The following is a 273,615-nucleotide window of genomic DNA, read 5'->3' as shown; positions in this document are numbered from 1 at the left end:
TCAACTGCGAGTCCAAAGCCAAAGCCAAGTCCAAGAGCAAGTCAAGTACGAGTTGAAGTCGTGCGGGCGTTGGCTCGGGCAATCGGCCTCGTCTTTTGGCTCTGGCCACTTGATGGCAAGTGACTAAGTCCGAGGCTTGCAAACTGAAACCGAGACTGACTGGCAATCAAGGCGATTCTCGATCCCCGATCCCAGATTCAGAGATTTCCAGCTCCCGATTCCCGATTTCCGATGCTCCATCATCGTCCGCCGTCTCTAATGGGCTAACGTCACACTTCTTATCTAACAATAAGCCCAGGACCAGTGGAAAGACCGCCAGTAATAAATGCGACCCACATACGCGACCAGTTGGCCTGGCCAAAAATAAACAGAAAAGCAGCAGCACCATTCTTTTGCATTGCCCTGCCCTGGCCTGGCCCCAAATCTTGGTAATCCCGTGGAGGTGGAGATGGAGGTCGAGATGGCGGTGGAGGGAGGCCAGAGACCAGGGACCAAAGAACGCAGACGGGATTTCCAGTGGCTCAGTGGCAATAAATTTCAATTTGCTGGCTGCTCGCAGCCAGCTGAGCTGCAACTCCAGCTCTGCCCCACTCAAAACTACAGGCCGAGAGTTGCCTGGCAACAATGCAACGCGGAGGTAAAATGATAAAAATTCGATTACATTCAGGTGTGAAACTCACATGTACTGCAGAGATTTACTTGTTTTTGTACTCTACAATCTGGTAATTGAGTCTCTGGGCTAGAGGTGCAGAGATAGATGTCGATCTGGCATATTAATATTTCCGTTGGAAATTCGGAGTGTGCAGCTATAGTCAGTAGGTGACTGGGCCTCAGGATTTCGAACGTCAGGATTTCTACTGAAAGTCGTTTTACTTCAATATATAATATTTCTTAATTTTTTAAATTAATGGTTTAGCTATTTACATGTAATATGTAAATATGTAATCACAGAACTCAAGGAACCCATTTCCCAAGTAGCTCATAGCTGGATCGGCTTACATTTCGTTAACTTTCCTCCGTTCTTTTTCGGCCAAGACTGTGCCAATTGCCAGTTTAAAGCTAAGGCCAAAGTCTGGGCCTGAGATATGCTGGGAGCTCAGCTCTGTTGGCATCCTTATTCTAGTGCTGGATTTTAACAACTTTGGTCTAAGGCCCTTGTTGGTCATTAATCATGCACTGTGAACGACAAGCGTATAAGTTACTAGCCGATTGGCCCCAAAAAAGGCCATCGGAATTGGGCTCAGCGAGGGCCTAGAGCCACGAGGACAAGGAACGGCTTGGAAGAAAGCCTTCGTCTAATTGGATGCAGATGGGCATAACGGACCCGACCCCAAAGACCCGAACAAGAGATGCGGACAACGGCAAGTTTGGGTGATTCTGTGCGATTCTGGCTGTGATTGGCTGTAAGGCGATGGTTGATGGTTATGATCAGCTTCAGTAGCCAGGGCGTTGTTGCTCAATTGTTTGTCCTGATGCTGGCAAGCATTATGTATACTCCTGGGATTTCTGAATGGAGGTAACAATAGAAATACCTATCCGTTTGGTTGGAAATGGGGTGTACAAAGACAGATGGACTTTAAATAAATGATAACATTGTAAAGGCTCACCAAATTTTAAAATAAATTAGGACAATTATTTTTTCAAACTCTAATGCACATGTTAGTACTAATCTCACGATATGACTAACCAATTTCTGTGCTCTTAGATAAACATTGTATGAAAAATGCATAAACGTCTAGTGTCTGTCTATAGACATTCGAGTTAAACCTATGTAATCATGTATAAATAGTTTTCTTTGTGTTTTAGCATTATTCGCGGCTATGAAAAGAACAAATTGATAAGTAAATGTTGGTCTTTCAAAACGTGTTGCTTTTTCCAAGATATTTTAGAAATATCATATTTTGTCCTAACTTCTTTGAATATTAATAAATCCAAATTTAACCTGTCTTATGCATTTCAGTAGTTGCTTAGAAAGTAGTCGATTTCGCTTTTCTAAAGTCATTCTGCAATCCCGCATACCTTTCAAAAGTTGGCCACCATTGCGCTCCGGTGGTTTTGGGATATTTAATGCTGATTTTGAGTTGGCCCGGCATGCGATGGATTTGTGTCATAATTGAATGGCTCTGCCTGGAGAATGGCACGCGATATTCACCGCCGCAGTGGCGGAGTAATTAAAACTGGTTTTCACTTTTCGCCTGAAGGAAATCGCTTGCATCGCAATGCAAAAAAATGGAAAACTAATTTGGCGCGGCGAGCGCAGCTTCAGTTCCCAAGCAGATGGAAACCCTTTCTGGCATACGTTGTCCGAGGAATGTTCCTTCGGGGCAACACCCACAACGGCCGGCAAAAGCCGTCAACAGCCATTAGCACTTTGGCACATAATTGATACGTGGCTGGACCATAAAGCAAAATGCATAGACATCTACCTCGACAGACACGGGCCCACAGACTCAGCTCGCCGCACACAAAATGACGTTGTAAGAAAAGCGAATAAAAAGGAATTCCTGGCGTCGCGTCGTTTCCCGCCATGTTCTTCAGATTTTCCCGCACAACACCTTCGGGGGCGTTGTGCCATATGACACCATCACCATACCGCACCGCAGCACACGGCTCTTCACACAGAATCTGACGAATCAGAAGGGCTGCCTTGGGTTCGGAGTCTGGGACGGGCTCGTTCTTTTCGGTTCCGTTCCGTTCCGGAACGTAACTAACAATTTATTTAATACGCTGTACGTGCGCTTTAATAAAAGGCTCAATCAATCTGGGAAGCTACAAACCAACCCAAAGACGGCTTGCCGCCCAAAATGTGACCGAACTGGGGGTGCACTTATAGACATACAATTTTAGTTTCTGTAATGTTATATTGATGGTAACTGACACCCTTAGCTCGACTAAGGATATTTTTACTGAGACCAGTTTTTAAATGACATACATAGTTGCATTACTACTAATTAATTTATTAGTTTTTATTTACTATCTTTTTTTATAAAGATTTTATTGGGCCCAAAATGAGTTAACCCGCTTCCCCTGATAAACCTGGTATGCTGTGCTTAGGCTAAGAGTTTATGCTGCCTTATAAGCTGGGAACTGTAACCATACTGCTTAAGTGAGTTTCACATTTTTAGGGTTTTCTTGAGTTGGCTAGTCAGGAATATTACCTTTAAGAATTTATGTGTACGTAATATTTAAGCCTTAAACAAACATAAGTATTGTTAATCTTAAATACTAAATCTCCCGATGCTTAGCATTCTTCCCCACCAAGCTAACGTGCACTGAAGGCTTTCAGAACCGAATCGAAGCGCCCCGAACTGAACCTCTTTGAAGTGTGCATACAAAGTCTCAAGTGCTCAGGGCCCAGAATGAGGCCCGGCTCTCCGGAGTGACAGATACATAGACAACGGCTGCGGCAATCATGGAGACGAAGACGAAGACGATGACGCTTGACGACTATGTCGATGCCGATCCTTTGGCGCTGCTGCAGACAGCGTGTCGAATGGCCTCTTTTTGGGGAGGGGGCACCGAAAGCGTTCTCGCTAATGAAGCCATAAAGATATGTATTATTCCATAAATTTAACAAAGCCCGCCTTTGACACCCACACACAGACCTCGAGAGCCGGGGAGGACCCTAGCTTGGGTCTCAAACGCCTGACGTCCTGATAATCTGGCCCAAGTTTATGCATTTGACGACGGGAAATGCATTTAATTTTAACCACAATTAGCCACGCAAAAGGGCGAATGCGAATGCGAGTGCAAGGAAGGTGCGATCGGGGGGCGTTCCCCGTGGAGATTATGGCCAGGCTGAGTTCTTTCCTTATTGCTGCCCCTTGGCAATCGCCCGGCACCGGCTGTCTCTCAAACGCCTAACAAGGTGTCAATATCTTAAAAATTTTATCTTTCTGCACATAAAACTCAAGCGGATCATAGTAAATCAGCCTTTGGTCAGGCAGACGACTGCGGTGCCCGCTCTTAGAGTCAAGTTAGCCACCATCTAAAGGCCTTTATGCCTTGCCAGCCCAGCCCCGTCCGATCCGAAGCCCAAGTTCGCGATCGCGGCTGACCCCGCCGCTCCCCACAGCACAATGGATTCCCTGGTTCCCCCGATTCCTGACCAATGGGCCGAGCTATGTGCCTTTTATACGCCGGATTTACGAGCAAGCTCTCCACGTCGTCATCGCCGTCGGAGCGTCGTGGCCGAAGAAATATTCGATGGCCAGGCAACGATTAAAACGGACGCTTCACGCATGCGCGCTCACACACAACGGCAGCCAAAGCTGCACTCCCGTACTAACTCTGATACTTGCACTTACATTTATATGCATTCTGCATAATGGACCCCAACATATAGGGGGAAGAACAGCGGAGAGCATCGCCTTAGGATTTCACAAGAAATTACATAAAAGCTGTTAGCCATTTGATCTGATTTTTATGCCATTAACTCCAATTTTCAGTCAGAAAGTCTACTAAATAAGAATCCATCATTTTTAATACTTTTTGTTATTTTTTCATGATTAGGTTTTTTATTGATTAAACAACATAGTAATGTTTAGAATATCGACAAATGTTTATCCTTAGCGAGTAATGTATACAGTTTTTATTCAATAATAATATACCAATATATGTACACACAGTTAAAAAAGTTTTTTTTTTTTAAATTGGTATTCATAAGGAAGGTCTATTTCCTTCGAATTTTGTGTTACACCCTTTTAAACATTTGGTTAAAGTTACGTATTCCAAAAAAATATTTGTCTACCAAAATAATACCATCAGAAATATTAATATCAGAACAATTTGATGTATATTTATGACACAGAAAAAAGAAAGCGTTGATAACCTATGGATTAGAAATTTTGCCCAAAAGTTAGGGACACGTTTCCCAAATTTGTGTGACCTAAAAATATGTTTTGTTGGTAATATGACCCTTTTTTAAGACTCAATTATTTAAACTACAATTTTTAGGCAGTACATGGTCAATTTCTAAATTTTTAGGAAAATCTTAATTTATAAAACAACTTTTTTTATTTTACGCCACTATTTCGGCTGTGCGATATAGGTCCACTATATGTTATAATAATAAGTTGCATCTTATTGGAGCTCTTGTGCCAGTTGTTAACTTTTCTTAACATGGACTTTCTTACATAAGAACAAATCATTTAGACCAACTATCACTGTGAACGGCAGTTCACGTAGTGACGAAGCGCACCAAAAGAGAAGGCGACTACTATATATAGCCGCAGAATTAAACAAGGAAGAACGCTATAGTCGAGTACCTCGACTATCAGATACCCGTTACTCAAAGGGAAATGGAGATATGCAAGCAGCAAAGCGAGATTAAAATGCGCCACCTACCGGCGGTATACAGATTTAAGCGTTAAGGGCGTTAGAGTGGGCGTGGAAAATTTATTTTTAAATCAATCGATAGGTATTGACGACACCAATACATTTCAGTTAAAATTTTTTATCTAGCATGCAAATTGTGTGCGTCACAGGTTTTCGCGGTTTGTGGGCGTTTAAGTGGGCGTGGCAAACTTTTTTTTGGGTCAATCGATAGGTATTGATAAGAACAATACATTTCAGTTAAAATTTTCTATCTAGCATCAAAACTGTAGGAGTTACAGTTTTGGGCGGTTTGTGGGCGTTAGAGTGGGCGTGGCAGTCTACTGAAACAAACTTGCGCTGCGTAAGAAGCTCAGGAATCTGTACGCCAAATCTCAATAGCCTAGCTCTCATAGTTTCCGAGATCTCAGCGTTCATCCGGACAGACAGACGGACAGACGGACAGACGGACATGGCTAGATCGACTCGGCTAGTGATCCTGATCAAGAATATATATACTTTATGGGGCCGGAAACGCTTCCTTCTGCCTGTTACATACTTTCCGACGAATCTAGTATACCCTTTTACTCTACGAGTAACGGGTATAAAAACTGCAGTGATGGTCCGTGTATAAGGAGTAATACAATATCGAAAGGTATCGCAAAAACTAGAAGGATTGCATTACAAGACTTTAAGAAAATATATTGGCTTAGGAAAAAGAGCGATGAAAGTGTAAAAGTGCACTTTAAGAAAATTGTAGCTGTTGGAGCCGGTGGAAATAAATCAGGATTATCAGCTTAGTTGCCTGTTTACTGAAAATAACATTCAGTTAATGACATCTCATTTGTTGAAATTCATTAGTCCGTTTAAAAGATGTTCCAAAAACAAGACTTAGGGACACTATTCAAAATGACAATTTTTTTCTGTTCGTCAGTTTGTGTATCTGCCCAAAAACGATTTTTTATCGTCCTGGAAATGTAACATGGTGTTAAACAGCTACATAAAAGTAACTTTAGTTGTACCACTTTTGGAATAACCCGCTAGTTCAGCGTAAAATCAGCTATAAATAGCTCAATTTCGTACGTTCGTAACTTGTGAACTACTAAAGCTACAGACTTGTTAAAATGGCAAATAATTTAGAAGATGAATTTATTTAGTAGATGGTATATTATATTGAAGGTGCTATTATCACTAGTTAAGAGGTTATAAGGGTCGCTATTTCAATTCAAGAATTCACTAAACATATATCCACGGTATCTAAACATGTGCACATCACTGTACATTGTAAGAGAGCGAACTCCTCTGTTGAGCAATGTTCCCTGGGTGTTTGGTCTGGCAGCATTTGCAACACCAGCAACAGCAACAGCCAGAGCCAGGGCGGCATCCCAGCATCGTCAAGAGCATCGGAGGGGTCGGGATCGCTTTCGGGATCGGATGGGACCGCGGAATTGGGGGATATAGGGGGCGCATGCATGGGGGATTCGGATTGGGGCGCATCATCATGTGCGCATTGCACGCACGTGATTAAAGCGCAGCCCCGTCGCGAAGGAGGGGTTCTGGTATGAGGGTACTGGATAGGGGGATGGGGAGAAGGAGGAGGACGAGGGATGAGGGACGAGGTACTGACCAAGAGCCCGCTTATAAATCAGAATTCGCTCTTTTGGGGACGACAATGAACTCGGCTCGAATGTTGGCGAAGCAAAGGGAAGGGAGGGGAGGGACCGCACTACATATTGATAAATAAATAAGATCGCCAAGAGGCTTTGTCTCTGGATATTTGGTATCTGAGCCCTGCTCATTCCGATGGTTGTAGGTTCAATGCACTTGACCAACTGGTTTCAATTTAAATTTCAAAAAGCACCCCCGAAGATTTACGCGCAACTTCGTTCCTTGGTCCAAAAAGTTTGCCAATCGAAATGCCCGAAAATTAATTGCACTCGTAGAATTATGATCGGCAACATTCGCAAATTCTCGACCGCTTGACACTTGACCCAGACGGCGCCGGCTTGTCTTGCGGCAAATAAATTAAGGCGCTTAAAAAAAAGCCGCTGGCATCGGTCCGGCTCGATTATCCGACACATTTCTTTACCCACGCCAACTGTCGGCACTTCTTTGGGTTCTAATCCGAGTCCAGGCTCCAGGTCCGAGGTCCAGGTCTCGGGCCAGACATTCAAATCACCCGGAATCAATCAACTTCGGCCGGGATTCGGAACTTTGGCGCCGTCGCTTTGTTTGGCCAAAGTAATATCGGCCCATCCAAGCGATGGGGTCAGAGCCAGTTCGGCTCTTTCTCCTTATGGAATCGTGAAAATATTCTAGGCCCGTCAAAAACGCAAGCAACCGAATTTGAATAATTTTTAACCATAAAGAAAGTTGATACACAGGTCAAGTAATGAGAGCGCTACAGCCAATGGAAAAATTTGATAGACTAAATTATTTTATAGAGTTGGTTCGCAAAATGAAGGTGATTTTTTTTTGAGAATAACAAATTTTTAAAGAAATGTAGGAATATTATCAACAAAGAGACATAACATAAACTTCCAAAGTTGTATAGTTACCATTACAATTTAGTGTTAATGATAATGGTTAAGGTCTAGAAAACTAAATTATGATATTGTTTTCTATCCTTATTTTCTAACAAGAACATGGCTTTTCAATTAAGATTAAAACTGGGTTAAGTGAAATGAACCAACCTTTTGCCCAAGGTGTGGGCCAATTGACTCTTGGCCTGCGCACGAGCCACAGGGTTGCCTTGATCTTGTGCTCAGTCAGGGGTTATTAACGCAATGTGTCTCGGTTTTGTCGTGAAACCCAATCCGGCGGTCAGGAGAAAGGCAAAACGTAATATTAGAATGCCTTTTAATTAGCTAAGATTGCTCTAAGCCCGCAGGATTACATAAATCCCTGTTACCAAGGGGAACCGGCAGTTTTGCAAGGCCAACAGCCAAGTGACAGCTTTAATTAAACGGATAATGGGGAGGGGACAGCGAAGGCATGCCGAATAATCGCTGGCACAGCTAAAACAAGGATTAGGCACAACGTGAGCAGAATTTAATTTCCCAGCGACAAGTTCTAATTGAAAAGTTCATAAATTACGCTGCATCATCATCCCTGCTCGATTCGTATTAAGAAATCCGCCTGAGTGTCTTCCTCAGATTAAATCTACAAAGCGAACAGGTATAGCGAACCAGGTACGTACATTCGTACGTATCGCTCAAGATCATGATCACAGCAGAAGCCGGAGCTTGAGTTATGGTCGGCTATGGCGAATCACAAATTTGACTACGCGCTCATTTATACGAAATCTTTTTCCCGACTCTGTTTTCGGGGCATGCCGAAAGGTTATTTACCCGCCTCCATGTCAATACAGAACGCAGATTGCCGGGCGGCCGGCCAGACCCTCGCAGATCGTCACTAACGATACCGTAAGTTGGCAAGTCGGGCGGTGGGAAGCTAGCCCGCTCCCGGGGGGTTCAAAGAGGGGGTCAGTTACCGTCGACACGATCTACATAACATTTGTTGCGGCTAATGGCTGCGCATTGCGAGTTGCGCCAAATATGGAGATGAATGCGGAATGTCCGGTGGCCAATAAGGTTCTCTTGGGCTGGAGAACTGCTTGCACCCGACTTGAGGTATTACCTAAGAACATTTCTGAATGAAACTCGGAATAAGTAAATGTTTTTAAAAGCCCTTTATAATAATAGCTGATGTAAAACACGGTTATTATTTGTGTTATAATAGAAGCATATAATAACAATCACAGAAATGATAATTTGCATTAAAATATATCGATTTTCGAGAATTTATTTGGGTCAACTAGTGGACTGGGGGATTCCTTAAAGATTATGTGTGATCTAAAGCCACCTGAAGTCGAGTTTATGCAACACCTTTTCTTTGTGCCCACTCATTCAGGCGATCAGAACAGGGCTTAGTTCTAACTGTGGTTTGCTGTAAGCGCGCGCCGAACACAATAGTACTTAAGGAACCGGAGCGCTGCCGTCCCCGAGTTCCTATTGCCGTTTCTAACGCTATTGGCGATGCCTTTCCCACCTCAACACTTTGTATATCGATATATCATTAGCGCTCTTTTGATTTACAATCGCCTTTTGTGCTCGGATTTCGCATTTCGCCTTTTGTTGGGCCGTTTTCGAGGAGAGTGGCTCTGTGGGGAGACCGCAAAAGCGGTGGGCTAATGGCTAATAGCGTATAGCACTTTCCTACCGACGAAGTCGAGCAGCGGAGTGATATCCGCATATGCAGAACGAATGAAAGTGTTCTCTATATCGCGGTTGGTTTGGATGTGGGACCTGAGCTAGTTCTGTGGATCGTGTTCGCAGAAGGTTGCAACCGTCAACCTAGGCAGTTCCAGCGTTCTTAACTTTGGTAATGTACCATAATTATTCGCCAAAAACTCATCACAATACTTCTAAGAACTATAGCCAAGTAACTCATCAATTCTTCGGAAAATGAAGATATCTATTGTCTCGAACTATTTTTACTCTAAAATGTAGACTTAAATAGATAGTTTCAGCACCAGAACCTCGAATAACTAAATAAATAAATTCTCTATTCCCAAATATGTGTTACATAAATACCCCTTGGGGTCCAGCTCCTTACCACTTATTACCGCTATCGTGGTGCGATTTGGCCGCTCTGCTTTAAGCCGGGTTAGCAAACGCACTTCGCTTCGAACTCGAACAAGTGTTAGTTCGACGGGGCTGCCGTCAAACAGGTCTCAAACGACAAAGCCCGGCCAAAGCCAGACTTGCAGAGCCGCCAGTCAGTTGCAGTTGGTCGATCGGAGCGAGCGGACGTTAAAGCGCGAGAATCGAAACCGAGAAGAAATAGACCGCAGAATTGAAGAACGAGAACCAGCGAAGACTGAAGAATTTGTGAGACGAACGATCGCGATCGCGTGTGAGGGTTTGTGCGCGTACGCGAGAGATGTGCCGCATCTGATCGGGGAAAGGTTCTGGGCAAAGAAGGGTCACCGCATCCAATGGCCGGCAGACGCCACCTGCTGCTCGTCCTGCTGCTGGTCCTGCAGCTGATCGCCACCACGCCGGCGTCGCGGAGCCTCAGCGTGAATGGCAACAACATTTGGCGGCGGGTGCGCCTGGTGACCAGCCAGGAGACCGACCGCAACGCCTACCAGGTGCTCAAGCCGAGTAGCCGGAATGCCACCAGTACCAGCTCCACCACAAGTACCAGTACCAGTACGAGTACCACCACCAGCACCACCACCACCACTCCGGCAGCTCCCCATTCCCAGCGTTCTGCCAAACAATTGGATCTCAACTTTCCGGGCGGCAATGTCTCGAGTGCCGCCCGCCTGGAAATGTCCACGGAATTCTTTGTGGTGCCCACGCTGTCCTCCAGTAGTTCCAGCAGCACCACTTCCAGCACCACGGCAGCCACGCCACGGCGTAGTTTGGGGGCCAAGGCGCGGGCAGCCGGCACCACCGGACGGGCGCCTCCGGGGGGCCACTCCAACAGCACCCCGCCCAGCATAGTGTCCACCCACCTGCCCTTCGCAGGACTGCGGAAGGAGCCGTGGGTGGTGCCCGTGCTGGTTCTGGCCACCCTCACCATGCTCATGATGGCCGCCTTCGAGATCTTCGTGCTCTTCAAGGCCTGGCGGACGTCGCCCTCGCGGCGACACCTCTTCCTGGGCCAGATGCTGCTCCTCGGGCTGTTCGCCTGCGCCAGCTTGGGGGCCGTCATCACGGCGCAGCCCACGCTGCTCAGCTGCGGGGCAATCCGCTTCGGGGTGGGCGTGTCCTACGCCCTGGTCTTCGCCGCCCTGCTGGTCAAGTGCGTCTTCCTGATCAGCCTGAACGGAGGCGTCTACCTGCCGGCGCCCTACCAGGGCCTGCTGCTCCTCTTCGCGCTGCTCATCCAGGTGGCCATCGGGGGTCAGTGGCTGCTCACCCAGCCACCGGAGGTGTACACCACGAGTGTGCCCGTCATGGGCAGCGGCTTCCTGAGCACCACCGTGGCCTCGCAGACCAACTACTCGGCGCTGTTCTACCCCACGTCCTACACCACGCTGGACGGCACTCCGGAGATCTACACCCGGATAGCGGCGGTCAGCACCGTGCTGATCCCGCTCTGCAAGACCCAGTTCTCGGAGCTGCTCTTCTCGCTGATCTACATCGTCTTCCTGATCGTCTTCATCGCTGTGCTGGCCATCAAGTCGCGGGGCATCCGGGACAACTACCGGGAGGCCACCTACATCGGCCTGGCCATCGGGGGAGCCATCCCCATCTGGCTGGGATGGATGCTGTGCGGACTGGCCGTGGCCGAGCGGCACAAGGACGCCTGCGTGGCCTTTGGCCTGGTGGCCACCTCCGCCACCGTCTTCCTGGTGATGTTCATGCCCAAGGGACGGCAGCTGGCGGCCATGGGCAAGGAGGGCCTCTACGTGGAGGACCGCGAGGAGCAGTTCAGCTCGCTGAGCCGCGCCGGGTCCGGCTACTCGCCCTCGTTCTTCCACTTCAAGCCCATCAAGTACGGCGTGATGAGTGGCTGCGGACTGCCCAACTCGGCCTCCAACACGGGCCAGGGACTCAGCTCCAAGCACTGCTCCAGTGCCAACAACGGAGGTGGTAAGTCCCGCTCCTCCATGTACCTACTCCACAGCCGAATTTGTCACAATTTCTGCCGGCAGCCATCGGACCCAACTCAACCTGGTACAGTTCCATTCCATTCCTCCTGCCCTTGTCAGCTGTCAGCCTCTGTTATTTTGTAATAACTTTCTTTTCTTGCCTCATGTGCGCAAAGGGGGCGGGGCTGGCAACCTCTTGAACTTTTGTTTATCCATTGGTTCGCTCTTTCTAAAAGCAGCAACAAAGTGGGGGGAAGAAAAGCAAAAGTCTTAACTTTCAAAGACTGAGAGTTTCAGCAGACGGTAGCCAAGGTACAGTGGTTTAAATTGATACCAGGAAATGTAGTACATTTGATATCTTTTTGGTGGGAGAATCTATTCTAAAGCACATAGTTTTTTCCTGGGCTTTTTTAGTTTCAGCGGAGCGGTCAAAATATAATAAGTGTATAGTATATAGTATTGTCCCAAAATAATCACTGTCATTATTTTCTTTTCCATTATAAATTAGGAACTATTGCAATTAACAGGTTAAATATAAAAAATTGTTCTAGTTTCCATGCAATTGGCTTCCAAAGCATTCACTCTGCTCCATGACTTTTGCTTGCAGTTTCATTGCCAATGTCAAATAAATAATTACACATTTTCCCGAACCGCGCCCTGTCATTATTTTCTTTTTCATTGCTTATGCATTTCTTTTCCAATTAGTATGTATGGCAATTTTCCTTTTGCTCCGCATCATTTGCTTGTATGCAAATTTGTGCGCTTTCATTTCGCGTCCCCTGGCAATTGTAGGCAATTTTTCGCGGCGAATTCGCGTAACTGCGGACCACTGTGCGACGGCATTAACTGGGCTTAAAATTGTTTTGCCGGGCCGTGTAATTGTTTGGCATATTAATTTTCCCAACGCCGCATTCGTCGTGTAAGCAAAGTGTAAAAAGAGCTCACATCCAGCGATCCGTCCATCTGTCTTTCAGCTTTCGTTTTCATTTTGTTGGTGAGAACGTCCAGGTTCGTGGGTTAGGTATTTGATTAGATTTTGCAGCTGAGGCTTAAATCATTTCTGGCGATGCCAATAAAGCCATCAACACATTATTCGGAATTTCACATCTGCCCATTAGTCGGTGTTAAATGTCATTGTCAGGCGGTGTGGAAGTGGTCACGACCTGTCCTCAAACGGAATTCGCCCGGCACTTTGTCAAAGAGCAAGTGAAACGAGTCGCAGCCAAATCTCACAAAGCCAACAATATAAGCTGACTTTGCAATTTTCGGCCATTTATGAACCGCCTGACAAGAAACAATATTTATGGAATTTGTATTTCTGGGCTATTAGTTTTGTTTTTCTTCTTTCTAAACAATAACAGGCCATAAAAGGCTTTTAACTATTTCAGCTTTCTAATGAAAGCATAAGCGGAATGGTTTATGTGTGTGGCAAACTGGAAAGATGTGGGGAAACTCGGGGAAGGAAGGGCACCCAGTGGGGCACTTCAAATGTGCGTGCCCAAGCCATGTAACACTTTACGTAATTTAATTAAAGTAAATACATCACAAATGTATGATTACAGTCAGCGAAAAGCATTTCAAATGGAAATGGGACAGGAAAACTTGGGGTAATTCAAGTGGAAAACGAAGCAGAAGTGCTCTGCGAAAAGCGTGAGGCAATCGGGGAAATTAATTAAGGCAATTGCAGGCGAAGGAAAGTCTTCACAAATCCATGAAAAGGCACTAAAATTAAAACAAAATATTTTTATTTATTATCTGGCAAAAACCGTATTAGCATAGGATATTTTATCTTACTTACGTTGCCAGTCATATCTGTACCAAAATCCAGTTACCCGATAATTTGGATAGTGTGCAATAGCATTACCTGCAATAGCTTACCAAATTATAACAATGCCCTGGTAGGCCAAAGTAGGAAGCGTTTTACATGGCAGCTACTTGACGACGACTCCAAAGCCAACTCCAAATCCAAGAAGGCAAGCTCGGGCAGGACAAAAGCCGAGGTGCAGCTGGAACTTTGGGTGAAGCTGGAGCCGAATCTGGAGTTTGAGCCACGGCCCACAAGCCAAAGTGCCTGTGGGCAGCCTGGGCTCAGACTGAGCCTCAGATTCCGATTTCAATTCCAATTCCACTTCCAATTCCGACTCAGAGCTCGGCTGAAGAAAGCCAGCAAGTGAGGCAGCCAGCGACAGACGAAATATAGGTAGGTTCGTACATAGATAGATAAATGAGAGATATAGTGCTCTGGCCCGGCTACACATATATACGTCAAACTGTCTGCAATTGAAAGTGCATTTGAGGGGTAACAGAAATCAACGACGAAGGAAAACTAGGCAGCAGGCAGAAACCTTAAGAGCAAAAGACAAATGTCTGGAGACACACGGAGTCAGCGAAATCAAAGTAGGCACAGAGCTTAACAAGAAAAAGGAGCAAACATCACCGAGAGCTGCAATCGCTGCCATTATCGTACCCAGGCCCAGACCCATACCCATACCCATACCTATACCCATTCCCAAGCCCAGGCCATACTTCAGCCCATAACCAAACCCGATCCAATCGGATCCGATCCAGAAACATGTGTGTGGGTTGTGTAGTTGTCTCGCTAACTCTTCGACTCCGACTCCGACTTCGACTTCGACTTGAGCCAGGCTGAGTGAAGTGAGCCAAAGGCAGCGACAGCAAGGGTTCCGGCTTGATTAAGGGCACAGAAAGAAAGAAACTGGAGCTGCATGTGGGCAGCAGCTGAAAATTTACATAAGGCGATGAGGCAAGGGAAAAATCAAAAGTTTTTCCCTTTTTTCGTGCCATTGCGCTGGCTGATTGAAGAGCAAATGACTTGGGCAACGAACTTGATTTGGCTGCGGAGTTGACAGCCTAAGGAGAGGCAAATTATTGGATGTCTTGCCTCTGAAGTAAGATGCAATCCATTGCTAAGGTTCTTGATCATTTGTAACTTACTGCAGATGGGATTACAATAAAAGTTATTCCTAAAAAAAAAATGTCAGGTTATTATTCCGCACTATAAACATTAAAAGAGGCAACGAATTATCTGAAAACAAATATTTGCTATTTCAAACTAAATCGCTTTCGATAGAAAATAAAATGAGTCTTGCTTTGCCTTTGAAACATCTTCTACAAACAGATTTAGAGGCCTTGTAAATTTCTCTCAAGCCCCACTAAAAGCTAATAATACTTAAAAGTCCTTAAAAATGATTGACAATAAATCATAAATTTATGTGCTCCAAATTAGGAATCAGTAAACCGAAACCGCAGGGAGGAACGAAAGACATTTCCAATAAATCCATAATATCAAATTTCCTGCCAAGCCTTCAAACATACACACTCAATGGCACATGTGTGTGTGGTCGTTGGCAGTAAGCAGTTCGGCACATAATTCACTGAACAATTTGCAACAATAAACTAAACGACAGCTAACGGCGTTGACGCAAAGGAATGAACCGGGCCAAGAGATTCCAGGGCAAGGGCAGGGGCAGGGACAGGGACAGGGGCAGGAACAGGGGCGGATCAGTGGACCGGGGGAAAGGGCGCGTCAGAGGCCAACCGCTCTCGATGATTGCCGCCATGAAGTCAAAGTCGAAGGCGAGGAATGAACGCAGATTGACAGCCCAGCTTGGGTCTCTCTTGCACGCAAAGAAATTTAGGTCGTTTTCAAATGAAAATCCACTATCACTTGTCAAAAAGCCATTCTTATAATGAGAACTTATTACTTTACAACACAATTTATAAAAGGGGAGTATTTTTGGTACGATCGAAAATGAAAAACATGTTCGTTGTTTCAGTCTTTTGTTTAACCGAGATGAACAATTTGTGGTTCGATATTATGAAAAGTATTATTGATGATGACTTTGTAAAATTGAAACTGAAAATATAATTAACTAAAAAGTTCGTTTTCTAAGTCATTAGTTTAATTTCAGTTTAATAGTTTCAGAATCAATGTCAATACATTTAGGTCTGAGTTTAATGCTGGTTTATGGCGTAGTATGATAGAATTACTTTGGTTTAATCCGAGTTTCTTTTAAAGTATATCACCCATTTATACAATTTCCCTGTATTACCCAACTGATATATACTAAACAACCCGTCTTGAATACTTATTTTTGGATTTAACCTATTCCCAGTGGAACAGCTCACACATTTTCAAGATAGTTAAATGTAATATCTTTTTTTTTGAGTGGGGCCCGGCTTGGCTGGATGTGGCCAAAAGGACGTCGTGGGGTCCGGCCGATTTGAGCAACCCGTTGCCGCTGATTGAACGAGAGTTCAAGGTTGCCGGGCTGCTTTAATTGAAGTCGCATTGTTGTAAGCGCTTCGGGCAGCTGTCGACAACGAGCGGCGCGATGACAGGCGGAGCCACAAAAATAGATACTCGTACATACTTCCGTTGCTGCTGCGTGATGTTATCATTATACCCTAACCCCTGGGGCCCACTGCTCGGTGGGGAAACTGCAACTGGAATCTGTGCATCTGTGCAGATGCCTCCCGAGACGATCCAGTGACCTTATCGGCCAGCAGAGTGTCCCATCTTCGACTTGGCAGTGCCGCCACTTGGCCAGTTGGTCAGTAAGACGGGCCCATCAATCTGGGCATCTGCCAGCGGTCTTTGTTCTCCGGCGACGTCGCATTTTTTTGTAATTTTATTGAGTGACTTTATGCCAGGCAGCCACATACATAAAATCAATCATTCATGCCCGTGGAGCCGGGCAGTTCCAAGCAGATCCGAGCAGACCTTGGAAGGTTAAAGCTTGTCGCTACACTCCCGAGACCCGTGCGGAAGTTTTTGTCTATTTGTCTTGCATGTTTATCGATCGGTGGGGATTTGTCAATAAAGAGCCCAGGGAGGCCGCATAGTCATTTAACTGTGCGCAGTCCAGAGATTGCTTTTGAATCTGATATTTTTTCTATTTTCTGCACACTTGAGGACGTGAAGCTCAGCTCGAGCCGAGGTTTCGCGTGTTATTGATGGATACTTCCAAAAGGTTGCTTCATTGTCATAAACCAGTTGGCCAGGGGCTTAGCTCAAAGAAAGCTCATTTATGTTATGAGAAGTGAACAAGTTATGGCCATGATTATTATAGATTCCCTTATAGGAATTATTTTCTGCACACAAAAGTAATTGGAAAGTATTAGGTTTCTGTCTGGAGAAACAAAGTTCGATGCCTTAGTCTTTTATATGAGGAGTATTCATAATTGATGGTCAAGAATATTAATCATTGAACAACATTAAAAACTATATTAAAATAAAGGTTCGTTGCCTCAGTCTTTCGTTTTCTTTCAGAACTTTTTTTTATAAATATTAAACATTTAGGATATTAGCAGCATGTATTGTTTTGATTTCCTACCGTTGCCTTGAAGTCAATACGAAAGATAGCACAAACATTTGGCTTTAAATTGTTCTGTTTGATTGCTTAAGCTGCCAATTATTAGACCCAAATTTAAAACAATCTGAAACAACAATTTCAATCAAATGATTTCTGTTAACCTGGCTTTGTTTAGAACCCAACGTTGCCTTGGGGCACCCATTGAAACGGTTCGGTCAGCATCAGCTGTCGAAAATATGACATAAAAAAGATTCGATTAGCCTCAATTGTTCTGAGACCACTACCAGCGGACCAAAGACTGAGGCAACGAACTTGAAATTGAAAAACCAAAGAGCAAAAACAAAGGAACAGAACAGAGCCAAGCGGCGCGGAGCAGAAATCTTGACAACGATGATGGGCAAGATGATGATCATGATGATGACGATGGCGTAATGTACAAATCTGTGAAGTACGTGTTGTTGAGTATCGTATCCAACTTCAGTTTGCAGTCCGCGGCAGCGCCTGTGTATGGGACTTAATATATGAGTTGGGTAAATGCTGCCAGCACGTGCTTGAAACGAGCGTCACTGTATATTACCACAAAATTATAGCGGTTTGCAACCAGAGCCGGGCTGCCGGGCTGGCGGGCTGGATGCTGTGGAGCGATGATATTTAGTTTTGCCTAGAAGTGCCAGCAGCCGGCCAGCATCGTAATCGATAACCAGTTCCGAATTGCGGCAATGAAACCGAAAGCGGAAAAGCCAACTCAGGTCTTGGTACCAGCTCTTAGCCCAGCTCAAAGCGGTTCAGGCCCACCGATCGGGGGGTCGGATGCCGAGGAAGCTAGGGAGCCAATGAGCCGTGTGCCAACTGCACATGCTGAAATTATTACGCTAAATTGGCCAGGAGATCGCCTCGGTCTTACGGTATCTTAGCCAGCTTGCGGTTACCGCCCAGGGATGCAAGCTAAAGGGGCACAATGGAAAGGTGCGATACGGTTCAGCGGCAAAAGAATGATTTATTTTAAGCCTTCTGAACGTAGAGTTTTAAAGTAAATCATTCGGGAGAAGCCTGTTTAACCAGGGGATTACACATTTCTTAATAAATGTGTCGTTAAAATACATGTTATAAGCTACATTTTATGATCAAAATAATATTACTGATTGGTCTTCACAACACAGAAGATTTAATTTAAATGTTCGTTAATCGCACAACCTAAGAACACAGGGTTTATAAGTGATTTATGGTCTAATATTCCACAGAATGGTTATCTAACCAAACGCACACCCCACTGAAATGTAAATTGAATTGTAGCAATTCGAAGGTCATACGCCCTTAACCAAAATATGCAAATTGCCGAGCGTTGCGGCCATGTGAAAAATGCTTTTCTTCCGCCTCTAAATGGGAGGGAAAACCTCCGCAGCGCAGTTCATGACAATGAACTCAGAAAAGGAGATAGGGGATTCGAGGGGGATGGCTTAGAACGAACGTGGCCAATTAGTTATAATGCTGCTTCGTGATATCACAACATCTGGCAACTCACTCTCAAAGACCCAGACCACGGCCAAGGCAAAAGCAACAACCTTTGGCGCTGCGGCCAGAGGCAGAAAGAAAGAGTCAACGCCGAAGCCAATGAGGAAAAAGCTAAAAAGCAAAAAGCCAGCGCTCGGCGAAGAAATTACTCAAGTCTGCAAAGTATGTAGCAACTAACAACAGCAAAAGCAGCAAAGGCAAACCCAACTGTGGCAAGAACAACAGCAGCAAGAGGCACCGAGCCTACAACAAAGGCGAACAATGACAATCTGCACGTAGCAATCAGTCAACGTGCGGCAGTTGGTTTAACTTTAACTTGTTGCCAGCCAGATAGAAGATACTGGGCTTAGGGTAAGGAAGCAGAAGCACATCCACTGGGGCGGGGGCAAGCCGACAAACTGCAAACTGCAAACTGCAAACGGCAAATGCAAAATGCAAAACGTGGCTCCGTCTCCGCTCTAGAGATGGGCAATTTTAATGAATTTTCCCCAGCCGGTGAAAGAGGCAGAAATAATTAAATGCAAGTGAGGAAAAGTAAAAACAGCCGAGTCGGGCGCACGGAAAGAGGAATTAAAAGTGAGGAAATAATGGAGATGGAATAAATCGCCTCAGTTTAAAGGGGGAATAATTCATAAAAAGAATTTCAACGGCAGCCGAGAAAACATGCTTCGGGCACATATTTCTAATGGGCTAGGAACTCATACCTTTAGTTAGATAAAGAATAAGGAACAATTATTATGGTATGGTTAGAATCTTAGGTTTTTCAGGTCTCTATAAACACTAGTTTTAGCTCATATCAAATTAAAGTTTAAGTTGAAAGGCATTCATTCTTATGGTGTATTAAATAAAACATAAGAACGTGTGCAGATAAGCAGTTTCCTGGGTTATAAGAGGTTGTACTATGCATCATTTTATGGTCCAATATTGCTTAGAATCAAGATCTTCTAAGAGGATACCAGTGCAATAAATACAAATAAAGGAAATAATTTTGAAGTGTAATTTCCAGCTCACACTTTAAAAATAGCACATATATCTTGGACTAAGCCTTGGTTTCTTCACCTTTGAATTCCTATGGGTAGCTTTATAAAAGGGTCGTTTCTCTATACTTCCTCTATTATGTCAATTAAAATTCAGGGTCACGTACTCCTGCCATCTCTAGCCATATAGAAGTTTTTCAGGGCCTTTGGCCGCCCCCACACACAGATACAAAGTCCACCAACACCAGGGCAGTGCAGAACATGCACACGGACGCCAATCTCGAGACTGGCCATACATATTTGCACTTAATTAGCGTTTTTCGTTACATTTCGTCTCGTTTCGTTAAGTTGGCTGTCGGCTGTGAGCTAAAGTAACATATTTAATGCTGGCGCACATAATTCATAATGGCCAAATGAGCTGACAGTCGGCGCAAATCGGAGAGAAAGATTTTCTAGCTGGTCTCGGGCAAATCGGAATTAAGCCAAATTTGCCGCTTCAGCTGGCGGCTGCTGTTGGAAAACTAGTTTCTTTTTTAGCGCGAAATGCAAAAGCCTGCCCACCGCAGATACAGATATATCTGGAGATACAGGTACGGACACAGATACAGATGCAGATACAGTCTCGGCCTCTGGCACACACATGCATTTTCATTTTCTGACACATAATTCCACATTCGAGGCTGGGGAAGCAGAACAGAAGTCGCAGAAAAACAAGCGGGCTTAATTGCAGTATTTGTTCTAAGTTAATTAGAAACCCAGGAAAGAGCCACGGGAAAAGAGGTTGGCATGTGTGTAACTGCTGCATTTAACACTGTCAAGAGTTCAGATCCCCGATTTTCCAGCCTCTCTTTGCCCCGATCTTCTGGTCTTTTTGTCAGTTTCCATGTCATTAACACAGTTTACCTCACTCGTTTCTTTCGGTTGGCCCACAGAGCTGTTGAAAATATAATAATAATCGTAAGTTATTACCCCCAGCTGCTGCCTGTTGATTTGGCTCACATTTGTTAGGCTTTGCCCGTCTTAACTGAATTTTGACCAGAGGTCCAGCGCTGTGGAAATGAGGCTTTGACCAAAGTCTTGGCCAGGCCAACTGGCTGCTAATTATGACAAGTGTACGAAAGTTATAAATAGCCGAACAATTAGGGCTGGTTCTTATCTAAAAGGGAAACTGGATTTCGTGGAATCGGAGGCGAAACAGAAAATATGCATAAACTTGAACTGGTTTGGTTATTATTATTAAGCCAGAAGCGGGAGAAAAAATTGCACATGCTACTCGTATTGCAACTGCAGCCATAGCGCGTATTTTTTATTGGGCGCGATTAAAAAACCTTTGGGGGCCGACCCCTGGGAATTTCTCCACATAGGTTTTATTAACCCTTAACGTTAATGAAGGTCACAGCCCAGTAAAGTGGATAAACGAGAGCAAAAACTGTTTGTAAATCCAACACAAACCTATTAAGATTCCGATGAAAATAGCTTGGGGTTTTGCCCAATACCGTAAAAACAAAAATAAATGCAAGCCAGTGGGACTTTCTCTATCGCTTGAGGGTGCAGAGTTAACCCATTGACATAAAATCGTTTGACATCATTAAGTCCGCCATAAATTGGCCGGCAAAAGTGTGAAATATGGCGGGGTAATTTCCACGAATTGGGAACATCTGTGCCTGGGCTCGGGCTCTGGGTCAGGCCAATTATGGCTGACCATGGGCAGAAGTTGTGACATATTTAGTGATTAACTGCGAACATATGGCTATACCTTGGTTGCACTCTAAGCACATGAAACTATAAATACATATATATTTATTGTTATTTTACTTTGTTTACTTTTTTATTTGTCTTGTCATGCATACATATATCATCAAACACCACCGCCAACCAACACGACATTCATCAACAACATCAACAACGAACTCCAAACCAAAATATCTCTTCATCACTGCAACGAAAACACATATCTCCTCCTTATCGAACCCCACCTCCATCATCACCCTCACATTTTGTCAAACATAATCAAAAAATTCTCGACACGCTCACGACACACACACTTGCATATGACATTTCATAATCCATTCGTGCTGTTTCTGTAATTCTCTCATTACTATTATGTTCATCAATCATTCGGAACCTTTTTCATTATTGCTTGACTCTTTTGGTTTTGTTTCCGGTATCTTTACCTTTTCGAAACTTAATTGAATTTACATTTATTGTCAAAAACCAATAATTACTGTACATATGTGTTTATCCTATACGTAATATTACCAATACGCCTGTGTGGGTCACGACTGGTTTTGTTAATGGTTTGGTAACTTTACACACGGCTCTGGGACCTGGGCACTGGGACTCCCAACCACACACGCACCCACTCCTCCACCACCGCACCACCGCACCGCCAATCCCTGCAATCCGCCGACAGATCGGGTTGCTTTGGTCACCGCCGCACCGCCGAGCTATACGCGTATGTATCACTATTTTCCAGCACACCTGAGTCCGCACCCGTTCTGCTATTATCCTCCCGCACCACCACCACCACTGCCACCGCAACCACCGCCACCACAGCAAGCCGCACCGCCCACGCTCACGCCGTTGACCCTCAAACAGTTGGGCAACTCGCTAACCTCCATGACACAAGCGGCGCAATTGGCCAAAACGTTGCGCTATGCGCCAGGTAATACCCACCGACTGCTAACAATCCCCTAGGGATATTGGCCTTTGTCTGCAGGGAGGGCTTCCAAAGGGGTGAACAAATATTAAGCAATCTGGAGAGTGAAAATAATATACCAATATTATCTTTATCGATTTGGGTCAAGCAGTTTCAAAGGTAGAGTCACAAAATATGGATTTGCTTACTTAACCTAAAGTTCTTAAATTGGCATATTAATAAAAACATCAATATTGCTTTTCTTAACTGAACTATTAAATGTCGCAGAGCGCAGAATACATTTAAAAAGACATTTAAAGCAAAAGATGTAGTATTTTTAATTACCTATTATCAGAATAATTTAATAACAGAAGTTAAATTCGTAGTTGAGTTCACAAAATGTGTACTTTCTGCTTAACTTAAGTTCGTAAATTTAAACCAGCAATTTTTTATCGCATCACAATACCAATAAAAATTGTCAAATTAAAATATGTAGGACTTTAATTGAGATCTTAAAAAACTTAAGATTAAACAAACTGTTCTTTTATAATATTTAGCTCCATTATTTTTGATTAACCGTCCCTGCATTCAGGCAACATTACCGAATCTTCATAAAATCTGTTCATAAATACCTTCTGTAACCTGATACACACTATAACCGATTTTTTTCTAGGCATGTTTATACGACCCGACGAAACGAATCTCTACACGACGCTGGAGCCCACGTTGAGCAGCAACCCGAATGTGTACTTCCAGCGCAGCGGGGCCGTTCATCCCGGCATACTGTACTGAGTATCCGACCGAGTGAGGAGTATCGAGCATCGAGAACACTGGAACTGAGTATTTTTTCTTAGCATTAAGCTACGGCTCCCAAGGAGCAGCAATAAGCGAATTGATATTCCCCGATCATTTCACATAGTGTAATATTTTTGTCATAATGCTAAGCTCTTTGCATCTAAGTTTTGCGATACGACGAACACACATATCGACCTAGTAAATTAAGGACAGACTCGACCTGAGCGCAGGAATTTTGATATATTCCTTTCGGTCGGTGGATGAGGAATTCCCACGACGAAGACGACGCAATGGAACTGCACTGTGCAGTCCTAGTTTAGCGATATCAACCATCTACACTGGTTACATTTTACACTCTCGCTGTAGCAACGATTTTATCGCATAAGTCTTCAAAAGCAGTCTGCTGGCCTGGATTCCTACATAATGTTACCGTGCTTTTAAACGTGTTAAAAGGTTTAAGTAAGATTACTTTTGGCTTGTGATTTAAAAGTAAATTGTACTTAAAAATTTTAATATTATATGGACAGCTCTGCTTTTGAAAAACTCAAGAACGCAGGGGTAGATCATGTGGATAAGATATGCAGGCAAACAGTGCGCGAAAAGCATTCAATTTAATTGTATAAAACATGCTCGAGAGCAGAGAAGCGATACAAATCCACCTGATGTCCAGCAACGTTTGTCAGCCATATGTATACAGATGTTTTGCCCCTGCGAGTGCACATACACCAGTAAGTAATAGGCTTAATAAACATTTGTCTAGCCAAGTAAAACGACCGCTTAAGCAAACACGAAATGTTGTACATATAGCACTGGCCCCCAGCCACACAAACACACACGCGGTGAGCAAGCCAATCTCAATAAAAGAAAACAAAACAGAATAACAACTCTCAATTGCCGCACAGGAACATCAGCAATGACGATTACAATTAAGTATAATTGCAAATTATTGGCATCGCAATGCCTATTAACGCCTGCTTGGCCCACAGAGGGGCTCCCGAAGGAGGAGGGGGTTGTTACTACTGGGATCTAAGTGCGGGCAGGATTATTGGATGCCAACGCGGCGCTACATGTTTCAAATAATTTGTTAACGCCTTTCAGATTGCGATTGGATTGGGTGCAGCTCGTCCAGAATGGCTCTTTGGAATAGATAAACGTTCGACCATTATCGCCGGTTCTAAGTGCTCCGTGGAGCCATTCCCACCGCAAGACGCGCCGACGCCTCTGCCTCTGACGACTTGACCCCATATATGGCTGGCACTGGCATTGGTCCGGTCCAGGGACTACTGACCACATCGAGTGCATGCCGAGGGCGTGTTCGCCAAGAGGATGCGGAGGGCGGAGGGCGGAAGGAGTCTCTTCATCCTCACATTAATTAAGTGCAACAATGCGGTGCGGATAGAGTGGCAAAGGGCGGGCAAGGGGATGGCCCGGCAACATTCACATCCACATCTCCAGGCAGTCACATCGCTCGTATTAATGACATTTCTCACGAACATTTTACCAGAGCAGTCAACACAAGGAGCTCTTGTCTAGCCGAGGGCACTGAGATAAATGTTATGGCCATTATGGTTCGCTGCAAAGGGATGCCCAACAAATGTTTTTAATCCAATTCTCCGGTAATAACTAGAAACAATACAGTCCTAAGGCAGAAATTCAGAAATTATTTGTGCAGAAGGATTCTTAATATATCACTTTTAAGCACACTTTTGACCAGGGTCCGTAAATATTATTATTTTTCAAATAAAGGTTATAAAATAATATTTATTTAATAATAATATTTATTTTAATAAAAAATGGACAAATAAGTGTTGTTTCTCCATTTTTATAATATTTATTATTTTATAAATTTAAAAAAAAAATTAAAATAAGTATTATTTTACAACTTTTATTATACAAATTTAAAAAATTAAAAATAAGTTTTTTTATAAATTGTTTATTAATTCTCAGGTTCAAAGGCAATTGCAACTACCTTAAGCCATGTTTTCTTTTTTTGCAGCTATAGCTACTTTTGCCTTAGACTACGTTTATTATATATATAGATACTAAGTTTTATTCTCCAATTTTGATTATAAAAATTGAAAATAAAAATTTAATGCCAATATCTTTCAAGCCAATTGGTATATTGAAAAAAACTTAAATCATTTATGATCTACAAGTCAATATCTTTCATATGAAAAAATGAAAATAAAAGTTTAAAAAAAATGGCATTTTAATTAAAAAACCGCATTCAAATATGTTATAGAGGGTAAAAACCTTAAGGAGCTATAAAACGTAATTGGTTTTAATCACCTTTGTAAATTACTTATTGGTAATCTCTTTATGATTCGAGGTGGTCGGCAACTTTTATACTGCTCTTAGAACGAAAAGAACCAGACTTCTATTTTGGCGTGCTTGGCAATGAATCATTTCCTTTTTAAGCTTATCGTTAGAAAAATCCTAAAAATTACATAAACATTCAAAGAATACGTAACATATGTTAGTTTAAGTCTTGCTTTTCCGAAGATATACCATGTACGGCAGTAGAATATATGAACATATGAACAAAAGTATTTTCGACATCCGGAATAACATATATACCAATGAGATTTAAAAGGGTATTCTTCTATTGGATAAATCCGCCATATATTTAGATGTAGGATCAAATTTGTCTTGCAACGCAGACCTATCCCCCTCTTTTCGCACAGTGCACTCGCAGACCGAAGTCCAGTGGGTCCAGTCCCAGAATCTACTTCTCTCTTTTGCAGCCGCCTCGCTTCAATTAGGCGCGCCTTCAAATCACAAGTCAATCAAAGTTGTTAGATTCGCCGTCCTCGTCGTCATCGTCATCGTCATAGTCGGGGACTCATAGTCATAGTCGTGGTCTTGTGGACTCGGACATCGTGGTCCGTCGCCGACACTGGCGGGTTGACATCTCCTGACATGGCACACAATGTTGCAGGAGCCAGAAACCGGGAATCTGGAACCGAGAACCTGGAACCTGGACCCTGGAGCCTGGAGGCGGCAGCATCAATTACAACATCCATGACAGGCACAGCGTGAAATATTTGTACATTTCTTGGCGGCGCTTCCGAGGGGACCAATTAGCCCTAAGTAGGCATTTCAAATGGACTCCTGCAATTAGCCAAAATCGAAGCCAACAATTTCATCACTGGCCCATCCACAGCCCATCCACATTGCTCTGGTCCAGGCCCATCATCATCGACATCGACACTATCATTATCATTATCGATCGTTATCGGTATGTCCATCGTTGCAATTTATTTGATCAATCCATTGTCGAAGCCCGCTACCTACACCTACATTCCTCCAGTCCTGCAAATCCCATTACTATTTCCATCCCTTGCTACGCCTTGCGGGGCGTACCTCCCGACGTGCTAATGGCGATTTGGTAACGCTTTATGGCATAATGGGTATTAGCCAGCGAACACGATCGCCATCTAATGCGGCTGCGGGCGAGCGAACGAAATCTGCTGGAGATGGACTTGGCAAAAGATGAAAATTTAGTTCCAGGTGATGAAAGACGGATGAGCAATAACAAAATAAAAAGGTTCTGAAAGAAAATATAAATAATAAAAATATATACATAATCAGATTTATATTTGGACTGAAATAAAAAATAAATAGTAATAATGAAGATTTAATTTAATGAAACCAAGAAGCAACCTAGATCTTCTCATAAATGTATCCTTACTTCATATATTTCATGACCTATAATAGTCCCATTAATGGTTATTTAATTAAGCTCTGTTTACAAAATTTCTTTTAAAAATGCCAATATCAATATTTAATAATGCTCTACACAAGTTTATGTTTTTGAGACCTAGTCACTATTACCACCAACTCATATTCCTGCTTCTGGAAGATAAAACCCTTTATTAGGCACAGAAACCGTAACACAGTCAATCAGTATTTGTATCTTCGATCCTATTAACTTCCCGAAGTCCCAAATTTTCCTTAGATTCCATCGCTTACAAAGTTTCAGGGAAAATTATAGCAATAGAGCCCAGTAATTTGTTCGGGCCAACTTGGCCGACTGCCAGCCTTCACTGTCTCATCTCCAAAGTCTGGCCGACTGACGATCGCCGATGGGCCGCGGCATGAGGGATCTCCATCTCCAACTCCGACTTCGACTCCATCCATATCTGCATCTGCGGCTCCATCTGCCGCTCCATCTGCCGCTCCATCTGCAACTCCATCTGCGCACCGTCTGCGCGGCCGTCTAGTCGCGATTTTTGGCCATAATAATTCGCGTTGTTCGTTTGTTGGGGGCATGTGGCGAGTGTACGAGTAAATTAAATTACTCGCCCGGCCGCGCCATTAACCGTAACATTATCCTTGAATGAATGGGGCTGGGCGGCGGTTGGTATTACAGCTATTATTGTGGTGCAAATGTTATGACCGCTTTATGGAGAGAGTGCAGACCGAGGGCCCAAGGGCAGCATCACGTTGCTGATTTGATGGGCTTTTTCCAGAAGACACAAAGGGGGAGTTGGGAGTTGGAAGTTGGGAGTTGGACCTCGGAGCTGGGAGCTAAAGTGCCGGGGCTCAGCGATCGCCGCCCGATAAGCTGGCGGTGGGGAAGTGGTAACTGGTAATGCGTGCATTGACCGCTCGCATCTTGGATCTTGGATCTCCGATCTCGGGCCCTGGAGCGCTGGCGTTGACGTAAGTTGAAATTAAATTTGCGCGGCGGCCCAGAGACGAGCGATGCCTTCGCAGTACAGTTAACCTCGTTTAAGTGCGCCACGCACTGCCAAACTCCGATGCCCCTGAAGGGGGGAAGGGGGGCAGCCCGGGTCCAATTAACAGTACCCAGCTCGAAGGAAGTGGATCCGCAGCCCAGCCACCGAACCCAGAGCCACAGTTTTGTCGCATGCTCCTGCTTAAAGCATAAGTATAACTCTGCCAACTGGTTCTGGGTTCGCTGCCAACACCTTTTCCGAGACAGTGTTGAGGGATCTTAAATCCAAAAGTGGTCATATTTGGCTAAATATAGCTTATAACAGTAAATGTAAAACTAATTTCTCAAAACATCCTTTTGAAATAGATTTGAAGTAAGGAAAACATACTTACTTCTTTTTGAAATCAAAATGTTTTGATAATAAATATAGCTCTACAAAGGGAGGAAAAGTTACAGAAATTCAAGTTTCTTTATAAATTATGCGGGTAAGACTGAACTTAACTTCTAAGAACATCCATTTGAAATCGATTTAAAGATCGATAAAAATGCGTACATATTTACTTCTTTTGGAAATCTCAATGTTTCGATATTCAAGTATAGCGTTAGAAAGGGAGATCATACATTTTATACAAGCGCTGAACCAGTTCGTTGAAATGTTATTAGTCAAAAGCACATATTTCAAACTAACATTATCTGGTAAAAAATAAAAATTAAATTTAAACGGAGGTATACAAATTCCTCTATCTAAAAAAAAGTCTTTAAAAGCAAAAACTTTAAACCAAAAAAAGATCTACATGAGAAGGAAGATTTTAAAATAAGCGAACGTTTTGAATTTTTTTCAATGACTCACTTTTTCAATTTCTACAGCTAGCACTAAATCGGTCAGAACGACAACACCGCTCCGAGGTCCCGGCTTAGAGAACCGGCAAGCGGCTGTGGCAGCAGAACCCGGCATACGAGTTTATAGCGGATGCGTAAACGTAAACGCATTTGGCTCAAATGCCGTTAGGGCCTTTGACTAAATTGCATGGCCACATGGGCCCCTTGGGCTGCAGATTCAGCCCGACTTGGTCGTGGACTTGGGCTCTGGCATCTTGCTATGCGCTATTTGCTATTTGCATGTTGTCTGGTGAGACGCCAGGCCGGCAACAAGACTCTCCCATTGACATTTTGTCTCGTTCCTGTGGCTCTGGCTCTGGGTCTGGCTCTTTGGGATCCCCTGCCCCGGGATCGAGAAATGTTAATGCATTGCATAGTTATCGATCGAAAGCCGCCCAGCTCGCAGCCTCATATTGGAGCAGCTGGCATCCCATTTGACGTAATCAAAACAACAGAATGTGGGCAACCCAAAAATGTTTTGGGTCATTGATTTCGTTCGCTATCCGCGGATCTTAACGGTTCTTTCCACTATGTCGTAATGGGCCAAGATCAATGTACCAATCTGGAGGCAGTGAGGCTGAGTCTCGAGTTGAGCGCTCGCTGGAGTGTCTTCCCTTTTATGTGGACTACACGCAACTGAGCCCCATTGATTAAATAACCATGGTCCAAATAATGAAAACAAGAAGAGAACCGAAAGAGCTTTAATTAGTGATTGGAGTAGCGAAGCGGGGATACTCTATATTGGGTATTTTTAATGAGGAATATTTCATTTCACTGTTTTAAAATTTTAGTGTAATAATGAAGTATGTAAGGATGCGGCCAAAACATTCTCGTAAAAATGCATTACCAAGGCTATCAGGTCAGCGTAAATGTACAAAACTTTCCACAAATCACCATACCAGGCTTAACAAAGAGCACTGCATGATTTCCAGATCGCACCAAGTACAAACTTCTTAATTATTTTTTATGATCTGCCACAAACCGACTACCAACTCAAGTTCTCGCCAACAAAAACCCATTTCAACGGCCTTTTATGGTTGGTCTTTAAACGCTTCAGAAATGTTTCAATTGAATTGAAATGAATTGGGTCAAAGTGTTCCAGCAGCGTTGGAAGGTAAATTGAAATGCGCCCACGTTACAGGTTCATTGAGATGTTTCATCCTCCCAAAAGATGTGTTTATAATACCCAAAGGGGTGAGGCAGATGTAAAAAGTTGAATATAATTATGATTTATGCTTTAGGAAAGGCCGGCAGCCACTTGAGGCAGTTCGGAGGCTTGTTAAGAGCGATAATAACGTTCTTATGAATAATGTATTTAAATTAAAAATACGGAGAGGGAAACCGAGCCATTTGGATATTAAATGGCTTTCGATATGAGCAGGGAAAATGATTTAAGAGGGTTATGATCGAAATTCATCATTCTAAGGCCTGCAAAAGTAAGCACTCTACGTTCGGTTCCATAAATGGGTTAAGTCCCTTTAAATGTTTCGGCAGTCGCATAAAGCCAATTTCCTAATGACCGCGATTGTTCGCTTCAATCACGATCTCGCTATGCTATCTTCAAATCATCTCACAGGGATGCGGTATCATTGTATGCAAAATTCTAAAAGGGAAAATAAAGCGCACAAAGTCGTGCGCTAAATATAAAATTTAATATGGAACTTACACATGTTCTGCAGATGCTCCAAATGGCCCGACCGGGTCTTTCCCATTTGATGGTTCCCTGGGATCGGTTCTAGTTCGTCTCGAGTTGGTTAAAAGCTCTCACGCGGCTTAGACGTGGGGGGTTCCAGGCGACCGAGGGATTCGGGGTCATTTGCTGATTTTTTACGACTATTTCTATCTTAAAGATACAAGTTTATTTATGGCCGGGCTGTAAAGTGCGGCGAGTGTATAAAATGCAGGGAATGACATTGCAACACCCAGTAAGCAGGATCCGATCCGCATCCGAATCTCAGGCCAAATCAGAATGGAAGTGGCCCCTCCGGTGGGAGTGCGATGGGATGGGATGGATTCCAGGGAGTAGCTTCGGGAATGGGAACCACTGGCAGGGCACTAAACATGCCGCTCGAATGTGGGTAAGTTGGCTCGACTTTAATGTGCCTGGCCAGCTAAATGCAAACGCACCGAGGCCCTGAGTTCCAGGGCCACTGTGGGGGCCACCAACCATCACGTCTGAATGCTAAAAGGGTTCGGGCCACCTCGTTTCGCCCCCCGCTCCTTACTCCCGTTTTTTTCCGCTGATGCGCCTCATTAGGAGTGGCTGGAAACCAGTTCCTGGCCGGGGAGCAGGAGCAGGAGCTGCAGCAGGAGTTGCAGCCGTAGGACCCCAGACAATTGACAATTTAAACGAATTTCTTTCAAACACAGCACTGACATGGCCCGGCACAAATGACGAATAGTGGCGGATGCCCAAGCCAAAGTTTACGCATGAAATATGCACCACCAGGAGGCAGACCCGGCATCCTTACCCTCCTGGCCTGCGTTACCAGTCGTTTGTGCCCAGTTGCCAGTTGCCAGTTGCAAGTTGCAGCTCCAGGGACGCATGTATGAAGTGTCATTCATCTGGCCATAAACGCATTATTCAATATGCGAATTGCACTGACAAAAAGAAGAGGAGGAATGTCAACTCCAACATGTTTTATTGCTCCGTTTGGATAATCCTTTCAGTATTGATTGGCAGATCTTAGTGTTTAAGTAAATCATTAAAACTGAAACATTTAAAATTGTAAAATATAAAAATCATCTCTTCAGAGCACAGAATATCGCTGGTAACTTAGGTATAATCCAAGTTAAATTTCATATTTTCTTTGTGACATCTTAATCATATAGAAATGTGAGATAGAATTGACTATGAATAATGTTTAGACTTAGTTTTTAAGAATAAACGTTCTACGCCTTCTGCAAATTACAAGTTATTTAGCAGCTTAAAAGAAATTATAGGATTAAAATCCCATTATTTTTCACCATCTTAAGAGCAATAAGGGACATTTGTTTGCTAAATAGTTATAGTATGGCTTAAATCTCATGACCTGAATATTTTTTTCAGTTTAATCTGCTTTATTGGAGGCTCCAATCTACAGTAAGAACTAACATTTTAAGAGGTATTTCTTTAAGTGTAGTCGTACATAAGCGGGGGGCAGCAGCTAGACAAACGAGTGATCGGCAGACGGACAACAACAGCGGCATCAGTGGTATCACCAAGAACAACAACAACAACCACAGCCACAGCAACAGCACCACCAACAACAACGACGACGTCTGACTAAATGCCTCATACTGTGCGGGGTCTGCGGTTCAGGCTCCTTGACTATCTGTCCGCCGGGCCATCCGTCCGCTCGGTTTTCAAGGTTAACAAGTTGCATTTGCAATTTGGCACTAGGACTGGCTTTCGAGATTTGAGACCCTGGCTGGGAGAGAAGAAGGATCGTATCCCCAGACAAGCCTACAGTCGGACGGAGCTCGACATCGTCGCTCTGCGCCCCTGCGACCGCATCAATCGCTTTGGTGAGAATTAAATGTTTATGCCTTTTGTTTGGCCAGAAGCCCCTCTGCCCGCCAACTCCTTCCTCTTTAATGAGCGACCTGCTCAACACACAGAACCGAAATCAAAGAGCCAAAGAAAAGTACAACAAAAAGCACTCTGATCAATTCAAATGGACGAGACGATGCCCCATCTTTGGGGGCGAAGCTTTCAAGGGCCAGCATGAGGTAGGGAAATTGTATTTAAATAATAGAGCCCCAAAGGGGATCTATCCCGTGCAGCAGTCAAGTGGAATAAATGGGGACTTTAAATCGCTTCCAACGCATTTTTGAAAATACTTCTGGGGTTTTACTATAAATGACTTTGACATATACATATAACATTTTTTATCATGTTAAAAATATCTAAGTATTATCAGTTTTATTATTTAACCTTTAAAAATCTACGATGAATAAAACTAAAATTTTTTTTGTGAATGTGGTTGAGTAGAACTACGATATTTATAATTGTAATAATAAACAACTAACAAAAGGTACCATGTTTATTGAACTTAGATAACCAAACCTCTTATTAATCCTTACAACGACCAACCCAAAACCCATGTTTGGGATCATATTTTCCATATTTAGGTTTAAACCAATTTGTAGAAGATGTAATAAATACGGCAAGTTCTTTTCCGTCTTTCCAAAAAGTAAAGGAACCTTCTTCATGCCACAGGCTGAAGACTCAAAAGCATCGATTGCTACGAAGAGCATTGCAGTGAGGAGTCGGCAATAATACGACGCTGATCTATTATTCGCTAGATTGTAAAAATGTAAAAATCACGCTTTCGTGTTGTGTATAAATTGAATGCAATTTATAAATGTCCAGAGTAGAATTAAATCCCCAGCCGTCGGCACAGGCCACGATCGGGTGATGGTGATTTTTCAAAATAAACAACCTTGAGCCGAGGGCTCGGCAGCTCCGTAGCTCCGTAGCTCCATAGCTCCAGAGATCCAGAGCCGAGAACAATTGCCACGGCCCAGAGCAACAATAGACGGCAGCAGCAACAGCCCAAAAGGATCCGCCAGATCGGATCCCTTGGAGCCACAGATGAAAAATTGCGCCAATTGAATTTGACCAGCGATTGTGGTCGATTGCTCCTCATCGCGAGCTGGCTGCGGGAGGTGCTTTCCGTGGATCGGGGAGCCTGGCGTGGGGAGGTGGTAATCCACTGGGCGGTCGCTTAGTTTTCAACGCATTTATCAATACCCAAGTGGTTCGGCCCTCCCCCTACGAGCCCCTCCGGATCCCATTCCAGGCGTTGACAATGCCAAGGGCGGTGTCGGATGCCTTCGTTAAATATATTCGAGCAGAAAAGAAAAAGACTGCCGCCGTCTCTGATTGAAGATGAAGCCACAAAATCGATTTGCCACAGCTTACATCATTCATGGATGAGGTCTGCAAAACATTTGGCTGCTTAGAATTCGATTTTCCTGTTTCATTTAGGGAACTGTTTTGGATAGTACTTGCATAGGTAGGTGTGAACCACGTACAAATTAGGACAAAGGTGTGATTTATGGACAATCAAATTCTTAAGATCTACCATTCCTGTCCTAAGCAGTTACCCAACTTTTAAACTTTTTAAATGCTACGAATATTTAGCGAAATTAATTTACCACAGCACTTACACGGAACTCTTACCAAGAAAATCCAAAAATCAGTTATAAAAACAAATTCAACGGCAAGGACCAGCTATGAATGCTTCTCTACCCTTGTTACTAGTAGTGGTGGCTAGTTTATCTATTTCCGTGGACTCATATGGACACTTAAATGAGAACATGAATAAAGCGACTGTAAAAAAAACTAAGGGTAAATGTTGGTTTTATCTGCAAGCTCGTATGCATGTAAACGTTTACTTATCCTTAGATGGTTGGCAATGTGCCGGAGTAACCTGCCCTAAAAAGTTTACATCGTATTGTACAGTGACCAAGATTTTGAAGCCAACTGAAAAACTGCACACCGAACTTCTTATTTTATGCATGGATAACAAGAATAAGGCCAGGTGTGGTGTAACGCGAACTAGAAAAGGCGAAACAGAGCAACTTTTAGAAGTGGACGAAGATGGAAACACGCGATATTCGCAAAAAGAGAGTGTTACGACCATTGATGGTACAACGATTCCGAGGTGCCCATTCGTACCGCCAAAGCCATAATCGATTTCACACAAATATATATATTTTATTCTTCACATGGTATTTAACTTCTAAATATTATCGACTACAAAAATAAATATGTATTTTGTGACAACCAAATATGGTTTGTATATGTTCAATTTAGGAAAAATAGATATTTAACTTGGCATGTAACGTTCACATAGAAGTTGGAAAGTTTTAAATTAAACAAAAAGGTTTTACAAATAAATAAAGGTAACATATAAAAAACAAACAATGAATATTTCCACAATTTTACTAAGTAGGATCTAAGAGGATATTAAGATAATGGGACTAGGTTAAACACAAATGTTAATTGAGTAATTGCACATTTAAAAAACTAACAAAATTCGAGGTAAAACATTAAGTACTTCTTGTGAAACTTGTGAAAATTAGACTGAAAATTACATTTTGATAGTCTAAGAGTGCTCTGCCACTGCTCGAAGTTCCTCCATCAGGGAGGGCATGACCTCCCCTCTCTGCTGGTTCCGACCAGCTCTTAGCAGCCTGCTGAGCTCATCCATATCAGCCTGACAGGCGGTTACATCCTCGCTTAATTGGCACAAATTCGGTTGGCAACGCTGACTCCGCTCGATCAGCTCCAAAATGAAGCTGTTACGAGGGCGACAGGTCTCATTGGCGGTTTGTTGGACGAGCTGCGACGAGACAATTCAATTTTAATTATGGAAAGATTACAACTTTAAGTGGAGCTAGTTACCTTTTTGTAGTCATCAATCAGATTAGCCACCTCATGGGCTGGTTCCTGGGGTGTGGAGCTGGCCGTCGATTTACCCGAATCCGAGGCTTCAAAACGTGCTCGCTCCGCTGCCAATGTTTGCTCCAGATACTTCGGAAAAATAAATATTTATTTATTTTGAGTTACCCATTCTTCCGAACATTGCTTATAAGGTGCCACAGAAATCACTTCAACGCTAGTTGGTGTAAAATTTATTTTGATGCACATATGAAACCTACACTGAATGGACTCTGCGATTTTTGTGGCACCTACGTGTAGTACAGTTTGCATCTATTCGTCTTATATACGATTTAATAAACCTTTCTTACCTCGATTTTGGACAACGCTTGTTTGTGCCGTCCGCTTATCTCCGCTAGCTTAATTTTAAGCCCAGGTAATTCTTCAGCCTTTCGGTGGTTCACTCTCCCGTTTCGCAGTTCCTTTCGCAAAAGTTTAGCCAACTGTGGCCAGCTTTTTATGTGTGGCAGCCTTCTTCCCGTTTCCATTTCGAGAACTTGGCCGAGAGACCGCAAGCACTCAACTGCCTTGCGTTCCTCTCGCGTACTTTTCTCCCGCTCCTCGAGCAAGGAGTTAACCTGGCTTTGTAGCCTCTGTAAGTTTATCGAATCAGCGGAGTGAATCTCCAGATTCTCTTGGAATGTTTCCTTCAGCAGCTGTAACTCCAGCCGGTTCTGCTCGTCCTTGGCAAGACTCAATTGCTGGAGCTTCTGCAGTTCATCGTTTTGCCCAGCAAACAGTTCATTTAATTGCTCCAGTTCAATCGTCTTACGCTGAAGCTCTACCCGCATTTCCTGCTCCAAAAGTTGAGTAGCTTGCAGGGCATCTAGAAGTTGTATCCAGTCTGCTTCCATTTCGTTTGTGCTTTTTATCTTGGCGTCTTGCTGCTGCAGTAATTTTTGGAGTAGCGAAACTGTTTGTAATTTCTGGGTCTTGACATCGGCCAGTTGCAATTCCAAAGTCTCGATGCGTTGAATTAATATCGGATCCTTGAGGTCCGTTTGAGTCGCTTGGCACTGTTTAAATTCTTGCTGTCTCGATCGTTCGATCGATTTCAGCTGCTCTTGCCAAAGCTCAGCATTCTTGCTTTGGTCATCCATTTTGGACTCCGCTTTGGCTAAGGCTTTTCTAAGCTCATCGCATTGATCTGCATACTCTTGGAGTTTCTCCGTTAACTCACTTTCCTTGACGGAACTTCGCTGTTTTAACTTGCCAATCTCAATTTTCTCTACTTCCAATTGCAGCTTGGTCTCTTCGCACCTTAAACACATCTCGGCATACTGTCCGTGAAGAAGGTGGACTTTCTGTTCTAATTTTTGTAGAGTGTTTTGCGCCTCTTTCAAATTTTCTTTAAGGCATTCCTTTTCTATTTGCAAGGAAGCCAAGGAAATTGTTAAATTCTCCACCTGCTCCAGCTTAAAGGCATCGCTTTGGCGGAGCTGCGCCTCCTCCAAAAGTTGAGCCTCCAACTTGAACTCCAACTGTTCCAGCTGACGCTGCTGCTCCTCGCTTTGTTCCTTCAACTGGGACATCATCATCAACTCCGACTGAAGCTCGTTAAGAGAGTTCTTCAGGCTGGCAATTTCGCTTGTCTTGCTGTTGATCTCTTCATGATATTTCAGGCTATAGGAGTGCATGATTTCCATGCTGCTCTCCCTGGTCAACTTTTGCTGGTAGTACTGTTTTAGATCAAGGAACTCTTGTTCCTTGATCGCTAGCAGTTGCTCCTGCGTTTGCAGCGTCTCGTTCAGCTCGGCGATGACCTGGCGGAGCTGCTCCCGCTCGGCGGTGACACTGCGCAGTGCACTACTCTTAAGCTCTAGCTGGTGCTCCATTTGGCTCTTTAGGTCGAGCAGTTGCTTACATTTTCCCGTCATGTGCTTGCTCTCCAGCTCCATGCCAGCCAAGGATTGCTGCAACTGAGACAGCTTTTCGTCGTGCTCCAGGCTGAGTCTCTGAATATCGTCCAGAAGCATCTTTTTCTGCTTTCGGAGCACGTCAATCAACTGACGCTGATCCCGCAGGCGAGCCTCCTGTTGCTTCGCCTCAAAGGACGAGTCGGGTGATTCCGAGTCCGCCTTAAAGGACGATGTGCCAGGGGACCTTGGGGATCCCTGCTCTTGCTGCTTCTCCAGAGTGACGCACTTTGAGTGCAGCCGCATCGATTCCTGCTGCAGCCTTTGGTTCTCCATCAGATACTTGCGCTCCTGGGCGTATAACCGCTCCAGGGTCTCCAGCCTGCTGTGCTTCTGGGACTTCAGCTCCTGCTTATACCACTGCTCCGATTTCAAGAGTCTTTCCACTTCGCTGCGTGACCGCAGGAGCTCCTGCCGCACCAGAAACATCGATTGCTCCCGTTCCGGCTCTGTCCTCTTCCCGGGATCACCCCCTCCCTCGTCGCTGGTGCAGCTAAAGTGGCCGGAGTCATCAGCCAACGCTGCTGCGCCCTCGCAGTCTGAATCCATTGCCGAGCTGTACAGAAAATTTTATTTTGGGGGATGAGTTCGTGGCCAAAAACGAGTTTTGTAGGCGGATGCTGATTGGGCAAAACGGCTTAGCTTAACCACCAAAACGTACCCGTTTATGTCGCAGCACTGTTACTTAGGGTTAATTTTTGTGTTACATTTGAGTAACGAAAACAATTTAACGAGAAAACTACATTTTAAGCGAGTAAACAAAATCTGCAGAAAACTTTTTTCCCAAATAAAACAGCTGATAACAATTGAAGTATGACCATATTTTGAATAACAAAAAATGTAGGGCCGCAAGAAAAATACCAATTTAACTTGAATGCATTAACTAGTGGCGTGACGAAAGCAAGTACTATTAGAAATTATAAAATAAATAATAATAAGGAATTATTTTTTGTTGGGTATGTTATATGAATGGTACCGTAAGTGTACATAGGGCAAAACAGTATTTCAATAGTGAAGTAAAAAATATTCAATATGGAAAACTACCCAAAATGTTACTCTCTCAAAAAACAGCTTAACAAAGGTACGCAAATAATAAATTACACAAGCTATTAAGTATTAGCTTAACTTAACATCGATCACTTTTATCTTCGTTGCTTTATACTGTTTACAGACTGATAAGCATTCTAATCTTAAAAGTTTGAAGAGTACCCTTACTTAATAAATTCTAATTGTTCCTTAAAAGCGCTGGCCACACTCAGACCAAGAAACCATCACAAAAACATGAATTCTTATTAGCAAGTAAAAATCAAGTGAAAACAGACATTTTTCTACCGTGGCATCCAAAACAGAGTTCCATTTCGCGGCGTAGGATGTTTGATGGTGCCAATAGTGCCTAGCGGAGATCGGAGATCGTGCAGCATGTGAGAACGGCCAGCAGGCGAATCGTGCAATTGCGTCGTGTTACAAAACTTTGGCCCTGGTCAAATCCCCACCAACACTTTGCGCGTCATGGCCAGTGCAGCGGATGACTCGGCATCCGGGGGTCAGAAGGATCGGGAGTGCTTCGCCATCTACCACGAGGGAAGGACGCTGCAGCTCCACTGGCGCGGATTGCCTCCTCTGCAGCGGGCACCCGCATCGCGGATTTGCAGCATTGGCGAGGGCCTGCTCCTCCTGACCACCGACCACGCCCTCTACTCCGCCCAGCTGCAGGCCAACCGCGAGCACCTGGACATACAACTCTTGCGCACCGATGTGGTGGACATGGACTTCTGCTCCGGCAGCCGAGAGCTCTTCGTGGTTCTTTGCAACGGCTCTGTGCAGCGCCAGGCCACGGGATCTGGTCGTGATGTGGGTCACCCACATGCCTGGCAAACCCTCGGCTTCGATCCGCTGGAACTGCTCGCTGAGGGCGTTCGAATCCGGCGGGTTTGCTGCTCCGCCGAGGGCGTTGTCTTCGTCGGCTCTGCAGGAGAAACGTATGTTATGGGGAGCTGCGGAGAGGTCTTCAAGGCAGAGCAACAGCCCCGCCACATGCGTCTTTACGAAGAGGGCAAGGAACTGCTAGACCTGGCAGCCGGAAACGAGCACTTTGTGATGCTTGTTGCTCCTTACAACCTGGCCGACGATGTGCTTCAGCTTCCTGTGGCCAGTGGAAAAGAAGAGCCCGAGGACGAACGGGCTTCTGTGAAATCCCTTAGCAGCGACAACTCAGAACGCAGCTTTGCTGCCAACACGAGGCACCTGCTCCATCAAGGCTACGCTCTGCTTCACACCCAACTTTTCACCTTCGGGGCCTCCAACAATGGGCTTCTCGGCACCGGGGATCACATCCGAAGAGCCAATGTCATGCGCCTGCAGAAACTGGACAGCATGGGCGTTTGCAGCATTGCAGCCGGGTTGGAGCACACGGTGGCCCGCACCCTTGACGGGAGGCTCTACCACTGGGGCCTAAACAGTCATTCCCAGTTGGGTGAGGATGTGAGCTCGCCCATGGAAATAACCATATCGGATAACTCGGCGTCATTACCCATAGAACAAAACTCTGCGCTAGAGGCGACTTGCGGCGACTACCACACGCTGCTGCTAAATGCCTCTGGACAAGTACAATCCCTTCAGCCACCTCCTCCTATGCGACATCTGCAGCAATCCAGCACTTATGCCCAGACCCTCCTCCAGCTTCAGTTGGGCGCTGCGTGGCCACGGCAACTACGACTGCTCATGTCTTCCGGCGGATACACGTTGCAAAACCAAAGGCAGTTCCAGCGCCAGTACCACTACTACTTGAGTCATCTGCAATCACAGTTGCAGCTGCTGCTCAAGCACCGTCAGGCAGTCCAGTCCCTGGAAATCTGGCAGCGGCAATCGGAGCTAGAAGCACTTTGCATCCTCGGTCCACTGTTGGTGAACTGGGAGCGAATCCTGTGCCTGCTTGTGGCGACCTTGCATTCGTTGGAGGGCTTTTACCGGGCTGACTTCGTGCAAGCAGCCGATCTGCTGTTCATCTGCCACTACAAAGAATACATCGACTTGTTCTCCGGTTACACGAAGGCCTATTGCGATGTGTACTCGGTTAATGGATTTGGTGAGGCGGTGGCCGCCATTGCTGGACTTGGCAGCCCACTGCCTGAGCTCAACGAGGAGAGCTACGTCACACGGTTGTTTCAGCAACCGTTCAGTATCTACCAGCTGTTTGTCCAATTTATGGAGCTGCTAGTGAGGTCGCAACCGGAGTACGGAGAACACAGAGTGGCTTGGTCGGAATTCGCGCGACACAGTTGCATCAGCCAGGAGCTAGCCGTGAACACCAGGGATTTCTGGAGCAGCAACGATCGGAACCCTAGAATTGTTCAGTTCAGAAGGCGACAACGAAGGGTTATCCTCACGTCGGCCCTGGTGCCACTGAAACTAGTCACCTCTGGCATCAGCATATCCAGCAACAGCTTTATTCTGTTCTCAGACTTCCTCTGTCAAGTTGGCGGCAACTCGCTTTACTCCTATCCACTAACTACCCTGTGGGTGTGGACCGAAGGCGACCTGTGCCTGCGCTTGACAACGCCGGAAAAGACCTTCCTGGTGACAACGCGTTCGCAGGAAATGCGCAAGGTGTGGCTGGACCAGCTGCAATCAAGCATTGTTGCGTCCTTGGGCAGACCGCTCGGTAGTCCAGTGCCGAGTTCTCGCTCCACGGGTTACGAGTTTAGCCGGGAGCATTCGAAGTTCTCCCGGGTGAAGGCTTGCGGTACATGGAGAAAGGGCGTCCTTCACGGAAACTGCTATCTGGAGTATCCGGACGGTAGTGTCTACTGCGGGGAGCTGCAATATGGGGTCATTGAAGGTGAGATAATAATTTCAAATATTAATAGTTAAAACTAGACGAAATTGAACGAGACCAGTGTTAGCAAGAAAGAACGCCATAGTCGAGTACCTCAACTATCATATACCCGTTACTCAGCTACCAAGTTAAGTTGTTAACTAACGGTCCAATTAAAACCATTTTCGTGAAGCCGATGGATATTGACACTAAAAATTTACACTGAAAAAAATGTGATTTGTTGTCGTGACACTGCTGAAGTTAACTTTCGCTGCGCATTAATCTCTAGAATCTGCCTACTAATTCCCAACTTCCTAACTTTCCGAAATCGACGAGATTTTGGACGAACAACAATAAAGCCTCTATACAGAAGTAATATAAGTTAGAGAACTGTGAGATATCGAGAGCTTTACAAATAAGCTAAACAATCGAGGCAGAACGAAAATGTCTAATTTGCATACATATAATATCGTCATATGATTCTGATAAAGAATTCACTTCCGACCCTACAAATTAATTGAATGTCCCTGTTTGTAACAAACATATTTGCACAATGTCAATTCGCAGGGTATGGCAAGATGGTGATTCCGTCGTCGGGTCTGTATGTGGGCCACTTCAAGGGTGGTCGCTTCCACGGACATGGTGTTTACGAAATCCACAGCAAGGATACTCCGGAAAGCGAAGTGTACGAGGGAAACTTTTGCGAGGGCCTGTTTCACGGCCACGGAATGATGCGAAACAACCGATACATCTACGTGGGCGAGTACCAGGCCAATGCCCGCAGTGGATACGGTGTGATAGAGGACCTGGTTAGCGGGGACAAGTATATGGGGATGTTCGCGGACAATAAACGATCTGGAATTGGCAGCTGCATCACCAACCGCGGCGACTACTTCGAGGGCAGCTTCTCCGGAGACGATCTGATGGGCAGTGGAGTTGCGGTCTTTGAGAACGACTATTACTACGAGGGCGAACTCACGCTCCACGGCCCCAACGGACGAGGCGAGTATTACATGCCCTGTGGAGATGCCGGTGGAGGAAGTGGATGTATAGCGACCGGGGAGGCGGACGACACCTGCGAGCTAATCGGCAACAAGATGTTCGGACAGCTTAGTGGCACCTGGGAGACAGTGCGCATTCAGGCTGGCGAACTGGTGCTAAATCGGCGCTTTCCTAAGTACCCCAGGTGAGTCAACGAGACCACATAGATTTTTTTAAAACTGAAAATATTATATTTATCTTTAGCTCCCTTGGGCGCCAAGTGGTGGATCACAATCGCAAGTGGCGCTCGCTGTTTAACAACTTCGAATCGGACTTGGCCAATTGTACGTCCACCAGCAGCAATTCCAGTGTCAACTCATCAGGAGGCACCCTCAGAAAATCCTCGAAACCCACACTAAGCACGGCTCAAATCTGGAACTGCATATCGGTGTACATGAGCAAGCAAAGGGCTCGGGAAGGAGCCAAGCCCGGTAACTACTTTAACAACATCCTGCTCAGTCTGCCGCTTCCGCAGAAGACGTCTTCTCCACTGGCAAAGGCACGAACCACCACAAATACACTGAGCAAGCTGCAAACGGAGGCTGCATCGGCGCTGGACTTTCTGGGATTCCCACCACGTCGCATCCACTCCCAAGAGACTCTTAACAGCAAGCCAGGTGCATTGCATAGGGCGGATAGCTTGCTTTCCATGGGCCACAATACATCTCGGGACCTGGACACCAGTAGTTTGACCAGTTTTCAGTTGGACCAAAGCCTGCTGAACAGCACTTTCAATGGCGATGAATCCAGCACGCTCAACGAAAGTTTTACCAAGCTAAGTCACAGCAACAACAACAGCATCTCGAAGCACATAAACAGCAGTGATTGCTCGATTACCTCAACAACATCCACGACAAGTGCAATGCTGGAACAGGTGCCCAGTTTTGGAATGGCTTCGGTGCTCACGGAGCAGGATGTGTCCTCTATACGATTGTACCTGGAGCAAGCCTTCAAGGACCGGCATCATCCGCTGTACGCTTTAAACGAGCGCATAGCGAACTGTTTCCACTACTCGTATGGCTATTGGAAGGTTAAGCCCACTCCGATCTTGGCTAAGCAGGCCATGAGAGAGTGGGAGTCCATATCGCGCCGCATTTACCGGTTTGTGCGCAAGATGTTTCCAGCACTGCCTGAGGAATATTGCCACATGGAGGGCAGCAGGGAGGTTATATCGCATATTACCCTGCTTTACCCACTTGTTCTGTCGGAGGGCATCTATTCCACCCTGTTTGTGCTGTACGCGAATAAGTACAGCCGGAAGGATGAAATGTATCGGCAGAATCTTAATCTAGCGGAGAAACTTAAGGACCAGGAGCTCGTTGAACTTATGGGCCACGAGAGGTACAAAAAAATAAGAACTATTGATACTGCTCAACTATTTTGTTATATTAATGACATTATAAGTTAAATACAATATTAAACTGTATTTTGTTTTCAGTTTCCTCCACAATGTGATGCTGGACCCCAAGTTTGAGGAGTCCGTCCAGACGTTAAAGGAACTGCAGGAGAAGTTTAGTCCCCAGGACATGTTGACTGTGATACAGCGCAGCACGCAGCTGCTAACCGAGGCCTACGAGCACGCCATGGCTGGTAAGTTTTTATTGACATATAACTCCGAGACAGTGTTCATTAATTTAATCCATTTACAGCCAATGCCGCCCAGCTCAATGCGGACAACATGATTCCGCTCACCATGCTTACTATGCTGCGCGCTGCGGTTCCCCACTTGGGTGCGGAGTTGGCTCTGCTGGACGATCTGACGGGTGGACCCAATTTCCAGGCCGAAATGAATGGAATGGCGGGCTACTGCTACACCACACTGAAGGCTGCCTATGAGCACGTAACCTCAAGGGCTCTGCAAAAGAATCCCTGAGCGTTCTTAGCCCAAAGATAGCAGTTGTTATATTGTTTTCCTCATTGTTAATTCGATAAATCGAAATTCCCCCTATCAGATTCTTAAGGCTAGGCAATCGTTACATCCCGAAAAGAGAATATTTAACTTTTTTGGGGCACTATAAAGTTGAAGCGCAACTGTAGATTTCCCGTTTATAGTCTGTACATACCTTCCAAGACAAAATTCCCTTATAGAGTTACGGGTATCAAATCTGTACAGAAGCTAATGGTTATATCTGTGTAGAAAATGTGTATCTATATATTTATGTATGTATCTGTTTTGTATATTCTAGGCCAACGCATTAACATTCCAATTACTCACCAAACCAAATAAATAATCTACACACATATATGGGATCTAAATGACCTCAATGTCCTGGAGGGTCTGACGCTTTTGGTCTTGGTCCACAGAAAACAGAATGTCCGCCATGTGTAGGGCGAAGTTCGTCTTGTCCAGCTTGTAGATTACATACTTCTCGGGAAAGGTAGTGCCCTCCTCGAAGTTATACACCAGGATCACATGATCGTTCTGCTTGGCGATCTTCTGCTTCACCAAGTAGGCCAATGCATAGATGGCCTTTCGATAGACGTTTCGCCGATGCGTTATGAAGCACTTTGTGCGAAATGGGAGCATTGTGACGTTGTGGTACATCGAAACATAGTCCTCAGCGGAGCGCATGTGGCTGACGAAGAGGATGGGAGCCTGCGGTCGGAAGTGGGCGATCTTCTGCACCATTCGAGTGGTAACCCCGATCACGACGATGGACACCGCATGAACCTCCATGGAGGCGGTTACTACGGCTCTCGCCAGGCTATCTGCTCCAGTGTGGGAACGATCGCAATACGGAGTGCCGGCCAGTGCCACTGGACAGATCTGCTGGAAGATGGCGTTTTGCAGGAAGCTGAAGTAGATGGTGTTTTTCGGCTGGGGACATTTCACCACGTACTTGTCCGGATAGTAAAAAGTGTAGTAGTAGTGCGCCGGGTCCACCCTAAGCTTCTGCTCGTCTAAAAGGCGTGGATCGAAAATAATGGGCTTTTTCGAAGCGTAGGCCAGCTGCATGAAGCACTCGGCGTCGGGACACAGGTGCATGATGTCCGGAATAATCGCCGGCTGGGCCAGTTCCACCAGGAAGCCATCGTAGCGCTTGGTGGCCCAGTTAAGCTCCCCTTTGCAGCCCTGGATCTCGTTCAGAACCACTCTGGCGTACAGCCGCATGCCATCGCAGTGCATGACGGTCATCGCGTGCTCCAAATCGTCCAGGTACTTCGGAGTGCCCACGATATGCGACACCACCACATTTAAGCCGACCTCTCGGGCAAAGGTCAGGTCCTCCAGCTCCTCGTACGAAACCCGGAATCGAGGGCACCTGGCCGGAAACAGGACGGGCATGTGGGCGTACAGCATCCCTCCTCTGGCCACACAGCACTTGAGGTGATCCGCGTAGATACTCCGCACCATCAGCTGGATATCTTCGCCAATCAGGATGAAGTCCAAGCTCTGAACATCGACGATCAAAAAGCGCGCGTTCACATATATTACATCCGAGCTGCACCGGTCGGAGTACTCCCGATCCACGGTCAGGATTATCCTTTGGCCCCGCACCAGTTCGACGGACGTCTTGCCTTCCTGCCGGAACTGAGTGCTGAAACCACCGGTGAACTGGTGCCGCGGCGATATTTTTACCATTACTGAGGACGCTACCGGAAAGCCCAGCTCTTTGGAAACACTGATCTCCGCCTCCCGCAGCTTCACAATCAGGCTCTGGTTGTCATGCTGGGTACCCACGGAAAGATTGATCAGGAAGCAACGGACTCCGCTTACTGAAAAGGATTGGGATGTATGAGAATCGGAAAATGGTATTGCAATGGACAAAAAAGTACATTTTGATTTTCTAATGCATTTCTTTGGTTCTATGGTAGCCAGTGGATTGGCAGAAATGAAGTATTATTTTTTTGGATTATCTAACGTGTTTAATATGACCTTGGTGGTTAAACTAGAGACAATCTCAAACTCTCTTATTTTGAACAATTGCAATTTATAAGCGATATCAACAACCAAACTTACGAAGATAACTTTTGAGTTCAGTATCACAGTTCTGCATCGCCGAAAGTTCGACGCACTTGCGGTTTTCGTTCGGATCGGGGGCTAGTGGAGTTGTCAGGATCTGGAAACCCTTGAAATAGCCGTGCCAACGGTCCTCCTCGAAAGGGATTTGGCACAGGTCCTCGCTCAATTCCTCGAAGTCAAGTTCCTCCTCCGAACCCGTGTCATATAGCTGGTTGAAGGGCGAGACCAGGGAATACTTGGAGCGGAGGACCAACATCTCGCTTCCGACCCGGTTAATGCTGCCGTCGTCATCCTGGCCCAAAAGGTGGTAGAAAGTTTTCCGCCGCTGCATGTTCCCCAGCTTCTCCTTGGCCTTCTGCAACTTCTCCACATCCACGGCTATGATGCGCAGTCGGGTGAACATGTTGTCCATTAACGACTCGACGGTCGAGATCTTCCCCTCGTAATGATCCTCTCTTTCGTCCATGGCTCAATTTGATAGGAAATTTAGAAAGAATAAGCAACAGTGATATTGTCGAATTTAATGGAGAAACTGTGACTTTGTAAATTCCAATTAGTTTGAAGTTATTCCATTCAAAGTATGATAGAAAAATCTTGTAGTGTTATGCATGCATAAAAATAGTTTATTCTCGATCTAGATCGAATAATTTGATTTGACTGAATCAGATTATGTATCACCATTTATGAATAATAAAAGAATGACAATTCGCATTTCTCTACATTTTTTTCGTGATACTAGCAACTATTTACGAAAGTTACTTTTAAACGATCAGATGAATTTTCTAATTGGCTTTGCATAGCCATTTAGTAATGGAAAAAGTTTAAACACAGTGATGCAATTCAACTATTTCAGCCTTTCCTTTATTAAGTCTATCTACTATTGATAATTATAAATTATAATTATAAAGCTTTAAGTTAAATATTTTAAGTAAAGTATTTTAGCTCTCTAAGAAAATATTATTCCAAAATTGATAATTTAAATTGTTGCGTATAATAAAGTAAACATATTGAGTTGTACCTAAGTTGAATGAATAATGAACGATCATCTAACTCCATAAATATCGTCTTGACAAAGTTGTGATTTGATTTATGAACGAATGCCACAAGAGCCCTAGCAGTGCAATATCGTTCGGTTTGGGTTGATGATGATGATAAAAATATGCATATTGGTCAAAAATGTATCTACACATATTGTCCATGGTAAGTACATATATATAAGCAAGCATAATTTAATCGTTTCCACTGAATTACTCCCCCAGCTACTTTATTCCAGTAGCTGTAGACTCAGTCGGAGATTTAACAATTGCGTATTGGTTTCTGTAATAGGTGGCAGTCATAAGATCAGCTATGCAATTACATAATTTCGTTTGGGATGCAGCTAGTTATCCGCGTTATGTCCTAACCAAATCGACCTCCTCCGAACCCAGGCCTTTGTTTATGTCTAGTTTTTCCTGCCCTTTTGCCACCCATGCATTTCCCATTTCTACCCAACAATTTTTTTTTTCTTCTTATAAATTCTCCAGCGATAAAAGAAACCGCAATTCGAAGCGCAGGTAACTTTAGTTTTTTGTTGCCGCTGCTGTTTCTCATTTTTGTTTATTTCCGTAATTTATTTGCCTGTTTTGCCCGAAGGCGAAAATGTTAAATTTAGCATCAAGCGTCAAGTGAAATGTTTACAATGTGAGAGAAAGTTAAATGGAAAAGCAGGGGGCGGTTTTCCGTTTGGGAAAAGAGGGAGCCCTAACTAAGCGTTTTAGAATCTTTTCGGAATCTTGTTTCAGCGGAGGCCCAGCACTTGAGCACCCCGAGTTCCGCTCGAGGAAAAAGGGAAAACATAAACATCCAGGAATGTTTAGAGAATAAAAACGTTCATACTCGCTGCTCTCCTTTTTTTGTGTATTTCCCCCTTTGTTGTTTATTTTCACCCGCCAACTGACGGATACACCGGCTGACTAAGACTAAGGCCCGTACCCCCATGCCCGGACACGAACACGGACCCGGGGTGGGGATACGGCTGGAAGACTGGGTGTGGCCGCAGCCATGTTTAGACTAAGCAGCCGATCATCGCATTGTGGAAAGTGTAGAATTCTTCCCGCTCGACTGCGAAAACCGCTTGAACTTTGACGCCGAACTGCACTCATCGATTCGTTTTCCCCTTTCTTTTTTGTCCGATTTTAGACACGGATTTTTCTATGCCATGGGGCGTGGGCTGGTGGGTGGTGGGAGATGGGAGGTGGGATGTGGGTGGTGGGTGGTGGGGCTGCCCATCTGCTGCCATTGAGCAGCAGCATAAATTGCCTGGCTCCTTGGCTCGCGATCGGACCGCTCGGATCTGCACTTGAGAGCAGCCATTCATCGGGCGCTCGCTCCCTCTCTTTTCAATCTTCTAACGCCCTCTCTTTCTTCCCGAACAGTGCCGTCTCGCTCCCTCCCCCACTCATTTCGTGAATAGAATTTTCTAAATGTCTTTGAGTTTTCAAAATTTTGGAGCGTAGGTGCAGTGCGTCGCGAAGCGTCAGCGTGTACGGTTCGCTTTTAAGATTTCAAGACAATCCCCAAGCGATCGGAAAACCACACAGTAATTAAGGAAAGTTTCCTCACCTGAGCACCTGAAGAAATCAAAACCACGGTGTGCCGTCTAAAATCATTATAAAATATATGTATTACAATTGACATGAGTTGCGATCAGTGCCGGCAATTAGGGTTCCGACCACAGGATCTCCTTCAAAGACTCCGCACGGAAGTGGGCGTTTTTCGGCCCCTGTTGCCAAGTACCAAGATGAACCACACCCACACAGATACACACACACAGTGACGATAATTTTTCATCTTTCCAATATCCCACTCGACTGGCAAAATTTCGCTTTTGCCGTTTGGCTAAAAATATTTAAAAATCCAAAAATCCACTCGTGGCGCTGGCGAACGCTTCAACCTACTACGGCCGCCTGTTTTTCATAATTTTCAGTTTTCAGTTTTATTTATTTATCCTATACATACTCGCACGTCCGCACATATTCCTCTCTGGCTGTCTGTCTTTTTGTTTTCCGACCGCCGAAAGTTTTGCGCTTTTTGCGCTGCCCGTTTCATTTGGCATGTCGTCGTTTTTGTTTATCGCAGCCCCACCGATTTCCCGGCTTTCCCAGCCGCCACCCTTGGCCGTGCAGTTTCTGGCCGAATTTTCCCACATTTTCGTTTTCGTTTTCATCTTTCGCGGCCTTTGTCTCCGCGCGGAGACCGATTTTGGAGTAGGTGGATGGCGCTCTTAATTGCCAGCCCCGTGAAACAAATCACAACTTAATGGGCAGCCTCCTCCCGAGTGGCTTACAACTTCCTTGCCCAGATATCTTTATAAATATATACGTATGTGCGCATAGTTGGCATCGGAAGACAGCTGTGTGCATTGGCAGATGCCATCAGCATCATCATCGTCGTCGTCCATCCCGTCCATTGCGTATGTGGGGGAAGTCCATAAAAAAAGAAACCAAACCAGCACACAGTTATAAAAATAAAGCTATTTTCGTATGGCCCGTGCATATAGACTCTCGATCATTAGACAGCGGCGCTGATCAGCAGCCCAGCCGCCTCTTGGCACAGTTTTCCAGAGCACAGATTGGTCCATAAATCAATCGAACCAAATTAAATTAATTCAATTCCTAAGCAAGCAAGACACACGAACCAATCTCATCACGGTGCCATGTGTTCGCATCGGTGTGTCTTGAACATGCTAAAAGTGTATACCTAAATTCTAGTCGATTTGTCTTTTTCCGCTTACTGGCGTTTTATTTGAACAACGACAGGAAAGGGAAAAAGGCGTATTTACTATGAGTTTGTCCAACGATTGTCAGGTGATCAACCAGTGCATATATAGGAAAATATCCTCCACCAACTGGCATCTTTGAGGATATATTTTACCGGACTAATCAAAGTCAACCGATCCAACGACGCATGCAACTCATTTGTCGGCTCATTTACAGTCATTATCATAAAAGTCATTAGCAGCCAACAAAAAAATTCCCAAGCCAGGCGAAGAACTCTAATTCAATTTAAAGATAGGTTCTTTAATCTTTTCTGCAGAGCTTTTGATGGTTTAAAACTATATGAAAACTCGTATACCTATCTTTTACTTATTGAATTCCTAAGCAAATGGGCAACACCCAATGACTAATTTCCTTAAGTTACAAAAATACGGAACACGTATTCAAAATCATAAAACGAACCAATTTCAGGGCTTCTGCTTGCCCAAAAATATTTTGAAATCAATAACCAAAATAAGAGAAAATAAAAATCGTTTTCAGTACTCATATTTTCAGTAATTTCTGATTTCAGTTTTTCAATTGCTCAACATTTAATCGGAATTTTTGAATTTCGATTAATGATGAATTATTTCACAACCCGAACAAAGAAACAATACTTGCCAGATTACCCTGGTACGAGAGATTTAACAAATTGCTTCACCCGCCGGGAGCAGATCCAATTCAGATCCAAATCGGGGCATTCTTCGACATTGCTGTAGCATTTCAAATGAAACGAAAATTAAATGTAAAATTTATTGTTGCATAAACAAAACGCGAAGAAACCGACCGCATCCAAATCGAACGATGCGTATGTGGCACCTTTAAGTATTCTGCCCCTGCCCGAAATGGCTGCACCCTTCCACCCATCCCATCCCATCCCATCCGCCGACCATCTTCCTCCTCATCCCACCCCCATCTCCACCCTATTGGCCCCCAACATCTTCATCTGACCGGCTGCTATGTGGAACGCGTATAATATGGTCGGCTGGAGAGGATGGAGAACTTAGTGCTGCCTCATGCCCAGTGGCCAAAAATAACATCAATGAGGGCAAACGCGGCGACGGACGCCGTGTGTTTGCTTTGTTTATAGTTTTCGTGTAAACAATTGCGAGCGGAAAAACCGATCCCGGCATGTTCTCGTTCGAGAAAAATCGAATCTGGAAAATGCCCAAAAAGTAGAAAATCGAAGAGGTTGCTGAAATCGAACTGAAGAGCTTTGAGAGAAGTAGCGAGGGCAACCGCGTCGATACATTTAATAGGCATTATTTTTCACAACTAGAAAGAATATTACACTAAAAGAAAATGTAAACCAACCATTTCAGGACATTCTTTTAATAAATTTTAACGTATTTTAGTAAGCTTATTATGGAGTGGTATGAATCTTAAGTAGAACTCCTTTTTGCAAAAGTCCATACTCAAATTCTCTCGAATTCATATTTTACTCATTTAAATGTTATGATATCGCAGATGAGCGAATAAGACCCTACCCGGGGTCGAACATAAATTAAGATTCTCAAATTGCAGGCCGAAATTCGAAATTGCAATGGGATGGGATGGAAGATGGGCCTGGGTAAGAAGCTTGCTCTTTAATTAATTCTTAGAACGGGTTTCAAGTAAATACCCGTGGATTCATAATGTACATATTGTACGTATGTAAGTAAGTGTCTGGATATTGGCCGATAACCGGTAAGCAAGGCGACCGCAATTCCAATTCCATTTCATTTTTGGCGATATAAAGAGCTGTCTTCGCCGACTCGGAGTCAAATCAAGTCAGCTTCCCATCCAGACAGCAGCATGATCAAGATTGTGAGTATTGCAGCATCGGGAGATGACCGCTCCGAGGATTACCCCATTCCAAAATCTCTTGCCAGGTCATCATCTCTTTGGCTCTTTGCCTGGCGGTTGCTCTGAGTGCTCCAGTGGACCACGTCAGCTCCACCACCCAGCCACCGGTGGCCATTCTCGAGTCATCCCACGAAAAGCACGAGGACGGATCCTACAACTTCTCCTACCTCGGCGAGGACGGCACCCACCGGAGAGAGGAGGCGGTGGTCAGGAACCAGGGCACCGAAAATGAGTACCTCGAGATCAGCGGCTCTTACTCCTACTTCGATGCCACCGGGAAGGAAGTAACCGTCAACTACAAGGCCGATGACCACGGATTCGTGCCCGAGGGTGGAGCCATCCTTCCTCAGATTTCCCTGGCCGCCAAACAGGTCAGCGAGCAGGTGTCGCAGCCAGATCTTGATTACGATAAGCCTCCTAAGGTCTAATAAACAAATGGCGGAAATGGAACTACATTTTCTAATGTTTTCTGTAAACTTGGGGAAAAACCATAGGTTATATTGCTGACAAATTTTAAGGAAGGGTTTCAGTCAATTTTTCTCTAGTCTGCGATCAAATTTACACAAGTTGTTATCTTAATGGGATGGACATCTTTTTACATATATTAACTACTTGCCACCATTTAAACCATTTAGACCATTTAAAATAAAACCATTGGTGGACATAATTTTACTTTCTTCATTTAATGCAGAAACAATTTCAACTACAAAATAATAGCTAGAGGACCGCCTGCTCGGCCATCCTGGGGTTCGTAAAGGTTAACAGTGCGCTGAACAAATTGAAAATACAAAAATACAACTAAGGACAGGGCAAAGGACGTCAGGATCGGGCGGGGGAATCATTATAATACATAAAAGCTCAAAGATTAAATTAAAAACAATGCAATAAATAAGAATTGGATTCTGTCGAGAAAGTGGGGGCGTGGCACCTTCACTTCTTGACGGGCGTGGCCGGGGGCGACCGGTAGGAGTTCACCAGGCCACCGCCCGAGTTGGGTTTGCGGGTCTTCAAACGGTTCTGGAGCGTCTGCAGCAGTCCGGCGAGCACATCGTGGTTGGGTATCTTCTTGGCGAAGAGCAGGCGCTTCACGGAGTCGTCGTAGGTGAGCAGGGCCACCATGTTCTGGAGCAGGAAGCACTGGCAGTACTCCAGCAGGCGGTAGGCATTGTAGACCTAGGAAACAGAAAACCGTTAAGGATGCTTGTCAAAATGGGAATATATGATCTGCCATCCCACCTTGGCGTGAATGTACATGGCCACCACGTTGTCCACGTCCACCATTTCCGAGCACCGTGCCTCCGTGTAGCGCAGCAATCCCTCCAGCTGAAAGAAGCTGGCCGCTGCCATCAGCTCCAGGACATCGCCGTGAGCCACGTCCAAGGAGCTGCAGCCGCCGCAGTAGAGGAACTGCATCACCAGCTGGAAGATGTGGTAGCGGATGTCGTTGATCTGGACCGTGGGCGTGGAGCTGGCCTCGCTCAGTTTTGAGCTCAGCATGCTCTGGAAGCGCGGCGAAGCGGTGACCAGGACGATCTTGTGCCCGTAGAAGATCTTGCCCTCCACTCTGCAATGAAAATGGCGTATTTTTCATCACTGATCTTTATTTTAGTTTGTAATAAATAATGATAGACGGTTTTTCTTGTTTCAGATCTTCAAAGCATTTATAGCTTTATCAGTAGTGGCTTTAAAGCACTTTTTCTTCTACCGATATAGTCTGATACCCACCTGAAGGTCACATCGCTGAGTTCCGGATTGTTAACGAACTTGGGATCGATGCGGGATCCCTGGACGGGCTGCATCGGCGGTTGTTCCTTCACCGGGGGCAGTGTCTCCCAGCCGAAGCAGGTGGCGAAGATGTCCGCCAGCAGGAGGGTGGTGCCCTCGTTCTTGTTCCGGAATATGTTGAACAGCAGGGGCAGGCACTCGCTCACAAACTGGGCGCTGTAGTCGTCGGGACACACCTGCAGGAAGTCCTGGAGCAATTGATCTATTACCGCGTCCAGTCGCAAGTCGTGGGCCGCCGAAAGGGCGTGCATCCAGCAGTGCAGAGTCCATGGAACACCTAGTTTTCGCAGCTCAATGGTTATATCTGTACGCCAAAAAAGCAAATGATTTGTTATTGGTATGCAAATAAACAACAATTGCTTAAATTTGCTAAGCAATAAATCTCATTTCAACATCCAAGCAAGCAAGCACCTTGTAAACAAAACTCTTTCAACGGTTTTCGAACTTATCTGTTTTGGAATTGTATTTTTAACTAATTTTAAGACGCTCTTAAACCGAATTAGAAAATCATTAAAAACCGCTTGAATCACTTAATCGGCCATTGCTATCTGCCTAATTTGAATTTCAAATGACTGTAGAGCTTACTTATTGTTTCTGTTAATTTTGTGATCGAAATATATGTATATGACGACATTTTGAAGTCAAAAACGTCCTTTACTAAAAGGTTTATACATGTTAAACCTACATCTCCGGTGGTTATAAGGGTATTCTGACGAAGAGTTGTCTTAAATCGAGAACGGAAGCTATTGTAACACCTTTGCAGGTTTTATGTTGAAATATTAAACGATTAACAACAAAGTAGAGGCAAAAATCTTTAAAAATATTTTATCCTATGACTCCTAAGGTAGCTAAAGGACATAGTCCCCCGATCGATCATATAGAGCTAAATTGTGCGATTTGCAAGGTTCAATGTTGCTGGCACTCTAACCCTGATTGTTTATTATTATTTTTGACCCACCAAGCTGCACTTACCCAAGTGGTTGTTCTCGGCACTGTGGTACATGGCCTCCTGGAGTCGCTTGATCTGCGTCTTGTTCAGCAGCGGAAGCAAGTCCTCGCTGTTGCCACTGCTACTGCTGGGACCCCCAGCTCCTCCGGGGCCACCGGGTCCTCCTCCCCTCACCCCACCCACATCGCCCTCGGCCAGCATCTCCTCCAGCGAGAGCACATCCCGTGTTCCGGGTGAGACAGGGTGGGTCAGGAGTTTGCGGAGACACGACCGATGTCCGTGGGCAGCAGCCACGGAAATGGCGCAGAAGCAACCCTTTTGCGCAGATCCCGCGAAGCACAGTGAATCCTTCTGCTGCGTGGACAGGAAGGCATTGGCCCCGTGGGCCAGCAGCAAGGCCACGATCTCCAGGTTGCCCGTGCCGGCGGCCAACTGAAGGGGGGTCAAAGTGCACTTCTCCTCGCTGCTCCTGGCCCCGCCTTCCACCTTGCCGCCCCGTTCCAAGAGGATCCTCAGGGCCACATAGTTGGCCCTGCTGGCGGCGAAACTTAGTGCCGTCCAGTGCTGCGTGTCCGGTTGAATGGCCGGGTAGCCAGCGCTCCCGGCAGGCGGAACCTCCACGTTCGGATCGCATCCTGCGTCCAGCAGGGCGTGCAGAGCCACCTCGTCATTCCGGATGCTGGCGATCATCAGGGCGGTCAGTCCGGCACTGTTTTGGGTGTCGTACCGCGTGGTCGGCGGTAAAAGCTGGGCGGCCTGGGCCAACAGTTCCGCCCGACCAGTCAGAAGAAGCTGCGGAAGAAATGCCAGTTTAAATTTATAGTAAGGATATACTTGAAAAAGAGTGCATATCAATGGTTAGGGTATTCTGATATCAAAAATGATAAGCTATTTGATGGAATACAAATAATAGAATAAGAAAATCAGATTACAAAACTTCTACGAGAATAGGTCGTTATCAGTATGAAATAATAATCCATGAATGTCAAAGAAACTTTAACCAAAATACTTATCGATTTAATTATTCGAACTACCGAAGTCTTTTTCATTTTCTATTCACCAACTCCATTACTTGAAGATGAATTCAAGAATCTTATTTTTACAATCCGTTCTCCTAAACGAAGGTACCTTCAAAAAGTGTAGTTTATGGAATCGTTATAATAGAATTTGACCTAAGGCGTGTTAGTGTTTAGCATCAATGTAAGAAGTACTTTTCTTTAAAAAGAAAATCTGCCACCATTACAAATTACTAACTTGATTCACACTATCTTAGAAAATACCCTCTATATGCTCTCAGTTTCTGTTACAAACATCACTCACCTTGAAGGCCACTCCGATGGTGGCTCGCCTGCCCAGCTCGGAGGTGTCCTCTCCGATTCCAATCCCGATTCCACTGACCACCGGCGAACTGCAGCTACTGCTGCCTGTTCCCGTTCCCGTAGAACTGGCTGCGGGCGCATTGTTGAAGTGCGTCTTCTTCGTGGGCAGCTCCTCGTCATGAGCCACCGGCCTGATGGGGCAGTCCACTCCGGGAAGAAGCAGTCTGGCCGCCTGCATCACGTCGTCCTTGTCGATCATCAGGGCGTTCCGATGCTCGGCGTGGGCAGCGGCCACTCTTAGCCACTCGGCCAGCGGAGGCAGCACCACGTAGGCCCGCTCGTAGCACAACTCCTGGACGTGGTGGCCCGCGGAGGAGGTTCCCGCCCCCGGAGGAGCTGCGTGGGCCTGGCCAGAGTTGCAGCCCGAGGCCGCGAGAAGTTCCGTGTGCTCCAGCTGGGAGCAGCGCATAAAGTAGAAGAGGGCCGCCAGAGCGGATCCGGACAGGGCGGCGGCCAACTGGAACTCCTGCTGGGTGCGCAGGGCCTTCTCCTTCAGCTCCCTAACACTTCCCACGCAGGTGGCCAGACTGGCCACACTGGCCCATCTGGGCAGAGCCAGGGCTCCACTAGCCACTCTGCCGGCGTTCAGGTGGGCAAACGGTTGCAGCAGGCCCCACACATCGCCGGAACTGGATCAATACATCACAAATGAAATAATAGATTGAATTAGTGGGTTACTTATATTTCTGTTTAAGAAAAGGGATTTTATTAAGGTATACCAAAATGCTACGACTTAGGGTCGTGTTTTTGTATACGAGAACTCCTATAGGAGTTCTTTGTCAATTCACTGTCTGAAACTTATACAAATACTTATATCCTTATCACACATATCTTGAATACCTCGGCCTTCCAAATTAAAAACCTCAAGAGAAGCCTGGCTGGTATCAGGCTGAGGTTGCGCAAAAACAGCCAAATAGTTTTTTTAGAGACTTTAGGATCAAACTTCTGCTATGCTAGTATAATCGCGCACATTTAGAAAAAGAAATAACGCTAACGCCAATAATAAAACTAAGAGTAAATACCTGGCAATACTTTGATCCAAGGCGGCCGCCGTGCTTCCATTGCACTGCAGGGCAATCTCCTCCAGGAGATTCTCGATTCCCGCGCACAGATACACGGCAGCATACTCGTGGATGAACTTCCCCAGCCTGGCATCCGTCATCCAGCGGTAGAAGCGACCCACGGACAACTGGAGGCCCGCTCGGGCGGACTTGCTCTGCTTGAGGGCGCTTTCACCGGGAACCGCGAACATGGCGGCGGCTCTGAGGCACGCCTTCGTGCAGGAGTCCGCCAGCGAGGAGCTGAGCACGACCCGCAGGGCTCCGGCCACCTCCTGCTTGGAGCACAGGCCCACTCCCGCCGAGAATCGCTGGATTTCGCGCGCGATCCTCACCAGCGCCCGCTGCAGCAGGTAGCCCAAGCGGGAGACAGCCTCCACGGCCAGGTGCTCCGCCTGCTGCTGGCAGCGTCCGTTTCGCAGCACCCTCAGGATGCACGGCTGACTCCAGGGCGGGTGCTGCAGCTCCACCAGCCGGTTGTGCGAGTCCACCCACACGAACTCGTCGGCACTGGTGCTGGTAACGACCGTTTCCAGAGAGGAGTACCTGCCCAGGCGGCGGGCAGGCTCTGAGCTCTCCGATCCGGCGCTCAGGCTGCTGTAGGTGCTGCTGCTCGTCTGGGAGCGCAGCGTCAGCATGGCCAGCTTGATGTCCTCCAGTCCTGTTCCGCTCCAAGGAGCCTTTCCAGCCGGCATGATGCCACGATGGCGCCGTGAGCGCGTGCTCCTGTTGGTCACTCCCGCCGCCAGGCGATCCTCGGGCAGCGGACCCAAGGTCATACCGCCCGCAGGAGAGGAGCTGTGGCCCCCGGTGTCCGACATGCTGGCGTGTCCGGAGCTGCGGTTCTCGTCCGAGGAACTGTGGCACTCCTGCACCCGCTGCAGCGCCCGGAACTGGTCGTGCTGGTGGGTCCTGGCCGGCGTGGGGATCCCCAGAGTGGCTCGACTGGGCGATACTTGGCTCTGGCTGTGGCTCAGGCTCCCACTCAGTTGGGGTGGCTGCGATTTCACGGGCGTACTCTGCACGGTCAGGCGAGCAGGTCCCGCCACCGCCCGCTGTGGAATCAGAGCCTTCGAGGCGGATACTGGAGACGGCATTTGGCCTGTTAAGGTCACCTGTCCGGCACTGGAGGAGGTCACCAGCTTGTGCGGGATTCCCTTGTTCGGCTGCTGGGCCAGCTCCTTGAAGACTCGGGGCGCCGGAGTGGCCATGGCCACCGCCAGCCCCTTTTGTGGTGACAGGGGCGTCTGCGAGAGGGGTTGCATGTGCTGCTGCTGGGGTGGCGACTGCAACTGCGGCGGGGGCACAGGGGGCAAACCGGTCATCTGGCTGGGAGCCGGGTGCTGGCCAAAGTTGGGCGGCAAGTTGCCAGTGGGTCTGGAAAAAAGGAAGTTAGTTAGTGGACTGCTGGTTAAGGTTTATAGATTTTATAAACTGATTTATGACCGATCGAAAGTTTTTGGGAGGCGGTGAGTTTAATTTAATAAATTTAAAGAAGTTATAGTTGTCTTAGATTTAGTTCAAGTCTAAGTACTTGACCTTAAATTCCCAAAACTAGTTTTGCTTTAGCAGGTATAAAAACTAAAAAGCAATCAAAACTTCAAGTTCGTTAGGTTTCTTAAAACATTGCAGCTTTAATAGTAATGAGATATTTAAAGTAGGCACATTTAATGGAAGACTTTTAGAATATGGCTAACTCAAAAATATGAAAAAATAAGCTACGTCAAGAAAATTGTTCGGTACCTATGAGTATTTTTGTTTTCTGTAATAACTAATAATTCTCAACTTCATTATTTTTCATCGCATTTTTAATTAAATCTGACCCATTTCCAGACCCATAAATGATGCAACTTATTAAAATTCCTCCGAAACAAAAGAACCCCAGTCAAAATAAACAAAAGCTTTTACTAACGGGTAGCTAAAAGAGATGTCACACTGCCGCTAATCTTTGTTCACACAAACTTGACTATCTTCTAGTTAGTCACGAGCCGAACTTGAGAGCAGTGACACCTTATTAAAAGTAGGCGCAGTCGGAACCAGCATTATAAAAATACAAACCTTTGCAAAACATTGAAAATACCTTAGGATATTTTAATAACTAAATAAAGTTATTTCACAAAATAGGCAATGAATATGAGTTCCATTCTCTATAGATTAAATGGGTAACACTTTAAAATGTAAGTATATACAGAATAAGAGATTCTTCTCATGATAATCATCTTCTAACTGGGTTGACCAACTTCAAATACAAAGCGATATTAAAAGCCAGTTACGATTTCTCATTCGCATGCGAAAAGTTAGTTGTCTCCGGCTTCTTTTGAATCTTTATTCTTTTTGGACATTATTATCATTCAAATTTTGCCCATCCCTTTGACAGTCTATGCTGTAACTTGAGCTCTGATTGACCCAAATTTAAAATGTTGAGCTGGCTTGACGTATCTTTTATCGTCTTTCTTGACAATATATCTTTAATACAGATCTTTAAAGCCTGAACAAGGTTCTGTGCTAAATACGATTTATGAGTGGAGCTTTGAATTTCTTCGGAGTACTGTTATTATGATCTAATTCTAAACTTGAGATTTTGGGTATCGAGCAATGACCTTTAGCAACCTGATCGTTCGAAAATAATTTTAAATTTAGTCAATTTCATTTTTGTTTTTAAACTAGAATTTTATGAAGGGTAAATCTAAATTGTTAGTTTTTGGAAGAAAAAAATATGTTCTTAGTCCTTACCTTTTGTAATTTAAAACCAATTTTCATCAATCAAAAAACCAACTTATTTATTTATTTTAAACTCCTAAGAAAAGTAAATAATTCTCAATAGAACTTGATCCATATTAAACAACAGGCTCATATGGAAATTTAAGAGAAGCCTTTACGATCATTGTCAAAATATAATGAGTTATAAAATCAAACATGTTCTCTAACGTCCATCATTAAAATGAACAAGCTAAATAGTATAGAGTTTGGAATTTGCTTTTTTTATTTTTTGATCTTTTATGACTGTATGGTTGTTTGATTTTTGACATTTTCACCAAGACTTACAAGTTTTTTTTAGCGGAAATACTTTGGTATATTTTTTACTGAAGCTAATGAGTGATACATCGAAGCTTCGTTTTACTCTGTATCAAAGTGAATCCGATAAACGTAAATCAATTAACTTTTCTGTTTTCAATTAAAGGTCGATCTTATGAGGAGAATTCAATTTGTTCATCTTTTCGACCTGGATTCGATTGTCTAGCTGTTATTCGGACTGCCATTTAATCCAAAATCACGATCCTTTCCCTTTTGCCAATCAAATGAAGACCCAATTCTACGCCCAGAAGAAATCCCTTTTCCCCCGACTTTCACAAAAGAATTGCAGCAGTGCAATAGAAATAGAAATGGAAAATGGGAATGGGGAATGAGGAAATAAATAATGGAGTATGATCTGAAGAGTTCCCAGTACCGTTTCGCGGCCCTCCGCCACTCCTGAACGTAGCTCCAGTCGCACGAATCCGTCTCCGCCTCATCTTGGCCAGGGTCGTCGCTATCATCATCCTCATCACCATCGTCATTATCGCCGGCGGCTGCATCGGGTTTCGTTGGACCCACGACGGCCAGAGTGGGTTTTGCCACCGTTTCCACCAGCGCACTGGCTCGCCGGTAATTGCCTTCAATTCTGATATTAATTACGCCATTCTGCACGCTCTCAATGTAGGGCGGCAGTTCGTCATCCGCTGGCGGGGCTGTCGTCGGTGTCTCCGGTTCGCGCGCGGTCTTCTCCTCCTTCGCCCCCGCCTCCGGTGGACCCGGCTCCGTGGCGCTGCTCCTCAGCTTCTGGGACATCTCTTGCAGCAGCTGCGAGTGGAGTTCCTTGGGCGAGGGCAGGGGCGACTGCTGGCCGCGGTGGATCGAGTCCCCGAAGTAGATGACCACCTTGTGGTTGGGCTTCTTCGCCGGCGAGGAGTCCTCGGTCGCCCAGTCGGGCAGCTCCTCGATGGGCGTGGGCGAGGGCGTTTGCGGCGGGCGTGGCACCGGCATCTGCTGGGCCAACATCTCGCTGTTCCTCAGCGATTGCGGCTGGAAGTTCTTGAGCGAGATGCCCCGGCGTCGCAGGATGAAGTTGTCATTCAGCATCCTGCTGAGCAAGGTGGGGGCGGAAGGAGCCGCCTTCTTGCCACTTGGCTTGTAGCCTCGCAACTCGCGGCACAGGCTGCAGGTGCAATCTTTGGTGCAATACATGATTCTGCTCGTTTAGTTTGGCTTTGGTTTCATTTCAGATATACTCGTGGAGAAATTCCCCTTTTTGGGATTACTTAGTTATGTTTTTAGCAAAACGTTAGTTATATTTTATTGAATTTTAATTTAACTTATGGCTTGTATGATTTTGGGTATACCCATCATTATCGATTGGAATAAATGTTGTTTCCTTTGACGGAATTTCTTTTAATATTATTATTTTGGATAAGCAGTTGTATTTTTAGATAGAACTTTGTTAGCACTTGGTTATTTTTTCCTCAGATCTGTTTGAAATTGAATTCCTGTAAACAGAAAGTTTTGATACATTTGTTTGGTTAATTCTCCGTGGTTTTTGGATATTTTTCAAATTTTCTTTAGACACAGTCGGCCGTTTCTTCGTTTAGTTTCGTGTTTTCCATTTCACTGTCGCACTGGTAATAATAGCAATTATGCAAATTATAAATTATCGTGGCGCTGGTGTTCATCCAGCCGCGTCCGAAACTCCGAAAGTCGAACCTCCGAAAACTGGACCCGCCGAATATCCAAAACTCGCGATACCGTTCGCCCTCGGCTGGAACTGAAGCTCGACTGAAGTGGAAGCTCGGATTTGGCCAGAGCCCCGGCTGCTGCTGCGTCTGCGTCGCCGTCGACTGCGCTGCCCAGTCATTGTCGGCGGCGATATCTGTTTTTCCTCATTTTCACAGCGCGTTTTGGGCCTCTGGGCCCGGGGCCCGGCCACCTTGCACGGAGGGTCTTCGGGTCTTCGGCTCTGTCGGCTTGGGTAATTTTTCCATTTGCTTCTCAGCTGTGTGACCAAAACAATGGGCCTACAACAACCACTCCAACAGCCGCCAGCAGCGCTGGAACAACAACAGCAGGCAGCTTTTGAGGGCTCATAGTACTAGAGCAATATCAGTGAGTTTTCTTTTTCATTTTTCTCGCTTGCCTGTTGTTGCTGCGGTGATTTTCAAAAAGTCACTGTGATCGGTGGCAGTGATGCTCAGCGGGGGAAAATGGAAGGGGGAGTGGAAAACCGTCGAGCGCAGCTTCTGAGAGGCAACTTCAAAAACTTAAATTAAAGGAACCCCTTAGACAGATAATAAGTATGTAGTTCATGTACTTTATTCACATCGATAACATTTAATTACACATATTTCGACTTTTAAATTTTTTAAATGCTTAAATTTTAAAATCTTAAATTTTACATTATTTCCAATAAAAATTAAATTAGAATTGTGAATTTCTTAACTTGGATTCTCAAAATAAATTCTTTTCTTCTTACTTTCTTTTTAAGTAAATGTAGGTTTCCATTATTTTCTATTCATTCATATATATATAATCTTATTTTAGGCAAATATATATGTATTTGACCAGTAGATTTAGGGGTAAGCATAACGCATAGTTTAGTCTCATTACAGGTTTGTTTTGCCGCTTTAAATCCTTCAAGGTTTGTTTCTATTTTAAATTTTAAACATATCTATGTTGTGTTTAAGCCTCAAACTAATTAAAAGTTCTAATAGCTACTTCGGTGATCATATATTACACACTGAAACCCCCAGCCAGCTCGGATAGAGTGACTGGCCAAAGTGGCTACCATCTCTGGTGGCGGGCCTTGCACTGAATTTAATTATGTATAACTGTTTGGCGGGCCAAGGGAGCATAGCACCACAGCACCACCCAGCACACGAAGGTTATACAATCTCGGCACTTATCAGATCGCTTTGCCAGCTTCCTTGCAGCCCGAGTCCCATTCCCATTTCCATTCTCGGGTCCCAAGATAGTAAAACCACCGGGTTCTGAGCATGGGCAGACGTGCGTAGGCTTTAAGATACATCTACAAGATACATCTCATGTGTTGAGCAAATAAATTGCCGAGCGTAACCTGCTTCTAATGATTTATACAAGCTCATGCGCTGACATAACGGTTTCTTGGGGTTAGCCTTTTGTTTTTCCGATCCGAAACCACGCTCTCGACCACCGGCAGAAGCTTCCATTTTGTGGATGAAGAATGAAGTAGTAAATGGGCAATTGGGAGCGGTCCGAAACCACAGACCCAAATATGATCCCATTCACAGCCACTGACATACGCACAAAGCAATTGCAATTAGAAAGCCACGACCGCCTGATCCATATACCCAAACCCCCGAAATGAAAATCGAGCATTGAAACGCCCTCGTAATACGGAAAACTGTTTGCTTCTCTATCTATCTTCCTTCGGGCGATTATACAATAACTTTCTTCGCTGGCCGCCGGCTGTTTGGTTTCTAAGCCAGGTGGATTATTAAAAAAATTACACCCAAGCAATTTTCGCATTAAAAAGTTTAATTTACGGAAAAGTAATGACAGGCCATAAATATGCTTACACCCATTAGGCCGAGCTTCATACGCCGCACTCAAAAGACCTCCCAAAAGTAAAACGAAACAGAAACACAAAAACTACACCAAAAAGTTTAATGTAATATTCGCGTGTTTATAAAACAACTCGGCCACGAAGGAGAAAAAGATCAAAAATGGCTAGAAAAACTGGACAAAGGCAGTAAATGCAACTCACCAGAAAGTAAAGACAAGAAATACGGCCCAGCCCAACCCTTTAGTATCGGAGATATATATCCACCAAATGGGTAAATGTGTGTCACCCGGCTAATGAGGTTTGGGGAACTTTCGTTTTTCATGCCCGACAGTATTAGCCAGGAAATGGTTTTCGGTTTTCGGCTTTAGATTGTAGATCATTAGAACCAGGTCTTCCAGCGAGATCATTAATAATCTTGCTGGCCAGAAATATCAGCATGTTATGGCATGGAAATGGAAGTCGAAGCAAGGTTAGCCCAATACTTTTGGGCCCCAAGGCAAGTTGAAACACTTAAGCCGCATACTTGCTCACCTCATCGGCTTTTCATTTCACTTATTTTCCCCGATCCCCGTGGAAGACTTACCGAAATGTGATTTGATTGACTTGGATTGCTCAAGCCAAACTTCTGTTGGGCTGAGTCATGTGTTCGTTGGGCCTGGGAACAGTGGAAAATGTGTTACGAAATCTGGATGTGTAGGACAGCACTTGGGAGTTAAGAAACTATTCAAAACTTTTTGGTATGTCGTATTAAGCTGTCAGTTAGCAAGGAGAACCGTTCATTAACTGGCAACTCAATACCAGCTATGATCCCGAGGATAATAATGACATATTCGCCGTGGAATTATGCATTCTATTCCCATCAGGCTAATGGCAATCTCGGTTAGTTTACACTCCCCACCCGAGTGCCCACCAAATGATACACTCAAGACACGCTGTTGTATCCCGACACCATCAGTGACATGGCAATTGGCTGTAACTGTTATGAAACCCCAACATCTGACAAATTGCTACCTACTCCGAATGCTTTCGGCCCTATCATATCATCGCATCTAGCTGATTAGAGCTTAATATGCTGCGACTACTGTGAGGCGTCCGCGGAGATTTCCGCATTCAACCACATCCCCATCGCCAATTGGAGAAGCTGCGAAGTGGCAGATGATGATGAGGCAGCGATGAAGTTGTAGCTGCAGATGGAGACGTGGCGAGCGACTGACTTTGCTTCCGTTCGAAGACAGTATCTTCCTCGACTTAATTAGTCGCCTGTCTATCCAGATCCGTCAACAGGCTGCTCCATCACGGCCACAGCTGACGCCCCCAAAAGTCTCCCACACATTCGCGTCCCGAATTTTCTCTGATCTTTCGGTGGTCGCGGGTTTCGGCCGGGCGATTCTGTTTTGATGGCGACTAGTTAGTTGCCTAAGTGTATTTTGACAAACACCGGGGAGTATCTCACAGACACGTGTATCGCCTACCCGTATCTGTATCTGTATCTGTATCTGTGGCCGTAAAGAAAGTGGCGGTAAGGTAAAAAGGTAACAACATTTTCACTTGCCCCACGTCGCCGCATTATTTCTTGTGCCAGCTTTAATGCTGCGTTCGAAATACCTCCAAACTGAAGATGCTACGGCGATAGGGGCAAAAGGTACGATTCGGGGATCGAGGGAAGGCATGAATGTACTGTGAGTACGAGTAAGTGTATCAAGTTTGTTGCCCTCGCAGATGGCTCTGCCCTCCTCCTGGCCATTGTCATTGACTTTGCTGGCTACAAATTGTTGCTGTTGCTGCCGCCGCTGGCAATTGTGGCGAATTTTTCGTAAATTTTTCCTATTTCAGTTCGTTAGCTATTATTATTTTATTCCCCGTATTGTTGGGCCCTGCTAATTATTCACATTTTGCGATTTTCACTTTCGTTTGTTGTGTGAATTATTTCCAACTGTCATTTGTTTGTTGTTACTCGCATTTCGGACTTTTAATTGCCAGAAAGAGAGAAGCGCGCCACAATAAAGTTTCGTAAATGCCAGTCATATTTCAGTTTCCTGGAGGGCGGCCAGATCTCAATCGGCAATTGTCTGGCTCTGCAGCGGATTTCTCAATCGAGCTTGAACTTTGCGCGAAAATAGCTAAAGCCTTCAGCCGCAGCCTCGCTCTGTACCTATATATGTAGCTGTATCTGTACCTGTAGCTGTATCTGCATCTGTGTGGCCTAAAATGTATCTCAGGCCCAGGTCTAGTCTCGTTTTAATTGAATTAGTCTTGTCTGACTGGGCCGAGCCCGCATTTAATAATTATTCATCTCTACCTGAGCTGGATCGTAAAGCAAGCTCCATCTTCTTTTTGTGGCACACATCCGGAGCAATCTTCTTCTGCCGGGCTTCCTGCCCCTGGACCCCCGCTTCCACCGCCCCAGAGAACTGGCACTAATATTTTCCAAATTAACCTTGACCGGCTTCACAATGCGAAAACGAATCGCAGACGAATCGTTCCCGTTTGGTCTAGCGACCAAGAAGCCACGATCATTCGAAACACACAAACAATCTCTTATTATTTCCGAAAATCGTCTAGCGTCCGCTATTCTGCCTCATCCACATACTTCATTCCAACTTCTTTTCGACGTTGCTGTTTTTGTAGCACTTCCGAAAAGAAGTTGGTCGCTTCGGCCCAGAATAAAAGTTTATTGTCCGTTCAACCTGGCCCCTCTGAGTCGTCATTCCCCTCCCAAAACCACCTCACTTCACGCTTTTGTGCACAATTATGCATGCAAGTGTCCAAGTCCAAAAATAGTTGGCGTTGTGGCAGATCCAACAGACTTGACTGGCGCTTTGAAACCCGGTATGAACGCTGAGGGGGGAGTATTTCACTTACTCCAGCAGAGGAAAGAATTCGTTCTTTTCAGAGATGTCTATAAATAACACTGCGCAACAATGTTTTTTGTGCATTAAGTGGTACGGTTCTATACCTACTACTTGTTAAAAAAATCTATCTTAAATGCTCTTACCCATGTGGTCGGTAAAAATGTTAGCACAAATATTTGTATTTACATTTGTAAATTAAATTGTAAGTGAGGCACTCCTAACTTTTGTTTTGACTAAAAAATTATAGAGCCGTAAATTTAGAACTGTAGAATAGCATCTAAGCTATTTATTAAAGATATCTAAAATCCAAACATTAAAAGTTCTTATTTTTTAAGCCGAGAGTTTACAAGTAGCACCCGTCAGGATCGAAAACTAAGTATCTGCATACTTTCGCGTACGCTTTCATAAGTCTATAGCATAGACTCTATACTAACATTATCTAATACCCATTCCCCTGCGCATTTTAAGAATGCGCTGATGTTGTTCAATGTAATCATACACATAATATTTTCAAAATTGCTTTGAATAAACTCGCTTTTATGAAACATTATTTTCTTTATTTGGCTTAGTTTAGTTTAGTTTATCCTAACTTCCTTAGTTTCCCGATCGATCTTACTTTAATATATTTTTAAAATAGCGCCCTCCATTGACACTATCGGCATACTAGAGCGGTTTCAGTATACTGCCGCTAGATGGTGCGCACTGTCAATTCCAAGTATAATTCCGAAGTTCCAAATTCCAGATCTAGGTGTCGCACGATCAATAAAACCTTAACACATAGGATCCAATCTTTTTACAGCTAGATTCAAAAAGCAGCAATCCTTTTGCTTTCATATGACATTTATTCATATATGTCGTATTAAAAAAAGGAGTTAGCTATTACCGTTTACAAATATTTACAAAACTCAAGGCCAACCTCTACGCTTATCAGAGCGTGTAAAATTCTTTAAGGTTCATGTAAAATGTCTAAAATAAAACGATTGAGCGCATAACTACCATTGACAGTAAAATAAGTATTATTTATTTAAGCAATCGGTACCCTTGTCTTTCATCTAAAAGATTCAAGCCTAAAAAAAGCTATTTCATGTTGCAGTTCCCATTATTATTTACATATGTAACTAGTCTGCAAATAAATTGAAAAATGTATGTATCATGAAAAATATTCACACAAATTTATGTTACGTTACCAAGTTCCTGAGCAAGACTCTAAAATTAAAATCAATTAAACATGTAATTACAATTTAGTCCGGCCGAAAGTCTCAGCAACTATGGCCGATTCCTCCCTGTACCTTAAGTTTTAAACTTTTGGCAACAGAGTACAATAAAATCAATTTATTCACATTTTATTTACATCAATATAAAACTTTATCGGCCTGGAGAAAATAATTCATTTACACTTACTGATTTAATGCGAAAGAGAAACCAACGAAATAGTAATTCAAATTCTACACAATCTGAATGCTAGGGGTCAAAATGCAGCTGAAGGACTTAGAATAACAAATAATCCATATCAAGCTAGTAAATCAAAGAACGCCAAGTCATAATTTCCATGCATGCATAAACTATGTTCCGTATGGATTTAAAAATCGAAAGACTCAGGCGACGAACTCACCTTCGCGGCTTCGGCCGCAATATCTCGTGGTTGGCATCGGTTATGCAAAGTGGGCTGAGGGCCCGGGCCCCGGCCAGATGTGCCACGCCCACACGCTCCGTATCCCAATTGTGGCGAGTGGGCATGCTGTCTACGACCGCGTATCTTAGTCCGAGCGCGTGGCTACTTCTCCGTCTTTCCACCCAGTCAGAGTTCACAGTTCCAGCTGCTGCATTTTCCGGCTCTGCAAATTGCAAGACAAACAAACAAACGATTTTATTAAATAATGCAGTGTGGGAATGAGGAGAGATGCAGTGGCGTAGCCAGTTGTTTTTAAAAGGGGCATCATATTCATTGTATATAATGAATTTGATTCAAAATACTCAGCAAACTGCCATAGAAGTTCAGCCCTAAAAGCTGAGTCAGTCGGGAACTTAAGAAGATGAAAGCTTATTACTGGACGTTTCGTCTACTTATGTACATATACTGTTTCAATAACTCATCTTTTAAGAAGAAATTATAAACCCCCATACTGAACCATTACAATAAGTTTATAGTTAAATATTGCTTTAAGCCATATATATACACAGACAAAAGGATTCAAGTAATTTACACACAAGTTGAGAATATTTGAGCTTAAAAATTAGTTTGACATGGTCTTTTATTATGACATTGTCTCTATATTAACGTTTCTTAGGAATGCACCTGCTTAGTCGATTATCTAAGAGTAATGTGAGGAAAGTGTTGCAGTGCTAATGTACTACAGTGTTCCTCTAAATTTTTAGTCAACAGTTCGGACCTGAAATAATAATTCATTTTTGTAGGCAGCTGATTATAGGCAAAACAGTATTCTTAACATTTAAATCAATGTGTTCTTTGGTAAGATACAGTTATTTACTAAATAATCATAGTTTGTTTAAGCTTGCATTTACGGGGGAAATGTATCTTTAAAGAAAGATTCATAAGAATCGAGTGTTTAGAATACGTTTTTGCATGTAACCCGCTGTTTATTTACATACTTAAACTGTTAAATATTCTGTATAAAAAAGGTTATTTCACCCTCTTCATTTTCAAGAACTGATTCCAGCTGTGTCCGTTTTGGATAGATGCGAAGCAGGGGCGTCCCAGTGGACGGAGCGTCGTCTAGCCTAGCGGCCGGCTAGATGCCCCTCCAAGAAAAAGAGCCCCAGTGCAATTAGTCGCTGCCGACGTCGTCGCCACTTCCTCTGCTCATAATAATTAACGCTGCCCCTCGCTGCAGAGAAAGCTCGAAGGAGGAGGAGACCCGGCCATTGCGTGTTCTGCGTCATTGGGATGGCAGGTTGATCGTCTGTTGATCGTCTTGCTAGTGGCCAGTTGCTCTATAAATGGTCGCCGGTCTGGCCTGGGCCAGAATCTGGATCCGATCTGAATTTCAGTCGTCGTCGGAGTGGAGCCCCGTCTGCGTCTGATGGAACGTCGTCGTCTGGCGCAGGTGTCGATCAAGAACTTTGGAGCCACATTGGCATGCAATCAATGCCGTTCGATTTCATTTCGCTGGAAAGGTTTTTGCCGGCATAATGTCAGGCATTTCTGCTGGCCATAAAAAAAGGAAAACGTTTCCCTCTGCAGCAGCTGGTTCTCCTATCGTCCCGTTCCCGGTAAAAACAGTTTCCCCCGAACTTCGCTGTATGTTATTTAGCTTTTCTATTGAATGCTGAAAGCGATCTTATCGGAAGTGTCCAAGACTCGTAATGGGAAGGGAAATGGGAGAGTGAGATGCCGATGATGATGGTGCTGAGGCTGCCATATAATAGTACAGGTATTCCAGCAGGTTCCCAGTAATTTGGAGCTATGATTCATATATGGCCGCAACAACAAACTAGATGTCTTTGTTGGCTTACTTGATTTACCAGGGGAAATATTCGATGATTTGTAGCAGGAAAAGTGTTGGTTCTTTCTTGCCACAGAAACGAATGGATCTCATAAGACAGCCCATAAAATACCATTGCCATTAGGTGAAAACAAGTTATTGGCACTGAAAGAGCTCTCGCATGAATCACATTTAAGCATCCCACATATTATGTAAACCTCCCCCATATATCTGAACGTGATAAATGAGGTTGAGCTTGAGCTTAGGCACTCCAACCGATTGATTTGACCTTGTTATGTTGGGCAAACAATCAAAATAATTTTCGCGGTGCTTATCGATTTATTTTCGGTCTCTGCGGGAGGCTATTCAAGCTTTCCTTGGCCAAAATCATTGTGATACGGCAGTCTTTGCAGAGGTTATTTGCTATGCGACCTCTTATCAGAATCCAGCTGAATGGGGTCATCTCGTAGCGCCCGCCTGCCCTGATCTGAGATTTCTTTTTAACCGTTCTCGGCTTTGTTAGTTTTATTTTATGTCTTCGTTTCAGGCGGCGCATTAATTATCGGAGCCCTGGCTTGACACCCAATAACACAGCATCGAGAAAAAACATCGATTGATACCCATATAAATGGCAGCTAAACTGCCGCATTTTAAATGGCAATAGTCTATTCCATTCTTCAGTTCTCAGCCCATCGGCTGCTGGCCGGTAGATTTATGGCTACGGGGCTGTCTCCGGCGAGAAAGCGCTCTGATCTCGAGAAGTCGTTGCAAATTGATATCACATAACTGAGTTTATGGCCCTCTAACAAACTATCGAAGTATGCGATCAAGTTCTTTTACTCATCGGGCTGTATTCAGCATTTCCGATATCAACGTGAGTTTTATATGAGTTCCAGGAAACAGGAGAGAGAATAAAAACTTTTCAGATGCTCTTCAATAATTTCCCACATTTTGAGTGCGTGTTTATGTTTCCTGTAAGTCCTGGAACCAATAACTTCCAGTTATGAGTGTTTAAATTACTTCTCATTGAAACTCTCTTGTTTTCCGTTGAGGTGAACTATATTAATTATACCTCTATATAACAGCTTCGCTTAATATTGTGATAATTACAAAAATAAAAATTCGATTATATCGCTTTAATTATTTATATTGGATACAAAGATCAATTAACGGATAGTCTCTTCCTAAAAACTCAAAACTGAAACTAGAACCTTAAAATACAGCGTTATTTATCAATTTATAATTTGTCTTATCATGTTGTTGAAAGCATATAGAAAAACTATTTCCACACGTATCTCTGCCTATGCGAATTCATTAATTTTCAAACTTTGTTTTCATAGGCGAAATTGGATCCCAAAAGTTGAAGAACATTCTATTTTTTACCAAGCCATAGCGCATTTCTTCGCTAATCGAGTCTTAACCATTTCGGCATATTTCGCGCTGCCTTTCAGTAATTTTAACTCTTTCTCCGCCAGCTACCGCATTCCAAAGTGAAAGGCCAATCCGAAAGATAAAAACCCTCACACGCACGACTGCATAAAAAGACACATAAGAAATTTCATAATTAATATGCCGCGCATACGACCAACTGTTTGAAGTCAGCCCCGGGACATTAATATGCAGCAATCTGTGGGACACGTTGCAACCTGGAATCCAAGTCCCAGTGTGAAGTATGATTCTAATTCTGATTCCGAGCCGGAGTCCGGTCAGGTGGCGTTTTTTCGATTGTGACCACAGAGCTGACACTAATAGATGCGGCCTTCTACGCCCTTAACAGATAATTTGCATAATAAAGCCAGGTCGGGGATCCTATCGCGTTTGTCGTGCCCATCGTTTCGGTTCGCTCCATTCATTAATCACACAAAAGATCTACGCTGAAATTTCCAATACCCGTAGTTTCTTCCCCATCTGCCGATCGTATTTGCCTTTGGGCCTCGGTTCGATTTGGTTTGCTTCGATTTCCACTTATTACAAAGATTAATTGCACAGCTTATGCTAATCCATTGTCATTAGCCATTTATAGATAGTTGCGGTGGCAACTGGGCAACAAAAACCCCATAAGACAAAACCAGATTTCCAGGGGAAACTAATGTGTGGCTGAGTTTGTTATCTAAACAATTTCATCGCTGAATTTATCACCGATTTCGTTGGCATTCCTTGCTGGCCTATGTGGCAAATAAAAGGTATCTGATTTCTGAGGCACTGTCTCCATTTGTTACCCTGTAGCTCTCCCCGTAACTCTCCCATTTTGGGGCATCTGCTCTGCCCGTCTCTTTTTGGCCGGGGGCACAAGCGCGTGTTAAAATGGCCCAAAACAAACAAATACTCAATGATAGCCGACCCCCAAATGATTCGATTCCATTCTCTCCCTCTGCGAGTGAACCCCGTGAGGCAGCAAAAATTGAATCGTTTTGTAACCGATACTTGGCCCGCCATTCGGAATTTCTTCTGTTTCCATCTATCGAGTAGAAGGCAAACACTGAACACATTTCGAGTGGCCCGATGGCCTTTGGCTTCAATCTCCCTGGGAATGTGTGAACTGGGGATTTAGATATTTTTATGGAAATTTCTAGGTTATTTACAAGAACAATGTTGGAATATGAAACCATATCGATTTCCATCAATTAATATAGGGATTCTGTTGAAATCAATTATTTCTTTTTTTGGTCGTAAGCTCCTCCAATTTATGTTAATTTATTATACAATATTCAACAAACTTAAGTATATTTTAAGTATTAAAGTCATTTTTTAGTACAAATACTTAGTTAATATTTTCTAAGATCCAAGCCCATTAAGTTGCAACCAATGAAACAACTTTGTTCTAAATTAATTTCCAAAGTAAGCAGTCCTTGTAGACGAACCTTTCAGCATAATAACATCAATCAATTAAACACGTTGACTGTAGACAACCCATTAAAAGGGCATCCCAAATTACCTGTTCGAACCAGATGCATTCGTTGCCCGAGGGCGGGATCCAGAACCTGTTGATCTTAATTTGATTTTCGAATTTCTTTTGGCAAGTACCCAAGGCCAATCCTGAGATCTTGTTGTGGCATCTGAAGAACTGTCGAGTGCCGTAATTATCTCCACCGGAGCTGCTCTGCGTTCTGAGTTTGGTTGCATGTGGAAAATTTTGATTCATGTCAAAAGCAAGACCGAACGCCATTTTCGGCTACCATCTCTGGCTTATTTACCTTAATAAATTCAAAATTAAATTTTCTCTTAATTGCGAACGAGACGAGGTCGAAGTTGGGGCCCCGGCCAGAACTTGATGGCCGGAGAGAAAGTGATTTCTGGCGTGGCTGCTGCAGTGCCAGCTTGGAATTGGGTCACCTGGTTGATATTGGGTATTGGGCTTGTGGCGCGGGTCTGGGGTCTCGACTTCTCTCGAAGGCGGGCCTGGATCGGGCCAGGGAGCTGGTTATTCGGCGGACTCGGGCGGGCTCTCGCCCATTGACATTTAAATTATTTGTTCGAACCGAAAAAATGCCACCGAACCAGCGTTCGCCGACGTGGTTGTTGTTGTCACGTGATGTCAGCGAGGGGCAAAATACCAATAAGCGGAGGAAAATAATAAAAGCAATTTTTCATCTTAACTGACAGTGAAATAAAATACTCCCAGCCGGGCTTATGCAACCAGAGAGCCCAGATCTCGGGCTTAATGGACAATTGGCTTAACGGGAGACAAGGGGCCACGCCCTGACCCGCACCGTCCCCCGCCCAATCCCTTCACCAAGTGACAGTGACAGCCCCAAGTGGGCCAAAATCCACTCACACTCCCCACAAACATTTGGTAATTAAAACAGGCTCACTCTTTGGCCAGAGGTCGCTCTCTCTATCGTACTATCTAACAAATACGGCTCTGTGTATCTGTTCCACCGCCTTACCTTCGCCCTGCGAAGCCCTTTTCTTTGATGGAGGCCCTATAAAACAGCCCCATAATGTATCAATAATGTCAGGCCACAGAATGTGGTCCGTCGATTGCTTTTGACTCGCTTGTCAGGTGTGTCGGCACGAGCGGCTTTTGTAGGCCCCCTGAACCTCCGCCTCGCCCTTCCACATCTCCCCTGCTCACCACTATTCTTGGAGGCAGCTGTGCCTGGTCTAAGGTCTGTAAGCCTACTTCTCGAGTTGATTCGCTGATTTAAGCCATAAAACTCTATACCCTACGCAGTTGGGTGTTGTCGATCAAATGAAACCTATTTCAATTTATATATTTTTTCCGACAGAAAAATATTTGTAAAAAAAATTTTTCTTAAATTTGGTAAAGTTATCTAACTAGTCTTTTTTCTGTTCGTAATTAAGTGACGGCTACAATCTATGTATCGTTTAAAAATGTTTTAATTTTGATAACTTCGAACATAAGCCCTATACCATAAAAAGAACAAAAAGTACGAAAAAGGCAAATCATGCATTTGTTTTGATTTATAAAGAACCTTTTTTTTTGTACACTGAGAAGCTTAATTATATATTTATTTGACAATTTATCAAGTATTAAAAAATGCTGCTCACAACAATCTTTAAATAATTATTGCATGCACACAGGAGTGATATGATTACTCGGGTGAGTTGCCAATTAGGTTTTTAAAAAATACTCATCGATGATGTTTTCATTATCCATCGCTTGATTGCGCTCTTACACGCTTGTAGGAATAATAGGGCCCAGTTCAGAGGCTGTGATTCAGGCACAATTGCTACAGGCTAAGCTCGTTGTACTTAGACAGAGGAAATAAAATCAGGGCACTTAAAACGTTGTTGAGCTAAAATAGTTTGGTCTTCGTCTCTAGTTTAGTCTTCGTCTCATTCTTTTAATTATAGAAATATGAATTTCCTTTTGTTCATTTAGCAGCACTTTTACAAGTAATAAGCCTTGTTGATCAGAGATGGTTAAACAAATTTTATACCGCTTAGCATAGAGTTTGTTTTACCTTCCCCTGTCTTTCTCTTTATTTTTTGTGATTCCATTCAGATCGTAAACAAAGCCGCAAAGGTGTCAAACGCCAAAGCTAAAGTCAATAAAAATAGTTTACCCATGATTGAACATACATAAGCCCATTCGAACTTGTACAAACATATAAATATGCATTTGTGTGCTGTTTGTGTTTGTGTGCTTGACTATTTACGAGCTTGTTTGTTGTCCACTTTAAACCAGAACAAGGAAAAACTAGCAAATGTATCTGCAAGATACACATATTTTCAGCTTATTGCCAAATGTTTTGTCAGAGCTATTTACAAAAAAACCAATTCGGAAACCCCAATCCGAATTGAAATTGGGTTGCGACACAAAAATACAAGCCAAAAATGATCTTCCCATGCGGGTCTTTAACATAAATTCCACTCAACCCGCTGTAAGACGCTCACATTTGCATAGGTTTAATCCATATTGATATGTATAGGTAGCTCTTTATTAGCGAATTTATTCAATATTTTTATGAACAGTTTAGCGCAAGAATGAAGCCATTAGGTTTCCGTTTTTAGGAGTGGTAAGCTACTTGACTTCATTTTTGCAGAACTAACCGAAACAACAAGACAAATTTATGCACCTTTGAGAATGGGATTTCCAGTGTCTTAAATAATGGAATATAAAATTTAAAAATGTATCCACCTAGCTCATAAGCATTTATAAGTCTCCCTGCTCCTCAAACGACAGCTTACCTTTCCAATATTCCCAATTATTAGAGCTCTCCTTTTCAACGAATGCAGTGAATAATCCAAATTCGAATAGTTTTCAAGTAGACACACAAAGTATGATAGACGGCGGTTAAGCTCGACGTAACTTGCAGGCCATCACCAGCGATTATTCAGTTAATTTGGCTTGCTAACTCAAACTTGGCACAGTGATCGCTTGGCTCTGCCTATCTGGGCCCACTTTGGGAAATTGCTTGCGTGCAATTAATTAAACAAATTGCTTTACTTTCACCTACTGCTGAGTGGCGAGCAGCAATGGCAACAGAATCAGCATTTGCATGGCATTTCTGCACACTCGCACAGCACTGGCACACAACACGGACGCACTCACACACGGCTGCAGTTATTTATATTTTCCTCGAATTCTTTTCTTTTTTATTTTGGCAGGTTTTCGGCTAACAGGAAAATTGACTCTGCGGATGTATGCGAACGCTGCCTATATACCGAAAACAACTTTTCGCGCATATTACACGGCCACGCTCAATCGGAGAATCAGAGAATCGGAGCGAGAGAGATGAGGAGACTGAGTCCCAAGCCGAGACAAAACAGCAGCCAACGAGGCGAACCAACCGACCGCTCGCTGGAGAATCGTTCTGCACGGCGAAAAGTCAAAAACACAACTGAGACTTCTTTGGGGAAAAGTATTTTTACAGAGCAACGATCGAGCGATCCAGTGAGCCAGCGATCCACCGAAGGCACGCGCAATAGACGAGGTCTTGGACTCGGACTCAACAGGTCTGGAGATCGTCTCTCTGCGCATATAGCTCTCGGGCCTCGGGAGAGCCAGCCACTTTGAGTGAGTATCTCAAACCAGTTGATCTTGTTTTGGTTTTTTTGGGCCTGGTTACATGACGACTGCCGACTCCTTCGGCCAGTTCGTGTCCTAAGTCTTTTGTTTTGCGCGCATGGACTGCAAATGCCCGGCCATTATTATCTATGAGTTATTTACGCTCGGCGATTTTGTACTTTTTGTGGGCCCTACTCTCGTTATGGCCGAAACGAAGCTCGTGGGCCTGGCACACGCTGGCCCGAATCGCCGCCGAGGAGCTCGGGCGTAGGAATTTCCATGGCGTCGACAGGTTTGGCTTTGGTCCTCTTCTCCCGCCCTCCCGCCTTCCGCTCCCCCTGCAATTTGCACTGCTCGAAGTTGGCTACTGTGCTTCCCCAAATGGCCAAGGAGCGTAGGAGTCGCTAATGGTTCAATGACCAGCAAGGAGCCGAGCCAGAAGCCAAGCGCACTAATCACGGCGGCTGCCAGTGGAACGACCTTGTGTGAGTGTATCTTTGAGGGCAGCTGCCGCACAAACGTCACAGTTTGCCTCGGAATTTATGGCCCAAACTGGGCCCTAAGTTCGGTTTAGTGTGCCATTGTTCTGGTCGGCCCGCCTCACATCTCCCATGACAATCGGCAGAACAAGAAGGCCGCCAAATGGCAAACCAGTCGGCCGTCGGATGCTGTCCTGCCAATGCCCCAACGCACCAGCCACTTGACCAGGCGAAAAACGAGCGGCCAACTGGTTGCAACTGGCCACTTTGCTGCCAAGCATGCGCCAAAGAATTTCGCCAGCGATTTTCGGAATGTCTACAATGCCCAGAGTGTGCAAAGAAAAACATCAACAAAAAATCGCCAGAGAATGAAAACAAAACACGGGAAGACTGGTCCGCCGAAAGGCGCGATGAGTGGGGCGTGGCCAAATTCTGACATGTTCTCGATCGCCTGCGTTAGCGGGGTACATAAATAGTTATATCGCAGATCTGCGTTTTAGCGAAATTTGTACCCAATAATAAGAGATCTCCGCAATCAGCACTTGAAAAGATCATGCAGTAAGCACCTTAATTTAGTATTACAGTTTGGTCACAAACGCTACCTTCTCTAAAATCAAATATTGTTTTTCAACTTCCGCAGCTAAGAAATTCCAAATATTATCTTAAATACACATAGATTCCAATCTAAAGCAAACAATGGGCCTTCTAACTGTTTTTCTAACCATACCCATTTGAACGGTAATGCGATCCTAACAGAGACTGCGTAAGAGCAAAAACCTTTTCAGATCCTATCTGGAACTGATCAACGGGCCACACTTGAGGGATTATAATCGGTCAGGGGCCAGGACGTGTCTCTGGATGGGATGTGACCGGTGTTGTGACAGGCGGAGCGTCCCTCGCTGGGCGCTCCGTTGTTAGGGCATAAATCAACAGGAGACTCGCAACTCGAAACGCACGAGAGCCGCAGCCTCAGGTAGCCGAAGACGACATAAAGTTCCAAACGTCCACCACTGAGCTCAATTAGTGCAGTCGCCTGGGCTCTTTGTGTGCGCTGCATTCTTTGCATGCCAAGGTGGCATTTGATTGATAATTTCGTTACGCCTCGAACATGCCCCACAAAAAATTACAGAAAACGACTGAAACAGAACATGGAAAACCAAAAATAAAAAATATTCAATTTGATAAGTGTGGGTTTCGGAAAGCAAAGATTTATGACGTGTTCATGCTGCCTCTTCGATCGTTATAAGGCATAAACCGGCTATTTGTCGCCGTGAGATTCGCTGGGACTCCGAACACCACAGGCTGATGCTAAGTGCCCGCATCTGATGTGGAGATTAGGACCGACAATGAGACAATTTTCATGCTACATATCGGAATGTAAAACATATTTGGGTTTTCTAAGGCCATAAACCTAACGGGAAAATAACTTCATTGATTTCTAAATTCCCTGTGATATTCGTTGAAGAACCCACATTTTTATTCCAAAGGTGGAAAGAATTCAACTATAATGGTTACGTGAAAGGAATAACACCTTGTTAATTGTTTAGATTAAAACATACTTGTATATATTTGATATTTTAAAATGGTAAAATTTGTAATATTATGATTAGTCATAAGAGGGCAATTGGCGTATATCATTTATTGGCAACTACATTGGATTTATTTGAGTACCCCTAAATACGGCACCTACTTATTTAGGCAAAACGTTGGCTTTTAAGATTGATTAGTTTAACTTGAATTTGAAATTCTTCATCTAGGCATAAGTAATGCATAATATAATAACACTTCAATTGGTTAACTACGAGCTACATACAATTTGGGCAAGAGCAAATACTAGTGTAAAATTTGTAGATCAATCCTATATTTGATTTTGGTTAAGAGTAAAATTTGTATGTATCTCATGAATATCACTGAACAGCGACCCAACCCGAATGGTTCCGTAGCGGCAATGTGGAAGATCCCTCAATCCTCTAGGGTCCAGACCCTAGACTTCAAGTTTCAGTTTGCCGTACTTCTGAAACTTGCTGAGAAACTCGTCTCATTTCTTCACTCCGACGTAAGTGGTACTCTTTCCGGTCTTGCGCAGCTGTTCCATTAGCTCGTCGGACGACAGGTTCGATGTCACGCTCACCGTCCGATCCTCCAAGTTAATGTTGACTTTTTCGACCTTATCTGCGGAGTGGCAAAATACATACTTTAGTTATTAACCGCCGTAAGGAAGGCAACCGCAACTGATAATTGATGGTGGGACTATAAAAAACTACCATTTAAAATATGCCTAAACTTCTTATCATTTTGTAATTTATTATATTCAGAGGTTTTACGTAAAATTGAGATTCGCAATGAAAAAAAAGTAAACGTAGACTCTTTTAACTTTCTTTTAGCAATAGATATTGATTTCAAAAGATAGATTGATATTGTGTACAGAAGGGTTAGGGTCAGAAGAAAGTTATCATATAATAAGCATATCCCCTTAAGTTCTATTGTCATTATGTGCATATTTCCATTACAAATTTGATTTTAAAGAAATGAAGCAGAATATTTTAGTAGGTAGCTACATTTTGTAAAATTAAAATAGGAGAGATTGTTATTCGTCCGGATTACGTTTACTTGATTTACAGAAGTAAAACCACTCGTACAACAATACAAGTACAATTTTCAATTTCCTTTGTTAACCTTTTCAAAGGACTGTAATAAAACCAAATATTATAGATTACCTTATTTGTCAATTGACATTTAAGTTACAACTTTTAACACATCTGAGTCACAAATGTGCATGTCGGGAAACAATGGCTTTAAAAAGTTCACCCACATATGTACGTAAGGTTGAACGTAGCTACCGATAAGAAGGCATCAATTAACCTAATACCTGTCACTAATGCTACGTACCGCCCAATTTGCCCAAGACACGTTCCACGGCGCTGGCACAACCGCCGCAGGTCATTTCCACCTTGAATTCGTGCACCTGCGAAAAGCGGGAAAGTCAAGACGGTGGAAAATTGAAGGTTTAAACACCCCAATCGATTTTGGGGTATTCTCAAGGAGTGGGACCCACTGGCATTCTGCTGCTGCTGCTGCTGTGACTTCTGGAGTCGGTCGTGTGCTTGTACACTTGCGGTAGGTTGAACAGCTTGGCGGCTTTTGTCAATGACTTCCGGACGTGGCACACAAAAACCTTTCTTCTGCAGTTAACTTTTGAGATATTTATTTCATTTGCCTTTTTAGAGCGACCAAGTATGCCTGCCGTTAAAATATGCCATCAAAGTAGCCCTCTAATAAACTGGAAATTCTCATCGACATGGGGGAGAACTTTGATAGAAGTTTAGCGGAGACCCAGCCCAATTTGTTATGCCAGTGCTGCCCATGTGGCCGAAAATTTTAAAACTCACTGAAAAATATACAGCTGCAAAAAAATAATAGCACCATAATTAAAATGGAGAACAAGGCCATTTGAAGCTCCAAAAAGTATTTGGGAAGCAGACGATAAACTCCAAGTCGGTAGCGTGATGACACCTGTAGAATATTTCTGCACCTTTTTTGATATCAAAGTAATTGACTTGATAACAAGTCAAACGAATTTTTATGGGGTGCATTGCACCGGAGATCTTATCAAGCGATATATTGGAATTTTGTTATACTTGGGTGTAATAAAAGTTCCGCAACTGAAAATGGCTTGGTCAAAAGAGTTAAAGCTTACTGCTATATCAGATTCAATGCCACGAGGAAGGTTTAAAAAAATCAAACAATGTTTACATTTCAACGATAACACTAAACAATCCAAAAAAGGAGATGTGAATTATGATAAGCTGTACAATATACGCCCTTTACTAGACATTCTCAAAGAAAGTTTCGGTAAACTACCCCAAGAAGAGCATCAAAGCGTTGATGAGCAAATCAGTGCGTACGATGGTATTCAAATTTCAATTTTATTAGAAAATATATCTTCAATTTAAATTTTGTTTCCAGGTCAATCGTCATATAAGCAATACATCCAGCTAAGCCTCACAAATGGTGTCTGAAAATGTTTACTCGTGCTGGAACATCTGGATTAGTTTACAACTTTACGAAGTATGTTGGTGAAGGCACCTGCCCTTGTTATACCCGTTACTCGTAGAGTAAAAGGGTATACTAGATTCGTCGGAAAGTATGTAACAGGCAGAAGGAAGCGTTTCCGACCCCACAAAGTATATATATTCTTGATCAGGATCACTAGCCGAGTCGATCTAGCCATGTCCGTCTGTCCGTCTGTCTGTCCGTCCGGATGAACGCTGAGATCTCGTAAACTATGGCGTTAGGGTGGGCGTGGCAAACTTTTTTTCGGTCAATCGATAGGTATTGATGGGAACATTACATTTCAGTTAAAATTTTTATTCTAGCATCAAAACTGTAGGAGCCACAGTTTTGGGCGGTTTGTGGGCGTTAGAGTGGGCGTGGCACTGTGCCGAAACAAACTTGCGCTGCGTAAGAAGCTCAGGAATCTGCACGCCAAATCTCAATAGCCTAGCTCCCATAGTTTCCGAGATCTCAGCGTTCATCCGGACAGACAGACGGACAGACGGACATGGCTAGATCGACTCGGCTAGTGATCCTGATCAAGAATATATATACTTTATGGGGTCAGAAACGCTTCCTTCTGCCTGTTACATACTTTCCGACGAATCTAGTATACCCTTTTACTCTACGAGTAACGGGTATAATCATGTTTGTTTTCGAAAGCCTTTGTTTCACGCCAAAATCTGCTATTATTAGTGGTGAAAATAAAATTCTATTTATTGGATAACATGATTGTTTCCATTAGTAGCTATAGGTCGCGTTAGACAAGATTTGGAAATCTATAAGCATTAGATCGCTGAGCTTAACCAGTTTTTACCGCGCCAATAGTCCCTGGCGCTATAGCGATTTGAATCAAATAAACAAGCTATAAAATAATAAAGGTTATGTAATTTACATTTCTAAAGCTTGCCAAATATGTAGGTGCTCTGATTGGCACTTCTAATTAAATTTAAGGTGGCAAAATGCAGCGGGCGTGCTGGTCCTTCGCCCCCCACAGGCTCCTAAACGCGCTTGGGACAGGCGCCGAAGCGGTAGACCACCTGATGGTCGTACAGCTGACCGGGATTCAGGACGATCGGGGGAAAGTCGCAGTGGTTCATGGCGTCCGGGTACTTCTGAGTCTGCAGGGTGAAGGCCCCTTGGCGGACGTAGTGGGCCCCGTCCTTGCCCACGTTAGGGATGTCCCCGCAGTCCTCGTCCGGCAGATTGTTGGCCGTCGTGAACTGCAGACCCGGCTGGTTGGTATGCACCTCCATGAACCGTCCGCTGCACGGATGCACCACCCTGGCAACCAACTGGACCCTGTTGGGCGGGACGTCCACGCAGAAGTTGTTGTCGAAGCCGCCCAGCGGGCACGAGCTCACCTGGTTAAGTCGCTTGCCCAGACTGACCAGACTGGAGAAGTCGTACGGAGTGGTGCGCACGCGCATCAGCTTGCCGGTGGGCAGGAGCTCCTGGTCCACGTCCACGATCTTCTGGGCCTTGATCATCAGCATGTGCTGGTAGAGCGCATCCTTGCCCGCCCCATGGCCGGCTAAATTGAAGTAGCTGTGGTTCGAGATGTTCACCGCCGTGGTGGCTTTCGTCCGCGCCTCGATCCGCATCCCAAAGCAGCCCGTCTCGTTCAGCGAGAAGTTAATGTTGGTGGTCAGTTCGCCCGGGTAACCCTCGTGGCCGTCTGGCGAGATGTGCTGCAGGGTGACCCCGTCCTTGTGCACGCCCACCACGTCCCAGATGACGCTGTCGAAGCCTACGAATCCGCCGTGGAGGTGGTTCCGGTCCCGCACATTCCGGCTGACACTCACCTCCTTGCCGCAGAGCTTAAACCGCCCGTGGGCTATCCGGTTGGCCACCCGGCCGACTGTGGCCCCGAAGTAGCTGGGCTGGTTACGGTAGTAACCTGCCACGTCGTCGTAGCCCAGGCAAACGTCCTCCAGCTTGCCATTGAAGTCCGGCACCTTCAGCGACTGTATGATGGCGCCCATCGTCAGGATCGACACCGACATCCCTCGCTCGGTGCTCAGCGTGAAGCGCCGTACCCTGTCCGTCTTCTGGGTCATCGGGTTGACGGCGATGCCGAACATGTCCTCGATCACTCGCACCATCCTGACGTGCCTACAGGGCTGCTGGATTCGGTGAGATTTCGCCAAATGCCTAGAGGAAAATTACTAAAATTTAGACTGCGTTGCTGCGGCGACTTATGTATCTGAGTATTTCAAATAGCACACACGCTCTTCTGTCAGGTCCAAGACTACTAGGATCGTGGTGGAAATCATCAATCTGCACAATCTGCTTCAGCTTCTAAGCTGTTTACTATGTTTTGATACGATTTTCGGTACGTCTTTTTCTTGACTTTTTGCTGGGCTTATTGTTGGGTAGTGCATTCTGCTAGGCTTGCATAAGTTTTTGCAAGGCTTCTTCCTAGGCTCTAACTGCTAGGCTTGTTAAAATTTTTCTAGGCTTTCTGCGAGGCTTATTGGTAGGCCCATTGCTAGGCTTTTCTAGGGTTTCTGAATGTCTTGCTGCTAAGCTTTTTGTTTGCCTTATTTCTAGAAGTATTGTTTGGCTATTTGCCAGCCTTCTTGCTAGGCTTGTTGATACGCTTTTTGAAAGGTATTTTTATACCCGTTACTCGTAGAGTAAAAGGGTATACTAGATTCGTCGGAAAGTATGTAACAGGCAGAAGGAAGCGCTTCCGACCCCATAAAGTATATATATTATTGGTCAGAATCACTAGCCGAGTCGATCTAGCCATGTCCGTCTGTCCGTCTGTCTGTCCGTCCGGATGAACGCTGAGATCTCGGAAACTATGGGAGCTAGGCTATTCAGATTTGGCGTGCAGATTCCTGAGCTTCTTACGCAGCGCAAGTTTGTTTCAGCAATGTGCCACGCCCACTCTTACGCCCACAAGCCGCCCAAAACTGTGGCTCCTACAGTTTTGATGCTAGAATAAAAATTTTAACATAAGTGTATTCTTCTCATCAATACCTATCGAGTGACCCGAAAAAAAATTGCCACGCCCACTCTAACGCCCACAAACCGCCCAAACCTGTGACGGCCACAGTTATCATGCTAGATAAAAAATTTTAACTGAAATGTATTGGTCCCGTCAATACCTATCGATTGATCCAAAAAAAATTTTGCCACGCTTACTCTAACGCCCATAACGCTTAAATCTGTCTACCGCCGGTAGGTGGCGTATTTAAATCTCGATTTGCTGCTTCCATATCTCCATTTCCCTTTGGTCCCTTTAGCTGAGTAACGGGTATCTGATAGTCGAGGTACTCGACTATAGCGTTCTTCCTTGTTCTCTTTTGAAATATTAAAATAAGTAGGGGAGGGTACTAAAAATAGGGGACTGTAGGTGGCAAGGTGACGAGTAGGGTAATGTGACGAGTAGGGCAAGGTGACAAGTAGGATAAGGTGATGAACTCATCAAATCTCTTATGTGACGTCACGTCAAAAATACCAAATAATTGTGGTCTCTTATCGTGGCGACAATATATTTACCAAGATATGTAAACCTTTTCAATTTGTATGTGTTTCAGCAGGGCCAGAGCAAAGATTTTTGGAAAAAGAAGTCATATAAATATATACAAGTATTAATAAGATCCTTAGCAACAGTTTTTGGAACTTTGTGTTTTTTTCTGTATCGCCTTATGAATGTGGCACCATTATATTTTCAAACAGTACCTTGTAGGGTATCGTGACAAGCATTTTGAAAAAATAAATAATATTCATATCTTCATATCAGTGCGTCCCCTTACCCCACACCTTTTGAAAGTGAAAAAATGTTCTATTGTTGAACAACGATTTCTTTGAAATGATGTTTTCGATTTGTAGAGAAAGTATCCGACAGGGCTTAAGAATCATTCCCATTAATTCAAGAACCAAGAGACTCGTAAAACACGCTATTATACTGTTTACATTTTTATCTACTTTACTTAAAAATATTAATAACTAATAATAATAAAGCTAAGGAATCTTAAACTAAAATCCCAACTCTCTATCTTTTATAGTTTTCACAGCGTTTACACGGACAAAAAGACGGATATGGCTAGATCGACTTATCTTGTGTCCTGATCAAGAACATATGTTTGTATATATTTTAAAGGATCGATAATTTTTACTCTACGAGTAACGAGTATAAAAAAATCTATAGACTTTAGGGTTGGGAACTAGGGTAATTTCCAGCTTTATTTTAGAGAAATCACGGCAACGCTCACGGGTCGTTGTTGCAGCAGCACTTCCAGGACTCCTCGACCTTAAACCAGTAGAGGACCTCGTGCCGGTACTTCTCGTTCGCCTCGAGACTGATCGACGGGAACTCCGGGTGGTTCATGGCATCGGGGAACTTCTCCGTTTCCACGCAAAATGAGCCGTGTTTCACATACTGAGTGCAATTTTTGCCCACTATCGAGGTTAAATTATTAGCGGTGTAGAACTGCATGCCGGGCTGGTTGGTCCAGACCTCCAGCACCCTGCAAGACTGCGGATGCACAATCTTGGCCACCTTGGCGACGCTGTTCTGCAGTTGTCCTCCGTTGACCACGAAGCAGTTATCGTAGCCCTTAATCAAACGGTCCTCAAACTGCATCAGCCGGTCGCGCATCAGCACGGGCAACCTGAGATCGAAGACGGTGTCCTTAACGTCGATTAACTTCCCAGTGGGGATCTGCAATTCGTCCGTGTCCACAATGTGGTCGGCAGCAATCTCCACCGTGTGCTCCGCCAGACCCTTAGCTCCGGATCCGTGACCCGCCAGGTTAAAGTAGGCATGACTCGCGAGATTTACCATAGTTGAGCGATCTGTGGTAGCCTCGTACCTGACCCACAACCGATTCTCATTGTCTAACTGGTATGTGATCAGGCATGTTAGCTTGCCCGGATAGCCCTCGTGACCGTGCGGCGATACGTGTCGGAAGACCACGCCCTCGGAAGACTTCTGCACAACCTCCCAGATGACGCTGTCAAATCCCACGAATCCACCGTGTAGCTGGAATTTGTCCTGCAATTACGATATTTCTACATTAGTTAGGTATACTTAATAGCATAATGTCCAGTGCCAATAAATTACATTTATATGCCTTTGATTTTACTTATCCGTTTTTAACAGAATAGTTTCGAAAGTCGAGTTCTTAGAAATACTACAAAATATATTAAACCAAAATATTTACCTGAATGTTTTTCGTCACCGAGACTTTTGTGTCGTTTACTGTGTACTCGCCGTTCGCCACCCGGTTTGCCACTCGGCCGAGGGTTCCTCCAATGTATGCTCCCTTGTTGGCCACGTAACTGGCGATGTCGTCGAACCCGAGGCACACATCATCCACCTTCTTGTAGGCGTCAGGCATGCAGACGCTCTGGATGATTGCCCCCAGTTGGATCACCGAAACGGTCATTCCTTTGGAGTTCTTCAGCGTAAACCGGCGCACCATTTCCGGGGATTTGGTGAACGGATTCACGGCCAGGCCGAAGATCTCCTCCTCAAGGGTAATCGACATTTCGGTGCGTCTCGTTCTAGTTCCTTCCCCCTAAAACGGTTGACAGCAACTGCTTGGGTGTCAGTAAGGCACTGATCCGGCACACCTCTGTTTACTACAAGTTTACTACTGATTATAGCTAGCCAAAGTCGTTTGGGTCGCGAGCTTCTCCCTCAAAGTCAAACGGGCAATCAGCTTGTCAGAAGTCGATTGTCTATCCCCCGCCTTTTTACCGCCCACAACAGTCAGCGTCAGCGTTATCAGAAGGGGCAGAGAGAGCAGCAGTCTAATCGCCACTTAGGTAGAATATATACTACCCAAGGGGCGCGACTGACTGGGGAGCACATACCAAAGAAAGAACGCGTGCCCCGACTACGAGATACCCACTCCCCACAGAATTGTTGGAATTTGTCTGTAGACACTCAGAAAAAAACATTTCCTTGATTTTAGTCTATTTAATTTTATATGAGGAACAATGGACTAAAAAGACTATATAAATATGTATTGAAGGACTGAATGGATTTAGGTCCTTATGAACTACTATAATGTCATACTATAGATTCGTCGGAAATTATGTAACAGGAACAAAGCGTATCCGACCCCATAGAGTATATATATTCTTGATCAGGATCACTAGTCGAGTCGATCTAGTCATGTCCGTCTGTCCGTATAAACGCTAAAATCTCGGAAAATATAAGAACTTGAATGTTGTAGACTTGGCATGCAGATTCTTGGGCAATATTTTGCAATTCAATTTAGATTGCACACCACATGCAGCAAATCAGCTGTTTTCACTAATACAAAGCCGCTAGGGGCGCTATAAGCTAGTTGGCGCTATAGGCTAAGTGACGGTATAGGTTTATGGTGTAGAAACTGTACACATAAGGTAACTTTTTCAAGGTATTATTTTTAACCTTTGGTCTACAATCAAGTATGAATAATTCTTAAATCTAGTCATATTTGTACTAAAAACAACAACAATTTAATAATAAAGTAAGAAAGTTGCGGGCATGATTTAAGGAAAATGAATTCTTAAATTAATATACATATATTGTAAATTTAAATTGGGTTATAATTATACGCTAGAAATAGAAGTAAGTATTGGAAACTGAAATAAACGTGATATATCAGAATGATATAAATTTTTTATGTTTACGTACGATTTTCTGCTCTCGGGCATTAACACTGCGAAATTTATGCGCCTTATATATAGATAAAAAAGAGTTGACAGATATTTTAGTCAAAAATTTTTGATTTTAGCACGGTGTTTTTCCCTGAGTGTACTAGTAACAGGTATATTAGGGAAAATATCTAGTTCTTAGACTTAAATTATCCGTTACTCAGTAGCCTGTTACAAAATGTGCTTAAAATTTATCACATATCCATAAGTGTTTTTTTAAAAGAAACTTATCGAGCTCAAAGACATACATTTAGGCGTATCTTCTAAATATATGTCCCAGAGCTCGATTTTACGAGATATTTTAACCCACCCCACCAAAATCCTTCTGGTTCGAAGTTGGTCTTCGCTTTGCCGTAATTTGCATTCAAATTACTTTAAGAAAAAAATGATAAAAAACGTTTAGACTTAAAAATTATCTATCTAACCACTTATTTACGCCTTTCCAATTGTTATAGAACTCGAAGATTTGGTTTTCATGGTCTAGCAGGGCATCGCCTACGTTTCCATTATGCAGTTTCGCGACATTGATCCAATACTCATTATCCGAGTCTCCGAATCCGATATTGTACAATTATCTTTCTGTAAGAATAATTTTCACAAAACCTGTTGGTTTTGATTTTAATGAAACTTTCAGACAAGGAGCTTGAATTAACCTTTAATATCCTGGCTTATCGTGCATATATTGGCACAACCTCTGTGAGAGGAGCAGTAAATATAGCTGTGTGTTTTCAAATGCATTTTCGAATTATTAATAGGCCTCGTATTTGCCCAAAACTACTGTTAGATCTTCTTATTCTAAAAAATTTTTCATTCTAGATTTTTCAATTAGGTCCCCAAACAGCGAGAAAATTCAAAAATACAAGGAGCCACCCTGTTTCAAATTCCACCATTCCACATTTGTTGCTAAGTGGCCGACGCTAATTTGATGATTTGGCATGAGTCTTTAAAATAAGTGATGGCAGCACAGAGCTGTATAGTCCTTAAAACTCCTCTACTTTTGACATTTTACACATTGTTGTAAAAAGTAACGTTTGAAGTTATTAATCAACTAATGGTCCGATTTCAGTGTTTTTGTGTATCCAAGCTTTATTTTAGGGTCATGGAACCATTTAAAAAGTGTTCAGCTATGAATAGCTAAATTTCGAAACACCGTAACTTCTGAACGAAAAAGTATTTTTTAATATTTTATGCAATTTTTTGAGTACCATGGACTAAGACAATAAAGAACGCGTTTGTAGAGTCCCTCTACCCGTTACCCAGCTAGCCAAAATAAACTTATTTGCTAATGATTAATTGTCTATTTAAAAACTCTTGATATCAAACAAAAACACCTCCTAACGTGGTACAAAAGTAGTGACTATCTCACCTTCAACATACAAAAGATATGATATCAATTTTTGTGACGCAAAATGATTAAACAGGCCTTTAAAAAAACACACTATCTAAAATTTACTAATTCGTCACGCTACAATAGAAAATACTCGTGTTGGTAGAAGCCTAAATATTTTCATGAAGCGGGCCGAATGAGTTTATTTTAGATAGTGTGCACATTAAAAACTTTTAGGTAAAATTTACAAATACAAAAGCACACACCATGAAATTGTAATTAGAGCATTGAAAAAGTTACTCTTCCAACAATAAAATACTCACTGCTTACTTATTAACGGTACTTTGATATTAAATAGTAACCCAATTTTTTTGTGTGTACTTACTTTGACGCATGGAGAAATCATTTTTACTTTAAAAAGTTGAGCTGACGCCCTTTAGCTTGAGTGATGAGACACGCTGACAGCCTGTCGAAAGTTACAAATCCCAAAAAGTCCGAGATTCTTTCCCCAGGGAGTGCAGTGTGTTTAAATGCAAAATATAGAAATAAATATAACCAGCCATGACCTTGAGTTAGCTAAAAACCACTCAATTGATGTCACAACTTTTGTAAGTTGAAAATCGTCATCGTTAAGAGGTGTTTTTGTTTGATATAATTGTACTGGAAATATGTCATGCGAGTAAAGAGTAAAATTATTGATACAACACTTTAAATTAGTTAGTTATTTTTATTTAGGAATATTTACAAGATTTACAATTTGAGTACAAGAGCTGTGCCAGCAGTGTAGTTATATACATTTTCACTAAACAAAATAAATCTAATCTGCGATGGCATAGCTTCTAGTACTTATTAATGTTAAACAATCGCACACCGTGAAACTGCGGCAACTTCGGAAGCGTGACAACCACCAGAGATATAAAATTTGCTATAAAGTGCTCCGTATTGTTCCGGGTGTACAGGCACGTCAGTAGGAAACTGTAAAAACAAAAGCATTATAAAAAGGTGTCAAAGAACAGTATAGAGATATGTATGATTTGGTAATTTTGTTGTTCTCTATAAATACTTTAGTAAAAAATGTAATTTACTACAAACACATTAATTTATCTGAATACAAAAACTGGAATACGTCAATAAATTATAAGCAGAAATAATGTAAAAAGAAATTAATGAACTGAAATTAATTTTTGAATTCGAACCTATGTACAGTATACAAATAAGATCTATTTTCTAAAGATTCGCAGTGAGTCTTTAGAAACTGGTAAAAATTAATAAAAATTTAAACCTGAGACTACAGCTAGGCACTTCCCCCTCCACAACTAAGAATGCACTTACAGCACAATAGGAACGGCGGTGAGAAACTTTCGCGTTGTGGTCATCTGCACCCCGTCGTCGATCTGTTCCCAGTGCGTCCAACGCCGGCTGGGATCGTTCTCTGTGCTTAGCCACGGAGCTCCCTTGATAACGTGCAGGAAGTACAGGTGGGCCTGGACAGAGAAAATTATGATATACTGCTGGTCGGAACTCGGGCACTTTGAGCACTCACCGCATTGTGGAGCAGATTGGTGGCCGTCCAGGCCCACGGAATGCTGACGAAGGGCACTGATAAGAAGACCAGGTGCACCGAGAGCATGCCCAGCAGATAGGCCAGCCAGAATCCACGGGCACTTAGCCATGAGCTGTTTGGATTCGCCTCGCCGTGTCCTCCTGCTATGGACGTCATTTGGCAAAATTGTTCACCTTTGGTTTAATAACAAAAAATTATTTATTTGAGTTCAGTGTGACCATGGAGGCAACAAAATCGTACGCAGAAATATACTAAACACCACTTGACGCTCAAAAAAAAATCCAATTATAGCCGGATTCCAACGGCATATTTTGTTATTACTTGATTGAATTTAAACCGTGCAACAAGTTAATGTTGCGGGAGGATTCCTGTTTGTACAAATGTGTAGGTAATAAAATTTTATTTAAAAAAAAATGGGATTAATTAAAAATGTATACAAATTTAAAAAAGTTCCAATGGTATCCGTCTATAAAAACATACTATAAACGAAGAAATAAAAAATAAATAAGAAAATTGAATTTAAATAATATATTTTTTATTATTTTATTGCTTAATTGTACCTTAAAAGTGGTTAAAATGTAGAATAAGATTTAATCTTTCATCATTTATGGCATTGAAATAAACAATTCTTTTTTAAAACTTAAGTGGTCGTTCTTTTTGCGTCTTAAGAGGTGCACTTAGGATTTTCAGAAATGTCTAACGTCCTTCGAAAATGAATCTTATTCCTAAGATCGAAACATTTAAAGGATAACTCTTCTGTAGGCGCTCGCAAATGTATTTGAGCCAAACTGTAGAGCAAATTATAGTTTTCGAGAGTGCAACATCAAATGGCGCTTTAGATTTGCACTAATTCCAAAAGCCTTTGAACATAGGGAACACTTAAATGGACGTTCTCCCGTGTGCGTTTGCATGTGCTGCTTAAGTATTCCAGAAATTGCAAAAGCCTTCGTGCATTGAGAACACTTAAATGGTCGTTCTCCGGTGTGCCATCGCAAGTGTACATTAAAAGCTGATTTATGAGCAAACGTCTTCGAGCAGTGCGAACACTTATATGGTCGTTCTCCTGTGTGCGTTCGCAAATGTACATTTAGGGATGAAATATAAACGAAAGTCTTTGTGCAGTGATCACATTTTAACGGTCGTCTTTCCGCGTGAATTCGAAGATGACACTCAAGCTTTTTCCTAGTTGTAAAACTCATCGGACATTGCGAACACTTGAATAATTTGTCTCTTGTGTGCAAGATCATGTGTCTCTTAAGATTTCCACTAGTTGTGAACGGTCTTGAGCAATGGGAACACTGGTAAGGTCGTTCTCCTGTGTGCGTTAGCAAGTGCCGCCTAAGATTTGGCTGAAATGCAAATTCCCTTGAGCAGTGGGAACATTTAAACGGCCGTTCTCCAGTGTGGATTCGCAAGTGTATTTCAAGACGTGAATTATGGGCAAACGTTTTTGAACAGTGGGAACACTTAAATTGGAGCCTTCTGTTGTGTACTTGCTGGTGAATCTTAAGATTTTTGTTGGTTTTAAAACTCTTACAGCATTTTGAACAGATAAATGGACGATCTACTGTGCCAGCTCGCAAATGCTTCTTAAGACGTAGTTTAGTTTGACATTTTTTAGAGTTTTGGGAACCCTGGTAAGTTTGTTTGCTTGTGTGCAAAACCAAGTGCCGCTTAAGATTTCCGTTTGTTCCAAAAGCCCTCAAGCAATGAGGACACTTAAAAGGTCGTTCTCCTGTGTGGGTTCGAATATGTGTATAAAGTGCTGATTTCGATCGAAAAGTCTTTGGACAATGTGAGCAATTTAGAGACTGTTTATCGTTGCTATCATGATTACCAGGCTCATAATCTTTATCATCGTCATAATTAACATCTTTCTTTAAATCATCATCTTGTTTTTCTAAATACGTTATACACGCTTGGGAACTAGACTTTTTTCTTTTTCTGTTCTTCTTTTGACCAGGCCCTGCGTCGTTATTCGATTCTTCTGTCTTGGTTGTTAATTTCTCGAAACAGTTTGATATACTGTCGCGTTCCTCTTCCTGTATATCATTAAAGAAGCTATAGAACTGGTGACTTCTCTCATATGTTTCTATAATTTCGAATGCATTTTGCGCATCTCGCAGACAGATTGCGCAAATGCTCTTGGGTAAATTATCATTTTTTTCAATTGCGTAGCCGGTGCACAGAGAAACCATACTAGCGATGGAAATATCCGATTCACATATCACATCGAAAATGTGAACCATATTTTCGCCCATCTGCAGGCAAACACGGCAAAGAGACGACTCCATGGATCTGAAATTGAATATCTGGTTTAGTGGACAAGTATAATAATAATAAATGGTTTTTAATATTATATTTTTTATGTTCACATCAATGTACCTGTATCTTGAAGAATTCGCACTAAATTCGAACACTTTGAAATTAAATCAATAAGAATAGCACAAATTGTGCCGCAGAGATGTGAATATGCCAAATGTTATTTTCTTACTAATTGCATTAGACATGACATCTGCTTTAAATACATACATGTTTGAAGTACAGATGTCTGGATAGGTCTTTTTAAATATGTCGTAAATAAAATTTACCTGGGTAGATTTCTCCAAAAGAATTGGCTTTTCCTGCAGCTGTTCGCTGAACTTTTATAACGGCGCCCGAGTAATCATAGTATGTAAATCCAGGCAAGGAAATACATGTGTATATAATCTAGATAATAAACATGTTCAGGTAGAATTGCACTTAGATGCAACTACAGAAGATACATACTCGTAGAGTAAAAGGGCATATTGTAATCGATTAAAAGTATGTTACAGGTAGAAGGAAGGGTTTCCGACCCTATAATTAAATATAATATTTATGTGACAAATAGAAGGAAGTCTGTCGACGCCTTAGAGTATATATGTATATACTTGATCTATAAGAGCTAGCTGGGACTTCAGATTTAGATTGCTTAGGTTCTTATTTAGCTCCAAAAACTTTGACGCCGACAGTTTTGATGCTAGAATAACAGATTGTCTGTCGCCCACATTTTTGAACATTTTGTAAATGTGTTAACTGGGTTCTGTTTTATTTATCAAAAGTCTTAAATCAGCGGAATCCCTTAAACGAACGTTTTCCTCTGTGAATTCGCATGCGTATCTGAAGATTTGAATCCCAACTAAAACTCTTATGGCAATGGGAACACTCTCCTGAGTGCCCTAGCAAATGTTGGTTTTATACCCCCTTCCCATAGAGTCCATCCGTTTGAAACGGTTGGCATTTTTGCCAAATGTGAAATTCCGTTTCCCACAGAGCATATCCACCATCTACCATCCGATAACAGCTGATCTGAAGACCTGTGGACCTCACACCAAACCTGTTGCTTCTGTGGACCTCAGACCAAACCTGTTGCTTCTGCGCCTCCCATTTTCAAATGTGAAACTGCTTACGTTTTCGTAGTGAATGTTTCAATTTCCACTGTCAAGAAGAAGAGCTCAGAGTTGCACCGAAAAAACGTCGCCTAACTATCGAATAAAAGAGTCCGTCAAATTTGAATGGGAAACTAACTGGGAATGGACCCATGGAGGTCTAAGTGTGTCGAACTAGAGTCCGACAGCCGCCCTAATCTTAATTACTTCTGGCAATCCTAATGCAATAAAAAAATATTTCATTACTTATAAAAAATTACATTGATGAAGATTTGTTGTATTTAAAATTATAATGGTAATTAAAAGATTTCTAATTAAGTAGAAATAATCAGGATTAAAACTTTAAATTACATTAATAACCCATTAGCAGCCTATTATGAATTCCAGAACGTGTGGAAATATTAAGAATCTACTATTAATTATTACATCGTTTAGCCATTTAGCTAAATTCTGAAATTCAAAATATATGTGTGCCTCAATGTCAATTGGGTAATAGTGGAATACCCTTACTGAATTCAAGTATGGGGCTAGCAAATGGTAGGACCAGTTTTCCAGTCACTGCGAAGAAAGGAGCAGCCATTTTGTTGTTTTGGCGTTGCAAATTTTTTCGGCATGAAAGAAGTTTAGAAAAAGCAAAGTATTTTGAGTATTTTAAGGTTCGGAACCGCTTTTAACAACGCCGATAGCTTGCTGAGAATGCCCAGCATCAATAAGTGAATTAATCATCCCAGAAAGACTGAAATATGAGCGGATCCAATGCAAAGGCCTCGGGGACTGGTGAGTACCGAGTACTGGCCCCATTAAGATTTTCTGTAACTACTAACGCCCATTTGAGCAGGCTTCGGCAGCCACATCCCCAGCATCGAGGAGAAGAACAAGCAGATCCAGCAGGAGACAATGATGGAGAAGCTGCGGGCCAAGTACCGGAGCAAGCCGAAGAGCTACGAGGAGATCAAGAAGTCGGTGAGGATGTACTTCATTGAGAAGCACTACCCCCTGGACCCGCTGTGCAAGGCAACTCTGCAGTCCGCGCTGGATAAGCTGCAGCACTATATCAAGGTCACTTCGCGCCACGGCCTCGTGGAGCGCCTGGAGAGCCTCTCACGCCAATTGGGTCTGAAATTCATGGAGGACCAGCAGCTGCTCTTCATCTCCACGGACATGTTCTACGTGGAAATATTGCTGGACGCCGCAGGCAGCCTTTCGGACGTCAAGGTGCACCACGAGTGCAAGATTGAACAGCAGTCCAGCGAGTTGGTGGCCTGTCTCAAATCCGGCGACTTCGCTGACTTCACGGTACAACTAGAAGGCTTGTCCTCCATTTACCAGTTGAACGCCGAGCCCAAGGTGAAAAAAAAGGCTTTCGTGGCGCTCCAGGCCATGGAGACGGACATCCAGAGTCTCTACCAGCTGCACCTTCAGAGTCACTCCGGCGACAGCTACTCGCTAATGACCAGCTCCGCCGTGGGTCTCGTTCTGCCCCGGCGCGGTGGCCATCCTATGAAGCTCACTTACTTTTGCCCGCCGCTTCACCTGCCCGAGGGGGATCCTAAACTGGCCAGCGGCGACTTTACCATCGATCAAGTTATGCGCAGCAGCTACGGGCTTAGTGCCACTGTTAATCTGGAGGGCTCCTCGGCCAACAAGCTGCAGACTCTGCCCATCGTGACCTTGGCCCGCGATGCTCAGACGGGCTTGGAGGTTCCCACTTATGCGCCCCTCAACCAAAACAACTCGCTACTAATGCCAGCCACGTATGTGCTCCGACTGAACAAGCCCATGCCTGTGTGCCTGCAGTCTCTAAAGGCACTCGGACTGCCCGGGCTAGATGCCACTGCCACGCCTCCCAGCCCACCCACTACAGTGTTGAATTTGATTGTACAGACCGCTTCGAAGAACGCCATTAAGAACACCCAGCGCGGTCTATATGTGAATCTGCCAAAGGAGACGCACTGCTACTTTTTCACCGACAATCGGAAACTGCAGGGAACCCTGGTGTCCTCGTTGCCCTTCACTGAGCCCGCCCAGGTGCCACGAATCGTGGCGTTCCTCAAAAAGCAGGCTCTCTTCTACACCCTGCTTGCCAGTTGTGTTCGCGAGCAGCAGAAACAGTATAATGGTAAGTTACGCGCATCAATTTTCTTCCACTTCCTCGAAAATACCTCTTTCCGTCTTTCTAACTCGATGCAGACATGGACAGCACTGTGATACTGGAGGTAACCGCAGTCTCCTTTAACCAGATCACCGTGGAATTGCAGCATCCGTACGAAGAGTCGCTGGCAACAGTGGATTTCCTACTAGAGGATGGTCAGCCCACATGTAGTGTCTACTGTTTGAGCAATGAATATGAGCTGCTGTCCCAAAAACTCACCCGCACCGTCCGCAAAGTAGTATCCATACCAATGGTCATCTACAAGCTATTAAAGTGCTGGGATGAGGAGCACGAGTTCAAACTGCACGGCGTTATTGGTCCTGGAGCGGGAGCAGCGGGCTCAGGAGCAATTGGAGGCGGTGGAGGCATGGGTGGTGGAATTGCTTCAGGCGGAGGCAGTGGCTTCAACCAGTTTGCAATGGACACGGCACCGCCGCCAGATGGAAGTCTACCCGGTGGGGGTTTCGCCAACATCAGCAACCTAAAAATGGACGCTAAATCTCGATCTCTAGCGGATGCTTTTGCCGCCTCCACATCGGCTGCAGCAGCCATTGCGGGACTGATCAATCTCAAGCGAGAAACGGATCCCCAGTCTGGCAGTTCAACTGGCAGTAGCGCATTGGTCAGCGGAAGCTCTAGTTCTACAGGCGCCGTCAAGACGAGCGAGCACGACATTGCTGACAAGTATAAAAATATCTGGAAGGATAAGACTCCGAATCTAAAGCATTGTGTCAGCATCACGCCTATCCCTGGAGATGGCAAATCTACGGGTCCAGCAAGCGGAGTCCCCGGCGTTGATGTTCAGCGAACGGGGGGCATTGAGATTATTCCATTAAACGCCCAGGCTGCTGTCGCTGGAGGCAGCGTCGCCTCCTCGTCCACTGCTGCTACGACAATAACAATCACTCCTATAACGGGTAAGGACCCCAGTAAGGATTCGTCGAAAAAGAGCAGCTCTTCTGCGGCTGGAGTAAGTGTAGCCACCAAGCGTCCCCACGAGAGCAACACCAGTAGCTCCTCTGCGTCTGGTGGGGGTGGCTCTGGCAGTTCCATGTCATCTTCAACCAGTAGTGGCTCCTCGGACACGCAAAAAGAGAAAAAACGAAAAAAGAAACGTGACGATTCGCCCATGGGACCGCCGGAGAAGATCTATTCTCGGCAAAACTCGCCGGCGGCTGGCGGAGATGCATCAGCGGCTGGTGGAGTGGTTAGAAAGTTCTCCTCGCCCTCGTCGTCGCCTAAGGCAGGTGGCGCTGGTCAGGGTCTGATGGCGGGAGTGCCGACAGCGCGTCCCAGTCCGAAGCACTCGCCCGTTTACAGCAGTCCGAAACATAACACCGCCTCCAACAGCCCGAAGTCGCCGTTTGGCACGCATTCGCCCAAACATGGCTCCTCCGGAAAGCCGAGTATGTCCACGTTGAAGAGTGCAGCCACAGCCGCCACCATTTTGAGTCCTAAGGGCGATAAGTCCTCGTCGGCTGTGATGGCCACATCATCAGGACCATCCGCATCCTCGGGATCTGGTGGAGCTCCTGGCCTTGTACGTTCTTTTGCCAGCGTTGGAGCACCGCCGCCACCACCGCCGATTCCTCCATTAGCAAGCGCTAGTGGATCTGTCGGCAGCAGCCAGAATTTGAAGAAGGACAAATCCTCTTCCGGATCCAGTTCAAGTTCCACTTCATCCTCGGCAGCTGCGGCTGTTTCATCTGGCGGAGGCATTTCGCCGGCCAGCGTGGCGGCTGCAGTGGCTGCCCTGAAATCTACTCAGCAACAGATGAAGTCGGTCGCAAGTCTCTCGCATCTTGCAGCTGGCGGAGGATTAGGTAGCTATGCGGCGTCGTCGGGAGCGGGCGGATCGGCTGGATCTGCAGTGGTGGTGGGAGCAGGAGCAGGAGCTGGAGCGGGGGCTTCCGGACTGGAGCTGAGTGCCCTGCGCAAGGGCATGGCGGGAGGTGCGGTAAGTCCGTTTTCATTATAAGTGCTCCACACCACACCAACCCACCCCCAGCATCTCCCACTGGAAGCCTAACACGTAGTTTACTCTTAACCAATGCAGAATCCAAAACAGAGCGATCCTATATTTAAACTAATGCAAGTGCTGTATTTACATTAGCTATAAAACGAATTGTAATTCGCCTACCTCTGCTGTAGTTGAAAAGATTATTATTACTGCTACTATTATTTTTTGTTGTGTCTCGTTTCCTTTTTCTTATTTTTGTAAATATATATTATCCTATTGTTTCCCACATACTGCTGCATCCGTTTTATTTTCGACTAAATCCAAATCTTTTTTCGGTAATGGGGTCTTTCCAACACTAAGTATCCTTAAAACCCAAGATATAATCGATTTTCCTGCATTGAGCACGTATGTATATACTTAATTTGTTTGTTTTGTATTGTTGCTCAGCCTGCATGTTTCCTGTAGAAAACCAAAGCATACAAATAGCGCACAAACTTCTGTATATCTATGGAAACCACAAATTCCGGATGGTTTCTGGAGGTTTTTATTATTTTTAAGAGTCTTAAAACCATTTTAAGCGTAATATTTTATCTATAATTTATGCACATGCTATTGGCTGCTCTATCCTGCCTTTTTTATTACGTTTTACTAATTGCTTTAATAAAAGCTTTACATGACTTTTTAAAGGTTTCCTAGTTTGATCATAAAACCCTATATTGGTTTTTGATATATCCGTTTAGAGTTACTAAGGGAATGAGCAAGCGATCATCTTGCAAATTATTCCATTATAAACATATTTGTATAACTTTTCGAACTTCTCTAAAGAAATGATTTTCTCTGCTGACGTTATTGTTACGCCAATTTACTAACGGGGTCCTCTCTTGTTTTCTCTTCCTTTTTTCTCTGTCTGTATTTTTCCTACACGACATTCTCACTTCTTGGTGGGATCCTTAAACAATTGTGAAATCCTTTATTAATTTTTTACCACACGTGATGTTCACCTTTTGATTGTTATAATTTTGGTTCTTTTCTGGTTTATTTTTTTTCGTTTGTTCCCTAACACACACACACAACCACATGCTTACTTTGTCAGGTTAGTTTGATGACGTCGACGGCAGCTTTAGCGCCAACAATCCTGGCAGCAACAACAACAGTGGCAGCGGGAACAGCGGCATCGTCGGGGTCATTGGCGCTTCCAGTCTCGGCGGGAGTGGGTCAGGGTCAGGGAACAGCGGTAGCAGCAGCAACAGCAGCAGCAACACTGGCAACAGCAACAATGCTGCAGCAGCAGCAACAGCCGGGAGTAGCGGCAACTAGTAGCTGCTTGGCCACCAGCGGGGCCAGCAGCGACTCCGCCGGCGGCAGCACTCCGGCTGGAGCCTCCACGGAGTACATGGTGAAGCCCAGCAGCCAGGAGGGCCTCAAGTTGACCATCAACAAGACGGGCAGCAGCAAGAACTCCGGCTCCGGCTCTAGTTCCTCCTCCGCCAGCCAAGTGAAGGCGAAGGGCAGCAGCAGTGGCGCGACGAGCTTCGCTGGATCCTCTGGTTCCATGAAGAAGCAGCATACCGGGCTGAAGCCTGGCGTTAACAGCGGACCCGCTTCCAAGAAGGCCACAGCAGCAGCCTCGGTCTCTGGAACATCGTCCAGCAAGCATCTCTTCCAGAAAGCCAACTCCTCGGGCAATCTCAGCAGCAAGCTCAGCGGATCGGGTGCCGGCGGAGGAGTTCCGCTGACCAAAAGCAACAGTACCAACTCTTTCCAGGAGCACAACGCGCCTAGGCGACGTCCCAGCATGGGAGCCTTGGCTAGCGGCAGCAGTGGTAGCGGCAGTGCACAGCGCAAGTCCAGCTCCACTTCGACGGGGGCCATCGGATCGTCGGGCGGGGTCTCGCCGGCCCTCAGCGGCTCCATGTCGCAGCCACCACCTCGATTTGATCACCACACCGATATGATGACCATATTGCAATACGCCTCTCCAACAATGGCAGCTAGCATGGAGGGCTTCATTAAGGGGCTACACAACAAGTTTCAAATCCCGAAACTTTCGCAGCGAGGAAGCGGAGGCAATACAGCCAGTGGACGCAGTACCCCAAGTGGAAGCGCAGATCTGGTTGGAGCGGGAAATACATCTTCGATGTCTGGAGTTGCTGCCAGCTCGGCTGGATTGGCGGAGCCGGAAGCCAAGCCGCCGGCACCTCCTCCCCCGCCTGGCAATGATGGACTACTCAACCTGAGCAGCACGGGGGGGATGGCATCAGGGGATGGCATCGACGAGGAGCTTCTGGCTAGCTTGGCTGGCGAATGACAGAAGGTAGACAATCATGAGATATTCCTGTTGCTCTATGCTATTTTCATTTAGCTTAGTGACTAAGTTGTGAAGAATTAGTTGGAAGCCATTAGTTACATGATTTTGGGTTAAAGGAACGATGGGGGCTAAGATCATTATTAGCTTATTTCTTAACTCCATTGGCAGATACCAATATACTACTAAGGAAGATTTTAAAATACGACACGAATTTGGTACAAAATCTCAGAGATCAATGATTCTGTGAAGTCGAACAAAAGATAAACTTTGGTTAAAAATTCATTAGGTAAAACTTAAGAAAAGCGATATATTAATGCTCGAAAAACATCGCTCTAAATGTTATGTAAACTATAATAAATGTATTCAGTTGGATGTTTTGAGTTTTTGGTGAAATGATGTCAAGTAACTTTAAGTATTCTCATAATATGATGCAGATTTATTATTCACTTTTAAATGCTTGTAAATAATGTTGAAACAGCTCTTAAAAAGTTTTTTTCAAACTCTTGCTCAGAAAACCTTTCCACGGAAGCTCTGAAAACGAAACAAAAATGACGAAAGGGTTATATATAAAGGCATTTTTTAGTTACCTAGCTGCACTTCGGATTCCATCCATTTCTTCGTTATTAACAATGATATTTAATATATTTTCTGCGTATTCCACTGCGTCTGTAGCGAGGAATCCGTTCTGACTTCCCTCAGAGGTTTCTACAATGTCAAGCAAAGGACCTCCTGACCTGTGGGCCACCATTATAAGGCCAGCCGCCATGCATTCAACGATTCCGATTCCGAAGTGCTCGTTCCACATGGTGTGAATGCCAATATCAGCGGCCTGGTACAGTTTAAGCAGGTCGTCGTAGGGGACATTCACTTTGAACTGAACATTGTTCTCGAGGGACAGATGCTTTGTCAAGTCTTGCATGTTTTTCAACCGATCATAGTCCTCTTCATTACGGCAGGAGCCCACAATGACCAACTTTATTCTGTTCCACAGAGACTCATCCTGGGCCAAAAGAGTGCGCAGCTCGTATACGGCTTGTAGTTGGAGGGGGTGATCTTTCTCCGGACGAAATTGGCCGACAGATAGGATGATAAACTCCTCGCCCTTCCCCGTGTGCTGGAGGTTCTTAAGGTGGGTCACCTCGCACGGAGGATACACACGATGAGTCTTGAAGGGCACATCCCACAGCTGCAAAATATGATTCTCAGTCCACGAGGAGTTCACCATAATAGTCTCCGCGCAACAACCAACCCACTTGTACATCTAGAATAATAGAATTTAGTATGATTATGCATTTGAGGAGATAAGTTTTCCAAAATTCACCCTTGAAAACAGTCGGTAGTAGGCCAGTTTAGTCCAAGTCAGGAACGGATTTCTTGCCACGTATTTCTTGTTGTTGTGGGACATCTGCCTCTGCTGAACCCTTTTCAACATGTCCGTGCTGATAACCGGATAGTGCACGTAGCAGCCCACTTTGGACTGGGCCAAATACCGAAACAGAGGAAACGTAAAGGCGTATCCCATGGTGTCAATGAAGATGTCCGGCGGGAACTTGCAGAGCGCTTCCAGGCCCAAGACCATCGATCCAATACTCTGACCCAGCAAAGTAAAGTGCGGATAGTTCTTGGCTTCAATCCAATGGCGTTGCTTCAGGAACACGAACTTTACGTTGTCGCTATCAACGGCGATGTTGAAAACATTCTTGGCCTTTTGCAATATGGAATTGGGAGAGGCGTCTATATCGCCGGTGTAAATTATCAACTTGGCGTTTTGGTACTTGTCCTTTAAGAAAAGGATTTTTTGTTAGGTTTTTTAAAAAATATGGAAGGCCATTGTAGTAACGACACGGAACTGAAGAGAAAATGACTTTTGAGAATTATACTGGAGGGATACACACTAAAAATAATATCAGTGTTAAAACAACGCAGTTAATATTAAAAAAAATTGTAAAATATTTGTGGTTTTTTATACATAATGTATGTAAAGAACTAAACAAATATTTAAAATACTAGCCTCTTATTCAGTTGTATATCAATAATCCCGAGAACAATAATAAAAGTTTGACTATATTAAAAAACAATTTTGTTTTATATTTCGTAAGCCCTGCATTAAGCAATTGCCTGATCACCGGTTAGAACCCTTGAAGACACGTATGTTTTTCGGTTTTTCCAATATTACCTGCAGTGCTTTTACGGCGCACCATAGAACACGTTCACCCCCGCCACCCGCATTACAGTACGGATGGAAAATGCCAACGTTAATTGCATTTTCCGAGGACGTGTGTAACTTCTTTTTCCGGCTTACCAACCATTGCCTTAAGGAAATAAATGAGAGTATTGCCACTAACAGGAGCGATGACAACACCCAGAGACTGTAAATAGGGACAATTAGTAAATCGGTTAGTCTGATGGTGGGTATTCTTACAGTAACACAAACATTCTCGATTTCTTTTCAACGATTCATTATTCTTACACGTAAATAAAAAATATTGCACTATCTCGAAACAGGGATGGGCGATATTAACTCTCTCAACGGATGCCGATATCTGCGATTCGAGAACGTTAACTTAAGAGTAATAGGTATCGATAACATTTTAAAATTTAAATTGTTCTATCTATGTATATAGCCTAATCACACAAATTCGCTTTCAGCTATTTTTTTTATAAAGCCTAGTACTAGCATCAACAAAAACCGCGATGGAGTGAGCGAGAGGCAAATACGCGGCTAACGCTTTTCGTAGAGTCTGTTTTTCAGCGCGATACTCAGATGAGCTATGGAATTACCAGAAAAATATACCAGATTTACCAAGTGAATTTTGATGAACGCCGTTAGCAGCGGCCCAAAGAATAAGAAATTTATTCTTTGGCGGTGTTTGTGCAAAAGAGCTACGGAGACAAAAAATTAAAAATGGAATAAAAACCCAAAGAACAACCGCAGAAGGTCAGGGCGATGAAAAAGGACGCCTCTTCCAAGCTGTTGCATATTATTGTAGGACTTTACCGACAGGAAGCAATACCACAACAGGGCAAATCCGCAGAATAGTTGAAGTGCTGGAGGAGATCCACTGGTCACGTTGTACTAATAGAAACATCTTTTTAGCAGAACCACCAGAACTATCTCCGAAAAGCTCTCCTGCACCAGAGTGTCGGAATAAATCAGAAATAATTCAACTAATACAATTATTAAACAAAATATGTTTATTATTTTATTATAGCTAGATAAAATTAAAGTGCGGTGCAGAATTTGTTTTGTGATATTACTTTGCATTAAAAAGGACTGGACACGTGGTCTACATTGGTCACATGTTCTATCATGGTCCACACCTTGGACTCGCTTCACACACCGCGCAGATCCTCCAACTCCTCTAGAGCCACTTTCATGCGCTCGGGCACTGTTTTTGGACACCGCCGATTCCTTGTTGTCCACGTTCCACGATGTCACGCTCCTCCTTCAAGCGGAAGTACTTGCTCTCAAAGTGTTGCAGCAGCTACAGGGCATCTTCTGGACGTATCTTGCCGGGCGTGGCCTTGGTCTTTTCCCAATTTTCGAGGAAGTCCACAGTGCGTGTCTCGACAGCCTCGATCTTGGCCTGCAGGCTGGTGACCTGAGTCGGGATGGGTGTCCATGCGATTGATAATCTCGTTGAAGGCAGACCACTCACGCTCGATATTGTCCACATGCAACCAGTTGTTGGGAAATTGGAACCGCTGGCGCTTCAGGAGCTCCCTGAACCCAAGCGATTATGTCCACCTCGATGCTCTGCATCTCCATATCGGTACTTGGACACATTGCCATGTCTCCCAACAGGGAGCCGAACTTGCCGAGTGTCTTTTTGTGCGAGGCATCGTATTTCAAAGTATGTAGCCTTAGCTTGGACTTTGGCGTAATCAATAATTATTGCCTTATGTCATTCAAAATAGACTCTGATTTCAACCTGGTTTCCCTAGAAATCCTCCAAGCAGTTACGCCGCGCCGTTCGTTTAACGAACTCTTTTTTTTCAATCGGACTTATGTATTTAAATAAAATAAACCATTTAATTTAAATTAAGATTAATACGCAAGGATTTTGAAAAAAGGACCTCAAAGTTGATTGCTTTTTTTGAACCGCAATTACAGACGATCGGATTCTTGGTTTGTTAGTTCGTCGTATCATTTGAAAAGCGCCACTCCTTATCTTTTAAACCCCATACTTAAAATGTTTTTAGGATTTTTTGTAAGAAACTCATAAACTAAAGAAGTCATAGTAATAGAGATATAGCTGCTGTGAAATATTTGTCAACAGTTGCGGGCCAAGTGATGTTCTGCCCAAAAACAAAACTTGCCTTGCCAAATCTTGTCCTTCATTCTAAAAGTTCTCAACAGATGGCGCTAGAATGTAGTGTTAAGAAATGCAAACTTTTGGGGGAAACTAATTGAAGAAAACCCCGTTAAACCTAAATTTTTTAAATGTAAGTGATAACGATTTGAAAAGAGCTACTATTATCACTAGTGACTATAATGCCTGATTTGGTGCATGTTGCCTCAATCATTCAGCGGTGCTGTTACTACAAGATTCAGATACGATACGAAAATCAAGGATAATAAAAACTATGTATGTAGTTGTCGGACTTCGCGTAAACTTCGGAACTTCGGTAAATGTTATTTTTTAAGAAAACCATGTTTCCGATGCTCTTTTAATCGCGGTGTTAGGGTGAATAGTAAAAAGCTCTCCAGAGCTCCCACTTTAGCAATTAAATAACTAAATCTATCTTGTGTTCAAAATACACCATTTCATTAGACTAGTTTATTAAATTTAAAGTTTAAATGTAATAATAACTGCAAGATACCATTGCAAATGTCTTTATTATCAATAAACGTTTAAGTCTTTAATACACGCTCATAGGTAGGCAATGAAGTGGTTTATCTTTGTGATACATAATTTCAAATTTTAAATGCACCTTTTGTTTGCATCTTAATAATGAAACTTCCTAAATGTGTCGGGCCTAATATATTTATTTTATTAAGAAAAATTTTCAAATTTCATTTAAGATCTAGATAATATATATGCTTGTCAATCGATAGTTGGTACCACCCCCAGAACTCGGTCGTCGAAATGATACACCATTACTGAGCATGCGCTCACTTAATGGAACTTTAAAGGATAAATACAATTATACTCGCCTCGTCTTAAATTCGAGACAATTTTATAAAAAAAACGAAAAATGATATTAATCTGATAAACATAAAGCGTTGAGTGCAAGTAAATCGGGTCTTGTTAATAAGCCACTTAAAAACCAAAAACTGGTTAATTTTATAAAGAGAAAACCGAAATAGTACATCCCATACATACATATTAAAATGGTAAGGATGAAAATGGGTGCCTGCTAAATTAGAAGTGATAAAATAAATGAAGAGTGAAATTAAAGTTTTTCCTGCTAAGAAAAAGTGTGGAATGGTTGAAAAACCACTACAAAGACTATCAATTATTGAATCTGACGGGCTTAGGCCAGTGTTCAGATACATATATTATGTATGTGGGTGTATATACGTATATGTCTATATATACAGACATATACTTATGTACTCGTGATTAATTTGTAAAGGCTGCAATACAGTCTATCCTAGTTCGGAGTTGGAGTATATAATGAATTTAAACTCTTTTAATTCTTAAATTCAGTTACATATATTGATTAGTTTCTTCTTAGTTTTATCTTATGCGAATGAAATTCCGAGGCAATACGGTAGTATACACATGCATAGAAATCTTTTCAATTGAAAATATATAGTGTAGACTACAAGCAGATAAATATTGAGAAGCTGTTTCGGTGAAACCGATTAACTCGATTTCCTCAAAAGCTTTATGGTCGTGAACATTTATAAAATGTTATAGAGGGTCACAAACCATTTATTGTTTCTTATTATTTTCCTTACATAATACAAAATTCATCTAACAAAATTAAAATGTAATTTAAGTAATCCTGAAATGTACAAAATGTACACATTGAAATAGGGAATATGGTTGTACAACGATGAAGAGAGCGTATACCTATTCTTAATTAACATATACTTTAAAATTAGTTTGCCCACAAAATTTGTAAATTAAATTGTTACAATAGTGCATTTAAATGAAAAATAATTTTTTTTGGGAATTTGAAATATTTTGTTTGTAAGTTTGCCCAGTAGACATCATGGAGTAGCTGTAGCTTGTGACCATCGAGAAGTACATAAGCTGGACAAAAGGGATGAAACATATATGATCTTGTGATGCCTTTCCAGATCAAACGGCATCGAATGTTGAGTCCTAAATAACATTTTACGTTATATTTATATAGCTTTTCTTTATCTGACAGAACTTGTTAACAGTAATAATGAAATTTAGTCATTTATTTACTCAAAAGCAGATTAAAGGTAAAGAGAGCTTTGCCCGTGTGATCTAGTCGAAGTATAAAAGCTAAATTTATTTGAAATGTAAAAAAAAATAACGAAATGAAATGTATAGTAATGGGTAATATATAATATAAATATAATAATATGACTTAATGAACCTAAAGGAATTTTAAAATAGTTTGTTTACATGTTTCTTTAATCATAGGTTATAAAAAAAATTATTTGTTGTTTTTAGTATTTAGTGACTAGATTTTTTAAATTTGTATATTTCAGAATAACTATACAAGGAGATACTGGCCGATCGTACTTTACCTATTTTTGATATCATTTTCTTTCACCGGTAAGTACAGCAATATATGGTTAATATAAGAATAAAAGTTATTGTGACCCAGCGTTGAAAAGTAAAGTATTAAATAGGCGATCTTAGCCTGCGGAGTTGTAATTAGTTTTTATACTTACTATATAAGCTTAGTTTTTTCATTCCCCTCCGATACATTTGTAATTTGGAATATTATATACTTTTATGTATGAAAATGGGTTTTACCCCTTGACAATTTTACTTCAAATCTTTGATTTATTTAAAGCAACTTTTTATCGAAACACATTCGCAAAACATACAAAAATAAATACCCTTTAAATCGATCAATTTTTAGAAGTAACTCTAACATTTCTTACTTTTTCAGATGGCTCTTTTATATTGCCAGAGAATGACCCTCCCACTACGGCGCCAAAATTCCTGTCCAGGGGTCACTTGTACAAGGTCATCGTCGGGGAGACTATCGAGTTGCCCTGCAAAGTACAAAACCTCGGCTCATTTGTGCTTTTGTGGCGAAAGGGTTCATCCGTGCTCACAGCCGGTCACTTGAAAATAACAAGGGATCAACGCTTTAAGATAGTGGGGGACTACAACTTGCAAATTAATGGAGTGAAAACTCAAGACGCTGGCGATTATATATGCCAGCTCGGTGATCAAGAAAATCGTGACCAAGTTCATACAGTTGAAATTTTGGGTAATTCATTTTTGTGTAGCTCCTCATTTTATTTAAACATTAAATGTTTTTATAGTACCGCCCACACTGAGGGCCCTGCCACATAATGGACAAGTGACTGCCCGGAAGGGAAGCACTGTCACCTTGGAGTGCAAGGCGTCTGGTAATCCGGTGCCCACAATATTTTGGTTTAAGAAAGATGTGTTTTCCGGGCCCACTCATTTGTCGGATAGCTCAACACTAATACTGGAAAATGTGGACAGACATCACGCAGGAACATATCAGTGTTCTGCCGACAATGGGGTAAAAGATCGCGTATCAATGGACATACAGCTTACCATTCTCTGTAAGAAGAGTTTTGTTTTAAAATAAAGATCCATTTGTATTAACCCTTACAAAAATGGTTTCAGCTCCCCCAGAAATAACCGTGGAGAAATCCTGGGTTCATGCATCCGAAGGATACGATGTTGAGCTGGTTTGCATTGTCCATGGAGATGTGAGCTCAGAAGTAAGTGTAAATAATGGCATTTGGTATATTGGTACGAATTACTTACAACTTTATTTCTCAATCTTAAAGATGCTGTGGTACCAAAACTCATTTCTTCTTGACGCAACCGATCGACGTTCCATGTATCCGCGTGATGATAGATACAGTCTTATTATCCGGAACTTCCAGCCAACCGATTTCGGCAACTATAGCTGTGTGGCTGATAATGCTTTGGGAAGAACTAAGAAGTATATTGAAGTTTCAGGCCGACCGGGGCCTGCTGATTTTATTTCCCCAGGCTTAAGTGGATTTCTTGATCACTACAACTTAACGTGGACAATCGAATCTATACCTCCTCTGGATGAGATTAAGCTCTTGTATCGCCGCCTATTGGTAACGTTAAATTTGAATGTGACTAGTTTTCGATTTATAAAGTAATCCAATTTCAATAACATTTTAGATGAATGAAACCTACCAGCATCCTGGTAAATGGCATGAGTATCACATTAAGCCAACGCCAATAAGAACCGATGGATCCCACTTTTTAATGTCGTATCTCGTCAAAAACTTGGAACATAATGCTGTTTATGAAGCGATCGTTCAGGCTAAGAATAAATATGGATGGAACGAGGTAAGGAAGGGTTTGGTGAACAATATAAGGTACATTCTTAAAAATTTCCTTACATTTTTCTTTAGATCAGCGATATTCATCAGTTTTATACGCGAAATCATGATGTTCTTCTCGATATTGATATGGAATATAAAATGGGTATCTCAAGCAATATTAGAATATCTCCAACTGTCCTTGGAATAATTATATCTTTGATTATGTTAGTACTCTATCCCATCATTAGTGTTTAAGAAATAATGAGTAGGGTTTATTTGCAAATATAATTTAAATGGTGCCTTACTAAAACTTTAGCAAATAATTAAATTTACAAGTATGTACATTAAGAAATCGTATTAAAAGTATTGAAATCTCAATAGAATACTTTTCTCAATAGAATATTAATGATCGTACTTCCGCAATGGTTTAAGATGAAGAAAAAATATTTAAATATTATTTTTTCTCATTACTTCTGGAGTAACACTTAATATAAAAACAAAAACGTTCACTTGAATATTTGACAAAGAGACATAATTTTATAAAATTTAATGTTGCTGCCATAAATTATAAAAAAATTATTTGAGAGAGAGATATGAAAGAAAATGCTTTCCCCTGGTGCGTTTAGTTTTGTTTTTTTATGCTAATACAGTTTTTAGTTAGCCTAGGAGTATTTTAAACTTCGGGTAATGAATATGAGCATAATATAATAGACTCAGTCTCCCGTTAGCCCGATCCATGAACTGAGTACCGGATTATATCATAATTACTCTCAATACCGATCTAAAAAATCAGCTTAAGCGAAACTAGCTGATATTGAAAACCAATAATAAACGCCATACCATAAATAGGTCCGAAATTAGTCATTGAATTAGTAAACACTTATCTGAAAATGATCGGCGAATTAAATCGAACTTAAATTAAGGAAACGGAATTCGTATATTTGCACAAAAGATATATGTACATAAGCACAAGTATTCTCAATACATCTTCTGATTGACAGAGAAAATGTTGAAAACCAGACAAAAACATTTACCACGTTTATACGATGCATATCCCCATAGCCCTCATATTGTTTGTTTTTTACGGTATGATCGTTTTTAGGTTGTTAATTTGATAGGCAAAGTGTCGAAATAGCATCCCTCAAAGAACATGTTTTGTATTTAATAATTAGTTACAAAATTGTTATTCCCCAGAGTGGTGAGAAATTTTTTAACATATCGCGATAAGGTATTATAATATACTTGTATCCCCAATCGTATAAGCGTAGTAACTGTTGATAAAATTAAAAATCTTCTTTAACGGATATTTAGAAGTTAGAAAATATGGTAATCAAATTCTATACACTTGCACCATAGGTATTCTTTCAAATTCATGTCCAATCTGTGACACCATTTCTCGTGGCACATGAACCAGTTCACGCTAAGGTGAAAAAACAATTTTATAATTTTTTGTGCAAGGAAGTTGTATCCGAACTGGTATTCTTTCTCTCATTCTGGGTAGTAGAAATATACAAAGGAAAACTATGATAGATCAGCATTAAAATTCACAGCTGAAAAAAAGCTTAGCATTTTCATATGAAAAGTTAAAAGAATACAGTATATACCCTCCTGTAATCATAAAATACATAAATACATATTGCAATATCGTTCAACGATTGTAGATACGTTTTCATGATAGGTATACCAATGGGAATAAAAATCACTTATAAAATAATATATAGAAATCTAAATAACTAAGTATTAAGGATCATCGGTCTGGAAGAAAAACTTCCTCAGTTACTTAAATAATTTTATGCCATGGCATTATTAATGTTAACCATAATTGGATTAAATTTTGTTCATGAATTCATGTACAAAGCACATGCGTCTTTTTAAAGAGCATACATGATTTAAACTTTTGATTATAGTGGACTTAAACATTTAATATTAAATAAGACCAAGAATTAAGTTTTGTCACAAATTTCGATTTACATTTTTTTTTTAACAAATTCAAATTAATTTCGTTAAATTTTATTATTTTCTTTTAATAGTCAGATTTGTGTAAAATATACCTTTGTCCTACGTTTTATGAAATCCATCTATGTATCTTAAAAATTACTAAAACTCCATGTTATTAATAGAAGTATCTTTAGACACATAATCAAACAATAACATATTAATAGATTTAAACACAAAAATTAAACAAAAACTGTACAATACAAAATTAATCTTTTAAACCGGGATACATTTAAAGTAGAAATAATATGAATAATTCTTTTGTAAGTACGTATGTATGCTCCAAACGTACATATGTATGTATGTACAATTATGTGCGCAATATCCGTAAACTTTGGATCGTATTATGGACATAAAAATAAAGTATCTTTTATTTTAAATATAAGTGTTCTAGACATAAGAAATAGAAAATATCTAATTAGACTTATAATTTCAAAAAAAAGATTTACTTTATCTTAAGCGTGTAAGATCTACCTACTAATAATGAATGGCATTATACATAACAAACTTACAAAGCACGAATAAATCATTTTACTAGTAGATTAACGTACTTTTTTATACGGTTTTAATGAACCTTTCCAGGTTTGTTTGATTCCCACATCGCGATGACGGACCAGAATGTAATGTAACTTATCAAGTTATCAAATATGCATATATTTTCGTCTAATTGAGATTATTATAATGTATAATTTGTGGATTGTTATTTCTTTTATTTTTAAACTAGTTGATATTTAGTCAAGTGGTGCTCCATCAGGAGAAGTTGATAGAATCGAGGGCTGGGGACTTATTTGTGCGACCGTTGTCGGTCTGATGGACAGCAATTGAATAGCTTCTAACAGACCATCTTGACTGGTTGAAGCCAAAGGCCAATTCCCATCTGCAACGAAAATTAACCTTTAACTTTAAAATCAAATTCGAATGTTATGAAACCTACCTGAATTATGCGAAGTATATCGTTCTGAACTAGACATTTTGTAGGAAGAGGTCTTTAATGTATTCATTGGCATTATCCTGGTTTGGTTCCAAGTCACAGTGTTTCTGTCAGTCTTCGATGCCTCCCAGGGCATTGACCATCTCCTCATCTGGCTTTCGGGATCCGTAGAGATCCCATCAATTACTTCCCCAGCCGCAGCTTCTGACCAACGACGCTGACCGTTCAGCGGAAATAATGGGAAACTTAAGGACGATTTAACGTTTCGGTGAAATGGAATTTTCATGGACAGCAATTGTCCGGGGTTTGGCAAGGGACCGCGTGTGTGCTCGAAAATAGCTTGCATTGGATTGGCATCGCAAAAATTCATTTGAGGTGAGGGGCCTCGTGGCTGATCAGCTTCAAATAAAATAAAATTTAATTTTATAATGCGTTAGAAAGGTTGGGAAACAATAACTACCTGATTCTGAAATTCCACTGGCAATTGGGCGTTGGTCGGTGAGTGAGTTTCCTCTGGATGAATCCATTTTTGTACTTGGCCCACATAAATTGGGCGATGGAGTTTGAGATCGTTGGTCGTATTGATTGCTTGGAGGATAACGAAATGGAAATAAGTTAAGTTAAGATACATGTTCGATCGCTGTGTACCGTTGTTTTATAACACTGCAGTCTTGTTCATGTGGAAATCCCACTGGAGATTGGCAAACAAAGCAACAAGTCAAAGATGAAAATGCATCGTAGCTGGCTGCGCAGAACTGGTGTTGAATATTTATAACAGCCTGCGCGTTCTCTAATACTATTAGTTCGTTGTGTTCTCGGAACCTTTTTTGATCCAACTCGGTATTGGAGGACTGATCCATGGACGATATGGTAACGAAATCTTGAAGTAAAGCCAACATGTGGGTCTTGACTGTTCCTGTGGCCACCGTTGTTGCTCTATGGTGAGACATGCAATTTAATTGTAGTACAGATTCTATATGGACTAAACGTTCTCACCTTGCCAAGTCGTTCCATGAATTTGTTAAATAAGATGTTGTGTAATTATTGAACAACGGTTTTTCGCTCAGAGACCACTGTTCCAAAACAGCTATAGAGTGTGCCAATTTGGAGCCGGCAGTACATAAATTATTCAAACCGCTTAAGTAATTTATCCATGCGGCAGAGCATTCACTCAATGCGGTTTTAGCGGATATTGACGAGTTACTTCCGCTACTGGAAGTAGCCGAATGTCCGGAATTGTTGCACAGCTCCTCCATTTTAAGACTGCTTTAAAAAAATGTGTCATTTGTATAGATACACCCAATTATCTTATCCTTAATAATTGTTGTCATTAAATATATATTCCCTTCTATGAGTTATTTAGTTTTGTATACACAACTTATTAGCATCCGACAAATTAAGCTAGCAAGTCGCAGCTTATATACTCTGTTTTGAAGAAGTTCAAATGTAATGTTATACATATTGTTGGACAATTTAAGGGAAATGGACAGAGATAAGGTGTTTCCTACAGTGGAGACAATCTGCTATAGATGTTCATATTAAAATTGAATATTGGGTTTTTATTATGTTCATAAAATGTAACAACGAAGATTCAACTTGTCAATTTATTCAAAATCATATATGTGTTTAGATTTGGGAAACCATATGCAAGGGTTTTTAGAATCGCATACATAGTGTAAGCGAATAATTTATAAAATTATGTTATTGGTGAATATTTTGCACAAATACTGTGGTGCTTGATTAGCCTTATCAGCTGTCAGGTATTACATGTATAGTTGCTTGACGTAAATCAACATAGTAATATATCAGGTATTACATGTACAACTGTTGGACGTATATCGATGTAGTACAAATTAGAATTAGTAAATCCTTTATATGCCCATTGTTGTGTAGCCAAATGATTGAATGTACCTTTTGCTAGGGAACAAGCACTTTTCTGATCACCCCCAGACGACCGAGTTATTTCTTTTATATTTAGAAAAACAACATATTCGTTATTGAGATAGTACAACTCGCTGTTAAGCAGTCCTTGATTATTTTAATTTAGTTTTTCATACCTCACTTAAACTTGCTTAAAAACTTTGCCGGATGATAAGCAGTATGACCAAAACACAAGTGGGCAAAAAAGACAGGATAAACATAATTAAAATTATGAAAGTACATAATGGTTTTCAAATAAAACAATTTATGCTGTGCCTCAATTAAATAATTTATAATATTGTACTAGGTTAAAACAGCGCTTTTCGAATAACTCGTAATTTCCGTGGGAATAATTTCTATTCTTAGTATTTTTTATTTTCTACTCGTTGGTGTTTTCCGTATTTCCGTGTACAGCAACATCAAACAGCTGATTACGGTTTGTTTATTTGTTTTTCATCATAAACGAAGCCTGTTGAACTTATTCATTAAATTTAACCAATCTCAGAAAGTTAAATGAATGTGTTTACTATTTTAGTAACCATAAGCGTAATCTGGGGCCTTGACGCCTTTAAAACATCCATCATTCCCAATGAGTTTATTGTTCATTTCCATTCCAAATACTTTGCTCCGGTCCGAGAATCCTTTATTAAAGCGAAACTCTTTGGTTCAAACGTGAGATACAAAATATTTGTAAACATATTTATCTTAATTGATTATTATCTTTAAGATGCTTTTATATAACTAATAGTATTGAATTTAGGATTTTAATCCCAAGAATACTTAAATTAAATTACTTTATTTGTATCTTTCTATTCTAGATAACAAACTGGAAAATTATTCCTCGTGAAAATTTAGCTTGGCAATATCCCAGCGATTTCGATGTCTTGAAAGTCCTAACCGATGATGAAAAATCTGCTAAGTTAATTATAGAAAGGATTCAATCTCACCCGTCAGTCAAGGCGGTAGTCCCACAGCGAAGTGTTCGACGGATCCTCAACTACAACCCGTATGGAAATTTTACAAGTATAAACCGCCATCCCCAAGGAGTTACGCGGATCAGGAACGCGAACAATGATCGGCATCGACAAGTTTGCTCAGCACTGCACGCCAACGTCCTTTGGAAACTTGGAATTACCGGCAAAGGGGTCAAGGTGGCTATATTCGATACTGGTTTAACTAAGAACCATCCGCACTTTCGAAATGTAAAGGAACGTACAAACTGGACAAATGAAAAGTCTCTTGACGACAAAGTTAGTCATGGCACCTTCGTCGCCGGGGTAATCGCCTCCTCGAGAGAATGTCTAGGCTTTGCTCCTGACGCTGATCTATACATATTTAAAGTCTTCACGAACTCTCAGGTCAGTAAAACGTAGATCTTTTTAACAGAATGAGCTAACGTTAATTCTACCTCAGGTTTCCTACACATCCTGGTTTCTAGATGCCTTCAACTACGCCATATACAGGAAAATAAACATACTTAACCTCAGCATAGGAGGACCTGACTTTATGGACTCGCCGTTCGTTGAAAAGGTCTTGGAACTGTCTGCCAATAATGTGATAATGATATCGGCAGCTGGAAACGATGGACCCCTATATGGCACTCTTAATAATCCCGGCGACCAAAGCGATGTTATTGGCGTGGGTGGCATTCAGTTCGATGATAAAATCGCGAAGTTCAGTTCCAGAGGAATGACCACGTGGGAACTTCCTTCGGGCTACGGAAGATTGGGACTCGATATAGTCACTTACGGAAGTCAAGTGGAAGGCAGTGATGTGCGCAAGGGCTGCAGACGCCTCTCGGGAACATCAGTTTCCTCTCCAGTTGTTGCAGGAGTAGCTGCTCTGCTAATAAGCGGTGCATTTAAAAGGATCGATTTGATAAACCCAGCTTCCTTGAAGCAGGTCCTTATTGAAGGTGCCGAGAAGCTTCCGCAATATAACATGTTTGAGCAGGGAGCTGGAAAACTGAATCTGTTGAAAAGTATGCAGCTGCTGCTATCTTATAAACCGAAGATAACCCTTGTCCCATCATACCTCGATTTTACTTTAAACTATATGTGGCCTTATAGCTCTCAACCCTTGTACTATGGAAGCTCCGTGGTTATTGCAAACGTGACCATACTCAATGGCATTTCGGTTACCAGTCAAATTCTTGGCACCCCCAAATGGATTCCTGATTACGAAAATCATGGGCAACTTCTTCAAATATCAACACAAGTCTCTCCCATACTTTGGCCGTGGACCGGATGGATGGCAGTTTTTATTGGTAAGTTAAGTATATGTTTAAAAAAACCTATACCATAAAAATAACATATCGACCCATCTAAACACAAGAAAGGAGAAGTTCATATACAGTGTTCCGTAGGCGATCGATTCCTCGGTTTTCCTCGTTCATTGTGGCATTGTTTCGATTTTAAATTGTCTAATATCACCATGATTACTTAAAATTTAAAATTATACTAAAATTTTTTACTTGGGTTTCCTTGCAAAATGCTAGTACAATCGACCAATTATTTTTTAAAAATTAATTTACAACTCTGATATATTAAAAATAAACTTGACCCTCTATTTTATCTATAAATATATGTAGATCCAATATGATAAAAAGATAAAGCATAATTCATTTTCCAATATTTTTCGACCTTTAACCGTTCTAAAATTTGTGTTCGCGGATCACGTTAAAAAATTGTTCGTGATGTTTTTCACAATATTTGATAATATTTCGCTGTTTTATATTTAATATTTTGTACTTAAACTTTTTTGGTCAGCTTTAATCACGTAACCTGCAAGAGTATAAAGACTTTGTTTGTCATTAATAAAATGTATATTCTTTTTTTATTAGCTGTTAAAAAAGATGGAGAATACTTTGAAGGGGTCTGTAAAGGTAGTGTCACATTAGTTGTAGAAAGTTTTAAAGAGTCAAACAACGAAACTCATGTAACAGAAGTCGAGTTTCCACTAACAATAAAAGTAACACAAAAACCTCCGCGAAACAAAAGGATATTATGGGACCAGTACCATAGCTTGCGTTATCCGCCCCGCTATATACCACGAGATGATCTTAAAGTAAAATTGGATCCTTTGGACTGGAGGGCAGACCATATACACACAAACTTTAAGGACATGTATACACATTTACGAAATATTGGATATTATATTGATGTTTTGCGAGAACCCTTCACTTGTTTTAACGCTTCGGACTATGGCGCTTTGTTGATTGTCGACCCTGAAAAAGAGTTTGGCGACGATGAAATAAACGCTCTAAAAGAAAATGTTTATAATAAAGGCCTGAATGTCGTTGTATTCGGTGATTGGTATAATACCACGGTGATGAAAAAAATCAAATTCTTTGACGAAAACACACGACAATGGTGGACACCTGACACTGGCGGCGCTAATATTCCAGCCTTAAACGATTTGTTGAAACCATTTGGAATTGCTTTTGGAGATTTTGTCGGAGAGGGCCACTTCAAATTGGGAGACCATTCAATGTACTATGCTAGTGGTGCCCCAATTATCAAATTTCCAATGAACCCAGGAGATATTTTAGTAGGAACGAAGCTAAATGATCAAGGACTTTCGGTATATTTACTTTACAATTATTTTATTCACGGGAAATATAGATTTTTATTTTCCAGATAATAAATTCTAAGACGCCCACCAAAGAGGCTAAGGTAGATGTACCTATTTTTGGAATGTTTCAAACCAAGGCGAATAGTATTGAAAGCAATGAGGAAATCATAAGCAATGCAGAGAGTGAATTAGTTGAAGCTATACCCACAGATTTCTCAACATTTAAGAACAGAAACTTGCTACTACGAAAAAAGGAACAAAGTATAAGTTTGGGCCAAGTCAAAACCTACCAAACTAACAGTGAAGGACGAATCGCAGTTTATGGGGACTCTAACTGTCTGGACTCGACGCATCTAGAGAAAGCTTGCTACTGGCTGTTAATTACATTCTTAGATTTTGCGATAAACTCACACAAGTCTAGCTTACTGCAGAATCTGAATCGTATAACGGAATTTCACAAACTAAAAAGAGCCCCTTTACCTCTTAGGATATCAAGTGGCAATTTTAAATCACGTTCCCAAACGAATATTTGTGAACATTTTCACTTGCTAAACGCATCGAAAAGGGAACCTGTTAAACAGAGGAAATCTTCTATTTTAGACATAGTTACAAGGGAAAGTGAAGGTAAATATATATATAAAAAGTTTCCGTTGAACGGTTTTAAATTTGTCTTCTATTTTTTTTCAGAATATGAGATCAATTTGATTAACTTGTTGGATGCAGAGATAACTAAATTGTCCCAAAATAATGACTATTTCACAGGAAGCCAAGTAGCCGATAGTTTAAGAACTCCAATTATATTTATGATTAGTTTAAGCTTACTTGTTATTATATTATTTGTTTTATTCATAAAACGTCGATTTATTTTGTAAATAAATACTTTCTTCAGTAAAAAGTCTTACAACTGTTAGAGGAAATGATCTTTATAAAAATGGCAATGCTGTTAGCCATGCTGTCAAAGGGCAGAATCGCTAAGGCATTACCTGTTTTTAGATTTTTATTCTCAAATCATTAAGACCAAGAGGAATTAACATAAATCAAGCTAATGTATTATGTGTACCAACCCTACCATTTTGAACGTGAAGCTTTATTAATGAATCGCTACTTCTTTTAAACACAAAGTTACATCTACTTACGCGTACACACATCCTTTTTTGAGTATGATTCTGAGAAAATCGGAACAGATTGTAGTTTAAAAATATTTAGTTTAGTTTTAAAAACACATTTTATTCATTTGTATAATTTTAAAATCTTTAAATTGTAAGTTACTTAAAAAATTAAAAATGAGAGCATTTCAATCGTTTCTACATACAAATAAATGTATTTGTAAAGATTTTTTTTGAATTAGTTGTAAAAAGCTTTGTGCTTTTGACAAAAAGTCGATGTATTTTTCTAAGTTAAATAAATTATACGTATTTAATATATTTGAATATTGTACATTCAAATTACAGTTATAGATATACAAAATGTCCAATAATTTACACTTAACTAAATAAATTAATTTACAGGAATTTTATTATTTTATCGACGTTGTACCTAATGTATGGAAAGTTAATCTTAAATTACGGCTTGCTTTAATCTGTGGCAATATACAACATAGCCTATCATTTTTTTTCGTTGTCAATTTTACTTTTATCCAACGATGACGAAACCATCCCGCCACCGTTTGAAGGATACAGCTTTTCCAAATAGTTTAATGATTCATTCAAAAATGTCTGCAATCAAAGAAATAATAGTAGTAGTAGTGGCTGGTCTTCAGAGAACCTCAAATTCGTGTAGTACCTGGAAAGCATGCAGAACAGCCATAATTGCGGGCGATCCGAATCCGTGCGTTATCAAGGAGAAATGTGTTAAGTGGCGTTGCATCGACGGTTCCAACAAGTGCTGTGATCTCGTGCCGAAGTGAGTCGTTCGATCTTGGCTTAAGATCTGCATAAGCTCTTTTGTAATCTGTAAATTTAAAATTTAATATATGATTATTATAAATAAATATTTATATCGCTGCGAAGACATAATTTGACTTTGACAAATACTATTTAAATTGATATTGCGGACAGCAATAGGGTGAGGCTAGGGTGGAACGTTCGCTGGTGAACTGCTGGCGTAAGCCTTGACTCTCATCCCGAACTGAGCGAAATTCTAGTGGGATCGTCCAGAACAGAGCAAGGGACAGGCGTTCATTGTATGGAAAAGCGTTGCACTGGATATCGCGGCACCTGTTCACCATAGTCTGAGAACGCTGAAGCTTCCCTAAGCCCGCACTCATCGACGAGCAAGGACTGACAGCTACAGGAGTCAACGCGTGGCGATATCGAGCCCAACCGAACCACCCAATCCGCCGTAATAAGGCGACCCACTGGAATCCCTTGAATTCTGTGCTTTCTCACAGATCTATTGGGCGGTAGATTGTGTCGCACAAATCTCGTAGCATGCAGACCAACAAAAACAGTTCGTTGCACATTTCTAAACCTTGTTCTTATAAACCAAATCAAGACCCATCCTTCTTTCCTACCTAGTAAGCTAAAACTCGGTCTAAGAGGCGATCTCTCAATGTAATGTTTATACCAGTTACTCGTTAAAAAAGGGTATACTGGATTCGTCAGAAAGTATGCAACAGTTAGGTGTAAGAGTTTCCGACCCCATAAAGTATATATATTCTTTATGAGGATCACTAGCGAGTCGATCTAGCCATGTGCGTCTGTCCGTCTGTCTGTTCGTCCGTAAGAACGATGAGATCTCGAAAACTACAAAAGCTAGAATGTTGGGACTTGACATGTATATTCCTGAGCTTCTTGCGCAGTGCTAGTTTGATTCGTCAGGGTGCCACGTCCACCCTAACGCCCACAAACCGCCCAAAACTGTGACAATTTTAATGATAGAATATCAATACCTATCGGTTGACCTCAAAAAAAGGTTTACCACGCCCACTGTACGGCCCACAAGCCGCTCATAATCTTTAAAAAATCATAAGTATGAACGCGGATATCTCGGAAACTATCAAAGATAGAGAATTGTGAGTTTCTTAAGCGAATATGCCACGCCCACTCTAACGCCCACAAACCGCCCAAACCTAATGCGCCCGCAATTTTCATGCTAGAAAAAATTTTTTAACTGAAATGTATTAGTCTCGTCAGTATCTATCGTTTGACCAAAAAAAAGTTTGGCACATCCACTCTAACGCCCATAACGCTGAAATCTGTCTGCCGCCCACATAGTCATATATTGAGATCGCGGGTAGGTATCGCATGACAATCTTGCTTTGCTGCTTGCATATCACCATCTCCCTTTTGGTCCATTAGGCTGAGTAACGGGTATCTGATAGTCAAGGTACTTGACTATAGCGTTCTTTATTGTTTTCTAATATTTCAGGACAATTTTTTTAACGAGAAAACAGAACTGCCTACTCCTATGAATTTTTCGGATGTGTAAGTCCGAGTTTGTATGAATTTTTGTGCGAAGAATTAACATTACATTGAGAAAAAGATCTTGTTTTTTGAGCAATTCGGTTTGGTTCAGGCTTGGATGGAGTATCCATTTTCTTAAGACCTTACCTGCTGGGAGTGAAGAATGAGCTCTTTCCGTCGGTACGAATCCTGCGGCTCCGTTTGGTGGCGCACTATGTACTCGGCCAGCTGCCTGGCGGGGAATTCGGTTTCGCACACGAAATGAAAGTCCTTGGCCAGGTGCGTTGCCTCCCCCTCGACCAAGGATGTCAGGAGCGTCACGTTGGCCGCTTTTCGCCTACCGGCCGGCAAGTTTAGGCCGATCTTCTCTAGCTTCTCCCGCAGCAGGCGACCTCCGTTCTTGCTCTTAGCCCTGAAAAGAATAGGGTATTTAGTCAAGGCGCCAGTAAAAGGAGGATCCTGTAGGAACGCACCTTCGGAGCACTCCGCCCAGTAGGGAGGCGTTTAAGCACTCTGGGGGCGACAGGCGTCGCTGCACTTCGGCTATGGTGACCTTGTATTTCGAGGTGCTCGATAGGAGGCTGAGGCGACCAGGGACTGCACAGAATACCTCGCTGGGCGAACCCGATCCAATGTTCCCGGCTTCCTTTCCGCTTTTCATGCCTGCAAGTAAACGCAACACCAAGTTCAGACTCCATGAGTATGTACACCATATTGTTCACGGGGAGTAAAATATATTATTATTGCTATTGTTGTTATTGTTCTGACAGAGCAAAGTGTGAACGCAGGACGTGGGGATCATTTTACCCGAATCCTGCCAATTAGAAGGGCAAGATTCAGTTTCACAATGCACACAAACTCACAGTTTTGGAGGGTAGGTCCTTGCATTGTTTTCTAGGCGTGTTCGAGGTTCCGCCTCACACGCAACATGGAGTGGAACTTAACTTGCAAGTATGATTATGAATAATAGGTACACCTTCAGAAATGCCACCAAATGTCTGCGTTAGTTAGCTATCAATATCTTTAAGTCTACGGTTAGACGATTTCCTTGACAAAGTTATATAGAATTGCGGTGAATGTACTTATTTTTATTTCCTATATGAAATGTATATATGTTCTGTTGAACGCCAGAACTAACTAAGATAATTATATTCAAATAAATTGAAGGTATCTAAACTTGGCAATCAAAATAGTTGGTGTCATTTATTGTCTTCAACACAAAAGCGTAAACCAACGAACTTATTACTTTTTTAATCATCTAAAATGTGAACATATGCTTTAGAAGTTACAATTGTATTCTGTTTACTAAAAATATATACCCTCCCCATTAATGGACCTTTTATTTCTCATTTTAAGCAAACGCTGATCAAAGGGTGGTTTTTCATGTGCAGAGTCTTGACAAAGTTCTTTAATTGCTCTATAGTTTTTCTCCGATTTTGTAAATCCATGGAAGCAGTCATATTTTTCTTAAAGTTAGTTCCGTTCTGCCGTTAGTTTTGATATCTTAGGGTTATCCTTACTTTAAAACATGAGAGCATGATACGTGGTTTATGAACTTACTCTTTATAAGCGGCAAGTCCGACATAAACGCCACATTGTCGTCGAGGGCAGGAGCTTGGACATCATCGACCGCGTTTTGAAGGGCTTGGTGCAACGCCAGGGACTCGTGCTCATGGCCAAGTCTGGTTCCGTGGGCAGCTCCCGCCGATATTGCACTACCGTAATCACTTCTCCGATCCGTGTACGGGAATCCATGTGACAGTTGGGTCTGCAAATGTTTTCAAGATTAATTAAGAGGTAAATAAAAATAATGACGAATGGGCGTTTTGGCATGGGTTAACAAACAAATATGATATCTTGTGCACAATTTGAATAGGAAACGTTGAAAAATCTATATTATTTTCGAAAATAACATGATTGTTTCCGTTTGTATATTTCGATTTTGATAAAGACATTTTGTAACTTAATCAAGGTTAGATTACCGGCTCCTTGAACTAATTCTACTTTCTAATTATGTTGGTTATATCTGATAATCAAAATTGGAAATGGCATTGCATTGCATTCTATTGCTTCTTTTATTTATTTATCAAGTTTTAATCGAAACAATCGGTTTAAATGACCAGTATCTTATTTTGTAGGCTTGCACAACTGCGTGAAACGTAATTAGCTATACTTTCGTACGGCACAACTCAATCGAAAACATATTTTTTGCAGCTCAGTGTTATTTCAGCGGGCATGGTAAAAACGATGCCAATAGTTGCGAGATTATTAATACATCGGCGCTTCGGTTTCGCCAAGGGGTTGAAGTCGCCGCATAGCCAATCCGAGGTCCTTGCCGCTAATGTATGCAGACCGGCTGGAAGCCGCACACACACTCTCGCCGAGCTTGTGTGCGCCGCGTCTGTGTGAGAGTCCTTTGGGCGGACAGATGCGCACAGAGCCTGCGAGGATACGCCTTTTCGGGGCATCCGGGCTGCGTTTCACTGCACCACTTGCCATGGAATGAAATCGAGTGGGGAACAGACCTCTCGGCGGGCTAAGGCTGAGCTAGGAATTTCATCGTTGTTCGCAAGACTTTCTTGCGAAGTCCCAAGAACATTTTTTACATTTTCCGGAGGATGTTTTTTTAATGCACTCGAATGGAATCCGTTCAAAAATAACTTCGACAACTTTCCCAGAATGGGGAAGTTTCCACCCCCAAACGTTTCGTGGCCTTCGAAGCCAAGAATTTAGCAAAATATGCAAGAATAATGTGGAACAAGACGCAAATTCTTAAACGGATGAAAAGATTGAGTCCTGGGCTGAATTGCCTTCTCGTTAGTGCTCATAGTAATTCGCCGTCAATCGCTTAACTTTAACGAAATTACTATATTTATCTGAGTCTTTACAGTCAAAATGTGTAATAAACCTATATTATAAATGGAAGTTAGGAGGATGTGGGGTATTAAATTTAATAAATGGCATTTATATGCCCTTTTTGCGATAAAACCATCACGGCTCATAGAGATTAAGATAGGTGCAATATTAAAAAACACCGAAGTACATCCGATTTAGTTTCTAAATAACGGTGGGTTCAAATATATAAGATGATTTGACTTAGGATCAGGAATACATATTCAAAATTGATAAGGCGTCCATTACATTGGCACAATTTTCAAATCAAGTTATTGAAAAAATTAATATGATCTACTTACAACATGTCCCTGCAGCTCAGCCTCTCTGTGGGTCCTGTGGATCCCCAGTTGGTCCTGCGTCGACCGCAGACCCGCCAGCTGGTTGTAGTGGTGCAGTGGGGCATGGTGCAGCGAGGAGAGGGGCTGGCCGTACGGGTCCGTGCCCAAGTACTCGAGGGCCCCGTGGTTCTGCAAGTAGCCGGATATCTAGATAACGCTTGGGGTAATCAGGGGCGGCCCTCGGAGTGGAAAGCTTACCTGTTGCTGGGGGGGACTCTGGGTGGAGTGGTGGAAGGGGGGCGGAAAGTACGGCGGCTGGAAGTCGGACTGCAGCGATTGGTGGTGCATGGTGGCCGCCGAGCCATGGGTGCTACTGTGCCCACTGTGTCCCGTGGCCGGTCCGCTGCGCCCCGTGTGTCCGCCGGAATGCGTTGTGTACGCCGCACTGCCGCTGGACAGCCCTAGACTCCCATGACCACTGAGGCGTTCCTGCGGAAGACACACAAGTGTAAGTTACTGCTGCTTGGAACACTTTTTAGGATTTATATCTACTTGGAAAGTTATCAATGTAAGTTATTTTTTTTGTTGCAAGTGAAATACCCGGCGGTAAACGGAGATTCTTGGTTCTGCTCTCGTGTAGATAAATATATAACATGTGCTTCACATTAAAAGCTTTACTTTATTGTACTTTTTATGTTGATTTTGTCACGTTAAATTCACGACCTGTCAGAAATTAGAATTGTGGGTATCAAGTAATTGAACAAAACTAATTTTTGTTATGTTAAACGGTGCTTAAATAGCATTCTAACATTAACTGCATCATAATTTTTTTGAAATGTTACTTTGAACAACATTAAATTTTGTTCTTAGCAAGGGGTATCACACACAACTGTGTGCAATTCGGCTCCAAGTCTTACGGCCATAAATATAAATTCCAATCGCCTTTGGTTGGAAGAGATATCTTTGATGCGTAAGAAATGTCAAATAAATTTGTTTAAACTTTAATGTGTTTAACGTTCAAAACATACAGAACACTAGTTGTCAATGTGGCAATAAGACTTTTTATTAACATTGTATTCAGGTATTGAACTGCGATATAATAAAACGACTCCATTTAATCAAGATTTCTGAATGGAACACTTAAAGATCTCTTAAAAGTTTTTCAAGAGCGGTGTTTTTTACTTTCTTTAATTAATCAGTCACAGAAGATTACTCGAGCTTTAAGTGGGAGAAATCAAGATTACGGTTAAGTTCCACAAGATATTTAAAACAACGATGCCTAATGAATGCCGATTAAAACAACCTAAGCACTTTAGAAAAAACCACCAACGTTCTCTAAAACACATATTCTTCAGAGGTCAAATGGGTTTTTAGCGCCCGGTAATTCGACACACTCTCAATCATTTCTTAAATGTAGTCCCAGCGCGCTCTCAAGCTCAAAATATACCTGAACCTGAATTACAGCTGGCATATCCACATACGCTAAAGTCATGTTATCATATTTAAATCCGCAGAAACTTTATGCACACATTTTGATTGGGGCCTTCCGATTCGGGGTGGATTATCGACAAGTTCCGGAACTATGCCTATATCACACGGATTCCACTCGCACGTGATGTAAGTCGAGTGGGTATATTTAGAGGACCGATACGCGCTTTTTCCGGACCGACGGCAGCATCAGCAGTCTACGAGCTACGAACGCGAAATGAGAACTAGTCTCTCGTCAGTGTGCCAAAAAGGCGAAAAGGTTTTTTCAGCCAGCGACGCCGGCTTCGCTTCGCAGTCGCTACCGTTAGAGGTCGGTCGGTCGGGGAAGGAGCTATGGATATGGATATTATGTGAAGCGCCGCTCTGGAGGTCTCACTGTGATTACCAGCGATTTGAAATCTTGTGGGAAGCACATTTAAATCTGGGGAGCATAAAGGACTCGCATAATGAGGTCGGAAGCTCGGCTTAGTGAATGATATCACACAAGCCATTTGACATCCTGCCCAGTCGCGCGGCCTTTGAATTCCCAGGACTCACAGGATGCAGTGTCAATAGAAGATGCACGCGATAAGGCCGATCCGGTGGGGTTACACACATTAGGTGTCCATAACTGCGGTTATTGATTCCTTAAATTTGCACAACTGCCGGCCCAGCAGAGCCGTTCGATTAGGCCGAATGCATCGCATTAGGCCTGCTCCCATTTACCTGCTCCTTACTTCAGCATTGTCCGGGGATTGCGGAAAAAGAATGACAGTAATTTGACACAAAACGTTGAGGTTTTCAGAAATCGAACATGTTTATTCGATTGTGTAAGTGTGTGCCTGGAGTGCGGCGAGGTCTTCAGCGAGGTTCGGCCTTCATTGTGGTCCAAATAAGGAACTCCTCTCCTCCAAGTGGACCAAACAAGGCGGTCTATGAATGCCCATGCTCATACGCTCTATTTCTCCTCGTTCGCATCGCTTTAATCAACTAATTCATATTGCTTACACATTCAAATGGCGGCTCAGTAATTTATCTCTGAGCAGTATTTATTAGTGGACGACGTCGAGTTATAGGTGATTCATTAGAAATTCGAAGATACAACCGCTGGCTCGTGTTCTAAGCCAGGTTTTGGTGGCGGGAAGAGATATTTAGGGATTTAATAATTTTCTAACTTTGTAAAATTTAAGGTTCTTTGCCGGAATGTAATTTTTTTAATTGACTTGTCGGCAATTTAAAATGCTTTCGAGAAAAGGTCTTAAGCTCATGAAATTATTTACTCGTTATATAGGCGTATTAAACGTTAAGCTAAGTTTTGAGTGTTTCAAAGTGTTAGATAGAAAATAAATGCCAGGATAATTGTAAGTTTGAAGTGTTAACAAAAACTTAACATTTAAAGATTAATATTATTTTTTAAAACCAGTTTAGTAATCCTCGGTGAATTCGTCCATCATAAAAACCTTCTTCGCGGAATGTCTGCCAAACTACTAAATTCCTGCTATCGAATTATGAATCGACAAGCTATTCGTGTAAACTTAGTGAATACACATTATATTCACATATGAGTGGATATAAACCAATCTTGATAGTCGGGTCCACCAGGGCCGGGCTTCGGTAGGGAGCATTCTTGCGAGTCTTCGGCTGGCCCAAGAACGTGGCAATTGCGGACCGGGCACGACTTTATTGTGGCTTAATAAATTAAAATAATTTTGATTGATTACTTTGGATTATCTTGTCATTTGGCAACATCAAATAGAATATTTAAGAATACAGGTAAACCGGTTCTCTTTTGTTTTGCGTGAATATTCGTCTATCGACGGCTGGGTCTCGGTGGTTTTCTTTTCCTATCCCCGGAGATTTCGGGCATTTCGCGCAGAAGAATTCGTGCTTGGCTCTAATCAAAGCCAAATCTGGGTATTAGGGTCCGTTCAATTAAAACGGTATTCCTGCATGGAATGTACTAGTGGGTCACCCCAGGTCCAGCTCCTGTAAGTGCCCCGAGATGTATTGCCGTCGATTCCGTAAGGCCTATTTTAAGATCCACTCTTTATTTGTTTACTTGTGCCCGGGTGGATGTTACTAAATATTTGGTAGTCGCTAATACGCATCGTCTGCTCATCCGTCTTGGGCTATCCGAGGCTTATTCTCGGCTCTTGCCGTCACTCAATACCGTCAATACTCTTGGCCCGATCGGGCCTGTTGGTATGGGTATGCGTGGCTTTTGAGTAATGCTTTTGACCCTTCGCCAGTCGGCAGTGGCCGTGGCTGTTCTTTATTTTGCTGTTATTTTTATTTATTTATTTATTTTGTGCTGGGTTTTTTCTCTATTATTAATTGTGCGATTGGAAACTCTTGGTTTTCAATCACATGAAATTCAGAATTTTACTCCATTGTTTGCCATTGCCAGACGTGAATATGCTGAAATTTCGGACTTACTCTGGTGGTCAATACTCCCATGGCGTAATTCAAGATAAAGATAAATAAATTATAAAGGTTCGAATGGTTTCTTGGTCTCTTCTAGAGACTATCTGGTTTTGGTTTTGGTTTTGGGAGGCACAGGTACAGGTAGACAGTTGGAAGCTGTTGAGCAGGTCGAAATAGTTTCACCTCAAGTGTGTTCTGTTCCAAGCGACGGCCATACATAAAAGCCTGGCTCACGGCCCACATACGCACAATTTACACACACGCCGTGTATAAATGCGCACTTCACTCGGTATTCTAATGAAATGTTATCCACTTGCGAATGATCAATTGCCATTAAAAGAGTTTTGACTCCAAAATCAGGGTTCGCTTTTCTAGCTGGCCTATTACGGTTCGTGCTCCGGTGTTATTTCAGTCGATTCTCCCTCTGCCACCCCGTTGCCTCTACGTTTGGATCCGTTTTCTTACATTGGATTTTTGCATCTTTCAGATGTTTTATTTTTTGTATTCTTTTAGGTTTTCCGAAGGCTATTAATTTCGTTATACAAATATGTGTGCCATAAACTAATTGTCGGGTTATCTGAGATAGCGGTAGATTTACTTAAAAAATCAATTTACAAAAAAAATAGATTGATTCGAAAAATAAATTTTAAGATAAAATCTGTTAGTCATCAACATTTTGTGACAGAAACAAACAAGAACATTTTTCATAATAAAGAAACTGATGTTTGGTGTTTCTCGATATCAAAATGAAACATTTGAAAACATTTTATTATCAAACATTCATGACTTTTAAGCTCGGATGGTCTTGATTCTTAAAGTTTCAAAAGGCGTTTCAAAGCAAATAACTTCTTGAGATACTGTCTTTACCCACCTAAGAATAAACATTTTATCAGAAACTGAATTATATTGCATTTAGACATATTATTTATTTATTAAGAATTGTAATTGTTTTATATCATCATATAAAACTTAAACGGTTTCCGTATATAATGACAGAATTGTAAAAGTTATATATAACATATATGTATATTCATGTTGAGATGATTCTATTATTTTCATTATGGTTTAGTTAGGCAGCCGACTGCCAGGATATACACTATTTTTTAGTACAAATAAAATGCGCTTTCATCAAAAACGCTGCCAGAATAAAGATGGTTCTAGAAACCAATCAAACAAAAGCACATATTAACGAGGTAAAATGTCGAGACATATCAAAGTTTGATATCAAATTTTGTGACAAAAATTTTGTTAGCACTTTACTAAATATAAAAAAGTTCTAAAAATATCTCTTTCTTTAAAATAGTTCAATCTTTGCCTTCATTGCAATAAAAAAGCGTGTCGAATGAAACAAATGTATAAAAAGTATTTTTTAGTGTGAGCACTCTCCTACAGTTTTGGTGCTAGAATAACAATTTTTAACTGAAATGTATTGTTCTCGTCAATACCTATCGGTGACCCAAAAAAATTTGCCACGCCCACTCTAACGCCCATAACGCTTAAATCTGTCTACCGCCGGTAGGAATATGCTGCTGGAATATCTCCATTTCCCTTTGGTTCCTTTAAATGAGTAACGGGTATCTGATAGTCGAGGTACTCGACTATAGCGTTCTTCCTTGTTCAAATTGTATTTTTTGTACATACATGTCAATTTTTTAATTTAAAAGGAATCATACTTTTCATACGAAATATCATTTGCTTTTATGGGATATGGATATTTTCAATATCGTGGCTATGTAATAGTTTACTCGTTTACATCCCGATGCGTTCCACTACGTGTACTGCCATCCACAGTGACTTTTTTGTGTAACCCACACACGTTATCAAACATTATTCTATAGGTTTCATGGGAAAATATTTAATAAATTTTTTTTTAATTACATTAATTAAACTAGATTTTATAATCATACTTTTAGTGTGTGGTTCTTAAAAAAATGTTCAAGAAAATAGCTTGAGTTCGTTTAGAACGTATAATGTGTCATTCTCTAATTCGTTTGTTTTGTCAAGCAAGGTTAATATATTTGTATTTTTGCATTTTATTCTTCAGAAACAGAAAGTGAATGTACAAAATTTAAATAGCGGTGACAACACCCTTTTTGTACATTTCAACCAGCAACCAATTTGAATAAAGAAAGTAGAGGCGCCACTTTAAAAAAATTTAAATGACTTTTGAGAAAAGGTTTTTAAATTTCATTAGATTTTTATAATGATCCAGATCGGGAAATTGTTCTTGCGTGGCTTTCCCAAATTCGTCGATCTGTGCTACTTTACATTCATTTTACACCATTTTACACTTCTTGCGCGGCATCTATATTTGATTTACTGAACCAGCAAGCTTGAACCACCAATAGATGGCTCTATGATACACGTTACAAGCAAATCAGTTGTAATGATAAATAATAGTTTTATACTCTTGGAGAGGGAATTTAATAATAAAGAATACTTATTATTGATGATTATCAACAGCGGCGGTAGCCATATCCATCCGTCCGTTTCTATGCAAACTAGTATCTCAGCTATCAGCATGAAACGTTTCAATAAGTCTTATTTTTAATGCTGGTAGTCAGAACGGTCCATATCGAAACATTATATCTTATAGACCCCATAGGAAGTATCCGAAAAATTGTGACTAAGAATGAAGGCTTCGTTGTTTTTAATAATATTTTCTTTTACTCTGGGGTGTATAATATTATGTAAATTTTAGAACTACGATTTAACTCTTCTTGAAATCGGACCATGATAAATCGGACTCTATCATAAAATCAAGGGGTACAATTTTTTAAAAACTACATCTGTGTTGTATTTGTTTATATTTTTTCATACTCTATGTTAAAAGACTTAAGAATTATAAACTAAATTTTATTTAAAATTTATATAGAAGCTGCTATCAACCATCTTTTACTCTGGGGTGTATTATGTAAATTTTATGTAATTATGTAAATTTTAGAATTACGATTTAACTCTTCTTGACATCGGACCATCATAAATCGGACTCTATCATAAAATCTTGGGGTACAATTTTTTAAAAACTACATCTGTGTTGTATTCGATTATATTTTTTCCTACTCTGTGTTAAAAGACTTAAGAATTATAAATTAAATTGTATTTAAAATTTATATAGAAGCTGCTATCAACTATCGGAGTATAGTTTTTTTTGACGACGCTTAAAACATAACGTTTTATCCAATTTTTATAATAAACCTATTCGCACTGTAGTATACGTTGCTAACCAAAGTAACAGTGGTCAAGAAAAAAAACATCACTTGTAAAATTATTATTTTATTGAAAAAAATATATAAACTATTTGCATTATACCGGTTTTATCTGCAAGGTTGTATAAAAATCTGTGCGCTGAAATAATGTTAAATTACCTATCGAATTTAATGCGAAACATATTCCTCTGTGAAAAAGATTATGCTAAAGGTTATACTAAAATTGTTAAAAATGTAAAGTTCTTAAATAGTTAGTTGAAGTCATGCATTTATAAGACGAAAGTTATCTGGGAGCAAATAAGTTCCTAGGTGTCAAGTCTCTAAAAAACATTTTTACTATAAACTGCTAACCAAATTAGTGGGACAAAAAGCCTTCGACAGAGGATGAATACGTTTTTAAAGTTAAATGTTACCCCACTTGGGGAACACTTTCAAAGTTGTATAAAAAACGGATTCAAAAGTCAAATTGAATTCGGTAGCAATGCAAGCATCGGAAAAGAAAACTAGGTACTAGTACGCTACAGTCGAGTGCCTCGACTATCAGATACCCGTTAATTAGCTTAATGGACGAAAAAGAGATGGAGATAAACAAGCAGCAGAGCGAGATTGTAATATAATTTTTTTTCGTCAATCGATAGGTATTGATAAGAACAATACATTTCAGCTAAAATGTATATTCTAGCATTAAAACTGTACGAGCCAAAGTTTTGGGCGGCTTGTGCCCATTATGGTGAGCGCAGGAATCTCTAGAATCTGCATGCTTAATCCCAGTATTGCAGCTTATATAGTTTCCGAGATCACAGCGTTTATACGGACAGACGGACATGGCTGGTTTCTCCGTTCTAAGTCACTCGTTCCTAAATAATGCTTAAATATATATCTGATACAAGCGCCCTGCCGTTCATTTCTCCAATAAAATAAATCGTAGGCCCGGCCAGACAATAAAAAAGGTGAAATGTTCTAATAAGAACATAAAAAAAACGGTGAAAGAGGTAAAAATACCCGCTCACTTTGAAAGTTTTTGCAAATAATAATTAAATTAGCACGTGGCTTCCATAAAAGCAATCACGTCCGAATTCCTCGTCGATGACGTAATGGCTTTGAATACTTATACAGTAGCCGGGAGAAGCCGGGAGTTGGCCTCGATCCCGGCTGCCGCTATTACTGAAATTGCCGGTCGAAATCATTCCTCCTGACCGAAGAAGTGCCCGCCCAAGAAAAGAACATGTCTGCGCGATTTTCGCATTTTTTCGGCCACTACCTGGCCGGACTTGAATGCCACCAATTATATTGCGACATATAAAACAAGTAGGCCCTAACATCTTATAAAACTCCTCACTTTCATCGTGTGGACCAGTCCTTTTAATTACGCTGTCAAGTTGAATGATGGTGGGGTTCCGAGGGGGTTCCGAGGGAGTTGACTCGGACCCCTGCCAGAGGGATATGGAGACATCGGGTGGCATAAAGACCGCTTACAGCCATAGAATAAGCCGAGTTCATGCGGGTATTGTCATAATATTGTCAGTAAATAAAGAATCCATTCGGAACCGGCAACCGGCGCATTTTGTGCGCATTTCAGAGCACGAATTTACATACTGTCCATGCCGTCCGCGGACCGGTACAGTGGGCCCTTGAAATTGGCTCGTTTCCAATTAGATTACACATTCGTTCGACGTCCGGTGCTGTCATTTATTGGAGCTGCAAGTTGGAACTGTCGGAAGAGCTATAAATTAAACGAATTTAAGAGGAAGCTTCGCTCCAAACGCTGCATATAATATTCATAACAACAATGGAAATGTTCAGCGGACGATAATCGATTTTTGCTTATTACGATCCAGGTACTCCCTGCTCCGCGGCCTCCTGGCTGCGCACGCGCTCGAATCCGAATCCGCGGGGCTTGGGCCCAGTTCGGTCGGAGCTCCTCGTCCTCCGGCCGCTCCTTGGCCCACAAAACCGCGGAGGAACGGGCCCTTAATGAAGTAGTAAAACTCATTCATAAATGTATTAAACCTGCTGGGTATTTGCGGAGCCTGCGCGGCCAAAATCGAAAAGCTGCGTCCGCTGTTCTAGCGTACAAATGACGAATAGAAGAACGAGCCTCGAAATGACCACTTGGCGGCCATGCAGGTGCACGGAGAGAAAATTGAAGGTGCCCTGTGCATCAAACAGTTCATATTGGAGCTTTTAGTTAGGCCGCTAGTTCCTTATTTATGCCCTAATAAGGTATATCTCACATTGACCCATTTTATGCTTTAAAAAAATTATAGCTTTACTGAACGGTGCAACGCAAACCTTAAAAAATGTTGATATGGAATTCCAGAAATGTATATTATTATATACTCCTTTGATGGTATAAATTAATGAGGATCATCGTTCTGATGTTAAGAACAATTTAATCAAACGGTTTGCTCGACTACTGAGTTCAAACTATGCAACAAAAGCCTGTTTACCTTATACCTATTATTTAAAATTGAGGCTATTGTATGATCTAAAAACTTTAACTCAATTCTTAAAATCCCATTAAGATAACGTTGCATTTTGAAAGCACTGCTGTATTTTTTTGAGTAACAAAAACTAAAGGTCTAATTTAGATATGTAAACGATTTTTGATTTTTGAGCAGGGAATTTAAAACTTGCTCTTTAAAGGTACATGTTACACCTAGACCTACCCACTTTTAGCTTAACAAGCGGACGATAAAACGGTCCTAAAAGCATGAACAATTTAATTTAAATTCCGCATATATTAAATAGTATAATCTGTATACCACCATCGACTGGATGCGTAACACAATTGAAGACTAGAAAGATAGATACAGTTTTTTCAGAAGAAATCAAAACTCTGCAAGCCCTTTCTGAGGTGATCACGATCACAATTCTCTCTGTGTAGCACCAACCAAGCTCAGCTCAGCCGAACTCGGTTCGTCCGTTTGCAATCTGCGTCCAAAGGGCAGGCTTTAGTGCAGCAGCCTCGTGGGCCAACTGCAGTTCTCCTCGGTTCTGGACTCCTCATGCTCCGTCCTCCATCCTCCAAGAAGGCGAGGGCAACGCATGTCGGCCAACTTTGCCGGCCAACCGATGATTTCGCTCTTGCCTTGGCTTTTGGCTTTGGAAGTGGATGGGATGTGGATGTGGATGTGGCTCTTTGCACGGCTTTGGCTTGCCACGAGCCTAACACACGCCGTTCGCGTTGTCGACGTTCCGACACTTGATTCTGCTGGCGGATCTTGGCCACGTTATGAACATTTACATTTATCTTGCCAATCAATTTAGTTTTGTTTGGACTTTTTAATTTCCTCTCCGCAAATGAAATCAATTTTGATGCGTGCATATGCAATTCGAGTTTCCTCGGAGGATATATTCACCCAGTGGAGAATGTGTATGTACGAGTGTAAACGGAAATGCCTTCGAGCGGATGCACAGGACTCGACATTATCTCGCCCGCACTGAAGAAATAATAAATAAAGTATGCAAATATTGCTCCGGGATCTGCCTTGATCGAATTTGACTTTGTTCCCATCCAAATTGTCTAATTTATCTTGCAGCGAGTTTCAAGATCTTACTTTTAAAATCCGTTTTTTAATTAGCCTTTAATCCAAGCTGTACATATTATTTACAAGTATTGTAGAGTTTATCAAAACTTCATCTAAGTCAGTTTCGAAAGGATTTATATTTTATATGCCCAATCTCTCGATTTATCCGAAACCCCTTATCCAGAGTCCTGCACACAATTACCATACCGGCATGTCTAAACTCTTATAAAGTGCACACTGTAAATTGGAACAATTATTCTAAATTATAAAGAAATTATTCAATAAATCATAAGGGAACCCATCAATCAGGGTTTGTGCCCGAACCTTTGCTGTTTGTGGACCGGGATGAAGCACTGTTTGGCTAATAAATAAGCTCAATTCCTGAATATCTTTTGATATTTGGGGGCTGTGCAGCGTGTGTGCTATGGGAACTTTTCTGCCGACCTGACCGGGCTGTATGGCATTTTTTTCAGCCGGGGATCGCACGCAAATTGACGATGCGTTGCGCTTCAATCTCATAAATTATTTTGGCAACGCATCACGCGAGTGTCCCAGTGGGATCTGATTTAGGCAGCATTCGAAGGGCCAGCCAAAGCCCAGGCGAAAGCTAATGCCAACATACTCGGCATGCCCATTTTGTTGGCGGGCTTCGGGATTTTTGTGGGCGATGCCTTTTGGTCTACCTCTTCGCTGTGTTTTTGTTTTGATCTTTGGCCCTTGCCCCGCAAATTGCCCTATTTTTTTATCGGGCATCGGAGAGGTTCTTGGAAGCAAGAAACACCATATAATTTCGCTAATTAAATGGGGGAGCGTGTACCCACGCATTTCCAGAATTAGCGGAGAGGTATTGCTCTGCAGCCGCATTTGAATTTTGACTCCTGACGTCTGATCACTCCCACCGCAGACTTTTTGCGGACTCAAAATCGTGTCTGCTCCAAAGAACAGAATATTTTTTGTTTCCACATATGTTTTCCCATAACGCAAATATTTGAAACGGACAAAACACTCAATTAATGGGTTTAAAAGAGCTTGTGGGCTAAAAGAAGGACTTATTCGCTGATACCATACGAAGTCATTAAAAGGTCTTAACAGGCCTTAAGTGTCAATTTATGGATTCATTATATAAAATATGCAATTTTTTAAAGAAATTCCTTTAATGCGTAATAACAGTTAATATGGCAATCTTTTTAACACTTGATGGTAATGTTTTTCCATGTAAAGTCTATGTGGAAGGTAAAAATATTACAAAAATATGTTTTAACGTTACATTTGATGCCGACGGCTTGTTGTACCGGCTCCCACAACTTAACCTTTTTGAAGAATACGCTGCTTTAAATATTTAGGTTTACAATATAAATATCCAGTTTATCTTCTGGGCTTAGATATTTATAGTTTGTACCCATATACAAAAGTATTCTAATGATATATTTGAATTATTTAAATGCATCTTTTAAACAACACTTTTTAGATAAAGATATAAATAAATCCTACGAAATCTAGCTACAACAAGGGCTTTGTGGCTATAACTTAATTGACTCCTACAATATGTAAAGACTTTAGCAAATCCATTTTAATTTGGCCTTCCCTTAAACCCTATTTATTAAATGAACTTCGGATCTCCGATTTATTATATCCTGGCGTTTGATGCCTGGTTTTGGAGCCCACACCCTTTTAGGCTCTTGAGTGATCCCCAGACTTTTGGAGTGGGTACATCAGGTTGAAGTTTATGTACTTATTATTCCCGGAGTAAGAGTGTGCCACACGGACTCGCAGGAAAACCCATTACTGTAAATTGGTCATTGATTTTGCAGCTAGAACGGCCAGGAATGGTAATCAGTTTGTGTGTGAATCACGGGCACGGTTCCCTCGGTCCGGAGACGCGGGGTAATTGGCCAAAAGTGCTTGCGTGCCCGAAAGTGCCCAGAGAAATTTTAGTGTCAATCAAGCGGCGTTGGCCCATGGGCACTCGATGGTTCAATATCTGATTTTGAGTAGCAGTGGCCGCAGCCAGAGCAGCTCCGCTGCACTCGGGGTTAACCTGAGCAGATTTCGGCTGACAGACAATTTGGATAGAGCTTATCAAGCGTCGAACCCTCCTCCGATTAAGGCCACCCTGCGAAGGCGGCGGTGCTTACCATCATGAACTTCTGGTCCTCGAACTGATGGTCGTTGGTGCGGTGGAGAATGTGCATTTTGATCCAAATTAACTGTGGCAATTGCAATTAGGTAGCGATAGAGAGCATAGGTTTTCTTTTGAACACTTGGGCCAGTTGAGATGCGAAACAGGTACGATCACTAAGTAAGTATTTATTGAAAATCGATTTTTGGCACTGGTTAAGGCAACTGTGGGTGCTTGAGTTAGAGTTACGTATCCGCCGCTATGTACACTACACACTGGTCCGATTAGGAGACAATAGACGCGATTTAATTGTTGTGTCTAACTAAACTTAAATTAAAATTCGAGTCAGATCCACGAGTGCGATCGATTGTGCGGATCGGTTCGGTTCGGAACGGAACGGTTTCGGTACGGTTTCGGTTCGGTTAATTAAGCGAGGGACCCGCAATCGAAATTCCGCCTTTGCGCAGCCACCAGACGTAGTTCTCGACTGAAGTTGGATTTTCTGGTTGGACGCAAAAACCTTCGGGGGATGTGCGATGTTGCCGCTGCTGCCGCGGCTGCTGCTGCTGCAGATGCTGCTGCTGCTGCGGCTGCCGTTTTTTCACCCATACAGCTGCGGAATACATAGGAAAAGTGCCCAAAGCCTATGCCCGTTCGCCGCGCGCCTGTATGGGTGAGGCCCGCACACAGATACGGCGGGCAAGCAGGTTTTCTGGCTCTCGGGCATCGAAGAGCGGCTCCCGAAGAGAAGCCCGAGTCCGAAGAGAGCACAGCCATTTATATTTCGGAAGCCACGCCCCGCCAGCGGACTACTAGACAATGGGCCGAGCCCGAAAACCCAGAGGCTGCGGCAGCGCAGCTTCAGATACAGATACAGATGCCCATGCTCGCGAGATACGGATACATAGGGGTTGCAAAAACATAATGCGAATGGCCGGGGTTGGCGACGTGCCCCGAGGGTTGCTGGGTTCCTGGGCTGCTACTGGGAAAACCCCGGCATTGGGCATCCAAATCGCCAGTGGTACGTGCTCCGGGTTCTTTCTTCTCTCGGGGATTAAGCGCGCACCCATGTACCTACGTACTTATCGAGGGTTCGGGGGTTGCCATATGAATGGCTGGCCATTTACATATTCCGCATGCGAATCAACTCATATAAGTGTGGGTCCCTGCACGCCGTAATCAAAACAAACTGAAAATAACAGATTTTCATTTTTCTCAGCTCTCACACAATTCCCGGAAAAATTAAACAGTGAATAAATATTTCGCAAACGATGATACAAAATGAGGAACGACAACAGAGCAGTCATAGCTATTAAAAGTCGAAGTTTAATAATTCCCTTTCATTTAAAAACAAACTGTTTCCGCCAAATTCGAGGGGAGCCCTTTAAAGTACTTATTAAAGCAAGTGACCCTTATAGAAAAACATATTCTAGCTTTCCTTTATTTTCCCATTTAGAAGTGGTCGTTGTAAAAATCATTTTAAACTATGCTACGAAAAGCTATGCCACAAAACCAAAAACGAATCTGGAAATTAAAGCACTTGCATTAGTATATTTGCAATAAGAACTAATCATGAACCGTAACGACTGTACAATCTCCCTAAAATAAAATGACCTTAATCAAAAGAAACAATATGAGTGTTACAATTTTTATATCGACTGCATTCACAAAATAAATAGTTAGATTCAAATTTCTGAGGTATTAACATAAAAATTCGAAATCAAAGTGTTAGGTTAGAGGTTCGGCTTAAGCTAGTTACAAAATGGGTTTGGTGTAGTCTCTACAAATATATTTATAATACAGATTTCTTTCACACGTTTAATTAAAATATTGTGAGTAATATCAATAAAAAACTTTGCAGCCACAGACCTGAGTACTTTGGGCTTATTGGGCTTTTGTCTAACTAGCAAAAATCATATATTTACGTTTTGATTTCCGCTTGCAGAATTACAATTTTTATATTTATGTATTTAATTATTCACAAACTGATTTAGAACTAGCTAGTTGACAATACTTAAAACTAACATTAACCATAGAAATGAAATTGAATATCGAAAGCTAAGTAGAAAATGTACAAATGGGTTCCTTAAAACTTAAACTTGTTCTCTGCATTTTTACGCATAATATTTTAAAAGATCTTTAAGGTCTACGAGCACGGACAGACTTATACTGATTGAAGATAAGGTCAGTTAATTTTAACTGATAGTAGATCAAAAATGAACATTAGTGATGAAACTATAGTTACATGGTATAGTATATATGCGATTTTGTAGAGAAGAAACATTTTTATATACATAACTTGCATAAACGAATGTGAAATTAAAACTTAACTTCTATAAACATCGTTAATATTTTTATTTATTAAAAAGTAAGCCAGTGTACTGCACACCAAAATAAACAAGGGAGAACGCTATAGTCGAGTACCTCGACTATCAGATACCCGTTACTCAGCTAAATGGAGATATGCCAGCAGCAAAGCGAGATTAAAATGCGCCACCTACCGGCGGTATACAGATTTAAGCGTTATGGGCGTTAGAGTGGGCGTGGCAAATTTTTTTTTGGATCAATCGAGACCAATACATTTCAGTTAAAATTTTTTATCTAGCATGAAAATTGTGGGCGTCACAGGGTTTTGCGGTTTGTGGGCGTTAAAGTGGGCGTGGCAAACTTTTTTTCGGGTCAATCGATAGGTATTGATGAGAACATTACATTTCAGTTAAAATTTTCTATCTAGCATCAAAACTGTAGGAGCCACAGTTTTGGGCGGTTTGTGGGCGTTAGAGTGGGCGTGGCAGTCTACTGAAACAAACTTGCGCTGCGTAGGAAGCTCAGGAATCTGCACGCCAAATCTCAATAGCCTAGCTCCCATAGTTTCCGAGATCTCAGCGTTCATCCGGACAGACGGACAGACGGACATGGCTAGATCGACTCGGCTAGTGATCCTGATCAAGAATATATATACTTTATGGGGTCGGAAACGCTTCCTTCTGCCTGTTACATACTTTCCGACGAATCTAGTATACCCTTTTACTCTACGAGTAACGGGTATAAAAAGGACCCATCTAGGGTTAAGAATGATATCAGATTTCGTTGTCCCTCCAACTAAATGTTTTGTTTAAGAATTCTTGTGTTGCGTTTTTCGTTCACTCAGGTTTATGGTCCTTGATACAAGTCTTGGATATCATTGGTCACTAACAAGTAATACCTTAATAAAGTTAAAGTCCTTCTAAATACTTCCCTGTCTAGATATCTTATATTTCACTTTACTGTTGCCTTAAACTTTTACAATAGCAAAAGTAAACTCGGTATTCTCAAGAGACCTTTATTACATTTCTTGTTAACGACATTCTGGCTTTGTTTTCAGGCTACACAATTAAAGCCGCGAATAAACGCGATAAGGATTAGCAGCTGTGGAAAATTGAATCACCGGGTTTTTCCGAGCCTGAGCTTTGACTGTTTGTCTCCCCAATTAAATTATCCCATTAGCTTTCTAAGTGACTCAAATGGATTCGGGCTCCTACCTTTGTTTCGTTGTCAGGGGAAAAGGTAGCGAAGTTCGGTCGCTGAGAAGGGGCGAAATTCAGGGGGAAAGTATATCGAGCACGCAGTTATTAAGTCCGAATTTGCAGCAGGGCCAAATAAGATATGAAACCGTGATCCCGCCAACTGCACATGCACATTATATACGTACAGCCCCACTCACGATGCTACCTCGTAGGAGCAGAGCAGTAAATTTCGTGGAGTGGAAGCGGTGATCAGGTGCATTATCCAATTGCGGCGGTGGAATGCCGGACGACCCACCTCCATTTCAGCGATTTCATTGCGGCGGCACGATTTTTGATTGCGGCCACGACAAGAGATCGATCGATGATCGGTCCGCCATTTTGGCTCCGATTCGGATACCAAAAGCGATACCAAAACCGATACTGATACTGATACTGATGCACTGCTCGCATTACCAATTAATTCCCAATCCTCCCCGCAGCATGAGGCATAAATCGTGATGCACAGTGGTCCGTGTGCCCATGGTAACTGCACTCAAGTACACCTCTGTGCAACTACCAACTCGAACTACCAACTACCAACTACCGACACCGCACACCTACACCATCGCGGGCACTGCTGCAACCAGATCCACATCCACATCCACATCCACATCCCAACCCATACAAGTCCACTCCCGAAAATGGCAGCTTTCTTTGAGCCAGTCATAAGCTGGCTCTAAACCAACTGCCCAAGACCCGAGGAGCTGCAGAACTGCAGAACTGGGGAGCTGGGGAGCTGAAGAGCTGAAGGCCCAACAGGCCCAGAGACGAGGACTCGGCCTGAGCACCTCATTTAAGATGCGTCTTAAATGCGATCGCCGAGGGGGAAACTCGTGAATGCCGCAGGACTTGCATGACTACTGCCCCGACTTCCAGCCCCGACTTGTGGCTTTCGTGGCTCTGGCACTGACTTTACTGGACTTGGACTGCCAATCTGTGGCAACTCCTTTATCGGCAAGCCGCTCTGTTCGGTCTGCATTGCCGGCCGCAGACAAGTGCATTCCACATGCAAATCACAATCAGCGCCGGAGTAGTGATTTTCCAAAAATATAAGCTTCTTATGTGCAGCCAAAAACAATGCGGCACATAGTAATTGCAAAAGCACTGGGGTAAGGACGGCATTAGAGGGATCTTTTCATTTTAATATGGAATATTTTTAAATAAATGCACCAGTAAGATTAAAATAACCCACTTTTAAAATCTACCACAGTTTCCCAATAAATATAAACTAGGTTTATTGAATAAATCGTATTATTTCTGGTAAAATAGAAATCCAGAAATATAATTTTCTGAGGGATTTGGGTTTTTTCGATCACTTAATCCCACTCTTTAGTTCTCATATTTAAGAGCATATTTTAGCATTATAAGATTGTTATTTTTTGTTATAAGAAGTATAGCTTGTATATACTTATAACTTAATGTATGGTTAGAAGAAAGCTGAGTTATTATACCAGTGATCATAATAAGTCATTCCACTAATAACACCAAACTGTGTTTCTTTTATGTAGGAAATCGACAATATACACAGATCTAAAGGGCAATATGTTCTTCCCATTTTTAACCGACATTGATCCCTGTGTTCAACCACTAAATAAAATAGTTTTCCTTTGAACTAACTAGCAACCCATTTTTTATACGAATATAAAATCTGCTCGTTTTATAGGGTACCTAGTGGAATCCAATAAAAGCAAGATGGCCAGAAAAAGCTCTAATTAACAGATGTAAGAGCACAAAACTCTTTAAATGGAACAATCCCTCAGAGCGAAAGGAAGATCTACTTTCAGGAACAGAGCCGCGGACTCGGCTCCTAGGGGTTATGGTTAATGGGACTGCTTAGGCCTCATGGCCCCTTCTCTGGGGTCCGGGCAGGGGGCGCCGTATGCAAATGGAGCCCTTGTGATTGAGTGTTTGTATCTGCAACTACTTCGCCATAATTTTCCGCATTCACTCGAACTCAAACTCGAACGCATGTACGTAGTACGTAGCCATCCTCGAGTGTGGTAATATTTCGAAAGCGCCGCGGGCCATTTCGTTCATATTCGTTAAGTCCTCAGATGCAGGCAGATTCAAATTTCGGGAGAAGCCAAACGCTGTGGCGGCGGTGCGATACACGAATCATCAGCGACATGGCCGTGGCCCATGGCCCATGGCCGCTCATTCGCCCGTTCGCTTGTTTCGCCGGCGTTGGCCAGGTCTTTCCTCCTCGGCCAGTTCGGTCTTCCAGCAGCGGCGCAGGCCCAGGAAAAGGCTCCTGCAATGTTGCACGACGCCAATAGCCGCGGGGAAGATGAGCGAGTGCGCCGCGCTCGCCGCAGCCTGGGTTCCTCCTGCCCATCCTCATCCCCATCCTTTTCCCCTGCCTGCACTCGGAGAAAATGTGGCTGGCTAACGAAATATTATGATATAATATGACAACAACCTAAGCGTACAGCTAAGGTTCATCGAAACTCTCAGCAATGACTTGTTTGTAAATACGGAATTCACACAGGAATTAAATATCTTTAAACCTTTTTTCACGACATCTCATTTAAAGAAGAATAGCAAGCAAGTTTTTTGTTTATTTTAATACTGTTTTAAATAAACACTTAAATAGTAAAAAATTAATTATTATTTTTCAACGCATATTTAAATGACATTTAACGAAAAACAATTTAATTTATCAAAGACCAACTGATTTAAAAGTATGTTAATGTCATTCCGTAGGAAGAAACTAAAACCGATAAATAACATAATGAAATCTGTTAAAACTAAAATTTTGTTGTAAGTAGTACTTTCAAATGACACTAACATAGCTTTTTTAGAAACAATATTTTTTAAGCTAAGGGCAAACTGCTGACAATAATATTTTAAAGCCCACACTTTAAATTAACTTGGTACAGGATACATTTTTTTAATTTGCTATATATATTTTTATAATCCTGATACTAGGATACCTTGATACAGGAAACATTTTTGAATTGCTAAATACATTTATTTAATAGTGAACTTATTCTTTTTAGTGTGCTCCAGCTCTGGCCGAGGTTCTCTGTGTGGCGGTGTGTGCGTTTTCAGATGCAGTTGCAGCAGGCGGATGTTTGCAGCATATTTCCTACGGCAGTGCTCATGTGCACCTTTAATCCGCTCTGTTTTTTCGCAATTCGGCGTACAAGCAACCCGATAGAGCGGCGAACAGCCAGCAGAGCCACCAGGGCGGACCATTTAAATTCGAGGTCAAAAGGAAATACATTTGCAGCTGTGTTTACCCACAGTAGATTGCGATTACGTACATATAAATGCGAACATATCGTACGTTTGCACACTCGTGTAAAAGGATTATTGTAAGATAGCCGTGGCCATTATGCCAAAATGCCGAGCATCCGAAAGTTCTAGATTTCGACTCCTCATTGATTAATATTGGATGGGTACATAACAACTATGCTTGAACATTTCCACTACATAGCAAAACACATTACATGAACAACAAAACTATTTTAGGGTTGCAGATTCGCTCCAGCTGCCCAAAATATTATATAAATACCTATATCTGGTGGCAAATCCCTATTTAAACATGTACAATTCTGTTTCCAAAGTTTCTCTATGAATTATATTCTGGCGTACTCTTACAACCTTAACTAAAACCAACAGAAGAGTTTATTCCTAGAAAGAATGGACCCTGCATAGGACCACTGTTTCCTGCCCCGCAGATAGGAAAATACAATTAAAATACTATTTTCCCCCGGTGATCTGGTAATTTAGTGATAATGCCAGCCTCGGATGTGGTTAAGATGTGCGGACAGGAGTCCAGGACCGGCGCTCCTCCGAATAAGTGATTCCTTGGCCGTAACTCCGTTCACGCGTCACGCACAAGAGGTCGTGAAATGGTCAGCGCCAGTTAATTAGGCAATAAAACATGAATGCCGAATTGCGTGCGGCGCCTTTTTTTAGCTTATAAAAACGGATTTCTATGTGAGAAAATTATCAGTGCGTTGGAGTCGAACGAAATTGCCACTATTAAATCAAGCGAATCGCCAGAACCGAGTGGCACCGCATCAGCATCAGCATCAGCGGTGCAGACATTCAGACTTTCAGATACTCAAATACTCAGATACTCAGACATTCGGGCACATGCACACATCCAATTTGCGATAAATAACTGCGGAGACGGATTCCGATTCTGGACTCTGGTTTCCAGGCTCCGACTCCGAAAATTAAAAGCAAACATCCAAATAAGAGATGTAAGCATTTGGCCGAGTGCAAGTGGTTGTTAAGGAATATAAATTGGACTATAAAATCATTAAAGCGCTTAATAATGATTAGCTGGTTTTAATTCTTCGCTCGTTTTTACGCTCCCAAAATGGTATAATTATGCCACAGCAGCGATAAAACAAAACGAATATGTTTGCGATATTTGGGGCACAGTTCATAGCTTGTATAAAAATAATCGCTAAGTCGGGCTGATTTTTGAAAAAAGGTCGATAGTATTTAATTCTTAATCTCAATTACCACTCAAAATCTAACAAAACCTGATTTTAAATCGAATTATAATACAGGTAAGCAGGGAGTTTTACAAGGCTGCGCGTGGTTTTGTAATGGCTTATCTCATTAAATACTATTGCTATCTTAAATCAATTTTTAGGCTTTACAAATTATTTCCTAAGTTTTGATGCAAGTTTTGTTAATTTAGTTATTTCCATATAGCATATGCCTTTTCAAATGCTATCGATTTATATCTGTAACTTTCGGGCTTCTTGAAAGATATTGGAACCATTTTTGCTCTTCTCACTAAAATCGATACAGATCTGAGCATTAATCAGAGGAAAACGCACATGTAAATTTGGGGTCTTCGCCTAAATGTTATCTTTGTATTTGCATATAACCCGGGATATATGCACTCCCACATCTCTACCTCGGTTATACGTAGTTATACGCACTTAAACTGCGGTGATCTTTGGTGCAGAGACAACTATTGCCCGCGGATGCGTTTCTGAATCTAGATGGACTGCAAAGTGCGTAGAGGCCGAGATGGCGCGGAACGGTATCCGTTGCTGGGTTGTTTGGTAAATGGTAGATAGTCGGGGGTTTATACCTGGTAGTAGGTGTCGCTGGCCCCGTGTGAGAATAACTAGTTGGACGCTCGCCCTGAGCTATAATTAGGGATTCGCATTTTGCCTCATTTTTCTGCACACTCTTAAGTGATTCGCCAAGTGTAAAGTAGTCTTTTCGAGAGACGACCAAGACTGCATTAAAAAGAAACACTTTTAAGCAGCGCCTACATGACGCGAGACAGTTAAGTCGGCAATTTATCTTATTATTTAACGCAATTCGCTTTCCCAAAAACAAAGGGAAACCTCAAAATCGCTTTTGAGCACGAAGACGTGTTGATATGAGATATTTCAACATCTTCTAAAACCAATACCAAAACAATAATTAAGCATGTTTGCTAATGACACGACCGCGATGTTCAGCAACAGTAGCGGAATCTCGTACAATTAACATAATTTGCCTTTCGGTGCTTTGTCTGGGTGCAAAGGAATACAAACCACAACAAAACGAAACCCATTTTTTCAATATACAGCGTATAAATTTGAATCGGTAAATACATTCGAGGGGCTGACTGTGGAGAGGTATTATTTTCAGATACAAATGCTTTGGGATTTACCTATTGATACATAGATACCTTCATATATAAAGTTACAGCTTTTAAATTGTTGTTCAAGAGAGCACAGAAATGCAATTAGTTGACAATATAATGTAATTGTTCTTATAGATTTTTAAAACATATGAAATGCAAGCCCAAAGATACAGATACTGGCTTCCTAATAAGTTGTGCTCGTATAAATGGGTCTCCTCTTATCCGTAGCCTTCAACAAGTCGTCAAGCTGTAATTTTAGTAAGCCCAAAGTTCAACTAATTAACATTATTTCCAAAAGCAGATTTTTAAAACACATGAAATGCAAGCCCAAAGGTACAGATACTTGGCTCCTTAAGAAGTTGCGCTAGTAGATCCCCTGAAATAGGCCCCTTCTTATCCGTAGACTTCAATAAGTCGATCTGACATTCGCGGATTAAGATTTATAGCCGTTTTGTCCATCTCCATCATAAACAACTGGCTCTTCTCGCCCATATTTCTTTGTTTTATGGCGAAAGCCCGGCTCTCAATAGATGCCAAGCCTGTCCCAGCGAGTTGGGTATTGGGTATTGGTATTCTGCATTTATGCATTTCTGCAGTTTGCCATTGCTGCCCCGACCTGTCGTTGGCGATGACTTTATTCGAAAATGCAGCGCGTGCCGACCCCCACTGACAAATTTGTTCTGCAGTCAAAACCAGCGCCGAGCACGCGTGAAACATGATATGCCGCCATTAATATAAATCACGTGATAAGTACAGTGCTGCGAGGACCCGTCACGTAAGTACGAATACGAATGCCTTCCAAACGACACACGGCTCAGTGAAATATATTAATTTATGCAGGCAAACCTGTAAAAACCGTGTGTGTAATTTCCTTTAATTGAACTGCAATGACTAATGTTTTGGATGAATAATAAGACTTGATTTGCAGCCCAGGCCCACGAGCACAAATATATTTGGCTGTGCATCAACACTTCAAACTTTAACGCCGGCCTCCGTAAACTTCGTGTATATTGTACAATTTCTCATACTTGAAATCAGTAATTTATATGATTGCACTTTTTGAACAATTTTGATTCTTGCCATTTGTTAAAAATGAAGTATTTGATTTTAAGTAGGTCTTCAAGAGGGTTTTAAGCATATTTGACCACTTTGCTTTTTTCTAATATTGTCAAACTCGACTTTTTGTTAATATGATATTTTTTTAAGTATTTAGACCCCTCGTTATCAGAAAAAGTTATTTTGTTGGATTACTAAGAAAAGAATACCTCTCGGAAGTTCTTCTTCACCTCGTTACCTGAAATCGATATGCCAATTTTACCTACGGTAACTGCTGTCCATGTTGATACCAAAATGCCCCAAATAAAGTATCAAAATTGAAATTTGCTGACAAAAGACTCTCGCGGATCGTGGCCCTGTTTTTTTATGAACTTAATTAAAATGACGGCTCTCGGGTCACGTGGCCTGGCATCGTAATGTATATCCGCCTTGTTTGTAGTGTGTTTGCTGTATAATTTTCCGACAAGCCTTCGCCGGTACTTGAGCCCCCAGCTATCGATTCCGAAGTCGGGGGTTGTGGATTTTCATTAAGGACCACTCAGGTGTGCGCATCCTGCGAAGCAACAAATAAGGCCGCACGGCCCCAGAAAAAACATATGCGTATCGCCGCAGCGCCGCTCTTTGCCACTCGCACTACTTGGCTTTTCACTTTTTAGCTTGAAGTACTCGTCAACCTCTCCCCGGCCCAATTTCTCACTTAGACAGACCCCTGTTCGGGAACGGGGAAGATTATCCCCGTAGCACTGCGAAAAACGGAGTCCAAAATTAGGAAATATTTAAAGTTAGGGGTAGCTTTATAGTAACTGAAAGCAATGTGTAACTAACTTTAAATTCCTTTATTTCTTTAAAAAGAAATGAGTATTTGTTTCGTTATCTTTGTGGAAATTAGAACTATTTTTTTATAGTATGTCTAAAAAAAATGTCAAAATTTTGTAAACTCTAATATATACCCACATGTAAGATCCATTCATAGTTTAGTTCTGAGTGTAAGCAGCATCGTTGCAAAAGGCGGGGGTGCATTTTTGTGGGCAAATGGGATGATATGCCTCGAAGTGTTGTTTGGTGCCATGCAGTGTTTCCTCGTGTATTAAATGGCATAAATATGGTCACGTGCCATTATTTTGAACCTTCTCGGTGCTCGCCCCAGATCCCGCTCTTCCACCATGCAACTTGAAGCCGATTCCCAAGCCGCAAACGGGCGGAGTATTAACATATCGAATTATTAGCCTACCCAGAACATTGGATAACGTGGATAAGGATGTCGTGGCCGCTATTCCGTAATTATCTCGAAAATCCCTTTATGCATATAATTGGCATTTAACTACAATGGAGTCTCTGTGGGCAACGTCTGTGCTGGTAATACCATTACTTCCGCTAGATTATACAAATTCTGATGTTTCACAAATTTTGATCTCAGCCATGAGGCGGCAAGCATGAGAATGCCAATCTGAATTTCACCAAAAATGAGATGCACGCAAAAGGGTCGTCAATAAGACCTTGGGTTAGTGTTATAGATAACCATACGCTCTTTTAGAAAAAACACCGAATCGGAATAATCCCATTCGTTTCGGAAACAGAACAGGAATGGATAAAGAATGTACAATTGTATGAAAATCATTGCTCATATTAAAATATATATCTTCGCTGTAGTACGAATTAACTTCATTTCCATATCCATTTATGTATGACTTATATTACGTTAAAACATAAAAAGTTTATTTGTAGAGCAGAAGAACACAAAGCGCTTATAAATATTGTTATAATAAAAATTAAGAAAGGATTGGAGGTTCCAAGTAAAAAATTTCCTAGTTAGATTAGTGTAACGCTGGAATCTATTTTATGTTCGTTTGCTGCTATTTTGGGAACTTTAAAATTTGGGGAATTATATTTGGAAATTATTAAGATCCTAATTTAGGGAAGGTTCGCTTCGCAGTTTTTTCTACTTCTCTTCTGTTCGTGCACATTGCAAGCTCTCTCAATTCTTACCAGTGGCGGATCCAGAATTTGGTTGTGGGGGGATATAAATAAAACTGTTGAGTAGAAATCAACAATTTGGAGTAAAGTACATATTACATATACAAATTAACCCGAAAAGGGGTGATATATCACCTATATCCCCCCCGTGGATCCGCGCATGCATCTCACTCACATCTTAAGGTAAACAACTTATATAAAAACAGGACACTCGAACACATCCTCCTTTCTTTTTATTAAAATTGTTTGGCCAGATAAATGAGATAACCACGGGACATGGTATCACAATTGTCACGTTTTGGTTTTCTCTCACTAAAGACAAATTAATCTATCTGAGGGATGAAAATCAAGAAAATACAAGAAATAAGATTGTCCTCTGGACTGATGTAAACAGTTTGAAATTATTTAAAATAAAATCAAACAGTTACGGCAATTGTTACTTAGGATTTGTATTTATAGAATAATCTTGGCGACTTTTTTACGAATGAAAAGTGACACAGTTATACGTAGTGGCGGATTCAGGATTATGTGGGTGGGTGTGGGACTTTAAGAACACATTCTTTCTTCCTTTTCTAGTGGGAAGGGATTTAATATCTTTTAATAAATACGAAGTATTCTCTTTTTATAAGACGAAACACGTAGTTTCAGGCCTAGAAAAAACATGAAAATTTTGAGTTCAAAACCTTGTTTAAGTATAACTTACGGATAAGTAAACGGCCCTTAATATTCTTATACGACACATTTTATCAAAGTTATTACTTTAGAAGAGCTTACGATTTTTTTTCCTTAAGCCTATGTTACTCTAAGTCTATGCGATGTTATCATGATATTAAAATAAACTTTACTTCAAGAAACTAGATGCTTTAAAATAAGACCGTTTTTTTTAGATGTTTACTTGTATAGCGTCCATACTTAGGTTGATGACTTCCTTTTCTTATTTATATTTTAATGCACAAATAGTAAACAACCCCTTCCTAACGTGCTCTTAAGTGTCATGTCTCATTACTGACAATGCAAACTGTTTTAGAAGGCACAACTCCTTTAACATATTTGCATGTTTGGCGGTTATTTCCCGGTGCTTGATTAATTTTTCCAGAAACGACGAGCGGCTTATTCAAGACCGACCCACCGCACTCATAAAGTAATCAGGTCCACCAACTGTCGGGGATTTGTCACCCCCATTAAAGAGCGTTTGATGTATTATTCGGTTCATTTGGTCGACAGGTCTGCGCAAACAGAGCACAGCCATTTGAGCCGCCGCCACCGCTGGCAGCAACCACAAAAAGAGCGGACTGCCGGTGACAGGGACTAAGTCGTCCTGCAAATGTAACTACTACAAACAGGATCAGAGCCGAAATAATAATCGACCACTGGCCGGTAAAGCCCACGTCCCAAGGCCCGGAATTCAATTTGTGGTAAGCGAAACTTGTCAAAGGATATTTTGGATGTGCCACTTGAAAAGTTCAGATGTTCCATTAAGTCACTGAATAATGCTCATCCTAGAAGTACCGAACTGATCATCGGCACTCAAACCATACGATTCGCCATAATTTATAGTTAAAAGTCTATGGGAACCGTTCAGAGACCATAGATCCATAATCAGCAACGCATACAAAAATTATTTAAAGAGTTTTAAAAGATTGATTTTTGACTTTCGAAGTGAGTAAATTTTTTAGGAAGAGATGATTTAGAATGATTAAGATCATCTGGTACCCTTAAAACTAATTCAATACCTAGGACTTATGACTTAAGATCATACTAAGAACTAAATAATGAATGGTATTATTTTACATTTTAAAAAAGGTTGTTTTGATTATAGACAAAGTTAATTAATTTAAATTTTTTTATTTTTGGAAAAAGTTTTATGATTTTGCAACTTTAATACTTTCGTTTCTTTGTTAAAAAATCATAAAATATCAGTTACCCGTCGGACAAACAAACCCTCGCACGTTTCTCCGAAAAATCGATAAAGTTTTCATTACAAATTTAAATTTGCAGAGTTTTCCTGGTCAAATTTACCGTATATGATTCAATTGTCTGCTGTCTGAGTTATGAAGTTCAATTCAAAGTAATAATATTATTTCGGCTTACCAAACAGCGAAATTAACAAATTCATCCCCTATATCTAAGAGCAGTTAATGTTTTTGGTGTATCAGTAAAAACCCTTATTTTAAAGCCTCTGACCTTCTCTTTTTTCTTATATTGTTGGATGATCTGAAGACATTAAATATTACATACAATAAGAATTCAACACTAAATAAAGAAAGCGATAAGATGAAAACATTACCCATTTTCTATATTAAGCCAATTTTTAACACTCTTTGGCCCCAAATAACTTTATATTTTTATGGAAACTGTAGTTTATGAGTAACTGGAAGTATTTCACATTCACTGTTACACTAACTTAATAAATTATAGATTTTTTTTGCCTCCACTCGCTTTGTAATAAGCCTCCATTAAACTTTTCAGATTTCACAAACTTGACCTGATTTGTTATCAGGGTACTCACACCCGGATAAGTCCACTCAAATTGCATTATGTTAATACCTAGAGGAGCAAGCAATACATACCTGCCAGGCACTTGCGTCCAAGGTAGCCAGAAATGACATATCCAACTCCTACGGAAATAGACGAAAAGTTGGTTAAAGCAATTTCCCAATTTGGCCCCAGTGGCAGCTGTTGTCCGACCGACCTTCCGTCGGAAGTTGTTTGTAAAATCCAGAATGATGACAGCTTTCGCAGTTGGCCAACGAGTGCAAATTTATGTTAATCGCTGTCCCGCGCGGGGGTGAAGATACTCCAGCTCGAACTCAAACTTGTAATATTACTGGGGATCACGTGCGAATGCCGCCGGAACTTGAGAGCAAAACACGGTTATTTAGTTACGGGGTAACTCGGTAAAGGAACACGGCCTGAACTTGGACTTGACATCCGCCCAGTGAATTTCCGCTCCGGTTTCCTGCACTCGCACTTGTGCCTGTGCCTGTGCCAGAGGTTCCAGCAGCGGATCGGCACTGGAGGAGCTGCAGGAGCGCTGTCGTCGTCGTCTGAGCCAACTTCCGTATCTCCTTTGTGGTTTCGGCCAAAGGATTCCCCAGCCCAGCTTACATTCCGCTCAGTTCAGTTCCGTGCGACCGAAGACCCAGCCGTTGGCTATGTACTGTTCTACCCGGGGGTGTATGCATGCAGCTTCTGTTGGTCATGTGCCACCCAGATCCCAGCCCCATCCCCATGCCCAGCCCCATCCCGCTCCCACCCCTCGTCCGCCCGTTGGACCCCAGAACGCCCCCCGAAAGTCCTGCCAAGATAGCGCGCAGCCATACACAGAGGCTATGTGATCCTTCTGCCCTCCGCCCCTGCCCCCACTCCACCACACTCCACATACAGCTCCTGTACATAGACGGATACGTACTCGTATGTACGGACTCGTGGGCACCTGTACATACGCACTGCGACTCCCTGGACGCGTGTACATGCGTACATCTGAGATTCGGGCGGACTTCTTCTATATGCGGGCAATACCTCCCGAGGAAATGGAACTTTGCAAAGTCGGCAACGGACACGGCTCATGCAGAGTGATAAGTGCATAATTACACATAGCCCGCACACACTGGTGTGTCTACACTCGAATGGATGGTATGTGGTATGCAGATACATAAATATTTATGTGCCGCATGGCCAGTACATAATACACTGCTTGATTTAATATTTGTCTCGCCCACTCCCCGAATTTCATTGCCCATTGGCCGGGGGCACTGTGTGTGCCTATGTACTGCACCCGGAGAAAAGGACATACATAGGATCAACACGAAACATTTTATTTAGTTTCGAATTTGCTTATCGGTAAGAAAGACTTATTCACAAACCCTGGGGTTACATCGGGCAAATAGAACTGAAACTGATAAGTGTTTTATGAATTAAAGCATCGACTTCAAAGTTATTAATTTAAAATTAAAGTAAACTGGACAATAGTTAAATAGTTATTGAGTTACAAATATGGTTTCCAATACAAAGTTCTTCGATGATATCCGAATAATTTTTAAGTGTGTCTAAATTTTAGGGAACTCCCTCTGTTCTATCTTTTAAAATATAACTCTTTTATAGTTTAAACATGAAATAGATTCAAATATAAAAGCTATCCAAAGTCCATGGAGTACATCTTATGGTTTTTCATGTCGGGAGTACCAAAGCTAACCGCAGGTACGCTTAGATGGAAAAGACGGGATTTTTCCACAGTGTAGAGGTACTGCTTGGGATAAGCCCGAAAAGGGGGAGTTACAATCCCCTGTGTCACCGGCAACAGCCCCGATACACATTCTGCTGCGGCTGTACATATCGCTTTTGGGGATGCTGGCAGAGTTCCCAGGCAGCGCGTTCGAGGCGGTATGTATCTTTGACTCACCCCCACCGACTGTATTTATCTCGCGCTCCGTCCCGCTCTGCGCTCGTGCCGTCTCCCTCTGGACGGCTCTCTTCGTTCTCTTAGTTCGCCAGCAGGCTCTCTTCTGCACTTCTCAGATATTGTACATTCGGCCGATGTTTGTGATGGTTTCCGTCTGCATCTTGGCCGTGCAATGTAATGCCCTATTAGCTATCTGCTGCCTTCGTGTTCTCCATTATTTTCAAAATAGAATGACGTCGCAAAAGTATCCCAAAAAACAAACCCCCCTCCCGTCACACCTTTAAAATCAATAGTACATTCCATGTTTAGTTATTGGTCAAACAAAAAATACTATTTATTGATCTAAATATTATATGAACAACAATTTATTTGCGCATAACAACAGCTGGGTTTTAAAATAATAGCACCGGATTAATAATAATAAATTGAAAAAACATAGTTTATTAACAAAGGTGTTGAAATACTTTTTCCTATAGCTTGCGATGCTTGCACTTACAATTGTTATTCAAATTCGAAAGGGAGTTAGGTTGATGTACATAATATTCAACTACATGTTAAATACTAGCAACAATTTAATTAACCTGTACATTATCAGATATTCGTTTTGCTAGTAAATTCTATTATTATGTTCATACCTGTATCCAATTTAGATTTACACACACCCGTTTGATTGCACTTTAAGTAAATAACGGTTTTAATACATAATTCAGCAATTGAACTAGGCGATGTGAAGTGTTTTGTTATATGCCTCTCGAAATGATGAATATGTATAGTCCTTAAATGGTTTGCTGCAGATTTATTCGGTAGAATTTAAAAAATCGTATACTGTGAAACGTTTCACTCTTTCTAGTTTAACTTTTTTAAATTTCCATAAGCTGTGTCAGTTCACAAATATATTTACCTATTTGCATTTCACTAGATCATATCAATGAAGTAATATAGGGGTCTTCGCAACAATAAGTTTTTAACATGTTCGATAATCATAAATCGAATGGTAAATCTCTACGGTTCGATTTAATTAATGAACATTTAAATGAGTATGAAAATCGAAATAACAATAATAATAAAATAATGATACGGCTGGTTAATGTGCATAATAATACGGTTAGCAGTCGCATATACCGACATGTGCATGCGGCGGTACATGCTTACCTGCACTATTAATTAATCATACTTAAGGGAGAGGAGGCACTGCCTCCTTGCACTGGACTGGTGGCCTAAATGTTGGCCGCGCGTCATTAGTTGCCCGGCCGAGGAAGAGCAATCGAGAATAGATTAGTATTTAATGGCTTTTATATATTTAAAAAAATAGCCGGAGCCTCGAAAAACATTCAAATGCAATTGCAGTGGAGCTGGGAGTTGCAGGCCTCAAGGCGACGTGGCCAGGGGCGTCATCAGGGCCCGATGTGGATGCCTAGGAGCACGTGGCTCCAGCGGTCCATGGGATTTCGAAATCACATATTTATATTTCCACTAATTCATTTTTAATAATTTGTTTGGTTCTGAGGTCCGTTGCTCATCACGCCCCGCGCTTGTGTGTTAATTATCGAGGCTGGGACTGCGACTTTGACTTTGACTTGGCCTGGAACTCGAACCGGGCACCAAAACTGGCACTGACCGAGGTTTCTTCTGCTGGCGGCCGGCAAGACAAACGAGTGAAGCCACGCAGGAGCAGGTCGAGGTCCCCAGACTTCTTGAGATTCCGATTCCGAGACCCGACGAACTCTGCGATCCAGATTCGGGGGTGAGATCGACTCGTCTCAAATAATTTATCGTGCCCGTCCAGTTTCTTTTTGTCTTATGCTCGCACATGAGGCTAAATACATGGTTTACGCCGAGGTTTACTTGCCGTCATCTACATATCATTAGTGGTAGCCGCTGAACCCCCCAAATCCAAGCTTGCAGTTCGCATTCGCTGGAGCAGAGATTCTTTTAAGGCTCCGCACACTTTCAAGTATTTCCGAATATATATAATGATTTCAAGATTTTATTTGGTAACTACTTTATTATGAACTCTTAAAAACTGCAACCCAACCCAAAGCTTAATTATTTAAAGTTTGAAATTATATTTCAAAAGGAAATCAAGACAAGCTTTGCTATAAATATTATTTTGTAACAGAGCTCACACAGGAACAAATTATACGATTTACGAAGTACTTTGTTCATGACCAAATAAGCTATAAGTTAGGAAATATGCCGATCAATGTATGTAAGTTAAATGATAAGTTTATTTTATTGCATACAAAAGACGACTTTATAGGATCGTTTTGGACATAATAAGATATTAAAAGCAAAATAATAAGAATTTTAAAGCTCATTATTAATAAATATAATTTAAGCAAAGGGTGCGGGAAAACGATCGAAAGTAGTACGTAAGTACAATAGTATAATCCATTAATGCCGGATCAGCAAAGTTGAAGGGAAGAAGTTAGAGTTGGTATAATACTAATGATATTTATATTTCTTATGAAAAAGTCATTCATAATTATACAGTTCGGACGAACATAAAAACCACATCACAGATATTGAACTATATAAAAAAGTATTTTTGAAATACTTTTGCGATAATTCAAAAATTTTGATAAAAATACCCTCCGTTGCCGTTCGCTAGGCAACATCTTTTATAACTGCCCACTGAATAGGTACAGCGTTTGTTTTTGTTTATGCTTGCAATCTTTATCAGTCCTTGGGCTGGGGTTTTTACTTGCGGGTATTATAATTATGGCAGTGCTGCCCGACCTCCACCAAACAACCGCAAGTGTCAATGCCAGAGATCGAAATGCATTTGAACCCGACTTTCGGGGCCCGGGCCTCCGACGGCTTCCAGACTCCCAGACGGAGGTGGAGCTTGGGGCGCAGTCGAGGATGGAGAGATGGAGAGCCGAGAATCGCTAGCATTCCTCGCACAGAAGGAAGTACTTGTGCTACCGACTCCCTCCTGGCTCCTCCGACTCCTCCAACTCGCGCAGCTCCTCCTCCACCACTACCTGCGTCGTGCTACACTGGGCGAAATCCGTCCTGATCGCAAAGAGGAGGAGTAGCGCACATAGCGCAAGGGTCCAGGGCCAGCGAATGACCACGAGCAAAAGTGGGAGTTGCTATAATTGTTTAATTATAGGATTTTGCTTGCTTGACTTTGCATTTTGTGCTCATAACTTTTGCGCTGAGTTCATGTTACCTGCACTCGGCGGGGTATACGGTAAGCCACATGCTCTCATAAATATGCATCGTCTTGTGGGGGAATTAGTTTTACTAATTGCGCTCGTCATTTTTTGTGACACCACGACAATTTCGGTCTAACAGCCCATTCTGCAACCTAAATAGAGAGATCATGTGAAACCTATTGTGGGTTTATCTGTTATATTTAAGGATTCTAGGAAGCGATGGCCGAACAATTGTTATTTTTACTTAACATTACTTTAATTTAGATTTAGGATAGATTTACTATCCAAAAGTAGGTTTATACATAGAGTTTAAAACTTAGTTCTAGTTAAACATGAGGACGAAGTAACGGTCCTTAGACCTTCAATTCGAACTCACCAAATGTTTCAAAAACAATGAATTTGTTCATATAATATGAAAACAACTTGACAAAGTTGAATTAGATCTGGGTCTTTGATTACTGATTTGATTTGATTGATTTTTTTATCATATATATGTTATGGTAAATAAAATCTTTAAGTTTTAGACTATGTTTTCTTTAATTTACAATCGCTTATTCAGTTTTGTTACCCAGCACGTAAGGGTGTGCGAAAATCGCCTTTGAGCGATGATTGTCTTTCGTTCTTTCAGTTTTGACACGGGTTGCTCTCCTTGTTCTCCGCTTTATATTAACCTTCGTAACAAAATCTGCAATCGCTCCAGTGCTCAAGCTTTAGAGCCGGCATCGCCTCCGATCTCGCAGAGCCGCGTGCGTCCCTCCTCCACTTTCCGCACCAGCTTTTGACGACCTGTGTCGTTATGGGCGCTGCTCGGCCAGAATCGGTCTGCCGCCTCCGATAGAAGTCGTACTTATCATATCACAACAGTCGATGATCAGCTCATTACCGTTCTTGTGCAAAATGTATAGTCCTAAGGTTTGTCCAAGAATGCTGTGGAAACTTATAATTTCAACGTAACAATTTATTGACAATACTTTTCTTAACATTCAAACAAAATTTTAAAAAATTTAAAAAGTCTACATTTAGTTTCTATAAAATGTCTAACTACACAGAGAAAACCATCTTGTTTTTGAATTGAGAACATTGTTCTTGAATTGAGAACATTCGTTCTTAAAAAACCTGTAAGTACATTATGGTATCAATATAAGAACGAAATGGGGAGAAGAGAAAAGTTAAACTGAGTTTATTTAACAACTTTTTATTGTAAACACTATGGACTGAACTAATAGTTTATTTGTACTACAATGTACTTAAATACCGCCAATCCAACTTGATTCGAGCAAAATAAAAACATTTTCAACATAAAAATGTCGTTCTATTTTTAAGAACATTTTCAACTCAGATGAGAACGTCAGAATTTTCTCTGTGTATAATAATATTTTTCTTATACTGTTAAATGTTGTGTCGTTTCTGTAACTTTAAGTTCACTCCAATTATTGTAATTTTTGAATGAAATATAATCCTCCTTTTATAATGCTTCCTTAGAGTTCTATACAGGAGAACAGGTTAAAAGCTATATGTTTTTTATACAAATATAACTTGTTATCTTATAATCAATAAATATTATTATAATGAATATTATTAAATATGATGATACGACCATTTTCCTGTACAAACTATAAAATCATTTCTTAACTGTGTGATCCTTTTGTTTAAATTAGATCTAACTTTAACTATGAGTTTTTTTTACTAAAATGGACATTTCCATTTCCTAAATTGGTTTCTAAAAAACGAGGGAACCTTAAATTATGTTAGCCATCAATCAAAACTATCACATCTCTTCTGTAAAATTACAGAACCAAGAAGTCGGTCTATGGGGCCGACAACGGAGTGCAACATTCTTGGTATGCGTCAGAGATTCCTAACGTTTTTGCGATCCGATCGGCGGGTCGTCTGCCGCCGGTGATGCCGCTGCAGCAGCCCTTTTCTGCAGTCGTGTACCGAGAATTATGGCCACTAGCCCGTGCCAGACGCAACGCCTGTGCCGCGGCCCATCTCCTGTGCCCTGTACTGCTGTACTCCTGTAGTAAGGCCCCATTCTGCCCCGGGGCGATCATGTACGACCTGGAGAGACCGGAGTTTGCAGCCGCCTCAATGGCTCAAATGGCCAGAGACGAGGATGGGGAACGAACGAGCCTTTGATGGGCGGCGGGCTTGTCCGTAGTGCGACATATCGGGGCTCCCAGCCGACGATAATTGCCCCAACGATCCGAGGGACCAAGACCGGGACCAGGACAATCGGGACACAACTCCCACAACAAGCCGTCATCGCCGGCCAAATCGCCGAGGTAATTTAGTAGCAGGACCCCGAGTATTCTAATATTCTTTCGATTACGGGGAGGGGGTTTGGAAAAGGGGCGGGGCTGCGGGGGGAGTGGCCAGGGAAGGAAATTGATGGGCAGTTTTTACTATGCTTCGAATACTTCAGACGTGACGTGAATAATGTGCACGATAAGGATCTCAAATACCTTCTTTCGTGGGGAGTGCATGCAAATTTTCGAAGATTATGCGCCGATTACCAGCAGTTAAAGTGATTTGGAATTTTGTATGGGCATTCGAAATTTTACAGATTTATGTGCGCACATTTGAGGAATTTGTACTTTTTGGCATTTTCATATTTAAAGCATGGCAAAGCTTTGTGGTCGGCACTCACATTACAGCAGCACATCGAAACCCAGAAACATCTGCCAATTTAAGGCACTTTGAGTTAATTTATTTTAATCGCATTCTCTTACGTATCATATAATCTCATGATGGACTTTATTTATTTAAAAGGCTTTAAGAAATAATCATAAATATAAACCTTATGTTTTTTATCCATTTACCCACAAGGCAAATCCTTTGAACTCTTACTTTATTGCGTATTCAGTCAATATTTTCACTGTCCTGTCCCCCGACCTCATTGAAATTCAGTTCATCCCGTGAATTTATTCCGCAATCGGAGAGCCCAAAATATTTTGGAATTTAAAAGTAAAACAGGGATTTGAGATGAATGTTTTTGATCTTAGATTTTTGAAATCAATTCATTTTTCGAAATCGAAATATGAGTTACCAAATAGGCAGTACTTTTATTGCCATAAATTTCGCCCAAACCAGATTAGGATTATATACTTCAGGGAACCGCCGATAAATGCTAATCAAAACCCGCCTGCACTATTATGCCAGGATATTTTGTCATGTGCAAACTGCATATGTATTTATTATCCTTCCCCGAAGGTTTCGCTTGAATATCAAACTAGCACTTGCCGCAACGTTTTCTAATGGGATTATCTCGATGATAATGAACCGCACACCCTACAGAGCACCCGGAATAAGTCCGCAATTGGCCTTCCCATGACCAAAGCAAACTAGACCGTATTTACCCGACGCATAAGCCTCTTTCCCGCCTTTTGTGAGATCCTGGATGTGTGGGCAGGAAAAGAGCAATTGTATTCGGGCATGAAATTCAAATACAAACAGCGCGAACAATGCCGTTTATGAACCTGTCAATCCGAAATTCAATTGGGATTGTGTGAATTGGAATCAGCATGGATATGGATGGCCGGGGACTGAGTATCAATGCGATTGTTTAATCACTCGACACGACGCTTGTGAATTGGCGCCAGCTGCTAACTTGTTACAAATTTAATGCCCATGAGTGCATCTGCGTGGGTACATGTTTGCCCAAGTACTGTTCTCAAACTCCCGTGTTTGTTCGCTGCCGTATTAGCATTTATTTGTTTTATGAGAACAGAATGCATTCTTTGGGTCCTTATTGATGTTTTATCTCACTCAAAGAAAGGAGGTTCTCTTGTGGACTACGGCGAAATATTGCTCATGTATTCTTATGTAAGATGCGTTTCCGATCTCATAGATCTCTTATGCGCGTATTGTCCTCTAAGATTGTTTATTTTACATTTAACCAATGCTTCACTGGGTTGTGGAACATTTCAGACGGAGAAGGAAAGCTAAAGAACATATTCTTAAATGGGTAGATTTTTGTAGTTAAACAATTTAGATATAGGGCGACTTTAAAATGTTTATTTTAAAAGAATAAGAGTTTTTTGAAGTTAATAAAATCAAAAAGCTTAATAAATGTGATACATTTTAAGAAAATTAAAGGTGCTTACCAATATTTATTTCTACATATGCAAATCTAAACAATACAGGCGATATCTATTTTCAAAAAGGGAAAGTTAGAATTAAGGATTTGATTTCCAAGCACTTAATTCTGGACCATTATTACATAGTTCGTCATCCTTTCAAATCTTTAACGCACCCTAAACTAGCTAAATAATTTAAACACGTATCTGTTTTTGAACTAATTGGGGGTGTAATAGAGCTATTAACCGCTCCGAGTGACAACACCCCTCGACGAGGTCGTTTTGTGTTTAAATGTCGGCCAAAGGTAACACATTAACATGAACAATTTAAGTAATTGTAAGTGGCAGACCAATCCGCAACCCTCTCCGTTCCGAGGGGGTGGCTAATTTAAACATCGAAAATGTATACTTTAATGAACGGCTTGGTTGAGTTGGTATGCCAACACTTGACAAGTGCACCGGGATATGCACATAGCACTTATTAGGACATATATAATTATGAGTATCGGGCATGTGGACGCTTTTTATTTCAACATTGGTAATGTTGCCCCAGCGAGAGAATTGCGAAGAACGACAGATTGCATGGCACGACGAGAATTTTGACAGATGGCTCTTTCCCGATTCTGCTTTTTGATCTGACAATTTGTGGGCTCAAATTTAAAAGTGTTTTGTTATCCTTCAGTGCGCCTTGTTTGGCAAATAGGTAATTTAAATTTAAACGAAAAGGGGTGTCGGATTAAGATGCATAAAAAAGAATACAATTTACAATACAGTCGATGTCAATATTACTGTCACAATATTTGGGATTATCTAGATGACAAGCAATTGAGTGTGACGACTGTTCACAAATTGAACACTTTTCAGCTTTATGCTGTCAGATTGAAATGTGTACTTCTGGAGAGAAGAATATTTTTAAAAAGTTCCCTTTCCAAAGAAAAAGAAAGTATTGTGAATGTTTTTAAACCTCTTTGTTTCTCAAGCAAAGTACAAATAATTATTGCTAGAATAAAACTAGAGAAGTGCTAGATTATTTTCACATTTCCGCAAGTAGAATATTGCTTATAAAAAATTGAAATGTACACCAAGTGTATTAGTTTTGCTAAAAAAAAGAACTTGTTTAAATATGCTAAATATCGTACAATGTTGAATGGTAAATGTGTGAACTTGTGTCTCATTATAATAACTACAAAGTACTATTCTTGAAGTCTTTGATATAATCAAAATCATAACATCCCTAGGCGTAAATTATGGGTTACCACATGTTGGCTCGCCTTGTGGGTAGAAAAAACAAGCCCACGGGCGATTCGTTTTTTTACGCCAAGGAAGGCGTTTCTGGTCGATGGAGAAATTTGGGTATCGGCAAATTGTCACGTAGCCCTCACCGCACTGGACGGCCAACATCGTGAAAATTGTTTTTTAGCGAATGTTGGGGGGTTCCACTAGCAGACCTTCCCCGGGAAGGCGCCAGGAATTGTAATTACAAATTTGTATTGCAACCACTCGGCACGCATCTCACTCAAGTCAATTTCGGGGTGGTCCGTGGTTAAGCGACCGTGTAATTCACGGTTCTCAACGGATACCCCATCACTTGCGGCATAAAAAGTATTTAATTGCGGTTCACACTTTCAGTTGGATTAATGCGTCCAAATGAAGTTTAGCATTGGACTTCAATTGCTATTCTTAATTTGTTCCAAGTACATACAATATGCATATGTTCCTTGCATGTACGATATGCACTTTGTACACCTGTAACATTTTCCTTCTAATAATAAAAAAAATCCTATGCTTCTTTGTGTTTTAGTAATAGCATTTATTAACTGTTTTCTTATAGTTTTTGTCGTGTAACCAAACAAGAGCTTAAAACCAAATTCTGTGTGACGTTAGAGAAGTTTACAAATATTAAAACTAAACTAAATAGATTTTTTGGCAATAGATTTTTTTGGAAACGTGCTCTGCATTCCCAAAAGACATTTGCGAACAAAAAGGAATAGTAATCAGTGATGAAGTGTATTCCATCATACTTAACGCCGTATGAAAACTAAAAATATTACCTCAAACTGCATCGGGCCATTTACAATGTTCTTTAAATTGATTCCATAGGTAGTTTTGGACAGTGATTTTATAAATAAATGTATTTTCGTTAAAAATGCAGTCGCACCAAAAACTTCAAAACTACATATATACGTTCTGAAATTTGTATACCCGTTACTCGTAGAGTAAAAGGGTATACTAGATTCGTCGGAAAGTATGTAACAGGCAGAAGGAAGCGTTTCCGACCCCATAAAGTATATATATTCTTGATCAGGATCACTAGCCGAGTCGATCTAGCCATGTCCGTCTGTCCGTCTGTCCGTCTGTCCGTCTGTCTGTCCGGATGAACGCTGAGATCTCGGAAACTATGGGAGCTAGGCTATTGAGATTTGGCGTGCAGATTCCTGAGCTTCCTACGCAGCGCAAGTTTGTTTCAGTAGACTGCCACGCCCACTCTAACGCCCACAAACCGCCCAAAACTGTGGCTCCTACAGTTTTGATGCTAGATAGAAAATTTTAACTGAAATGTAATGTTCTCATCAATACCTATTGATTGACCCAAAAAAAAATTTGCCACGCCCACTTTAACGCCCACAAACCGCAAAACCCTGTGACGCCCACAATTTTCATGCTAGATAAAAAATTTTAACTGAAATGTATTGGTCTCGTCAATACCTATCGATTGATCCAAAAAAAAATTTGCCACGCCCACTTTAACGCCCACAAACCGCAAAACCCTGTGACACCCACAATTTTCATGCTAGATAAAAAATTTTAACTGAAATGTATTGGTCTCGTCAATACCTATCGATTGATCCAAAAAAAAATTTGCCACGCCCACTCTAACGCCCATAACGCTTAAATCTGTATACCGCCGGTAGGTGGCGCATTTTAATCTCGCTTTGCTGCTTGCATATCTCCATTTAGCTGAGTAACGGGTATCTGATAGTCGAGGTACTCGACTATAGCGTTCTCCCTTGTTTTTTAAAGTAAACATTCTTTTATGAGCTTAGAATAAATTGCCGAATTGATCAGATCAATACTATGATACAATTTGTATGCCCTTTGAATGTTGCGGTTTTCAGGTCATTTATACTGAGTGGTGATTTTGTCAATACAACGTATACACTGCTTATTCGAGCATTTTCAAACTTTATCCCATTTCTTATCTCTTTGGTATCCCCCCTTTTACAATAATCGTCGTTTTGGGCTTCCCCAGATAGCTCTAACCCATGAGCTTTTGTCTGAAGGTACTTGGAATCCGAATCAGTTTAAGTCTGATGATTTAACGGAAGAATATTGAGAGGGTACTCGCCTCCCCAAAAGAAAATTCCCTTCAAAGTCCTGCTATAGAATCCATAATGATCAAGGTTCCAGCGTTTTGAGCGCCCTTGGGATGTCGGGGAAAGCTTCTCGTATACCCACAAAAATCAGTTTTCAGCCGTAGGGGCGAGATTTAAAACGTAGGCTCATGGTTTAACAGCAGGATGTTGAGAAGGCAGATGATTTGCCTCTTCCAAAGACGAATATCACGTCCTAGTCAAAATCTAGGTAAAGATTTACTCTACTACAGAGGCCATGTGTTAAGTATTTATGAGTAGATGTGTGTGGCGAATGGTCTTAGTTTTGGATTATTTGGTCAGCTACGACAAATGATTATCCGATTCATGGCCTACTTGATTTTAACTATAAACAAAGAAGAACGCTATAGTCGAGTGACTCGACATCAGATACCCGTTACTCAGCAAAAAGGGACCAAGGGGAAATGGAGATATGCAAGCAGAAAAGCGAGATGAAATGTGTCAATATATGGTTATGTGGGCGGTAGGCAGATTTGGGCGTTATACACGTTAAAGTGGGCGTGGCAAACTTTTTGTTGGGTCAATCGATAGGTATAGACGAGACTAATACATTTCAGTTACATTTTTTTTCTAGCATGAAAATTGTTTGGGCGGTTTGTGGGCGTTAGAGTGGGCGTGGCATATTCGCGTAACACACTTGCGCTGCGTAAGAAGCTCAAGAATCTGCATGACAAATCCCAATAGCCTAGATCTCAGCGTTTATACGGACAGACGGACGGACGGACGGACAGACGAACGGACGGACGGACAGACGGACAAGGCTAAATCGAATCGGCTAGTGATCCTGATCAAGAATATATATATGGGGTCGGAAACGCTTCTTTGTGCCTGTTACATACTTTCCCATGAATCTATATTACACTTTTACTCTACGAGAAACGGGCATAAGCACTACTGACTAGTGACTTTAAAATAACCCGGGGCAAAACCCCTCCGAAACACGACACGTTATGGTTTTACAAGCCTATACTTCTAAAAATGTTATATCTACATATAAATGGCGATTTCCGTCAATTGCGTTACAAATCGGCATTTTTACTGTCTAGTTTTGTTTTTTAAACTTGTAGTAAAAAAAATATTTCGATATCTGCAGTGGTTTTCTAACTTTTATTACCATTTTCTTGAAACTACGTTGTGCAAATCGATGTACCTCCTACAGCTTATAAAAATGATCCGTTCACAAAGCTCAAATGAAAGATTATTTAATTTCAGGTAGCCCAAAGTGACCCTTATTTAATTTATTTTTTAATATTACATTTTTAACGGGCAAGTAAAAACAGGGAAGAAGCTATAGTTGAGTTCATCGACTATCAGATACTCGTTACTTAGCTTAAGTGGTTTAAGGCCGTTAGAGTGGGCGTAGCACTCGGCTGAAACGTTTTTTTGTTTTCAACAGTGTGCCATTAATGTAAAACGTGCTTTTAAAATTCGAAAGGCCCAAAAATTGTTATAGGAGTGTAGGGAATAGTGACGAATAATCCTTGTTTTTTAATGTAACCTTTCCAAAAAATAATGTTTTTCAAAGGTTTGAAAGCAGAAAGTTGTTGACATCTATTGAGCATACTCCTGTAAAAGTTCGATGGTAAAATTTCAGCGGAGTAAAATACTTCAGCTATTGGCGCTAACCAATATTTTTTTCACTTTTAAAAGTTGTAGGCTAAGGTGACGAACTGATAAAATATACTTTGTACTTTGAAAAAATATACTTTAGTTCTGGGTTTAAATTGAACAAAAAAAAATTTGTTTTTAGTATAACAACTGTGGGCGGTCGAGAGGGCATGGCACTGATATAAACTTGCGCTGCGCAGGTCGCCAACGCTTTCTTCTATCTGTCACATACTTTCTGAGAGATTCACTCTTTTCACTCTACGAGTAACGCGAACAAATTTTGAACTCTTAATAATATTATTGTAAATGCATTGTGGGCTCGATAAGAGAAATCGACTAGAATTATTTGAAATTTTTGACGTGACGTACCATATGAGATTTGACGTGTTTGCCCTTACCCTACTCGACACCTTACTCCTCTATATTTCTAAAATCTGTTCAAATTTGTGAACAAAGTAATTTTTGTAGTCTGTCACTCCAATAGCGTTTACCTACCACTGTAAAAATATCCTTTTTGCACCGACGTATAGATCCACCACATATTTATTTTAATTTAAAAACAAAATTATTAAAAAAAAAAATGTAATCGGTGCCGTTCTTGGGCTGCTGGACGAAGCTTTTATCGCCCAGAATAAAAACAATTTTTAATTGCAGGAAAAACTTTATTTTGCAGAAACTAAATAACGTGGCTGCCATTCCTCTAGACCACAATCACCAAGATCGTTCCTGCCATCGATTGGAAGTTTTCCGATTTCATCCATTTGGTAACTCTGTACAGATGGCATTTAAAACCTTTATTTGCCGACATAAAATGTATATTAACGTCTACCAAAATTGAAGGAGTATCACTTAAAGACAATAGACACTGGATTGCATTTCTATCAGGGGTGTCACAGTAATCCCTTTCAACCAAAACTCCCCCGAAAAGCAAATCTCGGTGTCAAAGAAACCGATACAAAAATAAAACGAATTAAAACCAACTAAATAGTAGGCTTTAAAAAAATGTTCTTTAAATTAGACAAAATATACTCCGAAACTTTATAGATTATATTTTGGTTGGTCCTCAAAACCGTCGACGGTTTCTTATCAAAAAGAATTGAAAACGGATAAATAGTTAAAATTTGGTAAAATTCAATAGTTTTTTAACTGCTTACAAAATTGTTTAAAATTTTAAAATATATCGGGATGAACCTTTCCCAAAAGCCTTCCTTCTATTTCATGTAGTATATTTAATGGACTACTATGTCTTATAGTTCCCATAGGAATAATTTGGTAAATTATATTCGTAGAAAAGTATATTACAGGTAGAAAAAAGCGTTTTGAAGATTTTATAAATAGGATTCTGTTTCGCGAAAGATATAAAAGCCGTTCAAAAACAAAATCAAAAATATTGACTCTAAAATGTTGTATCAATATTTTATTTATTTTACATACTCTTTAATTGCTATGACTTGGTAAATCCATAATTGCCTAGGAAATGTAATTAGGAAATGCTAACAAACAAAAGTGTACACCAAATTAATACAGATTGTCCTATTTCGCTCCGTCTTGGTTGGTGGCTCCCGAAATGAAAACCAACAGAACCACCGGTACGATGTACATCCACTAAAATTCAGAAGATTAGGAATTATGGTAAGGAATTATTGTGTACTAATTGCACTTACGTATTTGGCGAAGAAACCCCTGTTGTCGCGAACTTCACCGCGCTCCCTGGCCTCACGTTCCCGCTCCACTTTCTGAATGAAGCCAGCGGTATCCGGCACGGGAGCCAATTCAGCATGGCGGATCAGGACATCGGTGCTGAATTGCGATTCAACCAACTTGTTCACGTCTTCGTCGGTGCACTCGACTGTGGCGGGAGCCGTGTCCTGCGAAACAGTGATGCCGGTAACGTAGCCGGAGGGATCAAGCGACACCCAAAGCACATCATTTAGTTGCGCCTGCAGCAGGCGACAAGCCTTGTTGGAAGTGATGAATTGCGCCTTGGCGCCATTTGAGTAAACCACCGTGGCCTTTAAGCGGTAGAAATCATTTTGCAAGGCGAGTTTCTTTAACGGAAAGTAAAAAGAGGAATTGGAACAAAATTGTTGTTTGAATATTTCTACAAATACTTCACTAGAAGGCTAGTCAAACCCCCAACTTTTACTGGGTAATACTGGCAACACTATGTATTTCAAACCCCGTTTAAGACTACCGCCTTTAGAAACGTAAAAATACTTGCAATAATTCATATTTTTTAAAAGTCGCATTAGGTTGGTGCTTTAATAATTCCAAGAGGTTAGTAACCATCATATTTAAGAAAGCTTTGCGGTACTATTAAAAATCTTGAAACAGATACAACATATTAAATAGGTAAAATTAAGTTTTTCGAAACTTTTCTGATATGTTAACAACTTCAATCGGAGATGCCTTTTTTAATAAAGCTACACAGCTAGGTAGACCTTAATTTCACGGTGGGAGAGGGAAAGACCGGAGGTATCATTTGATACAGACATACATACATACCAAAATAAGTAGGTTAAATTAATTTTTTCGAAGAATTTCAGTCGGAAGTGCCGTTAATAGAGCAAACCTGAAGCTAATGAACTAATAAGCTGACTTACACAGCTAGCTAGCCCCAGATATGTACGTATTTCACGTTGGGAGGGGAAAAGGCCGGGCTCTTCCTTGCCGGCTGTCCCAATGTGCCTGGCACCCAAAACCTCAATTACCTTCAACATGTCCAGGTCGGCTTTGCTTAAAGCTGGTTGCTCGACATTGGCCAATCCCGAGTTCAGACTGGGAATGGTAACGTTCCCGCGAAAGGAAAAGCTATCCGAGTTGGCTGCCAGCGAGTGCTGGAGCTCCACCGTAATCCAGCTGTCATGCTCCAAGAAGCCCTAAACAAACATAATATAAAGTGGTCTGTTCAACCGTAGTGGTTTTGTACTTACCCAACTGCTAGCCACGACGCCCAGCAAAAAACAAAGCACGATTTCCGCCCTTAAGTTCATGATTTCCTAGAAAATTGTCAATTTTAATTTTTAATTTGTCAATTTTATGAGGTTGCGCTAGAGTGACCGCTCATCGCAAATATACCAAAACGCTTGACAGAAATATACTAAAATAAAGCACATCTTGTTTGGGGTACTCCTTTTTCCCAAGATGAACTTTTGAACATTCACCCAGTTCTTACCACCTGTATCCTCGACAATTATACCTTTACCCGTAGAGTAAAAAGTATATTGGATTTATTAAGGAATACAAGAATTGCAAAAACTGGGGTTTAAGCCCCTGTCTAGCCTTTAGAATTTAAATTTTAGCACAAATACAACAAATATAAAATATTTTGCTAATAACTATCGACTGGCATTCTTCCAACCCTCCTTATTCTATTCGATTTGTTTTTAACAAAATAGTTTCAAATCATAATAATGGTACTAGTTTTTTCCCTTTTAAAAGACTTACAACTACATACTTTATGTAATGGGGAGTAAGAAAAGCTATAAAATAATTATTCAACTTTTGAAATGTCTTTTGTTATTAAAAGAATAAAACATATTACGTTGGCTTCGTCAACTTATTTTAAAACAAGGTAGAAAGTACACTGATAAGAAAGGTAGTACAACCAAATTAGTAAGTTTGATTTACATATAATTTTTTTAAATTTTGGAAATTTACCTTTGATATTATTATGATATTATTTATTAGTGTCTTAAAATATTCAATGTACACATGGCTAACTTGGTGTACAGTATTTTCTAAATGGGTATAAATATTTTAAACTAAATCAAGCTGATTAATATTTTTTTGTGTTAAACTCAAATACTTACAACCAAATTTTGAATTCAATATTTAGATAATTATTTTACCTGCTCAATTTTGTACACTGTAAAAGTTATATTTTTCTATAGTTGCTTTTTTTACTTTTAATTACACTGGTCCCTCCCGAATTTTTTTTAACGGTTCACGCCGACGTCGGATTTTGTGGTTTTTACTCTCATTATGTTGGGACTTAGTAGGCCAGTAGAAGATTTATAAATATGGCTATATAGCAATAACTGCTGATCTAAAAAATCCCAACCATAATGGGGGCACACACGTATTTCGATCAAACCCCGACTCCTTTAATGGTTAATAAAAAACTGACAAACTATCTTTAACTAAGGTGATCTTTTATAGTTACCGATGAGGGATCAGTAATATCGGGTTTATCATTCAATATATGATGTAATGGAGTATACATAAATATGTTGGCATGATTTGTTTTTTCAACTGTTAACCCTCTAATGATTTTTGTGTACTAATGTAATAATAAATAAGTATCAAATGCATAATCATAGCTACCGTTAAAACTGGTTTAATTTCTGTTTAATACCAATGTGACAACTTCAAATTCAAAGTATTGTTGTAAATTTAATTTAAGTCTTCTATTCCGCCAAGTTAAAAACAAATATGTCTTGTGATTATAGTGTTAAAATCACAAAAAAGTGAAACGAGATAGTTGCTTTTGTAAGGTTTTAAATCGAGGCCAAATTGAAATCTGAGAAAACAAATCGTCAGGCATCAATGCCTTTTGACTTGCCTGAAAAATGTTCGGTTACTAGTAGTCAACAGTTTTGAAAAAAGTCGCACCAAGAGTGGTCTCGATGAATAGAAATGATTATTTTAAAGTAATTTAGTACAACCGGTGGCTCTCCAATTCAAAGTTTCTTATCCCATTTCGTATACGAATTATTGCTGCCGTTCTCAGATAGTAAAAACTGTATAATTAACAAAAAATATAGTTTTCTTTTATTTCAACGTGGTAATAAAACATAAATAGACAAAATGACAACAAATTCATATTAGAAGTCTTCTGATTTTTCTATATCTTAGGGAATTTCATACCATCACAAACAGTTTTTGAGTTGTGAACAATTGAAACGCATAAATGTTCGTTGTAGTTCAGGTCTCGAAGCAACTACAATAAAAATGTAAATGTTAATATATATTACAAATGATAATAAGTTTGTATATATTTACCTTAGGTGTCACAAACAAATACTGTGCCGAGCCGTGCTTCGTGGCTTCTTTAAGGAGTAAATCGAATATATGACGTTCGTTTTTGGCATCCATACCCTGATTAATTTCATCAACGCACCTAGAAAGGTCCAAAAATTCAAACCATATGCAGGCTGATGCTGTCTTTCATAAATACCTGAATGGCACGTGAGTAACGTGCTGCAATGACAAAGAGTAAATTGCAATTGACACTGCGCGTTCGCCACCAGATTGAATAAACTTATCCAACGGCTGCAACTGGACATTTCTCCTAAACTGCACCATTATCTGAATGCCGTATGAATCGAAGTCGTACTGAAAAAAAATACATTTTACTTATGTTTTAACTAAACAGGAATATATTATGGCTTGGCTACTCACTTTATCAGTTTTGGATAAAACCACTTCTCCAACGTATTCAATAGACTCCATAAACTCGCTAAATTTGGTGCTTATTGTTTCTACCAAGCTAGCTAGTTTGGGCTCCCATTTGTCGTATAAATTGGACATTTCAGTCTCGATAGTTTTCGCTTGGTCAACAGACTCTTGTATTCCCTCTTCTAGCCTTTTGACTTCGTTTTGCAACTGTTGATAGCTGTCGATTGCCTAAATATTTATAAAATATTAATAACTCAGTTCGGTATACGTTTAGTTAGTAATAGTTGGCCTTTATGCGATATCAAATCAGCAATTAGACTTATTTTAGTTTAAAACGGTATTTTAAATTTAATTTATTTGCCTAATATTTATTAAATTTACCTCCGAATTGACGCTTTTCATGCACTCTAACCGTGCCTGGAAGTCATGTATTGCTTCAAGTATCCCGGGCAAATCCAAGTTTTCCAAATCTCTGAATTCCTTTTTAAAGGGAAATTTTGTGCTGGTTGGAATTTCCCCATCGCAAAGCCGCTGGATATCGCTCTTTCGTTTGTTAACATCGCTGATCTGATCTTCCAAGCTCTGCGTTAATTTTTGGAAGTCCCTCTACAAATACAAAGCTTATGAACAATTAAACCAAATTGTTTATTATTTGCTTACGGTTGCTGATATACTCAGTTGCTCGCTTTCCTTGAGTGCTTCACTTTGACTCTCATGTTGCACCATATAAACAGATGACTTGGTCTGGGCCAATTTCTTTTCAATCAAAAGACATTCTACAGTTTGCAAACAAATGCACAATTTGGTCTCTATTTCAATTATTTTCTTTAAATCTCTTTGCAAGCTTTTGTTAAAATTATTTTTAAGAGCGTCCAGTGCTAAAAAGGAAGATGTCAAATTCATTGATAATAATCAAAATTATAATTTAATGAGACAATCGACACTTACCATCGTTTTTCTGAAGGATTTCCAGCTTCCTCCTGAGGGTTTCAACTTCGCACTTAAGATTTGTAAAATGAGACAGTTTTTGGTCCAGCTTTCGTTTTTTATCTTGCTCATCCTTTGTAACCGCTTGTAAACGTTCAAACTCATTGTCGGTCTTCGTTATAGCGTTCCTAATGCTGTCGCTCTCTCTCACAGCTTCGGAACACTGTTTCATCACCTGAGCCAATTGTTGTGAGTCTACTGTAATAAGTTGATTTTTTCCCCGGATAGTGCTCTCCGTAAGAATGGTATCGGAACGATAACGAGATGCTGTCACAACGAACTTCTTGTTTCCTAAAAAAGAAAATTAAACAAAAATTTAATAAAATCTAAACTATTAGGTCGAATGTAAAAATGGAAGGAACAGGGTATACACACCGCCAAAATAAACTCGAATGTTTTTTGGAATTGATGAAGTGTTATTGGCCACGGCTTCGGAACCAATTGGAATGTTATGAATTGAATAGGAGGCACACAGCTTGTTTATTAAGGGTATTGGTCCGGTAACAAGTTCCACAAGATATGCACGAAAACCTAAGGAGCTGTAAAAGAATATACAATTACAGTCTATATCCTCAATATATTACATTTTATTAAATGCTTACCGCAGATCATTTTTTGAAATACTTGGACTATACATTACTCTATCGGCTGGGGCGCAAAATATAATGTTAACTCCCAATTTTTGCTTTACACATAACTCGTTGATTAAGTCTGACATATCCTCTTTGTCCTCACATGCAAAGGCAAATAAATCGCGCTGCGATACAACGTTTTCCAGATATTTGGCGTCTTCATAATTGTCTACGTTCAGCTAAAGGTGGAGATATATTTCTAATATATTTCTTAAAATATGAGTTTAGAAAACTGACCTCAAGTATCATTGGGTCATAAACGTTTAATTTATACCGCTGTTTATTTTGTGCCAACCAGTTCATAGCTTTAACCAAATTTGGATTTTTCATTCTTATTTCCTGAAAAAACGTAAAACTTTTTAGTATCCTGTTTTAACCCTACTCTTCTTCTAATATTTTATAGTTTACTTACTTCTATTTTTTGCATTTTCACGTTTCGCAATCGTTCTATTTTATGTTTATAGGCTGTAATTTCTGGAATCTTTTCATCATTTAGTTGTTGTTCAAGTTGTTTTCGTCTATTATACTGTTCCATGGCTTTACTACGAGCCGCTGCGCATGATTCCTTAACCCTTTCAAGTTCCGAAAGAATCTGGGGTCTGTTTTTGTAGAAGTCTTCTAACTCGTAATTTTTATTTTCCACCAACTGTTTTACTTTATCAGCTTCTGAAGCATTTCTTAGTGATTTTTGAATGTTTTGCTATTGAAGAGAATTTATCACAATTTTATAATAGGTATAAGATTTTTCCATATGAAATACTAACCTCCAGTTCGTATTTATTTTCTCGAATTCCTTGTTTTAGAGAATCTAGTTGACTTTCTATGGCATTTCGTTCTGCAACAGCTTTGTCTAATAAACGCGTCTGCAAAAGATCCGAAAATCTAATAATTGAAAGCGAAATAAACAATTAGCCTCTACCTTTTCCAAGCAAGCCTCTCTTAGTGACACCTTTGTCCTCTGAATTTGTTCTTGTGCCTGAACAAGTTGGTTGTGTTGCTCCTTTAATTTGTCGCTTTGATTTTTGGCCTTTTTAACTTGGGGTTTTAACTGTGCGACTTTTGCTTCTCCAGCCAGTGTCTCCACCCACAATTTCTTGGCACTGTATATTTGCAACTTTTGCTTGACTTCTTCGCGTTCTTTATGTTGGGCAACGGTCATTTGCAACCTACAAAATTAAAATATACCGTAAAATATTAAAGTAATAATATATAAAGCTAATATTAAATATATTAAAATATAAATTGCTCGGTTAAATCCAATTATATAAAATACCAACCCTTGGTCTTAACACATACTTAGTATGTGATTAAAAAATGGTTGACTTACTGTTCCAATCGTTTTTGCTTTTTAACAAGATCATTTTTCTCTTTTTCCCGGTTCGAGTGAGTATTCGCCTGTTGTGTGCGCATCTGCTTCAAAAGATTGAAGCTACTGGTAAGTTCATCGTCGCACACGGAAGACATTGTGTTGAGAAGAAGCTCTTGAGGATTCATCTTGGAAAAGTCCTAAACCGGTCCACTTGCATTAATTAAGTCACTCGATTTCTGATATGTCGGGATTGCAACTTACCTGAACCCGATCCTGCGGGAGGAACTGGCATAAATTACTGACTTGTATGTTGTAGGAGGACACGGTCGCGAGGAAGTTCTTCTTGGAGGTGTCCTTGTCATTAACTGAGAAGGTGGAAGAGCCATTTGAGTTGATGATGCGCCGAAAGGTCTCCGTGGTGTTGGCTGCGCGTCCGTAAACCCGAACAATAATCGTGGCCGAGGATTTGTTGCTCTGTATGTAGTCAGCAACGCTGGCGGAGCGATCCAGGAGAATCGGTTCGCCGCCCAGGCCCAGAATAATGGCCGACACAATTGTGGACTTGCCACTACCATTCGGGCCAGTCAGGACATTCAGGTAGTGCTTCGGGTGGAACGTGATCTCGCTGTAGGAGCTGTAATTGGAATTGGAAGTCCAGTGTTCTGAGAATTGGCTAGTGCGCCATTGAAAGACATGAACTTACACGAAATCTTTGCAGTAAACGGAATGTATGCGACCCGTCAGTTGCTTGTAACTCAAGGTACGGTGTCCCGCCATTACGAGGCATAGGTTTTCAGCTGAGTTGACGATTATCCAACGTTTTATTAAAACAATAAACAATTGTTTCAAATACAATTCCGCGCTTTTGGTTTTTAGTTTCGCATTAGGGCATATTTACACGTCAAAGTGGTGTCGATAGCATTTGGAAAACATAATATCGATACAATTATTAGGGTAACATCTAAAAACTATTTTTAATGACTCTTTAGGGCCTGTCCAGACTCGAATCCAGTCTTCCTGTTATTGAGTTTTGTGAAACAGGTTTTTTTACGTAAGTTCTCCAACATCGAAAAAAGAGAAAAGATCAAGATATCGAATAATATTACACTGGGTAAGAGCGTGCCAGCCATGTCCGCAACTCTTCAAATTAGAAAAAAGGAACATATTAAAGTGATCCTCCGTTGTCTAAATATAATTCATCTGGAGCTCATCAAAATAATCATCTCAATAAATATGCAGATAGTTGTTAACTATAAAAATATAATTTTTTACTTTTATAATATAGTTGTACATGTAACGTATCATCTTCAATACAACCTTCCAAGAATATCTTTACACATTTTCTCCTATAATAATTTTCTCTAATAATTGTTAGTTTACCATGCTCAATGGACCTTTGGCCACGGTGTGCTGCTTTGGTTTTTACTTAATTCATTGTTTTGCTTTGCTGGCGAATAACGTTAACACAGAACAGCTGATTGGAATCGCATTTACTAATGGAAACCTTTGAACCCTATTGAAAATTCTAAAACATATCGAAAAGTGGGATCGCTCTGAAGACCGCCAAAACAAAGTGTAGCCGTTCTAGTGTAAACGTTCTTCTTTTTCCATTGAAATTGTTCCAACTAATCGATAGCGGCGAATGGCATTGCTATCGGCTTTGGTGCATCTCTATTGGAAATAAATAAACTATTTTTGCCTGACATTTCAACATGAATTTGGGCAAAATAAATACTGCAGCCAGACTGCCTGCCCTCCGCTCATGTCTGCAATACTCGAGCTCTGCAAAAGCGGAATTGCCAGCTTCCTTGGTCGGCGAGGAGAACGATGAACCAGCTTATCCGCAGGCGGTGGACAGGTCCGGCCTGCAACCACAACACAAAAATGTGCTTCTGAACAAGTTGCCGTACCAGGAGCCGCACTCCTGGATACATATGACTGAAAAGTACCAGAGACAGGCCTTCGGGCGCTACGGCGCCCAGAGCAATGTGAATCCCAAGATCTGCTTTGATGCCCGTGGAGAGAAAGACGGCAGGCAGGTTATGCAACTAGAAACACTCCTAAAAATGTTGGAGAAGAATCGCGCTCACAAGGCCGAGGAGTTGGAAAAGATCACTGCCCGCGAGGAAGACATTGCGAAGAAGATGGAGAAGCTGAAACAGTGGAAGGCGGATCTCCATGCGAAAGTCGCCAAGCGGGAGGCGGATGCTGCGGCGGCCATACAACGCAAGGAACGCCTGGTGGAGGAGGTGCGCCGACACTTCGGCTTCAAGGTGGACACCAGGGACGAACGATTCAAGGAGATGCTCGAGCAAAAGGAGAAGGAGGACAAGCGAAAGCAGAAGGAGGCCAAGCGAAAGGCCAAGGAGGAGAAGATGATGGCCAAGCTGGTAGAGAAGACATCTGCGTAATGTAACTATAGTTGATAGGCTATCAATTTAAGCAAGGTACTGTTGTCTGTTGCCTTCTATAATAAAAACCCCCAGCAAAGGTAGAATTTTTATTTTACCGGCTTTAACAGTGAATGTTATAGAATCTACAAAAATCAAACATCACACAAGGCATACATATGAAAATGAACACGTCAAAAAGTATTGTTTGGCTTTTACAAACTTTAATGTTAAACCGCCTCTAAAAAAATATCTTACATGAAAACAATTTAATTTGCTTGTCAGTGCCTACAGGCATTCAATAGATTACAGGTAAGTATAAAACAGGGACTGTAACAAGAGTTATAAGAAACAAACAAAATTACAGTGAAGCAGTGAGCCCTCTACCATGATATATATAACTACATACCAAAAATTTGGTTTTTTGCAACAAAACCTAAAAATCAATTTTAATTCAAAAAAATCAAGTTTAGCGGAGTACAACTAAACGCTTTTAGTGCAATATCTTCGTAACTAAAAGAGCTACAGGGAAATATATATTATATATGTCTATACTATATTTTGATTGTTACAAATAAAGTTTCCAAAACATTATTATTTTTAACACATTTTAACAAAAATTAAGAAAATATCCGAATTTTTGGAATAAATATTATAAAAAATTACAACAAAATTTTACAAACATCTTTTAAAACAACAATCAAAAATAATTCTAAAACTTGATTACCGTTACCGATCCCTGGTATAAAATGCCTGATGTAAAAGTTTGCATTATCTTCATTTGTCCAAGATTATAAATTAGGGGATTAATTCAGTTATACCGGTTAAAAAGGTAAGATGAAGTAGTGAACTTCCCAAGTCAAATAATCCTTGTGAAAATTAGCTTACTCTTTCATTCTACCAATTACACTGAGAATTTATTATTCAATATTTTTGTAATATAAAACGATTTTATACAAAATGTTAGTAATCGCTTTGGCGCATGGACAGGGTACTGCGCACTGATTTTTCACTGTCACGCCGGCTATTTGAAAAAACACTTTGCTTTTTGACGATAAATTCCTCCTCGTTGCAGCTTATACAGGCATTTACAAAATGGTTGATATCCTTTTCTTTCAGTTTTATGGCTATACTAGCTGCCTTAGCTAGGGCTTCACTGGTCCGTTCTACTTTGTGGAGGGCAGCATTTGCTTTAATTATAAGTAGGTAGCTAAGAAACTGCCAAATAAAGCTATTGCAGTTGTGGGCCTCTGTAAAAAATTATACATAGTTCAGAAAATGTAGTAGTATCCCGGTATAAAATTCAAACCTTCAATAGACTTTCGGGCACTAAAGCAGCATTCGTCAAATCTATGTGATTGAAGATGCGTACTTGCAATTTGATGAAGTATGTATGCCTTCTCAATCGAGTATTTTGCAAAAACCATACGGCGCTCAAAGCGGTTTACTATTTGACTAAAAGTTAAGTTAACGTTATTAAAAAAACGTACGACCTAAAAATACACCTATTACCGAGATTTTGACACGGCAGGATCTACGGATGCCGTGTCCTGATGAGTAGTACGATCCCCAAACACGAATGGCTTAGCCTCCAAAGATTTTTCCATGGGAAAGCGAAGTAATCGAAGCAGTGCGTTCTTCTCCGCAAATCGAAAGTTCTTCGGAACAGTATACTGATCTACGTAAGCCAACGCTAAAGTATTGTATACTTCGTTCAGAAACTCGAATTTCCAAGGCATAATCCTGTTGGTTTTTTTCACCACATAGTCTCCCATTACTTCCTCCACGTAACTGGTCAGTTTCTGAAAAGAATAATAATCTGAACGTTATTAAAATGGATTGCATAATATTCTGGGCTATATAAAGAAGTATCACTTATGTTTTATGAAATCGTTTAACATCAATACAAGCCGTTAGCATTGTTTTTTAATTATCGGAAAAAAATGTCATACTACACTCAAAATAAAATTAACCCTGTATTTTAGAAAACCAGCATTATAATTTTTTTTCTAAGTCAAGAAAATGTTTCTTAAATCAAAAAGCTAAAATATGTCCCAATATTTATAAATTGTTTTCTCAAAAATGGAAAGGTTGACGCAAAAATAAAAAACTTTTTGGCTCTACGGTTTTCAACAATTTTAACCAACTAAAAAAACAAGAACATTATTGTAAAACAATTTAAAACTATTTTGTAATACTTTCTTTACGTTTACAGCAGTTTCTATAAGTGGAAAACAAAATCTGTAGTTTTTTATATTTTCGAATATGTCGAAATATGCTTAGCATAGTCATGTAGTATGAGTAATATTAAATAACACTTTAGAAAATAACTCGATCTGCACTCCCACTTTTGATACATTTTTAAAACTAATAAACCTTTTAAAATCTTACGCTTAAATTTTTAGTTTTTCGAAGATATCGAATACTTCGCAGAGCAGCTTTCATATTCCGACTCGTTTGGTACTGAACTCGGTAAAGATATTCTTGGCGAAATTTTTCCATTAACTTCTTGTTTGTGAACTTCTGGTACCGGATGTTGTACATTGGACTGCGAGCCTCCAGCATTTTCTGTGATTAGTAATTTATAAACTATATATAGTTTATATGTAAACTATACATGTTACCCACCAAAAAATTTTTGATCTCGTCATATTTCTTTAGAGTTAAAGGCTGTAAGTACTCAGTGCTCTTTTTGCATTGATCCAAGAGCAAATTGGGATTCCTAAAATAAGTAAGTGTATTGAAAATGAACAATTTTTAAGTGATTAAAATAGGTTTACTTTCGAACGTGCTTCAGAAATACCACATCGAGCCATGACCTATCAATAAACATTTGGTTGCACACATTAAATGCACGACTTCGCCTCGCGATTTCAAGAGGAGAAAGCATTTCTTCCTAGTAAGGGATGCATATTACTGCCAAACCTAAAATTTAAATTCACCCTTTATACACACTTCAATTTCCGGAATGCTCTGCACATCGCATTTCTCCTGCTCCTTTAGTATTTTCCAAAGCGGTCTGTCATCTTCCTTGTGCTTGTTCAGTAGCTCCGTTAAGTGTATTATAAGTTTCTCATTTTCAGATATAAAATGAGTCATCGATGGACCGCAGGCATCCTCAATATTTCCGTCAACCTATGCAATTATTAGAAATCAGGACGAAAACCCCATAATGTAATCGAAAGCAGTCATACCACTTCTAGTCGCTGCTCAAACATTTTCGATTTATTACCAGTAAACAGACGGGCATTATCGTGAAGCTCGGCTTTGGCACTTTCGAACCGGTTCATATCATAGAGTGCATCGCATACTTCCAAATTGATAGGCGCGTCATTACGCTGCAAATTTTTCAACAATCCTGTTAAAGAAACCAAACTAGCAATTTAAGTTTTGAAGAGAAAAAAGAATAACCCACGCTTTGCTTCCAAACAGTCCAGTAAAGCACTTTCCGCCAGGGAATTCTTGCGTTTGCTCTGACTTCGGCGATATAGAGTAGTGAAATCTGCAGGGATGAGCTTGAGGGCCTTGTCAAAGTAGTGCATGCCAAGATTCTCCCGGCGGCGGCGGCAGTAGTAAGTTCCCCAGTCCTTGTAAATGCCCTGCTCTATCTCCGGGCTCCAGTCTATCTTAAACCATATTGGTACGGCTGCGTCAATGCCCTGAGCCTGCGGAACAAAACCGTCCGGTTGAATTATAGAAGTCATTATATTTCTTTTTTTTGGTTTTGCTGTTTTTTCAACGAATATTTGAAACAAACTGAATTACATATTAAAGCAGATTCAAATATGTGTAGACTTTCATTCAAATGGTCCTGTGATTGGGTGTAGATTTTGTATATAAGAATTTTAAAGTGGTATAGATACACTATGAATTCTTAACCACTTAACATTGCATTGTTTTAATCTTGTAAGTAAATTAAAAAATATACTGTTTTTAATTAGTAAGGTTGGCAAAAATGTAAATAGATTATGCATGGAGCATCTAGTTCAGTAAAGGGATTTTAATGATGCCAATATTGTTCACCCAAAAACTTGAATGCCATAAAAATAGTGTAATGAGGAAAGCTTGCATCCTTACTGGGCTTACATGTATCTGAAGCACTTCGGTTTGCCCCAAAGCCACAAGTATAGCTGAAATTAGCTCCACATGCAGTTACATTAGCATGACCACTGAATCGAAGAGTTCGGCTTCAACGCCTGCGCACTCACCTGCCGAGATTCCCTACTCCCAAAACTGTTCAGGACATCCGGATATGCCAACAGTTGCTTTCCACCTGTCGTCGACCAAGCATCCTGCGGGATAATGTGCGTGGCTTGCCTACTGTATAACGTGCACTAATTACGAAAATCCAAGTGTCAAAAGAATCCAATTAACAAGTGTTAAGTCCTTAGTTGTCATGAATGAATTGGGAAGTTCTACAGGTGCAGGTGAAAAATAAGAAAAAAGATTTAACGTAAGTTTCAATCACACAATTTACATTCACAGTTTCTTAACATATGTAGTCGTATTTATTAATATAAACGTCATTACACTAATTAACTATAAGATAAAAGACCATAGTACAAATATACAAACAATAAAGTATGCACAACTTAAAGCGATTTTTGAAAGCAGAATTATTAAATTATAAACTAACATTTTAAACGTCAGAAAAGTGTAGAAATTAGTTAAATTAAAATTTGGCAACTGGCACCATAATTATTTATTCAATATTATTATCTATACCCGATATTTGTTAAACTTTAAAATATATTATGTTTTAATTTTTTTAAATATCCTTTTTTTTCTAAGTTTTAAATCATTTCTTGGTTTGCTTTTACTATAAGATAATAGGCATGCTTCATTTATATTTTCATATTATCAACTCGAAAGAAATATTTACACATGTAAATATTTATGTATGCACCGATAAAAGCTTTCTTAAACAGGCGTTACATATAATTCCATAGTTTGCTGAACTTTTGGTTCTGGTTCAAAGTACCTATAGTTAAACATATTTTATAAATACTATATGTATTCGATAAGGAAAGTAGGATGTCTGGATACACCTAAGATTTATTTTAAGTGTTATAGAGTCATATTTCAGTGCTCACACTCCACATTGTATAGCACAACACTTACGCTAAGCCTTCTTACATATTCATCTTCATCAGCACTCAATAAATCCAATAAAGGCAAGTGCCTCGGGACAAAGTACTATGAAAATGCCCAGATGTCCATACATAATTATATTCAACTTTAGGCGACACCTGACATCTATTGCACATATAAATATATATGCGAACCTGTGGGTTTCGGCACCCAAGTAATTAGCAACACGTGGCTTGGCAACTGGTCGGGGTTTCCGGAGGGGTTACCAGAGGATGGGGATGGTCACCGGCTAAGTGTCCCTAATGACCAGATGCTGGATTGGATTAGGTGTCTCAAGAGTGCTGCGGGCCCACTAGGGTCCAAATTGGCTGATTTGATGATTTACTGGCTTACTGGGAGGCTGCTCCTAATGAGGGCCTGCTATTTATTATTTTATTATCTTTTGAGTCTGCCGTACCTCAAGCCGGCTTCCTAATTACACGTGTGCCTTGCTGTTTGCATATTTCGTCAAATTAAATTCACGTCTGAGTACACTTAGTTGGAAAGTTAGCAAGTGCGTAAAAGTCTATAGTTCGCTTCGCTAAGCCAAAATGTCTCAATGTTTTCTGCCGAGTTCGCCTCGGCGACATATTCATAATAATGACAAAATCTGTGGCCAACATCCATGCAAACTTTTCTGGTTTTGAGAATTCGTATTTGTGTATAAGCCTTTGTTAACCCCATTCAAACTGGCTTAATAAATCTGGCCAAGATGCTGCTGCCGACACATGCAACCACAATAAAACAAAATACCGGTGAGCAAATTAAATTCAATTTTCTTATATTTTGTTGGTGACTTTAAAACGGGAATGTATTAATAAAACATTGTATGTTATTAATCTAGCTTACAAAATTAACTGACAGCAATTAAGTCGTACGTCGCTCGATACACTTATAGTATATATACTCACAGAAAAGGAGATCTAACAAGATGTGTGTCAGTTGATAAGATAGCATCTTCATATGCAAATAATGGCAAACGTTTTATATAGGCTTAAGGCTTTTTAAATGAATTTAAATAGGAAAATGAACGTGTGTACCTGCCTCTTCGGGCTAATGAAATCTTTGGAGGCAGCTTTTTCTCCTGCTCTTGATTTGATTATTTATGCTTGTTGACATTTCAATTTAATCTAAGTGTAAAAATAAAAGATATCCGGGTACGGTCGGAATAATTCTTTGAAGTTTTCTTTTAAATTATAACACCCATGGGACTACAGATAGTAAGGGTATATTGTTTTTATAAAAGTATACCTTACTAAACTGTTTTAGACTAAGAAGGATAATAACAACCGATGATACTAAATATTTATAGCTTTGTTGTTTATGATCAAATTCTCTCCTCCGGTATAATATTTATAATTATTTCAGAATTACAAAAATATAAAAAAATTTATCTGATTATTTTTTAATTTTAATAAAATCGGTAAGCTCTTTATATAGATTTCTTCCAACAGAAACGAACTGCAATGGTGTTTAAACTTTGGCTTGCCGAAGCTAGTTTTCTTTCTTGTTTTTAATGATAACGATGTTTGTTATTACGTATTGAAATTATACAATTGTGTAAAATATTTACTCAACGTAATGTACCAAACAATGTTGAGCAGGAACTTGAAACTCTTATTTCGAATAAGTCCCCAATTTGGTGTTTGTTGCATTTGTTTAACTTCTGATCTACTTATCTACTAATTTAAGATAAAATTTTGTTGTTTTTGACGTAAACACAAAAAAATTACTCATTCTGCGGCATGAACACCATGCTATATCTATAAATTTGAGCACATACAACTAATATATGTACATGGGGCTTATATATGCCCGTTTGTATGTATTTATTTACAATTTAGCCTAAACCATGCCTTCTTATCTTTTTAGCGCTAGACTGCGGACAGTAATCTGTGGGCATCTAAAAGATACAGTGGCTGTATTATACGATAGCGCAGCCCGTATTTCGCGCAATCCATAAAAAATTAAACGGAAATCGTCGTGTGCCATGGGCGATTCTAATTCCAGCGGCGGCCGTTAAAAACTGTTTTACACGAAATAAACAAAAACAATTAATTCAGTGTCAAAATGAATTCATCGACAGATTCGACTTTTTTAGAGTTAAATACAAGTTTTAGTAATAAACCCGATTTATATCCAACCAGCGTTAGTTTGGAACCGTCCCACGGATTTGAAACAGAGGATTATTATGCCTGCGGCACCTTTAACTGTACCCCCACAGAGTTTGTTGCTTTTGTGCTTGGTCCGCAGACTTTACCACTTTATAAGGCAATTTTGGTAAGTCGTTTGTAATAGAACAGTTAAATTTAAAAAGGAAATATATAGAGTTTAATAAACTAGGAAGAGTAACTCATCATATTTATATTTGTATTGCCAATTATAAAGAACATATTGTACTTCACTTAAATTTTCCACAGAAAAAACCAACATGATAATGATATTTTCCTGAAAAAATGTTCACACTGTTAAAAATGTTACTCATTTAAATAAGTTGAAAAGTTTTCAGGACCTAACCGATATTAAGGTTGCTCTAAAACTGTCAGTAACGTAAAAAGTCTTTTGACTTATGTCGCTCTTCTTGTAAATGAGCGATGTGAAATGGCTTTATAATTTTCACTTTTTAAATCTCTTTCAGATAACAATTATATTTGGAGGCATTTTTATAACTGGGGTCATTGGTAACCTATTAGTGTGCATTGTGATTATTCGGCACTCGGCAATGCACACCGCCACAAATTACTACCTTTTTAGTTTAGCTGTCTCCGATCTGCTGTACTTACTATTCGGTTAGTTAATTAAATTAAACTCGATTTAATGTGATTGTAAACTCACTATATGTTACCCAGGACTACCAACGGAAGTATTTTTATACTGGCACCAGTATCCAGATCTCTTCGGAATGCCATTTTGCAAAATTCGGGCTTTTATTTCCGAGGCGTCAGTATAAATACGTTTTTTACTTATAGCCACTATAAGAAACTGAATTTCAGATGTACTTATGTCTCCGTATTTACCATTGTTGCTTTTTCCATGGAACGATTTTTGGCGATTTGCCATCCGCTGCATCTGTATGCTATGGTTGGCTTCAAACGTGCGATTCGGATAATAACAGCTCTTTGGATTGCAAGTTTCATAAGTGCCATACCATTCGGATTACTCTCGGATATTCAATACCTCAAATATCCGTTAGGTACGCGACTAAACTTCAATCAACTCCATATCAACGTTTGTTTGCACTCTATAACACTTTTCAGATGGTTCTCGCATTGAGGAGTCTGCATTCTGTTCCATGTCTCCCGAGATTGTTAATGTCATTCCGGTGTTTGAAGTATCCTTTTGCATATTCTTCGTCATCCCAATGATACTCATCATATTACTTTATGGACGAATGGGAGCTAAGATTCGATCTCGAACAAATCAAAAATTGGGCAAGTACTTGGCATCTATTGATCCCAAAAGATAGGACTTCAGGGAAATCTTTTAGGTGTTCAACCTGGTACCAACAACAGAGAAACACGAAACTCACAAATGAGAAAGAAGACAGTTATACGGATGCTGGGTAAGCGTTTGCTAATTAAGCATTACAAACAGAATCCAATAATAACCCTTTTAATCAGTATAGCCGCTGTGGTGATTACATTTTTTGTATGCTGGTTCCCTTTTCACCTGCAACGACTTATATTTCTATATGCCAAGAATATGGAGAACTATTTGGATATAAACGAGGCCCTCTTTTCCATTGCAGGATTTGCCTACTACATTTCATGGTAAATGTTTAAAAGGTCGTATAGATAACATGCTAACTGATTTTATTGACAGCACCGTCAACCCTATAGTATACAGTGTAATGTCGCGACGCTACAGGGTGGCGTTCAGAGAACTTCTTTGTGGAAAGGCCGTGGGTGCATATTATAATAGTGGATTTGCAAGGGATCACTCCAGTTTCCGGGAAAGCACAGCCACAAGTCTTGGTAACAACATAAATTATGACCGCGTTCATTCTGTAAGTTGTTTTCTGAAAACTGTCCTAAAACCAAGTCATTCTTATTTGCTATTGCTTTTAAGGTTCACGTTAGGTCAAGCAGGCACCAAACTAATAAAAATGATGCTGACTGCTTATCTGCAAATAGAGTGTTGATAAAGAAGACATACAGTCTTCCGCTACCAAAGGTAATTCAAAAATATAAAAAAATATTACATAATAAGTTAGGGCGAACCCAAAAGCCTGATAGTTTGTTCTCTACTTAACAACATTTAATTACAACTTGAGTGTTGTTACCCTCTTGTTACGGAAATCCAACCATTTTTGTCCAAACTTTGTACGTGTCGCTGGACTTTTGAAGTTCAAAGATAGCTTGGTGAATAAATCAAATTAAAAGTTATTTTACTCTGTGTCAATTTGTGGAACTTTTTAATTCCCAATGCTAAAGTTGCTTAGCACTCTTGCTTTAACCTTGTTTAGGTTGATTTGGCTTTGTTTACATGTGTACCTATGGGAACATAACTTTTTCGTTTCCGTGCATGTCGAACGAATTAAAGAGCTCGTATGTGAATGTAAGAGTTTGAGACCTTAATGGGAACTACCTTTAATTTCATATGTACTGACCTCGAAATTTGTATTTATTTGCAGAATGCGGACTCCACCGTTCTTAGCACAACTGACATTGTTATCGTGCTGGAAAATAGCCACACGGTTTGTGAAGAGCCCAAAGTTGAGAACGACATTTGGATCGAAAACGAGGAGACTTGTATTTAAGCTTGAGAACATTTCAGCTACTGAAGATGTCGAGTGAAAAACCTAAGGTTCTGTGCACAACTTTTTATATCCGTTAATTGTAGAGTAAAAGGGTATATTGTATTCGGGGCATAAAGTATATATATTCTTGGTCAGGATCACTAGCCGAGTCGTTCTAGCCATGTCCGTCTCTCCGTCCATCCGTCTGTCCGTGTGAACGCTGTGATCTCTAGAGATTTCAGCCCACTCTAGTGTCCACAAACCGTCCACAAACTTCAAAGAATCGTCCATATGAACGCTGATATCTTGAAAACTATCAAAGCTAGAGAGTTAGGAAGTTAGATTTAGATTCCTTAGCTTCGTACGCAGCGTATGTTTGTCTCTAATGTGCCACGCCCACAAACCGCCCAAGCCTGTTGCTCCTACAGTTTTAGTGGTAGAATAAAAATGTTAACTGAAATATGTTGAATGACAAAAAAAGGTTTGCCCACTCTAACGCCCATAACGCTTAAATCTGTATGCCGCCCACACTACCCCATATATTAAAATTTCCCTTTTGCTCCCTTTAGCTGAGTATCTGATAGTCGAGGCACTCGACTATAGCGTTCTTCCTTGATTTGTAGTTTACATTTAATACCTAGGATTTGTGTATGTAGAATACTTAGATCGAAATGAAGTAGTCTGTTCCAGGAATTCGACTAGTATCCAATGACCTAGCACAAAAAATAATTAAATTATTACACATCTCATCTTATTGCATAACAAATTTAATGAGTTTTATAATAACCGAGCATTTGTGTTTACTGAGGTGGGGTGGATACACATTTTTTTATAAAATGGTTGAAAATTAGAAAGTGTAAGTCGTTATTTTTGCGAAAAAAAATACTGCACTCTTCTATCTTGGCAAATTTTCTTAACACAAAAGAACCACAGATGTTTACAACTTTATGAACTAAAACATTTTAACCAAATATAAATAACAGGGCTTTTATGAATGAATACATTAGCGAATGATTACGGTTTCGAACGATTTGCATAACAATATCCGAAATTATCGTTTTCTTGGCTTGTTCTCTCGAAAAAAGCAATGGCAAATTGACGACAAAAGCGAAAGTTGTACCCATTATCCCAGTATCTATAATTAAAATACATTTTCACTTTTTCTCGATGACAAAAAGTCGGAGGTAAATAAACCCTGGATTCCAAAATCTCTTATCCAGCGATCGGGCATTCTGTGTTGACCAATTAATCTTCGAAGCTTAAGGAATTTCCAAACTAGATGCCAGCAATTACGCATAGGGTTTCCAATATGTTTTTTTCGATCAGACTTGGTTTACTTTCACCTGCACTTAAGATAACCGAATTACAAAGCATATCTGGCAAATAGATCTGTAGCATCTAAAGCGATACCACTGTGCCCCGAGGTTCGAGTGCCTCGGCTTTTTCAACCTCATCTCCGAGTCGAGTGTGATATGATCTCTCGGTGGCCACCACATCCACATTTCCTCTGTGGCAGAGTCTCAAAACTGGTTTAATGGCCATTCCGACAAATTCCAGCACAGCTGGCTCAGAAATGTTCCATTTGCAACTCAGTTGCTTTCCAACCAACGACACCGCCGAATTTCAAGAAGAAAGTGATCGGATGGATAGTCAAGACCCTCGATTGATTAACGGTTCTTTAGCGTTTAAACAACAGGCTCTGAAGAATGTAGCCATGTAAAGCTGAAGGCAATCGGTTTTGAATAGAGTGCTGCATGTGGGTCCGACTTTGAATTTGTATTTGGCTGCATTGCCGCGAGGCGTTCCATTTTTATTTTAAACGACTGGCCGGATAACAAAGAAAGTGAGATCAAGTCTGCGAGATCGTGGCGAAAGAAAAAGAAGCTTCGCATGTGTGCGTGGTTATTTCGAAAGAAACTTTTTTGCTTTTGGCCGCGGAACTGACAAATGTTAAATACCAATAGACCGTCGTGGAATTAAGACGCGCCATACGCCAATCGGACTTTGAAAATGACGCAAAGTGCCATCAAGTTAGCCCCACTCTGGGGGGCCTTAGTGCTTTTAATATTCCTACTCAATGAAGTGCAGTGCGGTGAGAATGAGCCAAGGCAAGCCCGCATAATGCAGTTTCTAAGTGAACCCCAGCCGCATTTCAACCACAATCGACCTCCCGGTCCTGGATTAGTGCCCAAGATAAGATCGCGATCGGATAACCCACCCCATCTTTCGGGTAACCTCGGCCCCAATAAGTTTCTGAGATCTCCGAAACCTGCGACAGTCCAACACATCATGCGTCGCGAGCAATTTGGCAACTTTCCGCAGAACGACCAGCTCAGGAGATACCAATTCGACCAGAATCAGCCAGGGAGATTTGCCCACGTGAAGGATGCTCCAGTTCTGGACGTGGGGAAGAACCAGTTCCCGCCGCAATATTTCTCCGAGCAGTATATCCATAACTTTAAAACCTCTCCGCGTTTCAATGGCAATGTGATAATGAAGGACCAGAAGCCAGTGTATGCACCCATCCAACAACATGCGATTCCTGTCCAGGCCTCTCAGTATCTGCATTATCCCAAGCTCTTTGGACAGCAGAGTCCCAGTTTCAGTGTGGTGCCCTCGCAGCAGACTGCCCTCCAGAACAATCAGTACCCGCAGGATCCGAATAGTTACTCGGTGTACGAGGACTCAGATAACCTGCCGAAACAGGGGATCAGTCAGGGGGTCAGCTATCGCCAGGCAGTGCCTCCAGCGAAAGAGTCGAAGGAGGCGCAGGACTACTTGCACTTTATGAGCACCAATGAGTATTTCCTGCCCAAGAGAGATCCCGACTACAAGAAGTTGGATGTCGAGCGTGACCAGCAGAAAAAGCTTCACCAATATCCACAGCAATACAATCAGCAGAGCCAGCAGCAACTCCAGCAGCAGCAATTGCAACACCAGCCGCAGCAGCAACATCAGCAACTGCAACACCAGCCACCGCAGCAACATCAACCACTCAAGCAACATCTTCCCTATAAGAATGCTGGCCTAGACAACTCAGTCTCCTCCAGTTACAATGAACCCATACAAGTCTCCGATTTGTTCTACCAGCAAGATCCCGCTCCAGCGAATTCCGCAGTAGTTCGCGGCAGTTACCAGGCTGGTCAGGATGTGTTTGTGGTGAAGTCCGATGGCAACAAGGCGGTCAAGCATGTGGTCTCCACTCCCATGTCGGTCCAAACTTCTACTCAGACCCCGCCAAAGAGCCAGCTGCTTGGCAAGAGCCACAAGAGCTTCACACCTGAGCCCCTGCGATTTGAGTTCACCGAACAAGATGCCATCAGGGGATCTATGAAATATACCCAATCCCCGCAGGCCAATCAGTACTACTATGAAACCGTGGCCCAAGCAGTTCGAGAACCCACCAAGTCTTCTTCTCCGATTCTGGAACAAAACAAGCCGATCAAGGAATATGGTGACGATCCAGAAGACAGTGCTGATACAGAAACTGGAAAACAGGTGAGTTCGTTTTTGTATTTGGTTATACTTATCGACTATTCGTTACATCAATTCAAGACTTATGTAGTTATCTGCCAATTAAGCATATTCAAACTTCTTGTAATAACTTTAAAAAAAACACATTAAAAAGAAAGAAAATAAGATACAGTATCAGCTACTTAATGTGCCGTTTAAAGTTAGTTTGAAATTTATTTAAAAGATGTCATTTTGTATGTATATTAGAAATTTGTAAGACATTTAGACTTAAAAACATTTGATGATTTCCACAGCAGAGTTAAAGCCTCAAAATAATCTATTGTTAATATTCATATTAATTCCAGCAAGAGGATCAGAAGGCGCCAACTGGGACGAGCTCTGCAACTCCCGACAGTCCAAAGGACACTGAAAGTTACTGTGAGAAGGTGTGCGCTAATGTGTATGATGAGAACGATGAAATAATTTGCGGATCCGATGGATACATGTACACAGGAGAAACTCAACTGCAGTGTTATTCAACCTGCCTTAACATAAGTAAGATCCTAAAACATTTGTTATGCTCACAATATTAACCATCAAGTTTTTATTTCAGGTGTGACGATTAAAAGTAAAGGATCATGCTCATAAAGCCGATTTTAAATAAAAAACTATTTATTCTAACTTAAGTTAATCTAGTGGATGTAATATTACATTTGAAACCATTTAAGTATAGTTTCTTATTATGCTCGATTTCTGTCACTGGCAATGGTAAAATGTAGGGTTTTGTAGAAAGTGAATTTGATTTTATGATAATGTATTAAAAATATCGTGCACTCATAGCTTTCCTATCTAAATATTATTAAATGTTATAAGGTGATCTAATCAAATCATTTAAAAACTATTTGTGCATGTATATTTTAACCAATATATGTATCTCAAAAAAAATTAAGTTATAAAGAACAAATTTAAAAATTGGAAACTAATTTTTATCAGTTGGAATTGGGTATATTATATTCGAATATATAAAAACTATGCACATTGTGTTATACCATAAGAATATTGGAGCTGCGAACAGCATCCGTTTACAGAACTTGTCGCATTTGTATATCTCAACCTGTTCCGAGGATTTCTGACACTTTAACATTGAATACGAAATTTGATAAGAAACCTGTTTTTTTCCATATAGCAAAAAACTTCTACACCCTCGAAAGGTTTTTATAACAAAACACGAGACTTTTAAATACTGTTACACGAGAACTAATTCTCAAGAAATCGCGGTCCATCGACATTAATTTTTTTAGACACTTTTGGGCACCTGTTATTACCTAAAAAGATATTGCAATTTCTAGCGGATACATGTGTAAGTAACCCCTTAAAACTAATGCGAATCAAGTTTTAAGTTTAGTTAAATGATTGATGATGATAACACTGATTTTATTTTATGCATCCTGCCGCCATCGAGTTTAATAAAAACAAGAGAAAACGCTATAGTCGACGGCCTCGACTATCAGATACCCGTTTATCTAGCTAACAATAAAAGCGCCAGCTATCGTTCATTCCTAGCGGCTGTATACGAGATTTCTCTAACACGCCACATTAAATGAAACCCCCATCCCTCTCGCACTCCATTGAGTTTGCTAATTACACCAGTTTACAAAAGAAAATTGATGAAATACGCCTTTCAGGAAACCTTTGTTTTCCGGTAAGATACATCTCCCTGATTAAGAAAAGGGCACTTAAAATTTTTTCTATGGTACCAATTTTTTTTAAAGTGTAAAAAACGTTTTTAGCACTTTTTTATTTTCTAACTCGAGTTGCGATAAACCGAATTCGGTCATTAAGGACTCATTTTACAGGTAATAGAATGCCCTTTAACTTTCTTATACACATCATTAAGTTCCATTCAATAGTTCAAAAGCTACACTTCGTCAAAGTTGAAAAATTTGGAAAAAAATCAAAAACGCTGGCATAAATGGCTTCTTTAAAAATACACGCGTAAAAACCGAAATTAGTTTTATGTTGTTTTCTTGATGGCTGAACCATAACGGAGAATATGCGCCATAGATCACGACAATCCGTTGGTAAATCGATTTTTAACAGATTTTTAAACGTATATACCCAAGTTCATCATTCGGGAGCAGCGGCCGTTAAACGTTATTTTAAATTTTCAGTGTTGGGGAACGTAAGAATTTGGTGCAAGTTGTTATGCATAACGTCAGTTTCTTTGCTATAGCGCTGGGCAAGCTAAAGAGTATGCGATTGCAGTTACGAGGAAATCATTTTTATATATTTTTAGCAAGGAAACTGACGTTATGCATAACAACTTGCACCAAATTCTTACGTTCCCCAACACTGAAAATTTAAAATAACGTTTAACGGCCGCTGCTCCCGAATACTAAACTTGGGTATATACGTTTAAAAATCTGTTAAAAATCGATTTACCAACGGATTGTCGTGATCTATGGCGCATATTCTCCGTTATGGTTCAGCCTTCAAGAAAACAACATAAAACTAATTTCGGTTTTTACGCGTGTATTTTTAAAGAAGCCATTTATGCCAGCGTTTTTGATTTTTTTCCAAATTTTTCAACTTTGACGAAGTGTAGCTTTTGAACTAATGAATGGAACTTAATGATGTGTATAAGAAAGTTAAAGGGCATTCTATTACCTGTAAAATGAGTCCTTAATGACCGAATTCGGTTTATCACAACTCAAGTTATAAAATAAAAAAGTGCGAAAAACGTTTTTTACACTTTAAAAAAAATTGGTACCATAGAAAAAATTTTAAGTGCCCTTTTCTTAATCAGGGAGATGTATCTTACCGGAAAACAAAGGTTTCCTGAAAGGCGTATTTCATCAATTTTTTTTTGTAAACTGGTGTTATTAATTATTGTTGGATTTTTAATGAATGGTCCGATGTATATAATATTTTGCAGGCACGTGGGTATTATTAATAAGAACAAAATCTCATTTCAATTTTTACATAATATTAAAAAATGTGGGCGGTAGACAGGTTTATCGACGTTATGGTCGATTGTGGGCGTAGCACCCTGCTTAAACAAACGTGCGCTGCACTACCCAATTCCATCTACATGCCAAAGTCAAAATTTTAGCTCTAATAATTTCCGAGATCTCAGCGTTCGTACGGACGGACGGACAAATGGACATGGCTAGATCGACTCGGCTAGTGATCCTTTTCAAGAATATTTATAGGGTCGAAAAGGCTTGCTTTTACCTGTTACATACTTTCCGACGAATCTAGTATTCCCTTTAACTCTACGAGTAACAGGTATAATAACGTCCCGTAACTGTCAGAAACATACATTTCAGTCAAAACCCTGCTCAATCTCAACCTCTCCCTTTCCTCTGAAATGTCAAAGGCTCTATTCCTATATCCTCTCTCGATATGACGATTCTGATTTTTAATATAACGTAAAACAATCGTTAAACAATTTTGGCTTAAAATTTGGCATTCCCAAATTTAAAAATTGATTTAAAGAGTAACGGCTACTACGCTGCTCAACAACGGCTAGTTAACATTTCTGCTAAATGGACACAAAATATCAGGCAAAATGACAACCGTGATCGGGGTGGCATCTCCGTCGATAACACTTGTGTAACAATAATGCGCTATCGATATATCACGAACACAAGTAAACCCAGTTGCTTTGTAAAATTTTTTGTGAAAGTAATTTCAGGCGAAATACTTTAATTTTCCGTTGTTTCACTCGCGTCCAATGCAATTGACCCCCCTGTGGTGGCGACCGATTCCCCCGGAAGACTGGCAAATCCCTTGTGCTGTAATATGAAAACCTGCTAACTCGAATTACCTTTGAACACCACAATCACAAACTGAAAACCTCGATGCGAACGGTCGGACAGTCGCAGTGAGCCCTAGTCCCCGTCCCGGTCCCGAACTCTCATCCCGTCGAGCGGAGGACTTCCGGAAGGAGCGGCGCTGAACCATGACATCATAGCCGTTGCATATGCTTCCTGCCCCGAATCAAATGTACATAAATATGTATGTATAGCCAACGTACCGCACATACGCACATATCCCTCGCGACAGAACAGAGCAGAACGGCAGAACCAGTGACGAACGTAGTGCAATCGAAACTAGTGATTCATGGAAAGCGAACACCTCGGCCTCCAGGAGACGGCGGCTCTTCCTCTTCCGCCCAGCTGTAAGCGATATTTCAGACGACGGCACCCAACAACGACCATAAGTGGGTGGGATGGTCACCCCTCCGGCCCAGCCCCTGCCCCTGCCATCCCCTCCAATAAATACTGCCGGAATTTAACCTTGGATCCAACCCCTGCCCTCCAGTACTCATCCCCCGCCTTGACTCTCATTCCAGATTAAACGTGGTGGTCTGCTGCTGAAAATCTTGCAAAATTGGACAAACCCTTTGCGACTTTGTACGACAACAAGAGGTCGTACCTGCGAACCGTGCTCGGAAGGGAAGCGCCATCAGCGAAGATGGTACTACCTCCTGCACCACGCAACCTCAAAGGTGGGTTGTAGTTCCAGTATGGAAGATCTCTGGTCATTTCATGATACACATAGTTTAAAGTGTGTAAAGACCTTAAAATTTATTTCAATAATTGCAAAAAGGGTCGAAAGTATATAAAAAAAATAATTAGCCTCCTAAGTACTAGCAATGATAGTTATAAAATATGAAGTTCTCCTTAGGTAAACTTTGTCCGAAATACAGATTCACTTGTTATTTATTATAAGAGAGTAACTGTTGAAACTATCGCTGTAAGCTTTTAAAACACAAGTCAGTTTACGAAATCTGGGAAAATGAAACCGCCTTGTTTCCGATAATAAATAATTATAAACAGTTCATTAAGGAAAATTTACCGAGAATTACTGAGCGCTTGCTTTACAAATTTCTAATTCGTTTAATTGTTTTGTTATTTTAGGAATACCTCCATTTCTAGCGAGGAGCAAACTGTGCAGGGAGCTAATATACAAAAGTCGGGACACCGTTCGTTTAATAGGTCTGCCTCCTCTAGGCAAAACCCGCACCCGACATCAAAACTAAAAGACACACTGAGCAGGAAGCCCAATCGCAAGCAGGACGCACTTTCTGCACACACGAGCACCAGCAGCACCACATCGATCCAGTCATCACCCATCGAGCCAGCTTCCTCTCTGCCCACGCTGCACACCACGCATACACCACCGGCTTCCAGCAAAAATAACCTTTTTGTGCGGGTGTTTCGACGCTTTTCAAGTAACTCCATTTCCGGTAAGACGTCGGTTAGCCCCAAAAACGAAGTCGACGTACCGAAAGTCAACGATAACAACAACGGCACTCTGAACAAAGAGCAAACGACCGATCTAGAGGTGCTTTGCTCTCAAGACAATCGGAGCAGGGAACACAATGAGGACAAAATGGATGGCAAAATACAGCCTGCAGATGCCAAGAGCAACCAGAAAGCTGGTGTAGCTTCGGGCAATCCTAAAAAAGACAAGTCGGCTAAGGGGACGTCGCAAGCGGTTGTCTCAGACACCAAGAAAATGGAGGCAAGGAAGTCCTCCTCGGACACGGTAATAGAACCGTTGATCAAGCAACAGGCCCCACTGCATTCGTCCAAGACCACGCCCACGACCTTGACGGCAAACTTCGTACAGAACATTCGATTCGTGCGCAAAAATGTGGAGCAGTCGGGCAGGAACACAAATCCTCTGCAGTTCGTCGAGCTTGAGACGGAGTTTCCGCGCGACTATGATGACAACATTGAGATGCTGTCCCGCGAGGCGGAGCACTTGGAGGAGCAGTTTCGCACGCCTACGCGGTCGAATGCAACGGATGCCACTTCCCATCAAGTGGCCGGCATTATTGACAACATTATTACCGAAGCGTCACGAAGTCTTACAATCGAGAAGACTGAAGACGATGTGCCATTGAAGTCCTCCACCAAGCACTCGAGCGGCGTCAAGCGCGTTGGCTTCCAGGTCGAGGAGAAGGACGATACCGAAAGTCAAAGCGAAAAGCAGCCAAAGAGCATCGATGATACAGCCAAGAAGTCGGAGAGCGCCGAGGTTAGCGCAGAGGAAGTTACTGTCACTGGTTCCTCCACGGATGCTTCTGCATCTCTGCTACCTTCCACTTCGACGGTGTCCACCACCTCGTCAGCCACATCGATCACCAAGAGCAAAAGCGATGAGGATGATGACCCGGTGGCTATGTCCCCGTGCGGCCGTTTTTTTAAGTACGACAAGGAGGTTGGACGCGGATCCTTCAAAACTGTCTACCGTGGTCTGGACACGTTGACGGGCGTTCCAGTTGCCTGGTGCGAATTACTGGTAAGTTTGGAAGTGAGATAGATGACACGCTTTTCTTGCCAACTAAATGCCTTTTAAAGCTATAATAGTCAAAGGCAACATATGTCGAATATTGCATGAGTATGTTTTTAGAAAGATAATTGAATCAAGAATTTTGTCTGTATAAGCTTTTTATATAGGGTCCTGACAATATGAGTAAGCATTAGTTAACTTAAATATAATACCATTGCAGAGAGTATTATGATTATATAGTATATATTTTTTATATGCATCACTACACGAGTTGATCTAGAGATGTCCGTCTGCCCGATTCTACGCAATCGAGTCTCTCAGTTTTAAAGCTATCGGAATGAAACTTTCCAAAAAGGTACAGACCGAGATTTCAGAATTTAAAATGGTATGATATGGCTTAGGCTGCAAAGGTACATCAACTTCGGTTTCCCGAAGCTAGCTTCCTTACTTGTTTTTTATGCGATTTGTACAATTTTATTCTGGTTTTTAGGACAAGCAAGTAAAGAAAAGTGAACGCACCAGATTTCGCGAGGAGGCAGACATGCTAAAGAAACTTCAGCACCCAAACATTGTGCGGTTCTATACATATTGGGAGTTTCCCATCGGCCGCAAGAAGAATATAGTACTAGTCACCGAACTAATGTTATCTGGAACTTTGAAATCGTAAGCGTATACCTTGCTTCGAAATGTTAGCTTCAGAAATGTGAACTCTAATTTACTTGCAGCTATTTGAAACGATTCAAGAAAATACACCCAAAGGTATTGAAGTCATGGTGTCGCCAGATCCTAAAGGGCCTCAACTTCCTGCATACTCGTCAATTTCCTATAATTCATCGTGATTTGAAATGTGATAATATTTTTATAACTGGCACCACTGGTAGTGTTAAAATCGGCGACTTGGGCCTGGCAACGTTGAAAAACCGCTCCCATGCGAAATCTGTGATTGGCACACCGGAGTTCATGGCCCCGGAAATGTACGAGGAGCACTACGACGAGTCGGTAGACGTATATGCCTTCGGCATGTGCATGTTGGAGATGGCCATCTCCGAATATCCTTATAGCGAGTGCAAGGGTCCGGCGCAGATCTACAAGAAGGTGATCTCGGGCATAAAGCCAGCTGCCTTGGCCAAGGTGGAGGATCCCAACGTACGAGACATCATCGAGCGTTGCATTGAACTAAAGAAGGAGGATCGGCCCAGCTGTAATGAACTTCTAGAATCGGAGTTCTTCGACGAGGACATCGGCATACGCGTGGAGCCCACTGCCTCGGAACAGTTCCTTTCTGATCCGAGCATCAGTATCATCGAGTTTCGACTGCGTTTTATGGACCCAAAGAAGCGATCGTCCCGACATAAAGAGAATGAGGCGATCCAGTTCGAGTACAACATCCAGCACGATGAGTACGAGCAGATTGCGCAGGAAATGATGAAGGAAAATATTATATCGGAGGATGATTCTCGTGCTGTAGCTCGACTTCTGAAGGTGCAAGTTGTATCGTTGCTTAAAGAGCGTGCCCAGCGTCAAACTCAAATCAAGCTGCAAAACGAGAAGTCACGGTTGGAAAAACTAGCATTACAAAAGCAACGTGAAAGTTTGCCGACCAATGTCGACGAGGATGAGGAAGAAGAGGAGGAGTCCGAGGACGAGGAGGATGGCGTAAAGTGGAATCAGCGCCTGCAGCTCAAGTATGACCTGCTTAACACTGATTCAGAAACTAGCCTAGCTCTCTCCACGAACAGCGTCGAGCCGCAACAACTGTCCGCGCGCTCGAACACTTCGATTCCGAACAGTGGCATACAGCAACCTGTTCAGGTCCCTGGTCCTGTGGCCGTTCCCCAGTTGATCTCGGTGCAGCCGCAGGCTATCCCCTCACCGGCCATTCCCATGCAACAGAAGCCAACCGTGCACTACATTCAAACCCCGCAGCTGGCCTCGTATCAAAACTCGAACACGACAATGCAGGAGATGGGCAACAACCAGGTAATCTCGCCGACGGGCAGTCAACAGATCCAACAGCAGCAACCCATTGCTGCGCCGACGGTCAATCATCAAATCATGCCGCAGCAACAAGTCAACCAACAACAGCAGCAGCCTCAAATATTGCAGCAGATGCCTCAGCAAGTTCAAGTTCAGCAAGTGGCCCAGCAACAACAAACTGTTTTGCCTCCGCAGCAACACGAACAGCAGCAACAACAACAACCAATGGCAGATCAGCAAAAGAGCCAACAAATTCCCTTGCAGCAGCAATTGCAGCAGCTTATGCACACCAACGTGCAAGCACCGGATCTGTCGCAGCAGCAACAAATGGCTCAGAAACAGGCCCAGCAATATTTTCAGCAGCAGCAACAACCACAAGCTCCGATTTCTATGCATCCAAATCAGCTAGCACAGCAGCAGCAGGCTTATGCGATGCAACAGGCTGGCCAGCAGCAAATTCAACAACAGATCTTACAGCAGCAACAACAGGCGGCGGTCTTACAGCAGCAACAACAGGCAGCAGTCTTACAGCAGCAAATGGCCCAACATCAACTGCAGCAACTCCAGCAGCAGCAGCTTCAACAACAGCAGCAGCAACAGCAAATTCAGCAACTCCAACAACAGCAACTCCAGCAGCAGCAGTTCGTGCAACAGCAGCAATATGCTCAAGCCATGCCACAGCAACAACATCAACAATTAATCGCGGTGTCGCAGGTGATGGCACCGCAGCAACATCAGCCACCCATGCAGATCCCAGTTCAGATGCAAATTCCACCCACTTCAGTGGCTCCTACAATACAGCAGACTTACAACCAGCCACCACAAGTGACACTTGGTGATCCCCAACAGCAACAACATGCAGGGTTCTCGGCCATACCTCCGCAGCAAACACAATTTGTGCCACAACCCACACAGCAACCAATACAGTTGTCAATGCCTTTAGAGCAGCAATTGCAGCAGTTATTGCACAGCCAGCCGCCCCAGCAACAACAACCCCAACAGCCTATAAGCCAACAGCAGCAACAACCTTTGGTTCAACAACAGCAACAACCTTTGGTCCAACAACAGCAACCTTTGGTCCAACATCAGCAGCCACCCCAGTCACAGCTGATCCCTGGTGTTCAGCAGCAGCAACTACCACAGCAGCAACCTCAAGCAGAACAACACCCACAGATTTCTTCGCAAGGCCCTGTGCAACACGAAAATGTGCAGCCAATACAAGTTAATCAGGAATTAGCTGTCGCAACGGAAACCATTTCTGTTAATAGTACCCAAGCAAACCCTGAAGGTGCACCCAAAACAGAAAATCAGACATCTGCAGATGCGGAAAAGCAGCTGAAACAACAGGCCACGGGAACACGTTCCCAAAAACCAAGACGCTCTAACAGGAGCGGCAACGAAAGGATTCCGAAGCTAAGTGTTACCAGTGTGGACGAGGGCAGTGTCATAAACTGTCACATGGAAAACAAACTTAAAACGATTACGTTTAAATTCGACATAGGAGATGTTAATCCGGTTGAAATTGCCAATAAATTGGTAAGACAAACTTTTATTTCAAGCAATACTGAATCATGAACTATTTTGCCTTTCAGATCGCCCAAGATTTGCTTTCTAATTGCCAAAGTACAGTTTTTGTGGAAATGATCAATGAAATTGTAGACCAAGTCAAACAGAATCCTAATCAAATTCCTATACCGACCAATTATCGCCGCAATATTGAAAAGGTACTTCACTATCCCAAAATTATTTCCACAGAAAATTCTTTCTTATTCAATGAAGACCGTTCTTATGAGGCCCTAGGGTTCCTTAAACGCAGAGATGGATACTGTTTGTTGGACGAACAAACACTGATTAATGAAATGATTCACCGAAGAATGAACTATCTTTTGAAAGTATAACATTACATTTATAGCCCTTCCTTCCTGTGCTTCTATTGGTGATAAAAATCATCATGCCGGCACCAATTTTCACCAAAATTTAAACATGTTTTAGTAGTCCGATCTTCAAGCATCACAAACCATTTTTCACAAATCAATATAGTTCTTCATATCTGAGATATGATATTATTGACGAATAAAAAATGACTTGATATATATCAACGCTAAATTAGTCCGATTCCTTCCTTTTCCTCTGAAAAGCAGCGATTCGATATCAAGAAAATGATGCGAAACGATTCCGTAAAATACTTAACTAAGCGATTTTATTATCCATATCACAAAATCCATGTTTTTTGATTGTCTATCCCTACTATAACAAAACAGGTCCGACACGCGTCTCTAACTCGACAGCGTTCCACGTTTAGGTCACACCAAAGACATAGATCTGTAAGTGTTGAGTGCACTGGGCTTATGTAAACACTTATTGTTTTCCTAGCTAAAATGTTTCTTTAATTACCAGGATTTTCCTTTATTCTTAGAAATAATTCTGAAAATTACGTTTTGAATTTTTTATATAATTTTAACTACATGATCTTTCTTAAAATGATTTATATTAAGACTTTTCAGAGACATATACAAAGCCCGAACCTATGAATGTCCATGGTCCGATATTAAAAACGTACATTGTGCCCATAATCCAACTAAGTAGTCCACTAACATAGTCACCTATCCAGAATCAGCTTCATACCTTTAAGAAAGATTTCCTAAATCGTAAAGAAGAATACATTTTTAACGCCTTCCTTTCCTTTCAACCAGAAGTGGCAAACTGAATGCTAGTCAGGTTACGGACATCATTACTCTGTTAATTAATGAAATTTATAACTTCTTAAGGTTCCCAAAAGAACTTCTTTTTAAATATTAGGAAGAAAATGTCTAGATATTATTTTTTAAAGCTTTATCTAGGAATACTATTAATTTTCTTTTTCTGCTCCTTTTAGACTTAAAGTGGACCTAATATATATTTTGTTGTTTAAGTTTCCCTTTTGGTACATTTTTTTAAAAATAATTATGTATACGCACTAGTGACTTGGCTTGACTTCTTTAACTCACATTTAACTAACTTATTTTAGCGGGATGAAACCGCCAGCGACATTACAAAGATGTTTGAACCCACTATCCATGGTGTTGAAACTCTGCCTTCCGGCGGAGGAGGCACCGAACCGTCGAACTCCAATTCGACGTTTGAGGCCAAGCCACATGTATCCAACACAGCCAATGCGCAAGAAGGCCAGGTGAATGTTGGAACCCCACCCACAACCACTTCGACCATGTCTTCCTCATCAACCGCATCGAGGGATGCACCCAATAGCAGCAATGACGTGACCATCGGATCGGGTTCTGTTTCCCGCAAGACAAGCACGGCCTCGGAATACACTTCGCTGTCGATTGACTATATGCCTGACAGCAACATTACTCCAACTGGTCCGGAACCACCGCTCGATGATGCTAAGGATAAGTCACTGATTGTGAGCCAGAAGCCTTGTTCCTTTGCTATCGCTAGAATGCAAAAGCTTTTGGAGTCGACCGGTGGTGGTGCTCCCCGTAGCCTAAATCTGCCTTTGAATCGTCACCTAAAGATTCAAGAGGACCTAAAGCATACTAGAAGCCTTGACGACTTAACCGCAGTGAAAATAACCTTTGACATGCCCAACAAAACCGCTTTGGAACCTTTGGAGAACGCGCAGCAAGCTTCGGCAGTTGAAGCCGAGAAGCCAAAAGATAAATCCGCACAGGCACTGGGAAACCAAGGAACCGGAGCAGCCAACACTCTGGAGCAGCTAAAGATAGAACTAGAGAACATAACTCATGCCCACGCCTTTGCCTCCGCGGTGGTGGCCTCGATCAATAACAGAGCCCCCCACCAAGCTTCCCCAGCACCAGCCATGTCCTCACTGAAGACTTCATCTGGACAACCACAAGCACAGGAGGTAATTTAAAATATCGAAATGTATAAAAAAAAAAAAAAAAAACTAGAACTATTAGTAGGGTTGAGTCACTTGAATCGATTGACCTGAATTGTGATCATTAATAAGGAATTCAAGTCGACCTTGTTTTTCTAGTCACTTAAAAAATATGAAAAATACTTCTTATAATGAATGAATTTATTATTATACTTTCGATAGGTAAACAAGGCGAATAACGGAGCAGGGGCATCAGCACCTTCAGTGGGTCAGAATACTCCCACTGCAGCTTTGACATCCGCCAGGGGCTCTGGATCCTCCGTCTACAATTCACGTCGCACTTCCATCGACAACAGCATGGGATCCGATGTGCACTTGCACACTGCCACTAATCTTGAAGGGACAGTTAGTAACTCGGATCCGACTCCAACTGATGCATCAGTTGGCATCACCATCGGCACGGGTCACGAGAAGCAACTTTCCAAACAACCCAGCTTGGAAAAACCATCGACCACTTCCATTTCGACTAACAGCAGTGATCCTCCTCAAAGAAATCCCAGCAATGGATCAATTAATCAGAACTCAATAGCAGATTTGGAAAAAAAATTAGCAGCCTTGCGAAATACCGAAAACGCTGAAGAGGTAAATATTAAAAACACGAACTTCTGTTTGTTTTAAATGTGATTACTCGCTTATTTTAAACTTCTTTCGTTTTCAGTCTGCAACAGCGACATTGTCTGTGGTTCCTAAACAAATTGAAGAGGTCGTGAACCCTAGCGCCCGTAAAATATCGCGTTTCAGTGTCAGTCGAGTACAGGAGCAGAAAACTTCAACCGGTGTGGAGGAACCTGCTCAAGGTCAACTAAAGATCGACCTGCAGGTCGTAGGCCCTGGCGGCCAGATACAGCCCAACAACTCGGTGCAGAACGGTAGTGTGGTTAATACTCCAACTGAAGTTATCAGCTCTCCCATTCAAAATGTTCCGCTGGCCATTAACGGAATTCAGTTGATATACCAACAGCCCCAGCAAATCCACCAGTTGCCTGGAGGAACCTCCACTTCTACAAGCGGAGCAGGTGCTCAGTGCATAGTCGTGCCTCAAGTTATTAATCAGAATGGCACCCACATGCAACAAATGTCTAATCTTCAGCCACAGCAGCAACTTGTGCATCCGAACATACCACAACAGCCGCAGCAGACTCCACTTAACGGCCATCAGCCCATGGTTAACACTCACCAGCAGCAGCCACAACAGCAATCCATACCGATGCAGCCGATCCAGCCGCAACAGCAGCAAAATCAAATGCCTCTTATGTCGCAACAACAGCAGCAAATCATGATGCAACAGCAACAGGGATCCCAGCAGGGATCGCAGCAGTATAACTTGCCCACCACGCAACAAACTCATCCGCAGCATCAGTTCATCCAGACGCAGCCCAACCAGCTTCACTCGCTTCCGCCCCAGGTGGTGAGCATGGCCCAGGGAATGCCACATCAGCTTCCACCCATGCAGACAATGTCGGCTCAGCAGCAAATGATCTCGCAACAACAGCATCAGTTGCAGATGCAATCGCACATGCAGCAACAAAATGTGCCGGGAATGTACAACCAGCAATCCGGAGCTCGTGTGGCCGCACCACAAAATTTTCAAGGTGCCGTTCCAAATCATTTGCTACAACAGTCCCCTCTGATGGCATCCCAGCAGCCAGCACAGCCCATGCAACACGTTATGCAACCAATTTTTAATGCAACGTCTGGTGAAGGTAAACCATTCAATATCTTATTGTTTCCCCAAGGACACACAATATATATTTTTCTTGTTTACCCGCAATTGCAGTTACCGAAGAGCCTGTATCTCTAGCAGCTACGCATCCACACTTGTTACCGAGTGACATACAATCCGTAAGATCAAGCCAAATACCACATTTTTGACTTGCAATAAAATCTGGTTTTTCCTACAGGACATAAAGCACAATTTAGACTCGTTGGTAAACCAATTGTGCAACACGCGCTTGGGTACTAACCAGCACCAACGGCTGTTGCTGTTGCGTCAAAGACAACTCATCGAAGAGGACGAGCTGCGTCTAAAACATTATGTGGAATACGAAAAGTTTCAAAAGGCACTGCGCCAATGTAAGTTTTCTTTATGATACTAGAAAATAAATGCTTATTCCTATATAATTTTTCAGCTATTAGCACAAACGTTCCAGCGACTGCAGCTTACTATTCAGCAGCAGCAGCACAGCTTCCAACTAATTTGGCAGCTCCTGCTGCTCCGTCCTCATCGAATCCGACATCCACTAGCTCCGCAAACACATAACTTCGCTAAATGTTTTGCTTCATGCACCTTTGACAAGCCATACAACAGATCTACTCTATGTTCTCGGCAATATAATTGGCTCGAGTGTGAGGACGTGGATCTGGAGGTAGATTTTAAGTAAAAAGTTGTCGAATGTTACGGGGTTGTCTGTAAATATTAGTCAAACGCTTCTTGTTGATATGCCATTGTTTTATATTTTTCTTTCTGTTTCACTTTTAATTTAAAAAATCCTAATTTCCGATCTTGGCTTTCGTTTATTTGTTTAAAATAAATATTAAATTTTTGTATGAACTTTTTAAGAAAATTGTACATTTTATTAGTAAAAAACTGTAAATAAACATTTCGATAATGTAATAATATAACAATGCATATAGAAATATTATATATTAGTCATCATTTATTCAAAGTGATGTATACATACTGCGTAGTTACTAAATAAATAACTTATTACCGAACTGTTTTATGAATATTACTTACTTTCCAAGACAAATATTCCCCGTTAAGGAAGGCAACCAACTTGAATGCAGTGAATCGGCTAATCACTAGTGATTTTGTATGAGAGGTGGAGATGAATTCAACTTCAACATTTCCTACGACTGCACAAAACTGTCAAAAATTTTCGCCATTTTATTATTTCCAGCACCTTCCCTCCATTCAATTTAATTTTTCAACGCCATTACCTTTTTTAGTTTATTTTGTTTTTAAATTTGCTGCTCGAGGGAAAATCGTAACTTATACTAACAGGGGTCTTCGGCAACATCAGGGGATTTTGTGTCCTCATCGCCCTCCCCTAAATTTCCAGGGGTTCAGAAGGCTACATTAATAGACATCTAAAATTAAAAAAAAAAAAAATTTCAAAATACATTACGAGACAAGAATGTATAAAAACAATTGACCGAAAGTAACCCTTATTCGGTAAAAAGTGGTTATACTCTTGCAGAGAGTATTATGATTTCAGTCAGAAGTTTGCAACGCAGTGAAGGAGACGTTTCCGACCCCACAAAGTATATATATTCTTGATCAGCATAACTAGGCGAGTCGATCTAGCCGTCTGTCCGTCCGTTTCTAATGAAACTATTCTCTCAGATTTAAAGCTATCGGGCTGAATCTTTCCCAAAAGTCTTCTTTCTTTTGCAGGTATTATATAGGTCGGAACCAGCCGGATCAAACAACTATATCTTATAGCTCCCATAGAAATAATCGGCAATATAAATTTTTAATTTTTATTTTTGGTGTTTCTTAACATATAACCTCCTACGCTTGGAAATAAAATTTTTTAATTAGTTCTGAATTTCATATCATATAGCCGCCATGGGAACGATCGGAAAATTGGTGGGAAAATAATATGAAACAAATTATTGCTTCGATGTTTTTTGACATATTATCTTATACTATTGGGAATATAATCTTTTGTATTTTTAAATTTAATAATTATAGCCGCAAGGGTATGCAAACTTCGGCTTGCCGAAGTTAACTTCCTTTCTTGTTTTTGTTACTTTCTGCCCCTGATAAAACTTAACAAGGCGCGGACAAAAATTGAAAACTTTTTTTTGTCTTCTTTTCAAGTTGGCTAAAATTAATTGCTTTCGTTTTTGAGGAGGCCCATCACCAGGTTGACCTGAAAATATATTAAGATATTAAAAAATAAATATTGTGGAACGCTTAAGTTCAAAGCCTTGACTATGAGATTTCTGTTAAATTTATCTACTTTCAGATTGTATCAACTGTGAATCATTTAGATAATTGGATTCTGTAATATTAGCTCTTTAATCAATCAAAAACGCTTCTTTGGAAAATTTTTTGAGTAATACCAGCGTATACAGGTAAGACATATAAGTCTAGAAAAAGTGGTTTTAAAGATTAACTTTTTTGGCTGTAAACTAGTGTAATAGAAGGAATTGGAGAGTTTTAAAAAGATCAACGAAAAACTTACCCTTGCTAAACAGGGCCCAAGCATAGGCAACTTGAAATCATAAAAGATAGTTTATTGTCGGTCTAGTCCCTTCTCGGTACCATTTAATAACTGAGTAAACATATAATACACCACTGAGGATCATTAAAAGTATAAATATTGCTATTGTTTGATTCAGCACTTTTTTCTTATCTGCAGCGGAAAGTCAAAATAAACCAGACCCTTTAGTTTATTTATTCAGTTTATTGCGTAGCCCTTCTCTTTCTGTATTATTAAATTACGCAATAAATGAACAAGACACCACAGCATAAGCGAGTCCACGGGGGCGATTTGGGAGGTAAAATCCCCTCCTGTAGTAAAAATGGTTAGAAAATTTAGAATTTTTAAAACTTAAAACTATTTTTTTTTAAACCGCCCAAGAACCAAACTGTAGGCTACTGCTCCAAAAACTTTTGCTGATTTTGCTTGATTTATCAGTTTTCCGTTATCTGCACACATTTCCTTCTAGAAAGACAAAATACGAAAAATCTGAAACTTTTTATCAGGGTATATATATGTATACTTTTTATTGAAATAAAACCAAATACAATGAAATACAAATGCTTCTTGTTGAAATAAAGAAAATCATTTTGGTATTATAAAATGCATAGATGATTAGTTTTTTTTAAACAAGTTATACAACTGAGAACCGTTGTCATATGAATAGTATTGTTGTAATTTTACGAAAAGAGTGCTAGCGTTATTGCGACAGATACTTAGTTCTCGTTCGTTTAGACGATCAAATATATTGTGGCCGTCGGCTAAGAAGAAATCCAGTCTGCCAGCATTGAGGCGAAGTAGCAATTTACCCCACATCTCCACCAACAAAGGACCTTCGTCGCGTTGCCAGTTAACACTTCTGAGTTCGTGAAGGAGCACGGTTTTTAGCATGTAACTGGACAAATGCGGGAAATCGGTGCAATTAGCATCGCGTAATCCCTTCATGAGACGCAATACGTTCTTCATATTGTAAGAGCCCTTCATCACTTCGCGTTCCCAGTGGGGGGCACACACCAAAAAAGTACGATCGTCGGAGCTCCTCGATTTCTTTTGCGGAATGGCGAACCAGGGATGTTCGCTACGCACCTGGTACGAAACCGGTGGATCAGCCAACGGCCACTGAGAATTTTTAAACTCGAAAGCCGGCACTAGATCGAAGGATATAATGCGATTTCCGCACTTGGCCTCAATCGAATGGGCGCAGCCGTGTCCCTCCAATGTATACGACACAGTATATGTATTGCGAGTCCTGCTACTGCGAAGACACAGAGTTGGATTGAACACCTTCTTGAAGATACCACGCAACCAGCCCTGAAGATTCTGGCGACAAATGTAGCTACCAGACACGATCGGTGAATGACTTCCTCCAGGTGCATACAGCAAGACAAACCCATTTTCATCTCGTTCCGGGGTGATTTGGAATGGGAACTTGAGCTTTATGTGCAAATCAAATTCATCGGGAGTCTTCAACTTGACGCGATCCAAGTAACTTCCTGATGGGGTTGATAGAAAATTATAGATAGAAATATACATATTTCCAGGCTTATACTAAACATACCAGTTAGGCTCAGGCCGTCAAAGGCACTTCGAAAAGTTGAGTCCTCCTTTTTCAGCTCCTCAATCACATGGTTTTGAATATCTACAGCGTCCATCGTGTACTCACAACGATCTTCGTCAGAAATTTGCAAGTTCTTCAAAATGTCTTTGATTTTATTCTGGTTGCTCATGGTTGCACGATTTATTCTTCTTCCAAACTCAAGTTAAACTTTCTAGTACATTCAGAACTCGACTGTGCTCGCTTATGCTGGGACTCCCCTTTTTACTATGCCTCGGTCTGTTAAATAACAGCACTTGATGAGAAGCTTTCTGTTACTTACAGACTGTAAGTACAGTAACAATAAAAGCTACATTACCAGCTACTACCACCTCAAAGAAGTCTGGTTATACCCGTTACTCGCTATAAATGGGTATACTATATTCGACAAAAGATAGGGATATTAAGATATTAAATTTCCTTTCCATTGATGCCAAAGCTTACAAGAAGTAAGTTCAAATTATGAGTATATTTAACTTATGTTTCGTCGAAATACTTAAGCCGAGCAGTGTAGATAACGATTTTCGATCCATAAATGGTTATATTCTTCACCTTTATTATCAGTTGGTTTGTTCTAGCTGCAAAAAACTTGTACTTAGCACAAATTATGTATTCCGTGAAAAAAGAAAGAGTATAGGCGCATTCCACATAAATGCGTACAGAATGTAAATTTTCGGTGCATACAAGCGCACTCCTCGGTACATCTTACTTATTATTATTATTATTATTATTGTTATTTTTATTTTTATTATTATTATTGTTATTATTATTATTGTTATTATTATTATTATTATTATTATTATTATTATTATTATTATTATTATTATTATTATTATTATTATTATTATTATTATTATTATTATTATTATTATTATTATTATTATTATTATTATTATTATTATTATTATTATTATTATTATTATATTATTATTATTATTATTATAATTTTTTTAAATATTAGTATTGTTCTTATTATTATTTTTTGTACTGTTTTTATCTTTATGTTCGGATGCACATCAAAGCAAGGTATTTATATACATAATCGACTATGCAAAACGTTATTAAAAACTATATTTTCAATAAACTAACATATGTAATAATCATTACATTTTAAAGAAATAAAACTTTTTTAAAAAATTTATTTTACGAAAATTATTACGTTACATTACATTGAATTATTAAATTATTACATCATTAGACAAAGCAACAGGTGCAATATCCGAATAGTTTGTATCACACAGTCACTGCCTTTTTATACCCTTGCAGAGAGTATTATGATTTCAGTCAGAAGTTTGCAACGCAGTGAAGGGGGCGTTTCCGACACAAAAAAGTGTATATATTCTTGATCAGCATCACTAGACTAGTCGATCTAGCCTTGTCCGTCCGTTTCTACGCACACTTGTCTCTCAGTTTTAAAGCTAGCGGTTTGAATCTTTCCCAAAAGTCTTCTTTCTTTTGCAGGTAGGATATAAGTCGGAACCAGCCGGATCGGACAACTATATCTTATAGCTCCCATAGGAATAATCGGAATTTTTTTTTTTTTAATTATATCTTTGGTGTTTTTAACATATAACCTTCTACACTTGGAAATAAATTTTTTTAATTAGTTCTGAATTTCAAATTTAATTTTATCAAAATCGTACGAATATATCATAAAGCTGCCATAGGAACGGTAGGGAATTTGGTGGGTAAATAATGTGAAACAAATTAGAGCTTCGGTGTTTTTTGACATATCAACTTATACTATTGGGAATATCATTTGTGGTATTTTTAAGAATTTCGAATTGAATTTAATAAAAATCGGACGACTCTAACATATAGCTGTCAAAGAAACGGTCAGAGAAATAATGATTTTTTTTAATATCACTGAAGCTAGCAACAATCCTTAAAAATGCAACATGGTGTTACTAACATTGATTTCTTATAACTGCAAGGGTATACAAACCTCACCTTGCCGAAGTTAAATTTCTTTCTTGTTATGTATACGGTAGAGAACGAGGAGAGATATTCCTTATGCCCACGTAATGGAAACCTTCCGACCGTAAACAAAAAGCAACCAAGGCCATTAAAGATCTGCCGCATAAGTTTATTTTCGAGAAATCAGGCGGGTCCTTTCAGTTTCCAGTAGACCTTAAATCCATCAGGACCACCCAAATTATTTTATTTTAAACTTGAGGAAGGACCTGACTTTCGCACTGATTCCTCCAAACATAATCACTAAGCGATTTCTATGGCACTTCCGATTAAAGGTTTCCAGTATTATGTTTCTGAAAGATTCTCTGCCTTTAGCGTAATGGCAATTAAAAAACGTATTTTAGGCAACATTTTTTTACATCAGTCATCAGATCAATAACAAACAAATTTATGAATAGAAGTCGTTGGTAAACACTCACAGCTTTAAGTGTAAATTTACTTTATTATAAGTTTCAATCTTCATTTTAAGACACTCGAAGTAATGGGAATGGTTGGCCTAAAAAGGCAAGGCAAACTTTACATTTTTCGCACGTACTGAATTTAAAAATATGTGTTTATCTATGATTTTCTATAAGGGATTTGTCCAAAGCGTAATTGCTAATACAATTTATTTTATGCTTCGAACATTAAGTTGAAATTAATAATACAGAATGTAAGAACATCCGGGGTAAAGAAACAATAACAAAACAAGTGAACGAATACAATATGATTAGACGGTGACATCCATGGTGTTTTTGATCTCATTGCCCCACTCGCGGGCCATGATCATGATTTCGTTCATGCTCAGTTTGGGTCCAATCAGGGGGTTCAGCTGCGTCATGTAACAGCACAGCCAGCTGCAATGGAAAATGTCATTGATGGATGAGTCTTGCGATATGGGACAAGAATGGCTGCCCGAGGGCGTAGTTATTCGAAGTGATTGGGCAGGTGCCCTGTACTTACAACAGCCAGCATGTTACTGCGGTTAGCATCAGGCAGCATTGAGTCACCCTGGAAAAGTTTAGTTAGTAGCTGTCCTCGCCAGTTAAGTAAACAGCTTACCCCTTGTTGGGACCTCGGGCAAAGAAGGGGCAGATGATACCAATGAAGGCCCAAATGCTGGTGATAACGATCGGTGCCACCCACTCGGAAACCATTTTGCAGGCTCAAAGGACTCGACGCGAAGTGTTTTGGGGCGAAATAAAAAGAAAAAGGTGGACAATGCGATCACGGAACTTTTTCTCGAGCAACGAATATCACATGACGGACATGTCCCATGCAGCAGTGCGACCGTGGGCATCTATCGCTCGAATCCGATAACAGAAAATGGTCACCCTGAACCCCCTTCTGAGGGTTCTCCACCACTTTTCGAGTTTCCTCCAGTATATTTCTGGTTTGTTAAAATGGTTAAAACATTTCGAATAACATTAATATTATTTGTTTCATTATTATTATATATAGATATATTATTATTTAACCTACCAATAAGACTTAAGATTTTTAAGAGACAAAAACATAACAATATTTTGTAAGCGTCAAGAAAATGAATTTTTGGTTTATAATATAAACTAGGGCCTTCTAAAACTTTGTAATGATAAAATGTATGGTTTTCAATAATGCAAACGCCTAGGGAATACCATAAATATTTGTTTGCAATAGTCACGATGACTTTTCGTGATGACACGGTGAAAATCACGAGCCATGTCCATCTCAAGAATCGTGTGAATGTCAAATCGTGAAGAAGAAGCATTCTAACCTTACAGCATTGATTTTCGCCAGCGTATTTTCCAAAGAAGATTGTGAAAATGTTCCAAAACAGCGCTGCCCGCCTCCTGGTCCCCGCTATCCGTAGCGCCATGCAGAGCCGTTGCCAGTCGGTCGTTTCCGGACCACCGACCCAGCACGTCTCCACCGCCGTAAGTTTCAGATGTTGCATAACGAGGATGTGAAGTCCCAGTTGTAAGGAAGGGATTGCTAAATTCGATTTTGACTTGCAGGAGAAGGTGATCCTGGGCGGCGGCATGTGCGCTGCGTCCCTGTTCATTCCCGCATGGGTGCTCTACCACATCCGGGACTACAAGGGCGACAAGTAATCTGGATCCGTAACTCCACATATGTAGTTAATACACCTGTAAAGTAAAGAGTGTCGATACAAGAAAAGTGGCCCTAAAAAAGGGAAATAAACTATAATGTATTGAGCCACAAACGGAGTTTGTTATTTATCGTTGTTCATGCAGCCCTCAAAATGTGAGTGAACTATTAAGGGCGTCACTAGTCAAGAACCCATTGTGTAGAACCAAAGTCGACTGCTCGGCTTTTCTATAAAGTTATGGAAAGCAGTGTATTTAAATCTTTCATAACTATTAAGATTAAGCCCCAAACCATTCCACGCATGTCATATTAACGTCAAGGTAATACCATTAACTTCTGAAAATTTATAAAAAATTCATTCGTTCAATTTGTATTCATTTAATGTTTAAAAAACATTTATTTATTTTGAAGCTTAAACGGTTTTAAAATTTTGAGCTTTAGATTTTTTATTCTGCTTCAAGAAATAATAACATTGACAATTAATACCCAATAGAATGTATTGAATACATATGTACAATTTACATATATTACAATTTGAAGAAAACAATGAAGAGAGGCGACATTTCCAAAAGATCTGTTTCACTAATCCTTTTTTTTAATGAAAATTGGTCAACAAATTAAAATATTCAAAGGAAACATTCTTTTCTTTATAAAAATTAATCAAACAACTAAATTCAAAGTTGTTAGCTCACACAAGCTTGTACCCAAACAAAACCATTCATTGATCACTTTAATCCAGTCAGCAGCATTTCGTGTGTATTTGTTTATATATTTTCACTTGAAGCATAATTTGAAAGAGGGCTACAAATGATTTTAATGGGCATACAAATGCTTTAAACGAGCTTATAAGATATAATCATAGATGCGGTTTACTTTTTCTGCGAGTCCTTGCCGTCGCCCTTTTTGTCCTTGTCCTTGTTAAGCGAACCGACAGCATCGCGCACTGCCTCCGACTGGGGATCAACCCCTGGCAGGTTCTCCAGCACGCTCTGCAAGAAGGCCGGGTCGCCAATCACCTCCGAGTAGTCCTCGTCCACGTCCATGGGGGCATTGGCCTCGTCGGTCTTTGGGCGCTTCGCTTGCTGGGTGACGGTGTCGTCGGGGGCATCCTGCATGGACATCTGCATGGCAAAGGCGATCTGTTCCTCCTCAGTCATGTTAGCAAAGTCCGGCAAGTTGTCCTCGGGTGTTTCGGTGGACAGGGCCAAGGCGCGCTGCAGCATGGCCTCTTCGGAGTTGGCCTCGGTGTCTGCTCCGGCACTCTCCACGTTGCCAGGACCGGATCCCGAGCCACCGCTTCCTCCGCCCGCATCTCCGCCAGTCGGTGCAGCTCCTTCTGGATTGGCGCGACGCTGCTCGCTCTCTTGGCGCTGGCGCTGCTCCTCCATTGAGACGCGCAAGGCGAGAGCCAGTTCGGGGTCCTCGTTAGGATCTACACCGAATTCGAAGACATTGCCGCCCAGGCCAGCTCCGCCCAAGCCGTCCTCTCCCAGGATAATGGGTGACGAGAGCAGGGCATCCGACAAGGCGGATCCACGAGGCACACTGACCAAATGAGACCCAGTGCCGTCTTTGCCGTTCAGTGCATTTATGAATGCGGTTAGGGTCTCATTGTTGTTGCCATGATCGCCAAAACTAACGATGTCCACATTGACCTTCTCCTTCTTGAGGCGCTTGGCCTGCTTTACCAAGTCACCCTCCTCATGATTTATGGGCGATCCCACGAAGACCACGATGCGCATCTTGTGGTTCTTTCCTTGGCGATGCTTCAGCACCAAGTGAGCGATTCGAATTCCGGTCAAGAGGTTTATTTCGCCCTTTGGCTGGATCAGATGCATCTTAGAGAAAATGCGGCCCACATCGCTGGTGAGGGTAGCCAGCACTTCCACGGTGCTGGGAGGTAAGCAAAACAGACAATGAGGGTTTGGGAAAAGCAGCAGGCATTACCATACTCACTTAGACAAAGTCATCAGGCCAACATTGTTCTCTGGATTCGATCGCAGCTTGGTGAGACAGACCAGGTTGATGCCATCTTTCTGCACGTTCAGACGGGTTGGAAAATAGTCTCCGTTGCGCTGGTAGTCGCTGTTATCAAAGCTGGAAAAACACGAATTATGAGTGCCAGTAGGCGCGCCATCGCGGTCAATGCGGGAAAACTGGCTAAATCTTTTCGTATTGTCCAAAAAACAATATTTTACCATATCATAGTACTCTCCAGAACCATTTTCGTATTTTTGCTTGTCACTTTGCCACTGAACTGTAATTTCCCAGGGTTGCCAGATTGTTAAGCCTGTGCTATCGAAAATAAAATTCAGTTTTGTATGACCGTTGTACGCTTTTTTGTTCCATTCCATTTCATTTTAAAAACGCCATATATATTTTTGTAATTATTATTATAAAATATTATTATATTATTATTCCCACAATTTAACTTTAACAATTTGCGATGCCCAAGTCCATTGACACCTTACAGCACGTTTAGCGAAATTTTCATTTACTTTACACAGGCCCTTCAATAGGCGAAATGGTGTATTTTTATTTAAATGTGTAGAGAAGTACAAATTAATGTTTATATTATATATGTATATAAAAAAAATAAAAATTTGAGTTACAGTGACTTGAACACCACATTTCCTTAGGATTATGTGCCCAAAATCCCCCCGTGGATCCGCTCAACGTATACGAGATATTATATGATGAAGGTGTGATTTAGTTTGTTATAATAAGAGATTCTATAATTCAAAACATTAACAGAAGCAACAAAGTTAAAACAAAGATTATTATGTACATTATTTCGGCGATGAAGATTACACTGAATCCAATCATTAGGCTCATAATGCCACCAGTTAAAGCTGGAAATAAGAAGTAGAACTATTAAATTATTAATTAAAGGAAGAGGGAATCCCCGTTCAGCAGCTTCAAAAACGACCCTTTTTTTATCCAATTTTGTTTGTTATCAAAAAATGTGTGGACAAGTATGAATTAGACAAAAATATAAATTTTTTCATTCCGTTAAAGGGGAATTCACCTTGAAAGTAAATAGTATAATACCCATATATTCAGTTGGTCCGGTATACGATGTTCTCACGCTGCTTCTAAAATAATTGTCGGTGTGAAAGAAATTTACTACGGCCAAGTTTTTCCGAATGTAATCACTGGACAAGTTCTTCAAGTAAGTGCTTTGATCATTTACTTTTTTATGGCTTAATGGTGTGGTAAAAGCATCGGGAAAAAATATTAAGTCGTGGCAGCTGGTTAGGCAAAGCTCTTTGCACTGCGAGGTCCTTACGTCGAAAATCTGCGATTCTGCACTATTCAGACATTCAAAATTAATCACATCGCATATGGAAGCGTTTGGATGAACTAGGGGCAAGTAATAGGGAATGCAATTACAGACTCTTAGAAAAAACAAAGATTCGCATTCAGCTTCACAATTTCTGCGCGTATAATAGCGATAAAACAGTAGTTCCTGTTCGTCGCTAAAAATACATTGACGCTTCGTCCTATGAATATTCCTTATAGTGGGTAGCGCCTCAAAGCTCCTAGCTATAATACGAAAACTTGTTTGATGGCCAATCATCACAGGTAATCCCGACTCCTTCATGCGGGGCTGGTCAATGGGATTATACAGAAGTACCTTGAAAATTATGTATAAATTAGCTGACCAAAATGTGTTCAATATTACAGACTTTAAAGCCCTGACCATTTGTGGAAGAGCAAAAATAATCGTTTACATGACCATTGAGAATAATTTGCAAACCCATTGCAGTGCCAACTCCAACTGCCGGACGGGGATAATAACTAGACGGCAATCTCTGTGGATAGCCAGAAATCGGATCCCAGTCTACAGCGATGTCTGCAAACCTATCCGACGAAGTGTAGTCCCGAATATAAGGTGATCTTAAGAAAATAAAATTAAATTAAATTCTTTTTTTTTTTCTTTTTTGAAAAAACTAACTTGAATTTGTAAAGATAATATGGATGTAAGAAGTTGAATATGCAGCACAAGCCTTCATCAACAAATATTTCCCTGAAGATGTCGGTGCAAGGAATTTGCTGTTGATGGAATGTACAGGACACTATTAGATCCGCGCACTTCTCAGAAACGTTTAATATAAAGTTTTGAAATGTTTCATTTCTATGCCGAATATCTGTATATTGCGAGTAATTTGTTTCCTTATAACAGGTCTTTTGGAGCATAGCAAATCCAAGGGATCCGCTGGAAATTATAAAATTAATCGTTAAATTAATTTATTAATTATAGACTCTAACTAAACTTACGGCGCCAAGTGCTCTACTTTCGATTTCTTAGCCTGGTTCATATTGCAGACCGTTATTGCCGGGAACGGAATTTTATCAATGGGAGTCATTGTAGAACTAACTGTTAAACAAATTCCATGTTTTGAAAGTAATAAAACTAAAATCAAGACTTAGACATTTACTTCCAATAATCACTGGCGTGCTGTCCCATATGTTATAAATTCCAACTGCCAAGTTTACGGCCACAAAAACAACTAATCCGAAAATTATCATAAAGTAAGGTTTTATCCACCACGGTAAAGAATTATCGCTGATCAGGTATTTAAGCACTTCCATTGATGTATTTCGTAGGAACCTGTTCTTTCCTGTTTGGCCTAAGCTCCATATTTTCCTATGTATTTTTTGCATATTTTTTTGTCTTAAGTCCACGTAACTTGTATGTTCTGAAAGAGCTTCCCAAATACTGGTAACATATTTGATTTCGGATTTTGATTTAGAGTAGGTTATAAAACGTCCCCCATTTTAAGTGTCATTAACCGAATAAAACTTAACTTTACCTGCCGTTCTTGTTGTTGCGTCATTAGCAAGAGTAATTAAATGAATCCATAATTACATCCCCTCGCCCATTAATTAAAGTAAGGCGCTGGGTGGTAATCAATTTCTTCTATTAGTAAATTGCTTTTATAAACTTATAGAAATGTATCCTAATCATTTGTAATAACGTATTTTAACGTTTAGTTTATTCAGGAATACAATTTTAACGGATTCTAATTTATTTGGTATAGAATAAAACGGATTGAACTTAGCGCTCGGTTTAATTTGTTTCCGTTCCATTCCATTCTGTTCCCTTAAAAATAAATATCAAAACATTTCTAACTTTTAACGGTTTGTTTGCGTGCGATTTCAACTGTCGATAACTTTGGTCACACTGCGAAAAAAAATTGTGAATGTGATCCAAGGTGCATAAAACGACAAAGTAAAAAATTGTAAGTGTTCTAGGCATTAAAATAGCTTAGTTTTTTGGCATTCACAGTGTCGTTGAGCCAGCAGGTAATGTAAATCAGATTGTAATCGGTGATGGATGCGTTTGGTTTGATATCCGAGAAGACAGCTCCAGACGTACTTCTATAGGAATCCGCAAACATACACACATATGCACATACTTACATTGCATATTCCTCTGATGCGATGCTACGCCAATAACTTGAACGCAAAACTGTTCTCGCCTGCAATTCATGTGATTTTCACTATACAACTCTAAGAAATAGTATATAACTTTGATATAAGGAGTGCGCAGGCTGCATTTCCTCATACCAGCGTACTTACGCAGTTGTGTTGTGTTTGTAGGTATGTGCAATCGGGGTGTAAGATTGCGAACGCTCGAGACTGGAGGACACATTTCCTTGACTAACCCCAGTGGCAATCGCTAACGTTTCGCTTTTCCTTTCAGGTCATCGTCCAGACTTGTCAGTGATTCGTAAACCCAAAAGCCTTTTGCATTCGTCTAAGCAAAATGAGTGCCGTCGCCAGCAGCGATCCAGCCATCAGTGGCATGGCCCTTGGTCGGAGCCAGACCATCTGCCGCTATTACGTGCGCGGAATCTGCCGCTTCGGGGAACTCTGCCGCTTCTCCCACGACCTGACTCGCGGTCATCCGGAGTGCGAGCAGCAGGTGGCCACCGATGTGCTCCCGAAGCCCAGTACCAGCAGTAGCAGCAGCAGCCACTTCGCCAGCACCTCCAGACAGCCACGGAACTGGGCTAACGCGCCAGTGTTTGTGCCCAGTCAGAAGCGTACTCCTGCCCAGGAACAGATTGAGGAGGCCACTGTGGGGCCAGAGGCGCAGACGGAGGCGGATGGTGAAGCGGCCTACGCCGCTTACCAGCCCGCCATCTCCTGGGCCGAAGTGGTGGGTGGTCCTTCATCTCTGAACACCAAAGTGGACTACGCCAACATGAATCCCGCTTCGCTGGAGGAAGTCTGCCCGTACGAGAGCCCCTGCGCCTGGAGCGAACTCTGCCCTTACCGCATTCACATGGAGCTATGCGAAATGTGCGACCAATATTGCCTACATCCAACGGATCAAGCCCAACGCAAGAATCACAACCGCGAGTGCCTGCAGCAGCACGAACAGGCCATGGAGCTGTCCTTCGCCATCGCCAGATCCAAGGACAAGACGTGCGGCATCTGCTTTGACACGATCATGGAGAAGGCGGGCAGGGAAAAGCGTTTCGGCATCCTTCCCAACTGCAACCACATATTCTGCTTGGAGTGCATTCGCACATGGCGCCAGGCCAAACAGTTTGAGCATAAAATAACGCGGTAAGTGAGATTAACCAGGGCTAGAGTAATTCGCTAGGTTCACGGTTTTTTATATATTTGAAAAGTTTACCATATGTGATCCATTTGGTATATTTTTAAATTGTATAAAATCTTAATTCAAAGGACCCGACTAAAAAGATCGCCGAATGCAAATTATAGATGGTGAAGAAGCGTCATATAAAATAGTTTTGTCGTACTTTTTTTAACTTTTTGAACAAAGTGCATGCATTTAACTATCAGGCAACTCCGAAAACTGCACAGGATTCGGTTCGATATTCAGTTTCAACCTTTTTTATTTTATATCTGCAGAGCTTGTCCCGAATGTCGCGTGTGCTCGGACTTTGTGTGCCCCAGTGCGTTTTGGGTGGAGACCAAGGAGGAAAAGGACAAATTGCTCAATGATTACCGCGCCGCCTTGGGAGCGAAGGACTGCAAATACTTCAAAAAAGGCGAAGGCAAATGCCCCTTTGGTAACAAGTGCTTCTACAAGCACGCCCTGCCCAATGGCGATATCATCGATGTGGGATTGCCGAAGCGCACTAGAAAGTTACAGAGCCAGAATGAAATAATCGACTTACTGGATGTAAGTACAAAATTCACTAACAAACAAAACAATCTTGCTTGGTTTCTTTCAAACCAATCACAAAAACAATTCTGGTTCTTTTACCAAAATAATTTTAATAGGTAAATGAATCGGAAATATTTGGCTATGATCTATGATATTAACGAGATGTTTATAGAAATGGTCACACCCTCACATTTAATCGTTAAATTAGGATGTCACTTAAATAATATTCCATATTTTTTAGATCTATCTATGGGAATATGTAGATCGGCGTGACTATCACTGGCTGGAGATATTTTCAAGTGATTTAAGCGAAAGTTCCGATTTCTCGGATGATGAATAGGCTTTTGGAGCAGAAGGAAACAAAAAAAGGAACAACAGCCCAAAAGCATACAAATTTGGATAGACAGTCCGAGAAATAAGTAACCAATATTCAAACGATATATATAAATGATACTGAACCAAATATCGAATGCGAAATTAAACAAAAAAAATGTATTTGGGTACCAAATTTAGGTTACATAATATTTATTCTCCACTTAATGCAACGAAATTTACAGCAACTTTTCCGTACTTGTATTAAATTAAATTATATTTAATACCATAAACAAGTGGTTCAACTTAAACCTAAAGGAACATTGATATATCATTAAATATGAATACACAAGTTTAGAGATAAACAAACAGTAAACAGTACATTTTGAGAATAGGTGATATAAAATGTGTAAACTATGCCTTTCAGACTGAATTGTAAAGATAAAAATACATACATTCTTTAATCGGTTTTCTACTCATTTTTTGAAGTTTAACAACTACAACTAAGTGAAACGCACATAGCAAACGACAACGGCACGTCTATCTGGATAAATGCAAGCATTCAACCTCGAATGAGTCAGTGTATCATAACCGAGCAGAAACTATTCCCTTTCGTCGATAAATGAAATTTTTGTTATTGTTATGAGCCTTTGTGTTAGAGTATTACTGTTGCATACCTATAATTCAGTATATTTGTAATCGTTGGCCACAAGCGTAATACCCAAACCACTACAAATATGATATGTATAACATCTATATTGTATATTGATTTTAAGTATATACTTTCGAAATGTACCTCTTTAAAATGTTTTGTTTTTACTGATACGAATGTAATGTGTTGTCCATTAGCAAAGCAACAATTAATAAACTAAGGGAATTAACATATAGACCCAACATGTTCAAAATCCAAAACCTAAAATCAATGTAACAATTACTTGAAAAATCTCAATAATTGCATAGGATCGGGTTCGGCGATTCGAATCCATTTGTATGTGATTCATAGTTGACAAACAAAAAATATCTTATGAATAATTGGTAATAAGTAAATAGTTTTAAAAACATGAAAATGGTCGTTGAAATATGATATAGAATGAACAGTTCAGTTTAACAAATACATGCTACCGTAAAAGCTGAAACGCAATGCCTTTGTTCTATTCTTATTTTCTGTCAATGTCATTTAACACAAGGAACACATATGAAGGACCCTCGTAGGAAATAGTTGGTTAAAAGGTTAGCCTCATCGCATAACAATGAGGAATCGTAATTTTAGTTAAGTATAATAATTATAACTTTCTGTGAAATTATGAGTTTTTCCAAAAAGATTTCCAAAATAGCTGAACCTATCCAGAAGTGATATATTTCTTTAATTTTTGAACTGGATTACAAATAAATTATTAAACGGAATAAACTCGTAAATCAAAATGCTTTTTTGAAGTTACTAACTAATAATTGTAAGAACATTCGGGGACCGTTCCAAAAAATTATAAATATCTTTTAAAACGGATTTATAACACGAGCCTTGAATCGAATACTAATTGTGCCATTTCCCATTTTTAAAATTGTTCAAAACAAAAAATAACCAATCTGGCTGAAGTTGTACCTAGATTAGATTAAAAATAAAATTTGTAACATTATGTTGATAATAAAAAGCAGGAATGAAATAAATAAAAAATAAATCTAACCTAATGCGGGCGGATAGATGAAATATTAATTTAAAACTTAAACTAATATTAAAAAAAAACTTTAACGATTTCTTGGGTCCGTTGCACAAAGGAAACACTGTTATTCATCAAAGAGGGTATACGTTTGGTAACAATTGTCTGGAAATTACATCTGAACGGACATGGATCGAATCGGTTAGTGCTCCTGATCAAGAATGTTTCAGAGGTGTCAAAGAAATTCAAAAGGGACAAATCGCGCTAAGCGATTTCTGTAGGCACATATGTCGATATCGAAAACTTTTCAAACTTGGGAGTTGAGATTATTAATAAGTTGTCCCGCTAAATTAGAGGGTTACATAGAGGTTTTCAAAATATAATACTTTTATGAGATTTTTTCTAAAATTATATTATAGATTATACTGGTCAAATCTAAGTTTGATCGGACAGATAGTTTAGGAGGTATGACAGTTCGACGTTATATTTTTCAGCTTGTTCGGCCTGATGGAACGTATTTCAACCGATTTTTTCTCGAAACTACGAGTTGAAAACTGGTGGACATGATTTCTCAAAAAATGATAAGCCGATTTCACTAGTGTGCAGCCCAAATGCTGGATAACAAAATGTTTGGTACACAGCTTACTGTAAGTCGGCTGTACAAACGTGTCGTTTACATTAAAAAAAAAAACCATTGCAAAATTATAATCTCATCGGGAGACTTGATATTTTTCAATTCTGAGTGATTCTTTGCGAAACCTATCAAAATTTTCTTTATGGTCTTAAAAAAAAAAAAAAAATCATTTTGACAGAAGCTAAGATATGGCGATGCCTTTTTTATTAAGTTTATATATAACTTTAAATTACATGGTGTAAAAAAAAATACTCCTTAATTATTATTTTTGCCAACCTTTCAGATAAAAATAACTCCCATAACAGTTTCCAAACAAATTATAGTACAAACTTAAAAAAAAAAAAATTCAATCGCGGTTTTCTGAAAACCGGCCTTTTTTTAATTTTTATACAAATTTAGAATAATGTTCTATACATAATCCTTGTTGAACCCTAAAAATGTTGTCGTGGGACCTCCATGAGTTTCCCCAGAATTAATTAAAACGCTTTTCGACCGTTCTACGCGCTACTTAAACGACGCGATTAGCTCAGAGATATTGTAGGCTTGTCTCACCAAATTTGTTTGCGAAGCAGCCCGTGAACCAAGAAAATGCAAGATATCCGATTGGGACAAATTGGGAAACTACTGTTTGTCTTGCGCTTGTAGAACTCATTTTTTTAGGATCATTGACAAGCTTATTAAAGTGAGATAAAATGAGAAAGTGGGCTAGCATTTAAAAGTAAAATCTACGGAATCATTTTTAATTGTGCTTTAAAATTGTGATCAATAGAAAAATGAAAATTTTCAAAAACCTGTGCATCAATCCGTTCAATAAAAGAAATCACAAAAAAATTAGCAATAGCGCTATTTAGAGAACTACATCCAAATTTAGAAACAAATTTTAAATCATCGTTGCGGCCTAAGAATAAAAATTAAAATTTTTTTTATTTATTCGTATGTTTACCTTTCTAGGAAAAGCACTGGTTTCGTAAATTGTTTTCCGCCGGCTTTATACGCCTAACTCTATAACTTATAATAAGTTTTTCCCTTTTCAAAGCCCACATCTTATCTTCGGACGAAATTTTAATACGTTTACGTTTTATAACGATTAAAATGTTTCAAAATATATCGATATTTTTTCTCATCCCTAATAAAATTGTTTTTGAAACAATTGGTAAATTCTTATCCACCGCACACATGTTTTACCCAAAAACGCCCTTTTTGGGGAATCCCCTTTTGGAAGCCGAGATCCTGAAAGTAAATGTAAGTAGGTGAGCCACTCACGTGCCTTAAAAGGCAGCACAGGCTTTTGAATGTGACTAACTAATCTGTTGATTCTCTTTTGCTCAGTCTTCTGCACTTGCTCCACTGTTGGAATGGTTGTGCCGGACGCCCAAAGTCACCACGTATCGAGTAAACACCCTTCGAGTTTCCGTCGATGCCTTTAGGAAAAAGGTGGTGGAGAAACTCGTGGCTCGCTACGGTCCTGAATCTCCAAGGGTCTATGGCCTGCCGAACCTACCCGAGGTGTTGTGCATCGATCCTCTGGCCGAACGGTTGATACAGACCTCTCCCGATTCAAGGCTGAAGGAGGTAATAGTGGACACGAGTTGCGGAGCTGCGTTGCTTCGAGGTGCTCACATATATGCTCCGGGCGTCCTCGCCATGGAGTCCAACGCTCAGCTGGAGGAACTTGTCAGTGTCTACGCAGATCTGACTGGAAAATGCAAACGAGGGTCGATCACCCGGTACGACAGTTCTGTGAAGATTTTCCTGGGCACGGGCAAGGTCCTGATGCAGCGCTATCAGCTTTTCAACAACTCCGACCAACCAGCCAATGGAATCGCCGTAGAAATGCAGTCCAACGTCAGCGGAGTGCCCTCGCTGGGCGATTTGAGTAACGAAGACGCACTGCTGCAGAATCTTCCCTCCATTGTGTGCGTGCGCGTCCTCGATCCGCAGCCCGGCGAATGCATCCTAGACATGTGTGCTGCCCCTGGCAACAAAACGAGCCACATAGCCGAGCTATTGGGTGACCAGGGATCCGTGGTGGCCCTGGACAACTCTGCAAGTCGCGTACGCAGCATGCTGCCGAAATTGGCTGTTTACAACAGCATTACGGCCCACGTGTTTGACTCCACCAAGACAGTGGCACCTGACCCTGCCCCCAGTGGAGAGGTCACTGGGCCTCCGTTCCCCTGCGGTAGCTTCGACCGCATCTTGTTGGACGCCCCATGCAGTGGCCTAGGCAACCGGCCCCAGCTCTCCTGCAACATCAAGAAGCCGAAGGTCCTGCAGTCGTATCCCAATATCCAGCGCAGGCTTTTCGGGCAGGCAGTGCAACTCCTGCGTCCTGGCGGCACCCTCGTATATAGCACATGTACCGTCACCGAGGAGGAATGCGAGGGCCTGGTGTCCTGGGCGCTCCGGAAGTTTCCCGAGGTGCGCCTGGTAGATGCTACACCTCGATGGGGCGGTGCAGGTCTTCCGCTTCCGGATTTGGATGCAACCAAGTCGTGTCTGCTGCAACGATTTGGACACAGTGAGGAAAATATAGACACGGTGGGCTTCTTCATAGCCAAGTTTCAGAAAGAAAGCTAAATAAATTAAACTACTGAAATCCTTCGTTTATTGGTTGTTCATACATATGTATGTATCATATCATAATATCAAGTAACAGTCACAAACTCACTCTCATAGAGAACAGTCGTGCCTTTCTATCAGCGTTACAAATCCAAAGCTTATCTTACAAACCACATACAAAAATAAAAAAACAACAATAAAAATCCAAACGGTAACTGCAAGTCCAAGAAGTGCAAGTGCCAAGCATAACCTACGATCCATAAACGTAGCAACGGAAAGATGGGGGACCCACCCGACCGGGGCCCACCAACTACCCATAGCCACAACATGGAACTACTAGAAACACCTGGCCCTAAATACATCACCATATCTAGATCAGATCCAAATCTCGATCTAAACAATGTATCACCGTTCTTGATCAAGAAGCAAATTGACTTTGCCTGCAGCGGTGAAGTAGAGGAATGTAAAAAACTCCGAAACGGAACTCTACTAATTAAAACAAAAACCAACCTCCAAGCAAAGCGATTATTCCAACTGAAAGCCTTCGCCGAGATAGCCGTCAACGTCCAACTACACAACTCTCTTAATTTTACCAAGGGAGTCATATACTCTAACGACATCAGAGGAATCGACGAAAGCATAATAAAAAGAGAACTTGCTAACCAGCTAGTCTGCGACGTGAAGAAAATAATGAAGAGACAAAACGGTACTCTTACAGAGACCGGCCTTGTTATTCTCACCTTCAACACTCTCAATCTCCCGGAATATATTATGATCGGTTACCAAAAAACTAATGTTAGGGAATACATTCCCTTGCCCCTTAGATGCAATAAATGCTTTATGTTTAACCACATCAGTAATGCATGCAGAAACAACAAACTGTGCTACAACTGCGGACAAGAATACCACTTGGACCCAAACACCAACGACAAATGCACAAGACCCGCACATTGCGTAAACTGCAAAGAAAACCAAACCTCCGATCCTCACAACTCTGTAAACAGAAGTTGCCCCATATTTAGAACACAACAGGAACTTACAGCAATTAAGACTACAAAAAAATGCGACAACAAAACTGCTCTCTCCATCTTACGGTCTCGTTACTCAGTCACCACCCCACACTCATACGCATCAATAACTAAAACTAACCAGCACACACATCCAAACTCTACACCACAACAAAACACAGGACCTCAACATCTCAAAGGACCCAACCATACCCAACCAGGACCAACTACCTCAAGGACTACCCCAACATCATACGCAGACCTCACAAACACAGATAATAACTTAGATAAACTAACCAAACCCACCAAACCACCAACGACCAACACTGTCCAAATCCTACCGCTTACCACCTCCAAACGCATGATCGCAAACCTCAAGGCTGCAGCCAAAACCACCACTAAGAAAACCAAAAAAAACTCAACTACGCCTGAGAATGCTTCTAGCGACTCATGCGATATGGAAATTAACTGAAATACCAATCACCCTTACTAACCTAGATTAATGCTTAAGATAATTCAATGGAACATAAAAGGCTACAAGAATAATTATCAAGAACTCCAAATACTCCTCAAACAATATAGCCCACATATAATTGCCCTACAAGAAACCCATATATCTCACACTGAATCCCTACCTACCCCTGTAAACTTTACACTTTTCTGCAGCCACAGTACAAATGCATTCGGAGGCACAGCACTACTGGTGCATAATTCTATCTCCCACACGCAACACCAACTGATCCCAGAGTTTGAAGCTATTGCCATTCAGATTAATTCCAAATCAAAATTTACACTTATTTCCACATACATCTCTCCCAACAAACAATTCCACATAAACAACCTCCAAAACGTCTTTTCCCCAACAAACCTACCCACTATAGTCCTAGGTGATTTTAACAGCTGGCACCCATATTGGGGTTCCCCAAGAGCCAATTCTAGGGGCAACATTGTCGCCAAATTCATAGACAGATCAGACTACGTACTGCTTAACGACAAGTCCCCAACACACTATTCCACTCACAACACATTTACACACATAGACCTCTCTCTTGCCACTGCAGACATAGCACCCGAAATAACGTGGAGAGTGATCGATGACCTTCACGGCAGCGATCATTTTCCTATCCTTATTTCTATGTTCCCAAACACTTCCTCTCATCCCTTTCTTGCCAAACCATCCTTTAATCTGAACAAAGCAGACTGGAAATTATTCTCCAACACCATCACACAACTCAGCTCCTTTACACAACTTTGTAACAGCAACGTAAATAAAGAAGCTGCACAAATTAAAAAAACACTTATACAATCTGCTCATACAGCTATTCCACAAAACACAACCTTTTCCCTTAAACACGCTGTCCCCTGGTGGAATCAAGAACTTACATTGCTAAAAAACACAAAAATCAATAAATTTAAACTCCTAAAACGAAACATAAACACAAGAAACATTTTAGAATTTAAAAAAGCAAATGCTAAATTTAGAAGAGCTATTAAAGAAGCAAAAAAAACATCACTATACAATTTTACTTCTGATATCAACCCTAACTCCGACCCCTCGAGAATGTGGGCCAACATAAAACGATTATGCGGCCTTCACCCAACAAAACATATACATGCGATATACAACACCCTTACACAAGACACTTACACTTGCCCCTCACTAATAGCCAACACCTTCGACACAAACTTCTCCGATTCCTTTATAACTAACAAACTCCTGTTAAATAACTCAATAAGCCACATTCCGTGTCAAGCAGCCAACCAAATCGAAAACGACATATCCTATATAGAAATGTTATCTGCCCTTAACTCCCTCAAAGGCTCCACCCCTGGTATGGACCGCATCTCCTATTCCATGATCAAAAACTCTCCTCCCTCCTTCAAAATCAGAATACTCAATCATTATAATAACATTCTAAACACACACATACCGCAAGCCTACAAAGTTAGTCTCGTCCTTCCTATCCTTAAACCCAAAAACCGCAAACTGATCCTAAATCCTAAAGACCTATATCCTTAAACCCATGCATAGCCAAAATATTGGACAAAATTATCGCGAAAAGGTTGTGGTTGTTTGTTTTAACGAACAAACTCATTCACAACAACCACACAGAGAGAATTATTCAAGTAATTTGTACTCAAATTGAGTATTTTTGTACTCAAAAATTCAGCATGAACGAAAATTCTCACATTGAGTGCAAAATACTCACTTTCAGTACAAAATTCTCAAAAAATTTGTACTTAAATTGAGTACGTTTTCTGCTCTTTTTTGAACATTTTTCCTCAATATGAGTACAAACTGCACTCATTTTAAGAAATAATTTAGCTTGAATTTTAGAATCGAGTATCCCCTTTTCTCAAACTGAGAAATTTCTAGCGCTCAAAATGAGGAACAAGTTCTTGATAGTGAACTTATAAATTTTTAAATGAAGAACTTTTGCACTTAAACCCGCTCCACCCATTCCCAGAAAAAAAGTAAAATATTTTTTTTCATTATATTTTGTAATACAGTTATATATATACAAACATATTATTTTTTATTTAAGTTTATGTTCCATGTTATGGGTTATGATATTATTCCCTTAGCTGTCTGGTCTAGCGAAAAGCAAAGAGGCTGAAAAGAAAACGTTATTGGTAGCAAATATTGTAAATATATATGCATATATAAATATGAAACAATAAAATTAGAATGTTATTAAATGTACATTTAAAATGCATGTATGTATGTATGTACATACATTATACATAAAAAACTAACAAAACTAGACACGTGCTTCTCGCCACTTATAATCACACATACATACATATTGATGTACACGCTTTGGCAATATTTTTGCAGTGTTTGTTTATTGTATCATTATTAAGCACATTATAAATACAGTTAAAATTAAAGAACTTACCCTCGAGGTACGGAAGGGTGGCACGAATGTCCAGTTCACTACAAAAGTTTTTTAACTTTGTGTTACGCGCACGTCTTCACATTGCTAAATCACACGGCAAATGACAGTCACACAAATGCGGCGCGTACCACTTTACACCCCATTGTGAGAAAGAGACAACCATATACGCAACGAACTAAAGGCCGCTCATCTTTCGTCTCGTTCGCAGAACTGAACTCTCTAGAACCAATTATGAGAATTATCAACTCATTTTTGAGTTTATCGATTACTCATAATGAGAATATTAATTCTCAAGTTTGAAATTGAAGAACACATTTCCTCAAACTTAGAATTTTGTGATCAATTCAAGTTATTTTTCTTAAAATGAGTGCAACTTTTCTCAACATGAGCTTTTTCCACAAATTTTGTACTTAAATTGAGTACATCCTCAAAATGAGAATACAAATTCTCAATTTAAGAACGTCATAATTTTCTCTGTGCAGTTCGGATTTAAAAGAGGTAAATCAGTTCTAGACAGTCTACTATATGTAGACCACCTAGCAACTAGATCCCTATCCTTAAAGCGCCACCTCTCTATCATCTCGTTGGATTTTTCCAAGGCTTTCGACAAAATAGGTGTCCACTCAATAATTCAACAACTCCAGGAATGGCAGCTAGGACCCCGAATCATAAACTACGTCTCGAACTTCATGAAAAACAGAAAAATTATTATCAAAAACGGCAGAAATCTATCTAACAGTTTTCCTCTCGACAATGGAATCCCACAAGGATCACCCATTTCAGTCATCCTATTCCTAATTTCCTACAATTCCCTAACAAAAATAATAGCCTTACCAAGACAAATCAAATTCACTGCTTACGCCGACGACTTCCACCTAATTATTGAACACAACAGAAGAAAAAACCCCATTGTCGACCTATCTTCCCTCTTCCAGGAAATAGGACATTGGTGTTCCGACTCGGGAGCCTCCCTATCAATCGAAAAATGCCAAAGCCTACACATATGCCGTAAACATAATTGTAAATCAGAAATCCGTACCGGCACTGTAAATATCCCAGAAACCAAGAACACAACAATCCTAGGTCTCACGCTAAACAATAGATACAACTGGTCCACCCACATAAACAAATTAAAAACCAAACTATGCAAGCCCCTGAACATCATTAAACACCTTTCCTCTCTAAAATACAATACCAACACTTCCTCGCTAATCCATATTGTAAAATCCATCCTCATATCAAAAATAGATTACTGTCTGCCCATTTACGGAAACGCTCCCAAACACCTAATAAACCGTATTAAAACTTCCCTAAACTCAGCCATCAGATCAGCGCTAGGTGCATTTAGGACAACACCAACAAACAACTTACTTATAGAAGCCAAAATAAGCACAATAGAACACAGAACAAAACTTTTAACAGGCAAACTTTCAAAAAAACTTATACACTCTTTTGACACCCCACTTAAAAAACTTACTAAAACCTCCAAAAAGAAATTCAAATATCCCAGTACAATAGACAGAATAACTAACATTTGTAAGCAACTTCACCTTCCCTTTGCACCAATCAAAAACAACTACAATAAAAAATACGACATGGAAATTATTAACAAAGCTACTAACACAACACTATCCAACTACAACAAAACCAGCACATCTCCCATAATATATAAGCAACTCTTTCAAACTCTAAAGAACACTCTGCCCAACCACCAATTCCTTTACACCGACGGCTCAATGGCCAACGGTATAATCAGCTATAGTGTATCCAGCGAAACCAATACAATCAAAACAGGACTCCTTCCCCACTACTCATCTGTTCTCTCTAGCGAGCTTATAGCCATACACGAAGCCGTCAAAATCGCGCTAAAAATACCAGGGAAACATGCTATCTGCTCAGACTCTCTCTCTGCGCTAAAGTCCCTCACCAACCCCAATAACCATTCCTACTATCCCTCAACCATCAAAAACCTGGTTTCTAACCACTTCCCTAAAATTATACTAATTTGGATCCCCAGCCACATCGGCATAACAGGGAACGAAAACGCCGATAAAGCAGCCAAAGAGGCCCACAAATACCCCCTTACCCACTCCACAAACAACAACTCTAACGACATTTCACACTTCTTGAAAAAGCACATACAATCAAAACAAGCTGACATCTACAACAATGTATCGCCTTGGTACAAACAAATTCTACAGACCTCACCGCAATCCATCTGTCAGTTACCCCCAAACACCAATAGGAAAACACAAATACTCATACACCGGATACGACTAGGACATACCAAACTGACTAATGCCCATTACATGGATAGAACACTTCCCAACACATGCCCATTCTGCCACCACTCCCCAATAGACATCCAACATATCATTATACACTGCCCTTCCTTATCCCAACCCAGATCAGAATCCTTCCAATCACTTAACCCCATCAACACCATCTCAAACCCAACCCCCGACAACATCAAAAAAATCATCACATTTCTTGAAAATGCCCAAATTAAGTTTAAAATTTAAATGTATATAAAAATGCTGTTAATCCCACACCTTAGATGAGCTGAAGGCCTTAGCTGCTAGAGCTCTTAAATTTAGTTAGCCTATAGTTTTAACTCTAAGCTAGCTTTATATAAATAAATAAATAAATAATATCAAGTAAAGCCAACTCTCTGCTTTGGAAAGGAAAACATTCTAAAATATGCTGGTAATTAAACTGTCTATGCTTTTCTCTCCTACATCTGATTATATGTTCTAGTAACAGATATACATATATTAGTTTTCTAGGTGAACCTATATTATAATTAGTAATTACTAACAATTCATTTATATCTTAATTTTACTTTGTCTCTAAGTCGGGCCACTAATCTTTGATGAAACAAACAATTTTTTGTTTAAGAATAATTAAATTAATAATAATTAATTGTCGAGATATAAGATTTGGATTTGCTAAGCAGACAGGTTGGGACTTATTAAATTATATGGTTTCAAATTTTACTCGGTAGTAATTTTGCAACTTTTAACGGTTATAAAGTGTATTTCCGTATTATTAGGTTTTCTGGCAACGGTAATACTTAACAGCTGATAAAAACAAATGTTTGTTTATGCGGCAGCAAGCAAAATAAGGATTGCATTTACTGAAACATGACAGAAAAACGGCGTTTCGTCTGCGTTAACTGCGGGCACAGTGTCAAAGAACTATTCAAGAAATACAGCAACACTCTGAAGACCACCCAATGCGTAAGTGAATCATCGAAATCAAGATTGGATTTAATTTCAATAACATTTCGCAGGATAAATGTCAGCAAACCACTGATAAATACATAGAGTTTGAGGAGTTTATCATATTAATAGATGTCCTCTTGTTGGACTCGTGCGCCTTCCGCCACATAATATACAATGGAGACTTTAAGGTGAGATTGAGATCTTTGGAAGTTAGAACGTCGATCAAACGAAGCTCTGAAATGTATGCTATTTTAGCTGTATTGGAAGGTTTCGCTGGTGGTGCTGCTCCTGGAATCCTTTGCTCTGTGTCGCCAGAAGCTTCCCGATCCTCCCAATGCCTCGTTACATGTCCATGAAAAGGGTTTCTACACATACACACTTCAAAATATGGGAGGTACTAAATCTTTGTTCTTCGATGCACAAGAGTTTTTACTGACTTTGTATTTTTTAGATTACCTCTTCATGACATTGTTGCTGCTGATAATTACAGCCACTCTCAGTGTCGATTGGATACAGAAAATGGGCCTTCGTAGGTTCACTTTAATTATCTTCAAGGTGGTGCTGATTTCCAACCTATCCAAGTTCTTCCTCCTGCCCATTTTGGTCTGGCGTAACAACACAACCGTTTTCGGCCGTAGTTTGCACCATGTCCTGGTCATGGGCCATCACGTATGCTCCCTGGTTCTCGCCTACGAGGCGGTCGGAGCCACTAGGAAGAACCTTCGATGGTGGGCTCTAACATTGGTAGTTCTGGCTTTCATCTTCAAGGAAACTGCTAGACAGTTTGTGTCACTTGTGGTGGAAGAGCATTTTGCTTAAACGAAAATGCTTAAGCAATTATGTACATATATAAGGCTGAAAATAGAAAAACAATTTCCTATGGACGATGTTATTGCCAAATAAAGAAATATTTATCTAAAAAAAATTGGGACTGATTGCGTTTTTAACGGGTTAGGAAACGCATCTTAGGGTCCTATGGTTATAGAAACATTACAGATGTTAAGTTTTAATGTAAATATTTTCTAACAACCCATGGTCTAGCACTATCTATTTAGATATGTATACAATGTTTATTGGTTATTATTTATGTACAATTCCGTTAATCTTCCAAGCCCAAACCAATTTTTCCCAAAAAATATTTTTAAAAAACAAATCTACAATCAAAAGAGCATGCTTAATTTTCACTCAAATTTTATTGATTGCTTAAGACCCAGGATAATCGAAAGGAAACATCGACATTTTAAAAACATATATAGATCTATTTTTATTGTGTCTGTTGGTTATGAAATACGTCAAATCGTGTTACATACTAAATGTCGGAAACTGCATAGAACAAATCAAATGGCAATAATTAATTAATAAATTTAAAACCAAGCAGGTCGATTCCACTTTTGATGATTAAAAGGTCGAGAAGAGTCGCTAATATGGGCCGGGGAATATTACTTCGCAATGCCATAAACATACATAAAAAAGAAATCTGAGAACGAATTGATTTCTTGTTATAGCATAGTAGATATGATGTTATGCCTCTCCTTTTGTATGAATGTACTTAAGTAATTAATGCTAATCGTAAGTCATGCTGCTCATACATATTGTTGTAATGGCAGTTTGTAGCAACGACGACACCGACGCGCAATCAGAGCGGGACGCATTCTGCATTTATATCGAAATTAGGGCGCACTATAACTAAATCAGCATCCAAAATCTACCCACGCACATCCATTTGCTACGGCTCGCGACCTTAAGTCATATTCCAGGAGGACGAAGACGAGCTAGAAGAGCAATCGTCGCTCTCAGTCGTTGCGCTACTGCCGTTGGGCTTGGGGCCCCAGATCCTCACTGTAGCGTCGTCGCTAGCGCTTGCCAGCAGGGACGGGTACACGGGGTTCCAGGACACGCAGTTGACCGTCTTGGTGTGCCCGGCCAGCTTGGCCAAGGGCTCCTCACGTTTGATGTGCCAAATGTATACGACCTTGTCCTCGCTGCCGCTGGCTACGAAGCTTTCGTTGACGCCGCCGAAGCAGGAGTGGATGGCGAAGTTGCTCTGTCGAATTCCTTGGAATCGTCGCACCAGGCACTTGTCCTCGATGTCCCAGAGATGAAGGCCCTGGTTGGAGACGTTTAGTAGAGCCAAGCGGTCGGCGGAGTTGATGCTGAAGGTCATAATGGGATGTGGCTCCCTCAAAATATCAAAGTCTGATCGCGGGCTATCAAAGTTGTACCTAAAAGGAAATAACAAAAGTTAATGTATTCCGCACGCGATATTTTAAACAGACAAACTAAAAATATTGTTTATAAGGTAATGTTGTATACCCCATGCAATATGGAAATTAAAAGACGCTTGATTATAAGCAAGTTCTACCACTAACTAATATGCAATCCCACTTACCCTCTGATACGGTAGTGATTATCGGCCGCTAAGATCGTTTTGTTGTCCGCCCGAAAGGCTATGCTGTTGACGCGCACACCCTCCCAGGAGTCCACAATGGTGCCGTTTAGGTCGCACAAGTAAAGCTGACCCTTCTGGCCGCCGCAGACGAAGCGAGCTCCATCCCGACTGAATGCGCCGCAGGCCAGACTGTCTTCCAGCGACTGCGAGAACTTTACCACCAGCTTGCCATCGTCCACGTTCCAGATGTAGAGCTCGTGGGAGTCCTCGGTGCCGCCGACGAGAATGAGCTTGGAGTCGGGACTCCAGCTAACGAAGCTCACGCTGAGCTGGGCCTGGCCGTCGAGAACGCGCCGGTGCTTGAGGGTCAGCTTGTACGGATCAACATCCCAGATAATCACAGTGGAGTCCTTGCTACCCGTTGCCAACTTGAGGCCGTCGGGCGAGAACTTGCAGAACCACACCTCGTCGCAGTGGTCGGTGAGGATCTGAATGGTCTGCATGGGAAAGCCGTCCGTGGTGCAACAGTGGTCAGTGAGCAGCGAGACCGTCTCCAGGTTCGTCTCCCACGCCATGTCGTGGCAGGGGCAGTGCTGGCTCTGCAGCTCCACGGCCTGCTGCAGCAGGGTGCGCAGACGTCGCGGGGACATCATCACCGACGGCGGCATAAAAGTCTGTAGGCGCTCCATTACCAAGGCCCGCGACAGGATGCCCTTGCCCTCCCATTTGGCGCGTTGGTAAAGGTCTTGATTGGTGGAACACATCATGTACGAGGACAGCTGGTGCACACGCGATATGTTGTGCTGCAGGGGCGTCAGCTCGCTGCGAAGGACGTGCAGGGCGTCCAGGGGATTGCCATCATCCAAATGCTCTAAATACTTTTGCTCCAGCAATATGAACTTCATTTCGGTGATCGTTGCCAATTTTCCATTATCTATTAATGGCTCCAAGTCCTGCAATGGTAGTGACATGGGAAATGAGTCGGGTTTTGAAACTTGTACAGCTGTTCAGATATGTATACCTAAGAATAAAGAAATTACCGAATGGTGAAGGGCGAAAAAATTGTATATTTTGCAAAACTTTGGCGGGCTTTTCAAGTTGATCAGATAAATACGGGCCAATTCCAACTACTGAAACTCATTTACCCACTTTTGGTTTTAAAAAAAGGGTATAAGTAGTTTTGCGAATTAAAAGTACAAACACATAAAACCAATTCTATAACAGCACATTGCAATACTTAAATTTTGATGGCGGTTCATTGCTTATACTTGGACTACATTTAAAGGGTCAACAAAATTAATGTAGCAGACTCTAAGACCCTCGGAGTACCGAGGAACCGACTTCAAAAAGGAGCTGGACTAGTTACCTTGAGGTCGGAATCTGCCTTTGACCAGTCCCCCATTAGGACATGTTCCCTAAACTTTGTGGCCGAGGGGTGTTCCAAGTAGCATCCCGACTCAACCATGAGCGTCTTGACTGACTTGTCAAGACCCACGTCGTGAAGATACTGTCCGATCAGCCGGATGATCTCCTGGTTCGACTTGTCTAGCTGGACGCCGCTGTAGCTGGTGTTCTCTCGATTGTTCTCGCCATCTACAATGCGACTGCTGCTGCCGTTGTTGTTGACGGCGAATCCATTGTGTTTAGAGTCGTGTCCATTGGTGGCTGCGCTGCTGCCAGAGGGATTCTCATCTCCGATACCGACGCTGTCCTCGCCACTGCCGGCGCCCTCGCGGGCCACGTTCTCGGCGCTGCCGCCGGAATTGAGGGCGGAACCCTCCAGTGGCCTGGAGCAGGAACCGCTCGACGTAGATGTGGTGCTCTGCATGTTTGCCTCGGACCCAAGTGTATTGCTAGTGTCCCGTGGTCTCTTGTTGCTTTCTGTCGATTTTCTCTGCACTTTGCTGGGACTTCCCGATGCTTCCGTGCTCGGCCCTGTCGAAGTGGAGGAGTTCAATTGGTGCTGTAACTGCTGGGCCGCTCGCGACGTGGATGCCGCATCTATTGACCCTGCGGCAGCGGAAACGGAAACGGCGGATGTGGACGTGGAGCCTGAGCCTCCTGAGCGACGACCCTTTTTGCGCGGCGGCTGGTCCTCGGATGAGGCACCAGTTGCAGCAGCCTTTTTGTTGTTTCTATCAATTTTGAGTCCTTTGCGAACGCGGCAGCAACAAGCAGGCTCTGCCAACGGCTCAGCCTCTCTCCCGGACCCGAATCCCGATCCCGAGCAAGTGCCTCCAACCTGGACCGTGCCTGATGGCCTAGGCGGCCTGAGTCGACAATTGCACAAGGGGTGTCAGAGTGATTGTGGCTCCGTTTCTGGCAGTGATAGCACTCGCTGATAGCAGTTCGATCTACGACCTGCGGAGAAGGTATAACACATTATATTCCAGCTACTTTGTAAGAGTGCAGTTCGTAATCTTCGTATTGATTGGTACACCAAAATAACGCATAACACTTATGGAACCCCACTGTTATTTTTAGGTTTGATCTATGTACATATAAAATGCAGTTTGTAATCTACCCTTTGATTACGAACCTAAAAATATTACTACCCAAAAAACTTAAATGCAACCCATTGAGTTCCCTAATCGCCCACTAAAATCAATCAATACACAATCCAAGGGTATTTGCATTCGGCTTTTTTACTTCCTACACATTACATTTGTAGGTACATATATACGTATGTACAATGTACATGCATTTTACTTACATATGTACATCCCTAGATGTTGGCTGCACAGTCGCGGACAAAAATGTTGGCACTTGTAAACCCAGAAGCAATTTGAAAAGGCTAAAATATTATTTACAGTTTAGTATGCTTTTACACAACTATTAATTAACTATTCTCGTCTTGTCTTTGAATTGGGACAGCAGAATATACACACATATTTATTAACGTGTCGCTTTTGAAGGAAAGTAAAACTAGCTGTATATTTTTCGATGGTCTGTTGACGAAAACGGGTTCACCCACACCACTAGGAAAATGCACCCCCATATCATATACCTCAAACAATGGCCTTTATTATAGAAAAGAACGCAATTACGATTTCCCTTTTTTTATCCCAAATTGATTTAAAAATATGTATAATTTAGGAGCCAAAAATAAATAATTACAATAACAACAAACTAGGAACAAGAATGAGTAACCCAATTTTAAAATGAGCCGAGATTTACTACGTCGTTAACGATAACAGCAAAAGTTTAAAGATAAGCGTATTTTGGGGTACTTCAGGAAAAGTAGAAGAATCTTAATTAGCCAATACTTCCGCCCCCGACTGTGGGAGCTCGTATTAATCAGCTTTGCTTTGTTTTCGGTACAAAGGAATGAGAAAATACATCTATTTACATACACGCACACATTGTTTTCCTCGCTTTCTTTTCAAAATGTCTGGTCCAAGACTTGGTTACCAAGGATTTAAAAAACAGTTAGTCACTCTAGTTAATTTGTGCATCCACTCAGCTGGCTAAGGTTCGCTAATACACTCCACTTTCCATTGCATTTCTCTTTTGGCCTTCCAGGTGCATCGTAATAATCGTGGAGGTATAGGTGTACAAACATACAAGCTCCCACAGATGCAACCTTTCCCATTGTTTATGCTTCTAAATCAGGCCATCTTAAAGGCCAATCCCGAGTTATATTCATCCCGAGACGTTGGGCACACACCGTAAAACAAATTCTTAATTGACGGGCTTGCAATTAAAAAACAAAGGCGAACTGACACAATATACATACAAATCTGATGATGAAACGCACTTATATGCTGCACTTAGTGGGACCACTCGAAAATACCAAACCAATTCGTTATTCGATAAAATACTAACAATTTTCATTTCGAGTGACCGTTTGCTTCGCTTGTTTAAATTTTAATTTTAATGGCAAAAAACTTTATAATGTTTAAATTCCTTTTTTATAATAGTACTTGCATTGCATACTGCCTTGTCCGTGATCATTTGTGATTCGGCTATTTTTAAATACTGCCCTGACCAGCTGCAACGAATAGAATTTAAATAAATTTCGGGATGATTTGTTATTTTTTTATAATAAACTAAAATAAAAATTGTATTTCAATTATAGACCCCTGAAAATAATAGGAAGGGGAAAACAAAATAAGTGATACAAATTTTATTAGAGTATTTATAAAAAATAATAAACAACTTGCAGTGTGTTACTCGTCCAAAAACAATTATTTAAGAAAAGGGCTACTAGTTATTTTGAAAAATGCAATTTTTTACCCTTTTCAAACTTAACGTTTTAAAAATTAAAATAAGAATGTATGGTTCTGTAATTAATTACGAAATTAAGGAATGATCCAAATGCTCAGGGATACACTTTATAAGTCTTAAGCAAAAAAGTACCCTTTTCAAAAAAAGCATGGATTAAACTTCTTCGTTTTTACCAATACAAAATTTAACACCAAAAATTATTTTATTTGACCACCAAAATTACGGTAAAAAAGAAAGATATAAACTCATAATTTACGATTTAGATGGATCTATCTAGCTACCAACTGATTAAAAGTACACGTTGTATATTTCACTTTTATTTAGATAGGGTTTGATGTACCAAAAATGAATTTAGTCGATTTGATTTGCGTTTTGAGATATTACTTTTGTTGCTCGTGTGTGTAACTGTAGAAGTATTCAACCTATTTACAAAATTTTGGAGTGAATCGATTTCAGTCTCACGCACATCATGCAAAGAAATTCTGATGCTGTGTGCGCTCAAACATCATAATTAAAATATAAACTTATGAAATGCCTGCATATGGGTAAATTAGTACATATTTACTTGATAAATTCATTTATAATTTACATTTCTTAAATACTTAACAATAAACTAAACTATTCAATACACTATCCGTAGTCTATTATTATTTAACAATTTGTTTACAATTAAAATGCTAATCTTTAACTGCTTCACAATATACGCTTAGTTCGTAGCTTTGAAACATGGTCACTTACAAATCGCCTTTGATGATACGAGTACGTTCTGAGTTACTAGTTTACACTTTTTTTTAGGGGAACTTGACGTTCCCGTTCATACACGATGACTTCCGATTGCCAATTTAAGATTCCAAAATTAAAAACACTAATAGCAGTGCAAATTAAATTGAATATATAAAACCATGCTCTTTTAAAAATGTATCTGCGAATATATATAACACTTCGTTTATACAGCGATTGATTAAATTTGCCCAACATATAAAGCAACTTGTAAATGTAGCCAAGACTTTATTGAAGCTGTCTTAAACTCGACAGCGGCTAGAGCAAGTCCAAGTCAACCTAGTCTGGCCCTGTCCAAGGATAACAAAATCCCTTTATCGGTTACGTTATTGCTAGTTACGGGTAGTTACTAGTGCCACCAGGAACACTCATCGCCATCATGCTGTTTGTAGTTTTCTTTCACATTGAGAAACGAAGCAAACAGCAAATGCTAAGCGTCTCCCACCATGGCAGCTCCATGCTGTTGGTATTTGGTCGAGGCTATTACCGTGGGAGGAAGGGATTCCTGTTGTTCCCGCAGCTGACGACGGCGCTTCTTACTCCAAAGCTCGTGGCAGTCCTGCCACGTAGGCAATTGTGGCGTTGGCATTCTTTAAAAATACAAGGGTATAAGTTGTTTGCTTGCGATACCACTCAGGATAAGCATAGCTTTTTTATACTTACTCGTCGGGGTTGATTTTCTTCAACCACGGCGACCGGAGCGCATCTTCGGCAGTGATACGCTTGTCCGGATCCAGGTCCAGCATTTTGTCCAGCAGGTCTAGTGCAGGGGCAGGCATGAACTCAAAGTCTTCCCGAAGTCGACGCCGATGCGTTTTCTTTTGCTTGAGAGTGTGGAACAGAGGCAGCTTAATTACATTCGGCCACACGGCAGGAACCGGTGATCCGCAGATCTTTGATATCGTTTCAAGCTGAGCCATCTCCGCATTAGCTTGGAACAGTGGCCGCTTCACAAAGAGTTCTCCGAGGATGCAGCCGCAGGACCACACGTCTATTGACGGACCGTACCGCTCCTCACCCAGCAACAGTTCGGGCGGTCGGTACCAAAGGGTAATAACTTTATTTGTGTAGGGTCGTTCCCGATCGTCTGCATTGTACAAGCGTGCAAGTCCAAAGTCCGCCAGTTTAACTTGACCTCTGCGAAAGGCATACAAATATTTAAAAATGTGAGAACAAAAAAAATTGAATCTTAATATTATAAAACTATAATTTCCAAGTTATTAGGACAACTTTCGCTTGGTGTATGTCTTGACCCTTTTCAAAGATACTTCGGTTATCTTCTAAAAATATTTTTCTTAACCAAGCAGTGGATTTCCTAATCATTTTCTATTCCTTCTGCATTCAATTACATTTTTAACTTTGAGTGTTAAAGCTTTAAAAGTTTCATGGTTAACTAAAGCGCAGTGAGAAATATTAAGTTTCAACAAATTCTATAAAGGTCCATGTTGATAAGCTAATGTTGATAAGAGGACTTGCGCAGTTACAGGTACAATATTTTCTGTAATAAAACTTTTTTTGCAATCCACCCAAAAGTTATATCTTCCCACCTGTTGTTCATTAAAATGTTTGAACACTTGATGTCTCGATGCAGAAAATTCTTTTTGTGGCAGTAGTTGAGACCATCCAGGAGCTGCTTCATAATGCTAGCGTTATTCTCCTCATTGAAGTCGACCATGCCGGACTCGAGCAGGCCCATCAAGTCGTGATCCATGTACTCAAACACAAGGTAGAAGGATCCCTTATCCTTACGGAACTCCACGGCATCTTGCTTATCTGTCACAATTTCATGGAGGTTGACTATGTTACGATGGTTCAATTGCCTCAATATTTTGATTTCGCGCACAGCTGTGATGGGAAAGCCCTCCTTCTCGTGCTCGAGTCGGACCTTTTTCAGAGCTACCATGTCATTGGTGTGATGATCCCGCGCCTTGTAGACCTGAAAGGATAAATAACAAAATAGCATATCCTAAAGAACTCACAGAAGTCCTCTTCTTACCTGCCCGTAAGTTCCTTCTCCTATTTGCGCAATCATTTCAAAAACATCTACACATCGCTCGCCCCAGTCGCGGACATTGTTCCGCGAGTCTCGACGATTGAGTATCACTGGGCGCCGACGGGTGGCTCCCTGCCCACCACCGTGGCCCTGCACGTTGCCACCAGATGGGGCATCAAAGTCCTCGGGACTGTCGATAACATCATCGTCGCCACTTAGCTCTTCACTGCCGGGAATTACCGGTGGCATCGGAAGATTAAGCACGCTCTTGTTGGCGCTGACGCTAGAATTTACGTTCTTTTCGTCCGACTCTTTTTTCTGCGCCGGCGAAGGAGATCTAGCACCAACCAGGTCAAGGGCATTCATCCCAGGCGGCAGCGGCAGAGCGGTCAGACTCTTCGGTTTTAAATAGTTCCTAATGGCCGAAATAGGTGGTACCAACAAAGGCTGCTTTAACGGCGTGGAGCTGTCCGGAACATCGGCGTTGGGACCTGGATTCGGAGCCACAGTCTCGTTCTCCTTGTTTGGCATGGGAATGTTGTTGAGGTCCAGATCCGTTTTGCTACCCAGGACTTCAAGCCCATTGGAAGTCGCCGACGTCGCTGCGGGTGTTCCACTTCCAGGGCCAGATCGGCCATCACCCGTGTTGGGCGTGTTGCCATCCACCGAGGAACTGTTGTCGTTAATGGTCAGTGCACCGTTGCTGTTGCTATTGCTATTGCTGTTCTCCTCCTGTCGCTCGATGATTTCCTTTAGTGCTTTCTGCCTTTTGTGACGGTCCTTGACCAGCTCGGCAAATAGGCTTGTCTCGCTAATCTTTTTAATATACTCTTCGCGCTTATGCTTCAGATCCCTTGACGTTGGCGATCGACTGCGCGAGGCGGAGCTTTCGCTGCTAGCCGAACTTGGCGACCGCCGACGGCTGCCTCCTCTGGTCCTCTGCCGCATCCTTGGCGAGCGACGATGGTGATGGTGATGAGAGCCGGAGGCTCCGACAGGCGACGGGGGTGAGGCCTCCAAGTAGCGCGAGCTTGTTCTCGGCGACCTCGAGTAGCGATCACCGGAGGTACCCGTTCCGGAAGCACGCTTGGATCTTGACGTATGGGAAGTCGGCGAGCCAGCCGTCGTTCCGTACTTGTGTTTGTGACTGCTGCCATGTCGGAACGCATTCGAACCAGCTCCACTAGACGACAGGCCACCGACAGGAGATTGTCGACTGCGAGAGTGCTGCACACTAGGGCTCCTGAAAAAGTGTTTGCAAAATATTCTTGTTAATTCCATAGCTAGTATTTAAGGTAAATTCAGCTCAAGCTAATATTTCACTTCTAAACATGTTCGCAAGTAGAAGACGAACTAGTGTTACAAATCGAAAGCAGTGTTATATATTACCATTCATTACAAATGCAACCCTACACTTTAATAGAGTCGGCCAGGACCTTACCTTGATGACCGCCTTGAATACCGATCCCTGCTGTAGCGCTCGTACTTGCCAGAGTGATGCCGACTGTGCTCAAAGTTCCCGAGTCCGACATCCCTGCCGTCGCTGAACTTCCGTCGCTTGTGGGGCGGTGTACTCGGCTGATGATTGTAGCGGTCCAGCTCTGTAACATTTCCCCCAGTTAGGTAAACAAAATGTACCGAAATTTAAGCCAAACCTACCGGGTGATAATCGTTTCACCTTCCTGGCATCGTGGCTGCTGGAACCGGCACCCGAGTAACGACCCTGATAGCCGTGATCGTGGCTGGAGCGGTGATGCGCATTCACTTCCTCCTTGTGGGGACTACCCACGTAGCGAGAGCTGCGTGAGTCGCGCGCCACTGACCCACTACCACCCCCACCACCGCTGGAGGAGGTGTAGTGCGAAGGCGGAGGAGTACGCGGAGAGTTTCCAAACCTCGGACCGTTGCCACTGGAGCGGGTAGAGGAAGGAGGGGAGCGGTGTCGGCTGCTGCTCGTCTGCTTGTTCGTTACGGTAACCTGCAGGTTGCTGCCTAGGGCATTGTTTGCAGTCTCCACGGACGAATCTCCGTAGTAGGTGCTATTGGCGTTGGGGCGACGCGCCGGCGGCGGAGTAGCCGGCGAACTGCTCTCCTTGAGGTTGTGTGGGGTGAAGGTGGAAGGCGCGGCACTAACCGTTCGCTCGTTGCTTTTGCTCGGAGCCGTCGGCGGGGTGTAGCGCCGGTCAAGTAAGGCATTTATGTCGTTATCCGACATCGAATCGATGCTAGAGTACGACTTGGCCCGCTTCTTCTTGCGCTTCTTCGATTTCTTCTTGGACTTATGTTTGTGCTTGTCCTTCTTCTGCTTTTTGCGCTTCTGCCGCTTCATCTCCGCCTCGAGCTCGTCGGTGTCGATAGAGTCGCTGGACATGTAGATCTCTCTGCCCCACAACTCGTCCTTCGAGGTATTGGATGCCTGCGAGGGGTCCTCCCGCGGGTTGGTGGCCTCGCTGCTCGACGTTTGCCTCGATCCGGCCGCAGCAGGATCGTTTGAGTCTTCAGCCCGTCTTTTTCTGCAATAGAGGGATGTTACGACCGCCACATTTAAGGGACTGTGTGCGCTGCTTACCTGTAGTTATCATAGCCCTCCTTACCGGGCTTGGCACCAAGACGACCTTTGGGGAATTGATTATCCGCAGCAGGCTTTGGTTTCTTTATGTTCCCGGCTCCCTTACCGGCGTCCGCGTCCAAGTCGCCGGCCTCCTGGTCCGAGAAGTCCTCCGAGCTGACGTCCGAGTACTCGACAAGTGCGGTGGCCGCGGCGGAGGATGCATGCATCGTAGCGTCTCGACTGGATGAGAACACTCGCAAGATCCGCAGACACCAGTCTCAGTTCTCTACGGTTCGTGCTAGTATTTCGTTGTTTGGATCGCTATATTTACTCGTACTGCCAGTAACACCCCGGCATCCAAGTTTTTCCTAACTGTGCGGTGAAATTTTCCTCGGGAGCAGCTCGAATTTTATTTACATCGCTGCCTCTCAGCACAAACACATATTCGTGTGACGTTTTCTTTACATGATTATCGTGGCGATATGTGCTAGTTCACAGCGTAGCAGTTGCGCAGGCAATCAAAAAAGTTCGGCACTTCACGGCACTGCTCTTAAAAGTTGATTTAGTGTTGGGTTTCCACTAAAATTAACATAAAAAAAATTTATAACTTGTCATTTTAAGGTTATAATGAAGTGGCGAGTGTGACCAAGCATCGCTGTGGTTAATAACTGAAGAACGCGTGTTGGGTGCCACTGCTATTTTAGGGATGAATATCGCAGGTCACACTAGATAATTCCGCAAAAATAATAACTTTTTTCGTTCTTTAATTATGATTCTAATTTAATTTATGATTTTAAATTATAATTGCACAAGTATTCTGATAATTTGTAGTAAGGGTTTTATATTGCTAGCCTACCCACGGAAAACGAGTAGACCGAAAGAGAAAGTTCGAGACCCTGCCGCGAAAACTGAAAATACAAAAGAAAATGCGATTGAAATAATTTGTTCTCAGATGTTCAAAAACTTAATTTTTAAAATTATGTTAAGGATTTCCGGGGGCACTTTCCAACACTGCTTTAACACTGTTGCTCGCCGTGACGTAGTGTGCGAGTCCAAGGTTGTGTGCGTTTATATATGTATGAGACACACCGCCGCACATACGTACAAATGTAAGTATGTGGGTCATTTTATTTTTCTTTTCTGCGGACTTACCAGTTTTTAGATGTAAATTATGCAAACACCACTCGTTAAAAACTTTAATGCCACCGTACTTGGCGGGTTGCGCGTTTCTTTGTTTTGGCTGTCGGCAAACGCACTCGCTGAAGCCCTTAAATTATTAAATAACACGGCCGTCACAGACTCGTATTCCGACGTTGTTTATGCTTGCGAATCGTATTTATTACGCGAAAACTGCATCAGTTTGTTGCAGGATTGGTACAGATATAAGATAGTTTGTTCAAATGCAGGTTACATGTCTCATTAGGCATTGTTTCGAGTAAAACCATTAGAATAATTTCGCCATGATTTTCAGCATTGACAATGGCTGGCAATATTCTCGGCGATTAATCAACCAGGGCTGCATCACTTTTAAGGCAGTGTGAACGCGCTGTTATCGGAAATCATAGGATGACAAATACTTGTGTTTTTGTTAGATCGTTTTAAAATTAATGCGGAAAACTGAATTGCAACGTATGTTCGTTAATTTTAAATCAATATTTTACAAATTAAATATAATAATTTAAATAAAGTTAAAAGTATTCCTAGTTATGGTCACACCGGGAAAATGTTTGAAAATCGGGGTTTTCTCGTATCGATAGGTTGGCTAAGGCGATATTTAATTTAGAACATAAGAACTACGCTATTAAAAATAAAAATAATTTAAAAGCGTCACAGCTTTATTAAAATAAAAATTCCTGATTAAATTATAAAAAAGGGTAAAGTTCTAAAAATATTTATCAAAATTCAGCCCTCGTTTGTGTTGGTAAATAAACGATTGTAAACTGGTTTAAAGTTTGCCAACACTAACGGTGGCGTTCAAATTTTTTTGGCTTGTTTGTTTACATGGTTGGTTGATATTAATAGTAAATAGCAAGTGGCTTAGCAAGTCCGTGGAACACAGCTAACTATGTTATCCAATCGGGCCTTTGGAGAAACAATTGAGGTGGGTACCCCGGAGTCCAGTAACCGTATAGACTGTTCAAGCGTGGCTTGCCTTTGCAGGATTATGAAGTACAGCACTTGCTGGGCAAAGGCGGTTTTGCGAGTGTCTACAAGGCGAGATGCCTGCACACTCACCAGGATGTGGCCATTAAGATGGTAAGACCTTCCTTACATTGTGAAACCCTATGTTAATCATTAGTTCGCCCCTAGATCGATAAGAAACTGATCCAAGGCACAGGACTCACCAACCGCGTTCGCCAGGAGGTGGAAATCCACTCTCGGCTGAAGCACCCATCTGTACTTCAGCTGTACACCTTCTTCCAGGACTCCAACTATGTTTACTTGGTGCTGGAACTAGCCCACAATGGCGAGCTTCATCGCTACATGAACCATATTGCTAGACCCTTTACAGAGACGGAAGCCGCCTCCATCCTGAAGCAGGTGGTGGAGGGACTTTTGTACCTGCACTCGCACAACATCATGCACCGCGATATCTCGCTATCCAACTTGCTGCTCAGCAAGGAAATGCACGTCAAGATCGCCGACTTCGGACTGGCCACCCAATTAAAGCGACCGGACGAGCGGCATATGACCATGTGTGGGACACCCAACTATATTTCGCCCGAGGTGGTTTCACGAGTGTCGCACGGACTCCCAGCCGATGTCTGGAGCGTTGGCTGCATGCTGTACACCCTGCTGGTGGGACGACCGCCCTTCGAAACCGATGCCGTGCAGTCCACCCTTAACAAAGTGGTCATGTCCGAGTACCTAATGCCGGCTCATTTGTCCTATGAGGCTCAGGACTTGATAAACAAGTTGCTGAAGAAGCTTCCTCACGAACGAATCACCCTGGGCGCAGTCTTATGCCATCCGTTTATGCTGAAGAGATTGGATAATAGCTCGAATGTAGGACACTCGACGCCGGGAGCGTTGAATGTGTTCAGCCAGAGCCTGGAAAGCGGCGATAGTGGAATCATAACGTTCGCTAGCAGTAAGCATTCTGGGAATTACGTTTGGGGTGGTGTTTCACCGAGTCTTTTCATTTTAGGTGACTCCAGAAACTCGCAACGAATTCGGTCTGTGGAAAACTCGGGAGCGCATCAAGGGCTTCCCCAAATAGAGGAAGAATTCATGCAGGATCATCATCGGTTGCCTTATGAGCAGCCAGGCTTATTTCGGCAGACATCAACAGGGTTAGCAGATCAAAATTGGCCAGGAACATGCAAGATGCCGCCTATCCGCATGGACATGGATATGGTACCAAATTGCAGACCTGTGCTTCTTAAGGAAGAGCGAATTTCCGTGCCACCATTGAGCAGCAAAAGACTGCTACCGACGCGTTATAAGACAAAGAATGCTATAATGAGTATTTTACGCAATGGTGAGGTGGTCCTGGAATTTATAAAATTTCGGCCAAAGCTAAATGAAGACCGCATATGTGATATTTGCCGCATATCGGACGACGGTCAGCGTATCATAATATATCAGCCAGATCCTGGGCGGTAAGTCAAGTGTTATGATGACAATTAAGGGCTCATTTTTAATATTTTGGGACATTTCAGTGGCTTACCAGTAAAAGAGCAGCCACCAGAACTTCAAATACCCAGTGGAGATTGCGTCTATAATTACGACAATTTGCCCAGCAAACACTGGAAAAAATATGTATACGGAGCACGGTTTGTGGGGCTGGTAAAGAGCAAGACGCCGAAAGTAACATATTTCAGTGCCCTTGGCAAATGCCAATTGATGGAAACCATGACAGACTTCGAAATTCGCTTCTATTCGGGGGCTAAGCTTTTAAAGTCAGCCTCCGAGGGTCTAAAGGTGTACGATGCGAATGGAATGCTGCTCTCAGATCTTTCCTGCCCGGAGCCACGATCCTTAATAGAGCATGGAAACGAGTGTTTTACCCACTGTGTCAACATCAGCAATGCCTTGGAGGTTGCTCAGACGAAAGACAATACGTGTTTTCCAGTCACAATTGGACGAAGGCCTATACCAGATGTACAGCCAGCTCAGAGATTAGATGGCCTGAGGGATACCACTAACATTGCGTTTTCCACACCGAAGTCAAACCAGGTATTTATACATATTATATGATCTCGCGTATATTATATTTTTTCTTTGTAAACCTACAGGGCTCAATTAATTTTTCTGTAAGCACTATTTCGTCGACTCGAAATACTACTGATTTCGGAAACAATTGCTCCAGGTCAAACATGTTAGCCGCCCATCAAAACGTTCCCATTAAACGCATCAATGTTCCTGATATTGGAATCGCTACTGAGGTTAGTTAGTGATTTCTTGTGTATTTATCTTTCAGAGCATTCAAGATATCCCCATTCTGTTATCTAGCTCTCCCATGGAGTTGTCCAAGTGCAATTTTATGATGGATCCGTAGTCTCTGTTATACCGCATACACAAGGCGGAGGTATAACCTACACACAACCCAACGGAACTTCAACCCACTTCGGCAAAGACGACGACTTGCCATTCGCGGTCAGAGATAGAATCAGTCAGATGCCAAATATTCAGCTGAAGTTAAAGACCGCTCCATTGCTGGGCGGCGGCAGGAAGATTGACTACAGTAATGTAATGACACCTAAAACGACCACGCCTTGCTATAATCGCATGCTTTTATAAATCAATCAAAAAATCTCCTCATTTAGTTTTAAAGTTTGATCGAATATATTTTATATTGTAAATTAAAGGTAAATATATTTTAAAGTTTTCCCTGTGCTTATTATAATATTAGCTCGAAAAGTTTAATTCAAAATTGAAATTTGCCACAATTAAATGTAATTATTTTTATCATTTATAAATATATAATAAGACGCGTTTATTTATGCAGTTTATTATCTGGTAAGTTCTAAGAAAATCCTTTAAGTGGGGAAAAAGTGTTTGCTTTTTGAAGTCAACTTCTGTTATTTCAGAGCTCATTTTTTTCTTCCAAAAAAGAACTAGATTACAGGTTGGCTTAGTTTAAAATGAAATCCCATTATGCTACCAAATCCACCCGGTTTATTTCAGAATGCGCTTAACTTTGATTTTCCTCAAATATTTTATTATATGTTAAAAAGATTACGTGTAAACACTCTTATGTTATCCTACCTTTTTGTATAACTGTGAGGTTAGAAAACTGTAGTATAAAATATATTATTAATATTACGTACGTGTTTATATTAAATACAAGATAAATATATTTATACTTAGCCAATCTGCTGCTACCGCATTTACAAAATACTACGGCAGGATTCGTATTGCTTTCAATTTGTATATGCAATATAGAAATATACACATGTAAAAGTAGTTTCTTGTACAGATTAGAAAGATAATCATTCACGGATGGATTACACTATATAATGATAAGTTTTGATTAACTAACGTATTCGTATTTTAATAAAATGCATTCGGCAATTCAGAAGAATCAATTTGAGCATAAGCATTTGTGTTTCATGTGTGTATGTATTTATTGTTTTCGAGGATATAACAACAGAAAGACAATGAAGAATGTAGGCTAACTTAATGTAATGGACGGAAAATTAATTATAGTAAGAGTGCAGAAAACAAAAGCATTTCAGTGGGATGTTTCCTTTTGGCAGTTATAATTTGAATAGAACTGCTTATTATATGAAGATTTTTGAACATAAATAATAGTTGAAGCCACTAACTCATTAAATGAACATGTCAAACTTCAAAATAAACTTTAATCTTAGGTCTAACAAAAAATCTTAGCTATAGCATGATGGTGTTCGTTGGAATTTTGTTCACTGTTCGTTGTATGGTGCGTGAATAGCTCAAATAGCGCTGGACTTCTCTTTAAGCTCAAATTGAATCTTCTGAAATATGTCCTAGAATCGATCCTTCGAAGTAGCACTGTACTCCAGCTCATTGAGGTTTTGGATTTCCTGCAGCTCCTGAAACTTCTCGTGGTCCCGGATATGGGCATAGTTGGCAGACAGGCACATCAGATAATGGACCAGACTGAGCAGGACCAAAAGGGTGGACAGGGTGGCCAATATGAACATGACCTCAGCGTTCTCCACGCCGTCTTTGCAAAAGGCCTTGATCTCATACTTTTCGCAGACCTTCATGTCCTCGAGTTTCGTGTTAGGCGGAAACATGAAATCTGAAATCGTTGAAACATTAGAGGTCTTCTAGAGGTAGATATTTAATAAAAGGACTCACGAAATTGTGTCAAATCAATGCAGCTTTGGGAGTGCTCCACACTCGAGCACATGTTCCAAAACATTGTGTAGATGAAGGTAACCACTACCAGGAAGCACAGGATCAGGCTCCAGACGAAGTTGAGAAGGTAGGTTATCCCCATAAGAACGGCGCACGAAATCCGACCGCCCACTCGCGATCGCCAGGCCCGGTACACCTTATATCTTGTGGCACCGGTGGCCAAAAATCCGACGAATAGGATCATGAATCCGAGGGCCGCCATGCCGGCTCCAATTATTACAAATATCATCTGCACCGCTTCGATCCTAAATGATTTCAGAGATCAATTAGATGATAATTGGAGGGTGATAATTATTTACTCACCATATTAGGCGCAGGTGAAAGACCTGGTCCACCATAATAACGGTAAGTGAGGCCCCCCGGTACATAGTGAAGCAGAAAATGCCGACTCCCAGGAGGCACATGAGGGTGGCTATCAGGGTGGCGTAGGGAATACGCGCCATGCATGATTGGCAGCATTCTCCTGCAAAATTGAAATGAAGTTTATGACGATTAAATCCAAAGGTCAAACTACCAAAATCACTGTTAGTTATGATATATTTTTCTGTTCCTCCTTAAAGTGAGTGTTCCAAAAATAATATAAGCAAGGTGTCTCAAAAATGAAATCATTACCGTGAAAAATAAAAATAACTAAACGTTGGATTGATCTGAAGATGGATCTTCTTATTTCACACCAACAAATTTTTTTTTTTTTTGTGCATATGGGTTATAATTTTCCGTTTCTACGGTTTCAAGCAAGAGTAATGAATATTAATTTTAGGTTAATCTATTAACGTAAATTAGAAATTAATTTGATCCAAAAAAACGATAACGAAATTAATGGTTAACCGGAAAACACTAAAAGTGTGTGTCAGGAAAAACAAATAGAATTCTTATAGCTAGCATTGAGTTTTGGAATTATAATATAATTTGGGTGTTAATTAATTATTAATCCAGAGGAAATGAGTCAGAGAGACGAAAAACAAGAAAAACAACAGAGGTACAGATATACAATAATGAAGATTTTTAAGCTATACGAGAGAAATGGTTAGCGTTTAAGAAATACGTACATATGTGCATTATATATTTTAGACAAACACACATACACAAATACAAGTTGCTTGTGAAGCATAAATGGAAAAGACAGTGATAAGATAACAGGTGAGCCAGCGACTGGTGGTTACAGGTTGTCCAGTGATTCACGTAAAGCAAAATAAGCACAAGGTGGTACACAAAATTCTGTGAGAGTGAAATCGGTTTACTGCATTATTGGAATGCATTTCCTGCTCCGAAAATACCCCGGAATCGGGATCGTACCTTCGCCTCCGCGCTCTGTGTACCTGTCCAGGGAGTGATCCGAGCGGTATGAGTTACGCCGACGGTTCTGGATGGACGGATTGTACGGGTTTCCGTTGTAGGCGCGCGTCAGGACTCCGCCATCGTCCTCGAAGTTCGTCTCGAGCAGAATCTCCTCGCGGGGATCCCGGATGCGATCGCGGTTGTTCCCCTTGCCCGGCATACTGCACAGTGCTTTGCGGAATCGGGAGTTACAGAGAGGTTTAGTTACACACTGACTATGGGAAGTAAGCTAGCCAAAATTGATCAGCACACAATGAATCACACGCGCACCGACGTCATCCAATCAAGAGTCCCAAGTTATAACTATTTTTTTATAGTAAGTGACAACGAATAGCGACTGACGCTCCGTCGCTCCGTAGAAAAGAAAGAAATCTGAATGGGCTGCGCTCGACATCGAATGTTCTCAGTTCCCCGGAAGAGAACTATCGCGATAACTGGCTTATGTGACTGCTCTTTCAGAGAGCGTAGCGTTCCCTTACTGATTCTCTTTACACTGCAGAAAACATCAACAGATTTAAAGTATTTAAAAAGATATTAAAATATGCAAAATGACATTGTTAGTTTTGACATAGGCAGCACAAATTTTCAAAATATTTTATATTTGGTACCAAGTCCCAACCTTGTAAATACTTAAAAAGGAGTTTGAACGTTAGCGAAGGTGCCTGTGGCAATGTTTTATATCCGTTAGTCGTAGAGTAAAAGGATAACTGGTAAAAAGAATCGTTTCCGACCCCAAAAAGCATATTTATAGTATATATATAGTACATCTGTCCGTATTAGCGCTGAGATCTCGGAAACTATAAGAGCTAGAATGTTGGGACTTGGCATGTAGATTCTTGGGCTTCCTGCGCAGTGGGCAGGGTGTCATGCTTACTCTAACGCCAATCGCCTATAACAAATGTCAAAATTTAAATGAAATTTTTTTCTTATTATACCCATTTGCACGCAAGAAAATATTCAAATCGGACAATTCATAAAAAGTTATATCCAAACAATAATTAACAATTATCAAACTCAATAAAGTGCGAGAGGATCACGTTATGTGGCGTGTTAGCGAAATCTCGTATACAGCCGCTAGGAATGAACAATAGGTGGCGTTTTTTTTTGTTAGCTGAGTGACGGGTATCTGATAGTCGAGGCCGTCGAGTGTAATGTTTTCTCTTGTTTCATATTGAAGTATGAGAACAAAGTTTTGGTATATAAAAATAATTTTGTACCATTGGAATATTATATACCGTTTATTACAAAACACACATCTAATTGATTTTATTTTCATACATATTTTTTTATAGGCAGGTTTTCTATTTTTAATGCCATAAAAAAATATATTGAATTGTATGATCTTAAGCAAATACTTTATTTTAAAAAAAGAAAATGTTTAAGTCCTTTAGAACGCTAAATAATGGTGTTAAAGATTTATATTTATACCCCAGCAAAAAATATTATAATTTCAGTCAAAAGTTCTTTAAGGGTAATATATTTTACAAGATTATCAAATTGAACTATATTATTTTCTGTGCATTACAAGCGCGTAGCTTCAATTAATAAGACAATTAGTTTGAACTTGTTGGGAGAAGTTCAGTGCTTGGGTCAGGTCAAAAAGTCACGCTAATAAAGAAAGTAAGATAACTGCCCTTTAAGGAGCAGTTGTAAAATATGATTTCTTGGTTTTAGAAGATCGACCGTATGTAATATTAAAGAATATATAGAGATGAACATTTTACTTTATTGGGTTGTCAACAGTTGTGCCACCTTAACTACAGGAGTTAAATATAAGCTTTTCTTTTAGTTCTTTGGAGTACGTCGCTTTGAAATGTAACTAAGCTAATTATGTGCTTAGTGGCAGCTTAAGGCCTAGACAAGACAGACGGGACAACGACCTTAGAAAAGGGAATAGGGCCTCCAGATGACATCCTGCCAGCGAAGCGAGTGAAGAGCCTGAGCCCTTTAAATGCATCCGCATTTGAGAGATTCTCACCGGAAGTCCCGCGGTGTCTGTGCCAGACGGAATGGAAATTGCCACCGAGGCTTTGGGGCAGACCAGATGCCTTACTCTAGATGCCAAATGCGGGATGCCAATGACACCAAGACACAAGCACAGGCTCGGCATTAGAGCCAAACATTAATTCCGGTAGCGTGAAATGACTCTTTGCGAACGAAATAAAGCCAGCTGCCAGAGCGTAAATAAACTGCTTCAGGAAGTCTAGCTGAAAACGTTGATACTGTGGTAAATTTGGCCACAAATAATAAGTTTTGGAGAAAAAAATGCAGTGTGTTTATGTTTAAATTTCTGTTAAAAAATGTATATTGATTGAACAGAGGAAGAATCGAGTATAAATAAAATCTTAATGCATAGGCACAAAAGTCATTTTTTTATTGCAATTTTTATTTGGGAATTATGAAAACTCAAATGCCTTTGCCACCCAATGTGTTGTTTTGAAAGCTTTATGTAGTTTCAAATAAAATGTATTATGTAAAATTCCAATATTTTTAAAACCAATATCTGTAATATTCTTTACCAATTTTTCAAGTTCATAAAATACCTTTACCCTTAGTGTTATTGGTATCATTAAATGTATGGTTATTTCGTATTTAAATGAACTGTGGAAACTAAACTATGAATTTTTTCTAAAAATAAATCTATGTCTGCATCTTAATGAATGTTGTTTAAAAATATAACAATCTTTTGGATATATATGATTTAAATAAAAACTTCAGTTGGAAGTAAATCAGAATAGTTCAGAATTTAGTAAGAACTGGCGGGAATCAGTCTCCAAGCCCCCCATATCAGTCTTAAGGCCGAAACTTCTGCGAGTGTAAACCTACGAAATACGAGCTAGTACTATAAGTTCTCTTGTTAGCTTTAGTTTTGTAAACATTATACATTATATTGCATCTCAATTAGAACACCGTTTTCACGTGACACGTAAACATTGGTGCTTGCCCAATTGGAATCGATAATTTATTAAACCACTAAGAGTTACAACTTTAGTTATGTTTTTTAGTTTCCAGAGAGCTATTTAAAAGAACTTATAAATAAAGGAAAACTTTTCACCAACTTACCCATTTTGAATGGCTGTGATTTGTTACCAGTTTTCGCAATTAAATAATATCATTTAAATATCTCCAACTAGAAATGCAAGGGCTCTGCAGTTGGGTTGCGTTGGAATTTATGAAGACTTTTACATTTGTTTGTATGTATACACAAACGCACGAACACCTCGCTCTACTTGGTAAACTCAAAACAAGTTTTAAGGTGTGAGCTTCACTGTGGAAGGGGAACTGAAACGCGCTTAAACCGTTTGCGTTGCACTTGGGTGTTGCACTTAATTGCGTTAACCGAAAACCACAGGTGGTAATCTTAATTCTGATGTATTATTTCGTATTATTATTTATTGTATTGTTTTTATTATCCTAGGACTGAAGCGTCCAACCGAGTTCGTTAATATGCGTATGGCCGTTCGTCCGTGGTGGGAAAATACCAAGCAAATACCAAATTCGCTGCGTGGTATTTGGTATATTTACTACATCGCGGTGAAAACAAAGGAATTTAAGCACTCAAATCGGCTAAGAGTTTCACTATTCAAAAAATCTTATTTTTTGTAGTGTGTAGCATATTGATAATTCCTTCTCCAAGCAACAATACATTAATATTAGATTAATGTAGCAAAGCATTGGTCTGTGGACTGTCAAGCAGCTGGGTTTGTTTTGTTGACAAACGAAAAATTTATGAATTTTAAAAAGACGTATCTGTGGTTTTACGAAGAAATACAAATAAATGGAATGTTCAAAGGTTCTTTTTATTTATTAGTAGTTTTAGGCTCCTTTTTCAGCGCTGTACTTAGATGAGCTAAGAAATTAAATTAAAATTAAAATTAATTTCGATGAACGCCGTTAGCCGCGGCCCAAAGAATAAGATATTTAATTTGGCTGTGTTCGTGCAAAAGAGCTACGGAAACAAAAAATTAAAAATGGAATGAAAACCCAAAAAACGACCGCAGAAGGTTCAAGCAGTTGTAGGACTTGTATGACTACAGTAGGACTTTACCGACAGGAAGCAATACCACAACAGGGCAAATCCGCAAAATATTTGAAGTGCTGGAGGAGATCCACTGTTTACTTTGTACTATAAGAAACATCTTTTTAGCTAAAGCGGAGATCGAGGACGCGTTAGCTTCTATAGGAAGGAGGAAAAAAGGGAGCCTGCTTTGGGACAGCTGGAGGAGTCATTGCCAGGATGCTGGGCGACTTCCTGTAGCATCGGGCGGAACAACCGCGTTCCCAATCCGGCTTCCACTTCCGGCTTTTTTTGCCGTTGTGGTATTGCTTCCTGTGGGTCGAGTCCCACAATAATGAGCTATTTTCATAAGGCTTGGATTCTACACGAACACTCCGAAAGTTTAAATTTGCTATTCTTTTTTTGCGCGGCGGCTATCGGCGTCCATCGAAATTCACTCGCTGAATCAGGTATTTTTTCTGGTATTTCCTTAGCTTATCTGAGTACCGCACTGAAAAACAGATCCGACGAAAAGCGTTAGCCGCCTGTTGAAACGCGCAAATAATATGAAGTTTAAACTTTGCAGAAGCGGTGTGAAAACAAAAATTATAAATGAAAGGAAAAACAAAAAAAAGCGTGCAGAGGGGGTCATTGCAGATGGAAAAGGACGCCTAATCCAAGGTTTTGCCCAGTGCTGAGGGACTTGACCCACAGGAAGCAATACCGTAACTGGGCAAATCCGCAGAAAATCGAAAGAGCTGGAGGTAATCGTCCTAACATCCCTAAAGGAATATAGATAGATTATTATTTATTATTATTATTATTATTTTTTCATAAGGGTTTCCACAGATTTGAGGGCCACGGTATGCTTGTCATGTGGTAAAGGCACAAACTTAAAAGAAGCCACCCATACGTGCACGGTTTTTGGGAGAATATACACAAGGAAACAGCAGTGTCGGGGTAACATGCTAATGCGGCCTACAGGTTTAGCAGCGAGACCTTAGAAAGCACCTCAATACTATTCTATATACTATACTATACAATACTATATCCAGGATTCTGGATGACATTTTCGAGAAGGCAAGGAAGGAAGTCGAGACTATAAACGATCAACTCGAAGAGAGTCTAAATAGTAAGTCACTCTAGGTTCCTAAACTAGACTAAGTTTTTATAGTTATATATTTGTTTATTTATTTCAGTTCGCTTTGACGTTTTCGACTAGTTTGAAAATCCGTTACGATCGAATGGTTGATAGGCGTTATCATTTTTTCGATTTCGCCCTTTATCCCTTTATCGCACATCGACCGCATTTTCGACCAAAAAAACGTTCCCGACAGACGATTACAAGAAGGGGACACGTCGGTTGCGGTATTTTGTTCCGCGGTGTAGAATAATGTGACCGTGCTAAAACAAACCCCCTTGCTACGCCTTTGCCCTTGGACTTCTCGCAAAAAGAATTGTTTTATATCAGCGCTTTAAATTCCGCAATAGCATAGTCAAGGCATAGGCTGTGGTAATACTCCGACCAGATATTAAGCAGCCGGAAAGGTATCCGAGCGATGACCAGAACGTAAGAGCGGCGGATTCGTGAACCGGCCAACCATTTTCCACATACTTGTTGTTTTTGTTGGCGCTGCTCGGATTCGACAAAATATATTTGCCTTTGCGGATGTTTCTCGGCCGAAAGCAGCGTATCAAATCGCCGCGTCGACGATTGCCAATATAGCTCCATTAGCTTACGCAAGCAGAACACCCTTGGAGGTGTTTTCGATGACCGGCCACTGAGACCGGAGCGCAGAATATCGGTCTTTAGGACAGTCACCCGGCAAACATGCTGCTCCTCCTGTTGGTTTTCCTGATGGCCACGGCCACCTCGGCCGGGGATTCCCTGCAACGCATCCGTCGAGCCGTCATTGACGTGGACAACGCAAAGGCGGTGCACAGCATCATTGACCTAGCCGAGTGCCAGGATCTTAAAAAGCTCTGCACGCACCACAAGTCCACGGACAATCTGTCCATGCTGGAGTGCGCCCTGACGTTCAGCTCTAGCCAGTTGGAGGAGCTCCCGGAGGGCTGCCAACATGCCCTCTGGCTGCAGCAGCGCCAGTTACAGCTGCCCGCCTGGATGGAGAGCAGCTTCCTGCCCTCCTACTGTCCCGCCGAGAAGTCCAAGCTGGAGAGCTGTTTGAACGCCGTGCACCTGTGGAGCTGCCTCGAGCAGCAGCGGCTGAAGCTGCCGCAGAGCAACGCCTGCCACCAGCACCTGAGAAGGGCCTACGAATCCTTGGGTCAGGATTACAGCGCCGTAGATGAGTTCTACACCGCCTGCGGGGCGGTTGTGGAGGAGCACAAGTGCGGCCGGCTAAACATTGATCATCTTCCCTCCGTGCTGTCGCAGTTGGGCACAGTGCAATGCCTCCAGTCGAGTGACGTGAAGTCTAGCCTTGAACCCATCTGCCAGGCTGCCATCAACTCCATTGAGCTGCAGCGCGGAATGCTAGAGCTCTTTCGGGTCTGCCAAGAGGATTTAACGTCCTTGTGTTCGCAGGTGAGTGGAATTCACAAATGAAACTGTCTGCTTAGAAACAACATTTAAAAGACTAGAGATAAGGGAGTATAAGCACTGCCCAATAATTAATATGAAGAGGTCACTAGTTGAAAGACAATGGGAATCATTTCTTGAACTAACTTACTATGAAATTAGTCTATAAAATGATAGGTACGGCTGTGACAAAATGAAACTAAGATCGGTATAAAATGAATTCTTATTGAAAAAGAAATTTTAAAAATAATTAAAAAACAGGACCTTTTACGAACTAAAATTAAAACTTAAAGTGATTTTTCTTGTTTCAGGAGAAGTCTGGCACTGCCGGCGGGTTTAAGTGCCTGGTGCGGCACAAGAACCACCCTTCGATTTCGCCCCAGTGCGCCTCGCAAATTACACTGAGGGATCAGCAGATGGGCCGCGACTATCGCGTGTCTCACGGTCTGGCCAAAGCCTGCAAGGACGACATTAAACTGTTCCACTGCCGACGTGGCGTCTCCGAAGACAAACATGTCCGGTTGGCCCAGATCCTTCTCTGCCTGGAGTCAGTGTCTAAGAACGGGACCAAACTGGCGCCCGCTTGTCTCACCGAGTTGACTGATCACCGACGCATGCTGATGACGGACTATCAGCTGTCACCGGAGCTCCTTAACGACTGTGCGGATGATATACCCAAATTCTGTCCGGATGAACACAAGGCGCAGCTGGTGAATGGCATGACAAGTACTGGTGGCGAGATTATCCACTGCCTGTTGGAGCATGTGAAAGCCAGGCGCCAACAGCGACGAGTAACGGCGCAGTGCCAGCGTGGATTGGAGACCCTTATTAAGGCCAGTGATGCCGGCGAGGATTGGCGCGTAGATCCGGTACTGCGACGGGCCTGCAAGCCAGTGGTGGACGTGGCCTGCAAGGATGTGCAGGGAGGCGACGCCCGAGTCATGAGCTGTCTGGTGGAGCATATTGGCACCCCCGTAATGCTTCCTGAATGCGAGCAGGCGCTTCTCATTATAGAATACTTCGTGGCCAGAGACTTCAAGTTGGATCCACAGCTGTACAAACACTGTCGCGATGACGCAGTAAAGTACTGCCGAGCGAAGAAGCAGTGGGATGATGCGCAGAACATACAAATGGATCCTGAACGGGGACCCATGATCCTGCCCTGCCTGCATCGCATGGCCTTTAGTGAGGACGAGCATCAGACTTTGAGGAAGGATTGCTTCAAAGAGGTTAAGCGTGTAATGAGACAGCGCGCAATATCCATGGACTTGATTCCCGAGGTCGAAGATTATTGCCTCAACGATCTCTCGGCATTCTGCTCTGACTGCACTGAAAAGGGCAGTGAAATGGAGTGTCTGCAAAAGAACATGGACCAACTGCAGTCGGAGTGCAAATCTGTGGTGGTGAAGTACACGGAGGAAGAGGCCGCTCACGTGGAACTGAATCCCGTCATTATGAACGTATGTGGAGAGGCCATGCAGCAGCACTGCTCAGCCATACTTAAGAGCGGAAAGGATAATGGTAATAGAAGTTATGATGATCACATTTCTCTGCATTTCATAATATATTTTACTTAACAGGCGACATGATGGACTGTCTTATAGCGCACAAAAACGACGCTGATCTACGAAAGGATCTCCGCTGTCGGGCCGCCATCGAACACTTCCAGATCATCTCGCTTAAGAGCTTTCACTTTACCACCAAGTTCAAGGAAGCGTGCAGACCGTACGTCCAGCGCTTCTGCACATCTAGCGCCACCAAAAACGAGGTGGTGGCTTGCCTCAGCGAGGTTATGCGCAACGACACTATCAAGGCGCAACGTCATCAGATCCCAAAGGAGTGCCGTCACCAGGTGAAGGCCCAACTGTACCAGCAGCGCGAGAGCATTCAGCTGGACCCCAAGCTGGCCAACGCCTGTAAGCGTGAGCTGGAGCTGTTTTGCGAGGAAGAAAAGGGTCCCGGTCAGGTGAATGAAAAAGCAAGTTATCTAACTCATCCTTAACCACTAATACGCTTTAACCCTGGGGGTGGTGAATAATGATTTAGTTCTTTTCTTGGTAATTCATAAAAACGGTTTCCAACCTTAAATACTGTAATCATTATGGCTCCTTCCTAACGCATTTCACACTCAAACCAGAAAATCTTTACACAAATAGCAGATACTAACTTTTATATATGGATTGCAGGCTTTGGAGTGCCTTATAAGGAAGACACCCAGTTTGGGCAAACCCTGTCATCATGCGATCTTCATGGTGAAGAAGTCAGAGTTGGGCGACAGCGGGACTGACTACACCCTTCTCACGACGTGCAAGGAGATGATCTACAAGTTCTGCCCCAGCACTGATTCAGGCAAACTTCTGGACTGCCTCAAGACGTACAAGGATGACACGCAGTTCGATCAGCGGTGCCACTTGGTGGTGGTTAATCGCATGATCGAGCAGAATACGGACTTCCGGTTCAATCCCTCGCTGCAAAGCGCATGCGGAAAAAACATAGACCGGTATTGCTCCAATATTGTGGCCAGTGCTCTGCCTAATGAGGAACTTAACGGAAAGGTGAGTGGTAGAACTATTGCAACATTAGCAATAAGTTAAAATATTATAAAAATAATATCCCGGTAGTGGTTAGTCAGATATATCATCCCATTACCAGAATAGGGTTCGCGTTGGATTTGGATTACTTAACTTAGTGATTTCCTTTTTTATTTACATTTTATTGAATTATGTTGAATGGCACACTTTTAAAACTCCATATCTTCCCGCTGAAGTCTCCCATTGTCCGGATCGTCAATTGCGGCCGTCAGAGTTTCCAATAAATCTTCACCCTTAGTTACCTCCAAATTAAGTTTATTATATGGCCCACTTGCACTGGTTAGTGGACTTAGATCGCCGGGGATGCCATCGATGGCAAACGATGTCCACACCTCCACCATTTTTTGTGACATCTGAGTGTCTTGTCCCTCCAGGGGATGGGTGGAAAATAGATAGATGTTATCGTTCGAGTGATGAACTCCTCCATTAAAAGGATAGTGTGTATTTCCGAACTCATAGCCAAATCGAGTATATTCGCCCTCGTAGTCAAAACTATAAAGATAAACCGGAGTGTTGGGTTGTAGGGTGTAGATTTGTGTGGCTAGGGTTATCACAGGTGACTTCATAAATATTGCCGATGTCAGCTGTAAATGTTAATTTTACTGTTAAGCAAAAAATATAATTTGGTGGGTATTCCTTAGACTTACATCGAAGTATGAGGGAACTGCAGCATTATGATCATGACTGTTGAGCATCTGAGGTTTAAAGAGCAACCGGTTCAAAATGTTATCCGAAAGTCCCGATGTATCATTTACCATGTCATTAATACCCTGGGAAAACTGACGAACGTTTAACAAACTCACATTAGATACCTTTGCAGCCAGAGCATCATAATAACCTAAAAAAAATAACAATTTTATTTTAGATAACCCCACTTAAGACTCTAATGTCACTCACTTGCTAACACGAAGGAACCGTCGTGTTGAGTAAATCCTGTCAGCAAGGGAACCTGTCTGCGATAGCTTTTCACCAACTCACGTGGTTGTTGCGGTAGGATACCCTGTAAATCTCCCACAATAGGCGAAAAGGATTCCGAGGTCGTGGCTATCAGAATATCTTGAACTTTTGCTTTTTGCAAGCACTCCACAAGGTGATTGTGCTGTTCGCAGCTGGAACACCCTAGCCGAACACAAATTCGATGCGACTGCGCCCTTGGGTCCTTGTTGATAGCCCAGTTGGCGAAAATCGAACCTGACTGCACAATCGCTCTCTTGAACAGATTGTCGCCAGTTCTTGGACTCAACAGCAATGCGCTGGCTACTCCAGCTCCGGCACTCTGACCAAAAATAGTCACCTTCTGGGGGTCACCACCAAAGCGACTAATATGCAGTTGCACCCATTCGAGTGCCATTAGGATATCTGCAATGGGAGCATTTCCCGGAAGCTCCTCCGTGTATGTCGACAACCACCCGAGCGCTCCCACTCGGTACTGTGGAACAACTAGTACAACATCCTTCTCCAGGATATAGTTAGGTGGATGATCCTCTGCGGAGCCATTGTAGTAGCCTCCGCCATAAATGTAGAACATTACAGGCTGGCTGGCAGAAAGCTAAAATGGCGATTTAACAAGAGATGTATTTAGAATCTTACTTGTCAAAAGAGTATTTAACAATCCTTAAGGTTTAAGATCAAGTCGTAACCCTTTAGAACCCCATTTAGGCTTTGCGTTATCATACGTTGATTAGGATTATCAACATTAGTAAGACTAAAAAGTACTCACATTTTTAGTGTATACCGACAGGTTGAGGCAATCTTCGAGTTCAGCATCAGACAACAGTCCATCCAGATTTGTTATCACTGGGCAGCGTTGTCCAAAGTTCAGTGCGTTTAGGGTGCCTGTCCATGGTGAACGCGCCACAGGTGGCTTTTAGTCAAAATATAGAAAAGAAAGCATTTTTACTTCGTCATAAACCCGCTTATCACTTTAAGTGACGCCAACCGAAATGTCACTGTTACTCGAAATCACAGATTATTAAGGGAAACAAATAGTATCGAAGCTGGAATACCCTGAGCTTAAATAGATCAAAGTATGAGTAATGACTTCAATAATGTCGGTGTTTTTGATGGAATTATAAGCAAATAACTTAGTTGTTTGTGAAAACAATGCTTTTAAATTAGGGAATTAATTTTATGGAATCAAGGTGTTTAATCTGTTTATATTTTTATAAACCTCTGTATTGACAATATGAGGTTTTACACCTACACTTTTCACTTCTGCTTAAAATAGTTTTCTTGACGTTTTGCTAATGCTTTCATTTAAATTTATGGCAGTTTTTGTGACACCATATTAACTGACTTACCCGAAAGCGCAGTTCCTCCGTTGGTGGTTCGGCAAAGGGAATGCCACGAAACTGCATAAACGTTTGGTCCGTCCAGGCTGTGGATCCATAGTTCCCAAGAACTTCCCCCTGGCCATTGGATAGTTCCAATGTCACCGTTGGTGCATCGGATGCATCTGCACCCTGGCCACCGGTGAGAAGTATCACAAGAAAAGCGATTAGAGCAGCGGTAAGCACACCGCACAGCGTAAGCATCACGTATACGCCGCGTCTACGCATCAGACCTGACTGATTTCGACTTTGAACGAAAACTGAATCGAGAATTGCCGGCCACTCTGGAAGGCATAATCGCGCGGTGACGATTACAACGAGAAATGTACTCATTTTTTGTTTATTTTTCAAACGATCTGCAATCACAATTACTTTCTTATCTGCGTTACGGTTTATCAATCCCTGCCAATTGAATAAACCTTTCAATTGAGTATTCATTAAAGGGTCAGAAAATTTGTATCAGGAACTTCCGTAGGACTTAAGTTGCCTATAGAAGGAAATTCGAACATTATCTAAGCAATCGATTCACTTATTTTGTAACCAGTTTTCTCAGCCTCGATACATAATTAAAATATATGTACATTCCTAAAGCTGTTCTAAGGGGTAAGGTGACCTTTGTCTAAAAAGTACGTTCTTAAATGAATAATAGTTGAACAATGGAAAATATGGGATTATAGTTTTAAGATTCTTTATCTTCGTTAATAAATTTAAAGCATATATTAATTAACTTTAATTTATATTATTGCATCTTAGGTCATTCACTGTCTAAAAGACAAGTTCCGTCAGTCTGCACTGGACGAACAATGTGCGCAGGAGATGATCAAGATCTTGCAAGAGCAGGCCCTCAACTACAAGTTAAATCCCCTGCTGCAAGTGTTCTGCAAGTCGGAGATCCAGGAGCTGTGCAAGGCAAACGTTGATAGCGACGAGCACGGCCAGTTGGCGGAGTGCTTAAAGACGGCCTTCCTCCAAAAGCAGATAATCAACCGACAGTGTCAGATGGAGGTAGCCACTCTGATCGCCGAAGCCAAGGCAGACATTCACGTGGATCCCATTCTGGAAACGGCCTGTACCGTGGATCTGCTGCGATACTGTTCTAAGGTGTCGGCAGGCAATGGACGCAGTAAGTTTACACTACAGCTGATACTATGATTACTATGATACCAACAGTTAGATTTTATCTTTTCCGAAATAAAAGTATGGTATATTACAACTATTTCACTTCCGTTCGGCTAATAATATTAATATATAAATTTAATTAATTTATCATTAATAAAATAGTAATGATTTACAATTGTCATATCGTCCTTCCAGAACTGAGTTGCCTGAGAACGCTGCTGAAGGATACGCCAAACTCTCTGGAAGCGGACTGTCGCGAAAAGCTGCAACGGCGCATCGAGATGTTCCGGAATGCGGACGACACGCTGGCGCTGCCCCCCGAGGATATGCAGCAGCTCGTGCAACAGGTGGTCGCCTCGCCTGCGCGCAAATTCTTCCTTGTGATATTGATGAGCGTCACGGGCCTGGTCTTCCTTATCGGCATCTTCCTGGGAAGGGCCACCAAACGTGCAATGGGCTTGAAGAATAAATAATTCAAATAGTAGACTGTAGTGATGCTGTGTAGGCGGAGTGTGCATGTTCGTGAGCTTGTTGTTTTCCATTTCGGCTGACCCATGACCAGAATCCGATCCTTTCTTTCTCTCACCCTCCACCCTGCCTGCCTTTTAGATATTTGTGTAAGCAACTTGTGGCTTAATCGTTTGTAAGACCTAAAATCAAGCGAAAAAGGAAAACAATAAAATATTCTAGTTCCATTCTTAGGGCCTTCTTTGTTATACCTTTTTTGTAACAATTTCACCTGTATATTAAATTGTATTTTTGTAAACAAAAGCTGTGCATTTTAAACCAACAATGTTTTTGGGCGGGACGTGACATGTAATCTGACAGGAAATTATGAAGTGCCGGATTCAAGGATTAAAATTTAAAAACATCGTTTTCTGTATTAATTTTATTTTAATAATCGCATTCCTTACTATACTGATATCTGAACGAATTATTACGTTAAAAGTCACGTATAATTTAAAGTTCCGAAATAACAAAACTACTCGTCTTTAAATATTCAAATATCAATAATACACAATTACATTGATCAAGTGGGCCGAAGGACTTTAGCTTTCAGCGCCCTTCTTTTTTTTAAATATTCATTTTAGTATTATATACTAGCTTTAATTTGTTAAAAAAAAGAAACATTGATAAAAAAAAAGAATAATTTTGATTCAGCTCAACAAGTGGTTAGTATATTCTTGGTATATTTTATTAAAAAGCTGTACATTTTATTAGTATATAGAGGAGGGTGGCGTATTGAAATAGACCTTCTGCGGTCACACTACTAAGAAGCCAATTGGAACAAGGAGATTTTTCTGCCGTGAAAAGGTTCCAAAAAGGCCACAAGTGCCTGAAAATAGTGAAATTAATTGTGAATAACATACAAAGAAACAAGTGCCTCAAACAAGTGTTACTTTATAGGTGCAAGAATGGTGATAGCATTAGTCCAGTAAGAATTTTCAGAGAGCCAGGTAAGCAAGACCACTTCATTCACATCACACCAACACAGATGCAGCCGAAACGGGTTCTATTAAAATAGCTAACGTAGCAGCACCTACAATTGAGTTCAAAAGAGTAGCAGTGAAAGTAATTAATTAGACACCAATATTTTCAATCTATAATTTTTTGAGGAACAGCTAGGACTAGTTTCTTGAAATTTTGTTAAATAACTTGAAATTTTTATTGCACGGGGTGTAACAACAAAATTTAATAATGATCATTAGATATTTTTTAATTTTTTATTTATCATGTTAATGATAGAAGATAATAAATTCATAGTTTTCTTAATAAATTATGTCTCATTCAACATTTGTCATAAAAATAATTGCCGAAAATAATTATGACATTTTAAAAACAAAATGTAACCATCAAGTATTTCTGAAAGCTGTATGTGAAAAAGTTTTTCACACCTAATCGTATCTCTAGTTTATGTTAATACCTCATAAAAAATCCATTAAATAAATGTAAAAGACTAACATGTTTTGGTTGTCAGTAATTTTTGCAGCTAACGACTATTGTTTTGCCGGCTGTTGTAGCGACAATGGACGGCGTTAAGGTTGAGGCGTTCATCAAAAGCGAAGGTGAGTCCAGTCACCCGAGTCATTGCACCTTGGAACCCATTCTGACACTGCCATTGGCCTCTGACCTTTTAGAAAGCCGAGCGATGCCCTTGATGGGAGGAGGCGGAACGTCTGGAGGCACACCGCTCGGAGGAGGCGGCGTGGGAATGGGAGCCGGAGCATCCGCCACGTTGAGCGTGGAGCTGTGCCTGGTCTGCGGGGATCGGGCCTCAGGGAGGCACTACGGGGCGATCAGCTGCGAGGGCTGCAAGGGCTTCTTCAAACGCTCGATCCGGAAGCAGCTGGGTTACCAGTGTCGCGGGGCCATGAACTGCGAGGTCACCAAACACCACCGAAATCGGTGCCAGTTCTGCAGGCTGCAGAAGTGCCTGGCCAGCGGCATGCGAAGTGATTGTAATTTTCGTTTAAGTCGTCGTCTCAAGCTATTTCCAATCTCTGGCGTAGCCAGAGTTTACGTGCTTCAGCAGGCTATAGCAGCAGCGAATCCAAGAGTTCAGGGGATGTTCAATTAAAGAAGTTAATCGTCACTGGTTTTACATATAACGATTTGTTATCTTAGTTTTCAAACGGTTTTATTTTACAAAAACGCTTTTATCCGACAAACATTTTAAATTTTTTATTCAAAGTTTTTTGGTGGCTTTCCTATGAGGTTTAAAAGACTGTTGTAATTTCAAACAACAATATTTGTTTTAAATTACCAATTAGATACTTCTTACAATTAAATCTGAGTATGTGTCAATAAAAAATATGTAAAAGGGTTAAACAGTTAGGACCAGTTAAATTTACCTCATGCCCATCACACAAAACTAATTGCATTGCCAACGTTAGCTTCTCTTACATGAATATCCACTGCAATTACTTGTTCACCATCTGAAACCTGCAGCTGCGGGGGCACAAAAGATTCCCCACCAGCACACACAATAACCGACTCACCCACTTACTCACCACCACCATCACCTCGCCTGGAAAATCATCAAACCGCATCTTGATTATACTTCTTGCTCTATTTAATTGCTTTCCGTTCTCCGCAACTTCGATTCACAGCTGTGCAGCACGAGAGGAAACCGATTGTCGACAGAAAGGAGGGGATCATCGCCGCAGCGGGTGGCTCATCCACTTCCGGTGGGGGAGGCAGTTCCTCAACCTACCTCTCCGGCAAGTCCGGCTATCAGCAGGCGCGTGGCAAGGGGCACAATGTCAAGGCCGAGGCCGCGGCCACGCCCCCCGTGCATAGCACGCCAGCAACGCCCTTCAATTTGAATGAGAATCTATTCCCAATGGGTCTGAATTTCGCGGAACTAACGCAGACATTAAGTAAGTGTAACTTGTGTATAAATCCATACATAATTGTCAGTGGACTTCTATTGTATTTTATATGCGTGTTTTATTTACATAATTTATTCATAGTAAGCTTAAAGTAGGTTCTAAACTCCCAGTTTTAAAACCTTCGTTTAGAAAATAAAGAAGATAGATAAAAACCGTATTTAAAATCCCTAGTAAACCCTCCTTTCTATTTACATTTTATTGCTACCCTAACCACCTCGATTTTATTTTCCAGTGTTTGCCACCCAACAGCAGCAGCAACAACAGCAACAGCAGCAGCAGAGCGGCAGTTATTCTCCGGATATTACAAAGGCAGATCCCGAGGATGAAGAGGACGACTCAATGGACAACAGTAGCACGCTGTGCCTGCAGCTGCTGGCCAACAGCGCCAGCAATAACAACTCGCAGCACCTTAACTTTAATGCGGGAGAGGCACCCACCACGCTGCCCACCACCTCGACAATGGGCCTTATCCAGAGTTCGCTGGACATGCGGGTGATCCACAGGGGACTGCAGATTCTGCAGCCCATCCAAAACCAGCTCGAGAGGAGTGGCAATCTGAGTGTCAAGCCCGAATGCGATTCAGAGGCGGAGGACAGTGGCACCGAGGATGCCGCCGATACTGAACTGGAGCACATGGATCTGGACTTTGAGTGCGGTGGTAATCGAAGCGGCACCGGCGATTTTGTGGTCAATGAGGCCGTCTTTGAACAGGATCTTCTCACCGATGTGCAGTGTGCTTTTCATGTTCAACCGCCGACTTTGGTTCACTCGTATTTGAATATCCATTATGTGTGCGAAACGGGCTCGAGGATTATCTTCCTTACCATCCATACCCTTCGAAAGGTTCCCGTTTTCGATCATTTGGACGCCCATAGTCAAGTTAAGCTTCTAAGGGGAGCCTGGCCAGCTTTGATGGCTATAGCTTTAGCTCAGTGTCAGGGACAGCTGTCGGTGCCCACCATTATCGGGCAGTTTATACAGAGCACTCGCCAACTGGCGGATATCGATAAGATCGAACCGCTCAAGATCTCGAAGATGGCCAATCTGACCAGGACTTTGCACGACTTTGTCCAGGAGCTCCAGTCGCTGGAGGTCACGGATCTGGAGTTTGGCCTACTGCGATTAATATTGCTGTTAAATCCCTCCCTCTTGCAGCAGCGCAAGGAGCGGTCGTTGCGAGGATATGTCCGAAGAGTCCAACTCTACGCTTTGTCCAGTTTGAGACGGCAGGGAGGTATTGGAGGCGGTGAAGAGCGCTTTAATGTTTTGGTGGCTCGAATTCTTCCACTGAGCAGCCTGGATGCGGACGCCATGGAGGAGCTGTTCTTTGCGAACTTGGTGGGTCAAATGCAGATGGATGCACTTATTCCATTCATCCTGATGACCAGCAATACCAGTGGACTATAAGTGGTAATGAGGAGAATCGGAGGCAGGCAATAAAGCCGGGCCGCCCAAAAGCAAGACTGATGATGGACCAAGTGCGGGCAATACACGTAGCAATTAGGAAAATCCCCATTAAATATATATATTTAATATATACATTTAGCAGACAATATTCTTACTGAAAACCTTGGGTTTTTTGTTGTTCACATATTAAACGGAATCGATTTCCCTATAAATACGAATGCCTTTTTTCCAGTGTTTGAAATTGGTAGATCTTACTGATCTTATAAGTACTAATATTAAGATAATTGATCATGTTTTTATATTTCTTTTATTTTATTGAAATAAATGTTCTGATAAGTTATTCACTATCTTTGGAATGCAGCTTTTTATTATTGAACTTCTTTATTTTGTCAAGAAAGACAAAAACTTACAATAATATTTTATTACTCCATAATTTTTATGTAAAAATTTGCATGCGCTGCTGGTTAAATATAAACTCAGGATGGAAATTCGTACCAAAACAACTCATACTGCAAGAAAGGGCTCCATTTTCTTTATATTATCATGTATTTGTATTATTTTTATAAAAATAATTTGATTTTTCAGTAGAAGCTAAACGAACACCACCTAAAAATGCATTTAGTCTTTACAACTTAACCTAAGCAAAGGCGAGGAACTACTGGGCCTCCTCTGGGATCTTCCTGGTCGGCTTGTGCTTCTTGTGAACTTCATCGTTGAGTCCCTCCCGATTCCGGGCAATCTCGATGGCGAGGAACTGCACCCGGAACACGAAGATCGAGTTGTCCGGAGAGAATTCCTTGCTGGCATCGGCACGCATCAGGGTCCCATACGAATAGTCGTCCAACTTGTTGAACTTCTCGGCGAACTGGCGCCACTTAAGCTTCTCCACGGCGGATTTGAGGATGTCATCGCTGAGCCGGCCCACCTGAAGATCTGGGAAATCCTGCCGGAAGGTGGCATATATCTGGTCGTCGTAGGGCGTGAGCTTCAGCTGGGAGGGATGAACGCTGGTGATCAGCTGCAGGGAACGGAAGGTTTTGTTGTTAATGGATATTCCCCTGCACTACACAAACTCACGTTGAAATGAACCTCGGCATGCTCCAGAGCTTTGGAGGCCCACATTTCCTCCACCAGTGAGTCGTTGCCAAATTCATCTGCCGGTCGCGACAGCAGGGAGGCTCCTTGCTAAAATAAACGTTAATTAGGTCAGGTCTTTCGCATTCACCGGACCCCATACCATCATCTCCATTTTATTTGGCCAAAGCAGCTAAATTCCTTCCAAAAAATTAAATTAAAAAAATCACGTTTTGTTTCTGGTTTTTGTGGTGTTACGGGCACATCGCTCTCTTTACAAAATATGGGAATTTGAGCACTGTAATGCTGCGGTCACACTAGCCGATAGGTTCGACCAATAACGGCTCCTAATATCGATATCAAGTTCGTATAACCGCTTTTTAAACCTAATTGAAGTTTAACAGGACGAGAAAACATACCTTAAACATACATTTTCGAAGAAACAAAGTTATTAGGAATTATTTTAGTGCTGACGCTAACCAACATAAAAATAATAATGAGGAGAAAACTTACTTTAAGCTCCCAACTCAAAAAAAATCGAATAAAAGGGAAAAAAAAGTATCAAGTACAATCCCACTAAAAGTAACGGAATATTGTCATTGATATAAGTGTCAAGTTTTATTTTCATTCACTTTAAACTTTTTCACACGAAACCCGACCTGCTCGATTGTTGTTTTTATAACCACACGTGTTATTAGCACACAACAAAAAATTCGGGAATCATGTTCGAAAGCATAAGTTTTTTGTTTCTATTCGCCCTGGCCTTCGTTGCCTGGGTCCTGCTCTGCTTCCAGCACGTGGTCCAGATTCAGACGCGTGGCTCCTCCGATTTCCGCGTGGAACTCTACACAGGTGAGAAAGTCCCCGGCCAGTTAATTTATAGTACATTTAAGTAAATAATTGTGCAAGGAGTGGAAGTTCTGAAACTATTTTGCTCTAGCACTTGTTATGGCAAAATAAGATCAGTTTCTGGCTAACTGTATTAGCAAAATGTTTATTAATACCTTATATTAAGATCCATAAATTGAGAGCGAGTTGGTTTTGGCACACTTTTAAAGGCTTTTCTTATAGAGCACCCTGGGATTACGTTTGAGCCGCAGCTGTGCCACAGTCCTTCAGAGCAGATTCCCTCCGGAGGCGCCTACGAGTTCGCAAAGAGCTTCGGGGTAATCTTCGCCATGACCTTGGGCTTATCCAAAGTGCTCCAACTGGCGGAGGTGCAGGTCAAGAGCTACCTCAAGTGTCGCCATGCCCTGCCTTTGGGGTCTGCATTCCAAGCCGAGGAACTTGCCCAGGAGCAGCAGATACCGTGCCAACCGAACCCATCGAATCCCTCTCTGATGGACCACAACGAGGAACTGAAGGAACAACTCAGTGTCCTGAAATCGCAGTGCCTGGTAATGCGTGATCTCCTTCAAGAGCTGCGGAACAGCAGCAGTTCAAGTAGTTACGAGAGTGCCGAATCCGGAAAAGAGACTCCGATGCCCCACCCGTCCGAGGAACCCATAGTGTTGTGGAAGCGATCGGACTCCATGACCGAAACAGTGTCCGGATCACCGCACGTGGCCACTCGATCGGCCAATTCTCAGCCAGGCCAGAGCATTTTCATCAGCCATAGCCATATCCACATCAACTCGAGCTTCTATCTGACGGAGAATCGAGTGAACGTCGACCTCTGCCGGCAGGCATCGATGTACGCCAGGAAGCGGAGTGAGTTCTACCAGGTGTACGGCAAGTACATCAGCGGACCCGAGGAGCGCCCCAATGTTACCGGGATGCGATGCAACAACATCCTCTTGTGAGAATCCAAAATCCTCTATTAAACTCGTAATAAACAAAGTTAATAGACGCACTTGAAACTCTTTTCTTAAATAATTGACAAAACACCAGCGGGTCTTCAGATGTTTATCCTTGGGTCCATCGATTTCCTCTGTCCAGGCCATGGTGTCGGGCAGCAGCTCTTCCATGATGTAGAACTCCAGCGTATGGATATAGAGAAAAAAGGCGAGACTAAACGACTGTTAGTTAAAATCATCAAACCATTGAATCCCTTAATCTTACCAGTGCTTCTTGAACAGCATTCCCTCCAGCAGATACTTTCTGGTTTGCTCGTGGAGACATAGGCAATGTAACATGCTCAGCGCCTGGCGATGCTTCTCATAGTCCAGTCCTTGGATCGAATGCGTAAAGGTACCCAGCAAGGCGTTGATGAACTTCCACAGCACAAACTTGATCTCGTCGCCATCCATGTAGTTCCAGAATAGTGACAGCAAGCTCTGCAGAACGCTGTGTTGGTTCGCCTTCTCCGCAGCCAGAGGGGTCAGGCATGAGATCCTGTTTAGCAGCACATCTTCGATGATGTAGGGGTCAAATATCTCGTTGGTAAACTTTTCAATAAGCTAGGTGGCAAATATGGCAGTAAGCCGTCTTCTTGGTTGAAAGTCGTCCAAGATTGGTCATTGTACTTGGAGAAGATACCAGCCAGGTTGATCACGTAGTTCATCAGCAGGTTGGCTCGCCTTAGCTTAAGGATGGCCCTGGCCATGGCAGCGAAGGAGGTAATGCCCGGACCCATTGGCATTGTCAATCCCGGCCAGAGCTGGCGATGCTAAAGTGGCTCATCTAAAGGAATAAGAAAATATGTGGTTAGCTACTATGGCCGTCCGGCGTATGCTTATCTTACCCGCAAGCCGCACACCGTCGGGCGTGACCTGCTCGGGATCGCCTCAGTGCCCCCAGCCGTTGAGGGAGAGGATCTGAAAATAATATTAAAATTATAATAAAAGTTAAATCAAATTCAATTTCAATTCAGAATGTACTTACAACAATACATTTAACCCCTCGCTGAGCTCCCGCGACTGGGGGGACATCGACGACTCCCTCGAAGCAGGCTGCATCACCCCGTTGTTAAGCTCCGCCCAGTGTTGCCGCAGGGTGGCATGTGGGCCATCCGGCACGTACGCCGTGACCCCGTCTTCTTCGCACTTAGCCCTATGCCCACTAGGGTTCTTGCTCACAGAGCTTAATGGGCAGTAGGGGCACGAATATGTACGGGACTGGGTAAAGCAGCTGTGGCGCCTGACTTTACATACACAGAGAAAATTATGACGTTCTGAAATTGAGAATTTGTATTCTCATTTTGAGGATGTACTCAATTTAAGTACAAAATTTGTGGAAAAAGCTCATGTTGAGAATAGTTGCACTCATTTTAAGAAAAATAACTTGAATTGATCACGAAATTCTAAGTTTGAGGAAATGTGTTCTTCAATTTCAAACTTGAGAATTAATATTCTCATTATGAGTAATCGATAAACTCAAAAATGAGTTGCGAATTCTCATAATTGGTTCTAGAGAATTCCGTTCTCCGAACGAGACGAGAGATGAGCGGTCTTTAGTTCGTTGCGTATATGGTTGTCTCTTTCTCACTAATGGGTGTGTAAAGTGGTACGCGCCGCATTTGTGTGACTGTCATTTGCCGTGTGATTTAGCAAAGTGAAGACGTGCGCGTAACACAAAGTTAAAAAACTTTTGTAGTGAACTGGACATTCGTGCCACCCATCCGTACCTCGAGGGTAAGTTCTTTAATTTTAACTGTATTTATAATGTGCTTAATAATGATACAATAAACAAACACTGCAAAAATATTGCCAAAGCGTGTACATCAATATGTATGTACATATGTGTGATTGTAAGTGGCGTGAAGCACGTGTCTAGTTTTGTTAGTTTTTTATGTATAATGTACATACATACATACATGCGTTTTAAATGTACATTTAATAACATTCTAATTTTATTGTTTCATATTTATATATGCATATATATTTACTATATTTGCTAACAATAACGTTTTCTTTTCAGCCTCTTTGCTTTTCGCTAGACCAGACAGCTAAGGGAATAATATCATAACCCATAACATGGAACATAAACTTAAATAAAAAATAATATGTTTGTATATATATAACTGTATTACAAAATATAATGAAAAAAAATATTTTACCTTTTTTCTGGGAATGGGTGGAGCGGGTTTAAGTGCAAAAGTTCTTCATTTAAGAATTTATAAGTTCACTATCAAGAACATGTTTCTCATTTTTAGCGCTAGAAATTTCTCAGTTTGAGAAAAGGGGATACTCGATTCTAAAATTCAAGCTAAATTATTTCTTAAAATGAGTGCAGTTTGTACTCATGTTGAGGAAAAATGTTCAAAAAAGAGCACAAACGGACTCAATTTAAGTACAAATTTTTTGAGAAATTTGTACTGAAAGTGAGTATTTTGCACTCAATGTGAGAATTTTTGTTCATGCTGAATTTTTGAGTACAAAAATACTCAATTTGAGTACAAATTACTTGAATAATTCTCTCTGTGTACATGAATGCATTTTGTCAAGAACATCCAGCATTGATACGGCGTCGTCGAGTGACTCACTTGATGCTTAGTTGGCATTTGTGGCCAGTGAGCCACTGCAGCATTGGGAGGCAATGAAAGACGCGGCCGTATCAGTGCTGGATATGGGCGCCCTGGCCGCTCCTGAGGAGAGACAGGACGCCTACACCCTGCTGATGGCCGCGGCACACGTGGGGGTGCCAACGGGGGAGCAGCCTGCGCAGGTGGCGCTGCTGCCGGCTCCTCCTGTGGCGCAGGAGGCTGCTGCTGCTCCTCCTCCGGCTCCTACACCAGCTCCTCCTGTGGCGCAGAAGGCTGCTGCTGCTCCTCCTCTGCTGTTGCGCAGGAGCCTGCTGCTGTTGTGGTGGCGCAGGATGCCACCCCTGCACAGGATACCACAGTGGCGGTGGCGCCGCAAATCCTTGGGACACCACCCCTGCGCAGGATGCCACCCCTGCGCAGGATACCACTGTGGCTGCGCAGGCTGCCACCCCTGCGCAGGATTCCAGTGCGTTGGCGGCGGATTCTGCCAGCGCGTGGAGCAAACAGCTAACAAAATGCTATTGAATAGCAAAAAAAATTAAGCAAACGTTTATTTTCTGTATTTTATTTGCACAAAGTGCGTACGAACGTACGTTCGCTATGCCCATA

The 273,615-nt window shown here is 41.4% G+C and overlaps 42 protein-coding genes and 1 long non-coding RNA gene across 70 annotated transcripts; 19 read left to right on the top strand and 24 right to left on the bottom strand.

Annotated features, from left to right (window-relative positions):
* The first annotated feature begins 10,086 nt into the window (after positions 1-10,086).
* LOC108017616 (uncharacterized) lies at positions 10,087-24,062 on the top strand. 3 transcript variants are annotated; one of them, XM_065865024.2, is made up of 3 exons: positions 10,088-11,921; positions 22,222-22,410; positions 23,057-24,062. In XM_065865024.2, exons 1-3 carry the CDS (start codon positions 10,313-10,315, stop codon positions 23,173-23,175), a joined length of 1,917 nt encoding a protein of 638 aa, XP_065721096.2. In that variant the 5' UTR covers positions 10,088-10,312; the 3' UTR covers positions 23,176-24,062. The 3 variants fall into 3 exon arrangements, with proteins under 3 accessions (XP_065721097.2, XP_065721096.2, XP_036671718.3); XM_036815823.3 differs by having other exon boundaries at positions 22,159-22,410; XM_065865025.2 differs by lacking the exon at positions 22,222-22,410 and having other exon boundaries at positions 10,087-11,921.
* A 9,852-nt stretch (positions 24,063-33,914) lies between these two features.
* Sfp78E (Seminal fluid protein 78E) lies at positions 33,915-34,775 on the top strand. Its single transcript, XM_017084746.4, has 2 exons — positions 33,915-34,073; positions 34,131-34,775. The coding sequence occupies exons 1-2, from the start codon at positions 33,959-33,961 to the stop codon at positions 34,415-34,417; spliced, it is 402 nt and encodes a 133-aa protein (XP_016940235.4). The 5' UTR covers positions 33,915-33,958; the 3' UTR covers positions 34,418-34,775.
* LOC108017636 (myosin-11) lies at positions 34,418-37,903 on the bottom strand. The gene is made up of 4 exons (XM_017084744.4): positions 37,746-37,903; positions 35,480-37,640; positions 35,133-35,261; positions 34,418-35,070 (listed from the first exon to the last, which is right to left on the bottom strand). The coding sequence occupies exons 2-4, from the start codon at positions 37,631-37,633 to the stop codon at positions 34,834-34,836; spliced, it is 2,520 nt and encodes an 839-aa protein (XP_016940233.2). The 5' UTR covers positions 37,634-37,640; positions 37,746-37,903; the 3' UTR covers positions 34,418-34,833.
* Positions 37,904-38,324: 421 nt separating this feature from the next.
* On the top strand, positions 38,325-44,182 carry Als2 (Amyotrophic lateral sclerosis 2). The gene is made up of 5 exons (XM_017084720.4): positions 38,325-40,922; positions 41,466-42,084; positions 42,144-43,280; positions 43,378-43,529; positions 43,589-44,182. Exons 1-5 carry the CDS (start codon positions 38,594-38,596, stop codon positions 43,810-43,812), a joined length of 4,461 nt encoding a protein of 1,486 aa, XP_016940209.4. The 5' UTR covers positions 38,325-38,593; the 3' UTR covers positions 43,813-44,182.
* On the bottom strand, positions 44,110-46,773 carry LOC108017623 (pyruvate kinase). Its single transcript, XM_017084721.4, has 2 exons — positions 45,901-46,773; positions 44,110-45,656 (listed from the first exon to the last, which is right to left on the bottom strand). The coding sequence occupies exons 1-2, from the start codon at positions 46,367-46,369 to the stop codon at positions 44,191-44,193; spliced, it is 1,935 nt and encodes a 644-aa protein (XP_016940210.4). The 5' UTR covers positions 46,370-46,773; the 3' UTR covers positions 44,110-44,190.
* A 4,703-nt stretch (positions 46,774-51,476) lies between these two features.
* On the top strand, positions 51,477-51,994 carry Cpr78E (Cuticular protein 78E). Its single transcript, XM_036815450.3, has 2 exons — positions 51,477-51,503; positions 51,569-51,994. The coding sequence occupies exons 1-2, from the start codon at positions 51,492-51,494 to the stop codon at positions 51,968-51,970; spliced, it is 414 nt and encodes a 137-aa protein (XP_036671345.3). The 5' UTR covers positions 51,477-51,491; the 3' UTR covers positions 51,971-51,994.
* Positions 51,995-52,206: 212 nt separating this feature from the next.
* LOC108017603 (ankyrin repeat and BTB/POZ domain-containing protein 2) lies at positions 52,207-75,908 on the bottom strand. 2 transcript variants are annotated; one of them, XM_065865023.2, is made up of 8 exons: positions 75,235-75,908; positions 67,749-67,971; positions 56,678-58,090; positions 55,597-56,284; positions 54,300-55,068; positions 53,268-53,631; positions 52,779-53,106; positions 52,207-52,715 (listed from the first exon to the last, which is right to left on the bottom strand). In XM_065865023.2, the coding sequence occupies exons 2-8, from the start codon at positions 67,871-67,873 to the stop codon at positions 52,473-52,475; spliced, it is 3,930 nt and encodes a 1,309-aa protein (XP_065721095.2). In that variant the 5' UTR covers positions 67,874-67,971; positions 75,235-75,908; the 3' UTR covers positions 52,207-52,472. The 2 variants fall into 2 exon arrangements, with proteins under 2 accessions (XP_065721095.2, XP_036671344.3); XM_036815449.3 differs by lacking the exons at positions 67,749-67,971; positions 75,235-75,908 and adding an exon at positions 60,162-61,234.
* A 2,157-nt stretch (positions 75,909-78,065) lies between these two features.
* Positions 78,066-79,764, bottom strand: Atox1 (Antioxidant 1 copper chaperone). Its single transcript, XM_017084705.4, has 3 exons — positions 79,589-79,764; positions 79,423-79,498; positions 78,066-78,705 (listed from the first exon to the last, which is right to left on the bottom strand). Exons 1-3 carry the CDS (start codon positions 79,592-79,594, stop codon positions 78,572-78,574), a joined length of 216 nt encoding a protein of 71 aa, XP_016940194.3. The 5' UTR covers positions 79,595-79,764; the 3' UTR covers positions 78,066-78,571.
* Positions 79,765-81,452: 1,688 nt separating this feature from the next.
* Positions 81,453-82,837, bottom strand: LOC118877452 (galactose mutarotase). The gene has a single exon (XM_036816391.3). The coding sequence runs from the start codon at positions 82,689-82,691 to the stop codon at positions 81,588-81,590; it is 1,104 nt and encodes a 367-aa protein (XP_036672286.3). The 5' UTR covers positions 82,692-82,837; the 3' UTR covers positions 81,453-81,587.
* Positions 82,838-84,750: 1,913 nt separating this feature from the next.
* Positions 84,751-86,177, bottom strand: LOC108017631 (galactose mutarotase). Its single transcript, XM_017084734.4, has 2 exons — positions 85,764-86,177; positions 84,751-85,594 (listed from the first exon to the last, which is right to left on the bottom strand). The coding sequence occupies exons 1-2, from the start codon at positions 86,088-86,090 to the stop codon at positions 84,809-84,811; spliced, it is 1,113 nt and encodes a 370-aa protein (XP_016940223.1). The 5' UTR covers positions 86,091-86,177; the 3' UTR covers positions 84,751-84,808.
* Positions 86,178-89,283: 3,106 nt separating this feature from the next.
* On the bottom strand, positions 89,284-90,366 carry ORMDL (Orosomucoid 1-like). Its single transcript, XM_017084709.4, has 3 exons — positions 90,120-90,366; positions 89,909-90,060; positions 89,284-89,551 (listed from the first exon to the last, which is right to left on the bottom strand). Exons 1-3 carry the CDS (start codon positions 90,294-90,296, stop codon positions 89,416-89,418), a joined length of 465 nt encoding a protein of 154 aa, XP_016940198.4. The 5' UTR covers positions 90,297-90,366; the 3' UTR covers positions 89,284-89,415.
* Positions 90,367-90,706: 340 nt separating this feature from the next.
* On the bottom strand, positions 90,707-92,414 carry LOC136116924 (zinc finger protein 431-like). The gene has a single exon (XM_065864634.2). The coding sequence runs from the start codon at positions 92,399-92,401 to the stop codon at positions 90,941-90,943; it is 1,461 nt and encodes a 486-aa protein (XP_065720706.2). The 5' UTR covers positions 92,402-92,414; the 3' UTR covers positions 90,707-90,940.
* A 1,691-nt stretch (positions 92,415-94,105) lies between these two features.
* Positions 94,106-100,342, top strand: MED1 (Mediator complex subunit 1). 2 transcript variants are annotated; one of them, XM_065864070.2, is made up of 4 exons: positions 94,106-94,327; positions 94,389-95,669; positions 95,741-97,659; positions 98,756-100,342. In XM_065864070.2, the coding sequence occupies exons 1-4, from the start codon at positions 94,294-94,296 to the stop codon at positions 99,968-99,970; spliced, it is 4,449 nt and encodes a 1,482-aa protein (XP_065720142.2). In that variant the 5' UTR covers positions 94,106-94,293; the 3' UTR covers positions 99,971-100,342. The 2 variants fall into 2 exon arrangements, with proteins under 2 accessions (XP_065720142.2, XP_065720143.2); XM_065864071.2 differs by having other exon boundaries at positions 98,761-99,179.
* Positions 100,343-100,377: 35 nt separating this feature from the next.
* On the bottom strand, positions 100,378-102,526 carry Alg11 (ALG11 alpha-1,2-mannosyltransferase). The gene is made up of 5 exons (XM_036814783.3): positions 102,393-102,526; positions 102,147-102,339; positions 101,292-101,750; positions 100,558-101,231; positions 100,378-100,501 (listed from the first exon to the last, which is right to left on the bottom strand). Exons 1-5 carry the CDS (start codon positions 102,404-102,406, stop codon positions 100,420-100,422), a joined length of 1,422 nt encoding a protein of 473 aa, XP_036670678.3. The 5' UTR covers positions 102,407-102,526; the 3' UTR covers positions 100,378-100,419.
* A 2,565-nt stretch (positions 102,527-105,091) lies between these two features.
* On the top strand, positions 105,092-110,951 carry LOC108017600 (limbic system-associated membrane protein). The gene is made up of 8 exons (XM_036815422.3): positions 105,092-105,308; positions 106,608-106,674; positions 107,018-107,344; positions 107,400-107,669; positions 107,734-107,831; positions 107,901-108,203; positions 108,271-108,441; positions 108,507-110,951. The coding sequence occupies exons 1-8, from the start codon at positions 105,306-105,308 to the stop codon at positions 108,669-108,671; spliced, it is 1,404 nt and encodes a 467-aa protein (XP_036671317.2). The 5' UTR covers positions 105,092-105,305; the 3' UTR covers positions 108,672-110,951.
* Positions 110,952-111,041: 90 nt separating this feature from the next.
* On the bottom strand, positions 111,042-113,521 carry LOC108017635 (uncharacterized). Of its 3 annotated transcripts, none has more exons than XM_017084740.4 (6): positions 113,400-113,521; positions 112,339-112,605; positions 111,991-112,278; positions 111,803-111,930; positions 111,346-111,741; positions 111,042-111,288 (listed from the first exon to the last, which is right to left on the bottom strand). In XM_017084740.4, the coding sequence occupies exons 2-6, from the start codon at positions 112,596-112,598 to the stop codon at positions 111,143-111,145; spliced, it is 1,218 nt and encodes a 405-aa protein (XP_016940229.2). In that variant the 5' UTR covers positions 112,599-112,605; positions 113,400-113,521; the 3' UTR covers positions 111,042-111,142. The 3 variants fall into 3 exon arrangements, with proteins under 3 accessions (XP_016940229.2, XP_016940230.2, XP_070851836.1); XM_017084741.4 differs by having other exon boundaries at positions 112,339-112,609; positions 113,400-113,479; XM_070995735.1 differs by lacking the exon at positions 113,400-113,521 and adding an exon at positions 113,254-113,349.
* A 183-nt stretch (positions 113,522-113,704) lies between these two features.
* S1P (membrane-bound transcription factor site-1 protease) lies at positions 113,705-117,730 on the top strand. 3 transcript variants are annotated; one of them, XM_017084738.4, is made up of 6 exons: positions 113,707-113,934; positions 114,081-114,620; positions 114,676-115,528; positions 116,105-116,844; positions 116,901-117,459; positions 117,523-117,730. In XM_017084738.4, the coding sequence occupies exons 1-6, from the start codon at positions 113,776-113,778 to the stop codon at positions 117,705-117,707; spliced, it is 3,036 nt and encodes a 1,011-aa protein (XP_016940227.4). In that variant the 5' UTR covers positions 113,707-113,775; the 3' UTR covers positions 117,708-117,730. The 3 variants fall into 3 exon arrangements, with proteins under 3 accessions (XP_070851815.1, XP_016940228.4, XP_016940227.4); XM_070995714.1 differs by lacking the exons at positions 116,105-116,844; positions 116,901-117,459; positions 117,523-117,730 and adding an exon at positions 115,597-115,694 and having other exon boundaries at positions 113,705-113,934; XM_017084739.4 differs by lacking the exons at positions 116,105-116,844; positions 116,901-117,459; positions 117,523-117,730 and having other exon boundaries at positions 113,705-113,934; positions 114,676-115,243; positions 115,332-115,522.
* Positions 117,731-118,127: 397 nt separating this feature from the next.
* On the bottom strand, positions 118,128-151,462 carry TfAP-2 (transcription factor AP-2). 6 transcript variants are annotated; one of them, XM_036815361.3, is made up of 9 exons: positions 151,040-151,462; positions 150,918-150,965; positions 123,671-123,901; positions 123,434-123,619; positions 121,800-122,007; positions 120,713-120,902; positions 120,387-120,651; positions 118,618-118,785; positions 118,128-118,550 (listed from the first exon to the last, which is right to left on the bottom strand). In XM_036815361.3, the coding sequence occupies exons 2-9, from the start codon at positions 150,954-150,956 to the stop codon at positions 118,440-118,442; spliced, it is 1,398 nt and encodes a 465-aa protein (XP_036671256.1). In that variant the 5' UTR covers positions 150,957-150,965; positions 151,040-151,462; the 3' UTR covers positions 118,128-118,439. The 6 variants fall into 6 exon arrangements, with proteins under 6 accessions (XP_036671256.1, XP_065720209.1, XP_036671254.1 ...); XM_065864137.2 differs by lacking the exon at positions 151,040-151,462 and having other exon boundaries at positions 150,918-150,971; XM_036815359.3 differs by lacking the exons at positions 150,918-150,965; positions 151,040-151,462 and adding an exon at positions 124,860-125,099.
* A 14,920-nt stretch (positions 151,463-166,382) lies between these two features.
* Positions 166,383-168,091, bottom strand: EMC10 (ER membrane protein complex subunit 10). Its single transcript, XM_017080769.4, has 4 exons — positions 167,926-168,091; positions 167,704-167,871; positions 166,657-167,040; positions 166,383-166,597 (listed from the first exon to the last, which is right to left on the bottom strand). Exons 1-4 carry the CDS (start codon positions 167,983-167,985, stop codon positions 166,526-166,528), a joined length of 684 nt encoding a protein of 227 aa, XP_016936258.1. The 5' UTR covers positions 167,986-168,091; the 3' UTR covers positions 166,383-166,525.
* Positions 168,092-169,742: 1,651 nt separating this feature from the next.
* Positions 169,743-174,229, bottom strand: SMC5 (structural maintenance of chromosomes 5). Its single transcript, XM_036815770.3, has 16 exons — positions 174,024-174,229; positions 173,582-173,954; positions 173,339-173,517; positions 172,931-173,177; positions 172,776-172,874; positions 172,424-172,711; positions 172,249-172,350; positions 171,982-172,190; positions 171,755-171,918; positions 171,341-171,670; positions 171,053-171,270; positions 170,774-170,998; positions 170,396-170,620; positions 170,172-170,329; positions 169,997-170,114; positions 169,743-169,934 (listed from the first exon to the last, which is right to left on the bottom strand). The coding sequence occupies exons 1-16, from the start codon at positions 174,095-174,097 to the stop codon at positions 169,839-169,841; spliced, it is 3,105 nt and encodes a 1,034-aa protein (XP_036671665.3). The 5' UTR covers positions 174,098-174,229; the 3' UTR covers positions 169,743-169,838.
* Positions 174,230-174,965: 736 nt separating this feature from the next.
* CRIF (growth arrest and DNA damage-inducible proteins-interacting protein CRIF) lies at positions 174,966-175,845 on the top strand. Its single transcript, XM_017070480.4, has one exon. It carries the CDS (start codon positions 175,033-175,035, stop codon positions 175,729-175,731), a length of 699 nt encoding a protein of 232 aa, XP_016925969.4. The 5' UTR covers positions 174,966-175,032; the 3' UTR covers positions 175,732-175,845.
* A 773-nt stretch (positions 175,846-176,618) lies between these two features.
* On the bottom strand, positions 176,619-179,501 carry LOC108006897 (outer dynein arm-docking complex subunit 4). Its single transcript, XM_017070485.4, has 9 exons — positions 179,126-179,501; positions 178,905-179,068; positions 178,666-178,845; positions 178,491-178,606; positions 178,339-178,432; positions 178,102-178,278; positions 177,223-177,512; positions 177,020-177,165; positions 176,619-176,960 (listed from the first exon to the last, which is right to left on the bottom strand). Exons 1-9 carry the CDS (start codon positions 179,412-179,414, stop codon positions 176,674-176,676), a joined length of 1,743 nt encoding a protein of 580 aa, XP_016925974.4. The 5' UTR covers positions 179,415-179,501; the 3' UTR covers positions 176,619-176,673.
* Positions 179,502-182,722: 3,221 nt separating this feature from the next.
* Positions 182,723-186,362, top strand: CapaR (Capability receptor). 2 transcript variants are annotated; one of them, XM_036816264.3, is made up of 10 exons: positions 182,724-183,120; positions 183,479-183,629; positions 183,690-183,780; positions 183,834-184,033; positions 184,098-184,271; positions 184,328-184,402; positions 184,466-184,610; positions 184,663-184,846; positions 184,909-185,013; positions 185,474-186,362. In XM_036816264.3, exons 1-10 carry the CDS (start codon positions 182,911-182,913, stop codon positions 185,597-185,599), a joined length of 1,461 nt encoding a protein of 486 aa, XP_036672159.3. In that variant the 5' UTR covers positions 182,724-182,910; the 3' UTR covers positions 185,600-186,362. The 2 variants fall into 2 exon arrangements, with proteins under 2 accessions (XP_036672160.3, XP_036672159.3); XM_036816265.3 differs by lacking the exons at positions 184,663-184,846; positions 184,909-185,013; positions 185,474-186,362 and having other exon boundaries at positions 182,723-183,120; positions 184,461-184,600.
* A 735-nt stretch (positions 186,363-187,097) lies between these two features.
* On the top strand, positions 187,098-190,003 carry LOC108006898 (probable basic-leucine zipper transcription factor I). Its single transcript, XM_017070487.4, has 3 exons — positions 187,098-189,076; positions 189,397-189,586; positions 189,645-190,003. Exons 1-3 carry the CDS (start codon positions 187,589-187,591, stop codon positions 189,677-189,679), a joined length of 1,713 nt encoding a protein of 570 aa, XP_016925976.4. The 5' UTR covers positions 187,098-187,588; the 3' UTR covers positions 189,680-190,003.
* Positions 190,004-193,956: 3,953 nt separating this feature from the next.
* Wnk (Wnk kinase) lies at positions 193,957-203,927 on the top strand. 2 transcript variants are annotated; one of them, XM_065865073.2, is made up of 11 exons: positions 193,957-195,346; positions 195,828-196,000; positions 196,063-198,850; positions 198,907-199,038; positions 199,576-199,638; positions 200,322-201,179; positions 201,375-201,794; positions 201,871-202,915; positions 202,990-203,054; positions 203,114-203,285; positions 203,342-203,927. In XM_065865073.2, the coding sequence occupies exons 1-11, from the start codon at positions 194,432-194,434 to the stop codon at positions 203,470-203,472; spliced, it is 6,762 nt and encodes a 2,253-aa protein (XP_065721145.2). In that variant the 5' UTR covers positions 193,957-194,431; the 3' UTR covers positions 203,473-203,927. The 2 variants fall into 2 exon arrangements, with proteins under 2 accessions (XP_065721145.2, XP_016925984.4); XM_017070495.4 differs by lacking the exon at positions 199,576-199,638.
* Positions 203,928-205,919: 1,992 nt separating this feature from the next.
* LOC108006881 (cyclic GMP-AMP synthase-like protein) lies at positions 205,920-207,229 on the bottom strand. Its single transcript, XM_036816107.3, has 2 exons — positions 206,982-207,229; positions 205,920-206,916 (listed from the first exon to the last, which is right to left on the bottom strand). Exons 1-2 carry the CDS (start codon positions 207,148-207,150, stop codon positions 206,039-206,041), a joined length of 1,047 nt encoding a protein of 348 aa, XP_036672002.3. The 5' UTR covers positions 207,151-207,229; the 3' UTR covers positions 205,920-206,038.
* A 2,184-nt stretch (positions 207,230-209,413) lies between these two features.
* On the bottom strand, positions 209,414-210,273 carry VhaM9.7-b (Vacuolar H[+] ATPase M9.7 subunit b). The gene is made up of 3 exons (XM_036816095.3): positions 210,033-210,273; positions 209,934-209,981; positions 209,414-209,827 (listed from the first exon to the last, which is right to left on the bottom strand). Exons 1-3 carry the CDS (start codon positions 210,125-210,127, stop codon positions 209,701-209,703), a joined length of 270 nt encoding a protein of 89 aa, XP_036671990.1. The 5' UTR covers positions 210,128-210,273; the 3' UTR covers positions 209,414-209,700.
* Positions 210,274-210,667: 394 nt separating this feature from the next.
* COX8 (Cytochrome c oxidase subunit 8) lies at positions 210,668-211,176 on the top strand. Its single transcript, XM_017070471.4, has 2 exons — positions 210,668-210,886; positions 210,968-211,176. Exons 1-2 carry the CDS (start codon positions 210,776-210,778, stop codon positions 211,061-211,063), a joined length of 207 nt encoding a protein of 68 aa, XP_016925960.1. The 5' UTR covers positions 210,668-210,775; the 3' UTR covers positions 211,064-211,176.
* A 633-nt stretch (positions 211,177-211,809) lies between these two features.
* Rpn10 (regulatory particle non-ATPase 10) lies at positions 211,810-228,994 on the bottom strand. Its single transcript, XM_070996920.1, has 4 exons — positions 228,991-228,994; positions 213,260-213,305; positions 213,018-213,158; positions 211,810-212,954 (listed from the first exon to the last, which is right to left on the bottom strand). Exons 2-4 carry the CDS (start codon positions 213,283-213,285, stop codon positions 211,931-211,933), a joined length of 1,191 nt encoding a protein of 396 aa, XP_070853021.1. The 5' UTR covers positions 213,286-213,305; positions 228,991-228,994; the 3' UTR covers positions 211,810-211,930.
* On the bottom strand, positions 213,801-215,774 carry ppk5 (pickpocket 5). The gene is made up of 6 exons (XM_065864376.2): positions 215,504-215,774; positions 215,343-215,442; positions 215,020-215,280; positions 214,751-214,961; positions 214,113-214,698; positions 213,801-213,913 (listed from the first exon to the last, which is right to left on the bottom strand). The coding sequence occupies exons 1-6, from the start codon at positions 215,727-215,729 to the stop codon at positions 213,801-213,803; spliced, it is 1,497 nt and encodes a 498-aa protein (XP_065720448.2). The 5' UTR covers positions 215,730-215,774.
* On the top strand, positions 216,184-219,664 carry Mkrn1 (Makorin 1). 2 transcript variants are annotated; one of them, XM_017070518.4, is made up of 4 exons: positions 216,184-216,307; positions 216,772-217,643; positions 217,953-218,226; positions 218,453-219,664. In XM_017070518.4, the coding sequence occupies exons 2-4, from the start codon at positions 216,835-216,837 to the stop codon at positions 218,549-218,551; spliced, it is 1,182 nt and encodes a 393-aa protein (XP_016926007.3). In that variant the 5' UTR covers positions 216,184-216,307; positions 216,772-216,834; the 3' UTR covers positions 218,552-219,664. The 2 variants fall into 2 exon arrangements, with proteins under 2 accessions (XP_016926007.3, XP_065720447.1); XM_065864375.2 differs by having other exon boundaries at positions 216,233-216,371.
* Positions 221,908-223,411, top strand: LOC108006889 (tRNA (cytosine(72)-C(5))-methyltransferase NSUN6). 2 transcript variants are annotated; one of them, XM_017070473.4, is made up of 2 exons: positions 221,908-222,054; positions 222,142-223,411. In XM_017070473.4, the coding sequence occupies exons 1-2, from the start codon at positions 221,989-221,991 to the stop codon at positions 223,390-223,392; spliced, it is 1,317 nt and encodes a 438-aa protein (XP_016925962.4). In that variant the 5' UTR covers positions 221,908-221,988; the 3' UTR covers positions 223,393-223,411. The 2 variants fall into 2 exon arrangements, with proteins under 2 accessions (XP_016925962.4, XP_070852154.1); XM_070996053.1 differs by having other exon boundaries at positions 221,954-222,062.
* LOC139352959 (uncharacterized) lies at positions 226,863-227,371 on the bottom strand. The gene is made up of 2 exons (XR_011604021.1): positions 227,282-227,371; positions 226,863-226,995 (listed from the first exon to the last, which is right to left on the bottom strand). It is a non-coding gene; the product is annotated as an uncharacterized lncRNA (long non-coding RNA).
* A 1,278-nt stretch (positions 228,995-230,272) lies between the features above and the next one.
* Arv1 (ACAT-related protein required for viability 1) lies at positions 230,273-231,981 on the top strand. Its single transcript, XM_065864667.2, has 4 exons — positions 230,273-230,520; positions 230,574-230,693; positions 230,761-230,899; positions 230,957-231,981. The coding sequence occupies exons 1-4, from the start codon at positions 230,425-230,427 to the stop codon at positions 231,322-231,324; spliced, it is 723 nt and encodes a 240-aa protein (XP_065720739.2). The 5' UTR covers positions 230,273-230,424; the 3' UTR covers positions 231,325-231,981.
* On the bottom strand, positions 231,744-236,726 carry LOC108006916 (WD repeat-containing protein 26 homolog). Of its 5 annotated transcripts, none has more exons than XM_017070516.4 (4): positions 236,631-236,726; positions 234,261-235,255; positions 232,895-233,847; positions 231,744-232,727 (listed from the first exon to the last, which is right to left on the bottom strand). In XM_017070516.4, exons 2-4 carry the CDS (start codon positions 234,720-234,722, stop codon positions 232,247-232,249), a joined length of 1,896 nt encoding a protein of 631 aa, XP_016926005.3. In that variant the 5' UTR covers positions 234,723-235,255; positions 236,631-236,726; the 3' UTR covers positions 231,744-232,246. The 5 variants fall into 5 exon arrangements, with proteins under 5 accessions (XP_016926005.3, XP_065720734.1, XP_065720735.1 ...); XM_065864662.2 differs by having other exon boundaries at positions 236,562-236,674; XM_065864663.2 differs by lacking the exon at positions 236,631-236,726 and adding an exon at positions 236,248-236,538.
* Positions 236,727-237,661: 935 nt separating this feature from the next.
* Positions 237,662-243,941, bottom strand: Cdk12 (Cyclin-dependent kinase 12). Of its 3 annotated transcripts, XM_065864659.2 has the most exons (9): positions 243,598-243,941; positions 243,302-243,353; positions 242,464-243,024; positions 241,554-242,407; positions 241,336-241,495; positions 239,898-241,137; positions 239,449-239,837; positions 238,565-239,038; positions 237,662-238,491 (listed from the first exon to the last, which is right to left on the bottom strand). In XM_065864659.2, the coding sequence occupies exons 3-9, from the start codon at positions 242,670-242,672 to the stop codon at positions 238,332-238,334; spliced, it is 3,486 nt and encodes a 1,161-aa protein (XP_065720731.2). In that variant the 5' UTR covers positions 242,673-243,024; positions 243,302-243,353; positions 243,598-243,941; the 3' UTR covers positions 237,662-238,331. The 3 variants fall into 3 exon arrangements, with proteins under 3 accessions (XP_065720731.2, XP_016925996.4, XP_065720732.2); XM_017070507.4 differs by having other exon boundaries at positions 242,464-243,353; XM_065864660.2 differs by lacking the exon at positions 243,302-243,353.
* A 444-nt stretch (positions 243,942-244,385) lies between these two features.
* SAK (Sak kinase) lies at positions 244,386-247,387 on the top strand. The gene is made up of 7 exons (XM_017070510.4): positions 244,386-244,546; positions 244,606-244,701; positions 244,756-245,536; positions 245,594-246,047; positions 246,108-246,624; positions 246,684-246,833; positions 246,901-247,387. Exons 1-7 carry the CDS (start codon positions 244,511-244,513, stop codon positions 247,186-247,188), a joined length of 2,322 nt encoding a protein of 773 aa, XP_016925999.3. The 5' UTR covers positions 244,386-244,510; the 3' UTR covers positions 247,189-247,387.
* Positions 247,388-247,990: 603 nt separating this feature from the next.
* Positions 247,991-253,587, bottom strand: M6 (neuronal membrane glycoprotein M6). Of its 2 annotated transcripts, XM_017070511.4 has the most exons (5): positions 253,195-253,587; positions 250,090-250,302; positions 249,097-249,256; positions 248,734-249,038; positions 247,991-248,674 (listed from the first exon to the last, which is right to left on the bottom strand). In XM_017070511.4, the coding sequence occupies exons 1-5, from the start codon at positions 253,196-253,198 to the stop codon at positions 248,397-248,399; spliced, it is 960 nt and encodes a 319-aa protein (XP_016926000.1). In that variant the 5' UTR covers positions 253,199-253,587; the 3' UTR covers positions 247,991-248,396. The 2 variants fall into 2 exon arrangements, with proteins under 2 accessions (XP_016926000.1, XP_016926003.1); XM_017070514.4 differs by lacking the exon at positions 250,090-250,302 and having other exon boundaries at positions 253,195-253,585.
* A 1,924-nt stretch (positions 253,588-255,511) lies between these two features.
* On the top strand, positions 255,512-263,481 carry Glg1 (golgi glycoprotein 1). Of its 2 annotated transcripts, none has more exons than XM_036815028.3 (6): positions 255,512-256,676; positions 256,982-258,191; positions 258,251-258,648; positions 258,857-259,225; positions 262,345-262,714; positions 262,906-263,481. In XM_036815028.3, the coding sequence occupies exons 1-6, from the start codon at positions 255,960-255,962 to the stop codon at positions 263,181-263,183; spliced, it is 3,342 nt and encodes a 1,113-aa protein (XP_036670923.3). In that variant the 5' UTR covers positions 255,512-255,959; the 3' UTR covers positions 263,184-263,481. The 2 variants fall into 2 exon arrangements, with proteins under 2 accessions (XP_036670923.3, XP_036670924.3); XM_036815029.3 differs by having other exon boundaries at positions 255,515-256,676; positions 258,251-258,636.
* Positions 259,341-261,859, bottom strand: Est-Q (Esterase Q). Its single transcript, XM_036815030.3, has 5 exons — positions 261,562-261,859; positions 260,982-261,125; positions 260,159-260,810; positions 259,909-260,099; positions 259,341-259,845 (listed from the first exon to the last, which is right to left on the bottom strand). The coding sequence occupies exons 1-5, from the start codon at positions 261,817-261,819 to the stop codon at positions 259,411-259,413; spliced, it is 1,680 nt and encodes a 559-aa protein (XP_036670925.3). The 5' UTR covers positions 261,820-261,859; the 3' UTR covers positions 259,341-259,410.
* A 480-nt stretch (positions 263,482-263,961) lies between the features above and the next one.
* Hr78 (Hormone-receptor-like in 78) lies at positions 263,962-267,849 on the top strand. Of its 3 annotated transcripts, none has more exons than XM_065865090.2 (5): positions 263,962-264,167; positions 264,689-264,776; positions 264,849-265,163; positions 265,821-266,090; positions 266,335-267,849. In XM_065865090.2, the coding sequence occupies exons 2-5, from the start codon at positions 264,737-264,739 to the stop codon at positions 267,507-267,509; spliced, it is 1,800 nt and encodes a 599-aa protein (XP_065721162.2). In that variant the 5' UTR covers positions 263,962-264,167; positions 264,689-264,736; the 3' UTR covers positions 267,510-267,849. The 3 variants fall into 3 exon arrangements, with proteins under 3 accessions (XP_065721162.2, XP_016925990.4, XP_065721161.2); XM_017070501.4 differs by having other exon boundaries at positions 263,963-264,167; positions 264,701-264,776; positions 264,849-265,169; XM_065865089.2 differs by having other exon boundaries at positions 263,963-264,167; positions 264,849-265,169.
* Positions 267,850-268,032: 183 nt separating this feature from the next.
* On the bottom strand, positions 268,033-268,900 carry LOC108011062 (protein PBDC1). The gene is made up of 3 exons (XM_017076125.4): positions 268,747-268,900; positions 268,587-268,694; positions 268,033-268,527 (listed from the first exon to the last, which is right to left on the bottom strand). The coding sequence occupies exons 1-3, from the start codon at positions 268,756-268,758 to the stop codon at positions 268,165-268,167; spliced, it is 483 nt and encodes a 160-aa protein (XP_016931614.2). The 5' UTR covers positions 268,759-268,900; the 3' UTR covers positions 268,033-268,164.
* A 290-nt stretch (positions 268,901-269,190) lies between these two features.
* Positions 269,191-270,435, top strand: LOC108011061 (uncharacterized). The gene is made up of 2 exons (XM_065864935.2): positions 269,191-269,435; positions 269,655-270,435. Exons 1-2 carry the CDS (start codon positions 269,306-269,308, stop codon positions 270,383-270,385), a joined length of 861 nt encoding a protein of 286 aa, XP_065721007.2. The 5' UTR covers positions 269,191-269,305; the 3' UTR covers positions 270,386-270,435.
* Positions 270,436-273,615: the final 3,180 nt, after the last annotated feature.

Source organism: Drosophila suzukii, chromosome 3 (genome assembly GCF_043229965.1).
Source record: "Drosophila suzukii chromosome 3, CBGP_Dsuzu_IsoJpt1.0, whole genome shotgun sequence".
NCBI classification, from domain to species: Eukaryota; Metazoa; Arthropoda; class Insecta; order Diptera; family Drosophilidae; genus Drosophila; species Drosophila suzukii.
This window is presented reverse-complemented; position numbering and strand designations above follow the sequence as displayed.

Coding starts and splice junctions, on each gene's coding strand:
- LOC108017616 (XM_036815823.3), top strand. CDS start 10,313: ATGGCCGGCAGACGCCACCTGCTGCTCGTCCTGCTGCTGGTCCTGCAG. Junction 11,922..22,158: donor CAGTGCCAACAACGGAGGTG/GTAAGTCCCGCT, acceptor ATCCGCCGACAG/ATCGGGTTGCTTTGGTCACC. Junction 22,411..23,056: donor AACGTTGCGCTATGCGCCAG/GTAATACCCACC, acceptor ATTTTTTTCTAG/GCATGTTTATACGACCCGAC.
- Sfp78E (XM_017084746.4), top strand. CDS start 33,959: ATGAATGCTTCTCTACCCTTGTTACTAGTAGTGGTGGCTAGTTTATCT. Junction 34,074..34,130: donor GACTGTAAAAAAAACTAAGG/GTAAATGTTGGT, acceptor ACTTATCCTTAG/ATGGTTGGCAATGTGCCGGA.
- LOC108017636 (XM_017084744.4), bottom strand. CDS start 37,633: ATGGATTCAGACTGCGAGGGCGCAGCAGCGTTGGCTGATGACTCCGGC. Junction 35,262..35,479: donor AAGCGTTGTCCAAAATCGAG/GTAAGAAAGGTT, acceptor ATTTTTCCGAAG/TATCTGGAGCAAACATTGGC. Junction 35,071..35,132: donor TGATTGATGACTACAAAAAG/GTAACTAGCTCC, acceptor GTCTCGTCGCAG/CTCGTCCAACAAACCGCCAA.
- Als2 (XM_017084720.4), top strand. CDS start 38,594: ATGGCCAGTGCAGCGGATGACTCGGCATCCGGGGGTCAGAAGGATCGG. Junction 42,085..42,143: donor CGCTTTCCTAAGTACCCCAG/GTGAGTCAACGA, acceptor ATTTATCTTTAG/CTCCCTTGGGCGCCAAGTGG. Junction 43,530..43,588: donor CTACGAGCACGCCATGGCTG/GTAAGTTTTTAT, acceptor ATCCATTTACAG/CCAATGCCGCCCAGCTCAAT.
- LOC108017623 (XM_017084721.4), bottom strand. CDS start 46,369: ATGGACGAAAGAGAGGATCATTACGAGGGGAAGATCTCGACCGTCGAG. Junction 45,657..45,900: donor TGAACTCAAAAGTTATCTTC/GTAAGTTTGGTT, acceptor AATCCTTTTCAG/TAAGCGGAGTCCGTTGCTTC.
- LOC108017603 (XM_036815449.3), bottom strand. CDS start 60,937: ATGTATTGCACCAAAGATTGCACCTGCAGCCTGTGCCGCGAGTTGCGA. Junction 56,285..56,677: donor TTGGATCAAAGTATTGCCAG/GTATTTACTCTT, acceptor GTATTGATCCAG/TTCCGGCGATGTGTGGGGCC. Junction 53,107..53,267: donor CTCAGCGATGTGACCTTCAG/GTGGGTATCAGA, acceptor TTTTCATTGCAG/AGTGGAGGGCAAGATCTTCT.
- Atox1 (XM_017084705.4), bottom strand. Junction 78,706..79,422: donor TGTCTTGGGCAAATTGGGCG/GTACGTAGCATT, acceptor GCCACTCCGCAG/ATAAGGTCGAAAAAGTCAAC.
- LOC118877452 (XM_036816391.3), bottom strand. CDS start 82,691: ATGGTGCGAGTGATCGAGGACATGTTCGGCATCGCCGTCAACCCGATG.
- LOC108017631 (XM_017084734.4), bottom strand. CDS start 86,090: ATGTCGATTACCCTTGAGGAGGAGATCTTCGGCCTGGCCGTGAATCCG. Junction 85,595..85,763: donor CGGTGACGAAAAACATTCAG/GTAAATATTTTG, acceptor TCGTAATTGCAG/GACAAATTCCAGCTACACGG.
- ORMDL (XM_017084709.4), bottom strand. CDS start 90,296: ATGACGTCCATAGCAGGAGGACACGGCGAGGCGAATCCAAACAGCTCA. Junction 90,061..90,119: donor CCAATCTGCTCCACAATGCG/GTGAGTGCTCAA, acceptor TTCTCTGTCCAG/GCCCACCTGTACTTCCTGCA. Junction 89,552..89,908: donor ACCGCCGTTCCTATTGTGCT/GTAAGTGCATTC, acceptor TTGTTTTTACAG/TTTCCTACTGACGTGCCTGT.
- LOC136116924 (XM_065864634.2), bottom strand. CDS start 92,401: ATGGGCGAAAATATGGTTCACATTTTCGATGTGATATGTGAATCGGAT.
- MED1 (XM_065864070.2), top strand. CDS start 94,294: ATGAGCGGATCCAATGCAAAGGCCTCGGGGACTG. Junction 94,328..94,388: donor TGCAAAGGCCTCGGGGACTG/GTGAGTACCGAG, acceptor CCATTTGAGCAG/GCTTCGGCAGCCACATCCCC. Junction 95,670..95,740: donor GCAGCAGAAACAGTATAATG/GTAAGTTACGCG, acceptor AACTCGATGCAG/ACATGGACAGCACTGTGATA.
- Alg11 (XM_036814783.3), bottom strand. Junction 101,751..102,146: donor GCGCCGTAAAAGCACTGCAG/GTAATATTGGAA, acceptor CTTTTCTTAAAG/GACAAGTACCAAAACGCCAA. Junction 100,502..100,557: donor GGAATCCGAAGTGCAGCTAG/GTAACTAAAAAA, acceptor TTTCGTTTTCAG/AGCTTCCGTGGAAAGGTTTT.
- LOC108017600 (XM_036815422.3), top strand. Junction 107,832..107,900: donor ATGGAGATGTGAGCTCAGAA/GTAAGTGTAAAT, acceptor TCAATCTTAAAG/ATGCTGTGGTACCAAAACTC. Junction 108,442..108,506: donor ATAAATATGGATGGAACGAG/GTAAGGAAGGGT, acceptor ATTTTTCTTTAG/ATCAGCGATATTCATCAGTT.
- LOC108017635 (XM_017084740.4), bottom strand. CDS start 112,598: ATGGAGGAGCTGTGCAACAATTCCGGACATTCGGCTACTTCCAGTAGC. Junction 111,742..111,802: donor CAGTGGAATTTCAGAATCAG/GTAGTTATTGTT, acceptor TTTTATTTGAAG/CTGATCAGCCACGAGGCCCC. Junction 111,289..111,345: donor ATATACTTCGCATAATTCAG/GTAGGTTTCATA, acceptor TTTTCGTTGCAG/ATGGGAATTGGCCTTTGGCT.
- S1P (XM_017084738.4), top strand. CDS start 113,776: ATGAATGTGTTTACTATTTTAGTAACCATAAGCGTAATCTGGGGCCTT. Junction 116,845..116,900: donor TAAATGATCAAGGACTTTCG/GTATATTTACTT, acceptor TTTATTTTCCAG/ATAATAAATTCTAAGACGCC. Junction 117,460..117,522: donor AGTTACAAGGGAAAGTGAAG/GTAAATATATAT, acceptor ATTTTTTTTCAG/AATATGAGATCAATTTGATT.
- TfAP-2 (XM_036815358.3), bottom strand. CDS start 136,234: ATGCACATTCTCCACCGCACCAACGACCATCAGTTCGAGGACCAGAAG. Junction 123,902..136,177: donor AGGACCAGAAGTTCATGATG/GTAAGCACCGCC, acceptor TGTCTTCCGCAG/GAACGCCTCAGTGGTCATGG. Junction 123,620..123,670: donor AGAGTCCCCCCCAGCAACAG/GTAAGCTTTCCA, acceptor AGCGTTATCTAG/ATATCCGGCTACTTGCAGAA.
- EMC10 (XM_017080769.4), bottom strand. CDS start 167,985: ATGAACTTAAGGGCGGAAATCGTGCTTTGTTTTTTGCTGGGCGTCGTG. Junction 167,872..167,925: donor GCGTCGTGGCTAGCAGTTGG/GTAAGTACAAAA, acceptor ATGTTTGTTTAG/GGCTTCTTGGAGCATGACAG. Junction 167,041..167,703: donor CCGACCTGGACATGTTGAAG/GTAATTGAGGTT, acceptor TTTCCGTTAAAG/AAACTCGCCTTGCAAAATGA.
- SMC5 (XM_036815770.3), bottom strand. CDS start 174,097: ATGGCGGGACACCGTACCTTGAGTTACAAGCAACTGACGGGTCGCATA. Junction 172,191..172,248: donor ATGACCCAATGATACTTGAG/GTCAGTTTTCTA, acceptor CTCCACCTTTAG/CTGAACGTAGACAATTATGA. Junction 170,330..170,395: donor TTTTATCCAAAACTGATAAA/GTGAGTAGCCAA, acceptor ATTTTTTTTCAG/TACGACTTCGATTCATACGG.
- CRIF (XM_017070480.4), top strand. CDS start 175,033: ATGAATTTGGGCAAAATAAATACTGCAGCCAGACTGCCTGCCCTCCGC.
- LOC108006897 (XM_017070485.4), bottom strand. CDS start 179,414: ATGACTTCTATAATTCAACCGGACGGTTTTGTTCCGCAGGCTCAGGGC. Junction 179,069..179,125: donor GGACTGTTTGGAAGCAAAGC/GTGGGTTATTCT, acceptor TTTCTTTAACAG/GATTGTTGAAAAATTTGCAG. Junction 178,607..178,665: donor AGAGCATTCCGGAAATTGAA/GTGTGTATAAAG, acceptor ATCCCTTACTAG/GAAGAAATGCTTTCTCCTCT.
- CapaR (XM_036816264.3), top strand. CDS start 182,911: ATGAATTCATCGACAGATTCGACTTTTTTAGAGTTAAATACAAGTTTT. Junction 183,121..183,478: donor CACTTTATAAGGCAATTTTG/GTAAGTCGTTTG, acceptor AATCTCTTTCAG/ATAACAATTATATTTGGAGG. Junction 183,781..183,833: donor CGGGCTTTTATTTCCGAGGC/GTCAGTATAAAT, acceptor ACTGAATTTCAG/ATGTACTTATGTCTCCGTAT.
- LOC108006898 (XM_017070487.4), top strand. CDS start 187,589: ATGACGCAAAGTGCCATCAAGTTAGCCCCACTCTGGGGGGCCTTAGTG. Junction 189,077..189,396: donor ATACAGAAACTGGAAAACAG/GTGAGTTCGTTT, acceptor TATTAATTCCAG/CAAGAGGATCAGAAGGCGCC. Junction 189,587..189,644: donor TTCAACCTGCCTTAACATAA/GTAAGATCCTAA, acceptor TTTTTATTTCAG/GTGTGACGATTAAAAGTAAA.
- Wnk (XM_065865073.2), top strand. CDS start 194,432: ATGGATGGCAAAATACAGCCTGCAGATGCCAAGAGCAACCAGAAAGCT. Junction 196,001..196,062: donor TTATCTGGAACTTTGAAATC/GTAAGCGTATAC, acceptor ATTTACTTGCAG/CTATTTGAAACGATTCAAGA. Junction 199,039..199,575: donor ATCGCCGCAATATTGAAAAG/GTACTTCACTAT, acceptor ATAACAAAACAG/GTCCGACACGCGTCTCTAAC.
- LOC108006881 (XM_036816107.3), bottom strand. CDS start 207,150: ATGAGCAACCAGAATAAAATCAAAGACATTTTGAAGAACTTGCAAATT. Junction 206,917..206,981: donor TGACGGCCTGAGCCTAACTG/GTATGTTTAGTA, acceptor CAACCCCATCAG/GAAGTTACTTGGATCGCGTC.
- VhaM9.7-b (XM_036816095.3), bottom strand. CDS start 210,127: ATGGTTTCCGAGTGGGTGGCACCGATCGTTATCACCAGCATTTGGGCC. Junction 209,982..210,032: donor GCCCGAGGTCCCAACAAGGG/GTAAGCTGTTTA, acceptor AAACTTTTCCAG/GGTGACTCAATGCTGCCTGA. Junction 209,828..209,933: donor GCAGTAACATGCTGGCTGTT/GTAAGTACAGGG, acceptor TTTCCATTGCAG/CTGGCTGTGCTGTTACATGA.
- COX8 (XM_017070471.4), top strand. CDS start 210,776: ATGTTCCAAAACAGCGCTGCCCGCCTCCTGGTCCCCGCTATCCGTAGC. Junction 210,887..210,967: donor CCCAGCACGTCTCCACCGCC/GTAAGTTTCAGA, acceptor TTTGACTTGCAG/GAGAAGGTGATCCTGGGCGG.
- Rpn10 (XM_070996920.1), bottom strand. CDS start 213,285: ATGGTTCTGGAGAGTACTATGATATG. Junction 213,159..213,259: donor CTGGAGAGTACTATGATATG/GTAAAATATTGT, acceptor GTGTTTTTCCAG/CTTTGATAACAGCGACTACC. Junction 212,955..213,017: donor GGCCTGATGACTTTGTCTAA/GTGAGTATGGTA, acceptor CTTACCTCCCAG/CACCGTGGAAGTGCTGGCTA.
- ppk5 (XM_065864376.2), bottom strand. CDS start 215,729: ATGCAAAAAATACATAGGAAAATATGGAGCTTAGGCCAAACAGGAAAG. Junction 214,699..214,750: donor CAAATGGTCAGGGCTTTAAA/GTCTGTAATATT, acceptor ATAATTTTCAAG/GTACTTCTGTATAATCCCAT. Junction 213,914..214,112: donor CGGACCAACTGAATATATGG/GTATTATACTAT, acceptor TCTTATTTCCAG/CTTTAACTGGTGGCATTATG.
- Mkrn1 (XM_017070518.4), top strand. CDS start 216,835: ATGAGTGCCGTCGCCAGCAGCGATCCAGCCATCAGTGGCATGGCCCTT. Junction 217,644..217,952: donor TTTGAGCATAAAATAACGCG/GTAAGTGAGATT, acceptor TTATATCTGCAG/AGCTTGTCCCGAATGTCGCG. Junction 218,227..218,452: donor AAATAATCGACTTACTGGAT/GTAAGTACAAAA, acceptor CATATTTTTTAG/ATCTATCTATGGGAATATGT.
- LOC108006889 (XM_017070473.4), top strand. CDS start 221,989: ATGTTTTACCCAAAAACGCCCTTTTTGGGGAATCCCCTTTTGGAAGCC. Junction 222,055..222,141: donor CCGAGATCCTGAAAGTAAAT/GTAAGTAGGTGA, acceptor TCTTTTGCTCAG/TCTTCTGCACTTGCTCCACT.
- Arv1 (XM_065864667.2), top strand. CDS start 230,425: ATGACAGAAAAACGGCGTTTCGTCTGCGTTAACTGCGGGCACAGTGTC. Junction 230,694..230,760: donor TATACAATGGAGACTTTAAG/GTGAGATTGAGA, acceptor ATGCTATTTTAG/CTGTATTGGAAGGTTTCGCT. Junction 230,900..230,956: donor CACACTTCAAAATATGGGAG/GTACTAAATCTT, acceptor TGTATTTTTTAG/ATTACCTCTTCATGACATTG.
- LOC108006916 (XM_017070516.4), bottom strand. CDS start 234,722: ATGCAGAGCACCACATCTACGTCGAGCGGTTCCTGCTCCAGGCCACTG. Junction 233,848..234,260: donor AGGCAGATTCCGACCTCAAG/GTAACTAGTCCA, acceptor CTACCATTGCAG/GACTTGGAGCCATTAATAGA. Junction 232,728..232,894: donor AATCACTACCGTATCAGAGG/GTAAGTGGGATT, acceptor ATTTCCTTTTAG/GTACAACTTTGATAGCCCGC.
- Cdk12 (XM_017070507.4), bottom strand. CDS start 242,672: ATGCATGCATCCTCCGCCGCGGCCACCGCACTTGTCGAGTACTCGGAC. Junction 241,496..241,553: donor GGTGAAACGATTATCACCCG/GTAGGTTTGGCT, acceptor GAAATGTTACAG/AGCTGGACCGCTACAATCAT. Junction 239,039..239,448: donor AACATTTTAATGAACAACAG/GTGGGAAGATAT, acceptor TGCCTTTCGCAG/AGGTCAAGTTAAACTGGCGG.
- SAK (XM_017070510.4), top strand. CDS start 244,511: ATGTTATCCAATCGGGCCTTTGGAGAAACAATTGAG. Junction 246,048..246,107: donor TATCAGCCAGATCCTGGGCG/GTAAGTCAAGTG, acceptor GGGACATTTCAG/TGGCTTACCAGTAAAAGAGC. Junction 246,625..246,683: donor CCACACCGAAGTCAAACCAG/GTATTTATACAT, acceptor GTAAACCTACAG/GGCTCAATTAATTTTTCTGT.
- M6 (XM_017070511.4), bottom strand. Junction 249,257..250,089: donor CACAGAGCGCGGAGGCGAAG/GTACGATCCCGA, acceptor TCAATTTTGCAG/GAGAATGCTGCCAATCATGC. Junction 249,039..249,096: donor TTTCACCTGCGCCTAATATG/GTGAGTAAATAA, acceptor GAAATCATTTAG/GATCGAAGCGGTGCAGATGA.
- Glg1 (XM_036815028.3), top strand. CDS start 255,960: ATGCTGCTCCTCCTGTTGGTTTTCCTGATGGCCACGGCCACCTCGGCC. Junction 256,677..256,981: donor TAACGTCCTTGTGTTCGCAG/GTGAGTGGAATT, acceptor TTCTTGTTTCAG/GAGAAGTCTGGCACTGCCGG. Junction 259,226..262,344: donor ATGAGGAACTTAACGGAAAG/GTGAGTGGTAGA, acceptor ATTGCATCTTAG/GTCATTCACTGTCTAAAAGA.
- Est-Q (XM_036815030.3), bottom strand. CDS start 261,819: ATGCGTAGACGCGGCGTATACGTGATGCTTACGCTGTGCGGTGTGCTT. Junction 260,811..260,981: donor TGTCGGTATACACTAAAAAT/GTGAGTACTTTT, acceptor TCGCCATTTTAG/CTTTCTGCCAGCCAGCCTGT. Junction 259,846..259,908: donor CAGTTCCCTCATACTTCGAT/GTAAGTCTAAGG, acceptor TAACATTTACAG/CTGACATCGGCAATATTTAT.
- Hr78 (XM_017070501.4), top strand. CDS start 264,737: ATGGACGGCGTTAAGGTTGAGGCGTTCATCAAAAGCGAAG. Junction 265,170..265,820: donor CAGCGGCATGCGAAGTGATT/GTAATTTTCGTT, acceptor TTCGATTCACAG/CTGTGCAGCACGAGAGGAAA. Junction 266,091..266,334: donor GGAACTAACGCAGACATTAA/GTAAGTGTAACT, acceptor TTTATTTTCCAG/TGTTTGCCACCCAACAGCAG.
- LOC108011062 (XM_017076125.4), bottom strand. Junction 268,528..268,586: donor ATGCCGAGGTTCATTTCAAC/GTGAGTTTGTGT, acceptor CGTTCCCTGCAG/CTGATCACCAGCGTTCATCC.
- LOC108011061 (XM_065864935.2), top strand. CDS start 269,306: ATGTTCGAAAGCATAAGTTTTTTGTTTCTATTCGCCCTGGCCTTCGTT. Junction 269,436..269,654: donor CCGCGTGGAACTCTACACAG/GTGAGAAAGTCC, acceptor CTTTTCTTATAG/AGCACCCTGGGATTACGTTT.